Source organism: Doryrhamphus excisus, linkage group LG19, assembly GCF_037039965.1.
Source record: "Doryrhamphus excisus strain RoL-2023G ecotype Guam linkage group LG19, RoL_Dexc_Guam_v1.1, whole genome shotgun sequence".
NCBI lineage: Eukaryota > Metazoa > Chordata > Actinopteri > Syngnathiformes > Syngnathidae > Doryrhamphus > Doryrhamphus excisus.
In genome coordinates, this window is record NC_136375.1 from 14,707,501 (window position 1) to 14,917,500 (window position 210,000).

The window sequence follows — 210,000 nt, forward strand, 5'->3', positions numbered from 1 at the left end:
AAATGCCCGAGCCAACTCATTTGGGCCACTTGTACCCGCCATCTTGTTCTTTGGGTCACCACCCAAAGCTCATGAGCATAGGTCAGGTCCACGATCCACCCGTTCACCCCACATGGATGGATGATGGATGGATGATGGCTGAATAGATGGATGGATGGATGCATGGGTGGATGGATGGATGGATGGAGGCATGGATGGATGGATGGATGATGGCTGAATAGATGGATGGATGCATGGATGGATGGATGGGTGGATGGAAGGATGGATGAATGGTTGGATGGAAGGATGGATGGATGAATAGATGGATGGATGGATGGATGGATCCATGGATGAAGGATGATGGATGGGTAAATGGATGCATGGATGGTTGGATGGATGGATGGATGGATAGAGGCATGGATGGATGGGTGGATGAATTGATGGATGATGGCTGAATAGATGGATGGATGGATGCATGGGTGGATGGATGAAGGCAAGGATGGATGGATGGACGGATGTGTGAATAGATGGATGGATGGATGCATGAGTGGATGGATGGAAGGATGGATGAATAGATGGATGGATGGATGCATGGATGAAGGATGATGGATGGGTAAATGGATGCATGGATGGTTGGATGGTTGGATGGATGGATGGATAGAGGTATGGATGGATGGGTGGATGAATGGATGGAGGCATGGATGGATGGGTGGATGGATGAATGATGGATAGATGGATGGATGGAGGCATGGATGGATGGAGGCTTGGATGGATGGAAGGATGGATGGAAGGATGAATGGAAGGATGCATGGATAGATGGATGGATGGATGGAGCGATGCATGGATGGATGAATTGATGGAGCGATGCATGGATGGATGCATGGAGCACACACACAAAGTTCACCAGGTGGTTGACCAGACAGTAGATTCATTTTGCTTTTCCCTTCAAGAGATTCTTTTCATCTTTAGCTAACATTCTCTTTGTGTGCTTTTAGGCTTTCCACTTCAGGAAAACTTTATGGACAAACCACAGGAAACCGTACAAGCATGGAATCATTCCACAGGTAAGAAATCATAGGACAATTTCTATGTATCTATGTAGCTATGTATCTTCTGTGAAAAGTCAGCTTTCCAACGTCTTTGCAATGATTTATCGTGTTCAGACACCAAGCACTGGCTGCCGCTGCAGAGCCCTGATTGACAAGCTAGAGGAGCAACTAAAAGCCACGCAGGAAGAGATGAGGATCCAAACATTGAGGATGCAGGAGATCGACAACATGCTGAGTCGGATGGACCTCAGGAACGAACAGCAGGTTTCATGTTTGCTTGTCTTATCATCCAATCATTCACCTTTCAGCCAGCAGGCACGGGCACATGTCACATGCCAACAAGAACGTTAAAGTCCTCCAACGTCATGTCTTGTTCACATCCTGTCTTGTAAACACTATTCCATGATAGCGACAAGGCTGACAAAAGAAATGTTTTGTTGGACAGATTTTACCCCACAAAATGCATCTCGCTTCTGTCAAGGAGGCAGCACCGAGGGACGAATTGAGGAGACGTGTGGCCCAGAATCAAGTCCAAAACCATGGCTACAAATTGCTCCGCTCGCCCCGTGCCGAGTCTGACACGGAGCTGGAATCCACCCCTTTGCTGTCTGTGGTGTCGGCACACAGCAGCACTTCACTGGCCACTTACGTCAACATCCTTCCATCCAAAGCCACCCGCAGCCTGACAGCAGTCAAACAGGATGAGTACTTTGAAATGAAGGTGAACAGGCCGCCTGGTAAGTCCACACCAAGCAGAAATAATCTGTGGATCGTCTTCAGGGATTTGAACCAAGAACCGCAGAATTGGACCTCTGACGAGTAACATTACAAACTTCCGGCAATACTGAACGTAAATAATAGAGCCATACGGACTTATGAATAGAGTAGTTACTGAGGAACTCGTGAGTAGAGTAGTTACTGAGGAACTCGTGAGTAGAGTAGTTACTGAGGAACTAATGAGTAGAGTAGTTACTGAGGAACTAATGAGCAGAGTGGTTACTGAGGAACTCGTGAGTAGAGTAGTTACTGAGGAACTAATGAGTAGAGTAGTTACTGAGGAACTCGTGAGTAGAGTAGTTACTGAGGAACTAATGAGTAGAGTAGTTACTGAGGAACTCGTGAGTAGAGTAGTTACTGAGGAACTAATGAGTAGAGTAGTTACTGAGGAACTCGTGAGTAGAGTAGTTACTGAGGAACTAATGAGTAGAGTAGTTACTGAGGAACTAATGAGTAGAGTAGTTACTGAGGAACTAATGAGTAGAGTAGTTACTGAGGAACTCGTGAGTAGAGTAGTTACTGAGGAACTAATGAGTAGAGTAGTTACTGAGGAACTCGTGAGTAGAGTAGTTACTGAGGAACTAATGAGTAGAGTAGTTACTGAGGAACTCGTGAGTAGAGTAGTTACTGAGGAACTAATGAGTAGAGTAGTTACTGAGGAACTAATGAGTAGAGTAGTTACTGAGGAACTAATGAGTAGAGTAGTTACTGAGGAACTCGTGAGTAGAGTAGTTACTGAGGAACTAATGAGTAGAGTAGTTACTGAGGAAGTCGTGAGTAGAGTAGTTACTGAGGAACTAATGAGTAGAGTAGTTACTGAGGAAGTCGTGAGTAGAGTAGTTACTGAGGAACTAATGAGTAGAGTAGTTACTGAGGAACTCGTGAGTAGAGTAGTTACTGAGGAACTCGTGAGTAGAGTAGTTACTGAGGAACTAATGAGTAGAGTAGTTACTGAGGAACTAATGAGCAGAGTGGTTACTGAGGAACTCGTGAGTAGAGTAGTTACTGAGGAACTAATGAGTAGAGTAGTTACTGAGGAACTTGTGAGTAGAGTAGTTACTGAGGAACTAATGAGTAGAGTAGTTACTGAGGAACTCGTGAGTAGAGTAGTTACTGAGGAACTAATGAGTAGAGTAGTTACTGAGGAACTCGTGAGTAGAGTAGTTACTGAGGAACTAATGAGTAGAGTAGTTACTGAGGAACTCGTGAGTAGAGTAGTTACTGAGGAACTAATGAGTAGAGTAGTTACTGAGGAACTTGTGAGTAGAGTAGTTACTGAGGAACTAATGAGTAGAGTAGTTACTGAGGAACTCGTGAGTAGAGTAGTTACTGAGGAACTAATGAGTAGAGTAGTTACTGAGGAACTTGTGAGTAGAGTAGTTACTGAGGAACTAATGAGTAGAGTAGTTACTGAGGAACTCGTGAGTAGAGTAGTTACTGAGGAACTAATGAGTAGAGTAGTTACTGAGGAACTAATGAGTAGAGTAGTTACTGAGGAACTTGTGAGTAGAGTAGTTACTGAGGAACTAATGGGTAGAGTAGTTATTGAGGAACTAATGAGTAGATTAGTTACTGAGGAACTTGTGATTAGAGTAGTTACTGAGGAACTAATGAGTAGAGTAGTTACTGAGGAACTCGTGAGTAGAGTAGTTACTGAGGAACTAATGAGTAGAGTAGTTACTGAGGAATTTGTCAGTAGAGTAGTTACTGAGGAACTATCCATCCATTTTCTACCGCTTGTCCTCAAGAGGGTCGCGGGCATACTGGAGCCTATCCCAGCTGTCTTGGGGCGAGACGCGTTGTACACCCTGGACTGGTGGCCAGCCAATCACAGGGCACATATAGACAAACAACCATTCACACTCACATTCATTCAAGAACTAATGAGTAGTTACTGAGGAACTAATGAGTAGAGTGGTTACTAAGGAACTAAGGCAAATCAACTAAGCAATTAATTATGTTGAATATTTCAGGTTAATGGTACTGTATTTCTCCTCCAAATGACTATTTTGTCTATGAAATATTCCATCAGGTGACTATGAGAACATCTTATGGCTGCCTGGCCACCATGATTTAGGATTCCTGACCGGTTCTGATGGCCCCCGCTGCCAAAGTCCAGGAGTGCAGGCCAATCGCCAGTCGGATCGTGCACGGATCCAAGCGGACTGTACCAGAACACTGGAGTTCATCATTCAGCCTCCACTGGAGCTGGAGCCCACGTTCACGCAGGAGAGAGACACTCTTCATGCGGTGGAGGTGATCACTCCAAACCCCAATTAATTATAATCCAGGAGCTGACTAATTAACACAACTATGTCTACACAATAGTTATCAATCATTGACCAACTGGTCGGATGTATGTGACTTGTCCGGTGGGATTACTCCTTGTCCCCGTCCTGACCCCCACCTCTTTGGCTGTGTTGGTCCCTTCCAGGTGACGCAGCGTTTCTTTGAGACGGTGTCCGTTCAGCTGGAGCGCTGGTACGAAAGGAAGGTCCTGGAGGTGGAGGAGCAGACCGAGCTGCGACTGCAGCAGGACAAACAGGAGCTGCTGCACCACATCGGCACGCTGGAGGAGGAGCTGCGGAGAATGAAAATAGATGAGAAAGCAGAAAAAACATAGAAAATTGGGACTTTGTTGCTGTGGTCTGGGCTTAGGCTTAGGCTTAGGTTTAGGATTAGGCTGACCCGAGTTGGGATAAGTGGAAGAAGATTGATGGCTGGATGGATGGACAAAGACCTCACCTATGTTATGGCGCACCCTCAACTGGTATACTTCCAGTTGGTTTCATTTCTCCCTATAGGTCAGGGGTCTCAAACACGCGGCTCGCGGGCCAAATGTGGCCCGCAGGACACTAGTTTGAGGCCCCCGCCTTGATATGAAAGTTTAATGTTAGTGCGGCCCGCGCAAGTTTGATATGGATGCTGTATGGTATCATGTACCCAGAAAAAATTATTACGTTTGATTAATGTTCATGTTAAAGGTTAAATAACTGTTAATAGTTATCCTCCCTATCCGTGTGGAAGTGGTATGTTTTCGGCTATTTAAGTTTAAAAGAAATAACTTGAAGGCTACCGTTTAGGTCGCTAGCTCTCTAGTTAGCATGTGTCTCAAGACCCTGCAGTTGCGCAATATGTTGTAAATAAAAAGAGTATAAATGTGACTATAGTTGTGTTTTGTCATGTCTACAGGGCTCTAATAATGCTTTGTTCATTTTAATATGAAAAAAATTATTTGTCTACCCACCAACTATATGTGGTTTCTTAAGTTTTTATTATTTGCTGTTTTATTATTGTTATTATATTTATTACTGATTGATAGATTTTCTTTATTCTTTATTTGTTTATTTATTTTTCATCTTATTTTGTGCAGAAAAATTAAAATTAAGATATTTGAGAACAGTGGAATGTTTTATCAGAGCTTTTATTGTAGAAAATTGGAACCAAAGCACTGAAAAAGTTTGTATTTTTTTCTGTTATTAATAAATGCGTTTTTTTTGTTTGTTTTTTTTTTTGGAAAACCTGATGTGGCCCAGTCTCACCCAGACCCTAGCTCCAGTGGCACCCCCAAGTAAATTGAGTTTGAGACCCGTGTATAAGATGATGATTGATTTACAGCCTTGTCGTTACCATGGAATAGTGTTTAGAAGACAGGATGTGAACAAGACATGTAGTCCCTGGTGGGCCAGGTTTTACCCCCAAACGGGAAACCTTTCCACATTAAGCTGGGAGATGAGGGTGTAAACAAAGAACATACATGAAGTGAATCCAATAAGTGGGTGAGTCTATAGTGCAGAGTGAACAGACAGCCAGTGGTTGTGTAACCCAATAATCCTGGTGTGACATCTGGCATTTGGCCTCAGCAAGCACAGCACCAGCATCTGAAGGGAAAATCAAATCGATGCTCCATTGACTCTGTCAGCGTGCGATGGAAACCTAATTAAAGGCCCTCCAGGCACAGCTGGTCATTTTATGCAGCCCAGCACCAGCAAGCACCGCAGCTGTCAAAAGCAAGCCAGTCGCAGCCACGGCGCTCGTCCCTCGTTTATGGCGGGGAGTTGACTACCGGGCTTGACTACTCTAATAGCGTACCCGCAAAGTAGCATTCAATATTATTATCAGGTTCACTATTTGTCATGCTTGTTTACCTTTTTCACCGTTTTTACCACCTTAATTATTTGCCCTACTTGTTTACCTTTTTCACCGTTTTTACCATCTTAACTATTTGCCATGCTTGTTTACTTTTTTCACCGTTTTTACCATCTTAACTATTTGCCATGCCTGTTTACTTTTTTCACCATTTTTACCATCTTAACTATTTGCCATGCTTGTTTACTTTTTTCACCGTTTTTACCATCTTAACTATTTGCCATGCCTGTTTACTTTTTTCACCGTTTTTACCATCTTAACTATTTGCCATGCCTGTTTACTTTTTTCACCGTTTTTACCATCTTAACTATTTGCCATGCTTGTTTACTTTTTTCACCGTTTTTACCATCTTAACTATTTTGCCATGCTTGTTTACCTTTTTCACCATTTTTACCAACATTATTATTTGCCATGCTTGTTTACCTTTTTCACCATTTTTACCAACATTATTATTTGCCATGCTTGTTTACCTTTTTCACCGTTTTTGCCATCTTAACTATTTGCCACACTTGTTTACCTTTTTTACCATCTTAACTATTTGCCACGCTTGTTTACCTTTTTCATGGTTTTTACCAACTTTATTATTTGCCACACTTGTTTACCTTTTCACCGTTTTTACCATCTTAACTATTTGCCATGCTTGTTTACCTTTTTCACCATTTTTACCAACATTATTATTTGCCATGCTTATTTACCTTTTTCACCGTTTTTACCATCTTAACTATTTGCCACACTTGTTTACCTTTTTCATGGTTTTTACCAACTTTATCATTTGCCACACTTGTTTACCTTTTCACCGTTTTTACCATCTTAACTATTTGCCACGCTTGTTTACCTTTTTCACCGTTTTTACCAACTTTATTATTTGCCACGCTTGTTTACCTTTTTCACCCTTTTTACCAACTTTATTATTTGCCATGCTTGTTTACCTTCTTCACCGTTTTTACCATCTTAACTATTTGCCATGCTTGTTTACCTTTTTCATCGTTTTTACCAACTTTAATATTTGCCATGCTTGTTTACCTTTTTCACCGTTTTTACCATCTTTACTATTTGCCATGCTTGTTTACCTTTTTCACCGTTTTTACCATCTTAACTATTTGCCACGTTTGTTTACCTTTTTTACCATCTTAACTATTTGCCATGCTTGTTTACCTTTTTCACCCTTTTTACCAACTACACTCATGCAACAGCAAGCTGAGACTTACTATGCTTCCCAGCAATTGCATGTGCCAGATGGTCACTCCATGATCCATTTTGAAAGCATGTGTGGGCGTGTCCACATTAGGTGGGTGGGTGTGACTATTTAGTGCGAGCGCCATCTTTATCAAGCGCTGCCTTAATCCTCTTGTGCATGGAATTGAGCGGTGTTGACACCACGGTGAAGATGCTGGATGTCGCACACCTTGAAGATGCCTCCCAGGTGCTCCATCACCTTCATGTTCCTCTCTAAGACACTTAAAGTCATTGTGGAGGTGTGGTTGGAGTCCTTGTCATGTTAGAAAACGGTTTCCAACACATGTGGTGTGAACAGGTCCCAACATCAGGTATTACTTGGTGTGATCTGACAAATCTTAAGTAACTTTGATCAAGTATGTTCTCACAGTTTTCCAAGGTTACAGGCATGACAAGGAGATCCCACCTGAGATGTTTTGCATTAAGCCTCCTTAAGATTCAAATATCCAAATTGTGCATTCTTATAATTTTGTAAGTGGTTTTAAAGTTTGATCAGGAGTACATGAATGGGTCCACGTGGATGATAATAGTAACCTTTCCCGATTGGAAAGACAGTCATGGTGTGGCTTCATGTGACCATTAGATGTGGAAGATAAACAGATATCAGAGAGGCTGATATTGATGGCGTGGGAGAAGGGGGAGGGGGGGGCATTGTCCAGTCGAGAGTCAATCAATACACACATCCTGTGAAGCCACCATGTAACACGGGAGAGCAGTCCCGACCCACAGCCTGCCAGCACAAAGAAAAACAGCAACGGGACGCAAAAAGCTTGTGAATTTGGAATTTGGAATTTGGAATTTGGAACATTCCCGCTCCTCCATGGGGTAGCCGCAGCGACACCGTGGATTCCTTGGACCAAAGCCTCACGATGAAATACAACCAGAGGCCTGAGGGGATCCCATATCAATGACTTGTAAGTCTGTTAAAGATGCTTACTTACGTACATACTTACTTGCTTACTTACTTGCTAACTTACTTACTTGCTACTTGTTTTCTTACTTGCTTGCTAACTTACTTACTTTCTTACTTAATCACCTACTTGTTTACTTACTTACGTACTTCCTTACTTTCTTACTTAATCACTTACTTGCTTACTTACTTACTTGCTCACTCACTTGCTTTCTTACTTACTCGCTTACTTGCCTTCTTACTTACTTTCTTACTTACATAGTTACTTACTTTTTTACTTACTCACTTCCTTGCTTGCTTACTTACTTACTTACTTTCTTACTTACATCACACAGGACACATCACAATAAAAAAAAAGCAAAGCTTGTCCAATTGTGTTTCCCATCAACTGCCAATGCATCGCCTCCCTCCCTGTAATCAATAGGAGGAGGCCTGTCACCATAATTGATCAATGGATTCATGGAAGGATAAAATAAAACAGGTCCATCAGTGTGTTTCATCCGTCGTCTTTCTCGGTAGCACACAGGCTGGATGACGAGAGGCTTCGCTCTGCATGCGTCTCAGTGCATTAAAGGGAGAGAACACTCCTGTTCTCTCATTCCTCTTTGTGGAGGCGGGGCTAATTCTGGTACATAGGATGGATAGATGGATGGATGGATGGATGGGTAGATGTGTAGATGATGGATGGATGGATGGGTTGATGAGGAGATGATGATTGATGGCTGGCTGGCTGGATGGATGGATGGGTAGATGGATGGATGGATGGATGGGTAGATGGATGGATGGATGGATGGATGGATGGATGGATGGATGGATGGATGGATGGATGGATGGGTAGATGGATGGATGGATGGGTTGATGGATGGATGGATGGATGGATGAGTTGATGGATGGATGGGTTGATGTGATGGATGGATGGATGGATTGATGGGTAGATGGATGGATTGGTACATGGATGGATGGATGGGTTGATAGATAGATGGATGGATTGGTACTTTGATGGATGGATGGATGAGTTGATGGATGGATGGGTTGATGTGACGGAAGGATGGATGGATGGATGGATGAATGGATTGATGGGTTGATGGGTAGATGGATGGATTGGTACATTGATGGATGGATGGATGGATGGATGGTTGGGTAGATGAATGGGTCGATGGATGGATGGATGGATGGATGGTTGGGTTGATGGATGGATGGATGGATTGGTACATGGATGGATGGATGGTTGGGTTGATGGATGGATGATAGATGGATGGATGGGTTGATGGATAGATGGATGGATTGATGGATGGATGGGTTGATGGATAGATGGATAGATGGACAGATGGATAGATGGATAGATGGATAGATGGATAGATGGATAGATGGATGGATTGGTACATGGATGGATGGATGGATGGATGGATGGATGGTTGGGTAGATGAATGGGTAGATGGATGGATGGATGGATAGATGGATGGATGGAAGGGTGGATGGGTAGATGGATGGATGGATGATAGATGGATGGATGGATGGATGGATGGATGGATGGGTGGGTAGATGGATGGATGGGTAGATGGTTGAATGATAGATGGATGGATGGGTGACGCATCTCTCTGTGTCCAAGATGCTGAAGCTGTACGTTCTCTGTCCCTCCAGCTTGAGGACATGTGGCAGTAAAGCGGTGAGAACCTGACCATGGGTGACTGGAACCTCCTGGGCAGCATCCTGGAAGAGGTCCATATTCATTCCACCATGGTGGGCAAGATCTGGCTCACCATTCTCTTCATTTTCCGCATGCTGATCCTGGGGGCGGCGGCTGAGGACGTGTGGGACGACGAGCAGTCCGAGTTTGTCTGCAACACGGACCAGCCGGGCTGCAAGGCGGTCTGCTACGACCGCGCCTTTCCTATCTCGCTCATTCGTTTCTGGGTGTTGCAAGTCATCTTCGTGTCTGCGCCCTCGCTGGTCTACATGGGCCACGCCCTTTATTGCATTCGAGCTCTGGAAAAGGAGCGTCATCGGAAGCGGATACAGCTAAAGGAGGAGCTGGACGAGGCGGAACTGGCACTGGACGAGCACAAGCGCATGGAGAAGGAGCTGAGGAGGTTGGACGAGCAGAGGAAGGTGAAAAGAGCCCCTCTTAGAGGATCCCTCTTGAGAACATATGTCATCCATATCCTAACACGTTCCGTTCTGGAGGTGTTTTTCATCCTGGGACAATATATTCTCTACGGTGTACAACTGGACCCGCTTTACAAATGTGAGTGGATGCCTTGCCCCAACAGTGTGGACTGCTACATCTCCAGGCCGACAGAGAAAACCATCTTCATGGTCTTCATGATCGCCATCGCTGGTGTCTCTCTTTTCCTCAACATTCTGGAAATATCCCACCTTGGTGTCCGGAAAATCAAACAAAGCCTTTCCGGAGAAAGATACACGGAAGTTGATAGTTTGATTTTTAAGTCCAAGAGGAAGGTCTCGCTATCACACCAGTGTGTCATGAGCCACGTGTCCCCCTACAATGGACCCTTGACTCAGACCTTCCAAGTCATACCAGAAGAAGACATCAAGCCACCTCATTACTCTGGTTTGAAAACCAGCCACGAGATCCAAGGGAACGACGGCGCCGCTTTTGTGGGACACTCACGAACCGCCTACAGCTTCCCCCAACCCAGAACTCCAAACAAATCCGTCCAGAACTGTGTCAACCCCCAAGTCCAGCAAGGTCCAGAGGTCCTCACGACAATAGCGGACCACCATCTTTGCTGGGAATCTGTGGTGCCCAATATGGAGGCAAGTGTGTCGTGCCCCCAGGAGTATACCCACCTGGGACATTATCAAGACACTCTTCTGTCCAACAGCGCCGTACCACCGTGTTCGACTGACCTCCCTGACAAGGGGGATCGCAGGGACTCGATGGGGAGTCAGCTCCTCATCCCCAAACCTAGAAAAACCAGCTTCATGATCAGACCCCCATCTGAAAGCCTGTCATCAATAAGCGGTTCCACGAGTCCCTCTTTGCACTCCTCGGAAGAATCAGATGAACTGGGGTCGCTGCAGGGGGACATGCCCATGATGCCCCCTCCTGGAGGGAGGAGAATGTCAATGGTAAGTCAAACACTCATGACAGTCATGTGATCAAAGACGCTCAATGGTAGTCCTCACGCTCCCCGGACCGCCATCAAGTTGTGGCCACACGTTTTGACAATGACAAAAGTGCGCTTCTGTGTTTTTCTGTGATGCTTCTGTGGCGGGCTTTCTTATATACAAAGCGCCATCATAAACATGGAGGCAGCAGACATGATGGGAATGAATATTTGTACCTAAGTTACTGCTAAGTCACTGCCAGAGTACACAGGGAGACATGGGATGCAGTAATAAGACATTAGACAACACATAATAAATAACATCATGGCTGCCAGGTTCAGCTAGCTGGCAGTTATGTGCCAGGTAAGACTAAGGTTTTGGGACTTCCCAGAGTCTTTGAACGTGACATGAGACTCCAGTGTGTGGCTGCAGAGAGGACAGTTGAGTTTGCTGATGTTGTTTTGGCACGGTGAGGTCCACAGTAGCCCGTTTTTGCTATTAAGAGACCGTTGGTGGACCAACTTCCTGTCACCCGGAGAAGGTCTGACTCACGTTCCAATACCGTCTTTAGCCTTCCTTAATGACGCCACTCATATGCCCTTATCTTGGCTCCTTGTCTCCTCTCATACACCCTTACCTTACCTCCTTGTCTCCTCTCATACGCCGTTACCTTACCTCCTTGTCTCCTCTCATAGGTTCTTACCTTACCTCCTTGTCTCCTCTCATACACCCTTACCTTACCTCCTTGTCTCCTCTCATACCGCCTCGTCTCCTTTCCTACACCTTACTTTACCTCCTTGTCTCCTCTCATACGCCCTTACCTTACCTCCTTGTCTCCTCTCACACCTCTTCATCTCCTTTCCTACACCCTTACCTTACCTCCTTGTCTCCTCTCATACCCCCTGACCTTACCTCCTTGTCTCCTCTCATACGCCCTTACCTTACCTTCTTGTCTCCTCTCATACCTCATCTCCTTTCCTACGCCCTTACCTTACGTCCTTGTTTCCTCTCATATGCCGTTACCTTACCTCATTGTCTCCTCTCATACCTCCTCATCTCATTTCCTACACCCTTACCTTACCTCCTTGTCTGCTCTCATACGCCCTTACCTTACCTCCTTGTCTCCTCTCATACACCCTTACCTTACCTCCTTGTCTCCTCTTATACATCCTTACCTTACCTCCTTGTCTTCTCTCCTACCTCCTCATCTCCTTTCCTACACCCTTACCTTACCTCCTTGTCTCCTCTCATACGCCCTTAACTTACCTCCTTGTCTCCTCTTATACATCCTTACCTTACCTCCTTGTCTCCTCTCCTACCTCCTCATCTCCTTTCCTACACCCTTACCTTACCTCCTTGTCTCCTCTCCTACCTCCTCATCTCCTTTCCTACACCCTTACCTTACCTCCTTGTCTCCTCTCCTACCTCCTCATCTCCTTTCCTACACCCTTAATTTACCTCCTTGTCTCCTCTCATACGCCCTTACCTTACCTCCTTGTCTCCTCTCATACCTCCTCATCTCCTTTCCTACATCCTTACCTTACCTCCTTGTCTCCTCTCATACGCCCTTACCTTACCTCCTTGTCCCCTCTCCTACCTCCTCATCTCCTTTCCTACACCCTTACCCTACCTCCTTGTCTCCTCTCATATGCTCTTACCTTACCTCCTTGTCTCCTCTCATATACGCCCTTACCTTACCTCATTGTCTTCTCTCCTACCTCCTCATCTTCTTTCCTACACCCTTACCTTACCTCTTTGTCTCCACTCATATGCCCTTCCCTTACCTCCTTGTCTCCTCTCATACGCCCTTATCTTACCTCCTTGTCTCCTCTTATACACCCTTACCTTACCTCCTTGTCTCCTCTCCTACCTCCTCATCTCATTTCCTACACCCTTATCTTACCTCCTTGTCTCCTCTCCTACTTCCTCATCTCCTTTCCTACACCCTTACCTTACCTCCTCATCGCATCTCATTAGCCCTTACCTTACCTCCTACCTCTTTACCATGTCCTTGTCTCCTCTCCTACTTCCTTGTCTTGTCTCATACACCATTATCTTACCTCCTACACTCTTACCTTACCTCATCTCTTCTACCTCCTTGTCTCCTCTGCCACACCCTTACCATACCTCCTTGTCTCCTTTTCTACACCCATACCTTACCTGCTTGTCTCCTCTCATACCTCCTCATCTCCTTTCCTACAAACTTACAAATGTAAATCCTAAGCAGGTCAATAGTGGTTGCTAGAGTGGATGTGTGATTCCCATAAGACACGAGTATGAGTATGTGATGAACGAGTATGAGTATGAGATGGATGAGTACGAGTATGTGATAGATGAGTATGAGTATGAGTATGAGTATGTGATGGATGAGTATGAGTATGTGATAGATGAGTATGAGTATGTGATAGATGAGTATGAGTATGTGATGGACGAGTATGAGTATGTGATGGATGAGTATGAGTATGTGATGGATGAGTATGAGTATGTAATGGATGAGTATGAGTATGTGATGGATGAGTATGAGTATGTGATGCTTGAGTATGAGTATGTGATAGATGAGTATGAGTATGAGTATGTGATGGACGAGTATGAGTATGTGATGGACGAGTATGAGTATGTGATGCTTGAGTATGAGTATGTGATAGATGAGTATGAGTATGTGATGGACGAGTATGAGTATGTGATGGACGAGTATGAGTATGTGATGGATGAGTATGAGTATGTGATGGACGAGTATGAGTATGTGATGGATGAGTATGAGTATGTGATGGATGAGTATGAGTATGTGATGGACGAGTATGAGTATGTGATGGACGAGTATGAGTATGTGATGGATGAGTATGAGTATGTGATGGATGAGTATGAGTATGTGATGGACGAGTATGAGTATGTGATGCTTGAGTATGAGTATGTGATAGATGAGTATGAGTATGTGATGTATGAGTATGTGATGGACGAGTATGAGTATGTGATGCTTGAGTATGAGTATGTGATAGATGAGTATGAGTATGTGATAGATGAGTATGAGTATGTGATGGATGAGTATGAGTATGTGATGGATGAGTATGAGTATGAGATGGATGAGTATGAGTATGTGATAGATGAGTATGAGTATGTGATGGACGAGTATGAGTATGTGATGGATGAGTATGAGTATGAGATGGATGAGTATGAGTATGTGATAGATGAGTATGAGTATGTGATGGACGAGTATGAGTATGTGATGGACGAGTATGAGTATGTGATGGACGAGTATGAGTATGTGATGCTTGAGTATGAGTATGTGATGGATGAGTATGAGTATGTGATAGATGAGTATGAGTATGTGATAGATGAGTATGAGTATGTGATGGACGAGTATGAGTATGTGATGCTTGATTATGAGTATGAATATGAGTATGAGTATGTAGCATCAATGCAAGGGCATTTGCAGCATACAGGCTGATTAATAAGCTAAAAAAAAAGCTAAAAGAGAAAGGCCGACTTTCTTACCGTGAAAACGGATGCCGAGCAGATGAAGTGAATGACCTCGGCATGAAAATGGCCGACTGCTGGTACGATTACCCCCCCCCACACACACACACGTGTTCTCTGTGTCCTTGTTCAGAGCGTCTTCCTGGACATCTCATCCATCATGAAGAAGTGAGGCGACGCTGCCGATGAGGATGAAGACGTCCCGTCCCACGGGGATGGAGGAAGGAAACCTCAGGGCTCCGACTGTGGACGAGAAGCACCTTCCACCTTCTGTGGCGTGCTGGAAGCCGGCTGCGTGGCGAGCGTGGCGTGGCGAAAGGGCCGCTTGCTGTACGTGAGTCGAATAAATGACGGGATGAAAAGTCAGCAGGATTCTCATGCCTTTTTTTCTTTTTATTTCTCAACCAAAAGATTCATATCAAAGACATAAATGTGACATGTCGTAGAACATTTAGAAAAAGATGAGTGATCTGCAGCTTGGAAAAAAGCCGAAGCGTAACGCTTGCGTCTGCATTAACAGTCGTGTTGTTGGTTGGCGAAAACACAAGCCCTCCGAATACGTCCGACAATATTAGCACGGTAAAAACATCAGCAAAGTATTTATCGTACACTTCTTAGCCGTTGGGAGAGGTATGTGGAATTCTGCAGGTAGATACGTTTGACGTGACTTCAACCAGGTTGAAAGATTCCCGAAAGTCCCAATCCCAATCCCAGATTCTTTGTAAACAAATCACTTGAATACTTAGTTTCGTCTTTAGAAGGCATTGCAAGTGTTAATTTCCTGTCGGTATTGATCGTTGTGCTGAATTCCGAGGTCTTACTGATATCATATTGACACAGCGCGTAACCGACTGGAGAATCCTCACGCTCATGAGCAAGGCAGTTGCTGTCATCGGCCTTTTTTGATTGAAGATCAGCAAAAGAATACCGAGTTTTTTTTGTGAACAGGGCCGATGATAAAAAAAAAAAAAACGAGAATATACATGATCCATCTGAAATAAATAAACTCATGAGGAACATCTCAACTTCTTCACTAAACAAGCTGATGATAAAGATGACCTGCTTCCTGTTCAAGCATTTGGTTCTTCCATTATTTACACACAGGAAGTTGTGAGAAGATTGTGGAGTCTCCGCTGGTCTCAGATCAGAGCGGGAAAAAATCAAGTCTTTAACCTTCTTGGTTCGCTTGGAACGTCTAAGGCAAGAAAATGTAGCTGCACTCTTTTTTCTTACAAATTCATCAAGATTAAGATAACGTAGTAAAAAAAAAAAAAAAAAAAATCCGGGATATTACTTGTACACAAGAAAAAAAAAAAACACAGTACATTTCTAATGTAAACATGCTGACTCATCATAAGAAGACCAGGAAATAAAATTCGGGAAATTAACAACAAGCAGAACGGGTGGCAACCATCTGGCAACACCTACCTCCAAATAAATAAAGTTCACATTAGCAAGGAAAGTAGAAGATACACAAAAAAAAATAAAAAAATTCCAAGATTTACACGTTGCTGTCATCGACAGGAAACAGTGGCGCCGCCATCGTGCCGCCATCAAACTGAATAATGCACCAGTGTGATTGTTGTAGCTTTCTCCGTCACATTCCTCCATGGGGGGTAGGTTTGGGGGGGGGGGGGGGGGGGATGAGGAAATGTCACTGCCGGGATGCCGGGACAGCTCCAAACAGAACCAAACATCCACTTCCGAGTCTGCCGTGGTGTTTTGGCAGGTCATGTGACCGAGTATTTTGGCATCCTTTCAAAAATCGGAAGGCGTCATTCCAAGACATCTTGGAAACAATCCTAATCCAAAACAAGACATCTTGGAAACAATCCTAATCCAAAACAAAACATCTTGGAAACAATCCTAAACCAAAACAAGACATCTTGGAAACAATCTTAATCCAAAACAAGACATCTTGGAAACAATCCTAATCCAAAGCTAACGCCGGGACAGCTCCAAACAGAACCAAACATCCACTTCCGATTCTGCCATGGTGTTTTGGCAGGTCATGTGACCGATTATTTTGGCATCCTTTCCAAAATCGGAAGGCGTTATTCCAAGACATCTTGGAAACAATCCTAAACCAAAACAAAACATCTTGGAAACAATCCTAATCCAAAGCTAACGCCGGGACAGCTCCAAACATCCACTTCCAAGTCTGCCGTGGTGTTTGGCAGGTCATGTGACCGAGTATTTTGGCATCCTTTCAAAAATCGGAAGGCGTCATTCCAAGACATCTTGGAAACAATCCTAATCCAAAACAAGACATCTTGAAAACAATCCTAATCCAAAACAAAACATCTTGGAAACAATCCTAATCCAAAACCAACACCGGGACAGCTCCAAACATGGTGTTTGGCAGGTCATGTGACTGAGTATTTTGGCATCCTTTAAAAAATCGGAAGGCGTCATTCCAAGACATCTTGGAAAGAATCCTAATCCAAAACAAAACATCTTAGAAACAGTCCTAATCCAAAACAAGACATCTTGGAAACAATCCTAATCCAAAACCAACACCGGGACAGCTCCAAACATGGTGTTTGGCAGGTCATGTGACTGACTATTTTGGCATCCTTTAAAAAATCGGAAGGCGTCATTCCAAGACATCTTGGAAACAATCCTAATCCAAAACAAGACATCTTGGAAACAATCCTAATCCAAAGCTAACGCCGGGACAGCTCCAAACATCCACTTCCAAGTCTGCCGTGGTGTTTGGCAGGTCATGTGACCGAGTATTTTGGCATCCTTTCAAAATCGGAAGGCGTCATTCCAAGACATCTTGGAAACAATCCTAATCCAAAACAAGACATCTTGGAAACAATCCTAATCCAAAGCTAATGCCGGGACAGCTCCAAACAGAACCAAACATCCACTTCCGAGTCTGCCATGGTGTTTGGCAGGTCATGTGACCGAGTATTTTGGCATCCTTTCAAAAATCGGAAGGCGTCATTCCAAGACATCTTGGAAACAATCCTAATCCAAAACAAGACATCTTGAAAACAATCCTAATCCAAAACAAAACATCTTGGAAACAATCCTAATCCAAAACTAACACCGGGACAGCTCCAAACATGGTGTTTGGCAGGTCATGTGACTGAGTATTTTGGCATCCTTTAAAAAATCGGAAGGCGTCATTCCAAGACATCTTGGAAACAATCCTAATCCAAAACAAAACATCTTGGAAACAATCCTAATCCAAAGCTAACGCCGGGACAGCTCCAAACATCCACTTCCAAGTCTGCCGTGGTGTTTGGCAGGTCATGTGATCGAGTATTTTGGCATCCTTTCAAAAATCGGAAGGCGTCATTCCAAGATATCTTGGAAACAATCCTAATCCAAAACAAGACATCTTGGAAACAATCCTAATCCAAAACAAGACATCTTGAAAACAATCCTAATCCAAAACTAACACCTTAACCCATACAAAGGTAACATCTCATGGAGGAAACATAACAAACAGCAGCGACTAGCGCCAGTGGATTGCTTGGTGAGGTCGAATCATGACCTTCAGACACCTCCAAGGACACGCTTCTCATCTTTCTTCCAAAATCAGAACACTTTGTGGGGTCCAAAATACAAAACGCACACCATGGGACACACCTCCAAAAAGGTCTCCTACTCCCGCTGGAGAAGGAATGCATCACCTAGCTGCCTAGAGGCTAGCATGTAACTATGGCAACAACAACAACAACAATGTAGCTGTGGATTGCTTCATTTGCAGGTCACATTGTGGAAAAATGGGAGCCTTTGTTGCCGCTTTTTGGAAGTTCGGAAAGCTTTATCGTCGCATCCCATTTACCTCCATTCCCGTTGCCTCTTTTTTTCTGTTTGTCGATCTTCTCAACGCACAGAAGCAAACACGGAAGCCTCCCTTCCGGTCTCACAGAACCTGGGCCACATTTGCTCTGATCCTCAGAATATTAATCATCAGTACCGGCTGTCACCTCTTGGAGGCACTGTTGCGTCAAAACATACGTGTCAAAACACATAACAAAACATATTAAAATATGGATAAAACATGTCAAAACACATAGAAACATATGGATAAAACATATAAATACATGATGAAAGATGAAGAAACATATAAACCATGGATAAAACATGTTAAAAGATATGGAAACATGTAAAAAAAAGTATGTAAATAAAGGTAGAAACATCAGAGTAGAGTAAAAAAAGACGTTTGCATAACCAGAGTAGATTCCGTCCAAATGACATTTTCATGTTTGGTGAATAGTTGGTGAGGCTTTTGGGAAATAAACTTCCTTTCTTTCCTGGGAAAGAAGCAACGGAAGCGAGGAGGGAAGCTTCTCTATGGATGGATGCTCGTCTTTTAGCCGGCCATGATGCTAACAAACGGTACAAGGATGCTTGCTGTACATGTTGTACTATCATAGCAGTACAAGGATGCTGTACAGCAGGGGTCTCAAACTCGCGGCCCGCGGGCCAAATGCGGGACTCTAGTTTGAGGCCCCCGCCTTGATATGAAAGTTTAATTTGTTTAATTTGTTTTTTGGTTTGCTTATTTATTTTTCCATCTTATTTAGTGTTGAAAAATTAACATTAAACATTTATTTAATAATTTCATAAGAAGTAAAAATTAATTTGTTCATTTGTTTCATTTGTTTTTTGATTTGCTTATTTATTTTTCCATCTTATTTTGTGTAGAAAAATAAAAATTAACATTAAACATTTATTTAATAATTTAATAATAAATAAAATTTAATTTGTTTCATTTGTTTTTTGATTTGCTTGTTTGTTTTTCCATCTTATTTTGTGTCGAAAAATAAAAATTAACATTAAACATTTATTTAATAATTTAATAATAAATAAAAATTAATTTGTTTCATTTGTTTTTTGATTTGCTTATTTATTTTTCCATCTTATTTTGTGTCGAAAAATAAAAATTAACATGAAACATTTAATAATAAATAAAAATTAATTTGTTTCATTTGTTTTTTGATTTGCTTGTTTGTTTTTCCATCTTATTTTGTGTTGAAAAATAAAAATTAACATTAAACATTTATTTAATAATTGAATAATAAATAAAAATTAATGTGTTCATTTGTTTCATTTGTTTTTTGATTTGCTTATTTATTTTTCCATCTTATTTTGTGTCGAAAAATAAAAATTAACATTAAACATTTATTTAATAATTTAATAATAAATAAAAATTAATTTGTTTCATTTGTTTTTTGATTTGCTTATTTATTTTTCCATCTTATTTTGTGTCGAAAAATAAAAATTAACATGAAACATTTAATAATTTAATAATAAATAAAAATTAATTTGTTTCATTTGTTTTTTGATTTGCTTGTTTGTTTTTCCATCTTATTTTGTGTTGAAAAATAAAAATTAACATTAAACATTTATTTAATAATTGAATAATAAATAAAAATTAATGTGTTCATTTGTTTCATTTGTTTTTTGATTTGCTTATTTATTTTTCCATCTTATTTTGTGTCGAAAAATAAAAATTAACATTAAACATTTATTTAATAGTTGAATAATAAATAAATAAAAATTTTGTTTCATTTGTTTTTTGATTTGCTTATTTATTTTTCCATCTTATTTTGTGTCGAAAAATAAAAATTAACATTAAACATTTATTTAATAATTTAATAATAAATAAAAATTAATTTGTTTCATTTGTTTTTTGATTTGCTTGTTTGTTTTTCCATCCTATTTTGTGTTGAAAAATAAAAATTAACATTAAGCATTTATTTAATAATTGAATAATAAATAAAAATTAATGTGTTCATTTGTTTCATTTGTTTTTTGATTTGCTTATTTGTTTTTCCATCTTATTTTGTGTCGAAAAATAAAAATTAACATTAAACATTTATTTAATAATTGAATAATAAATAAAAGATAATTTATAATAATTTATTATAATTTAATGTTTTATCAGAGCTTTTGCAAAGCACTGAAAAAGTGGAGGGTATAGCAGAAGCATTGAAGACTATTATTATATATATATATTTATTCATTAATTTTTATTTAATATATATTATTATTATTATATTATTAATTAATTAATAATATAAATTAATTAATTAATTAATTAATTAATTAATTTTTAATATTTTTATAATTTTTTAATTTTTTTTATTTTTTATATATATAGATTTCTTTGGCCCCCAGGTAAATTGCGTTTGAGACCCCTGCTGTACACGTTGTACTATCATAGTAGGATGCTTCAAATATTATGTATCATCATGAAGTAATAAGCGTATTGAAGCGTACTAATACTCAATAGCTGCTAAAACTCCAAGTGGATCAGATGGACTTGAATTTTCTCTAACAATGACTTTCTTTAGTCACTGTGTCGGGTCCGGTGAGTATCGTACCCTTCCCGTTTTTCGCCCCAATCCAGTTTCTTGGATGGTCAATCATGGGGGGGACACAAAGAAGCCACAAGAAGCCGCGTTCCCAAAGAAATCCTTGGAAAATCTCTAGATGAAGGAGTTGGACTGATGTAGCGTTTCGGCTGCGGAAGAACGCAGACAGGTTTACACGTCTCCCGGCGGCATTCCCTCATCCCATCCTTCCCGTACACACATTTCCCATCAAGAAAGAAAAGGAAGTTATTTCCCAAAGCGTTGGGCAGGTGAAAACCGGAAGATGTCGGAAAGGACTCGGGTGAACATTCTGCTAAATTCCTGAGTTTGCACGTAGGAGGGAGGGAAGCTACCAGGAAGATAACGTCAGGATGACACAAAGCTGCCAGTCCGGAAAATACCTGTGGAAGAGTATTGCTGAGAGGACAAAAAACATCTTGGAACATTCCCGTTCACAATTTTCCAGCAGGCCGCTCGCTAAGTACCGTCGTGTCTCTTCTGTTCCGCCGTGGTGCATTTCTCAATCATTTCCTGACAGAAATCCACCGTGACGGAAGAGCCCGAGACGTCAAGTGTCGACTCAAACAGCAGGGGTCCGTTGGCCCCGGCCGACAGCTCCACGTCCCCCGATAAACACGCGCCTTTGTTTCCCGGAGGAGACTCGGCCTGGAACGACGGCGAGGGCGGCCGGGACGTGAGGTGGGCGGCGGCGGCGGAAGGCGGCTGGCCGCCCTGCACGTCTCTGCACACTTGCTGGGACAGGAAGGAGAGGTCGTGCCACAGCTCCGACATGCACGCCTTCAGCTGGTTGCGCTCGCTCAGCAGCTTCTCTTTCTCACACACCTGATGGACGGGAACAACACATTGGCTTCACTTTTAACCGGAAGTCACAAATATGTAGCACCGCTTCGTCTGCCACCATCCCCATCAACAAACGGGACTCGGAAATAAAAGTCGTATATTTCCAAGAACCAAAGTACTACATTTCGCAGAGTCGTCTAGGAAAAAAATTCATGAGAAAAAACTTTACGAGAAGAAAATTTACAAGAAAAAAAAAATTCACAAGAACAGTCAATAATTTACCAGAAAAAAGTTGCAACATGAAACATGGAAAAAAAAACAATTGTATATTTTCAGAAAGAAAGTCCTAAATTGGCAAGAAAAAGTAGGAATTAGTGAAAAAAGTCATCCATGTACAATCAAATGTTGTAGTATTACAAGAATAAGTATTAGTGGAATATTACAATAAAGGTGGAATATTACAATAACGGTGGAGTATCGGAATAACAGTGAAGTATTGGAATAACGGTGCAGTATTAGAATAACGGTGGAGTATTACAATAATGGTGGAGTATTAGAATAACGGTGAAGTATTAGAATAACGGTGCAGTATTAGAACAACGGTGGAGTATTACAATAACGATGGAGTATTAGAACAACAGTGGAGTATTACAATAATGGTGGAGTATTAGAACAATGGTGGAGTATTAAAATAACGGTGAAGTATTAGAACAACGGTGGAGTATTACAATAACGATGGAGTATAAGAACAACAGTGGAGTATTACAATAATGGTGGAGTATTAGAATAGCGGTGGAGTATTACAATATTTGTGGAGTATTAGAATAACAGTGGATTATTAGAATAACTGTGGAGTATTAGAATAACGGTGCAGTATTAGAACAATGGTGGAGTATTAAAATAACGGTGGAGTATTAGAATAACTGTGGAGTATTACAATATTGGTGGAGAATAACAATAACAGTGGAGGATTAGAATAACGGTGGAGTATTAGAATAATGGTGGAGTATTACAATAAAGGTGGGGTATTACAATAACGGTGGAGTATTAGAATAACAGTGGAGGATTAGAATAACGGTGGAGTATTAGAATAATGGTGGAGTATTACAATAGAGGTGGAGTATTACAATAAAGGTGGAGTATTACAATAATGGTGAAGTATTAGAATAACGGTGGAGTATTAGAATAACGGTGGAGTATTTCAATAAAGGTGGAGTATTTCAATAACGGTGGAGTATTAGAATAACGGTGGAGTATTACAATAAAGGTGCAGTATTACAATAACGGTGGAGTATTAGAATATCGGTGGAGTATTAGAATAACGGTGGAGTATTACAATAAAGGTGCAGTATTACAATAACGGTGGAGTATTAGAATATCGAGGGAGTATTACAATAACGGTGGAGTATTACAATAAAGGTGCAGTATTACAATAACGGTGGAGTATTAGAATATCGAGGGAGTATTACAATAACGGTGGAGTATTACAATAAAGGTGCAGTATTACAATAACGGTGGAGTATTAGAATATCGAGGGAGTATTACAATAACGGTGGAGTATTACAATAACGGTGGAGTATTACAATAACGGTGCAGTATTACAATAACGGTGGAGTATTAGAATATAGGTGGAGTATTACAATAACGGTGGAGTATTAGAATATCGGGGGAGTATTACAATAACGGTGGAGTATTAGAATATCGGGGGAGTATTAGAATAACGGTGGAGTATTACAATAAAGGTGCAGTATTACAATAACGGTGGAGTATTAGAATATAGGTGGAGTATTACAATAACGGGGGAGTATTACAATAACGGTGGAGTATTTTCTTGTAAATGTTTGACAGTATGAAAATAATGTTGATTAGATTAGAGATCAGAGTAGTGAATTTCGGAGAATAAATGTCCAAAAATGAAGTGCAAGGTTTGGAGCTATGGTGGAGGTGGTGGCGGTCCCGGTATTTGCTCATATAATATTCTAATATGTCATAAATATATATATAATATATGTATATACTTTAGGAAGAGAATAAAATGAGGCAGCGGAAAGAGGGTGCTCTCCAAAAACAAGGGTTAGGGGACTACTTAGTGGACCGTACCAGTTTACGGATCTCGCTCTCCAGGTTCTGGATGCAGTCCAGCTTCCTCTTGCGGCAGCGCTGGGCGGCGATGCGGTTCTTACTGCGGCGGCGGATGTCGTGAATGAACTCCAGCTGCTCTGAGGTCAACTTGTGCATTTTGATGAGGATCTGGAAGTCGTTGCGCGGCAGGTTGGTGATCTGGTCCACGGGGAAAGGGAGCTTGACCTGAAGGCAAACAAGTTCACGTTGTTTGGTTCCTCACTGCTTGTGAAGTATCTCATCATGAATGCAGCAAACTGATTGACATAACATGAGTGGCACACCCAATAGTAACCATTGCAATGACTTCATTGATCCAATTTGCAGTCAACGGCAATGTGGCCGACATCCACTAGATGGTGCTATTGCGCTATGAATGACATCTGAGCTGTTGTCCAACTAAGGTCGTTATTGCCTGTCCTTTGCAGCAAGTCAGGCAAGTACTATTGTTGTTGGAAATGTCCTTACGTCATTACTGCTCTTGTATTATTATTCCATCTTAACATTTAGTATTGGTTCTTCATATTTCAAAGCAAATTCCAGCATTTGCTCATCGTCCCATGAAAACCAGGATGAAGACGCCCCCATGAAGGGCGGCGGGGCATTGACATTAATGATGCTGTCCAGAGATTAAAAAAAAAATTGATTCATTTCAGATTCAGATTCAGATTAGATCTCTGATTAAGTGATGTAATCGTCCCTTTATTCATCTCATTTAAATATTGTTTCAATAGATGGTTATACAGGAGTGGCCCTGTGTGAAAAAGTGACCCCCCCCCCCCACGTCGCCTTACCCATTAAAATACAACTTAGCTGAGATTAATTGAGATTTATCAGATCTCAGATCTGGAAAAGGTTGTAAAGCCATTTTGGGACTCCAGCCAAACACAGTGAGAGCCATTTTTCCCAAATGGTCGAAACATGGAACAGTGGTGAATCCCAGGAAAAGGCCCAGTCTACCAGAGGTTTTGGGGAACACAGACTGATGGACTTCCTTCGCTACTTCAACTAAGTTTAGGTTTTGGAATTGACTGGTCTGACTTCATTTCATAGCAGAGGATGAAATATGACACAAACCTCGGGTCCAGAGACTCTGGTGAGACCACTTTCGCTGTCCCCCTCCGAGAAAGACCCTGACTCGTCGCTGGAGTTTTCACCACTGGCGCCAAATCCTTGCTCACTTTTGATGTTGGCGTAACCCTGAGAAAAGACGAGGTCTGGACCGTGGTGGTCCCTTTGCTCCAGCGTGCCGGCGAGGCATTGAGCCAATCCGGAGATGGATCCAGACTGCGGTGACAAGGACAAGTCGAAGTGCTGCAGGCTGGACGATGGGCTGCCACTTCCTCCATCTTCCGGGTAGGAAAAGGAAGAATGGGAGCTGGAAGTCTGTGTTCGGGGTTCAGACGGCGCAGGGGAATGCGTCGAGGTCTTGACGGGACCGCGACACGTGTTCCCAGGAGACGGTGCAGCTACCTGCAGCAAGCCGGAGATCTTTCCATTCCCATATTGAGCCAACATTTGCTGCTCCCTGGCGGATGAAGAGAAAATAACGCTCCGTCTGTCTATCTCCGTTTCGGGTTTTGCCGACGAGGCGCAAGGTAACGGTCTTTCCGGGCTTCTGTCCATGTTGGTCAGGGATGCTGGCGCCACGCTTTCCCTTTTGTCTTTCAGCCTCTCCTTCCCTGCTTCCCTGCTGTAGTGGTTGAGGGACAGTCTGTTAGTTAGAAGCTGCTCGATGGTGCTGCTCGGCATTCCGCTCAAATCCAGCCCTCCTCTTTGGAGGTAGGAACGCAGGCAGGAGGACGGCGAGCCCCTGCTCGGAGAATTCTCCACTGCTACCGGAACCGCTTCCACTTCTAATTCCATCTCGAGTACTTCTTCTGTGCACAGTTCTGTGTTGTATCTATTCCCGTCATCTCCATCGTCCTCAAAAACGGGTTCCTCTTTGATCCTGGAGGGGCTAAGAGTTGTGGCGGCTGAGGTATGGTCATCATCATCAAGATGATGAATGTCGCCATTGTGCTGGTACTGATAGTTGCTATATTTAGGAAGATCTACAGGAAGTGGCTTGTTGGTTGCTACATGACTTTTCTGCTGCCTGCTCTCTGTAGAATCGTCGGAATACGACGCTTCCTCGTCGGCTCGGACGTCATCACGGTATTCCGTCTTGCCGTTGCTGCTCAGCTGGCTGTCATTCTGCAGCTGGGCTTGAAGGAAACGAAAACAAGAGTCCTCCAAGTTGTGAACGCCCAGGACGTCGGCACAAAGGATGACCTCATGGATGTTGTCCCGGCTTAAAACTAGCTTAGCCGTGTAGGCAAACTGGAGCAGAGGGGCAAAGCCCTTCGCAGTCACCTGAAGGGAAGCGGATCAAGTAGATTCATGACATGGAGGTAGAACATCATGAGCAATTCATCCAAATTAATCAGGTCAGGTTGTATTAATATTCACCATTAACTAATGATCACAGGGCACATATAGACAAACAACCATTCACACTCACATTCATACCTATGGACAATTTGGAGTGGCTAATTAACTTAGCATGTTTTTGGAATGTGGGAGGAAACCGGAGAACATGGACTCTCCACACAGAGATGGCCAAGGGTGGGATTGAACTCGGGTCTCCTAGCTGTGAGGTCTGCACAATAACCACTCGTCCGCCGTGCAGCAATGTATTTCTATGTTATATGTTCCCCCAAAACGCAAGTTCAATCCCACCCTCGGCCATCTCTGTGTGGAGTTTGCATGTTCTCCCCGTGGTGGTTTCCTCCCACATTCCAAAAACATGCTAGGTTAATTAGCCACTCCAAATTGTCCATAGGTATGAATGTGAGTGTGAATGGTTGTTTGTCTATATGTGCCCTGGGATTGGCTGGCTAAACCAGTCCAGGGTGTATCCGGCCTCTCGCCCGAAGACAGCTGGGATAGGCTCCAGCACCCCCTGCCACCCTTGTAAGGATAAGCGGTACAAAATGAATGAATGAGTTCTCCTATTTTGTGTGGAAGTGGTAACTTTTTGGCTTCTTATTTTGTCTTTCCCCACCCTCGGCCATCTCTGTGTGGAATTTGCATGTTCTCCCCGTGCATGTGTGGGTTTTTTCCGGGTACTCCGGTTTCCGCCCACATTCCAAAAACATGCTAGGTTAATTAGCCACTCCAAATTGTCCATAGGTATGAATGTGAGTGTGAATGGTTGTTTGTCTATATGTGCCCTGTCATTGGCTGGCCAAACCAGTCCAGGGTCTACCCCGCCTCTCGCCCGAAGACAGCTGGGATAGGCTCCAGCACCCCCTGCCACCCTTGTAAGGATAAGCGGTACAAAATGAATGAATGAGTTCTCCTATTTTGTGTGGAAGTGGTAACTTTTTGGCTTCTTATTTTGTCTTTCCCCACCCTCGGCCATCTCTGTGTGGAGTTTGCATGTTCTCCCCGTGCATGCGTGGGTTTTCTCCGGGTACTCCGGTTTCCTCCCACATTCCAAAAACATGCTAGGTTAATTAGCCACTCCAAATTGTCCATAGGTATGAATGTGAGTGTGAATGGTTGTTTGTCTATATGTGCCCTGTGATTGGCTGGCTAAACCAGTCCAGGGTGTATCCGGCCTCTCGCCCGAAGACAGCTGGGATAGGCTCCAGCACCCCCGCAACCCTCATGAGGAAAAAGCGGTATAAAATGAATGAATGAATGAATGTGAGTGTGAATGGTTGTTTGTCTATATGTGCCCTGTGATTGGCTGGCCACCAGTACAGTGTGTACCCCGCCTCTCGCCCGAAGACAGCTGGGATAGGCTCCAGCACCACCTGCGACTCTTGTAAGGATAAGCGGTACAAAATGAATGAATGAATGATTTCTCCTCCTATTTTGTGTGGAAGTGGTAACTTTTGTATGTAAGTATGGAGCTCTCTTCTCTGAAAATTGATGTCCTTCCCGTCTTAGAATTACACGAGTTCCAAACAACTCATACATTCAGTCTACATTTCCACTTTCAGACTTTTTCAAAGCATCTCAGTTTTGCTTCAGCATCCACACGCAATCATCTCGCCGATGAAGGATTTTGATGGGATACTTTACCTTGTCTGGGAGATTAATGATTGGCTCTGCTTCACCCGGTGGCCCGTTGTGCCCCCACAAGGCTTGCAGGAAGTAGCGGCTGCTGGCAGCAAGGACGGCCCTGTGGGCTCGCACCTCCCTACCCTCCACCAGCACGGTGACATCGCACAGGATGCCCCGTCTCCGCTGCTCCTCCAGGCTCAAGAGCACGTTGGCGCAGTGGACTTTGGACTCGTACACATATACCGGCACTGCTGCCCCAGCGTCCTGTTCATCGCCAGCCGACATCCCTTTCTGCGGCCCTCTGGAAAGAAGGAAAGAAGGAAAGGTAACAAAGTTGAAAGCCATCAGCAATCACGAAGAACAACGGCGTCCTGAATGTAAAACTGTTCCTTTGTGACATCACAAAGGAGCGGGCTTCCTTATATGGGCGTGGCTGTAGGCCAGATACGCCCATGAGCTGCCAGTAGCTCCTAAACACTTTTCAGTTAGCTAATCACTAATCACTAATCACACACCTAATCAGGTAATCACTGGAGGCTCTAACCACTTGGGGGGGGTCTTCTGTCTGTGCTAGTCTTGAATGTATGGATTTAATCTAATCTAATAATCTAATCTAATAATCTAATCTATCTAATCTAATATTCTATTCTAATATTCTAATCTAATCTAATGCAATAGTCTAATCTAATCCAATATTCTAATCTAATATTCTAATCTAATATTCTAATCTAATAATCCAATCCAATATTCTATTCTAATCCAATCTAATCTAAAATTCTAATCTAATATTGTAATCTAATTTAATATTCTAATCTAATCTAATATTCTATTCTAATATTGTAATCTAATATTGTAAACTAAATATTCTAATCTAATCCAATATTCTAATCTAATCTAACATTCTAATCTAATCTAATATTCTAATCTAATCTACTAATCTCATCCAAAATTTAATCTATATAAATCAAATACAATATTCTAATCTAATATAATATTCTAATCTAATAATCTAATCTAATATTCTAATCAAATATTCTAATCTAATATTCTAATCTAATATTCTAATCTAATCTAATAATCTAATCTAATCTAATATTCTAATCTAATATTCTAAACTAATCTAATATTCTAATCTAATATTCTAAACTAATCTAATATTCTAATCTAATATTCTAAACTAATCTAATATTCTAATCTAATATTCTAATCTAATCCAATATTCTAATCTAATAAAATCTAATAATCTAATCTAATATTCTAATATAATCTAATATTCCAATATAATCTAACATTCTAATCTAATATAATATTCTAATCTAATCTACTAATCTCATCCAATATTCTAATCTAATCAAATCCAATATTCTAATCTAATATAATATTCTAATCTAATCAAATCCAATATTCTAATCTAATATAATATTCTAATCTAATATTCAAATCTAATAATCTAATTCAAAATTCTAATCTAATCTAATTTTCAAATTTAATTTAATATTGTAATCTGATCCAATATTCTAATCTAATCAAATCCAATATTCTAATCTAATATAATATTCTAATCTAATATTCTAATCTAATCTAACATTCTAATCTAATCTAATCTAATCTAATTTAATCTAATCTAATCTAATCTAATCTAATCTAATATTCTAATCTAATCGAATAATCGAATCTAATCGAATCCAATATTGTAATCTAATCTTTTAATATTCCAAAGCGTTGCTACTCAACATAAAGAGTCCATGCAGAAAGCTGAGCCAGCAGTCTGCCAGTCTCATCTAGCCTTAGAAGGGGGGACAGGGGGGGGGATTCTGCTGATTCATGGCTTTTCAATAGAGAACTGTACTGTACTGTGCAGCCTTTACATCATGTGGTCAACCAACAAAGAGCGATGCCCACCCCCCTCCTTAAGACCCCATAAGGGCAAACAAATATCGGACAACCTTTTATTATCCATACATTCATATTGTAAAAACATCAAATGTCAGGTGCATTGCACTAACTCCAACCCTTTCATTATAACCCTCTAACCATGGGGTGGGTAAACTACGGCCTGGGGGCCACATGCGGCCCACCAAGTACAAGCACATCAGGGACATGCAGTATCCACCAATGTAAACTGGGATAAGATACAGAACAGGCCGCTTATCCTCACTAGGGTCGCCTGGGTATGCTGGAGCCTATCCCAGCCAAACCACCATTCACACTCACATTCATACCTATGGACAATTTGGAGCGGCCAATGAAGCTAGCATGTTTTTGGAATGTGGGAGGAAACCGGAGTACCCGGAGAAAACCCACGCATGCGCGGGGAGAACATGCAAACTCCACACAGAGATTCCAACACAGGTCTTCCAGTCTGTGTGGCCTACATGCTAACCACTAGTCCACTGTGCAGCCTGAATTTCATTCCATATTTAGAATGATTTGATGTAGTTGTCACAGTCAGGAGATCGGGAAGACTTGGGTTCGATTCTCTGCTTGAAATCCGAGGTCTCGGTGTGTGTGGCGTTTGAGTCCAAACTCCAAAAATTCCCTTGGGTGGGATTGGTCCTGTCTGTGGCCCCTCCTAGTCCCATCCTAGCCTACATTGTGGCCACTAGAACCCCCAGATGTCAACCAACGAGCTAAGATAAATACATTATTCATCACAGGAAGCTAGGACATAGTACGTATAGCATGCATATGAATGAGTGAACACTTTCACCCTTGGTGGGGGGGGGGTCGGGGGTGGGGGGGAGGGTGTCCTACTTTCCTCCATCTCATCTGGCCTGATTATGTCTTATTCTCATGATAGATTTGGCGGGTGCTATTCAGTGCTCGTGTGTACAGTGCAGACCCGGCCATGAATGCATGCATGTTCGAGTGCCTGTGTACACGTTCAAGGAGACCCGTCACACTCATGATGGGGTCTCTGTGGGAGTTGTGGACTCCTACATAGCAGCTAAACCATAACCCACACACAAAGCTTTCTAGATCTTCCAGACTGATGTTGGCTAATAAGAATGTACAGGTGACTATAGGGGTGTTATTTCATGTCTAGAAGGCTCTAATTATGTTAAAAAGTGTTTAGAAGGTGGTAAACTGGTTTTCTATGTCTTATTTTCTCTTATGATGTCTACTATGTTGGCTAATAGGAATGTGCTGGTGACTATAGGGGTGTTATTCCATGTCTAGAGGGCTCTAATCATGTTAAAAAGTGTATTTAGAAGGTGGTAAACAGGTTTTCTATGTCTTATTTTCTCTTATGATGTCTACTATGTTGGCTAATAGGAATGTGCTGGTGACTATAGGGGTGTTATTCCATGTCTAGAGGGCTCTAATCATGTTAAAAAGTGTATTTAGAAGGTGGTAAACAGGTTTTCTATGTCTTATTTTCTCTTATGATGTCTACTATGTTGGCTAATAGGAATGTGCAGGTGACTATAGGGGTGTTATTTCATGTCTAGAGGGCTCTAATTATGTTAAAAAGTGTTTAGAAGGTGGTAAACTGGTTTTCTATGTCTTATTTTCTCTTATGATGTCTACTATGTTGGCTAATAGGAATGTGCTGGTGACTATAGGGGTGTTATTCCATGTCTAGAGGGCTCTAATCATGTTAAAAAGTGTATTTAGAAGGTGGTAAACAGGTTTTCTATGTCTTATTTTCTCTTATGATGTCTACTATGTTGGCTAATAGGAATGTGCTGGTGACTATAGGGGTGTTATTCCATGTCTAGAGGGCTCTAATCATGTTAAAAAGTGTATTTAGAAGGTGGTAAACAGGTTTTCTATGTCTTATTTTCTCTTATGATGTCTACTATGTTGGCTAATAGGAATGTGCAGGTGACTATAGGGGTGTTATTTCATGTCTAGAGGGCTCTAATCATGTTAAAAAGTGTTTAGAAGGTGCTAAACAGGTTTTCTATGTCTTATTTTCTCTTATGATGTCTACTATATTGGCTAATAGGAATGTGCAGGTGACTATAGGGGTGTTATTTCATGTCTAGAGGGCTCTAATCATGTTAAAAAGTGTTTAGAAGGTGCTAAACAGGTTTTCTATGTCTTATTTTCTCTTATGATGTCTACTATATTGGCTAATAGGAATGTGCAGGTGACTATAGGGGTGTTATGTCATGTCTAGAGGGCTCTAATCATGTTAAAAAGTCTATTTAGAAGGTGGTGAGTGGCTTTCCTATGCTCTAATTCCCCAAATAGTCCATTTATATTAAAGAATCTGTCTAATTGACTCATCACGGTCGGGTCTGGAAGCAGTGCACCGTGATGAACGAGGGATGAGTGTATTTCCACAGCATCTGTAGCCCACTGGAATACTCCCCGAGCTGAACAACAGCTTTAACTTGAGCTTAGCCAACACTGCCTGGACAATGGGGTTTCAAGTAGAGTCCATAACGACTGACGATCATCTCACCATCTGCCCCACGTCTGCACCAATCACGGCCAACCATGCCAGATGGTTTGCCAGCTCAGTGGCAGGATTGTACTTGGAACACAAAAACAAATGACCAACACCGCTAGGCCATTTTGGTAACATTAGTGTTTTTTTTATTGAGTAACATCCTCATAAGCTTCAGTGCTTCAGAGTGGAACATCAGCAAGACTTTGACACGAGGAAAAACACCATGAGATAATTAGTTCTGACGTCTGAGGAGATCCATGAAATGATGAGCGTGTCGTGCAATTCTCTGCCAAACTGCTAGGGGGCAGTGTTTTCCTCTGAGTGGACTTTGTGAGAAACCAGGAAACGATTGGCTTATCAGCTTTCTTTGTCACAAATGAACAACGGCAAACAAAGAGAGCAATACCAGAGCTGGAACTAACACTTTTATGGCAAATGTTGATGTGAAATCAATCGGTGGGTCTGTGAAATGTCACATGCCAGAGTAAATCGTGCACCGACAGCCAAGCAAAGCTGGCCATCCCGGCCCACGAGGACACAGTGCAAGGTCATGCAAGGTTACAATTCTTTGGAGGCGTACGTCAACATGTGACCATCGTGAGTCACATGTTTAAACGGCAGACAGCCACAGGCGTGCCTCGTCCCTCCACGCTGCCCCAAAAGTTCCCCACAACTGTGTCTGTGCTAAAATAGCTTCATCCAGGGTTGCCATGGCAACAAGAGTCCGAGCATTCTCCCTTTGACATTTTACTTCTTCACTTTACTGCACTGCATGCAGTATTTTGTAGAAGTAGTGGTTCAGACTACCTTATCACGGTGTGTACTGTATGTATACGTGTACAGTATGTAAGGGCCTGGAAGCTCTCGTATGATGAAAGAAGCCTGTTTCCATGGCAACCCCATCCTTCAAACTGTGGCAGTGGAGTCCAGCTTGTTGGTCTATTGATCTCGTTTCCGTTAGCTTCTTGTCTGTTTTCTTCACGAGTCGTGTTATGATGTCCTTGACATGTTCCTCCACATGTTCCTCGTCCTCAATCCTACTTGTCCAATGCTCTCACCTAATAGTTGCCTTCTTTCACACTCTGGCACACATTTAATGACATCTGGCTGCTGATGAAGGTCCATGTTGTTCCTAGCTATTCAACTCGCTCACAATACCGCCACCTTTTTTACAAATACTTCACTTGGATATGGAGGAGATACAACACTCCGCCACACGCCGCATCTATTTTCGTCTTTTTCATGCCAGCTTTCTCTTCCACATAGATAAGAATATTATAGAACACTTACAGAGCACAGAACTCCACCAAACACCGTAGCTTCCCCCATATTGTGATTTACACCCTAAATATTAGTCCTGCATTTATTAGAGCCCTCTAGACATGATGTAACACCCCTATAGTCACATTTACACTCCTGTTAGCCAATATAGTAGACATCATAAGAGAAAATAAAACATGGAAAACCTGTTTACCACTTTTTACCATGATTAGAGCCCTCTACACATTACATAACACCCCTATAGTCACATTTACACTCCTATTCATCAATATAGTAGACATCATAAGAGAATATAAGACATAGAAAACCTGCTTACCACCTTCTAAATATACTTTTAACATGATTAGAGTCCTCAAGACATGAAATAACACCCCTATAGTCACATTTACTCTCTTATCAGTCAATATAGTAGACATCGTAAGAGAATATAAGACATAGAAAACCTGTTTACCACTTTTTACCATGGTTAGAGCCCTCTACACATTACATAACACCCCTATAGTCACCTTTACACTCCTATTAGCCAATATAGTAGACATCATATGAGAAAATAAGACAGAAAACCTGTTTACCACCTTCTAAATACACATTTTTACATGATTAGAGCCCTCTAGACATGAAATAACACCCCTATAGTCACACTTACACTCTTTCTCAAAAAAATCACAAAACAATGTAAGGCTACGGTATCACGGCTACGGGAACGGGGGGTGCTGGAGCCTATCCCAGCTGTCATGGGGCGAGAGGCGGGGTACACTCTGAACTGGTGGCCAGCCAATCACAGGGCACATATAGACAAACAACCATTCACACTCACATTCATACCTATGGACAATTTGGAGTTATAATTAACCTAGCATGTTTTTGGAATGTGGGAGGAAACCGGAGTACCCACGCATGCACGGGGAGAACATGCAAACTCCACACAGAGATGGGATTGAGACTGGGATTGAACTCGGGTCTCCTAGCTGTGAGGTCTGCACGCTAACCACTCGACCACCGTGCAGCCTGTCAGAAAAAAATGTGCAATAAAGATGTCTTTGGAATCATGTAATTGACGACCAATTTAGGCATTCATCACCTTAACAGAGATCTGCCGTCTGCCAAACAGGAAGTAAACAACCACAGCGGTCTTATTATTATTATTATTATTATTGTATTTCTTTATCCCCCTTCTGTTGTACATCCAGTGTATACGAATATGAAGTGTGTACTGTAGGGGTGCTGTACTACCATGAATGTGAATAGCAGTAGTGTATGGATGCAAGAACCTGCAGGACAAAGAGGAGGGATTTCTTCAGCTGTGTTTCCTTTATGAGCATCAACTGTTGTGATGTTTATATACCATTGCTGACTGTGTTATTGTTGGAAGTGCTAAAGGTGCCTTGCCTCCAATGTGACACCAACAGGACGAGGAGGTGGGAGGGCAAGGGGAAGAGAGAGGGAGGGGGGGGGACCAGGACAAAGGCTCGGTGTGTTACACAACAATGCAGCGTCATGGCAGCCTTTATGACGTTTAAACGCTGCCCGTACACCCCAACGGAGCACATTCCCGCTCCATGACGGGCGAATCATCGAATTCTTGTGACCGTCGTAAGGGACCGAGAGTTCCGCGGCAGAGGGCGGGAATAAGGGGGGCAGGGCGGGAATATAATGCGGAGGGAGGGGGGGGGGGGTGCCCGGCTCCTTTGTCCCCGGCCAGCGTCTTTCTCCCCATCAAAATGACAGCATCTCGATCTCCGAACAAGGTGTCTTTTTGACATTTGACCGCAAGTTCGACTCCTTTCATTCATCAAAGCGGAAAGATCCGACAAACGCCCACTTGTTCCCAAGCGTGACACAACACAAACAAGACGCTGGCGACCGGGAAAGGAGGCTCGGACCTCCTCGGAGGAGAAGTGCTAGCATGTTTATCAAGTCAACATGAAGCAAAGGAAGGCCACAAAGCGTGGAACCCGCAACCAAAACAACCCCCTTTAAGATGGCAACGTAAGCAGACAAAACTCACCCCTTTTTTCTCTGTGTTTGCTTCGCTCGCCCCCGCCGTAGCTTCTCACAAGTCCAACTCCATCTGCATCCCGGCTAATCCCGCCCTGCTCCCGAGATCGGGAATGACTTGGAAGCTCGGCATCAGTCGGCGTGTGGCGGACGGACACGGCTCCGTGCGTGGAGAATGTGACGCCTTTTTTTTTTTTTCTCCTGCATTGTTGACATTGCTTTGCTGACGTCATGCTAACGCTCATTCACAACAAGCCCACCCCGTAAGCCCCCCCACCCCACCACCCCACCCCACGTCGCTCGTAGCATCACGCAGGTCTGCACAACCCTTGGCTTGAAACAGATCCATGAAGCTGCAGGATAGAAGACCAGGAAGGAGGACGAGAGCATCGGCCATGACAGTCTTTACATCATTTACATCATATTTACATCATATTTACATCATAACCACACAAAACAAAGCTAGCATTGGGAAATAGTTGGAGAATCAAAGAAACAGTCCAAATATTATGATCATAACATCACATGACCCAAAACAAAATGTTCCATATTCAAGACTAAAATGTTATTGTTTTCATAAGTTCATTCAGTTATCCTCACGAGGGTCACGCGTGGGGTGCTGGAGCCTATCCCAGCTGTCTTCGGCCGAGAGGCGGGGTACACCCTGGACTGGTCGACAACATCAAGTTGTCACTTTTGAATAATTAGGTTGGTAAACAGGATCCCAAAAGCAGAGCTATTAACATAAAGATTAACTAATTAACTAAAGGTGCAACAAACGGTACAAGAAAAGACAAAGTACAACACAGTAATACAACACAGTAATACAACAAAAGACAAAGTACAACAGAAACACACCAGGCTAGGCAGTAGCCAAAGGAGGAACATACACAAGTACAAAAAGGGGAAAGGGAAACGGAAGGAAAGGGAAAGTGAAAAGTAAGGGGAAAGGTAGGGGGAAGTTAAGGGGAAGGTGAAAAGTAAGGGGAAGGAGAAAGGTAAAGGGAAGGGGAAAGTTAAGGGAAGGGAAAAGTATAAGGGGAAGGGTAATAGGGAAAGGGAAGGGGACAGGTAAAGGGAAGGAGAAAGTTAAGGGAAAGTGAAAAGTAAGGGGAAAGGTAAGGGGAAGGGGAACGTTAAGGGAAATTGAAAAGTAAGGGGAAAGGTAAGGAGAAGGGAAAAGTAAGGGGAAGGTGAAAAGTAAGGGGAAAGGTAAGGGGAAGGGAAAAGTAAGGGGAAGGTGAAAAGTAAGGGGAAAGGTAAGGGGAAGGGAAAATTAAGGGGAAGGTGAAAAGTAAGGGGAAAGGTAATACGGAAGGGGAAGGGGACATTTAAGGGGAAGGGGAAAGTTAAGGGAAAGTGAAAAGTAAGGGGAAGGTGAAAAGTAAGGGGAAAGGTAAGGGGAAGGGGAAAGTTAAGGGAAGGGAAAAGTAAGGGGAAGGGTAATAGGGAAAGGGAAGGGGACAGGTAAGGGGAAGGGGAAAGTTAAGGGAAAGTGAAAAGGAAGGGGAAAGTTAAGGGAAATTGAAAAGTAAGGGGAAGGGAAAAGTAAGGGGAAGGTGAAAAGTAAGGGGAAGGGTAATAGGGAAGGGGACAGGTAAGGGGAAGGGGAAAGTTAAGGGAAAGTGAAAAGTAAGGGGAAGGTGAAAAGTAAGGGGAAGGGTAATAGGGAAGGGGACAGGTAAGGGGAAGGGGAAAGTTAAGGGAAAGTGAAAAGTAAGGGGAAGGTGAAAAGTAAGGGGAAGGGTAATAGGGAAGGGGACAGGTAAGGGGAAGGGGAAAGTTAAGGGAAAGTGAAAAGTAAGGGGAAGGTGAAAAGTAAGGGGAAAGGTAAGGGGAAGGGGAAAGTTAAGGGAAAGTGAAAAGTAAGAGGAAGGTGAACAGTAAGGGGAAAGGTAAGAGGAAGCATAAGGGGAAGGAGAAAGTTAAGGGGAAGGGTAATAGGGAAAGGGAAGTGTACAGGTAAGGAGAAGGGGAAAGTTAAGGGAAAGTGAAAAGTAAGGGGAAGGGGAAAGTTAAGGGAAAGTGAAAAGTAAGGGGAAAGGTAAGGGAAGAGGAACGGTAAGAGGAAGAAGAAAGGTCAGGAGAAGGAGACATAGGAAACAAGCAAAGGAAACTTGACAATCTGAGCCCTGAACACGAGGTAGCCTCAGTAGCCCGAGGTAAGCTGCAGGTGTGCTGGGTGAACTCCTCCCACAGACTCAGGGTGCACTGCCTTAAGAGGCAGACAGGTGGCAGCAGAGCAACACAAACGGAACCATGACAGAAATAAAGTCATATTAGCAAAGGAAAGAGCATTGGAAAAGTCAAGACAGTTCTTATTGTACATATCTATTTAAATCTCTATTTTATATCTACTTATCATATCTACTTATATCTATTTAAAATCTCTACAAGACGTCACATGACGCCCCCGGCAAACACATGACTGGAGACAAAAACACAACCACAGACAGCACCTTTCTCCTCTCATTTTGTACTACGCTTTTTCCTAAATGTATGAATACGTCATTCTGTTTCCTGGTGGAATACAACCTATTATTAGTCCAAACGTCATGTTGGGCGAGACACACAAGCAGCAGCCTTTTGGGCAGCTTTGATTGAGCTCACAACACAGGCTTACTGTTTTCTGTATCTTATATGTTTTATTTTCTCTGGTGATGTCTACTAAATTGACGAATAGGAGTGTAAAGGTGGCTATAGGGGTGTTATTTCATGTCTAGAGAGCTCTAATCATGTTAAAAAGTGTATTTAGAAGGCGGTAAACATGTTTTCTGTGTTATATTTTCTTTTATGGTGTCTACTATATTGGCTTATAAGAGTGTAAAGGTGACTATAGGGGTGTTACTTCATGTCCAGGGGGCTCTAATCTTGTTACAAAGTGTTTTTGTTTTTTTTGCTCTTGTGTGCGAAAAGAAAAAGGGAATGTTTAGCCAACGAGTCTGAAGTTGATAAGAGCCTTTTCCCATCACAATCAGTGGTTAAATTTTTTTTAAAACCTTGGTAGTCCTGCAAAAACCCTATCATGAGCACATTAGACGTTACTGATGCTAAACGCTAAACATTTCTTGAGAAACTTGGGACTGTCCAGTTTCTACTTCGGATGGGATTGGGGATCCAACACGTATGTCTGGATGTTTGCAAAGATACATCGCCCTTTATTATCAACTGCTATAAAGTTGGCTTCGGCAGCTATCCGGAAGTCCTCCTGAGCACTTTGGAGTGTGACCAACCACAGCGGAGTGGGCGTGGTGAAGATGGAATAAATTAAAACAGACCGATTTGCGGGAAGCAGGAAATCAAGGAAATCCATCTGGAATAGGTGCAGATTATGGAAGGTCTAGAAAGCTTGGTGTGCGGGTTATGGTGTGTAGCTGCTCTATAGGAGTCCACAAGTCAATACAAAGGGTCCACCAGCCCCATCCCCAACAAAAAAAACATTTGACTTTATTTGTTTACTTCAATGTTCCTCTCATAATTCTGATTATTTTGAATATACTCTTGGAAGAAAAATTGCAGAAAAATAAAAGGAATAATATGAAATAAAATAGGAATAAAAGCAGAGGTTGAGGTGCTTTATTTGCATGTGCTGTCACATCAGGTGGAAAAAGGTCGAAACAACCAAGCGCTGCAGCACAACAACACAATACAAATACGCATGTGCACGTTGTCATGGCAACACTGTGCTTGTTGGCATCCTCGTGTGAGAAAGCACCTTTAAGTCCCAGGAGAAAGTGGCCTCCGCGTGCATGTGTGCGTACGTATGCGCGTGTCCTCTCTGGCGGTGGCGACAACACGCACACGCGGGTGATCACGTAACGGGCCGCCTGGGGGGGGCCGTGAGGCAAAAATTAAAAAAAAAAAAACATGAAATTGGCGTGTGGGCGGCACACAGGAAGTGGGGGCTTATGTGGAGTCTTTCTTTTCTCTCTGAGCGCTGCGACGAATCTTCATCTCCGTCAGCTGGATGTAGCGAACCACGTTGGTGTCTGCAAGCGCATCATCATCATCATCACTTCCTGCTCCCGTAGCACTATTAGCATCGTCATCATTATTATTACATAGTACAGGTATTTATGCTTGGTAGAAATAGTCATCAAAGTTATGATTCATATGATTACTAATATTGCTATTACCACCACTAATTACAACCAAATTGTACACTAAGCCTAAAGGAGGGGCTGTCACATGGTCTTCATTTATGACCTTTGACCTATGACCTATAACAGTGTGACCTTTGTGGTCATAAATCACATTTTGATTAGGGTTTGATTTTTAATCATGGTTTTCAAATTAATTAATCACGATTAATCAAAGATCCGAGTTGCACGGTGGACAGGTGGTTAGCGAGATCCATAAATGGTGTTTGAATTACACTGTACACCAGGGGTGACAAACACGCGGCCCGCGGGCCAAATGTGGCCCGCATGACACTAGTTTGAGGCCCCTACCTTGATATGAAAGTTTAATGTTAGTGCGGCCCGCGCAAGTTTGATACGGATGCTGTATGGTATCATGTACCCAGAAAAAATTATTACCTTTGATTAATGTTCATGTTAAAGGTTAAATAACTGTTAATAGTTATCCTCCCTATCCGTGTGGAAGTGGTAAGTTTTTGGCTATTTAAGTTGAAAGGAAATAACTTGAAGGCTACCGTTTAGGTGGCTAGCTCTCTAGTTTGCGAGTTAGCATGTGTCTCAAGACCCTGCAGTTGCGCAATATGTTGTAAATAAAAAGAGTATAAATGTGACTATAGTTGTGTTTTGTCATGTCTACAGGGCTCTAATAATGCTTTGTTCATTTTAATCTGAAAAAATAATTTGTCTACCCACCAACTATATGTGGTTTCTTGAGTTTTTATTATTTGCCGTTTTATTATTATTATTATTATTATATGTATTTATTACTGATTGATTGATTTTCTTTATTCTTGTGTAATAATACTACTACTAGTGAGTAATACTATCAGGGAACGTAAGACCATCCTTACCTGAAGGTTCCTGTTTGTGTGACTCCTTCAGGTAGAAGAGAGCCTTCTGGTAGTCTCCCAGGTGGTAGTAGGCCACGCCCGAGCGGTACAAGGCCTTGAAGTTCTTGCCCTCCTTGTGCAGAACCTTCAGGCAGTACTCCTTCACGCGCTCATAGTTGACCAACTCCATTTGGAGGAGGCAGGCTGTGGATGGTGGGTTGGGGGTACAGGTAGTGAAAGGTCTTGTGGGAGGAGCTTCTATCGTAGAGTATACCCCACGGTGTAATATCATGGATGTATGCAGTGTGGCGTGATGTAGTAGCTGATGTAGTACTGTGTATGTGAGGTACCTGCTAAGCTGTTGTAACATTCCAGCTCGGCGTTCTCCATGGCTCCTTTCTGCTCCTCCGTCAGCGGGCTGGACTTGCTGATGGCGGCCAGGAGAGGAGAAGGCGACTTGGATCCTCCTCCGTCCGGGTCTCCGAGCACCCTGCACAGCCCCTTGATCTCCAGCAGAGCGCGGTGGTACTTGCCGATGGCCTCCCGGTACTTCTTGTCCTTGTAGCACTGGGTGCCCTGGCACTTGAAGTCCAGCGCCCGCCTCACGACGTCGGCAGGCTCGTTGTGGGCCGGCTGCCTGAGCATGGTGCCGCCGTGGTGCCGCTGCTGCTGGATCTGCTGGATCTGCTGGTACCGGGCATCTCTGGCTCGGCCACCGCTGCCGCGGGTCTGCGCGCCCTGCTGGAGCCTCGGGGGCGCGCCTCCGATGCCTGTCTCCCCCCGGGGTTCGTCGTCGTGCGCGGCCGGGATGATGCTCATCTTCGACGTGGATCACCGAAAACCCGTCCGCACTCCTCCTTCCTTTTCACTGCATCGTCTGGGCCTCGGTGGAGATGTTCCTCCTCCTTCCTCACGCACATGCACCGTAGATGCCGTGTCGTCTTTTGGCGCAAAGATGATGCGGCTGTTCGCCGAGCCCATTGGCGGATAAATAAGCCGTCCCCGGGGTGGGGGCACGGGGGGTTCCATGATATGATCGGAACATGAACACTAAAATAAAATGTTTCCTGACCTATTATCATCCTCTATCCGGAATATTTACTATAAGCACACATTTTCATTCCATCCATGTTGTTTGCTTTTCATGCATTTATTTATTTGATTCTTTGGCGACAATTTTATGTGCAGTTTTCCTGGTTTACCACTTCCTAAATACACTTTTAACATGATTAGAGCCATCTAGACATGAAATAACACCCCTATAGTCACCTTTACACTCCTATTAGCCAATATAGTAGACATCATAAGAGAAAATAAGACATAGAAAACCTGTTTACCACCATTTAAATACATTTTGAACATGATTAGAGCCCTCTAGACATGAAATAACACCCCTATAGTCACCTTTACACTCCTATAAGCCAATAGAGTGGACATCATAAGAGAAAATAAGAGAGAAAACCTGTTTACCACCTCCTAAATACACTTAACATGATTAGAGCCCTCTAGACATGGAATAACACCCCTATAGTCGCCTTTACACTCCTATTAGCCAATATAGTAGACATCATAAGAGAAAATAAGACATAGAAAACCTGTTTACCACCTTCTAAATACATTTTGAACATGATTAGAGCCCTATAGACATGAAATAACACCCCTATAGTCACCTTTACACTCCTATTAGCCAATATAGTAGACATCATAAAAGAAAATAAGACTTGTTTACCACCTTCTAAATGTGAATGTTTACAAAAGGAAAATGAGATTGAAAGGCCCAAATTTTGTATTTTTTATTTCTTTTTAATTTCAGGTCAATTAACCTAGCATGTTTTTGGAATGTGGGAGGAAACCGGAGTACCCGGAGAAAACCCACGCATGCACGGGGAGAACATGCAAACTCCACACAGAGATGGCCGAGGGTGGAATCGAACCCTTGACTGTGAGGTCTGCGCGCTAACCACTAGACCGCCGTGCTGCCCCCAATTCAATATGTGATTTTTTTTTCCACACATATAATCACGAAATCTTACATAAGACAAACAACAACAAAAGAAGAGTAGGAACATCGGACACCCCAGCAAAACCCCAGGACATTGCTGAAGCACACCACCAACCCCGCCAGTCAACCCACCTGGCCCCAACCCCCCTAGCCCCTGAGTGCACCCACCGAGTGCCCAGCACCCCAGCAGTCCCCGCCAGACGTCATTTTGGCTGGACCCACAATTATGTGTGATCCCTGGACGGGCCTAAGTTTGGATGGATTGTTTGTTCTGTTATCCAACAGACCTTTAATTAACATTAAAGGGGAAGTGCACTTTTTTTTGGAATGTTGCCCATCATTCCCAATCCTTGTGTGAAACATGGACGCATATTTATTTCCCTTTTTTGTGTAGTAACAGAATCTGGATCTGGATCTGATTATTGTGGGGGGTCATGACCCCCATGTCCCCCTGTCTAGTAGTATTACAGGTGGACATGCATGAAATGAAAGGATAAAGGTGTTGATGTCATATAAATGGCGAAATGTGTATATATAGATATTTATGTGTGTGTGTGAGAGAGAGAGAGCGAGAGAGAGAGAGAGAGAGAAAGAGAGAGAGAGAGAGAGAGAGAGAGAGAGATCATATAGCCGGAGCAGGAAGCTTCCTCTCGGCCAGACCGCCATGAGCACCGAGCAAACACACCGCGATGTCCACACCCTCCGACACCGCCATGAAGACGTCGCCTGTCGGCCAGCAGAGCAACAGGGCAGCCGGTGATTAGACGCAAGCTGGTAGTCGTCACGCCATGAAGGAGCTCAAGGGCTGCGGTATGCGCTCCTCCGTGGGCTTTCTGTCCCGCCGAGAGATGACCGGACAGCCGCTCATGAAGGAGGAGTTCCAGAGGCGCAGGCTGGCCGGCTGCTCCAGCCTCTACAAGAAGGACATGCTGGGACACTTCGGCTGCGTCAACGCCATCGAGTTCTCCAACAACGGCGGCGAGTGGCTGGTCTCTGGTCGGTGGACGAATCCTCCATTGCTAACTCCGCTAGCATGCTAAGCTAACTGGCACCATAGATAGCTAGTCAGCTGGGTGCTCAGGAGCTAAGTTAGCTTAGCTTCCGAATATACACTCAACCCCGGACTCTGGCTAAATGTCAGCCGGCTGGAAGAGCTCGTTATCCCCTGGTGTTAGGAGTTGCCCCCCGTGACACCTTGAGTGGCCGACATTGTGCTGAAATGCAGTCGTGTGGCCTAGAATAAACACGGCAGCCTGCCATGTTTGTTTTTTTATTGACTAGCTAACATTAGCTGTCCTATTATTAAACAACAACAGTGCACTCACTGCAATATTTACTAACATCGGAAGAATAACCATTGACAAAGCTGGTAGAACAGAAATGATCAGAATTCCCTTTAAACACATTTTTATGCGGATTGCTATAAACAACAGAAATGTTCTTGTTTCGAGGATCTTTACTCCTTTTTTCCCCCAATTGTGTTGTTTTTTTGTTTCCAAATATTAATGTTTTTGTTCGTGATATTAAGACTTTATCACATATTATAACTAATTTAATTCGAATTTTTGCTGTTTTTGTTAGTTTTCTTTTTAGATGATATTTTTAGAATTTACTTTTACATTAGCCACCATAACAAATTCCAATGGTGTTGTTTTTTTTAGTTTCCAAATAGTTTGTTTTTGCTCGTAATATTAAGACTTTATCCCATAATATTATAAATAATATAATTAGAATTTTTTTGTTTTTGTTAGTTTTCTTGTTAGATGATATTTTTAGAATTTACTTTTACATTAGCCACCATAACAAATCCCAATTGTGTTTTTTTTTAGTTTCCAAATATTTTGTTTTTGTTCATAATATTAAGACTTTATCCCATAATATAACTAATTTAATTTGAATTTTTGCTGTTTTTGTTAGTTTTCTTGTTAGATTATATTTTTAGAATTTACTTTTACATTAGCCACCATTAAAAAAAAAAAAAAAAAAAAAATTCCAATTGAGTTATTTTCTATTAATAATAGTGTAATGGTGACTATAGGGGTGTTATGTTATTTAATGTTTAGAGAGCTCTAGAAATGTTAAAACGCGTATTTAGAAGGTGGTGAACAATAGATTTACTTTTTCTCTTATTACATGTACTATATTGGGTAATAGGCGTGTAAAGGATTTAGCATGGTGGGGGGTGGAACCAAGTAACATGTGTAAATTATTTACCGATATGTTGTATTTTGTGTGCACAGGTGGAGATGACCGTCGGGTGTTGTTGTGGCACATGGAGCAAGCCGTCCACGCTCGCTCCAAGCCGCTGAAGCTGAAGGGCGAGCATCTGTCCAACATCTTCTGCTTGGCCTTTGACAGCACCAACAAGAAGGTCTTCTCCGGAGGTGCTGACAATCAAGTAGCAGCTCCTTGTCGCCGCTTGTTGACATGCTTTCCGTTTTTGTTTCTTGACAGGAAACGACGAGCAGGTGATCCTTCACGACGTGGAGCGGTGGGTGTTGTTGTTGTTGTTGTCAAGCCATCCTTGTTGTCGTCATCATCAGGGCAAGCAAGCCAGCTTTGTTGTTCTTCTTCTTCTTGCAGGAGAGAGACTCTCAACGTATTCCTGCACATCGACGCCGTGTACAGTTTGTCCGTCAGTCCCGTCAACGACAACGTCTTCGCCAGCTCATCCGATGACGGACGCGTACTCATCTGGGACACTCGTGAGCCGCCACACGGAGGTAAAAAAGCAGTTGGCTTGAGCCTGATGATTGCGCCCTCTGCTGGGTGATTTCCAGTTTGTTTATTTAAATTTCATGATTGGACTTTTGCAAAAAGCAGATAAAGAAATAGAAAGCCACCCTTTTTGTTTTCAATGAAAAAGCAGAATGTGGAATGATGTTTGAGCCTATGTTCAGGTCTCCTGGACATGAGCACCCCCTGCTGGCTGTTTGCAGCTAGTACAGAAATGAAATATTACAACATATAGTAATACAACAAGCTGTGTGGCGGTTTTAAGCGTGCACAAAATAACTTTTCAAAACTTGTTGTTGTGTAGAGCCCTTCTGTCTGGCCAGCTACCCGTCAGCATTCCACAGCGTGATGTTCAACCCCGTGGAGCCCAGGCTGCTGGCCACCGCCAACTCCAAGGAAGGTGTGGGACTGTGGGACATCCGCAAGCCACGCAGGTTAGACCGCCATAACAATCCAAGACTTTCTTTTTTGGCCATGGGGGAGGGTGTACCTAATGTTGTGTCTTTGCCGTGCCACTCTCATTGGCTCCACTGTTGAGGTATTTATTTCTGTTAGCTTGTGCTGCACAGCCTTGCAACATGTCTGCAGTGTTTTTATTCTAAAAATAACATTCATTAAAAAACTACAATTTTTTTTACGATAATAGTTGTAATCTTACAAGAAAAAGTCATAATTTTATGAGAATGACGAGGTTGAAGCGCCGAAGAACTGGAGTCTCAGGCGGAGTGTCGGATTTGGGAGAAAACTTTATTTTTCTTGCAAACATTAACTTTAACTAAACATTAGCACTCTTTGCTACGTAAGACATGAAAGCCCCGTCTCTTAACCACAACAGGAAGCGGGAAAACCCCCGTCCCTTGCGCCCACCCCTCCGGGTGGCAACCCCTCCCCTATCGATCGTTCCGTGGTGAATTATGTCCCGGTAACCTACCACTACAAGGTAATATTATGAGGGAAAAATACATTATTTTAGTAGCATCACATTGAAATATTAAAGAAAACGGATATTATGTATGTAAATTCCTAATATTCATTCATTTTTCTACCGCTTTTTCCTCACGAGGGTCGCGGGGGTGCTGGAGCCTATCCCAGCTGTCTTCGGGCAAGGGATTGGTTGCCAGCCAATCACAAAAACAAATAAATTAGTATTTTTTTGGAAAATTAAGTTGCTGGAAAAGTTGTAATGTTATAAGAATAAAGTGATAATACTACGGGAATAAAATCATAATTATGAGAAGAGAACTGACAATAGGAAAGTTGAACTTGATGCAAAATTTAAAACAGCTGGAGTTTTATGATCGCAAAGTCCAAATATTATCAAGTTATGATTTTAGGGGAACAAGGCTGTAATACTGTGATCATTTTAGTAGCTTGGATGTAAACATTAAGAAAAAAAATGGAGTGTAATGGAATGGAGTAAATCATATGAGTTAGGAAGTGATCCCTTAAAAGACGTTAGGGATGGCTCTGAACTCTTTTTCTAAGTCAGGCTCCCTGTGATGTCACAATGAGCCAGACTTCCTTATATGGGCGTGCCCAGGTTTAAGTTGTAGACCTGCTGTGAAGATTTTGGGTTAAGGTGGAGTGTGACCAATAACAACAGCAGAGTGGGCATACCCAGATGCGGGCCATGCGTGGAATCATTTTGGAAATCCAGCTGGAATAGGTGCAGATACTGGAAGCGCTATAAAGCTTTCTGTGTGGGTTATTGGACAGCCGCCCTAAGTCCTTCCTTTTGTGCCGTTTCAGCTCACTGCTGCGCTACGGCGGCAGCATGTCTCTGCAGAGCGCCATGAGCGTTCGCTTCAACAGCACGGGCACGCAGCTGCTGGCTCTGCGCCGCCGCCTGCCGCCCGTCCTCTACGAGCTGCACTCGCGCCTGCCCAGCTTCCAGTTTGACAACCAGGGCTACTTCAACTCCTGCACCATGAAGAGCTGCTGCTTCGCCGGCGACAAAGATCAGGTTGGCGACATCCTCGAAGTTTCCATATTTACTCCGCCGATAAAAAGCGTCGACTGTCGGGAGGAAGTCTGTCACTGTGATAAACATGTTTTGTGTCTCCTCAGTACATCCTGTCCGGGTCGGATGACTTTAACCTCTACATGTGGAAAATCCCCCGGGACCCTGAAGCGGGTGAGTAGTTGTTGACGTACCTGTGGCGTCACAGTCGTGGCGACAATGGCGCGCGTCGTTGGCGTCTGACTCTCAGCTGTGCTCTCAGGAGGCCCGGGTCGTGTGGTGAACGGGGCCTTCATGGTCCTGAAGGGTCACCGATCCATCGTGAACCAGGTTCGCTTCAACCCCCACACCTACATGATCTGCTCCTCCGGGGTGGAGAAAGTCATCAAGGTGTGTCTTTTAACTAAGTACTATGCTTTTATGTATTTTTTGTACTACTAAAACGTAGTACTGATAATGTAGGCTGCATGAAAAGGTTGTATCGGGACCTAGCATTAGCTAACGCAGTTGATTTTTGTGCTGCACGGCAGGTGTGGAGTCCGTATCAGCAGCCCGACAGCCTCGGCGACCTGGATGGCCACGTGGAGGACAAGTCCCGCAGCTTGTACACACACGAGGAGTACATCAGTCTGGTTCTGAACAGCGGCAGCGGTCTGTCCCACGACTACGTGAGCCAGTCCATCCAGGAGGACCCCCGCATGATGGCGTTCTTCGACTCACTGGTGCGGCGGGAGATCGAAGGCTGGAGCTCTGACTCGGACAGCGACCTGAGCGAGGAGGCCATCATGCAGCTCCACGCTCGTGGCCGCCGCTCCGCGCGTGCAACAGCAGCAACGCCGCCCGCGCCCTCGGCTGCCGGTCACCGCAGTGACTCCGACAATTCCAGCTCCTCCTCCCTGGCCGGACCTGAACCTTCTGGAGGCGAGGAGAGGTCCAGAAGGAGGAGCAGACCTCAACGGCAGCGGTCGGGCTTCCTGGTGAATGACGACTCGGACTCCAGCGAATTCTGGCTGGACCCCATGCCGCGTCCCCGCTCCCCGAGCCCGCGGGACTACGCCACCCTCTCCATACCGTCCTCCACGTCCCCGTCGCTCCCAGCCGGGGCGTCCAGCTCCTCGGCTACCACGTCCAGCTCCAGCAGCGAGGACGAGGAGCGGCGCAGTGCGGTGAGGCGCCGCAATGTGATGAGGCGGCACCGCCGCATGCACGTGGCCTCAAGGGCCGGGGAGCGACCGGACTCTGTGCAAGCCTTGTTCTCCGCCATCGACTCCTGCAGCTACCCGTCCATCTCAGTGGATGACCTGACGTCTTCGTCAGGTGAGGAACAGAAGGAGGAGAAACATCTCAGTCTGGCAGACTTTGTGTGCGCCAGCCCCGTCATGTCCCCCGCCAGTCAGGACGGGAACCAGAGGACCGAAGGGACGGAGTCCGACTCTCACGGGGCGGCGTGCAGCGGCGTGACTCCGAGTGGCCCAGGAGTCAACGGGCAGCACCGAGCCGCCGCGCCCGGCGACAGTGCCTCCGTTGAGTCGGAGGAAGAGGACAGCACGATGGCGGCCGAGAGGCTAAAAGCAGGCACACAGAAACGGACCCACGTGGGACCAGAGGAGGGGGACAGTGGGTCGTCGCCCTCGGAGAAGAAGCTGAAAACTTAGCGAGTGCGCTCCTTTGCCACTTTCGTCCTCATGACCTTTTTTTTTTCCTGTTGACAGAAACACTCATGTCACACAAGCTCCGCCCACTGCACCGCAACTAGACTGATGGAGGACAAAAACATTTTCTTTTTTTCACATGTCGAGCGTCCGTGAAGGATGATTTTACTTTGAAACAATGCGGTCAGTGTCTCTGCTCTGTTGACCTCGCCGCCGAGGCAGCCATCTTCTTTTTCCTTCCATTAAAAAGGCTTATTTCTTCTCCCACACTTCCTTCCTTCAGCATTTCAACCCTCCCCTGATGAGGTCTCCTTGGGAACTGGCGTCATTCTTGTTTGCCGTACCATTTTCATCCTCAAGAGGTGATAGTGAGACTTAGTATTTGGACTGTATTCTCATAAAATTACTGGTTTTTCCATTTCTGTTGCTAACGCTGCTAAAATTGACGATATCTGCCACTAAAATAACGTTATAATATTACGTTGGTCTCGTAAAATTGCGACTTTTCCCCCATTGAACATCCACTGCTCCCGTGTGACCTTCGCCAACGAGTCGATTACTTTGGATGATTCTTTTAAGAGCGCCAAAAGAACCGATTCCCAGTTGCATAAAAGAACCGTACTCATCGTGCACCTTAAAAGGGCGTCAGTGCACATAAGAACGCACCACATTTACTGTCACTGCAACCACGTTTGAAAATCCTGCACGTTTATGAGCTATCCAACTGAGATTCGTGCAGCCCACGAACATTTAGCATTATCTACACCACTTAGCCACAATTATTTCCGGGTAGCATCCCGAAGTGGAGAACGACGCATGTGCAGAACACCAGCTGAGCGAGACCCACACAACTACTTTCCAATCGCAAAATATAGACACTGCAGCGTTCTTAAAAAAACGACGCTCTTTAAATGTATATTATGTGTATTATATGTGTAAAATGTGTATTATCGTCAACCTTAACCTCAATAGAGGTGTTCATTTGCAACGTATCACACTGGAATTGAATGTGACTGTCTTAGCAGCAATAAGCAGTACGCCATGATGGTAAGCACGAGAGATGGGCTGAGAGAAATCAATGCGATGTTGCTGTCGGAACCATTGCCAAGGATGAATTGCGCAGTTCCGGACAGGAATAGTCGGTGCACACATGGAGTCTACATTAGCTTTTAGTCATGACACGAACGCCTTTTAAATTAGTGTGGCTTTTTTGAGTTGTACGTGTTTACCATAGTTTTTTATATATTATATATATTGTATTATATATATTTATACATTATATTTATTTCGTGTGACGAATGTCCCACACGGGCTACCGTTTCTTCCCCAAAGAAACGAAGATACAGGATTAAGCTAACCCAAGGGCAACCGAGCCTCTGTCGAGAACATAAACGTCTTCTTTGGACTGGACACCCGCCAGCACGATTATGGTACATGGAAACACATTTGATGTAATTTATTCCGCCATTGCATGATTTTGTTCGTGTACAATGTCATTGTATTGATTGCGACCCAACCCGGTGTGCTCCCCCCAAATGTGTATATTTGGCACAAACGATTTCCGGTTGGTTTACATAAGGTGTGTAAACTAACTTAATGGTAATTTTAGTGATATAGAATTGAAATATTCAAGAAAAAAACTATTTTTTAAAGTATGAGGTAAAATAAAGTCATTTAGTAGCACAGATAGTTAAATTAAAAGACTGTATGACTTCTATTCATCAACTTATTTGTGTTTTGTTCCCAGCAGAGTGAATGACGCTCCACAATGTCCCTGTCCCGCTGTGTGCCTCCAACAAGGCTGCTGAGATGCATCCAGCAGCAGCAGGTCCTCCTGGTCCGCCCCATCAGTCCTTTCTCTGTGACCAGCAGGACCATGATCACAAGCCAGTATAGACGGCCCGGCGAGCCCAGAGAAGACAATCCTTCATGGAAGAACATCAACTTCAGCTTCTCCAAAGGTTTAGAAGGCATCAAGAAGAACTTCACCCTGTTGAAGAAGGAGTTCTTTGAGAGGTGGGTGGGTCCGCAGGGGAAACCTATGTTGGAGCACATGCTGGAGCAGAACCAAGTGGTTTGGGAGTTCCGGGGCGCCGAGAGCCTGGAGCAGTGGATCGTGTCTTCGGATCGCGAGATCGGAGGCCAGAGTGAGGCCTACTTAAAGGTGGGAAAAAACAACAGCACCTGTTTGCTCTACGGGACCCTGAGGTCCACGCCCCCCAGGGACGGAGAAACACGCTACAGCGGCTACTGCAGCATGCGCTCCAAGCAGCCCCTGGTTAGTATCTTCTACTTGCTTCTCCGTCATCCAACATATTCATTCGTACTCCGCTTTCCTCCCCCATTCCAAAAACATGCTAGCTTCATGCTAGGTTGTTTGTCTATATGTGCCCTGTGATTGGCTGGCCGCCAGTCCAGGGTGTACCCCACCTCTCGCCCTAAGACAGCTGGGATAGGCTCCAACATACCCCCACCCTAGTGAAGATATGTGGTATAGAAGGTGTATGGAGTGTAAAGGTGCCTATAGGGGTGTTATTTCATGTCTACAGGGCTCTAATGTTAAAAAGTGTGTTTAAGTGGGTCAAAAATGACCCGGTGTGGTTGTTTTTTTTAAATATCTTCATAACGAATTTTTTTTATAATTTCATATTCCAGGTATTCCTCAAAAAACATGTTTTTGATATCATGCCATTCGCTTTTTTAACTTACCTTTTATATATTTTAAGAATTTTTTGTTTTTGTGTTACTACCCCAACCTTCCATAAGTGGGTCAAAAATGACCCGGTCAGGTTGTTTTTCTTGAAATATCTTTGTAATGAAAAATTGTTATGATTTCATGTTCCAGGTATTCCTCAAAAAACATATTTTTGATATCATGCCATTCATTTTTAACCTACCATTATGCAACACACAATGGATCCTCACATTTTCTATTGTTGTACGGGGTCATTTTCTTATTCAAAGATGGAAAAAAAGTGAAAAATGAAGATGTTTCTAACATGAAATCATTTTTGTGTGGTCCTAAATATAATACTAAATATCATACAAGTGATTATTCGTAACCAAAATGGCAAAATTGGCATAAAAACGCATTGAGTCTAGTATGTCAGTCACTCGTGCATCTAAGGGTTAAAAGTGTATTTTTAGCGTATTATTTCTATGCTATCTCACTATTAAAATATTCAATTTATAAATAAGGATTTAAGCAATTTCTAAATATTTTGGGGAACTTCGCTTATCGCAGTCGGGTGTGAAAGCAAAGAACCGCCATAAACGAGGCATGACTGTAGGTCCGTAAAAATGGAGTCCAATTGTTTTCTGGTGAAACTTCTCCACCCTGGTCTCCTCCAGGCGTCTTTTGACAGAAAGAAACATTACGACTGGTCCAGTTTCAACACGCTGCACCTCAGAGTGCGAGGAGACGGCCGACCGTGGATGATCAACCTCGCCGCAGAAACCTACTTCTCCCACCAGAAGGATGACATTTACAACTACTTCCTGTACACCAGGGGAGGCCCCTACTGGCAGGACGTCAGGGTGAGTGAACGTTGACACGGTAACAGCCTGTCAATGGCTGACAGTCCTGTTTGAATCCTTCCTCCAGATTCCCTTTTCAAAGTTCTTCCTCACACATCGTGGAAGAATCCATGATAACCAGTATTGCCTGTGGTTGGACAAGGTAAGCACTGTAAAGCTCCACTCCGACACAAACATGCATAGAAAGGATGAATGAAAGCGATACATGAGCATCTAAGCTTATGTTTACCTTCATGGAAGACCTGATTGTCGCCAGAGACACCATGTGGCAGCGAGATCATCACAGACACCACTTTCTGATTTTAATCAGCCCAAATGGTTGATAGAAAAGGGGAGGAGAAGACATAGAAAACCTACTTATGGCATTCAAAATACATTTTTAAACATGATTAGAGCCCCCTGGGCATGTAATAACACCCCTATAGTGACATTCAAACTCCTATTATTCAATATAGTGGACATAAGAGAAAATATGACATAGAAAACCTGTTTACCACCTTCTAAATACACTTTTTTAACATGATTAGAGCCCTCTAGACATGAACTAGCACCCCTATAGTCACATTTTAACTCCTATTACTCAATATAGTAGACATCATAAGAGAACATAAGACATAGAAAACCTGTTTACCACCTTCTAAATACGCTTAACATGATTAGAGCCTTCTATACATGACATAACACCCCTATAGTCACCTTTACACTCCTATTACCCAATATAATATACATCATAAGAGAAAATAAGACATGGGAAACCTGTTTACCACCTTCTAAATACACTTTTTTAACATGATTAGAGCCCTTTAGACATGAAATAACATCCCTATAGTCACCTCTACACTCCTACTAGCAATATTGTAGAGAAAATCAGACATAGAAATCTTGTTTACCACATTCTAAATACACTTAACATGATTAGAGCCCTCTAGACATGAAATAACACCCCTATAGTCACCTCTACACTCCTATTAGCCAATATAGTAAAGAAAATCAGACATACAAAACCCATTTACCACCTTCTAAATACACTTAACATGATTAGAGCCCTCTAGACATGAAATAACACCCCTATAGTCACCTTTACCCTCCTATTCGCCAACATAGTAGACATAATAAGAGAAAATAAGACATGGAAAACCTGTTTACCACCTTCTAAGTACACCTTTTAACATGATTAGAGCCCTCTAGACATGAATTAACACCCCTATAGTCACATTTACACTAGTAAATAATAGTAGACATAAGATAATGTAAGGCATGAATTCCGAGTATTTGTATTTGACTTTATTGAGCCATTTTGTGCTTGAAAATGCTTCGCATCCACAGATCAACACCATAGGCTTCACGCTGGGAGATAAAGCCGACGGCCCCTTCCAGCTGGAGATCGATTATATTGGCGTCTACAAAGATCACGCTCACACGTCCGACTTTGACTACGAGCTGCACAAGAGGAACCCTGAAGTTCCCTGACCCAGCAGGACTCCCGTGTCTTTGCAGATGATGCTGATTTTACCAGCACAGGGAAGGTTGTGCTTTTTTGGGTTAGTGAATAAAATGCAAAAACCTTGTAATGGATGCAATACATCATTGGCCAATTTAGCCCAGTACTTTCTTCACACGTTGATACGAAATCACCAACAATTTGTAACGATTCCAACCCAATAAATATTTTTTTTATTTTGCTCACACAAATAAGTATGCGGATCAAAAAAAAAATTGCTGTGGCGACTCCGTAATCAGAGAGGAAAAAGAACACGCAACACAAACGGCATTTTGTCAAATCCAGTCTTTTTTATTTCAAAAGAAGCAGAAGTCAGATAAGAGTAACTTTTACATTTCCCAAATGTTCAAAGTACATACAAAATACATACAAAGTATTTCATCTAAAGCTCTAAAAGACGCACGCCCAGACTCCAAGCCCGGCACCACAAAGAACATATTTACAACACAACACCAGAATCACATCATCACCAGGCCTCTTCTGGCACAGAGCATGTTGGATTTCTTCTGCTTGCGATCTTCTGCGTGTTTGGCTTGTCTCTCCTCCCTAGAAAACCAGACAGGCGGCCATTATTAACCACATCAGGACCACCTCATTGAACCATTCACGAAAGACTTAAAGCTGGCATTATTTGTGGATGATACCACTGATTTTTGTTCTGGAGGAAGTACAGACTTAATCAATAGAAAGGTTTGATGATAATAGATTGTCCTTGAACCTAAATAAAACTAAAATCATGCTATTTAGTAACAGCAGAAAGGACACGCACCAGCAAATACAAATGGACTATGTAAACATTGAAAGCGTGAAGGAAAATACATTTCTGGGGATCACAATAGATGAAAATAGGAGCTGGAAACCTCATATTACAAATATACAACATAAGGTGGCCAGAAATATTTCAGTATTGAACAAAGCAAAATTTGTTCTCAATCAGAAATCACTCCACACTCTTTATTGCTCTCTGGTTCTACCATATCTTACTTATCGTGTGGAAATATGGGCTAATAACTATAAAAGCAATCTTCACTCGCTAAATGTACTGCAAAAAAGGGGCAGTAAGGATAATTCATAATGCCGCCTACAGAGAACATACTATGGTATGTGACAAAATATATTTATAAAAAATACAATAAAATAAAAAAACAAAATAAAACCTTAAACTATATTAGGAAAGCAGGAAGTGAACAAATGTAACAGTGATTGTAAAAGTACCAGATGGAGGGGTAGGATTTAATAAGCTTTGCTTCTTCCTACTCCTTTTGGACATGTGGATGTGACAAAAATAAAATTAGAAAAATTATTATAAAAAAAAAAAACTTAAACTATATTAGGAAAGCAGGAAGTGAACAAATGTAACAGTTAATCATTGTAAAAGTAGCAGATGGAGGGGTAGGATTTAATAAGCTTTGCTTCTTCCTACTCCTTTTGGACATGTAGATGTGACAAAAATAAAATTAGAAAAATTATTATAAAAAAAAAAACTTAAACTATATTAGGAAAGCAGGAAGTGAACAAATGTAACAGTTAATCATTGTAAAAGTAGCAGATGGAGGGGTAGGATTTAATAAGCTTTGCTTCTTCCTACTCCTTTTGGACATGTGGAACTGTGAACTGATTATGTGATGCATTCAATTGCAATCTGATGCATGTTCAAATGAAATTTAACCATTACCATTCCTCCTGGACTTACCTAGTCTGGACTTTGCGTTGCTTGTACTGTTTCTGATGCGACGTGTTGGCGGCTTTGTCGTCCTTCCCGTCTCCAAACGGCTTCAGCTTGCCTAGCGGCGGGAAATAATGTTTATATTTTGTATAATAATAATAATAATAATAATAGTGGATGAGGCCCGTGTATGATGCTACCTGCGTGGGGCTTGTAGGACAGCGGGCGAGACAGGCTGGCCTTCAGGTCAAAAGTGGGCCTTTTCTGGGTTCCTGGTGTGACGCCGCTCGTGTTGCCCGTGAAAACAAACGCCGCTTTGAGGGGGAGACATAAATAAATCGGACATTTGGTCAAGATTTTTAAGGTTGCCTTAAAATGCTAATAAATCATTGTAATAATAATAATAATAATTATAATACAGCCATACTATGAAAGGAGAATAAACTGTCAAGTTGCTATGGATAATATTTTCCATCAGGGGTCACCTGGGGTCTTGGTGGAGGTCCGGACGCCGGCGGACTTCCTGCCAACTGTCGATTGTCGTGGCGTACTGGAGGTCACGTTGAAGGACATACGGGCCGGCGTTTTCACCAGCGACATCTTGTACTCGTTGTCAGACGAGGCTTCGGAGAACCTGCGTGTGGACACGGCACATTAGATGTGTCGTGGCGGCCAGAGCCGACTCCTCCGCGCGGGCGCCAACTCACCTCACGTTAATCCTGCGTGTGGAGAGCACGGACGGCTTGAAGACGCCATCTTTCTTCCCTGTTGCTTTCTTCGGAGGCTCCTTGGCGGAACGCCGGAGAGTCGCTCTGTGTTTCTCGCCGGTTGTCGCGTCTTTGGTGTTGTTGTTGGGGGCGGGGCTGAACATGGACGAGATACTCTGCTGACCGTGTGGAGCGTCCTGAAAGTGTGGCAAAACGTACACGACATATTTGACCAAGATGGCTCGGATAAGCCAGCAATGGCTTCCATTCATGATCCATTCGGAATTCCCTGGTGGCTAACAATCGCGCTACATGTGACGCTCACGTCCTGTTAGAAAATGTAGTTAAGCTCCACCCATGATGGCATCATCATGTGTACCTTCACAGTCTCCATCTTCCTCCTCTTCCTCTCCATGTAAGCGTCGATGGACTCCATCTTGTTGAAATTGGCCTGGTGGAGTTTTTGGAAGTCTGCAAGGTTTAGGACATGGGAGTCAAACTCATGTCTGCAGTGTGACGGAACAGGAGCACACGAGGGAGTAATGGGGGACCTACTGGGAGTGACTGGTTTCAAGGGCCTCCTCTTCATCGGATCCCCTTTCAAACGAGGGATCTTACCAGCCCTGGAAGGCGGCGGCAGGGGCGCTAAAAGGACAATTCGGCAACAACACATAGGATTTGAACCATCGGTCGCCAAGGTTACATCACGGGTGAGTACGGTTGCTGACCTCCTTCGTCCTTGGCGTCACGCTGCAGTTGGCCGTCCGTGTCCGTCGGCACGGCAACACGCTCGCTCTCTGCCGCATCAGTCTTGGGGGGCGAAGACACTCGTGTCCTCTTGTGGACATGCTGGGGGGGACTGGGTGAGACCACTTCACTGAGACCCTTAGATGGAGAGGTATAGGAATATGTTGGGTCAGGGGCGCCCACACACGGTAGAATTCGAGGATGCTAGCAGCTGCCATGTTTGTTATTGTTTTGGCAGTAATATTACAGAAACAGTGTGCTTATCAAACCTTTTATTTATTTACATTATGACTTCATTCTCATATATGTACTTTATTGATGTAAAATTATTGTGTTTTTTCCAATTTTTTGTTTCTTTTCTTGTTTAATTGAGGACCGATTTTTTTTAAATCAGCTACACTTTGGTTACGTGTTGCATTTAGGGACCTCACCTGGTGTGTTTTGCACGGCGATGTGATTGCTTCAAAGTTATCATCAGAGGTTCTTTTGGTTTTTGCTCTCCCCCGCCGTGTGTTCACAAACACTGGGGGTGCGTTGCAAACCTCAGCCTGAAGGTCTTCTCTCTGGACAACGTGATAAAAACAAACAATATTGCTGTCAGTTTTGACGAATCTGTCGTGTTGAAATCGCTTTTTTTTTACCTCTTCTTCTTCGGTGTTCTTTTGTCGGTCAAAATGCTGCTTGACCGCTTTTAGTAATTTATCGGCCTGTTAGCACACACAATGTTGAATTGAACGTAATTTACGTGAGCATAAATGTTAGCTAGTAAACCAAGTCGTTTCATTACCTTCATATTAGCCTTCAGACCAAGCTGCTTCGCCAGACCGCGAAGTTCGGCGTATTTCATGGAATCCAAATCCATACTCGTGGGTTTGTTCCGATGACAGAAAAACGTAGAAACAAGTAGAAAAGCGCTCACTAGTTCCGTTCTTCCACATACACACACTCGCTCTGGCTAACCGTTAACAAAACAAATTCAAAACATTAGCGGGGTGCTTTTCATTGGCTCATGAAAACAAGCGGAACTAGCTTTTTCAACCAATCATAGTTTGAAGTATAGGAACTACCAGCCAATCAGAGCACAGTTGTATAGTATGTGTTGACTTCCGCTTGTTTACAAAAAAATACAAAAATGTATTAAAACTTGCAGTGCTATGGCTGACCGTGTTACAGTTATGTATATTATATTGATTTTCCGTCTTTTACATGAAACGAATGTTGGTTAGCTTAATAATTAATCGCCACATACCTGTATTATTATGGTTTGTGCCACAAACACATACTTCCGGTTTTCTTCCTGGATGTCCTGCGCAGGCGGGCTTTTTGTTTTACCCACATCGGCGACATGGAGTTTAACGAGTCTGTTCTAGCAGAACGAACCGACCAAGCTAAGGTTGTCGATGAGAAGGAGCACCAACGATGGACGAGCTTCCATTGCAAACATTGTAACACGGTGCTGGGGGACTCCCTGGCTGTGTGCGGGGAATTGCCGTCCTTGGACGCCATCTTGTGTCTCCGTAAGTCCACCACATCAAGACGCGTTTCACCCAGGAGGACATCGCAAAGTCCACGTCCACGTCTTTAAGGCGTGTTTTTTATGTTATATGTTGGCTTGTTTTCTTCAGGAGTCACCAGTGATGTGCTGCTTAGTAGTGACATGGAGTGTGGACATAAAGGGGACATGGCTAACTGGTGAGTATCCTTATTATGCTAGGCTACAACCACGTATCCCATGGGGCACAGTCTGGCTTGTCTCATGGATTCTCATACAGCAGTGGTGCAAAGCATAATGAGAGTGTATTTATCTCAGCATTTTATAAACATGTGGGTTTTTTGTCCTTATTGTTGTTTTCTCAGGCTCCTCATTTGCCTCAACCTTCTCATTCACAATCTCATATAGTCTCAGTATCTTCATTTAAGTGTCCCTCTTTTCCCTCCTTAATTATTGCTTTATGTCCTCATCTTCTTTCCTTCTCTGCGTCCGCATCTCAGCGCCATTGTTTGCCTTCGTCCTCATACTCAGCATTTATCTCATTTGTATCTTCATGTCCATGTCCTCATCTCATTCAATCTCAGTATCAAGTGTGTTGATGGCTTTTCATCAACATTTCTCATGTTTGTGTGATCTCAGGTTTTTCCCCTCCTTGTCATCAACTCATTTGTTCTCAGCGACCTCATCTCCGTGCTGTTATCACCTCATTTGTTGTCTTCTCAGGCTCCTAATCTCTTCTATTTGCCTAGTTTGCCCTCAACCTTCTCATTCACAATCTCATATAGTCCCAGTATCCTCATTTAAGTGTCCGTCTTTTCCCTCATCTCTGTTGCCGTGTGTCCTCCTCTTCTTTCCTTCTCTGCGTCCTCATCTCAGCACCATTGTTTGAGTTCTCTTTTATTCTCAGCACCCTCATACTCAGCATTTATCACATTTGTATTATCATGTCCATGTCCTCATCTCATTCAATCTCAGTATCAAGTGTGTTGATGGCTTTTCATCAACATTTCTCATGTGTGTGTCATCTCAGGTTTTTCCCCTCATTGTCATCAACTCATTTGTTCTCAGCGACCTCATCTCCCTGCTGTCATCACCTCATTTGTTGTCTTCTCAGGCTCCTCATCTCTTCTATTTGCCTAGTTTGCCCTCAATCTTCTCATTCACAATCTCATATAGTCTCAGTATCTTCATTTAAGTGTCCCTCTTTTCCCTCGTCTCTGTTGCTGTGTGTCCTCATCTTCTTTCCTTCTCTGCGTCCTCATCTCAGCACCATTGTTTGAGTTCTCTTTTATTCTCAGCATCCTCATACTCAGCATTTATCACATTTGTAATTTCATGTCTATGTTCTCATCTCATTCAATCTCAGTATCAAGTGTGTTGATGGCTTTTCATCAACATTTCTCATGTGTGAGGTTTTTCCCCTCCTTGTCATCAACTCATTTGTTCTCAGCGACCTCATCACCGTGCTGTCATCACCTCATTGGTTCTCGTTGTCAGTGTCCTCATCCCGTTTTTCTCAGCGCCACTGTCCGAGTTCAGTATCTCAGCAATCTCATTTATTGTCAGCACCTAGTTTGGTGCTTTTCGTGGTTGCGTCCTCATCTCATTTGTTGTCCGCGCAAATTCATATCATTTTTTTCCTCCTCAGTGCCACTGTTGAGTTCATGTGTTCTTCCTCAGCGTCGCGTTGCGCTCATTTATACTCAGAATCTCGCATTTCCTCAACATTTCATCTCATTTGTTGTCGACGTCCTCCCATTTTCTCAGGGACCTCATCAACTTTTTCCTAACTTTGTTCTCAGCGTCCTCATGCGATGAGTCGTGGGCGCGGTCGGTGTTAGTCGTCTCCATCGTGTTGTCATGAGGTTCCGTGTCATTAGTGTGGGTTGAGTGTCCTCAGCGTCTCATGCCGTGTGTCCTCAGCATCTTCAGCAGCGTGAGGTGTGGCGAGTGTGGCGTCACGGTGGGCAGGGTGATCCACGCGGCTCCTCCACGCTTGGCGATGGTGCGCTCCTTGTTCCTGCTCCACAAAGCAAGCATCAGATGGTGAGTCGGAGTCGTCGCCGCCGCCGCCGCCGTCGTCGCTGCTGCAGTGCTCGGGTAACGGCTTGTGACTTCCTGTGCAGTTACACGCTGGGCAGCGGGTCCATGATGAAGGCCTCGTCCGTCTCTTTCGACCTGAAGCCTCTCGGCGATGAGCTCGGCGAGGTAGAAGACGGCGTCGGCAGTCATGACGAAGCCACATGTATCGCTTTTATTTTTCTCGTCTCTTCTCGTCTGCAGCTGAGGAAGCAGTTTGAAGCCGGCTTCGATCATGTGACTCGAGTCAAAAGCTGCCTGGAGGACCACGCCGACGTCAGCCGCCGGTAGAGCGCCACCGTGAGCGCTTGTTTATCTTTTGTTCCTGTTTGTATCTTTGCTGGAAACACCGACGTAGCTTGCTAATGTAGTCGTGTTGGAGCGCTAACACCACGCTACGCTGTTTAGCAGCAGCAGCGTCATGCTAGGTTAGTGCTGTCGCTTAAGAAAAAGTCACCCATCAAAAAAAAAACACGCAGTTACGCCTGGTGCATTGCTCCATAGAACAACGGCATGAACAGAGTGAGCCCTTTTATTTTACACAGGGAGGAGGGGGGTGATGCTAATGTGTTTGTGTTCAAGTGCTCTGTTTGCTGCCACGTTAGAAATAAAAGCTACTTTATTCTTGGAAGGATATAGGAATACTCTCATAAGTGGACTACTTTATTCTCAACAGTAGCCACGTTTACATGAGGAGTTTTTCCTCTTTCCGAATGGAATCTTTCCCAAAGTAATGGGATACATGGAAAGGAATATTCCAATCGCGTGTCTACATGCGCCCAGAACATTCATTCATTTTCTACTGCTTTTTGCCCAGCTGTCTTCGGGCGAGAGGCAGGGTACACCCTGGACTGGTGGCCAGCCAATCACAGGGCACATATAGACAAACAACCATTCACACTCACATTCATACCTATGGACAATTTGGAGTCGCTAATTAACCTAGCATGTTTTTGGAATGTGGGAGAAAACCCACGATTGCACGGAGAGAACATGCAAACTCCACACAGAGATGGCCGAGGGTGGAATTGAACCCTGTGAGGTCTGCGCGCTAACCACTCGTCCACCGTGCCGCCCCATCCAGAAAAGATAAAGTTCAATCTTGCTAATATTTTATAATTAAGCTCGGCACATATTTTTTCTTTTTTAATAAAACTGGATTTAACTAGGCTGCACGGCGGTCTAGTGGTTAGCTCCCACACCTCACAGCTAGGAGACCAGGGTTCAATTCCACCCTCGGCCATCTCTGTGTGGAGTTTGCATGTTCTCCCCGCGTGCATGCGTGGGTTTTCTCCGGGTACTCCGGTTTCCTCCCACATTCCAAAAACATGCTAGGTTAATTGTTGACTCCAAATTGTCCATAGGTATGAATGTGAGTGTGAATGGTTGTTTGTCTATACATATGTGCCCTGTGATTGGCTGGCCACCAGTCCAGGGTGTACCCCACCTCTCGCCCGAAGACAGCTGGGATAGGCTCCAGCATCCCCCGGCGACCCTCGTGAGGAAAAGCGGTAGAAAATGAATGAATGGAGGGTTTAGATTCTGTTCCACAGATGGCGCTAATGCACACGGAAGCATTTCCGTTTGAGCGGGTACAAGATACCTCAATCGGATTGGGGAAAGGAATATTCCACCCCTGGGAATCCGATTATATATTAATTCGGATTGGCACTTTTCTTTGGGAATGAGGTGAATACAAAGCTTACATTCTTTCCGTTTGAGCAAATAACCCAAATAGAATTGGAATATTTGGGTCCATGTATGCATGGCTATTGTACTACTATTATTCTCATGTACCCTGGTGTCCGGTGGTAAAGAAACTAGGAAGCAGTAAGGAACCCCACAAGGCTGGTTCTGTGGCACCATGCTGCCATAGAATATTTATTGATATTCTTCTTATTGCTGAGATTGGTGTATTGTTGTGTCATACAGAACCTTTTGAAGAACATACAGTAGCATGCCCGTTTTGGAGTGCATAGTTTTTTACAAGGTCAGTCAACAAAATCTTAACATCTCATGTTCTTGCTTTTAGCAGCGTATAAGCACACTTTTTTTTGTTTGTTTTAGGAGGGGGGGGGGGCTACAGTTCGCTTGCTACCGTGACACACAAGCATCCCGTTCACATGACATAGTTGGAAATTATTATTGCATGCATTACAATCATGTCTGCTAAATCATGCATATATAATATATATTTATATATATATATGTGTGTGTGTGTGTGTGTTTCCAGACGCTACTAAATGCCTACTTGCTTGACGTGTTTTGCGTTACACGTATATTTTTCAAGTGCAAGTCCACACAAAGTGCATCTTTTCCAAAACAATCAGAGTGTTTGTACAGTCAAACAAACAGTCTGGAAAACCAAAGAGGAGGAAGCCAAGCAAGGTGGGAATTCTAAGAACGCACAAAGTGCATCTTTTCCAAAACAATCAGAGTGTTTGTACAGTCAAACAAACAGTCTGGAAAACCAAAGAGGAGGAAGCCAAGCAAGGTGGGAATTCTAAGAACGCTACACTCATGCACAATTATTGCATCATTAGCATTCCTACTACAGTAGCTAATCCTGTACAATTGTATGGATTCATCTGCTAACAACACCATGGCACCGTAGTATTATAAACATAAACATGCAGCGATTCATGGCTGGAGGAAGGGGGTATTCATACCACGTGACACGGTTCTCTTCTCCAATTGGTCAACGTGAGAACCTAAACAGGAAGAATGTCGGAGTCGCAGGAGAAGCGGTAAAAAAAATGTGTCGTTTGTCGTCCAATTAGAAGATCCGAAAAACGAACTCCCTCACGTAAGACGCTACACTCGCTAACGGCAATAAAGCTAGCATTCACACGATTAGCATGTCTAAATTCGTCCTTCCGGTGACGTGCTAGGTTACGTACTGCTAGGACGTCCGGATCGTTGTTGAAATTGTCAATAAAGGACAACGTTTCTCCGGTACGAATCTTTCTCTCACTGCTCTCAACGTATTCCGATGGAAAAGAGAATGCCGTCGAATTGGGACGCATTGAGGTACGCTGGGATTTTTTTTTTATTACATTTTTTTTATATCGTAACCGTGTTGGCAGGAACCGAAACACTAACCAATTGTTGTCAGATAAAAAGGCGAGTTTATTTAGTTTTAAAAAGTCACATTGCAAAAAAAAAGCGATACAAACTGTGCACTCTGCACATGCGCAGTTTGTATGACATTTTGACTTAATGACTTTAGCTTGAAATAAAGATGTTGTAGACTTTATCTCATAGTTTTAATCCCTTAACTTTAATTTATCTTGTCAAAAATATAAACAAATATGCCTTTTTATCTGATAAGTCATTTTTATGACAAATTAGAAGTTTTATTTTCATAATTTCACCTTCTATGCCATCATAATGACTCCTGGTTTTGGGATCTATTGGATTTTTCTTACAGTGTTGGCAAGGGGCTTGCATCCACGTGACCAATGTTTCCCAACACATTTAGAGCCTAAAGCAAAGAAGATGGCGGAACGTGTTGATCGGTCTTAATGGGGAGGTCCTGGGGGGGGGGGGGTACTACATTACTACAAAGGACGGCAAGTAGGAAGTAAGGTGACGTCAATATGAGACTATACAAATCTTGAATGGAAGACGTTTGTGATTTTGTTGCTCGTCAAACAACTTGTCACTGGTTTACACAATATACAGGATTCTATTATTAGTATTGCACCCCCCCCCCCCCCTGCATCATTTCCGACACGGGAAAAGCACATTTCAAAAGAGGAAAAAGTAGGGAAGTCAAATGCAAGAAGGGAATGGAGAAAAGACGTGAAGGATTCTTTCCCGCATGAACGCAAGCTGACGCAGGGCGCACACGTTGCGCTTCAAGTCAGATAACGGACGTGCTTGTGACCCGGCGTCACGTGAGGTAGCACTGACGATGACGATGATGAAGCATCACAGGGAGACGGCTGCTACAGTATTTTGTGTCTTCACGGGAAAAAAAACAAACCCCCCCAAAAAAAGTCAAAGAAGAATAACTATCATCAACTCCTCATCCTCACTCAAACCTGGATGCAGGTCTTTTGGGGGGAGGGGGGTGGGGGCTGATGGACACCCCAATACCCCCCCCCCCGCCGCCCCCCATGATCACACTCGAGGAGACACCCGCAGGGGGAGGAAGGCGGCGATCCAAGCCGAGTCTGTCTGGTCTGGACCTGCCGGCCTCGCCAACGCGCTGCAATGCATCCTGGGATGTCAACATGTCAACAATCAGCCATGTTGTTCCCCAAACAACTTCATTTCAAATACTACAATTATTATATACTAGGTATTGCATTTCAAAATAAACTGTTATTTCATTATTATTTTGATATAGTCTTGTTTTATTTCATACTTATATATGTATATATATTTTTATATTTTTTAAATATAATTTAAAAATATATTTTTTTATAATTTTCTTTAATTGAAATAAATCAAACAATATTAAAGAATATGAACTCTGATTATTTTCGAATATAATTTATATTTTTTATATTAACATAAATTTTTGCATCAAATGCAGTAGTTTTAAATTTCTAATACTTAGATTACGGTATTTACATTATTCATCTGTGTTTGCGGATCATTTGAGGCTTGACGCATCCCAACGGCCACAAAAGTATTTGATCCCTGACCAATCAGTGGTCCACAAACGCATCACTAAGAAGACGGTGTGTACCGAAGACAGCGACTGACCTTGGAGCCTTCCCGGTGATTCCGATGCTGATGCGGATGATGATGCTGCGGAGATGTTCGCCACACTAGCAGCAGCAGCTTTCACGCAATGCTGAACAATGGCCGGAGGATTTCTTCTTCTACGGTCTCACCAGTCGCTTAACTCGCTTTCTAGTTCATGGAGTGACTAAAACGTCACGTTTTACTTACAGAACCATTTTCCGCAGAGGGTAGGCAAGGACAGGGAACAAAAAGCACCCCCCTTTTCGCTCCTCTGCTACGCCATCTTCCACTCGTCTTAATGCAGCTAAGCTAGCTAGCGGAAAAGCGCGATGATTGGACTGCAGAGCTGTCGATCATGTACCGGAAGTATCAAAATTAGTATTTGTTTGCCGCTAGAGGCCGCCAAAGCTAACGCAGCAATATTGTTACTTCACGAACGGTTCTTTTTAACTCATAACCGCTTATATTGTACGGATTACAGTTTGTGACACGACATCTTTACTTTGTGGACAAGCAGTGAGCACAAATGATGTATGGCTAATCAATGTATTTTCTTTAGAGTACCATAATTCAAAAGATATGTCTCTCGAAACACTAGCTAAGACCGGATGTTTAATATTTTATTTTGAAAAGCCGAACGGAACAACCATCACGGACCTTTGAAAACTAGTTAGTTTCGCTTCCGGAATTGTGCGGCAATGTTGCAGATGGGGAATTAAATGATGCTTTTTCGCTATGTGACGGTACGCTTTTACCGGAAATGTGTGGTGTAGCTTCACAACAAGAGGCGTCCCATCTTCAAGATCCATTGGCGGGAAAAAGCTTGTTGTTTACAATACACTCGTCGTTCGTTTTTTACCCATCCAAATTATTCCAGTGTCTCTGACGTAGTAAAAAAAAAACATTACAAAGATGGCACCTGATTTTTATTTAAATAAATCTGTGAAATAATTGTTTGACAGACATTAAAGAATATGAACTTAAAAAGGTTGTACTTCCTGTTTCCATTCGTGACACATATACACTATTTCCTTATTATATTCATCTTTAACCTTTCCCTTCCTGTTTATACACATAGATAACGCTTTCTAAGAGGAGATGAAGCACAGCGTGTTATTTTAGCCATCCATCAGGAGCACATACTAGTATTTATGTATAATATATACACATACTACACTAGATATTCATATGTAAAGTCACAGCAGTCGGCTGGCGTTCCTTCATACCGCTTTGTTTTGTCTACATTGTTATTCCAGTCCAGTCCATGAAAATCAAGTGGTGGTACTGAAGTTGCTCTGAAAACTTAAAAAGGAGACTAAACATCAGACAAGGAGAAGCCATCAGCGTGTTCAAGTGGAATCCTATGTGATATTAGCATAACAAAGCAGCACGGTGCACGTAGCGTGCGCTTCTGTCTTTTTTTTTTTTTTTTTTTTACAGCGGTTGCTGATAAATAGGAGAAGAAAAACAAAACAAGGCACGTGCACGAGGCGTTTGGCTTTGGGGTCTACTGGAGGTGAGGACCACAGTCACCTGCTGACCACTCAGCAAAGGACAAGGGGTGGAGGGGGTGGGTGTGGGGTGGGTGCAGGATTGCCTAAATGATGATAGTCACTCAGTGCAGGAAGCGGATGCTCATTTTCTGCTCCACGTCCACTTTCTCCAGAACCTGTCGAATAATGTACGCGGTTAGACACTTCATTAGGTACGCCTTCCTCACAAAGTGGCGTACATCATATCCGTGTAAAAAACACTACTATTCATGGTAGAAAAGACAACAACTGGGTCCTGATTGTCCATCCTTGAGGTTAGGATGAGGGTTCTAGTGTGTACTAGTGGCACTGTGTCGCCCCCTACTGGTCACAGTGTGAAGTGTTGGTATGGACATGTCCGGATGAAGCCAAACTTGCCTTGATGAACTCGGTGAAGGAAATGGAGTTATCTCCGTTGGTGTCGGCTTCCTGGATGGTTCTGTCGGCGATGCTGCCCAGCTGCTCGTCCGAGATGTTCACGCCCACCATCATCCTCAACACCTGATGCCCGCAAACAAACGTTACGTGGACAGCATCTAGCATCTTATTAGTGACTGAGGTTTGCCGTTTGGTTAGCATTTAAACGCAAACACCATCATCTGGACCACCGTACTTCCTCCATGTCCTCATGGCAGCATAGAACCAACACACACAGTTCCTGCACCTTCAACACAGGAACATCCGAGCGTCATGACATCATGACCATGCAGTGGACGCCGTGTATGAAGCTAAGCCACGAGGGACGCCGTGTTAGCATCACGTCAGGTTCTCGTGTGTTGAGATCATGTGACATTCCCATAAATACAATGAAAGGTCATCAGCGAGTGAAAGCGATCCAACCTGCAGCAGCTCGTCTCGGGAGATCTTGTCGTCTCGGTCCAGGTCGTACAAACGGAAAGCAACTGGAAGACAAAAAAAAAAGGGTGTGTGGGTGTAGGTGTCGCCGCCCTGGTGGGCCCGCCCCCCTCACTCACAGAGCAGCTTGTTGGTTCTGCTGTTGAGCGGCTCGCTGGCGGCAGGGTTCTTGTTCTTCTCGCTGTCCTCGATGGGCCGGAAGTGGGCCAAGGTCCGCATGAAGCCTCGGAAGTTCACCTGATCCTCGCTAACGAGACGAGACAAGCGTGAGGACCACAAGGACACACAAACACACACGTGCACACACTCACCCTTCAGGGAAGAAGGCGTTGATGATCCGATCTCCCAAGGGATTGATGGCCAACTCTGGAATCCTCTGGAAATCTTCTCGACTGCATGCACACACACACACACACCCTGTTTGAAGCGTGTTGTGACTCCAAACAAGCATCATGTTTTGTCTTAGCAGTAGGACACTCTGACTGGTTTAGTGTCCCGCTGGTCCAGTTTGACGACCGGGACCAAATCCACACTGATCCTCCTGAATCTGGTGGATCCTCCTCTCCAGAAGGCCTGGATAGAGCTTACAGTAGCAGGAAGGCTGAGGACCCCCTTATTAAAAAAGGGGGAACCATCATCCCAGACTGCCTTTCCAGGTCTAGTGTTGCTACCAATGTGACCAGTGTGCCCCCCCCCCCCCCCCCCCCCCCCCCCCGAGGGGGAACTCCTCCGTACTCCCTCAAGAACCTCAAAAAGGGGCGGGAGAAGGGAAACCATCCTAGATTAATTTCCCAGATTAAAGTCTAACAGGCTAGACCAGACTAAAGTCTACAATAAAGTAGCAGCACTTTCGTCTGCCCCCCGACCCCTGTGGGTCCTCGACCCACATCCGTCCACTGAGAAACTATTAGTCCTGGGAGGTCCCACTAGTGGCAAACACCCCGACAACTCAGCTGCTATCACAGGGAAGCACAAAGGTGCTAGCTCAGCGAGGACTAGACCATTACTGCAACAAAAATAGTCTGTTCCGGGGTCAAAGTGTGGCCCTCCTAATGCCTTACTAATATGTACGTGGAAAAAATACGTAAAAAAATACGTAGAAAAAAAATCAGGTACACGGAAAAGATTCTAACAGAAATCTCTGATGTCTAACAAAAGCAGCTGCGGCTGTAGACAACCTCCTGATGTCTTTACAGGAAGCATCCAGCATGCATGAAGGACCTTTATCGTAACGTGTTGTGGCAACCAATAATACCGCAAAAATATAGAAATGACAAAGTCACCTTGACTCTCTACGTGACTGCACAAGACTTGTTGTTGTGTGTACACACACACACACACACACACACACACACACACACACACACGAGTCTGTAGCAAATGTAATCATTGGCCTCGTCTTTACTTATTACACTCTCCCTGCAATCATCAAACTCCTCACTTTCCGACAAACAACTCCCTCAAATGTCTTCAACTAGGACTCAGCAAGTGGAAAGATCAGCAGCCATTTTAGTGGAATAACGGCCAAAGGGGTCATCTCATGGGTGGAATGTTACGGGAGTAAGGTCTGGATTGAGAGAGGACATTTAAAACAAAACCAGAATTGCAAAAACGGTCTTGATATATTGAAAGAAATGAGAATAAACTTGCTATTGTGAGAAAAGGAATATGCGCTCGTTAGACCACCTAAATCCACTTTGCACACATCATTAAAGCCCTCCAGACATGAAATAACACCCCTATAGTCACCTGTACACTCCAGTTAGCCAATATAGTAAAGACAATCAGACATGGAACACCCGTTTACCACCTTGTAAAAACACTTAACATGATTAGAGCCCTCTAGACATGAAATAGCACCCCTATAGTCACCTGTACACTCCAGTTAGCCAATATAGTAAAGACAATCAGACATGGAACACCCGTTTACCACCTTCTAAATACACTAAACATGATTAGAGCCCTCTAGACATGAAATAACACCCCTATAGTCACCTCTACACTCCAGTTAGCCAATATAGTAGAGAAAATCAGACATAGAAAACCCATTTACAACCTTCTAAATACACTTAACATGATTAGAGCCTTCTAGACATGAAATAACACCCCTATACTCCTATTAGCCAATATACTAAAGACAATCAGACATAGAAAACCCATTTACCACCTTCTAAATACACTAAACATGATTAGAGCCCTCTACACATGAACTAACATCCCTATAGTCACCTCTACACTCCTACTAGCAATATTGTAGAGAAAATCAGACATAGAAATCTCGTTTACCACATTCTAAATACACTTAACATGATTAGAGCCCTCAAGACATGAAATAACACCCCTATAGTCACCTGTATACTCCTATTAGCCAATATAGTAAAGAAAATCAGACATACAAAACCTGTTTACCACCTTCTAAATACACTTTTTAACATGATTAGAGCCCTCTAGACATGAAATAACACCCCTATAGTCACCTTTACACTCCTATTAGCCAATATAGTAGACATAAAACCCCTTGGATGAAGAGAAAAACTTAAAAAAAAGTTCCTAAAAGAATGAGGATAATGGTAAACGATAAACGATGTCTGTCCTTGTGGAGTAAAAGGTACAATATATCCAGCATTGGAGGGTGTTGCCATTCCCATCCAATTCCTTGTGGAAGACTGGAATTAGGACTCTTGAATAGTCCAGAAACAAAACAATATAGCCTGTCACTCACACACATCAAAGGTGTTATGTTTTGTGTATTTCGCAGCAAACACCAACCCCTGACATGACTGATCAGCTTTGCTTAAACAGATGTTATACAGTATATTGTTTGGAATTATGCTCTCCATTCTTCCATTTTTGAAAGAAAAAAATGATATTTACAGTTGATGACGCCACCCATTTTTTTTTTGTGCCCCATTTCCGGAAGCGGAATACTATCACTCAGATAAACAAACATGGCGGATGTTTACAGTAACAATACTGAAGATTACAGCCATGTGTCAATAGTTTCGGAGGAGGGAGAAACACAAACAAAATGTAGAACATAATTCCAAACCATCAACCATGTCGGGAACCATTTAAAAAATCGTCGTTTCAGTCAAAAGTAAAATGTCTTAATGGTAAAAGTATCACCTGAGGGTGCCGTTCTCCCCTTTATCCAAGCTGGTGAAGCGGCTGTACAGACGAGTGATCTGACTGTGGGAGACTGCAGAGAGGGAGCGAATGCAGTGACATTTAGACTCCCGAGTTTACGTACATCAACTACGCAACCTAGACAGCAATAATGGAAGCCATAAAATTTCCCAATTTGAAAGCTATTTCCTTGAAGGATGCAACTCCAGGAAATAGCAACGTTCCTGGAACTAGCACGGCGGCTAGCCAGCTGACTTTTGTCAACTTCAGTTGGTAGAATTGCAAAAAAAAGGACAAAACTCACAGCCGGTCTCCTTCTTAATTTCTTCGATCTCCTCTTCCCGGAGCAAGGTGGAAGCTCTGGATCCCATGGTGAAAGCTCCAGGAGCGGGTTGGGACGCAGCAAACTTGCGCAATAGAAGAAGCTGTGAAATTTCAAGCTGAAAGTTAGCAAAAGAAAAGGCTAACCGCAACAGCTAGCAAGCTGACTGCCGGGAATGACGAAGGCTCCGTCGTCGCGAGTTATTATATACACTATTTTTCGGTTTGCCGAGGAAGTTACTTTAACTAGTCTGTCATTTGTTGTTGAAGTTCAAAGAGTCTGACTTTAGTCATAGAAAGAAAAGACGGCAGCTAACCCTTTTTATCTTCCGGATAACTCAAATGGGCGGGCCTACGAGGGTTACAAATGGGCGGTGTCTGACATGTAAGTGCCTGATTAAAAATCGTGAAAAAGTGGTGTGCTCGGCGCCTGATCAAAAACACATTCTTGCTGTTGTTGTTTTTAAATGGCGTCATAGCCAGTGCGAAGCGAGTTTAGTGGCCTTAGCGAGCTGTGTTGAGTGCAAAGCCGGACTTGCGTGTTCAGCTAAGGTAGCGTTCTTTTAAAAGCAGCTGTATCGTCATAGCAACTTATCAGGCATGAAAGTGCCACCGCTTTACTGTTTAACTCATTCGGAGATGACGTCATCCATTTATTGAGAATTGACGAGGGGACTTGGAAAGAAAAAAAAAGAAATTCTTTCTATAAAGGAGATATATTTTTAGACGAGGGAATACGCTAGATATGCTAACAGGAGCACCATGAATAACAATAATAAAGTAGGCCAACATTAGCGGATTGTACGCCACATGAGTCGTTGCGGGAGTACTCACGTCAAACACTGCCATCTGCTGGTCACAACAAGATACAACAACAACAAGACATATTTCAATGAGATTTAAAAATACGTTGTTGCTCCAATGTATTTGTTTAAATGGTTAAGTGTTATTGTTGAACCCTCTTAAATGAAAAGACTAGTAAGGTATAGTAAGGTATAGTTAGTATAATCAATCCGTGTTAACTTGCCCGTCACATGCTCAGCATTTTTCTATTAGCGGTCCTTCGTCGCTCAGTTGGCGGAAACAGTGATGCATTTAGAGGTCATGGGAATTTAAGGGCTCTTTAATGCAAATATATTATCCAATTCGACTAATGGCAATGTCAAATATATAAAACAAATATTAGCCCAAAGTCAAAATTTGATATGCATTTTAGCCGGATTGTTTTGTTTTGACCGAAGTGTCAACAACGATCACTTGGTTGCAGGTCAATCGCTCGCCGCTAGATGGCAGTGTTTCATGGTTATTTTGTCTGTTCAAGTGGAGTAGAATTCTGGAAAGAATCCGGTGATGGAGTAACATGGAGGTCATTCATCCTAACTTCATTGAGTCTGCGTTTATTCTTCCATTGATTATTAATCCTTTCTGTGTCTGCTAGAATTGTCCAAGTGAATCTACAATAATCCATACCCGGATCATTTTTATGTTTTCTGCACTGAAAGATCACAACCGTCTAAAGGTGACTTGAGTATGTGTTAGAAGTGCACAAGGAAAATATTTCAACAGCTTTGGTGTGTCAGATTTTATTGAAAGAGCCTTTATGAGCTTCAGCTTCAGTGTGTTTGCTTGACCTTTAATGCAAACATTAAATGCGAGGGCTGCCATCACACACATCAAGGTGATAGATAATCACATTCATAAAAGAAAAAACATATGTTGCCCTTAAAAGCACACAATCATTAAAAAGGCATTCACTAAACCTCCACACTGACAAGTGCAACTCATCTTAAAAGTCTTAAAAACAAAACAAAAAATCTCTGCAGAATGAAAAGTCATCAGAAGACAAAAAGTCCAAGCGTGAATAGATAGCAAATGACCAGCATCACAGCGGCTTTCTTACTTTTTTTTCTCTTCTTACTTGCTGAAGTAACACACGGAGTCCATGGCCGTCTGGATGCTGCAGACACAACAACATCCACATAGTCATCTTAGCATCGTGGGGAATGGAAATAGAAAAAACAGCTCTTTTATGAGAACAAAGTCAAACTACAATTAATAATAACAAAGACCATTTGAAGAGAATATGATGTGGATTTGGTAGCATAGAATTGAAATATTCCAGTAAAAGACCTTGTACAAGTTGGAATATTATAGGAACAAACCAAGGAATACAGTTGGCATTCTTGGAATAGAAGGTATAGTCCTGATCTGATCTTCAGTCATGTCATGGTATTTCATGATAGTAGTAGTCATGTCATGGTATTCCATGGTAGTAGTAGTCATGTACCAGTAATCATGTCATGGTATTTCATGATAGGAGTAGTCATGTACTAGTAGTCATGTCATGGTATTTCATGGTAGTAGTAGTCATGTACCAGTAGTCATGTCATGGTATTTCATGATAGGAGTAGTCATGTACTAGTAGTCATGTCGTGGTATTTCATGATAGGAGTAGTCATGTACTAGTAGTCATGTCATGGTATTTCATGGTAGTAGTAGTCATGTACTAGTAGTCATGTCATGGTATTTCATGGTAGTAGTAGTCATGTACCAGTAGTCATGTTGTGGTATTTCATGGTAGTAGTAGTCATGTACTAGTAGTCATGTCGTGGTATTTCATGGTAGTAGTAGTCATGTACTAGTAGTCATGTCATGGTATTTCATGGTAGTAGTAGTCATGTACTAGTAGTCATGTCGTGGTATTTCATGGTAGTAGTAGTCATGTACTAGTAGTCATGTCGTGGTATTTCACGATAGTAGCAGTCATGTACTAGTAGTCATGTCATGGTATTTCATGGTAGTAGTAGTCATGTACTAGTAGTCATGTCATGGTATTTCATGATAGTAGTGGTCATGTACTCGTAGTCATGTCACGGTATTCCATGATAGCAGTATAGTAGTAGTCATGTCATGGTATTTCATGATAGTAGTAGTCATGTACTAATAGTCATGTCATGGCATTCCATGATAGTAGTATAGTAGTAGTCATGTCATGGTATTCCATGATAGTAGTATAGCAGTAGTCATGTCATGGAATTCCATGATAGTAGTATAGTAGTAGTCATGTCATGGTATTCCATGATAGTAGTATAGTAGTAGTCATGTCATGGTATTCCATGATAGTAGTATAGTAGTCGTCATGTCATGGTATTCCATGATAGTAGTATAGCAGTAGTCATGTCATGGTATTCCATGATAGTAGTATAGTAGTAGTCATGTCATGGTATTCCATGATAGTAGTATAGTAGTAGTCATGTCATGGTATTCCATGATGCTTCCACTAATGAATCCCATCCCAACTAGTTCCAGCCCCTCTAACCTCCAGGCGTGTAACCCCCCCCCCCCCCCACTGCCATCTAAATGGTATTGGTATCATATTGGTCCTGGGTAGTCCAACCTTATGATACATATATGGTACATGTCCAATAGTATTCATGCTAATAATAATACTACCTGTGGGTGCTGTATCCTCTCTGGCACAAGTTGAGGAGGACGTAGAGATGTCTTAAAGCGTATTCGTACTGCAACACAACACGAATACAAATGAGTACTTGGTGGAGAGCAACCACCTGAGAGGAAGTCTGATCTGACGTGGAGGTCGAAAGGAGAACCAAGGTGCATTCAGTAAAGATGTGCCACTTCCTGTTTGTTGTGCCACATGCGGAACCATTGAGTGTCATTGTTGTTGTTGTTGCTACCTCAGCTTTGTTCCAGTTGAAGCAGGCGTGCTTGTAGTGGTCCACGGCGGCCCGGTAGCACTCGTGCTCTGACAGATCCCGTCTCTCCTGCACCACCTCATCGGCCTCCGCCCTGTCGCCCGTCACCCTGACGGCGATGTGACGCATAGTGGCGGCCAGCATCTCCCTGATCTGATGGTGGTCAGCATGTTCATGGTTAGCATGTTCACGACAATACATAATAGCATTGGTGTGTGTTTATTCTCAGTATATTGTACGGGAAGTGTTGTATCAATAAAGTTGGATGGATTTTGATGGTCTTCACCTTCAAGTGAGCGTCTATTTCCGCCAGCAGCTCCCTTGCTTCTTTGATGTCGTTGGACGCCATCAGCTTCCTCTTCAGGATAGCCAGAGGGACGTCGGGGCTCGGTGTCAGGTCCGGGTCGGCGACGGGCGGCAGAGGGACACCGGGTGGGCTGACGGTTTTGGGGTTTCCCTGAAAGGTGGCCACCTTCATGTGGGCCATAGTCTGACAGGATGAAGAGGAGTGAGATGTTGAAGTCTGGTGTTGTGGATTTTTTTTTTTTTTTTTTTGTGCGTGTGGCGTTGCCTGACTTTGTTTCCGAACTGCTGCACGTGGCTGGTGTTGGTGTGACTCCTGACGATCTTGAACTGTTTGAGGAGAGTTTCCTTGGACAGGTCCTCCTGGGCACGCAAACATCACAAAACTAAGTCAAAACCAGCCACACCCAAGACCTGGATGAAAGAAGTCTCCTTCCCGAAGAACCGTGCCTAGCTTGCCACCCAGCGGCTACTCATTCAACAAGCATCATTCTGGGCGGGGTGGGGGGGGGCGCTTTCTCATATTTGACCCCTCCCATGTAGCTCACCAACAGCTGTCGGCATGATGCAGTGCCAACTTCAAGCTCAATCATAAAGCTGCACCAAACATGATCTCCTCTATTGTGAGGTTGCATCATCACCTCTCTTTGTCAGGGCATGGCTCTAAAAACAGTATATTTTTTTATAACATATATATATATATTTTCAAAGATGATGGTTAGAGACAATTTTTTTATTTTTTATTTGTGTTTTTTAATGCAATTTGTGATGTGACCAGTAGAGGTTTCCGAGTTCACTGTTGAGGAACGTGCGGCCTGCATTATCGAGTGTAGCGATCACAGACGGATGCAAGCTTCCCAGCTCGATATCAGACGAGGAATCGTGTGAGCGCTGCACGCCGTTTGAACCGGTGGAGGACGACGTAGATTCCGAGGATTGACAAGCGCAAGGTGGAACATCTACACCTGGCTCCATCTGCTCGAGTGACCGTGTTAACGCAACACGTCCGACAGCTCTGTACAGAGGTATGACTAGCGATACAACCGTATTAACGGCCTTCATCCTTTAAACTTAACAAGCCAAAAACTTACCACTTCCACACGGATAGGGAGGATAACTATTAACAGTTATTTAACTTTTACCATGAACATTAATCAAACGTAATAATTTTTTCTGGGTACATGATACCATACAGCATCCATATCAAACTTATATTAAACTTTCATATCAAGGCGGGGGCCTCAAACTAGTGTCCTGCGGGCCACATTTGGCCCGCGGGCCGCGTTTTTGAGACCCCTGGTGTACAGTGTAATTCAAACACCATTTATGGATCTCGGGAAACCACCTGTCCACCGTGCAACTCGGATCTTTGATTAATCGTGATTAATTAATTTGAAAACCATGATTAAAAATTGCAATCATTTGACAGCACCTAATCCAAATGTGATTTATGACCACAAAGGTCACACTGTTATAGGTCATAGGTCAAAGGTCATAAATGAAGCCCATGTGACAGCCCCTCCTTTAGGCGTAGTGTACAATTTGGTTGTAATTAGTGGTGGTAATAGCAATAATAATAATTAATAATCATATAGCTGTCCATGAATCATGACGCGTGTTTGAGACCCCTGCTCTAACCGATATTTGTCATCAAGGGGGTTTTACCCTAACCAAATGGGTGAGTAACAGCAGAATTTTGAATTTTTCAGACAGAGATCAGGGAACACCGTGCTAAAGTGTAGGAAACCCCAAAAAGTTGGACAAAATGGCTGGTGGATTTTGAAGAAACTTTCGAAATTTGTAATCAATAGATGCATCAAGCTCAGCAGTCTACTTCAGTGTAAACAATATGGGGGTGACATTCACGTGTTTGTGGGGTTGCGTGGAAAAGAAAAACCCACTCACCTGGTCCGAGTCTTCCATCCAGTTGACGCTGTACCAGTCTCCCAGGTAGGTGTCCCGCTCGGAGTCGTAGTAGCAGGCGTACGACGACTCGTGGGCGTTGGCGGCCGTGGTGGCGTAAACTATAAGCAAACACATGCTGCGTTTGAAAGCTTATGTAGCTTGTACCTGGGCATGCCCATATAAGAAGGTCCTCAAGTGTTCAGAGCCGTCCCAAACCTCTTTCAGGGCTCACTTCCAAATATGCAGATGTTTCCGTTTTTGCAAATTTTCTTGTGAAGTGATATTTGTAGAAAGTGGTTGCTACTTTTTGTGTCACATGACACAAAGATGCACTAAGTAACCCAGGATGCTTCCTGTCGCTATCGGGCTTCAAGGTCAACTCACCGTCAATGTCATCAGGCAGGTGGTTCATCATTGATCCGGACTCGCACGCTTCGATGTACAGCACCATCTGACACATAGTGCTATTAGTATTAGCATGAGAAGTACTAGTATTCATGCTGATGAGGTACTGACCTTCTTGTACTTCTTATTGTCGTGCATGTACTTGATTGTGTCCTGGAGGTCTTTGACGTGCAGCTGCAAAGACGACATGGCGGTGACCATCTGATACCATGTACAGGCTTTTTTTTTTTTTTCAAACCCACAACTTTCTGTTTTTCTATTTACTTTTTTTTCATATTTTGAATTAATTCCCATAAAATTAAAGCTCCTTTTTTCCATTCCTTGGTTGTTTTTTTTAATCTACCAACTTCATTACTATAAAAATTACAGCTTTTTTCCCACAATTCTGGTGTTTTTTTTTTTATTTTCCAACTTTATTCCTATAAAAATTACAGCTTTTTTATTATTATTATATATTTTTTTACAGCTAACATTTGCATGTTAGCATTGCTAGCATGCTCACAATAGAATATGAGCATTTTAAAAATATTTTCATGACTAAAACATTTTGTACTATTATGCTAGGTGTTAGCATGCTAACATTCTCATGTTAGCATTACCAGCATGTAAACATTAGAACAGCAGCATTTTTTTTAGCCATTTACATGGATAGACACTATTATGCTAGGCGTTAGCATGCTAACATTCTCATGTTAGCATTACCAGCATGTAAACATTAGAACAGCAGCATTTTTTTTAGCCATTTACATGGATAGACACTATTATGCTAGGTGTTAGCATGCTAACATTCTCATGTTAGCATTTCCAGCATGTGAACATTAGAACAGTAGCATTTTTTTTAGCCATTTACATGGATAGACACTATTATGCTAGGTGTTATAACGCTAATGTGAGCATTGCTAGCATCCTAAGATGATCAGACTAGCATTAAAAAAAAACATTTTTATAAGATGAACTTAAGTGGACACAGTATCATGCAAGGTGTTATCATTTTAGCATGCTAACGATTATACTTTCAGGGTAGGCACTTATACAAACAAATTGCGCTATTATGAGAGGCGTTAGCATGCTAGTTAGCATGCGAGTATTCTTGAAGTCATTCAAACCCTTCCATGGTATTCCATGGTACCCTTCCATCTTGCATTTACCGAAGAAAAAAAAGGATGCCCACCTCTCCAATGGGGAAAGCCAGAATTCCGGGTGCGCCGTGGTCAGTGAAGTAAACAAAGATGTGGTCGTTCGGGCCGCTGCGGCGATAAAAAGTAGCAAGATTAAAACTTTATGATACGCTGAATTAAAACATTTGGTTTTCCATCAATCACTCACCTCTTCAACACTTTGCCTGAACCACCTTTGACCTTGGAGGCGTCACCCCGCAGCACTGCCAGGAAGTTCTCTGGAGTCACTGCCTGCACACACACACACACACACACACATTGAGTGTGGTGCAAAAGTACATGCTAGACAGTGATGTGGATGACGACTGACTTCAGCAGTGTAGTCCTTGACCACGCCCTTGTAGACGTCGGTACCGTTGGGCCTGTTGATCAGGATGCCGGGGGTTGGGTTCCTGCAGGAAGGACAAGGTGTCGTCAGCTGATCACACTAACTGGGACAGAGAGACATCGGTTGAAGACGCCAGGCTATAAATATAAGATCTTCTCCAGATGGTGATTTCTGTCAGGCATTGACACGGCCAGCCCTCCTGATGCTATAGCTAAGAAGCTTTGATGGATGTATTGTTTCCAAATGAAAGTTATGCTTGAAACGTATCTTTTCACAAGTCAACTGATACTTTGCTGAAGAACACAATGTTTCCGGAGGAAAGATGAGTCCTTCTTTTGGTAGGTTCCATGTTTATAGCCTAAGGACACAATAATCTGTGTGCCTTGAAACATCGTCTGTCCCTAGAAGAATGGCTGGGATTCAATTACTTCATTTAAGACAACAAGAAATCAGAGGCGCCACTTTTTAGTGAGCCGAGCCAAAAGAGTCGTTCGTTCATTTGTTCATTTTCTACCGCTTTTCCTAACGAGGGTCGCGACGGTGCTGGAGCCTATCCCAGCTGTCTTTGGGCGAGAGGTGGGGTACACCCTGGACTGGTGGCCAGCCAATCACAGGGCACATATAGACAAACAACCATTCACACTCACATTCATACCTATGGATAATTTGGCTAATTAACCTAGCATGTTTTTGGAATGTGGGAGGAAACCGGAGTACCCGGAGAACATGCGAACTCCACACAGAAATGGCTGAGGGTGGAATTGAACCCTGGTCTCCTAGCTGTGAGGTCTCCTCAGCGTGTGAGGAGACGCCATGGGCACGAGCCAAGAATCTGCAGAAAAAGTCATTTCAAGTTAAACGTTAACTACAAAGCCCATGAAAACTGATAAAGCTCAGACCTAGCCATCCCAAAAACCCTGCCCTACTTTCTTACAGACACGAGCAGACCTGTCTGTCTGTGTCTCTAATGGATTCAGAGGTTTTCTTATCACCCGTGTAAGACAAAAGGGCACCCGGGGGTCAATAATGTCATGTGGCATCGCTAAAAACGTCACGTATGTCGAACAATGATAAAAAAACAAAAAGATCCATTTCAAAAAGCTGCAGTTTTGTGTCATGGCTAGAAGCCTGCACCACAGATAGGTTGCAATCCTGTGGGAAACAGTCTACAGTCATCCATACATATATATATGTATATATACACACACACACATAATATATATATTTTAGGGCTGTCAAAGTTAACATGTTCATGGAAGTTTCCTTTAACGGCGGCCATTTTTTGAGGTGCGATAAACTTGGAAGGCGGTAAACAGGTTTTCTATGTCTTATTTTCTCTTATGATGTCTACTATATTGGCTAATAGGAGTGTAAAGGTGACTATAGGGGTGTTATTTCATGTCTTGAGGGCTCAAATCGTGTTAAAAGTGTTTTTAGAAGGTGGTAAACTGGTTTTCTATGTCTTATTTTCTCTTATAATGTCTACTATATTGGTTAATATGAGTGTAAAGGTGACTATAGGGGTGTTATTTCATGTCTAGAGGGCTCTAATCATGTTAAAAAGTGTATTTAGAAGGTGGTAAACATGTTTCTATGTCTTATTTTCTCTTATGATGTCTACTATATTGGTCAATATGAGTGTAAAGGTGACTATAGGGGTGTTATTTCATGTCTAGAGGGCTCTAATCATGTTAAAAAGTGTATTTAGAAGGTGGTAAACAGGTTTTTTATGTCTTATTTTCTCTTATTATGTCTAGTATATTGGTTAATATGAGTGTAAATGTGACTATAGGGGTGTTATTTCATGTCTAAAGGGCTCTAATCATGTTAAAAAGTGTATATAGAAGGTGGTAAACAGGTTTTTATGTCTTATTTTCTCTTATGATGTCTACTATATTGGCTAATAGGAGTGTAAAGGTTCCACCCTCGGCCATCTCTGTGTGGAGTTTGCATGTTCTCCCCGTGCATGCGTGGGTTTTCTCCGGGTACTCCGGCGTCCTCCCACATTCCAAAAACATGCTATGTTAATTGATGACTCCAAATTGTCCATAGGTATGAATGTGAGTGTGAATGGTTGTTTGTCTATATGTGCCCTGTGATTGGCTGGCGACCAGTCTAGGGTGTATCTCGCCTCTCGCCCGAAGACAGCTGGGATAGGCTCCAGCATCCTCCGCGACCCTCGTGAGGATAAGCAGTAGAAAATGAATGAATGAATTGAGTGTAAATGTTACTGTGGGGGTGTTATTTAATGTCTAGAGGGCTCTAATCATGTTGAAAAGTGTATTGAGAAGGCATGGTACTTCTACCAGTGGGGTTAGGAACCAACACAGTGCCATCAGGGAGGGATGAGTGACTGGATGAAAGCGTCATGGTGTGACTCCTTATCTTGTTTGTGCAGCAGCTGTGCACATTTTGATGTGTCAGCAGAAAAAAAAGCTGGTTCATGTCAACATTCATGCCTCATTTTTCATGCAAACACGAGCCAAAGATTCCCTCAGTGAGAAAGGAGGAAGTGGATGCAGATTCATCACATGATATGTATAAATGTTTCTACTTCCACGCTGGCTTTCTGCCTTCACTTGATGGATTTCAATCACAAATCTCAAACCTCCCAACAACACCAAGACATTATTTCCATCCTCCCACCTGGCATCATACATCCTACATAAGGCTCATCCCACAAATATCATTCCACCAAAATATAACATAAAATGTTGCATGAATAATGTCATAATATGAGGAGTTACTTTTATAGCATCAAATATAAAAGGAAAAGAATGATTTCTTTTCTTCACAGTCATACTATGATGAAAAACAAACAAAGCTTTTGGAAAAGGGGTGTTGGAAAAATAGCGTAAGAAAAAGAGGAATAGTCAGAACAAGCAGAGGAAATGAAGAACAACAACCCAGAAAACTTCCTAGTTTCAGGACAATGAGGTCGTATTTTCAGCTGAAACCATTCATAGCATCATTTTCTTCTCTGATATTAATATCACGACTTGCCTATCAGCATATTCACATCTATCTTATATATTACAACCTTTTTTTAACAAACGACAACAATTATTTTAGACATACGTCAACATTCTCCTACTCCTTTTTCTCATCTTTAAGACTTTACTCCGACAATATCCTGACTTGATGCCCATCCTTTCCTTTCTTCTTCTGCTTTCTTCTTGTAAATGTGTCATAATGATGACTAATATGTGAGATTTTTAATACAACTGAATTTGTCGATCATTTTTAAAATGACATATTTTTCCTTTAATACATCAACCTCACCAAAGTAAAATGCATTAAATGCATGTTATATACATAAGAAACAATATGTACATTTCTAATACAGAAATAAATAAAACAAGATAGCGGCATGTCAACTAAAGCAAACTTTGACCTTAAGCGCTGTGGCTGTAGGCAACCTCCCGATGAGGTGGATGTACTTACTCGTCAGCGTCTGCCAGGTCATCCATCATCATGACCACGATCTGCTCATCCGGGATGCCGTTCTTGTGGACGATCTGGTAGGCGTGGCATGCGTCAGCCTGTCATGCACACACACACACACACACACGTTTTAATCTAGCAACATGTATAAATACTGTATACGCAAGGTAGTATTTCAAATATTCAACTCTTCACATGAAAACTGGTTTCCAGCAGGGGCCGTATGCTGCAGAAAGAGGCGGGGGGGCCACTTTTGTGTTTGTTTATACAAGCGTGTAATGGCACATTTATTCTTTTTTTATGTACTTTTTCTCATGACAGTACTCCTTTTGAAAACATGCTTTCTTTAATATTGCAACGTCATGCTTCCACAATATTTCCCCCTCATAATATGACTTTATTCTGGTCAAATCACTACTCTTTTCTTGTAGAAACGACCATTTTATGTCTTCTTATTAAAGCTTTATTAAACCTAATTGCACATATTTTAGTTGGGTTTTTTTGTGTTTTTTTATTTTTACTTTTGACCAAATAAAAATTATTTTCTTTAATATTTCAACTTGATGCTTCTGAAATCAAATTGTATTATTGTAAATGTATGACTTTTTTCTTGTAAGCTCACCACTTGTATATGTCTTATGATTATGAGAACCTCTCATATTTGGACATTATTCTCATAATATTAGAACATTTTTCCCAACCTAATTGCACATATTTTAGTTGTTTTTTTTTTTTACTTTTGACCAAATAAAAATAATTTTCTTTAATATTTCAACTTGATGCTTCTGAAATCAAATTTTTCTCTTGTAAGCTCACCACTTGTATATGTCTTATGATTATGAGAACCTCTCATATTTGGACATTATTCTCATAATATTAGAACATTTTTCCCAACCTAATTGCACATATTTTAGTTGTTTTTTTTTTTTACTTTTGACCAAATAAAAATAATTTTCTTTAATATTTCATCTTGATGCTTCTGAAATCATTTTTTTCTCTTGTAAGCTCACCACTTGTATATGTCTTATGATTATGAGAACCTTTCATATTTGGACATTATTTTTGCTGTTTAATTGTATTTTGACAATGTGCTGAGGTTTGCACTTTGGCCAGCCCTGAGCTCCCTTATGATAAGATGCTTTGCTTATTTTTACACTTGCACAAGCGCTACGGTATCAGATAAATATGGTGACATAATAATTCCTATGCTGTCAACAAACAGGAAGGACTGAAATGACGTCATGTCGCACCTGATGTCTGTAGTTGTACCAAGAAGCAGAGCCGGCCACAATCACCACCCAGTTTTTCCCCTCTTCCGGTTCCTGGGTGGGGAAGGAGTTGCCCAAAGCCAGGAAGAGTCCCAGCAGGACAGGAAGGACGAGATTACCCATTTCCGTCTGTTGTTGAACACATATAAACAAGAGCTAGTATCGCTTAAAGGTTATTGTTATGGTTTATTTTAAATAAGGTCAGTGGAGCACAAAACGCCACAAAAGTCGACATGGATGTCACATGACATCCATTCTCCCGGTGCTATGCTAGCAAGTTAGCCACACAGGAAGCAGCTTTTTAAGGCTCAAAGGGCTGCTCAAATAAAGTCAAACATGAGATGCAGGAAAACACACTTTGTTGTTACCTGTCTCTGGCGGTGGAGATGTGATGCCGCACGAAGGGGAACAGTTCTTTAACCTCGTCCGGCTCACATCGGCGTTATTTATATGTGACGTCTGGGAAAAACACCAGGCTGGAATGCCAGAGCGGCAGCCAATCAGAGGACGGAGGGGGCGGGGTTTACCTGGAACGAGTCATGTGCTCTCAGACAAGCATGAATTTGACTGAAACCGATTAAAAAAAATAAATAAAAAAAACTTTGGTTTGATCTGTTGAGGTCAAATATTCCTTATCTTTAAACTTTAAACATTTTAATCAAAAAGCCCTCGTTTTACAAGAATAAATTTGTGATATAACATCATTTTAGGAACGAAATATTTGAAATATTCAATAATTTTCAAACAAAAAGTCATGATATTATGAGAAACAGAAAATAACGTCGTGTTTAATAATGTTTAATTAGATTGGGGAAAAGTTATAATGGGTATAAAGTCATAAGAACATTTACAAGACAAAAGTAGAAATAAAAAAAAAGGAAAAAATAATTTTACAAAAATAAAGTCAGAATTTTAAAAGGAAAAAATATGTCATGTAACAACAAAAACTTGCCATTTTACAAGAGCAACAGTATAATGAGAAAAAAGTATAAAGTTGGAATATTCAAGAAAAAGTCATGATATTATAAAAAACATAGTCGTGAATATTAGACATTTAATTTGGGAGAAAAGTTATATTATTATGGAAATAAAGTCAATATAAAAATGTTACAATTTAAGGAGAAAAAGAATAACATTTGTGGGAAAAATAACATATTTTTAGTAACATTAAGTTGAAATATCCCAGCCATCGTTTTTCTATGCCGCTTATCCTCACTAGGGTAGGAATATGCTGGAGCCTATCCCAGCTGTCTTGGGGCGAGAGGCGGGGTACACCCTGGACTGGTGGCCAGCCAATCACAGGGCACATATAGACAAACAACCATTCACACTCACATTCATACCTATGGACAATTTGGAGTGGCCAATGAAGCTGACATGTTTTGGGAATGTGGGAGGAACCCGGAAGTGTTGGTGAAGACTAACTAACTTGAAGAAGGAGCAGGAAGCCAAAATGTCTGCAATAAATTGCACTTTAATTTCTGTGAATATAGAAAAGGAATTCAGTTCAGTAATTCAACAATCCACCCCCCCAATCCCCAGTCCCCCCCCAGTCTGTCTCAAAAAGCAAAGGGAGAAAAAAGATGGTAACAATCTGTAAATATCATGTTGACAGTAATAAATATCCAAAACCAAATACTTTATACACTGACATGATATATATATTTCTGTAAATATATATACTGTGTATATATATATATATATATATGGATATTAGTCTTACAGTAAAAAGTTCTTTTCAAGTTCAGCAAGGAAAGAAGAAGAAAAGAAGAAAACATTTTTGGAAATGTTCCTTTCCAAGGCATCAGTAACCATGGCCATTCATGTCCATGTCCCTGTCCGTGTTTGTCTCCATGTTTGTCTCCATGTCGTGGTTGTGTCAATGTCATGTCCGTGTCCATGTTATGGTTGTGTCCATGTCATGGTTGTGTCCATGTCCATGTCATGTCCATGTCATGGTTGTGTCCATGTCCATGTCATGTCCATGTCATGGTTGTGTCCATGTCCATGTCCATGTCATGGTTGTGTCCATGTCCATGTCATGTCCATGTCATGGTTGTGTCCATGTCCATGTCATGGTTGTGTCCATGTCATGGTTGTGTCCATGTCCATGTCATGTCCATGTCATGGTTGTGTCCATGTCCATGTCCGTGTCATGGTTGTGTCCATGTCCATGTCCGTGTCATGGTTGTGTCCATGTCCATGTCCGTGTCATGGTTGTGTCCATGTCCATGTCCGTGTCATGGTTGTGTCCATGTCCATGTCCGTGTCATGGTTGTGTCCATGTCCATGTCATGGTTGTGTCCATGTCATGGTTGTGTCCATGTCATGGTTGTGTCCATGTCATGGTTGTGTCCATGTCATGTCCATGTCATGGTTGTGTCCATGTCCATGTCATGTCCGTGTCCATGTCATGTCCGTGTCCATGTAGGTGTCATGTCCGTGTCCATGTCATGGTTGTGTCCATGTCCATGTCATGTCCGTGTCATGGTTGTGTCCATGTCCATGTCATCTCCGTGTCCATGTAGGTGTCATGTCCGTGTCCATGTCATGGTTGTGTCCATGTAGGTGTCATGTCCATGTCCATGTCATGTCCGTGTCCATGACCATGTCATGTCCGTGTCCATGTAGGTGTCATGTCCATGACCATGTCTGTGTCCATGCCATGTCCGTGTCATGGTTGTGTCCATGTCATGTCCATGACCATGTCCATGTAGTGTCCGTGTCCATGTCATGTCCATGACCATGTCCATGTAGTGTCCGTGTCCATGTCGTGTCCGTGTCATATCCATGTCCATGTCCATGTCTGTGGCCATGTTTGTGTCCACGTCTGTGGCCATGTTTGTGTCCACGTCTGTGGCCATGTTTGTGTCCACGTCTTGTCTGTGTCCATAAATAAGATTGATTGTAGTGCATGACTGAAAAACAACAAGGAGAAAATAAAATAGTGCAACTTTTGTCTGTTTTCCGCATAACAAAATGAAAGGTCCAACTGGAAAGGTCGTCTTGGCAGCCAACAAATAAATAAATAAAACGTTGATACGTGTGCGGGGAAGCCTTGCGGCCGCCATGTTTCCCTGCCACCACAGACGTGTCGAATGAGGTGCATAGAAAAGAAGCAACGTTGAAGCGTCATGCAGCATTTTGGCAAAGCAAGGCAGGCGGTGCGGGAGGAGGAAGATGAGGAGGAAGATGGTCGGGGCCATGACGCTTGCCTTTTGTTTGGTTTTTTTCCCGTCAAACCTCGGCTCCCAGTTCGATGACGCCGGTCTCCATGATGGGCACCAGCTTATCTTCCACCTGAACCAGCAGGATGGTCTTGTCCGTGTGGGAGCGCTTGGCCGGGTCTCGGCAGCGGGGCACCCAGCGGTGAACGACCTGTGGAGGGGATGGATCCTTGATTGACAGTTATGTTATCTTTGATACCTTCTCGTGGGTCAGGGTAGATCTTCTCATGATTCTTCAGATTCTTCGCTCTTCTCCAAGATTTGGACTTTATTCTTATTCCCCCCAATTCATTCATGTTTTTTATTTCCTAATTATGTCAACATTGTCTCCCTAGTCATGTTGGACCTTAGTCCCATGATGGTGGGAGGGTGTGACTGCGCGGGAAGTAAAGTAGGTCAGCAGGGACTTTTATCTTTACAGCAGGTCACCAGAGACCAACATCAGCAGCAGCGTCTGGAGAACAGCTGACTGAAGATCATCGCTTACGTCAACAAGCCCGCTACACTCGCTATCCAACTACACACTAAATCACAATCGAAAAACATCAGCCCTGGTGTACACCTTCATATAAATCCTCTTTTTAAAGTCATGTGTGATATTAACACAAACACTAAATAAAGTTGGGGAAATATAGAAGACAGATCTGATCCACTTAGAACCTACTTAGAACCTACTTAGAACCTCATAAGGTCCTAATGTGCTAGATTATTATACTAGCTAGTCTTACACTGGTCTTAAGATTTGAATCAGGTCCATTATTATGAAAATAACAGTGGAATATTATGAGAATAAAGTCCCAATATTATAGGAATAAAGTCCCAATATTTCAGAAATAAAGTCCCAATATTATAGGAATAAAGTCCCAATATTTCAGAAATAAAGTCCTAATATTATAGGAATAAAGTCCCAATATTTCAGAAATAAAGTCCTAATATTATAGGAATAAAGTCCCAATATTTCAGAAATAAAGTCCTAATATTATAGGAATAAAGTCCCAATATTTCAGAAATAAAGTCCCAATATTATAGGAATAAAGTCCCAATATTATAGGAATAAAGTCCCAATATTTGAGAAATAAAGTCCCAATATTATAGGAATAAAGTCCCAATATTTCAGAAATAAAGTCCTAATATTATAGGAATAAAGTCCCAATATTTCAGAAATAAAGTCCTAATATTATAGGAATAAAGTCCCAATATTTCAGAAATAAAGTCCTAATATTATAGGAATAAAGTCCCAATATTTCAGAAATAAAGTCCCAATATTATTGGAATAAAGTCCCAATATTTCAGAAATAAAGTCCCAATATTATAGGAATAAAGTCCCAATATTTCAGAAATAAAGTCCCAATATTATAGGAATAAAGTCCCAATATTTCAGAAATAAAGTCCCAATATTATAGGAATAAAGTCCCAATATTTCAGAAATAAAGTCCCAATATTATAGGAATAAAGTCCCAATATTTCAGAAATAAAGTCCTAATATTATAGCAATAAAGTCCCAATATTTCAGAAATAAAGTCCCAATATTATAGGAATAAAGTCCCAATATTTCAGAAATAAAGTCCTAATATTATAGGAATAAAGTCCCAATATTTCAGAAATAAAGTCCTAATATTATAGGAATAAAGTCCTAATATTCTGGGAATAAAGTCCAAAAAGAAAGAAAGAAAGAAATGCCAAATAAATATTGTTAGTGTTATGAATAATAGTTTCCAGTACATGAAGAGCATACCGTATTTATAGGTTATCACATGGTTTGTCTGGTATCAGGCCAGCATTCATGCCACCCAAGTGTCCTTCGGTCTTGGGCTGATACTGGGGGGGAGGAAGACATGGGTGTGCGGTCTGTACTTACGTGTCCTTCCATGCCCTCTTGGGGGCTCCAGTCCCTCCAGCAGGTGCGCCCCGCCCTCAGTCTCAGCGTCTCGTCAGGCCATTGGAGTTCTTTGCGTTTGGACACGTTGATGTTCTCCAGCACCTGACCGGGGTCCGTAATCTGCACACCAACGCAACAGCGGTTCAAGATGGCCGCCCAGGAGGAGGAGATGATGCAAGCTACGCACCTGTACTCTGTAGGAGATGTCGTCCCTCCTGACGGAGGACACCGCGGGGTTGTGCTGCTGCGGGTGATGATGATGATGGTGGTGAAGATGCTGCTGGCCGAGGGGATCCGTCACGAGGCCCGCCAGTGTGTGGCGCTTGCACGGGGGGACACTGTGGCCGGAGAGGGAGGAGGCGGGGCCGGCCGGGTCTGAGGTGGAGCCCAGACGCAGCTGCAGGGAAGAGGGGAGCGAAGACGGCTGGCTTCCAGACGAGCGCCGGCACGGTTCCGGTCCTGTGGCCGACGTACGCGGCGACGAGCGCCGGCCGCCGCGGTACGACGAAGACCGGCTGGTCGTGGAGGCTCGGGCGGGCGAGTGGCGGACGGGGCCCGACTGGACCGACTGGGAACTCTGGCTGGAGCCTAGGAGACACAAAGTCCAACCTCAGAGTCTGATGGCGAGGTGATGATGACACCTGCGGCTCGATGATCGCCATATGTCTCGATATACGTCTCTACGTAGCCCAAAGAACGGGAAAATAGGTCTACTTGCAGCAGACCTGTTCCACATGGAAAATCAGCAACCCTGACGTTCCTCACCAAGGCCACGAGGATGGGAGGAGTGCGGGGGTGCCTGAGACACGGAGCTCTGCTGCGAGTCGGCGCAGGAGAGACCCCCGGCGTCGGAATCCTCGATATTCCCTCCGCTGTTGCAGCCGGCACCGCAGCCTTTCCGTAATCTGGGAAGAACAGAAGACGATCCCACGCTGAGTACTACGTCTACACGGCGCCCAATACTAGGAATTGTATTTCATTAGAAAGGAATAAAAGCTTGAGTACCTGTGCCAGGTGCTGACAACAAAGTTTCGGATGTTTGCGATGCTGATGGGCCCGCCCAGGACGTGTCCCAGCTGGGGATGGGAGTCGCAGTAGGAGGTGGTGAGGGGCGACACGTAGATGGGGTAGCCGATGGGCTGGTCGCACGAGGAGTTGATCATGTTGCGTAGCGCCTGCTTGGCGTTCTGGATGCTGCCGCGTTCCGGGTTGCGGTTCCTGAGGAAGACCAGTTCCTGCTGCTGGCCCGCCCACAAACCTCGCACGCATTCCTTGTTCACCTGACACGACACGACACAACCCTGGTTCACCAACATCGCTGTCCTACGTCCCCTAGCGTCATGGACACTAAATCATCTCTTCATCATATTTTCACTTTATTCCCACATAAAATCATGACTTTATTCTCCTAATATTATCATGTTATTCCCATCATATTTTCACTTTATTCCCCCATAAAATCATGACTTTATTCTCCTAATATTATCATGTTATTCCCATCATATTTTCACTTTATTACCCATAAAATCACGACTTTATTCTCCTAATATAATCATGTTGTTCCACATCATATTTTCGCTTTATTCCCCATAGAATCATGACTTTATTCTCTTAATATTATCGTGTTATTCCCATCATATTTTCACTTTATTCCCCTATAAAATCATGACTTTATTCTCCAAATATCATGTTATTCCCATCATATTTTCACTTTATTCCCCATAGAATCATGACTTTATTCTCTTAATATTATCGTGTTATTCCCATCATATTTTCACTTTATTCCCCTATAAAATCATGACTTTATTCTCCAAATATCATGTTATTCCCATCATATTTTCACTTTATTCCCCATAGAATCATGACTTTATTCTCCTAATCTTATCGTGTTATTCCCATCATATTTTCACTTTATTCCCCATGAAATCATGACTTTATTCTCCTAATCTTATTGTGTTATTCCCATCATATGTTGACTTTATTCCCCATAAAATCATGACTTTATTCTCCTATTATTATCATGTTATTCCCATCATATTTTCACTTTATTCCCCCATAAAATCACAACTTTATTCTCCAAATATTATCATGTTATTCCCATCATATGTTCACTTATTCCCCATGAAATCATGACTTTATTCTCCTAATGTTATTGTGTTATTCCCATCATATGTTGACTTTAATCCCCATAAAATCATGACTTTATTCTCCTAATATTATCATTTTATTCCCATCATATTTTCACTTTATTCCCCCATAAAATCACAACTTTATTCTCCAAATATTATCATGTTATTCCCATTATATTTTCACTTTATTACCCATAAAATCATGACTTTATTCTCCTAATCTTACTGTGTTATACCCATCATATTTTTATTTTATTCCCAATAAAACCATGACATTTTTCTCCTAATATTATCATGTTATTCCCCTTCATATTTTCAATGTATTCCCCATAAAATTATGACTTTATTCTCCTAATATTATCATGTTATTCCCATCATATTTTGATTTTATTACCCATAAAATCACGACTTTATTTTCCTAATTTAATCACTTTATTCCCCATATCATGACTTTATTCTCCTAATATAATCATGTTATTCCCATCATATTTTCACTTTATTCCCCATAAAATCACAACTTTATTCTCCTAATCTTATCGTGTTATTCCCATCATATTTTGATTTTACTACCCATAAAATCACAACTTTATTCTCCTAATATTATCATGTTATTCCCATCATATTTTCACTTTATTCCCCATAAATGACCCTAATTTTGCTTTGTTTATGATAATACATGTTTCTCATAATGTTTCTCATGAAAGTCAGACTTTAGTCTTGTCCAAGGAGGGCGTCTTATTATCTACCTTGATGACTCTGAAGCTGAGGTAGCGTCGGTTGAGCATGATGATCTTGTACTCGTTGGTGCCCTCGTCCAGGACGTGGCGCAGGGCGAGAAGCGAGTGGGCGTTGGAGAGCACGGCACTCCTCCACGCCGGGTCGCCCTCGTGAGCGATGACCAGGTTCTGCTGGTGCGAGGAGATGGCCTCAAACAGGACCGCCGGCTCCTCATACTCATCGGGGGAAGTGAAGTGGTCCTGGTGAGGAAGAGGAGGAGGAAGTGGTTAAGGCATGACGAGGCAAGGGCGTAGTTGTGTACTTGTACTCGGGGTGGCAAGTACACACCTGTAAATGCAGTACATACAGTAGTACCCACAGTATGGGTGGTCCTCAGGGTACCAACCAGGTGCATCCCTACAATGTCTCAATAATCTAATTTTAGCAGCGTAGACTTGAAATACTAAAGGAAAATGATCTTATTGTCATGTTCCAATACACAGGGATTATTATATCCTGTTCTGCACTCTTATTTTGGTGTACTTCCTGCCAGGTGTGAGTTGCAGTTCTTTGACACCAGTGTGGCAGTGGTCTTTTTGTGAATGAATGAATGAATGATGTCTACTCTATTGGCTAATAGGAGTGTAAAGGTGACTATAGGGGTGTTATTTCATGTCTAGAGGGCTCTAATCATGTTACAAATGTATTTAGAAGGTGGTAAACAGGTTTTCTATGTTTTATTTCCTCTTTATGATGTCTATTATATTGGCTAATAGGAGTATAAAAGTGACTATAGGGGTGTTATTTTACGTATAGAGGGCTCTAAACATGTTAAAACTGTTTAGATGGTCGTCAGAAGGTTTTCCATGTCTTATGATGTCTACTATATTAGCAAATAAAAGTGTAAAGGTGACTGTAGGGGTGTTATGTCATGCCCACAGGGCTCTAATCATGTTAAAACTTTATTTAGAATGTCGTCAGAAGGTTTTCCATGTCTTATGACGTCTACTATATTGGCTAACAGAAGTGTAAAGGTGACTGTAGGGGTGTTATGTCATGCCTAGAGGGCTCTAATCAAGTTAAAACTTTATTTAGAATGTCGTCAGAAGGTTTTCCATGTCTTATGATGTCTACTATATTAGCAAATAAAAGTGTAAAGGTGACTGTAGGGGTGTTATGTCATACCCACAGGGCTCTAATCATGTTACAACTTTATTTAGAATGTCGTCAGAAGGTTTTCCATGTCTTATGATGTCTACTATATTGGCTAACAAAAGTGTAAAGGTGACTGTAGGGGTGTTATGTCATGCCTAGAGGGCTCTAATCATGTTAAAACTTTATTTAGAATGTCGTCAGAAGGTTTTCCATGTCTTATGATGTCTACTATATTAGCAAATAAAAGTGTAAAGGTGACTGTAGGGGTGTTATGTCATGCCTAGAGGGCTCTAATCATGTTAAAACTTTATTTAGAAGGTCGTCAGAAAGTTTGATGTCTACTATATTGGCATCTTTTCATGTTTCACTACGACTAAAAAAGGTTTGGATTGTCCTGCGGCAAGGTCAAGGTCACCTATCATGGCTTTGGGCCAAAGTTGCCGCAAATTCAGGAAGGACGTAGAGCATGTATACAGTGTACTTGCCGAAGTATACCAGTGGAAATATTGTGTTTGAGATGCTCGGCATCCAAGCTTCTCACCTGGTGGAGTTTGAGGGACATTCGGATGCCAGGCACCACAACCTTCCTCAGCAGCTCCATGTCAGCAAAGATCCACTCATCTCGTGCCGAAGAGATGCGGAAATCTCCTTTGAACAAAGCGTGAAGCCCGTAGAGGAAGGACTCCAGGTTGCTGGTGCAGACAAGGATGGGTCAGCACCACACGTACACACATGTACACGTTGTGTGTGGAGAAGAACGGTTTGAGGAACCTGGACATGTGATGAGCTGCCGTTCCCAGAGCTCTCCTGCCCAGCACACACAACCCGAAGCAGAGCAGCACCACAGGCGAGTCCCTCTCGCTGTCCAGCGGCTACAAAGACACAAGACACTCCGTCACGCTCATCCTGGTGCTCCACCCGACTCACACTGTGACAGAACCTCAGCCCTGCGAGAGTTGCAGTACTGGATCCAGCCCAGGTAGACTCCGCAGAAGCTGTCCCTGGAGATGCCGGCCAGCCGATGGTCGTAGTCCTCGTCGATGTTGGGGTTAAAAGTTGCATCCAGGTCCACGTAGTTCCTCTCGCCGCACGCTTGCAGGCCCTCCTTCATGGTGTCGTTGGACAGCCACTCCTCCAGCTTGGGTGAGACCATCACGTAGTAGATGATGCCCTGACCACCAGGAGAACACACATTTCACACATTTTCAATATTCCAATTCCTATGTTGCCATGATCATATTTGTCCTCATAAAATAACTCTAATAAATTCTGGGAAGTCATTCTCGGAAAATGACGGCTATTTTCCAAATTTCATGTCTAGAGTGCTCTAATCATGTTAAAAATGTATTTAGAAGGTGGTAAACAGGTTTTCTATGTCTTATATTCTCTTATGATGCCTACTATATGGACTGATAGGAGAGTAAAGGTGACTATAGGGGTGTTATTTCATGTCGAGAGGGCTCTAACCATGTTAAAAATGTATTTAGAAGGCGGTAAGCAGGTTTTCTATGTTTTATTTCCTCTTTATGATTTCTATTATGTTGGCTAATATGAGTATAAAGGTGACTATAGGGGTGTTATTTCATGTCTAGAGGGCTCTAATCAAGTTAAAAAGCGTATATAGAAGGTGGTAAACAGGTTTTCTATGTCTTATATTCTCTTATGATGCCTACTATATGGACTGATAGGAGAGTAAAGGTGACTATAGGGGTGTTATTTCATGTCTAGAGGGCTCTAAACATGTTAAAACTGTTTAGATGGTCGTCAGAAAGTTTTCCATGTCATATTCCAACTCTATGTTGCCATGATCATATTTGTCCTCATAAAATTACTCTCAAAAAATAATCTCTCAATATTTTGATGTCATTCTCGGAAAATGACAGCTGTTTTTGTTGTTTGAAAAATAGTATTAATTGATTTAATTTATTTTCATGCTTTGATTATTTCACAGATTTCCTTTGTTATCGTTTATAGTATATACCAGGGGTCTCAAACTCGCGGCTAGTTTGAGGCCCCCACCTTGATACCAAAGTTTAATGTTGAAATGACAGCTTAAAGCTGTGTGCACACCGGAAACACAATTAACATGATTTTGCCCCCGCGCATACCGTTACCCTACCCTGTTACCCTGCCCCTGTTTTGCTTTGGATTAGCAATGAAGCTAAAGGCTTATGACGCTGGGTACAAATAAATGAAATGAGGAAATGATTTGGAATAAAAACGGAAAATACACGTCAAGATAAAAGCATCTCATCAAACATGTTGTTAAAGTTACGATGCTGCTCCCAGACGGAAGTGAGTACGATGCTAACTTGCTAATTGGGTCAAATTATTAAGTTTTATTAATGTTCATGTTAAAGGTTAAATAACTGTTAATACTGTACATTTGAATCTGGAAAAAATAATTTCTCGACCAACTGTATGTGGTTTCTTACGTTTTTCTTATTTGCTGTTTTATTATAATTTTACTTATTTATTACTGATTGATTGATTTATTGTCTTTATTCTTAATTTGTTTATTTTTTTAAATCTTATTTTGTGTATAGAAAAATAAAAATTAATATATTTGGGAACAGTGGAATATTTTATCAAATATTTTGTAGGGTATAGCAGAAGCAAAAGCATTGAAGATTTTTTTTCCAGTTTTTAATAAATGTGTTTTAGGTTTTTTTTAAATTGAATTTGAGACCCCTGGTATATACAATTATACATTTTTTTTTATTGTTAGTCAAATGAATTATGAATTATCTCAAATTCATATGTTCTTACAAATGTCTTGTATTAATTATGCTGTGATATTTCACATTCAGCAGACAAATGAAGTGAATTTGCACTAAATATTATCAGTGTGGGATCATATCACCGATACCAGACTATGTGGCCCACTGACCTTGACGTAGTAGGTGGTGAGAATGCGACGCAGGTCGAACACCTGGAGCATGGAGGCGGCGCTGTTGTCGGTGATGCTGTAGCCCTCCAGCACGTACTTGGTGACCAGCACCTCCCATGCCAGCCAGCGTTGGCCAAAGGCGGCGTTGAAGGACAGGAGGTGCGGAAGGTGACCCGGCTCGCAGCAGCAACAGCCCTCGTCCTCCTCCACGCCCTCCGTGATGGCCTCCACCTCCCGCTGCTGGCAGTAGGTGCCTGTTTGGTTGTTTGGGGGTCGGACAACGTCATGTAATCATGTAAAAAAGTGCATTAAGGTGGTGGTAATCACATTTTTCATGTCTTATTTTCTCTAATGATGTCTACTATATTTACTAATAGGAATGTAAAGGTGACTATAGGGGTGTTATTTCATGTCTAGAGGGCTCTAATCATGTTTTAAAATGTATTTAGAAGGTGGTAAACACGTTTCCTATGTCTTGTTTTCTCTTATGATGTCTACTATATTGACTAATCGGAGTGTAAAGGTGACTATAGGGGTGTTATTTCATGTCTAGAGGGCTCTAAGCATGTTTAAAAAATATATTTTGAAGGTGGTAAACACGTTTTCCATGTCTTGTTTTCTCTAATGATGTCCACTATATTGACTAATAGGAATGTAAAGGTGACTATAGGGGTGTTATTTCGTGTCTAGAGGGCTCTAATCATGTAAAAAAGTGCATTAAGGTGGTGGTAATCACAATTTCCATGTCTTATTTTCTCTAATGATGTCCACTATATTGACTAATAGGAACGTAAAAGTGACTATAGGGGTGTTATTTCATGTCTAGAGGACTCTAATCATGTTAAAAAGAGCATTATAAGGTGGTAAACATTTTTGAGACAGGGTGCCTGTGAGAGCGGAAACACTGAGCTCCAGCCAAAAGGGAGGGCCGATGTGACTTTCGACCTCACCTCTGAACTCCAAGCCTCGCAGCTGGAAGGTCACCAGGCCGTTGCCGATCTCCACCAGGTGCACCAAGGCGTTGAGGTAGTCGGAGGCCAGGATGAAGCAGTCGCCCGTGCTGAAGTTGCCCCAGCGGCCCAGGAGCAGGTCTCCGCACAAGCTGTGCTGCAGCGAGCGCGTCAGATGCTCATAGAAGATGGAGTTGAGGTTGTTGTCATCAGAGCCTGGGGGAGAAGATGAAGCAGGTGAGACAAGGAAAAGGAAAGCTGTCGGTGCTTTCAGCAGAAGGGAAGCTTGATCACCTGGATTCCTGTCCAGCTGTGAGGCCAGACGGGTGTTGGAGTGATCCACCCTTTTGGTTCTGTTGGGGGGGGGGGGGGGGGGGGTGGAATGTGGACATGTGAGCATGGTGATGGGAGCATCTCAACATTTGGCAGGATTGCTTCCTACTTGTAGTCTCGCTCCCAGAACTTCACAGGTCGCACGTAGGATGTGATGAATATGGCGCTGCCCAGGAAGGGGTTAAGTGGGGTGGACAAGATGGCTGACACCAGAGCTTGGACAAAGAGCATGGCCGAGTCTGCCGGCGGTGAGGTCAAGGGTCAAAGGGGAAAACTCACAACAACAAACACACCACATGGTGGCGCTGCTATTAAAAGGAAACGTTGGCTATCATTATAATCTTTATGTGAGACAATCCTCTTTTCTGTGGATTCTAAAGGTATACAAACCGATAAAAAGAGGCAACTAATTCATGCATTACAGATGCTTTTTTCCATGCAAGAATTTCAACTTTCTTCTCATCAATGTTCTTTTTTATCTTTTTCGATCTTGTCACTGATCATTTGTCTAACGACATCAAACTTTCACACCAAAACATGACAGCAGCATTTTACCACATGACCAACCACCGCCTCCATCCCATAAAAGCCAACAAGTGAGCAAAGGAAACATTTACAGCAGAGTGCTGCACATCATGTGCACTTTTATGAGGAGCAAGCGGCGCCATAAAGAGACGGCACGGAAAAGGTTACGAGGCACGGCGAAAGGCTGAGCGAAGGCGTGGAAGGCGGAGCCCCATGTGATCTGCCAGGGTGCGATGTAGGTGTAGACAAAGTGCAGCTTGTAGAACAGCTCCCACAGCTGTCAACAACACAGCACAACAAGAAACATAAAACAACCCATCATGATGCACTTATAGGTCACTTCATGGGTACAAAAAAATATGCATACTTCAGCAAACTACTTATTCTACAATAACTACTTTACAAAATAAAAATTAACAAAATCAGGTCAAATACAAATAGGCGGAAGAAGCACGGTAATTGTCAATGGTGTCAGTTTTCAGCGACACCGGCACTAAACACACTCACTAAGGTTCCCGAGGGAACACATTGACTGTGACACTGCTCTAGCAGGACATTTACTTACATCTGATATGGCTTATTTACTCGTATTCTGTCTACCATACTGGTACTACTTACTATGTCTACTATATTTGCTGATAGGGTCATTTCCTGTCTAGAGGGCTCTAAACATGTTAAAAAGTGTATTTAGAAGGTGGTAAACAGGTTTTCTATGTCTTATTTTCTATGATGATGTCTATTATATTGGCTAAGAGTGTAAAGGTGACTATAGGGGTGTTATTTCATGTCTAGAGGGCTCTAATCATGTTAAAGAGTGTATTCAGAAGGTGATAAACAGGTTTCCTATGTCTTATATTCTATAATGATGTCTATTATATTGGCGAATAAGAGTGTAAAGGTGACTATAGGGGTGTTATTTCATGTCTAGAGGGCTCTAATCATGTTAAAAAGTGTATTTAGAAGGTGGTAAACAGGTTTTCTACATCTAATTTTTAATGATGATGTCTATTATATTGGCAAATAAGAGTGTAAAGGTGACTATAGGGGTGTTATTTCATGTCTAGAGGGCTCTAATCATGTTAAAAAGTGTATTTAGAAGGTGGTAAACAGGTTTTCTACATCTAATTTTTTATGATGATGTCTATAATATTGGCGAATAAGAGTGTAAAGGTGACTATAGGGGTGTTATTTCATGTCTAGAGGGCTCTAAACATGTTAAAAAGTGTATTTAGAAGGTGGTAAACAGGTTTTCTATGTCTTATTTTCTATGATGATGTCTATTATATTGGCTAAGAGTGTAAAGGTGACTATAGGGGTGTTATTTCATGTCTAGAGGGCTCTAATCATGTTAAAGAGTGTATTCAGAAGGTGATAAACAGGTTTCCTATGTCTTATATTCTATAATGATGTCTATTATATTGGCGAATAAGAGTGTAAAGGTGACTATAGGGGTGTTATTTCATGTCTAGAGGGCTCTAATCATGTTAAAAAGTGTATTTAGAAGGTGGTAAACAGGTTTTCTACATCTAATTTTTAATGATGATGTCTATTATATTGGCAAATAAGAGTGTAAAGGTGACTATAGGGGTGTTATTTCATGTCTAGAGGGCTCTAATCATGTTAAAAAGTGTATTTAGAAGGTGGTAAACAGGTTTTCTACATCTAATTTTTTATGATGATGTCTATAATATTGGCGAATAAGAGTGTAAAGGTGACTATAGGGGTGTTATTTCATGTCTAGAGGGCTCTAATCATGTTAAAAAGTGTATTTAGAAGGTGGTAAACAGGTTTTCTACATCTAATTTTTTATGATGATGTCTATTATATTGGCAAATAAGAGTGTAAAGGTGACTATAGGGGTGTTATTTCATGTCTAGAGGGCTCTAATCATGTTAAAAAGTGTATTCAGAAGGTGGTAAACAGGTTTTCTATGTCTTATTTTCTTTTATGATGTTTACTATATTGGCTAATAGGAGTGTAAAGGTGACTATAGGGGTGCTATTTCATGTCTAGAGGGCTCTAATCATGTTAAAAAAGTGTATTTAGAAGGTGATAAACAGGTTTCCTATGTCTTATTTTCTATAATGATGTCTATTATATTGGCGAATAAGAGTGTAAAGGTGACTATAGGGGTGTTATTTCATGTCGAGAGGGCTCTATCATGTTAAAAAGTGGATTTAGAAGGTGGTAAACATGTTTCCCATGTCTTATTTTCGATTATGATGTCTATTATATTGGCTAATAAGAGTGTAAAGGTGACTATAGGGGTGTTATTTCATGTCTAGAGGGCTCTGATCATGTTAAAAAGTGTATTTAGAAGGTTTTCTATTTCCTATTTTCAGAAATAAAGTTGCATTGTTTAATTTTTCAGAATGTGTTTTGGGCATCACTGCAATAAGGGACGGTGACGCCCCTACGCTTGTTGTTGTTGTGTAGGACGTGTCTACTGGCCTTGCTGAAGACGATGGACATGAGGAAGAGGTCAAGCAGCAGCGTCTCTGACAGATGCCGGTAGTCGAAGGTGAAGAAGAGCACGGTGAAAAGGATGGTCATGTACTGATAGGTGGGGCTGCTGTAGCACGAGCGCAGCAACTTCAGGCCCGCCACCGTGATCATCAGAGCTCCCACCCTGAGTGAAAGAACGAGACGGACGGGGGAGACAAAAACAAAAGGTGAGACAAAGGCACGTTATGGCGGGAAAGAAAGCACGCTCTCACTCCGTGTCCAGTCTCTTGGGGTCGGCCAGCTCTCTGGCGCTGCCGCTCAGTTCGTTGAGGATGACGAGCGGGTAGAGGACGTTCCTCTCCATGAAGAGCAGCCACACGTGAAGCTTCTCGAACCACATCACGTGTGCCGCCCCTGCAAGGAAACCACATGTCCTCATAACACTTGTCTGCTTTGGCTGCATCTTCTTTCATTTGAAACCTTATTGTGGCCAGTCATGACTCATGGTGGATATATTCTTACCAATTTGAATATTTGATCAATTTTTATCTCTTTGTCTTCGTGTAAGGAACGATTAGTGGTTTGTTTGTTTCTTTTTGAATCCAATGTGTTTGTTATTCATACGGTTACATGTCATATTTCACACATCACCCATCCCATACTCCTGGAGCACCCCCCACAGGACACGGTCCACAAAGCACGTGTAGACCAGTTGGCCAAACCCCCATGTACCCTCCAGTAGCCTCATTAGAGTGTAGAGCTGGTCCAGTGTTCCACCACCACGACCAAAACCGCATTATGAAGCCCACACCAGCTGGTGGCCTCAATATTACATATATATTTTTCCCCTTAGTATTTCATCTCTATGCGACGATAATGATATTATTTGTCCTCATAACATTACAACATTATTCTTGTACATTTTCCTATTAATATTTGGACTTTATATTCATAAAATGACAGCTGCATTTCTCCATTTTCGCTGTTGTTTTTGTCAGGATTTTTCAACTATTTGTAGTAAATGTTCTTCTCATAATTATGACTTTATTCCCATAATATATTGACTTTATTGTCGTAATAGGTTTTCTATGTCTTATTTTCTCTTATGTTGTCTGCTATATTGGCTAATAGGAATGTAAAGGTGACTATAGGGGTGTTATTTCATGTCTAGAGGGCTCTAATCATGTTACAAAGCATATTTAGAAGGTGGCAAACAGGTTTTCTATGTCTTATTTTCGCTTATGATGTCTGCTATGTTGGCTAATAGGAGTGTAAATGTGGCTATAGGGGTGTTATTTCATGTCTAGAGGGCTCTAATCATGTTACAAAGTATATTTAGAAGGTGGTAAACAGGTTTTCTATGTCTTATTTTCGGTTATGATGTCTGCTATATTGGCTAATAGGAATGTAAAGGTGACTATAGGGGTGTTATTTCATGTCTAGAGGGCTCTAATCATGTTACAAAGCATATTTAGAAGGTGGTAAACAAGTTTTCCATGTCTTATTTTCTCATAATTATGACTTTATTTCCGTAATATTTTGACTTTATTGTCTAGATATTAGAAGTTGCAAGTTAACTTCCCAAAATGACAACTTTTGAGGGTTTTGTCTCTGTCTTGTAATATTACAATCCTTTTTCTACCTTTAATATTTCACCTCGATGCTACTAAAATGAAATAAATAATCTTCTGATTTCTACATGATTCTGCTGTTTAGTGAAATGATGTTTAGAATAGAAAAGCGTGGCGGCTGTGGATGGCGTGTAGTAGCTCATGTGTAGTATCTTGCGTACTCACCCCTGACCTCAAACTGATAGTACTCCTTGGTTTTGAGTAGCGGGTGTGAGAAGCAGTGCCAGGGCAGCTGCTTGCGGACCTGAGGCAGCAGGTAGTGGGCGAGAAGCCCCACGGCGGCCAGCAAGGCGTACAGCACGTAGCTCAGGAAGGGCTGTGTGGGGGGGGGACGCAGAAATTAGTCTGTCTGTGTTTGGTGCGTTTGGCGTGCTAGCTCGCGCCCGGCGTGTGTGCACCTGCAGAGCGATGAAGACGGTGCTGACGTGGATGGCGAAGTAGAGCACGGCGATGAGCACGCAGACGATCAGGTCCGACTGCAGACGCTCGTTCTGAGATGGACACAGATGTTGCACTGAGCGCTTTCATCCGAGCCGCGAGCGTGCACGTGCGTCTTCACTCACCACTGAGGCCCTCAGCTTCTCGGGAAGGGGGTCCTGCACCTCTGCTAGAGGGTCTTCGGGGTTGCTGTCTCTCAAGTTGGGCAAAATCTTTGACTGGATCAGCGATCTACGAGGAAAAACAAACAGAAGCACTGAAGGGGGCGTGTCCCAGTCCTTCGCCTTTGTTGGCTTACGTGAGCGCTCACATGAGGACAGAGGGGTCGCTGCTCTGCCGGCTAAGGTGGTAGGACACGGCCACCAGGAGGCCGCAGAAGACGGAGAAGAGCACTGGGATGTGATGAGGCTCCCAGGTCTCCTGACACGTGACAAACGTAGTGCTGGTCATGATCAGCATCCGCCATGCCGCCGCGTGTGTGTGTGTGTGTGTGTGTGTGTGTGAGCTCACCTTCAGGGCGCCGTAGCAGAAGGCGTAGAGCAGCGCCACGGTGACCACGCTGCGAAGGAAGCCGTACAGCGCCGACAGGAGGCTGGTGGAGGCTGCCAGACAGGATGCACACATCGACACGGCAATGTCACTATATATGATGCCCGCACCGTACACCTTTCACTGTAAAAGTGACTATAGGGGTGTTATAATATGTCTAGAGGGCTCTAATCATGTTAGAAAGTGTATTTAGAAGGCTGCAAACAGGTTTTCTATGTCTTATGCTGTCTGCTATATTGGCGTAAAGGTGGAGTGATAGGAGTGTAAAGGTGACTATAGGGGTGTTATTTCATGTCTAGAGGGCTCTAATCATTTAATAAAGCAAATTTAGAAGGTGGTAAACAGGTTTTCTATGTCTTATTTTCGCTTATGATGTCTGCTATATTGGCTAATAGGAGTGTTAAGGTGACTATAGGGGTGTTATTTCATGTCTAGAGGGCTCTAATCATGTTACAAAGCATATTTAGAAGGCTGCAAACAGGTTTTCTACGTCTTGTGTCTTATTTTCTCAAATAAAGTCCACTACATTGGGTAATAGGAGTGTTAAGGTGATTATAGGGGTGTTATTTTAATGTCAACAGGGCTCTAATCGTGGTAAAAGTATATTTAGAAGGCTGCAAAAAGGTTTTCTGTGTCTTATTTTCTCTTATTATGTCTACCATATTGGATAATAAAAGTGATAAGGTGATTATAGGGCTGTTTCATGTCTAGAGGGCTCTAATCATGTTAAAAAGCATATTTAGAAGGCTGTAAACAGGTTTTCTATGTCTTATTTTCTCTTGTATGTCTACTATATTGGGTAATAAAAGTGCTAAGGTGATTGTAGGGCTGTTGTTTCATGTCAAGAGAGCTCTAATCATGTTAAAAAGTGTATTTAGAAGGCTGTAAACACTCTTATGTCTACTATATTGGGTAATAGGAGTGTAAAGGTGATTATAGGAGTGTTATTTCATACCAACAGGACTCTAATCATGTTACAAAGCAGACTTAGAAGGCTGTAAACAGGTTTTCTATGCCATAACGTGAATTAATTAATTAATCATACTTAATTAGTCAAAGTTATTGTGGCGGGGTGTGGAAGCAATGAAGCGCCATAAAGGAGGAATTAATGTATAGCCGTCAGTGCCTGGCCAGAACATGAAGTAAGTGGAGAAGCAGCCTGAAATGCGTATGTGACTCACCGTTGCCCCCAAAGACGTGGATGTCCAGCTGCTCAAAGAGATACATGACGAAAGTGTTGACCTGTGGCAGCAGGCCCACGAAGAAGACGATGGGGAAACACAGCGTGAAGACTGCACATACACACAAGCAAACACCATCTTGACTGACACAATAAAAAGCAGAAAAAAACAACATCATTCTAAATGCCAGAGCAGGTGGTCCAGATGCCAGAAGCTTGGTGGTTCCATATCCATTTCCTCCATCTATGCCCTTGGGCAAGACATTTTTAGTGGGACCCATTTTGCCTGCAATACCAGCCACACTGCTGGGCCACCTGGCAGCCACCTTTCACTCAGTGTATGGCAATAAATCAGCATTCTGACTTTATTCCCGTAATAATTTAACTTTATTGAGTTATAATATCACAGGAATGAGATGAGAATCACCTATGACGAGGTCCCTGGCGGATGAGAGGACGAGTGAGCCGGTCAGCGCCACGCCGTAGAGCGTGAAGCGGGACGAGGCGGTCCTCAGGCTGCTGTAGTGGAAGAGCCAGATGAGAGCGCAGCACAGGCAGAAGTAGACGGGGCGGCTGTAGGCGATGATGCGGTTGTGGCCCTGCACAGATAGATACACAGAAGAGACGTTGAAAAGACAGAATTCTGATGCAACGTTATGCCTATCTGTACACACACACACACTATTCCACAGGCATACTGGACCAATGAATGAAAGATATGCTTCTAAATAAGGTCCAAGCCTGCAGAATAACCCAACATGGAGCCATAGTAGGATGCAAAAGGCAGTATTGTGAGGTAGAAAGCGACAAAGATGTGTGTGCACTAAAAGTAGACTTACATGTCGAGGGGAGGAGGAGTCTGGTTGGACGCTCTGCCAATCCAAAAAGAAGAACAAGTCAATGAAACGTTCTTCTTGGGAATAAATTGTGGGTAGAGTCCACCTTCAGTAAAGAATACTGGCAACTTGCGATGACCAGGCAGAACTGGAAGACCCAGATGTCTGCAAAGAAGTGGTGGACTAGCAGCACCGAGCCCAAAAAAGCCACTAGCACCGCCAGCACCACAGCCAGCACGTTCTCCACAACCTCACGGTTCCTGGAAACACAACGGACAAACATCAGCAATAGAACCAAGAATGCCATTATTAAGGCGGGAAGCTTATTTACAAAAAGACAACAGGGCATAGACAAAACTGACACGGTATTTCCTAATCCCTAATCCCCCCTATATACTCCTTCACTCCATCCTCACCCCACCCTGATAAAGTACCATTTCGTATTTACACTAGTGAGACTATGTTTACCACCTTCTTAATCAGGGGTCGGTAAACTTGTAGCTTGTAGGAAAAAGCTATCCAAACAACATGTTGAAAAACACCTTTTAACATGATTAGAGCCCTCTAGACATGAAATAGCATCCCTATAGTCACCTTTACATTCCAATTAACCAATATAGTAGACATCATAAGAGAAAATAAGACATAGAAAACCTGTTTACCACCTTCTAAATAAAATCCACTTTTTAACATGATTAGAGCCCTCTCGACATGACATAACCCCCCTATAGTTACCTTTACACTCCTATTAGCCAAAATAGTAGACATAATAAGAAAAACTAAGACATAGAAAAACTGTTTACAAACACAGGCTTTTTTAACATGATTAGAGCCCTCTAAACATGAAATAACACCCCTATAGTCACCTTTACACTCCTATTAGCCAATACAGTAGACATCATAAGAGAAAATAAAGACGTACAAAACCTGCTTATCACCTTCTAAATACACTTTTTAACATGATTAGAGACCTATAAACATGAAATAACACCCCTATAGTCACCTTTACATTCCTATTAGCCAATATAGTAGACATCATAGGAGAAAATAAGACATAGAAAACCTGTTTACCACCTTCTAAATACACTTAACATGATTAGAGCCCTCTAGACATGAAATAACACCCCTATAGTCACCTTTACACTCCTATTAGCCAATATAGTAGACATCATAGGAGAAAATAAGACATAGAAAACCTGTTTACCACTTTCTAAATACACTTTTTAACATGATTAGAGCCCTCTAGACATGAAATAACACCCCTATAGTCACCTTTACACTCCTATTAGCCAATATAGTAGACATTATAAGAGAAAATAAGACATAGAAAACCTGTTTACCACCTTCTAAATATGCTTTTCTGAGTTAACTGTGGACAAAAGTGCGATTAATCACGATCAAATATTTTAATCGATTGACAGTCATAATATTATGAAAATTATTTCCAACTGTTGAATGCCAGACAAAATGAGTATTGACTTTGTTGTGTCTATGAAAAGCTGAGGTGCGGTATTTAGGTGTACATCTGGTGTAAGTTGCAGGTGTTCACATCTGGTATGTACACAGAAACATATAGAAGTGTATAGTGGTGTGACTACGTGACATGTCGTGGAAAAGGTGTGTACGCCTCACCGGTCAAAGAGGGCCAGCAGCGTGAGTCGGTCAAAGTGTAGGCCGACCCACAGGTAAGGCATGAGCCACAGGCGGTAGTACTGTTTGGCCTTGCCGGCAGCAGCGGGGGCCGCCGGGTCGTCGTGGCCCGGTGTGGCGTCCTGCCGATCCGGACTCAGATCGGTGTCCTGCTGCTCCAGGAGCTCCGGGTCCATTGTCAGGAGGCGGTTCAGGCGGATCTGAGGGAGGGAGAGCTGCCACGCGGTCAGAGTCAATACAAAGACATCACTGCCACACTCATCATCATCATCATCATCATCATACAGCTCCACCTCCTCCAGTGCCATCCACACACTCCCAAAACCTGCTAAAATAATACTCACCAGGTCATGAGGGTAAAAGCGAACTGAGGTAGAACTGGAGAGGTGGGAGTCCGTTTCCCTGCAGGAACACAAGCAGCAATTTTACCACACTTCATTACAGCCACACCTGCTATATTGGAAATGTCACTATTGTTTCTGAGCGAGGGCCAACAGGTAGCGCCAAATGCTAATTATGGCTGTTCAAATCAATCGTGGCGGGCTACCGTCACTAGATGACTATGAGTGGAAGGCAACCGGTACAGTGTGGCAAAACAAAGCATCCGTGCAGCTCTGCTATTGGATGAGGCCGTACCCAATGATCCGTGGGACACTCACCAAATGTTGTTGGAGGCTCGTCTGGTTACCGTGTCAAAGTTGACCAGGGACACATCACAGCCGACAGCCTCGTACAAGGAGGGCGTCAGTTTTCCTTCAAAACAAACGTCATAGCAGACATAAACATAACGTGTACATCATAGCAGACATAAACATAACGTGTACATCATAGCAGACATAAACATAACGTGTACATCATAGCAGACATAAGCATAACGTGTACATCATAGCAGACATAAACATAACGTGTACATCATAGCAGACATAAACATAACGTGTACATCATAGCAGACATAAACATAACGTGTACATCACAGCAGACATAAACATAACGTGTACATCACAGCAGACATAAACATAACATGTACATCACAGCAGACATAAACATAACATGTACACCATAGCAGACATAAACATAACATGTACACCATAGCAGACATAAACATAACATGTACATCATAGCAGACATAAACATCCACACCATAGCAGACATAAACATAACATGTACATCATAGCAGACATAAACATAACATGTACATCATAGCAGACATAAACATAACATGTACATCATAGCAGACATAAACATAACATGTACATCATAACAGACATAAACATAACATGTACACCATAGCAGACATAAACATAACATGTACATCATAGCAGACATAAACATAACATGTACATCATAACAGACATAAACATAACATGTATATCATAGCAGACATAAACATAACATGTACATCACAGCAGATGGACATCCACATCACAGCAGACATAACATAACATGTACATCATAACAGACATAAACATTCACATCAAAGCAGACATAAACATTCACATCATAGCAGACATAAGCATCCATACCATAGCAGACATAAACATAACATGTACATCATAGTAGACATAAACATACACAACATAGCAGACATAAACATAACATGTACATCATAGCAGCCATAAACATCCACACCATAGCAGACATAAACATAACATGTACATCATAGCAGACATAAACATCCACTCGTAGCAGACATAAACATAACATGTACATCATAGCAGACATAAACATAACATGTACACCATAGCAGACATAAACATAACATGTACATCATAGCAGACATAAACATCCACTCGTAGCAGACATAAACATAACATGTACATCATAGCAGACATAAACATCCACACCATAGCAGACATAAACATAACATGTACATCATAGCAGACATAAACATCCACTCGTAGCAGACATAAACAAGACATGTACATCATAGCAGACATAAACATAACATGTACATCATAGCAGACGAACATCCACATCACAGCAGACATAAACATAACATGTACATCATAGCAGACATAAACATCCACCAAGGTATACTGCAAATGTGGCTCAATGGCATATCTTTCTACTCATACTATTAATAATGTCAAAGTGTATTTAGAAGGTGGCAAACAGGTTATCTGTGTTATGTCTACCTACTATATTGGGTAAAAGAAGTGTAAAGGTGACTATAGGGGTGTTATGTCATCTCTAGTGGGCTCTAATCATGTTAAAAAGTGTATTTAAGAAGATTCTTTTATGCTCTAACTACAAAAATATTGCATGTATTAATATTGAACCCTACTTCATGTAAATGGACTTCTCATAGTTGGGTCTGGAAGAAATTAAGCACCATAAAGGAGGGATGAGCGTAGGCATAAAATGCAACAGTAAAAATGGGAATAAAAGAGTGAAGCTGAGATGAATCATATATTTTTTCACCTATACGACAAAGCTAGAAAGAAGAAAAGAAGCAGAGTGTTTGAGTCTGGAAGGTGCCTGAAGGGGAAAATCGTGGTGATGACAAACACCCACACTGACCACCACAAGAGCTAGCATGCTAATCCAGTTTCAGAGCACGCATACGCCGCTAAATGGAGCACAGCTACGCAGGCATTCCCATCGATGCAAGCAAGCCGCCTCATATTCGCAAAAAACATGGCGCCACTTCACCCTGCACCACCGCCGCATCAACCAATCACCCCCCCATCAACCACCACCACACGACCTCTCCCGGCTCCCACGATCCCTACCAAGGTCATCCTGCAAGCTGGTGGCGCCGACAGTAGAGGCCTTGTCCTGAGAGACATCCAGGTGCGCGCTTCCGTTCCTGGCCAGCAGGGAGGCGCTCGTGCTCAGCACTGTCACCTGGGACGCCGTTCGAGAAGGCTGCTTTTTCACCTGGGAAGCGCATGGCTGGGAGGCCTGGCTCAGCGCCTCCTGAAGACTGTGGGGAGAGGGGGGTGGGGGGAGGGGGGTTTGGACATGAGAAGCAATGGAGGCTAGGAAGTCAGGGAAGGTCAAGTGAGGGGTCAGGGTGGCTACTCTGGCTGCCATGTCGGGGGTGAAGTAGAGATATCGCATGTCTTTCCTTCCTGCGGCTGTCAGACTCCTGTGCAATAACTGTGCAATAAACCTGTGGCTTCATCACCATGTCCACAGCTGTAGATGGTATATAGAACTACCTTGACTTTGCACTTTGTGCTTTTTGTGCTCTACCTTTGCTGCTGTAAGCCATGTGTGTGCGTAGCAAGAAGAGAGTTCACGCTGTTTATTGCCTTTTGCGAACAGAGTGAGACCTCTTGTCAGTCTGGGTGGGCAATGCAAGGTAAAGTAGAATAAACCAATGAAAAAAAGTCACAATTTTAAGGGGAATACTAGACTAGAATGTTGCAATTTTTTACAAGAATACATTGGTAATATTATAAGGAAAATATTGTCTCCCCCCTACGGGAGTGCTTAGACCTGTTCTGTGGGAGTCATTCATTGGACACTGAGTCCGAGTGGACCATGTTTCATGACTCCATTGTCCAGAATTCTGCACGCATTGGTGGACACCAGTGGTGAGGGATGCCGTCAGGCAGATCATATCTTTTTGGCCCACGGGACTCCATGAGTACTCCACAAGTATGGGGTATCGGACCGCCACGGACTAAATCAGCCCCTCCAAGTCCGAGTCCATGGTTCTCGCCTGGAAGATGGTGGAGTGCCATCTCCACGTCAGGGATGACATTCTGCCCCAATTGGAGGAGTTGAATGATGAGGGAAGGATGGAACAGTCAAATTGGTCTGCAGGGTTGCGGACTCTCACTTCAGCAGTGGATCTACGTTCCTACCTATGGTCATGAGCTCTAGGTGGTGACAAGATGGCGGGTACAAGCCTAAATGGGTTTTCTTTGTAGGATGGCTGGGCTATCTCTTAGAGGTAAGGTGAGAAGTCATTTGGGAGAAACTCTGAGTAGAATCGATGTTCCTCCGCATTGAGAGGAGCCAGATGATGTGGACTAGGAATCTGGTCAGGATGCCTCCCGGACACCTCCTTGTGGAGGTGTTCAGGGCATGTCCGACCCAGGACTACTTCTCTCTACTGGCCCGGGAACACCTAGGGTTCCATTGGGAGGAGCTGGACTAAGTAGCCGGGGAGAAGAAAGTCTGCGCTTCCCTGCTTAGGCTGATCTGGGATAAGCGGTACAAGATGGATGGATGTTGGAAAGATGAATGTAGGTAGACTTTGAGCCTCGGAAGTGAAATGTTCCTCAGTTGGTAAACAGGAGCCAAAGAGAAGTAGACATCCATCGTGTGAGGACCATACATGACAGTGGTCTTCAAGACCTCCAAATAATTCTGTGAAGCATGCTGCACTTTATAAACAAACACTGCAAGGTTTCTAAATTCTATATCATCTTCATGAAAAGAAGAGGCCAAGCAAGCAAATGAAAAGGATTGAATTAATTATTACGGCAATCATGCACACTTCTGATGAGCAGGCTCGATTAGTCAGGCCTGGCAACTTTGAAAAGACTACATTATTCGCTTTGCAAAGCAAAACGTGTTCATGAAAGGATGACATGGCAGCAGAACAACATGAAGAAGGGGCTTTGTGGAGAAAAAAGGAAGCAAGCCAGGATGAAGGTGAACTCATGCAAAGCAGGAAAAACACGGACACTGATGATGATGATGATGCTGTGATGCCGCATGCATGGCAGAAGATGTGATCACAAGTTCCCCTCCAGGACAAAAAATATGGAAGAAGCGGGAGAGCTGGCAACATGCATCATGCCAGGCCACAAGAAAGCTCCTCGTACCTGAGAGGAGATCCAATGAGGGAGGAGGGCGGCGTGGGGTTACTCCCTGCATTGTGCCGCCGCCGCACCGCCTGCCGGCGAAACGTGCTACGCTCGCGCCGGAATACCACCGTCTCCTCGCCGCCAGGGGCTGTGATGGTGAGAGACATGATTTTGGCCTGTCAGGCTGGACTTTGTTGTTCTAGTAAGTCCTGACTCGGGCGCTTTTCACCAGCTTTGGAGAGCCGAGCATGACCATCGAAAAACGACAAAACAAACACCATCCTCGCTGCCGTTCCCGTCTTTCCAAATCATTCCTCACCCACAGATGAAGATGATTTCAACACCGTCGCCACGGTGAGGAAAACACCGCAATTTCATTATACCCAAGTGAACCAGTTCTTAAATTCAAATAGGTTGCTTGAAAACACCCTTTGACTCATACAAGACCAGAAGGAAAGAAGAACTAGCTGGCTAGTTCCAAATGCTCGCCCTGCATCCTGGCCGTCCCCCAATGGCAGACAAGTGGAGATGCTCAAACATGTTGCCTAGCAACCATGAGCTTTAATAACACCTGCTGGCATTAGCTAGCTCCTATTACCCAATACAATCCATGTTATAAGACAAAATAAGACACAATATACACTTACACATTAGCACTGGCATTAGCTAGCGCCTATTACCCAATACACTCCACATTATAAGACAAAATAAGACATAATATACACTCACACATCAGCACTGGCATTAGTTAGTGCCTATTACCCAATACACTCCACATTATAAGACAAAATAAGACATAATATACATTCACACATCAGCAATGGCATTAGCTAGCTCCTATTACTCAATACACTTCAACATTATAAGACAAAATAAGACATAATATACACTCACACATCAGCACTGGCATTAGCTAGCGCCTATTAACCAATACACTCCACATTATAAGACAAAATAAGACATAATATACACTCACACATCAGCACTGGCATTAGCTAGTTCCTATTACCCAATACACTCAATGTTGTAAGACAAAATAAGACATAATATACACTGACACATCAGCACTGGTATCAGCTAGCTCCTATTACCCAATACACTCAATGTTGTAAGACAAAATAAGACATAATATACACTGACACATCAGCACTGGCATCAGCTAGCTCCTATTACCCAATATACTCAGTGTTGTAAGACAAAATAAGACATAATTTACACTCACACATCAGCACTGGCATTAGCTTGCTTCCATCACCCAATACACTCCACATTATAAGACAAAATAAGACATAATTTACTGCTTTTGCAGTTAACTGTTGGAATATAAAAAAATTTGACCTTGACCTTGAAAAGGCCGGGTCCACTTGAACGTCTAGTGGGTTCCTCCCTTGACTGGAGTCAGAGAGCAGCTGTTTGCACACGCTGTGGTATCACTGTGGTATCGCTGTGGTATCGCTGTGGTATCACTGTGGTATCGCTGTGGTATCGCTCACAGCCCGGTTTCAGTGTGTGAGTGTGTGGCGTGTTCACTACATACCCCGCAGGCAAGCAGCAGCGACGTCCAGAGGCTCGGAGAACACCGCCTGGCTGGGTAGACTGTTCCTGGAGCGGGTCACCGACTCCAGCTGGGAGGCGCGACCCAGCAGGGACACGGCATCCAGCACCTCCCCTTCTTTGGCTTCCAAGTCCGACTTGGAGGTGGTAAGCGGTCGGGGCCCGACAGGAGCTCCGAGGCGAGCGGGGTCGTTAAGGCGGGCGGCGGTACCGCTGTCCAAACTCAACACTCGTGCGTGCGTCCTGCCGCTGCCTGTGCTGAGGGCGCGGCGGGAGGCACGCCGCCTACCTCCAGGTCGTGTTCTCGACTCAGACGCCGCTGAGGAGCTGGTTACAATGTGCTTGGCTTTGAGGGCACGGTATCGCCCCTCGGGTGAGTGGCAGGCCCGCGAGGTGGCGCTGGAGGAGCTGTCGGTGCTCAGATGGTGGGTGGAACGCAGACTGGACGCACAGCTCAGTTCGCTCTGGTCGCTGGAGTCCTCCTCTCCGGCCCCCGTAAACACAGCGCTACAAGGCTTGGCCAGCCCGTGAATGGTCTTATTGTCCCGGTGGCGGCTGGCGTCAAAGCTGCTCGCCCTTTTCTTCCCCGTACGCCGCCGCCCGCTGCGGCCTGTCGACAGAGAGCAAGTCCTTTGTACTAGGTTTGACGACGTGCCACCTTTTCCGTCCCCCTGCTCTGCTCCAGCTGAGCCACCGGTCCTGATGCCAGGGTCTTCCTGGGCACAGACGGCAGCCGCAGAGGACGCAGGCTCCGCCGGCGGGTCAAGAGTCAGCTCGTTGGCGTGAGGGTTCTTGTTGGCCTGGTTACTCACACCAGTGTTTGATATCCTGGCGTCTGTATGAGCGCATCCCGCATCTCCACCGTCTCGCGGCTCCTCCCCTGAGAGCGAGAGCAGGCTCTCCACGTGCGTGGAGCTGGTCTGCTCGCTGTGGAAGCTGCTGACGGTGCTGTTGGTGTCTCGGTCCGTGCCGCTGCAGTAGCTCTCCGTGGAGCCGCTGCTGCGAGTGCTGAGGCTGCGCAGGCTCTCTGCGCTGCGCTCACCTCGACGGGATTTGCCTCCCGCAGAAGAGCATCTCCCGCTTCCGCTCAACATGTCCCCTTGGTACAGACCCGAGCCGCCCTCTCCAGCATCCCCGGATGCAGAGCGACACACCCTGTGCGTGTCTTTGTGTCCACAACATTCCATTCCCGAGGTGGTAGCCGGCGCTCCGTCCGGCCGGTAGACACGCTCAGCCGCCTCTCCGCCGCATAGCCTGGTCCGGTGTGGCCTCGCGGCCTCCAGCTCGCACACGGTGTCGAGGCCGACCCGTCTGGCCTGCGAGTACACAGCAAAGTCCGGCAGACCGGGGTCAGGGAACGCAGAACCTGCTGAGCTGGACGTCCGAGGCAGACCCCGCGAACGAGGCTCTTTCCTAAAGGACTGCGTGGACGCGTGAGGGGCTCCGTCCGTGTCGCACGAGGACAGGCTGTAGTGACAAGCAGCGGGGGTGCAGAGCTCTGCGGCTTCCCTGGAAAGCTCGGAAGGACACAAGGAGGTGGACGGCTGCAGGGAGGCGAAGGAGTCATTGGCAACCAGGCAGTACATCTTTGTGTCCGAAAGCAAATCTAAAACAACAAAACATCCACAGTAAAAAAAAAATGACATACGGTACGCCATATTTCACCACTGCTGTGCACGTGTGTGTGCACGTGTGTGTGTGTTGGCGCACCGTGGTCGTGACTGCAGCGCTCCACGAGAGTCAAGCTGATGTCATCGCAGGTCTTCCCCACATCTGCACACAAAAGGGAACCAGTCAAACTCAACTAAACAACCTTTCAGTTAACCCAAGGGTGGCCAAAGTACGGCCCGGGGTCCATCTGCCACTTACACATGTGTTTTTTTATTGGCACGCCGCATAGTCTAGAAATATAACAAGAAAACTGAAAAAGGAAAAGGCAAGAACCATTTCAAAATACTCAAAATATTTAAACAATGTTGTAATCTAAGAACAAGAGTCAGAATTTTATGACTACATTTCATAACGTCATAAAATGAGGGAAAATAACATCTAGGATAAAGTTGAAATATTTACTTCAATTCAATACCCAAGACATATTTATTTGGAGAAAAAGTCATATTCCAAAGAGGGAAAAAAGGCTTTTATCAGAATCAAAACATTAAGAATACATTTGTAATATTACAGAAATAAATGGCATCAGCATAGAGCTGATTTTTTTTTTGGGTTAGTGGAGCGGATAGAGCCCATGTGATCACAACAACAGTATGGGCGTAAAGGTGACTATAGGGGTGTTATGTTATGTCTAGAGGGCTCTAATCATGTCAAAAGTGTATTTAGAAGGTGGTAAACGGGTTGTCTTATTATGTCTACTATATTTGCTAATAGGAGTGTAAAGGTGAATATAGGGGTACTATTTAATGTCTGAGGGCTCTAATCATGTTAAAAAGTGTATTTAGAAGGTGGTAAACAGGTTTTCTATGTCTTATTTTCTCCTATGATGTCTACTATATTGGCTAATAGGAGTGTAAAGGTGAATATAGGGGTGTTATTTAATGTCTGAGGGCTCTAATCACGTTAGAAACTGTATTTAGAAGGTGGTAAACATGTTTTCTATGTCTTATGTTCTCTATGGTGTCTACTATATTTCTAATAGGAGTGTAAAAGTCACTATAGGGGTGTTATTTCATGTCTAGAGGGCTCTAATCATGTTACAAAGTGTATTTAGAAGGTGGTAAAAAGGTTTTCTATGTCTTATTTTCTCTTATAATGTCTACTATATTGTGTAATAAAGTGTGACTATGGTCACTATAGGGATGTTATTTCATGTCTAGAGGGCTCTGATCATGTTAAAAAGTATATTTAGAAGGTGGTAAAGGGCTTCTATGTCTAATATATTGACTAATAGGAGTGTAACGGTGACTTACTGACCCCTAGTGACCAATGTGGGATATTACATTCACATGCTGAATGTGCCAGTGTTACCTTTGGCTCCAGTTGCTCTACCCAAGGTGGAGGACAGCATCTGAAATGTGAATGCAAAGATGAGAGTCTTGATGGAAAAATATCAACATATGGCAAGGAAAACAGTCCAAATAAGAGCAGAATAAAACATGGTGAGAATAATGGAGGAATAAAATAAAAAATATATAAAATAAATAAATAAAATAAAGACAAGCTGTAAAAATACAGGATGTATCTTTGCATCAGCGTATGTCACCTTGACTAGAGGAAAAAATTCGGGCACCCCTGACTGCGCCTCCTCCCCAGGTTATGTCCGTCCTCACCTGTTGCTTGGACTCCATCCCGATGGAAGAATTCCTTGAACTGCAGTCCACCGGGGGCGTCGCTTGCCTGATCAAGTCTGCCATCTCCATCCCCCCTCCGGGGTCCCTGTGGGGGGGGGGGCAATCACACATACTCATGTTACACACAACCTCCTCCCACTGGACTGGTGGCCAGCCAATCACAGGGCACATATAGACAAACAACCATTCACACTCACATTCATACCTATGGACAATTTGGAGTGGCCAATTAACCTAGCATGTTTTTGGAATGTGGGAGGAAACCGGAGTACCGGGAGAAAACCCACCCATAGGTGGGACAGGCTGGGATAGGCTCCAGCACGGCGGCGACCCTTGTGAGGATAAGCGGTAAAAAATTGATGGATGGATGAATTATGAGTTTGCATTCACCCACAAGGCTTGGGGGAGGCGCATACACAATGACCTTTAACCCCACCTCTGGCAGCCAAAAAAAAAAGCAACATGACATTACCCGCAAGGCTCCACCCCTTCCACCTACCCGGGACCGTTGCCGTCTCGGCGACGGGTCCCGCCGCCACCACGCCCGTCGTTCGCCCCCTCGGCGCCGCTTCGGCCACCCTGCGTCTTCTTGGCCTGGAGCTCCACCACCTCGCCCTCGTCCAGGGCGTGGTGGAGTCGGTAGTTGAGCGTCTTCAGCAGCAGGAACATGGCGGCGATGACACCGCAGTAGATCCCCACAATGACCATGGTGGACGGCAAGGCCTGGGATTACAAGGATTACAGTTTGACAGTTCAGAGTGAAAAAATATGAGAAGGACGTTTTTTTTTTTTTTTAGCTGTAAATACATATTCTTCACACACGGAACAAACTTTGTGACCGTTCTTCAAAATAAGCGCTGTTTGCCCTGTGTCTTTGTAAAGAAAACAAGAATGGGATTGCCATTGGAATGGCATGGGTGACTACATCTTCCTTCATAACAAGGGCAACCATTAGAGTTGGTTGGAGATGTAGTACAATGTGTAGAGGCTGACACCCCATTAGCACAGTTAGCCAGATTGTTACCAAGATTGTTGCGTCTTTTTATACAAGACTCTGCTGAATTTACATTTGATATCCTTTTATATGGTCATATTGTGATAAATCGGTACTTTTTTTCTGATTGGGCCACACACAGGAAGGAGAAGTGAACCAAGCACCAGGTGGAGTGTACTAAGTAAACAAAGCCAGGGGGTCCAAAAAGTGGCAGATGACTGTTAAACATCCCTGTCAGCTGTGCACTCAAACGTCACAGCCAGGAAAAGTGTCAACATCCCAAAGCATTCCCTGGAGAAGCAGGAGGGAGGGATGGATGGATGGATGGATGAATGGGTGGGTGGGCTGTGGACAAATTCAGTGCACAGACTCGCTAGGCTCCATCCTTACCCTTGCACAAAACGGTACTGCGGTCCAGTGCAATATGAACCGGGTACGATTCAAAGGGACATCGTTTGGGTCGGTGTCGTCTTGCTTTACGTCCGTCACTAAAACTGATCAAAGTCGTGGTTTTCCTGGACATGACATTGTCTCTGCTCCATCGAGCAGGCTAGTGTTTTGCTAAAGGTGTCCCAGTTTGTCCACTAAAAACACACACACGCAAACATGTCGGGATTAAAGGAGATACTTACCATGTACAGCGTGAAGGGGAAACACAGCAGGAAGAGCCAGATGTAGAGATGGAGCGCGTTGACGAACGTATTCTGGTCGGGGTCGTAGTACCATCCGCCGGTGATTGAAGCCCAAACCCCCTGCCTGAGGATCTGGAGGGTTTGAGAGCCCATGGCCGGTTCTAGACAGACGGACCCGCGGCGGAGTCACTTTAGTATTCGAACATGACGAACCGCGTCCCGCTTCCAGACACTGGCCTGAAAATCCCTTCAGCCGCCGCAGCCATCTTCCTCTCCGCTGCTAGCAGGCAGCCAGCCCGGGCGCCGCTTGGAGTCCTCCAGTGAACGAGACAAGTATCCCACTACGCCCTGCGAGCACTTCTTCTTCGTGGCTTTACAGCGTGCAGCCTTCAAACACCCGGAAATATCCCCACTCGCATACTGACTTTAGTATTTCACACCAATGTGACATTTTCCGTGTCACTTTTAAGTCGGTAACAATTTAGGCTACAAAGTACCCAAAATGCGATTTATTCGTGTTTGGGGTCGTGCTTTCTCGTGGGGTCTACGCTATATAAATCCGGATTATCTATCCACTCGGATGCTCCTCGGCCGAAAAATTATTTCTAATTTTACATCTTGCGAGCAAATGTACCGTTTTTCGTGCTAGTTTTTACGCAACAATGTCATTTAAGTAACAACTGTGGATACAAATACTGTTTTTTTCCGTGTTTTGTCTTCTTCGTTTGTTTATTTGGGGGGTCCTGGACTGCAATAACCAATGGCGACACCTAGTGGTACTCCACATGAACACACCTGTATGTTTGTATGTATGTTACGGGACCATTTTAATCCAATTAAGCAGTTTTCACCAATGACTGACTGCATTGTTTTAAATAAGGACCCAAAGTTCCTAAATTTATATCCTTTACATCAAATTTGATGTCATTATTGTTGTAGTTGCACATCGAATCGTTTACCCCTACTTATTATCGATAAAAACGTTTTATCTGCAATTAAATATGAGTAATTCTGGGTTAAATATGGACAAAATGTGATTAATCACAATCAAATATTTTAACCTATGTCAGCAATAACACATTAACGACGGTAACTAATTAATTTCAGGTTTTTTGTGTGTAATTAAGGCATGAGCATCATGGCAAGCCACCACTCTGTTATGACGATAGACGGCGACACAGTGTAGCTCCCCACAGTCCCACGGACTCTGTGGCCTCTTTCTAACTTTATTGAGATGAACACATCAACAGCAGTGTAATTCAAACACCATTTATGGATCTCAACTCTAAAACAAACACGTCTCTAGTCCGTTCGTCATCTCAACACTTCCTCACTAGACAGATTGGGAGATGCCTTCACGGACACGCCGAACAATCACAACAATGGCTATACGACGTCATCAACCAGCGACGCCATCTTTGCGGGAACGGTTTACTGCTGTCATGGCGTCGGTGGATTTCAGAGGTAGCGAAATCAAAGTTGTTGTTTCATTTGTTAGTGTAGTGAGGCAAAGGACGATAGTAGTATTACATCTTGAATTTTAACGTTGTTTTGCGTTCACACCAGGGTAAAAATATGACAGCCTTTGTTCGTGCTGGACTTTTTTTTTTAGCGGCTAGCATTATTAGCATTCGCTTGTAATTTACAGTATAAACAGTGGAGGACATGATGCTAGCTTCAGACTCGTTCTTGTAAAGGCTACTAGTGTGTTTTGTGTGATCGATTTCGCAGACAACCTGCTGGGGATATCGTGGGTGGACAGCGGTGTGGTCCCTATTCTGAATCCTGGAAATGTGCTGGACTATTTCTCCGAGAGAAGTAACCCCTTTTACGACAGAACCTGTAATAATGAGGTGGTGAAGATGCAGCGGCTTTCCCTGGATCACCTCAAGTAAGACCTTCTCACATCGCCTCTTTGCAAAACATGCAAATGTTTATTTTATTATAATCATATAATACAACAACAAAATAATTACACAACAACAATAATGGAAAACAATTCAAAAATATAATTTTTTGCCATCATTTTACAAGATTCTAAATATTATTAGGGGGGAAATGACAAAAATCAAAATTTTATGACAATAACCTCATGATATTGTAAGAAAAAATTAAATTACAATTTAAAAGTCATAACAGTTGACAAACGAACAACTATATAATGTTGATATGGTTGGGAAGTAGGTTATATTACCAGAAGAAAGCATACTATTATGCTCATTTTTGGGCCCTTTGTACTGAGTTGTGGACTCCTAGGCTTTCTAGATCTTCCACAATCTGCACCTATTCAGCTGTATTTCTTGCAACTTTATGAAAATAGCTTGGTAGTATTAATAATTGTCAATAATTGTCTTACAAATTATCGTCAACATTATTGACATCGGGCGGCATAGCGGTCGAGTGGTTAGCGCACAGACCTCACAGCTAGGAAACCGAGGTTCAATTCCACCATCCACCGCCATCTTTGTGTGGAGTTTGCTTGTTCTCCCCGTGCATCCGTGGGTTTTCTCCGGGTACTCCGGTTTCCTCCCACATTCCAAAAACATGCTAGGTTAATTATGCCACTCCAAATTGTCCATAGGTATGAATGTGAGTGTGAATGGTTGTTTGTCTATATGCGCCCTGTGATTGGCTGTACTCTGCCTCTCGCCCGAAGACAGCTGGGATAGGCTCCAGCACCCACCGCGACCCTCGTGAGGAAAAAGCGGTAGGAAATGAATGAATTATTGACATCATTTTTTCATGAATTCTATGGCAAAAAAATGGATGCCTTACTGAATGGTTGCATTTCTTTCGCCATACGGTGAGCGACACCGTCCGTGAGCGTGCGCCATTTTGTTTGTATTTTACATTGCCGACCAAACGCCTCAGTAAGCGTTGGCTGTTGGGACCAAGGCTCTGTTTTTGGGACCAAGCGTCCCTAAAAGTTGCCTGCATCATGACACATTTCCAGTGATTCCTCTCTTCTTCACTGCAGTCAGATGGTGGGAGTGGAGTACATCCTTCTCCACGCCCAAGAGCCCATTCTCTACATCATCCGTAAACAACAGAGGCAGTCACCCACACAAGGTGAGCATCCAGAGGCTGCATCGCATTCCTTTCCGTCTTCTTCCATGCTCTTGTCTTATTCAGACTTTCAACCGTCTTCTCAAAGCGTGTGTGTTTGCACCCACCAGTGATTCCCTTGGCGGACTACTACATCATCATAGGGGTGGTCTACCAGGCGCCAGACCTCGGCACCGTCATCAGCTCCAGAGCGGTGAGTGAGAATTTCACCGACACTCTTCTCTCCGTAATGGAACTTCACGTTTGGTTCCACACCCACTGTGATAAGTGGGCATGTCGCAATAAATCGTTTTGCTTTACGTAATTGCGGAAGTGCGGAGGTTATGATTTAGCCGGCATTTGGGGATATACTGCGAAAGTGGCTCAACCAAGACAGAAGTACCAATCATGAAGTACCATGACGTGACTACTAGTACATGACTACTACGATCATGAAATACCATGATGTGACTACTAGTACATGACTACTACGATCATGAAATACCATGATGTGACTACTACTATCATGAAATACCATGACATGACTACTACTATCATGAAATACCGTGATGTGACTACTAGTACATGACTACTACTACCATGAAATACCATGACATGACTACTAGTACATGACTACTACTACCATGAAATACCATGACATGACTACTAGTACATGACTACTACTACCATGAAATACCATGACATGACTACAAGTACATGACTACTACTATCATGAAATACCATGACATGACTACTAGTACATGAAATACCATGACATGACTACTAGTACATGACTACTACTATCATGAAATACCATGACATGACTACTAGTACATGACTACTACTAGTACATGAAATACCATGACATGACTACTAGTACATGAAATACCATGATGTGACTACTAGTACATGACTACTACTATCATGAAATACCATGACATGACTACTAGTACATGAAATACCATGACATGACTACTAGTACATGAAATACCATGACATGACTACTAGTACATGAAATACCATGACATGACTACTACTATCATGAAATATCATGACATGACTACTACTACCATGAAATACCATGACATGACTACTAGTACATGACTACTACTACCATGAAATACCATGACATGACTACTAGTACATGACTACTACTACCATGAAATACCATGAAATGACTACTACTACCATGAAATACCATGACATGACTACTAGTACATGACTACTACTACCATGAAATACCATGACATGACTACTAGTACATGACTACTACTACCATGAAATACCATGAAATGACTACTAGTGCATGACTACTACTATCATGAAATACCATGACATGACTACTAGTACATGACTACTACTACCATGAAATACCATGACATGACTACTAGTACATGACTACTACTATCATGAAATACCATGACATGACTACTAGTACATGACTACTACTATCATGAAATACCATGACATGACTACTAGTACATGACTACTACTATCATGAAATACCATGACATGACTACTAGTACATGACTACTACTATCATGAAATACCATGACATGATAGTCACCATAGTAGTACATGACTACTAGTGAGGATAAGCAGTACAGAAAATGGATGGAGAATTGGAATGATACAATAGATCCTAGGTTTGTAATGGGGGTACGTAAATAAACACAATGAGCGCCTAACACTCACAACTACGAGTGCACCTGAACGCCTCATTGCACAAGGAGATGGGAGTGGGGGGAGCCAGAGCGTCTCTGTGCATCATATCAACAAATAAGTCTGTTGGAAAGATTATTTTTTTCTGCTTTATTCATGGCCGCACGGCACGGTGGTGAAAACCTGGCACTGTGAGTGGAGATCCAGGTGTTAGAACCCCCCCCCCCCCTCGTTTGCGTTGTGTTGGACCAAATTGGACGGTGTGTCTTTCAGCTGTCTGCTGTTCACGGAATCCAGTCTGCGTTTGACGAAGCCATGTCCTACTGTCGCTACCACCCCTCCAAGGGCTACTGGTGGCACTTCAAGGACCAGGATGAGAGAGGTGAGGTCGTCCGTGGAAGTGCCTGCGTCATGCGTCACCGTGTGAAGAGTCGCCATGTCTTTGGCTTCCGCAGAAAAGGCCAAGCCTAAGTCAAAAAAGAAAGAGGAACCGGGTTCGCTCTTCCAAAGGCATTGTGTGGACACCCTCCTCTTGGACCTCAGGGCCAAATTCCCACCGACCTTCTACCAGGTATGTTCACTCCACACGGAGATCACCACGCAGGCACGCTGCAGGGCTACTGGACTTCCTGACTTCTTCATGCTCATGTTGGATGCTTGTCTGCTTTTTCAGCCCAAGCCAGGCGAGAAGCCCATTCCAGGTATGACACGGTTACTGTGACTACTACTACTACTACTACATGAAATACCATGACATGTGACATGACTACTACTATCACGAAATACCGTGACGTGACTACTACTACATGAAATACCATGACTTGACTACTACCATCATGAAATACCATGACGTGACTACTACTATCATGAAATACCATGACATGTGACATGACTACTACTATCACGAAATACCGTGACATGACTACTACTACATGAAATACCATGACATGTGACATGACTACTACTATCACGAAATACCGTGACATGACTACTACTACATGAAATACCATGACATGTGACATGACTACTACTATCACGAAATACCGTGACATGACTACTACTACATGAAATACCATGACATGTGACATGACTACTACTATCACGAAATACTGTGACGTGACTACTAGTACATGAAATACCATGACATGACTACTACCATCATGAAATACCATGACGTGACTACTACTATCATGAAATACCATGACATGACTACTAGTATCATGAAATACCATGACATGACTACTACCATCATGAAATACCATGACGTGACTACTACTATCATGAAATACCATGACATGACTACTACTACATGACTACTACTATCATGATATACCGTGACATGACTACTACTATCATGAAATACCATGACATGACTACTACTATTACGAAATAGCATGACATGACTACTACTATCAGGAAATACCATGACATGACTACTACTATCAGGAAATACCATGACATGACTACTACTCTCATGAAATACCATGACATGTGACATGACTACTACTATCATGAAATACCATGACATGACTACTACTCTCATGAAATACCATGACATGTGACATGACTACTACTATCATGAAATACCATGAAATGACTACTACTACATGACTACTACTATCATGAAATACCATGACATGACTACTAGTACATGACTACTACTATCATGAAATACCATGACATGACTACTAGTACATGACTACTACTATCATGAAATACCATGACATGACTACTAGTACATGACTACTACTATCATGAAATACCATGACATGACTACTAGTACATGACTACTACTATGATGAAATACCATGACATGAGTACTAGTACATGACTACTACTATCATGAAATACCATGACATGACTACTAGTACATGACTACTACTATGATGAAATACCATGACATGAGTACTAGTACATGACTACTACTATGATGAAATACCATGACATGAGTACTAGTACATGACTACTACTATGATGAAATACCACGACATGAGTACTAGTACATGACTACTACTATGGTGAAATACCATGACATGAGTACTAGTACATGACTACTACTATGATGAAATACCATGACATGAGTACTAGTACATGACTACTACTATGGTGAAATACCATGACATGAGTACTAGTACATGACTACTACTATGATGAAATACCATGACATGAGTACTAGTACATGACTACTACTATGATGAAATACCATGACATGAGTACTAGTACATGACTACTACTATGATGAAATACCATGACATGAGTACTAGTACATGACTACTACTAAACCAAGTGAGCTCAGGGGAAGTTCAACAGGAAGGAGAAAGAAATAAAATAAAAGTGAATGACAGCAAGGTGGACCCCATTTATTCCATCTAAGAGCCTTTGTCATGCTACTGTTGTTGAGCTGTGGTTGGATGCTGGTGTGTCGCAGTGGAGGTGAAGAAGGAGCCCGAGCCGCCCACGGAAACGGTCAAACAAGAGGAAAGGGAGCCGGGCACCAAATCGGCACCCCCTGCGCCCCCCAGCAAGCCCCCTCCTGAGAAACGGGCCAGGGTGCAGTGACGGCCTCAGCGGTTCTTACCACACGTTTACCAGACCATGAAGTGGCGTCACCGGCATGTCGTGCACATCCAACGATGAAATAAGAAAAGACTTTTCTTTGGAGAATGGCCTTCATTCCCGCTCTGCTCTCAGGAACATTTCATCCGGCACGTCGTGGTCCTCGCATCAGAACACGGAGTCGATTTCTTTTCTATTTAAAAGGTCAATAAATGGTAGTAAACACATGACCTTGATCCTGCTGGCATTATTCTTCATACTAAAGGGCTTTTCTACTTCTTCAAAATAAAAGTCAATGATGTCATAGGTTGTTGCCAAATATGAAAATAAGCAGTTTTTTCTCATGAATTAACGATTCTCGTGAATGTACCACTTTTTTTGTAAATTATTTTTGTACATTTACAACTTTTTGTTACTAAATGTACAACTTTTCCTCATAATTGTACAACTTTATTCTCATGAAATGACTGTGATTAATCACATTTTTGGTCCATAGTATTATGATTAATCACATTTTTGGTATTTGTATATTTGGTATTTTTAGTATTACAATATTGTAACTATTCATTAGTTACATTACATGCTGTATGTATGTATATATACACACACAAAAAAATATATACTTTATATTTTTTATATATATTATTTTTATATTTTTTTGTAGATCCTTGTATATATCATTATATATATATAAGGATCTACGAAGAAATACATATATAATACATATTAATTATAATTAATATTTATTTTTTATATTAAAACATTTAATAAAGATTATATATAATTAAAAATGTCTAATATTTTAATAATATATAAAATATATATAAATAAAAAACTATTTGTTGCCATTTGTTGCATTTTTCTTGTACCCTCCTTTACCCCGGTGAGGGTGTAGAACTGGTCCAAAACCGGAACCAAGATCACACTGCACCTCCTGTAACCGAGGTCATCACCCTGGCTGAGGTATCTGGGGGTCATCAAAACGCCCCCCCAGGGGGAGTCGAGTTTCCTCTCTTCAACATTGTGTGGAAGTTGGGATTTGCAGACCGGGGTGGTGGGCCCCCTTCTTGAAAAGGGGGAGTGTTCCAACGTATACGACTGTTAGTCCGACCTCGGTGGCAAACTAAAGATTGACAGGTGCTTTTATTTGGAATCTAAATAAAACGGCAAATGAAATGGGAGACATTTGCTGTCAAACATGGCCGCTTGGGAGGCACAAATCTTCCTTTTGAAATCATTTATTGAGCATCTTAGTAGCAGTTTTGGCAATGGGACAAACGAATCACCTCACTACTATTTTCCATGGCAAAAGAAAAGACAGAACAAAGGTATTCCACATCAGTGACAATGTCATTGACTAAACACGGAAGTGTGTTGACCGCTCAGTTCCCATAGCAACGTGAAGACTCAAAGCCCAATGGAGTTTTGAAGGATGAATACCAGATAGCGGAGCAGCGGGGCCTTAAACCGGAGCCCACTCTGGGGGAGGGGCTGGGAGTCCAGCGCCTGGCGGTGGGGGCCCGGCCCTAAGTGGATAGCGCTGAGATGCTACAACTAGTTCTACGTTTGGACTGTGTGTGGAGTGTTTGGATCTGGGACGTTTTTCCAAATGGACAGAACCCTTGCTGACATCGGTTGCCAGACTCTCAAAGAGAGTGAAAAAGAATACGAGCGCTGGGAATTGAGGGATTAGCACATGGGATTAGCAGGCTATTCCGCACACGGATGTTAAGCCAACTAGCGCAGCCGCCCCCGCTAAAGATGGCCAACAAAGCAAAGCAAACCGTCAACGTTTGTCTTTGAGGCTAACAAGTAACTCGTGTTGTGTGCTGACTTGTCGTGTACCACTTGGCTAAATGTTTCTTATTCTTAGCAAAAAGCTCACATTAGCAAGACAAGAAGCTCATCTAATTATTATTATTATTATTATTATTATTATTATTATTATTGAGTCTATTGCACACAAGTGGAAAACACAAACAAATCCACTTTTCTTGGAGAGAAAATACTCTGCAAGTCTTCTTCCTTTTTTGCAAAAATATATTCTTGAGTCACGTGTGCTTGAAATCAGAACGCCGCCCGCCCTCGATGGGCAGCTTCCAGTGGAGGTTATGGAAATCTTAGAAAAGCAAACAAGCAGAGCAAAGGTGTTAATATTCCGCTCAATTCAAAAACAAAAACATGACAATGTCGACTTGTGCTGCTCGCGTTGCTTTTTCACTTTACAACGAGCCTTTTGTGTGCCCGAAGATCCCGATGGGGAAGTGTTTAACGTGCGAGGACCACTGCGCCGCCAGCTGGAAAAACTTGACGTCGTTCCACTCCGCCCCGTCAATCAACACTGGGAGCAACAAAACAAACAAACACCACAACATCACGCTTTGTTTGTTTGTATACACATGCACCATGATTAGAGCCCTCGATAAATACACCTATTAACATGATTAGAGCATTCTAAACAGGAAGTAACACCCCTATAGTCACCTTTACTTTCCTATGACCCAAAATAGTAGACAGCATAAAAGAAAATAAGACATAAAAAAACCTGTTTACCACCTTCTAAATACACTTTTTAACATGATTAGAGCATTCTAAACAGGAAGTAACACCCCTATAGTCAGTCACCTTTACACTCCTTTTAGCCAAGATAGTAGACATCATAAGAGAAAATAAGACATAGAGAACCTGTTTACCACCTTCTAAATACACCGTTTAACATGATTAGAGCCCTCTAGACATGAAATAACACCCCTATAGTCACCTTTACACTCATATTAGCCAATATAGTAGACATCATAAGACAAAATAAGACATAGAAAACCTGTTTACCACCTTCTAAATATACTTTCTAACATGATTAGAGCATTCTAAACAAGAAGTAACACCCCTATAGTCACCTTTACATTCATATGACCCAATATAGTAAACATCATAAGAGGAAATAAGACATAAAAAACCTGTTTACCACCTTCTAAATACACTTTTTAACATGATTAGAGCAGTCTAAACAGGAAGTAACACCCCTATAGTCACATTTACACTCCTATTAGCCAATATAGTAGACATCATAAGAGAAAATAAGACATAAAAAACAGTTTATCACTTTCTAAATACACTTTTTAACATGATTAGAGCCCTCTAGACATGACATAACACCCCTATAGTCACCTTTACATTCCTATGACCCAATATAGTACACATCATAAGAGAAAATAAGACATAGAAAACCTGTTTACCACCTTCTAAATACATTTTGAACATAATTAGAGCCCTCTAGACATGAAATAACACCCCTATAGTCACCTTTACATTCCTATGACCCAATATAGTACACATCATAAGAGAAAATAAGACATAGAAAACCTGTTTACCACCTTCTAAATACACTTTTTAACATGATTAGAGCAGTCTAAACAGGAAGTAACACCCCTATAGTCACATTTACACTCCTATTAGCCAATATAGTAGACATCATAAGAGAAAATAAGACATAAAAAAAACCTGTCTACCACCTTCTAAATACACCGTTTAACATGATTAGAGCCCTCTAGACATGACATAACACCCCTATAGTCACCTGTAGACTCCCATTACCCAATATAGTGGATATCATATGAGCAAATAAGACATCAATAAAACTTGTGCTCATGTATGTTATTGTAAATGTGTTCCAGCGTTGAACAGGAAGTGACATGGGAAAACATATGGTGTGTTCAAAGACGGGCCAACAGAGTATGAAATCTCAGCGCTTCCTTTTGGTGAATGAGATCTGCTTCCTGTGATAAAAAAAGCCAAGTTACCTGTCAACATGGTTTGCTGGTGCTTGGCGGTGCAGATGAGGCGACTGATGCCGTCGATCACCTGACTCTTAGACTCCGCCTCCTTGTCTTTGCTCTTCTTTGGCAGGAACATGACTGGAAAAACAGAACAACGCTGACTCCCGTGTCTTCTCTTCCACGCCACTGGTTGGCCTCGCTGGCCTCACCCTTTTTGTTCTTCTCCTTGGTCACCACCGTCATGGACATGGTGGGCTGGCCGCTGAACTCGGCGCCCCCCGCTGGCAGCCGGCTGACCTGCAGCGAGCGGAAATTGCACTTGAGCGTGTTTTTGCTGGAGGCGTCGCGCTTCTCCACGTCCTTCTTCTTCTCGCCGGGCGCCGCCCAGTAGTCCACTTGGAGGCCCATCAGCTCCGTCTGACCTCCTCCACAGCTGAGAAACACACAGGAAGTATCACCCGTAACACCTGAGCTCTTTTTAACCACCTTCTGCAAAAGCCCAAGGTCAAAGATCCTCTATTGGATGTGAGCACTTTGCTGTTTTTCATAGCCTACAAAAAAACACTGCTCAAAGATCCTCTATGTGACAGGAGCGTGTTACCTGTATGCACTAAAGCCGGTGTTGACAGACGGCGAGGAGGGTGGGGTGGGCGGCGCCTGAGGCGGTGTGGCGAGGGGGGAGGATCCCACCTGCGCCACGTCGTCCGAGTCTCCTGAGGGAGGAAAGGGAAGGTCTCAGCGTCAGGAGACCAGTTGCTGTCGGTGCCAGTAGGGGGCGTCCATGAATAGCAAACACAGGAAACGCAAGCTAGCTAGCAAAGATAGAAAAAAGGCTTCTTGCCTGATGTTGCTGACAAAGACTCCACAATTCCCACTTTCACCACCTGCACAACAAAACAATCCATCACCTTTTACAGTACAAAATCATCAATGAGGACATGAGAATAAATGACGACCTGAGAAGGAACAATGATATGGATGAGGACATGACGATAAAACAATGCTATTAATGATGACATGACAATAAATCAATGATGAATGAGGACATGAGAATAAATGAGGAAATACAAATAAAACAATGAAAGTGAGGACATGAGAATAAAACAATAAGTGAGGACATGAGAATAAATGAGAACATGAGAATAAAACAATGATGAGTGAGGAAATAATAAATGAGGACATACAAATAAAACAGTGATAAGTGGGGACATGAGAATAAATGAGGACATGAGACTAAAACAGTGATAAGTGAGACATGAAAATAAAATAGGACAGGAGAAGAAAACAATGATGAACAAGGACATGATGATGAATGAAGACTGAGGACATGAGAATAAATATGGACATGAGAATAAAAGAATGATATGGATGAGGACATGACAATAAAACAATGCTATTAATCAGGGCAACAGAATAAAACATTGATGAACAAGGACATGAGAATAAATGAGGACATACAAATAAAACAATGAAAAGTGAGGACATGAGAATAAAAGAATGATGAATGAGGACATGAGAATAAAAGGATGAATGAGGACATGAGAATAAATGAGGACATGAGAATACAAGAATGTTATTAATCAGGACATGAGAATAAAAGAATGAGGAATGAGGACATGAGAATAAATGAGGAATGAGGACATGAGAATAAATGAGGACATGAGAATGAAAGAATGATGAATGAGGACATGAGAATAAAAGAATGATATGGATGAGGACATGACAATAAAACAATGCTATTAATCAGGACATTAGAATAAACGAATGATGAATGAGCACCTGAGAATAAATGTGGACATGAGAATAAAAGAATGATGAATGAGGACATGAGAATGAAAGAATGATGAATGAGGACATGAGAATGAAAGAGTGATGAATGAGGACATGAGAATAAATGAGGACATGAGAATGAAAGAATGATGAATGAGGACATGAGTATGAAAGAATGATGAATGAGGACATGAGAATGAAAGAGTGATGAATGAGGACATGAGAATAAATGAGGACATGAGAATGAAAGAATGATGAATGAGGACATGAGTATGAAAGAATGATGAATGAGGACATGAGAATGAAAGAGTGATGAATGAGGACATGAGAATAAATGAGGACATGAGAATGAAAGAATGATGAATGAGGGCATGAGAATGAAAGAGTGATGAATGAGGACATGAGAATAAAAGAGTGATGAATGAGGACATGAGAACGAAAGAGTGATGAATGAGGACATGAGAATAAAAGAATGATGAATGAGGACATGAGAACAAAAGAATGATGAATGAGGACATGAGAATGAAAGAGTGATGAATGAGGACATGAGAATAAATGAGGACATGAGAATGAAAGAATGATGAATGAGGGCATGAGAATGAGTGATGAATGAGGACATGAGAATAAAAGAATGATGAATGAGGACATGAGAACGAAAGAGTGATGAATGAGGACATGAGAACAAAAGAATGATGAATGAGGACATGAGAACGAAAGAATGATGAATGAGGACATGAGAAGGAGCAGTCACTCACCCCAATGAACGGGATGAACTTCTGGCATGAGTCCTCATGGAGGCTGAGGAGAGGTGAGACATATACAAATCCCGATGGAGGAACAAGAACTTGGCCAAAGTGATTCCATGCAGAAAGATATACTAGCAATAACAATAATCCTAATATTATAATAATAATAATGGAGCTTTGATCAATAGCTTTGAGCAATAGATGGTACATGCCATACGCTGTACTGAGAGTGGTAGCGAAGACCGCTTGGAAGTGGCTTTGCAACGTACCTCTTGTGTTTGTACGTCAGCATGGCCTCGGCGATGGGAAGCTGGTGGGCTCCGTTGGCCCCCAACAGGTACTGCCTCACCCTGGACACCACGTCTGGACTCTCCTGGGCTGCAACACATACATGTGCATATGTACACGTTTCATCATATCACTTTTTTCATACTTTTTTACGAGAATGTGTTCTAATAATGCCAATAATTGATTGGTGATTATCCATAAATATGCTTCCGCAGCAGGTCAGCCTCCTACTGGGAGGAGCCTCCTCACCGACAGGAGGAGCTTGGGCTTTGTGAAAGAGGTCCTTCCACGCGGTATCCTGGAACAAAGAGTAGTATTTGTGGTCCACGGAGGCCAGGTACTTGGAGACAGGAAGTACACCTGCAAAGACAGGAAGTCACTCTGCGGTCCTCCTCCTTTGACCGGTATGAGGATTGAGGATGACACACACACACCAAGCGGGATGATGAGGAACCTCATGTATCCCAGCCAGTCGGGGGTCTTGTGGGTCAGGTGGTCCACAAAGAGGCGGAGCACGGCGCTCAGGTAACGCTGCGCTCCCGCCACTGCGATCTTGATGGGGACGGGCGTCTGGGAGTTGCAGTTACAGCTGAGGGAAACACAACAACGTGTTTTATATCAAGTCAACGAGAAGGTGGTGAAATATAAGAAACGCCAGCTTACAAGCGTTGGATGCGGGACACGATGGTGTTGAAAGCCGCTTGGACGTCAGCCGTGCTGCAGGTGCAGACCACGGGTAGGTGCTGGTTCTGGAGCGCGTCTGAAAGGTACTGTGATGGACAGAGGACAAGCTGATGTTTGCCTGAAAGCAGAAGACGGCGGACCACCAAAGTAGCTGGCGTTGCTGACCTGGCCCTGCCAGTCGGACGTGTTGATGAGGATGATGCTGTCAGGAAGCTGCTTGTCAGATACCAGGATGTGGTTCAGCTGGTCATACACCGTCTTTCTGGGGATCTACACGGACGCAAGTCCACTTAGAAACGGGGGCTTGGAGCTAAAGTACACGTCCACGTACCTGCGGGTGGCTGCGTGTGTCCAGAGCACGCTCATTGTCCAAACTGTTGGCACGCTCGTTCGGAGGTCTGCTGGGCTGGCGCTCTTTCAGGGACGTGCTGCGACCTCGCCTTCCTGCCATCTTAGGTTCCTGACTGCAAGAAAACACATCGGCCGCTCTTCAATGTCCCATACGGTACAGCATATACCGTACCTAATACACAGTATAACAGATGGTACATACCGTACCCAATACACAGTATAACAGATGGTACATACCGTACCTAATAGATGGTATATACCGTACCTAGTAGATAGATGGTACATACCGTACCTAATAGATGGTATAATGGATGGTACATACCATACCTAATAGATGGTACATATTGTACCTAATACACAGTATAATAGATGGTACATATTGTACCTAATAGATACTATAATACATGGTACATACCATACCTAATACACAGTATAATGGATGGTACATACAGTACCTAATAGAAGGTATAATAGATGGTACATACCATACCTAATAGATGGTACATATTGTACCTAATACACAGTATAATAGATGGTACATATTGTACCTAATAGATACTATAATACATGGTACATACCATACCTAATACACAGTATAATAGATGGTACATACAGTACCTAATAGTACTATAATAGATGGTACATACCGTACCTAATAGATGGTATAATGGATGGTACATACGGTACCTAATAGAAGGTATAATAGATGGTACATATTGTAACTAATACACAGTATAATAGATGGTACATATTGTACCTAATTGATACTATAATAGATGGTACATACCATACCTAATACACAGTATAATAGATGGTACATACAGTACATAATAGTACTATAATAGATGGTACATACCGTACCTAATAGATGGTATAATAGATGATACATACTGTACCTAATAGATGGTATAAGAGATGGTACATACCGTACCCAATAGATGGTACATACCGTACATAATACACAGTATAATAGATGGTACATATTGTACGTAATAGATACTATAATAGATGGTACATACCATACCAATACACAGTATAATAGATGGTACATACCGTACCTAATAGATACTATAATAGATGGTACATACAGTACCTAATAGATGGTATAATTGATGGTACATACCGTACCTAATAGATGGTAAAATTGATGGTACATACCGTACCTAATAGATGGTGCATACCGTACCTAATAGATGGTAAAATTGATGGTACATACCGTACCTAATAGATGGTATAATAGATGGTACATACAGTACCTAATATGTGGTATAGTAGATGGTACATACGGTACCTAATAGATGGTATAATAGATATGTAATAATACCACAGGCTGGTACGTACAGCACCTAATAGATGGTATAATAGATGGTACATACAGTACTTAATAGATGGCATACAGATGGTACATACCGTACCTATTATATGGTATAATAGATGGTACACACTGTACCCAATAGATAGTATAATAGATGGTATATACGGTACCTATTAGATGGTATAATAGATATGTAATAACACCCACTATGGGACATGTTCACCTGCTGGATGAAAGGATGAGAGACTCCGCCTTGGCCATCTTGCCACAGGGGGGCAGCGTGTCCACAAAGGTGTCCATGTTGTCCATCTCTAGCTCGGCGGTGGGCGTCACAGCCTCGGGATGCTCCTGCAAGACGAGAAAAAGGCAAAAGACGGGAGTGGGACATCTGCCAGCGTTGTTGGACGTGGCGCCTCGGTGACTCACGTAGGAGACGCTATCGGACACATCCTCGCCGACCCCGCGTCTGCTTTTATCGGGCTCCGCCTGCAACCGCAAGCAAAACATTTCACTTCTTCAATGGTTCCATGAGACACTTCCGTGAGAGTCCCATCGGACGGCTGACCGGACTGGCTGGTCCACGATGGCCGCTGTGGATGCTCCCGATTTCTGTTTGGGAACTGGACATAGACAAACCCTCGAAGTACGGCCTGCAATGTACAAATAAACAAGTATTTTTTACTACAGAAGCGTGTAGTATGCTTCGATTGGGGTGTTATTTCATGTCAACAAGGCTTTCTATGTCTTATTTTCTCTCATGATGTCTACTATAAAGGGGACTATAGGGGTGTTATGTCATGTCTAGAGGGCTCTAATCATGTTAAAAGGCGTATTTAGAAGGTGGTAAACAGGTTTTCTATGTCTTATTTTCTCTTATGATGTCTACTATATTGGCTAATCGGAGTGTAAAGGTGGCTATAGGGGTGTTATGTCATGTCTAGAGGGCTCTAATCATGTTAAAAAGTGTATTTAGAAGGTGGTAAACAGGTTTTCTATGTCTTATTTTCTCTTATGATGTCTACTATATTGGATACTAGGAGGGTAAAGGTGACTATAGGGGTGTTATGTCATGTCTAGAGGGCTCTAATCATGTTAAAAAGCGTGTTTAGAAGGTGATAAACAGGTTTTCTACGTCTTATTTTCTCCTTTGATGTCTACTATTGGATATGAGGAGGGTAAAGGTGACTATAGGGGTGTTATGTCATGTCTAGAGGGCTCTAATCATGTTAAAAAGCTTATTCCATTTCTAAATAAGGTGCATCCTTCATGGTGAACACGTTGTGTTACTTTTGTACGATGCTGATTATAAAGAGGATGTGATGATGCTACATTACAATACAAATGCTACATTTGGAAAGATGATGAAATGAAGCGTTTGAGTCCGTTGAGGGTTATTTTTTGCTTTGAGGGACTAACTTGAGTTTGGGTTTGGGTGTGCTAAGTACGCTGTCCTCATCGTCGTCCACCTCCGGTCCACTGTTGCTGGCGTTGTCGAAGTCCACGCTGTCCAGGTCCAGATCCTCTTCCTCCACCTCAGGAGGAACCTCACCCGGATCCTGCTCAGAATCTAGAACCTTGTGTACAGTGTTTACATTGAGATTGGCTGTGTAGATTGGTTACAAAGTCACGTGTTTGTCACCTCATCAGACACTCGGAACCTCTTGAGAAGGGCGACCACTTTCTGCTTGAAGTTCTGCTGCTAAAAAAACAAACCATCACCATCACGGTTAGCTTGACCCTCAAGCAATCACTCACATAGCTTTAGCTACAAGATCACATTCATTTTTAGCATTAGCTTTAGCTTCACTTTTAGCTATAACACGATTAGCTTAACCCTCAAGCAAACACTCACATAGCTTTAGCTACAAGCTCACATTCATCTTTAGCATTAGCCTTAGCTTCACTTTTAGATATAATACGGTTAGCTTAAACCTCAAGCAAACACTCACATAGCTTTAGCTACAAGCTCACATTCATCTTTAGCATTAGCCTTAGCTTCACTTTTAGATATAATACGGTTAGCTTAAATCTCAAGCAAACACTCACATAGCTTTAGCTACAAGCTCACATTCATCTTTAGCATTAGCCTTAGCTTCGCTTTTAGCTATAACACGGTTAGCTTAACCCTCAAGCAAACACTCACATAGCTTTAGCTACAAGTTAAAAATCATCTTTAGCATTAGCCTTTGCTTCCCTTTTAGCTATAATATGGTTAGCTTAATCCTCAAATAAACACTCACATAGCTTTAGCTACAAGCTCACATTCATCTTTAGCATTAGCCTTAGCTTCACTTTTAGCGATAGTACAGGTAGCTTTGGCTTCAAGTTCACAATCATCTTTAGTATTAGCTTTAGCTTCACTTTTAGCTATACTACAGCTAGCTTTAGCTTCAAGTTCACAATCATCTTTGGTATTAGCTTTAGCTTAAATTTTAGCTATAGTATGGTTAGCTTTAGCTACAAGTTCACACTCATCTTTAGCATTAGCCTTAGCTTCACTTTTAGCTATAGCTTTAATTTTAGCCTACATATTTGCCCCTCATCTTGAGCTTAATCTTTTGTTTAGCTTTAGCTAAACAAAATTTAGCCTATAGTACATATTTAATATATTTGGCTGTCATCTTGAGTTAACTTTGAGTTAGCTTAAGCGCACCCCCTCCCACCCCCCACCAATCGTTAGCTTTAGCATTAGATTCAGTGTTGACATTCTTCTAAATATTATGTGCAGTTTCAGCTTCAAGTTCACCTCTAGCTTGCTAACTTTTAGCCTTAGCATTAGCATTAGCCTTAGCCTTAGCATTAGCATTCTCCCTTGCCTGATCTTTACTTTCAGCTCCATCTTAACTGTGCATCAACATCTTAACACAACTTGTGTGTCTCACTCTGGTGATGGACGGCGTCCTGATGATGGACCTCCTCTGCTTCTTCGACTTGCGGACGTCATACTCGTCGTCCTCCAGATCCTGGAGTGGATGAGTGGATGAGGATGAGTGACGAAGAAGACAAAAGGAGGAGTGAAGTTTAGGATGAAGAAGACTGACCTGTGCTTGTACAGCATCATCGCTGGCTTCCTGGTCCGAGGAGAAGCTCTCGTACTCTTCCTCTGAGTAGTTATCTGGAGGACAAGACACGTGTAGGACATGCAACATCTACAGGAGCATTGCTGGACCAACTCACCGGGACCTTTGGTCGTCTGTCCTTGCAGGGCTGCGTCCTCGTGATCGATGGGCTGACTGGACAGCGAGAAGATCCAGATCTCTGCCACCTTGCCCAGCAGGTCCTTGTGGTCGCTGTAGAGAGGAAGAACCTGTCCTCCTTCAGTGGGGTGCTGCATCACCTGAGGACAATGAAGCGTGTGGACAAACGGCGTACGTTGACGCAAAATACGGCGGCCTACCTCGGCCATGTCGATGGAGCCCGCCGCTAGCGTCTTGTAGCCCAGGATGGTTCGGTGCTTGTAGCGCTTTCGTCTCTGCAGGAGGATCTCCAGCTTGTTGCCTTCTCGTTTCAGGAAGTGTGGATACTACAAAGGAAGGACACGTCTGGGCACGGGTGTACTGTATTGGGGCACACGCTCCGAGCAGCTCCTATATAATATCAAAGTGTCCCTCCTAAATGTCCGTTGCCTCGGTAACAAGGCTCTCATCCTGAATGAATACATCGCAGAACATAAACTGGACTTCCTCTGTCTGACTCAAACCACACCAGAGGTCACATCCTGGATCTGGTCTGCTCCATCCGTATCAAAACTCACAACCTCACCAGCCATAACCTCCATGTATTCTTTTCTCTTATGATGTCTACTATATTGGCTAATAGGTTTGTAAAAGTGACTATAGGGGTGTTATTTCATGTCTAGAGGGCTCTAATCATGTTAAAAGTGTATTTAGAAGGTGGTAAACAGGTTTTCTATGTTTTATTTTCTCTCAAGATGTCTACTATAGTGGCTAATAGGAGTGTAAAAGTGATTATAGGGGTGTTATTTCATGTCTAGAGGGCTCTAATCATGTTAAAAAAGTGGATTTAGAAGGTGGTAAACATCCATTTAATATGTTGTTTGTCGTATTTTCTCTTATAATGTCTACTATATTGGCTAATAGGAATGTAAAAGTGACTATAGGGGTGTTATGTCACGTCTAGAGGGCTCTAATCATGTTAAAAAGTGGATTTAGAAGGTGGTAAACAGATTTTCTACGTCTGATGATGTCTACTATATTGGCTAATAGGAGTGTAAAAGTGACTATAGGGGTGTTATTTCATGTCTAGAGGGCTCTAATCATGTTAAAAGTGGATTTAGAAGGTGGTAAACATCCATTTAATGTGTTGTTTGTCGTATTTTCTCTTATAATGTCTACTATATTGGCTAATAGGAATGTAAAAGTGACTATAGGGGTGTTATTTCATGTCTAGAGGGCTCTAATCATGTTAAAATGTTTATTTAGAAGGTGGTAATCAGGTTCTCTATGTCTTTTCTCTTATGATGTCTACTATATTGGCTAATAGGAGTGTAAACGTGACTATAGGGGTGTTATGTCACGTCTAGAGGGCTCTAATCATGTTAAAAAGTGTATTTAGAAGGTGGTAAACAGATTTTCTACGTCTAATGATGTCTACTATATTGGCTAATAGGAGTGTAAAGGTGACTATAGGGGTGTTATTTTATATCTAGAGTGCTCTAATCATGTTAAAAAAAGTGTATTTAGAAGGTGGTAAACATCTATTTAATGTGTTGTTTGTCTTATTTTCTCTTATGTGTCGACTATATTGGGTAAAGGTAACTATAGGGGTGTTATTTCATGCCTAGAGGGCTCTAATCATATTAAGAAGCGTATTTCAAAAGGTGGTAAACAGGTTGTCTAAGTACCAAAACATTCCCTTAATAAATAAGGAATCCTACTTGATGGAAATTCCCTTATGATGGTGGGGTCTGGGTCCGGGCATAAAAGAGGGTTTATTGTACGGTATATACAGTACATACAGCTTATCTGGAGAGAGTGTTTTACCTGAAGTGAAAAGTTGAGGGCCAGATCTGTCTCCACGAACCCACTGGGTGGCAACACAATCTCATGGGATCTCAGAACGCGCTTGGAACCCTGTGAGAGCACACACACACACACACACACACACACCAGTGAACTAGTTTACTGATGCATTTTGACTGTAAAAGTGAAAACTGTAAATGTAAATAATTGAATAATCCTAATGATAGTAATAATGGTCAAATGAATGGATCATAGTGATAGTATGTCAAGGTGCACTGCTACCTGTATTTTGACGGCGATGACCACAGAGATGAGTTCTTTGTCGAGTTCTCTCGTCACCACCAACTTCTTCAAAGTCAAACTACACAACCTGCAGCCACACACAAAGACACAATGTTGGAAAAACACACAACGGGACACGCCCCCAAGTTCACATGACCATGAACATCAAAGTCATAACACTGTCAGAAGAAGGTACACACCATCCATTTCAAAGTATGAAATCAGAGGAAAGCATGTGCAGACGTGCAAGCACTTGCAGTACATAAATGTACCACTGGAGGGCACTCAAACATTCATTTTTAATATTCTTTGAGGAGAAGCTACAGAATAATGGAAGAAATACCGGGAACAGGTCTACAAGTCAACAGCTCCATTAATGATGAAATATGATTTATGTATTGGATATTACAAAAGGTACTACATACATTCACATGACAAAAACAGACATATTCATCCAATATGGAGGGGAAAAACTGGCACAAAACTTGACCTCATATGTGATCAAACTGCGGTCTTTGCTTTTTCTTTGGCTTTTTGTGGCTCTTTGGCCACACTCACGACCAAATTAAATTCAAATCTTTTTTGTTACAAATATGACGGGGGGGCTTTGTCATTGGGTTTAAGGATAACACCACTCAAAGATCCTCTATATGACGGGAGGGCTGTGTCATTGTGTTGAAGGATAACACCACTCGAAGATCCTCTATATGACGGGAGGGCTTTGTCATTGGGTTTAAGGATAACATCACTCAAATATCCTCTATTTGATGGGAGGGCTTCGGCATTGGGTTTAAGGATAACACCACTCAAAGATCCTCTATATGACAGGAGGGCTTTGTCATCGGATTGAATGATAACACCACTCAAAGATCCTCTATATGACGGGATGGTTTTGTCATTGGTTTTTAGGGAAAACACCACTCAAAGATCCTCTATATGACAAGAGGGCTTTGTCATTGGGTTTAAGGATAACACCACTCAAAGATCCTCTATATGACGGGAGGGCTGTGTCATTGGGTTTAAGGATAACACCACTCAAAGATCCTCTATATGATGGGAGGGCTTTGTCATTGGTTTTTAGGGAAAACACCACTCAAAGATCCTCTAAATGACGGGAGGGCTTTGTCATTGGGTTTAAGGATACCACTCAAAGATCCTCTATATGACGGGACGGCTTTGTCATTGGGTTTAAGGATACCACTCAAAGATCCTCTATATGACGGGACGGCTTTGTCATTGGGTTTAAGGATACCACTCAAGGATCCCTTATATGACAGGAGGGCTTTGTCATTGGGTTTAAGGATAACGCTCAAAGATCCTCTATATGACAGGAGGGCTTCGTCATTGGGTTTAAGGATAACACCGGCCAAAGATCCTTTATAAGACACGTCTTTAAGTAAACAGCAGTCAAAGATCCTCTATATACAGCGGAAGGGCTTTGTTGTTGTTTTTAAGGAAAACAGTAGTCAAAGATCCTCTATATAGCAGCGGAAGGGCTTTGTTGTTGTTGTTTTTAAGGAAAACAGCAGTCAAAGATCCTCTATATACAGCGGAAGGGCTTTGTTGTTGTTTTTAAAGAAAACAGCAAAGATCCTCTATACACAGCAGAAGGGCTTTGTTGTTATTTTTAAGGAAAACGGCATTCAAAGATCCTCTATATACAGCGGAAGGGCTTTGTTGTTGTTTTTAAGGACACACCAGTCAAAGATCCTCTACCTAACGGGATGTGAAGCTGTGAGAGAGAGTAAGGTGTAAAGGTGAAGAGCTCAGAGACAAACAAAGATCATTGTGGGGTGAAGAGGACAGAAGGTGACAATGCGAGGAGGCCCCATGAAGGCGCCATTGTGTTGGTGCCATGACAAAGGGCGTCTTTGTGGTTGCGGTGCTGCTCGCTGGTGGGACGGGGCTGCAAAGGCGTACGGACTTGAGTATCGTCTCTTTGTTGGGAATCCACTGGGTTAATCTCCTCTAAAAGCTATTTTTAATAAAACGCTGCCACATTTCTAAGAGGATCTGCGCCGGTGACCCATTTCTGCCGGACTGGCGGCACGACTCGGTGTGTCATAGACTCCAGCTACTTTTAGCTTGCTAGCAAACACGGGTAGCGGCAAAAGCATCTTTTTGGGGTCCTGGTCACATGGTACTGGTCGCTAGGCAGAATATGTCGTGGTTAGTTTTGGCTGGGTCAAAATGGTTGCCGTGATTTCTTTTGCGGTCGCTAGGCAGAAACTTTTAGACGCTAAAAGCGGCACAGTGAATTGTTGAAAATGATTGACACTTGTTGCTAGGCAGAACCCCCCAACAAATATCATCTTACATCCTTCTTATTTAGTATTTCAAAGGATTCCTGGAATAATTGAAGTAGCTCAGTCAGCCCTAGCATGCATGCTAGCATGCTAGCGCTAATGCTTTATGTAATAGTCTACGAAAACGGTTTTCTCAGAAATGGATTTGACAATAAAAGAAAAAAATATGTTTTTTGATGTAAAGAGGGCGGGGTCAGGAAGGCGGGAGTGAGGCGATGCTAACCCATGCTAATCTGTCTGTGCTCAACTGCTCCGTTTCCTCTGCAGCAAGAGTTCACCATCCATTCTACCGCTTATCCTCACGAGGGTCGCGGGGGTGCTGGAGCCTATCCCAGCTGTCTACGCTAATTAACCCAGCATGTTTTTGGAATGTGGGAGGAAACCGGAGTACTGCGCGCTAACCACTCGACCAACGTGCAGCTAGAAAGAAGTTCATTCAATTATCCTCACAAGGGTCGTGGGGGTGCTGGAGCCTATCCCAGCTGTCTTCGCTAATTAACCTAGCATGTTTTTGGAATGTGGGAGGAAACCGGAGTACCAGGAGAAAACCCACGCATGCACGGGGAGAACATGCAAACTCCACACAGAGATGGCCAAGGGTGGAATTGAACTCGGGTCTGCTAGCTGCGAGGTCTGCGCGCTAACCACTTGAGCAACATGCAGCTAGAAAGAAGTACATTCATTCATTCATTTTGCTACCGCTTATCCTCACGAGGGTCGCTGGGGGGTGCTGGAGCCTATCCCAGCTGTCTTAGGGTGAGAGGCGGGCACATGTAGACAAACAACCATTCACACTCACATTCATACCTATGGACAATTTGGAGTCGCTAATTAACCTAGCATGTTTTTGGAATGTGGGGAGAACATGCAAACTCCACACAGAAATAGCCGAGGGTGGCATTGAACTCGGGTCTCCTAGCTGCGAGGTCTGCACGCTAACCACTCGAGCAACGTGCAGCTAGAAAGACGTTCATTCATTTTCTACCTCTTATCCTCACAAGAGTGGCAGGGTATGCTGGAGCCTATCCCAGCTGTCTTGGGGCGAGAGGCGGGGTACACCCTGGACTGGTGGCCAGCCAATCACAGGGCACATATAGACAAACAACCATTCACACTCACATTCATACCTATGGACAATTTGGAGTCGCTAATTAACCTAGCAATGTGGGGAGAACATGCAAACTCCACACAGAGATAGCCGAGGGTGGAATTGAACTCGGGTCTCCTAGCTGTGAGGTCTGCGCGCTAACCACTCGTCCACCGTGCACTAAGCTCTGAATGTGAGAAGTGAGTGGAATGATAGAGATGTATATTAGCACTGTAAGTAGAAGCAGCCATGCAATCTGCAACATAACAGACAGGGGGTGCTAAAAACACAGGACAGGACTTATGTATTATTATGACGGAAATTGCATTTATTTCTTCTTATTCTCTTCTAAATTTCCTATTTTCTTTTTAGTGATCACATTCATTAGAGGACTTTAGCAGAGTTTCTCTTGGAGATAAAACTGCCAGCTCAGTAGACCAATCCCGGCTTGACGCTAGCTCCCATTCCGGGGTCATACAAGGCCAACTGTGACGTAATATGATGACATATTCAAGATGAAGTGCTATTATTTTATTATGTTTTGCCGCTACTGTGGAGCATAATTGCATTTTATCACAATGGGGATTTTTTAATTGTGTGGCATTGAACCCAATTCAATACCCAAATTGTGTGTGTGTGTGTTTCTGTCCTCCAGGACTTTGCTGCATCAGCAAGTTGGTCTTACATAATCATTTGGATCCACACATCCACAACACGTCTGTTTTAGCATAGTAGCTAATGTGTGCAGCTAATGCTAGTATATGTAGCTAACATTCAGGAGATTTCCCACAGTGAGGATTCCGGGGATTTGGGACCTCAAGGAGAAGAGCCTCAGAACAAAGAGAAGCTCACGCCGCCGCCTTCTCCTCCGTCCTACTCTACATTCTCACGGCGTGAGCATCCCGGCCGTCCGATGGTGGTGAATGGGGGGACGGTGGGACGGCACAAAGGACAAGTGTCTTACACGTCCACACTCAGGCCCAGCAGGCCCAAATATGTACGATGGCCGCTAGCTCTGTTTGCATGCAAAGCAGGGGCGGCGGTAGCCGTGCCCCAGGAGACGGCGGTATTATATGTAATACAGAGCATCCATTTCATTACCAACGAGCTTGTGGGCGTGGCTACATAGGCTAGCTTACATTTGGTTCTATAGATTTGGAAAAGTTTGACTTTATGTTGGGAAAATACAACAATATTTATATATACGATTAGAAAGGAATATTCAGTAGAAAAGTATTTTCTACAATATTTATGTATACATGATACTTATGTATCATTAGGGGTGTCAAAAGTAGCCCATTAATCAATTTATTTCATTAATCGGGTTAACATTTTCAGCGAAATTAACGCATGTCAAGCCGCTACTCTGTCATGCCGGCAGATGGCGGCAGAGTGCTTCTGAGCCGAACACACCAACAACAGCTGTGTTTAATGCCAACCATGTCACAGGAAGCATCGCCATTCGCCAACGTCTCCAGACGCATTCGCGGACACTCGTAAATGTCTTAAAGACATTGTCATCACTCCCTAACCTAACTCTTACTGTCGAAGAACAACGCGATGCATTTAAGTATGCTCGGAAATCCCAGAAAATACATGCCCATTTAAATGTCGCGGTGTCTTTGAACGCAACACTTCCTGGCTTGTGATAGCACCGTTACAGTTAGACAAATACATTTTACATTTGCTGTTAATACATACAGTACACATATAGTACACATATAGTACCTTTAGAATAAGTCATAGTGTCCTCATAACATACAGGAGAAACAGGCACACATAGTTGCAAATGGTGATTAATTGTGATTAATTCCGTAATTCACTTGTCACTTGACGGCCTTATTGCTATGTAATATTGACTAGTTTTTTAAATTTAATATTAATTATACGGCATATATAATCTTTTGCAAAGATGACTTTAAAGTTAAAAAGTTTTTACATGTATTTTTTTTTACAATATTTTTGGAAGTATTTTACAAATATTGACACATTTACAGTACAGAAAGATTTGCAAATGGATTTGTTTAAAGTACAAAGAGTGTTGCTGTTTTGCCAAAACACTACTATATAGAAATATTTTTTAATGTTGATATACATTTGTATATATTTTACCTTATGATTAAAATATCGTATTCTAGAAAGGTAGTTTACAGTACAAAAAATGTACCAATTTTATGAAAATGTATATGTACGATACTATATCTATTTTCATAATATATCATAATGTTGATATCCAAAAATAAATTCAGCAAATATTTACTTTTAAGTGAAAGAATCCTTTTTCGATTTGTATTTACTATTATATACAAATATTGAACAAAGATGAAAATATGTATATATGCTATTATTGTAATGTTTTGGAGTTTATTAGAGTAGAAAATGTGTATCTAATATATATAAAGATGGATTTGGATACAAAGATTTGTATTTGCGTTTGTTTTTCAGGGTGAAGTTATTAGTGGAGTTTGTTTATATATATATATAGTATATGTGTGTGTATATATATATATATATATATATATATATATATATATATACACACATATACTGTACATTTAGAGTAAAGGTTAATAATGAAAGTAGATGGCAGGTGTGCTACATTGTGGTGGTCTATGATGGTACTGACACTACATGGTACTGCATATATGATTTCAGTCATGTCATCTTATATTATTGATCCAAATCTAAGGTGGTGGTGACGGCATAGGTTGTGTAGGACACACACGCGCACACGCACACGCTTGGACGTCGTCGTAAAGCAGCAGGCTACGGGATGGCTGCCACGGTGCTTGAATGTAAAAGGCTGCATAGAAGTGTCTTACCTCGGGATGCAGTTCGGGGAGGATCCGTCTATCTCCCAGGTTGCGAACAAGTTCATCGGCACCGGTCTGTTGACACTCCCGCTGCCGGGAAAGCTCAACCGGCCACTTCTCTCCGCCATGGTCCCGGTGGGGGGGCGAGCGCGAGGGCGAGCGAAGCGGGCGTGTTCGTCAGGAGACCGGCAGCTAATCCCCGGGTCACGCTAGTGCGGCCGCCGAGGGTGAGCGGCGCCTCCCCGCCGTCGGAGGCGCAGTGGCAGCCGGAGAGGAGCGACTGGCCGCCGGGCTTCTTGTGCCCACCACGCCGCTACACAGTCCCGCCTTTGAGGGGCGGAGCTGGAAAACACTTAAAATATAAGTATATGAAATGTTTCTTTCATGACATGTATATGCATATTTAGATTGCAATTCTACAAACAAAAGCAATGAATAAAAGATAATCAAACGTAAACGTTGCTTCCTCACCTGCTTTGTTGTCAATGACGTCATAATCTTTGTCCCAATGCCTTATGAACGTTGACCTTTGAACCACTCAGGTGCTGAAGCGAGCGGCTCAGGTTACAGACGTTTGTTTTTATATCCTAGTTAGACATTTCACATCTCTACATGGCTAATCTACATAAACATATTCCTACTCTTAAACCATACGCAGTACCAGTGGGACATTACCGCCCCCAAGAGGAGGACAGTGGAAATATCACATTCCTTTCGACAATAACGTTCATTGATCGTTGAACGCTGAAAGCAGCGACTTTCAAGGAGTGACATAATCGTATCTAATAGAATAGTTGAGCTTTTAGATGCTTACCACGTTAAGCCTTTTTTCAGCCTTGAAATGATGAATTTACTACCAACCCATCTCATCAACATTTATTTCAAAAGATAGTCACGTTTCGATACACGTCGAGAAACAGGTTTTGCAGTGAGCGTTTAATGACAATCAGCTGCTGAAATGGACAAAATCATGACAAATCTTGTTCTAACATGGAGGGGGGGGGGGGGGGGGTTGGGTGAGGGCAGTGAATGCAGCACGAGGTGCACAGAGGGAGCCTGTCCTAATCGATTGGGCGGCGCCAACACCAAACAGCCAGGAAGTAACCGGACCGGGGTCACGGGTACGGACCCGGCCGATCAGCTTTTGATGCCATAATGATGGACTTGTGAATTTGGAAGCTTTGAGGACACAAAAAACATCTGAACTTTAATTCAGCAAAACATTTAAACTAAGGATTAGAAAAATAAAAAGATTAAAAGAACGGGCGTGACAGGAAGCTCCAGCAGAGTGTCAGATGACCACGTGGCGGAGCAAGAGAGAGAGAGAGAGACAGAGGTAGAGAGAGAGAGAGAGAGAGAGAGAGAGAGAGGCATTCCATCTCAGTGTTTGCTCTCGGCGGAGGCTGAGCGGGAACGGGAGCGAGAGCGGGACTGGTTGTTCTGCACGGGGGCTGGCGAACGGGAGTGAGATCGGGAGCGGGAGCGGGATTTGGACCTGGAGCGGGATTTGGACCTGGACTTGGAGCGCGACGGAGACCTGTCGCCTGCCTTGCCCCCGCCCGACGACGCCTTCTTCTCCGGGGTACGACTGGGCGTCCGGGAACGGCTGCGGCTCCGGGAGCGGTTCCGGCTCCGGGAGCGGCTGCGGGAGTAGCTGCGGGAACGGGAGCGGGAGCGAGACCTGCTCCTGCTGCGGCTGTCGGGAGAAGATTAACGGGGTCCAATCAGTTGACTTGCGATTGCTCCGTTAGCTTGGCAGACGGAAAGGTACGTTCAGAAAAGTGGGAAATGTGAGACCTCAGACGGGGGGAAAGTGGCTTGTGAGAAGTTAAGAAGCATCTACGTCCATTTCAAGACTAGAACATCATCAAGGATGACCGAGACTCACCCTCTGCTGTCCTCAAAGATCTTGATCTTGCGTCCGTTTAGCTCGGTTCCATCCAGCTTGGAGATGGCGTTCTTCATATCGCTTCGGGAAGCAAATTCGACAACCCTGCCGCCAAAAGGCAGAGGAGGTCAGACAGACGCCCCCCAGAAACAATAAAAACCCAAAACTGGAAGATGGGAGTGCTCACCCTTCGTTTTTGGTGGGTCTGTGAGCATCAACAAAGGTCACCTCACCTGCTTTTCTCATCAGGTCTTTCAGGTCCTGCATGAAAGCATTAGTTAGAACAATAGCACAGCCACACGCCGCTCAGGTGCCGCTTTTTTTTTTTTTTTTAACTTCACACACCTGGAAGGAGAGAACTGAGCAGACAGCAAGCACGCTAGTGTAGTGATGACTAAGTAAGCGTTAAAGTGCTCATGACACCAAAACATGGCAATCTTATTTTCTCTGTGGAAAAATGGCACAGAAAGGCGTATTTCCTATGTTAGAGGTGCGCTTGAAAACCGACTTTCTGGATCTGGAGCAGTGTGCCCAAGTCACGTCACGCCCAGGACGCCCCCTTCGCTGTTGTAAATGCATCCATGTTGTGCTGGAGCTTTGTCGAATTTCTGTGTCTTATACATACATTTTTAGATATTACGCTTCAGCGTTGAGTGACAGGCTTTTGCTCAAACACGGGAGCAGAAGTGTGTTCACCTTTCCAAAAGACCCAATCCGACGCAAAAATGGGACAGGTGAATAATACAGTATTTCGTAGTTTATCTTTGACTGCGGTACAAAAAAAAAATGTTTGAAGTGAATTTTTGTTAGTGTTTATGGAGTCTTGAGCACTTTAAAGTGGTAGCAAACTAACAGACTTGATGTTTTATGAACAAGCTACATTCCCTGTGCCCCTTTCCACTGCATGGTACCCTCTCAGCCACACACATCATTTGATTGACGGTTCCATTGATAAGATCAATTAAAAGGGTCAGACATGATTTATCAACTTTGCTTAAATATATATTGTACATATTCTCTTCTACGTTGTCAGATTTTTCAAAGCCGAGGGTAAATTAGCAAAAATTATAATTGATGGCACCACCCGAAGACCAACTAGCTCTCTCAATGCCAAAATGTAGCGTTGCTGCTGGATGTTTACGGTATCCCAGTCTCACTGTAAGTTTCTTCCAAAAGACGTATTCCGCCAGTACACGAGAGAGACTAAAAGAATAACGACCACCATGTCAAGATGGCCCAAGAGTTTATCTTTTAAACACTACTCCACGACAACAAGGCTCCAAAAGCATTATACATGTACTATTAACGTCTTTTGACAACTATATGTCTACTGTGGGTGGCAGCCAACATGGCCGCCATTCATTCTCATAAACCAGAAGCTGGTTTAAAAGAATTGAAGGACAGGCAACACCGTAGTCATTTACACTTACCATTCTGCTTTTCAAAGGCGACCAATCATCTCCATGTCCTAAGGCTCAAGTCCGTGCTCTGCAAGTTCTCCATTTATTCCTCAAATATTTCTTCCTCCTTCAAAACTATTGACACTTGGCTGAAATCTTGGCTATGGTGACTGTAAACATCTGGACGGGAAGAGCTAGCTTGTCATGGCTGGTGCCATGAACTATAAATGTATTTTTTAATTACAAACGATAAGCAAAGATGGTGAATCTTGTCAGGGACTTAAAACTCGAGTCGAGCCAAGATGGTACCTTGCAGTGCAAAAAATGCTCTAATGCGCATGTAAATGTAGAAAAGTGTCATTTCCTCTGAGGCTCTGAAGAAGAGTGACAGGCCTAGGCTGTGATGTGCATCTGCGTGTGTCATCCCTACGTGTCCTGTGCACCCCCTTAAGCAGCCCACCCGCTCCAAAACACATGAGTTGTAATTGCTACTTACCGTGTCCATTACCAGGAAGACATTAGCATAGCGCCACGTGTCCAAATAGCAAATGGGAACCAACGCAGTGTTAAGAAGCCCTCGAGAAACGACCTCGGCCTTGACCCGGCATCCGGCCTCCACAAGTAAGGGACCACCAGAGAGCAAGTAGGAGGAGGGGTGTGCGCCCAACTCAACACCCCGCCCCAGCTCCGTCAGCAACAGAAAAAGACCCAAAGGGGATGTGGGGGGGAGAGTGCGAGGGCCCGCCAGATTTGAGAGGGCGTTACAGCAGTCGGGGATGCCAGCCCACAGAACCTCCAGACCGGCTACGGACCTCCTAAGGCTACCGTATCCTGCGCTAGACCACTTTCGCCCGCTACCAGGGCCCAGCCAAGACTTTAGACCGGCGGCAACTGCGTGTAAGGAGAGGCACCAAATGGACACTATTCAGAAAACAACCAGGAGAGGGCGCTGCACACTTGTGACCCCTCCATGGAGGGTGTGCATTCGCTTCTTGACACAAGGAAAGCATACAGTGCTTGAGTTAAGATGATCCACCCACAGCAGTTACACATGTGGGTAGGTGGCCATTTAGCTAATGAGACCCATATTGACATGGGTCCATCAATAAATACTGATTATTTCAATTTACACACTTTACCATGTCTAACAATGGAGTGCTTTATTTAACAGGCTAGAAAGGCTGAGGTGTCCTACCTGCCAGCTGATGCGGGAAGACAGGTTCTCAACAATCAGCCTGTGGTCCGTGCGCACAGGGGGCCCGTACCTACTCAAAAAAAAAAAAAAAAAAAAACACAAAACAAAACAAAAAGTAATCTACCAGATGTATCAGGACATAAAGAGTGATGTCTCACGACCCATCTAGTGGAGCCGCATTTTCCTACCTGGAACCACTGCTGCGAGATTGACGATAGCCGCTAAAGCGGCCCATCCCAGAGCTGCCGCCGCCCCCGCCGCCTCCTCCTCCTCCGCCTCCCCGTCCTCTCCTGGAGCGAGCGTGTTCGATGGTAACTCTGCACCCAAGAGTCCATGTGAGCGCCAGATAAAATTAAACAGCAATAACAGAGAAATATTTTGTGCAGAAAAATGAAAGGGTGCAAGGATGTTGAGGGACTGCCTCGGCTGACACGTCTCTTGTGTGGAAGTTGGTAACAGTGCCTCTGGATTGGCAGACCACCCTGGTCTGCCAATCCAGTGGTTCTCTTAAGTCGGACCTCGGCTACAGGAAGTGTAATGTGGTTTTGGTTCTGTTGGCGGAACACTGGACCAGCTCTAAAGGGTACACAAGAGTTTGTCCTAGCTGTCTACATGTGCTTTGCGGACATAGAAAAGGCATTGGACCGTGTCCCTCGCGATGTCCTGTGGGGGTGTTCCGGGAGTACGGGATGGGTGTGCCATTGGGTCCTTGTAGAACCGGAGCAGGAGCTTATTGTCAGTAAGTGATGCATTTCTCATGACTTCAACAAACATCTTTTCTTTCATGTCAGCTAAATGCTACTAAAATGACTTTCCCCCTCAAGTTCAAGGCTTGTAAAATTTAAACTTTTTCGTGTGAAATCAAATTTTTAACTTTTGAATTTAGACTTTATCCTTATCCAGCTGTTTTTCTCCCAATCTGTCCTTATTTATTTACCCAGTGCCCTGGGTTGCACCTACAAATTCTATCCATAACAGAAATGAACAGAAAGGGTCCAACTCTCACTGGAAACCAATCTGACTTATTGCTGGCAATGACACCGGTCACACAGGGAACAAACAGCCTGAATTAAGTGATAACCCATACTCCCAGAGTACTCCCCACAGGATTCCCAAAGGAACATGGTGGAATGCCTTCTCCAAGTCCACAAAACACATGCGGACGGGTTGGGTTAACTCCCATTCACCCTCAAGGACTGAGACTGTAGAGCTGATCCACAGTTCCACAACCAGGACAAAAAAACCTAGCTGCTCCTCCTGTATCCGAGATTAATCTGGTGGATCCTCCTCTCCAGAACCCCCGAATAGACCTTACCAGGAGGACTGGGGAGTGTGATCATCATAGTTGAAACACACCACCACCCTGGCCGCTGATTTTTCCATTTTTGCTGCACCCCCGGTCTTGTGTGTGTATATCTCACCTCTCGCTGCACAACTCTTTGCCATTCAACTCATACACGGCGTCATCTGCATCCCTGTGGTCATCAAACTCCTGAAAGATTAAAAAAAACAATAATATTTGAGGTGAGATGCTAAAAATCCTCAGACAGGCACAAATAGTCTAACCACACTGACCACAAAACCAAATCCGTTCTTCAAGTTGATTTCACGGATCCGTCCAAAGCCCTTGAAAAACTTCTCCACATCCCTCTCTCTGGCGTGGGGGCTCAGGCGGCCGATGAAAACCCGACTGCCGCTCATTGTCTGCTGGGACCAGATGTGACAGAATTAGGGGACACATACACACACGATGACCACTGAGCTACAATGAAAAACCTGCCAGCAAACAAGAGTTAAATAGTCATTAGATTTAAGTTAATGATAAACTGGAGAAAGTATACAATTTCAAGCGGAAGTATTGTTTCACTAGGTGTACTTAACTACTTTTCCAGTATTGCATTCAGAGTGGAAATGAGTCAATTTGAAGACACATCTGGATAGACCGGTTTGACTGTTATTAACACTACAATGTTCGACTTTTCATTCATCTTGATTTTTGCTGCCCAATGCAGCACATGTTTAATGGCAACTTAAACACTTCACCAGGCTTGCTTCCCAATATCAAAGTGAGCTGTGATTTCATTTGACTGGACGATTACAATAGAAAGCATTCAAAGGGGCCTACTACTAAAACTAGCATTAGCTCATCCTTAACCCCGACGACATGACGGCGATTTCAGAATGTTCAAGTAAAAAACAAGCACATGCCGGACACGATGTGTATTAACAATTCCGGAACAATAATCATGTGGAGATACTAGCAAATCAAACAACTTGACTTTCTCATTTAGGACTGCATGTCGCGCCTAGCTTACCACGATGCCGACTTTCATTAGCCGCAGTAAGCTAGCAGTGCTACACGTAAAACTACGCTATTTCAGTAAAATTCCGATTCAAGTTCACCAATATAGGGTTATTCGGGGTACTAAGACACATATCAGTAGGTTACTTACCTTGGTCTACCCTAGTTGAGTTCGGGGCAAGAGTCGATTCGATTGTTGCGTCTTGCTGCTAACCTCAGCGTCGACCGACTGATTCAAAATGGCGACCATGAGCTAAAAGTATCCGGTAGGGGACGCGCTTTGGCAGCAGGTTGCCAGATAGGATGTCCTCCTTGACGACTTTGTCTTCGAAAACTATCGGATGTTCGTCACCGTTGCTCCCCTCTCGATTTCAGGAATTGTAACAATTGAACATTTTTTGAAAAGTTCAATATAAAAGTGGTTTACTGTATGTAAACGATTAGAGCCTAAAGGAACGTTTCAAAGCGGATACGCATGTACGGGCGGATACGTGCCAGAGTCTGGCAACGTCTGTTTGAACACAAGCCTACTTACTACTTGTTGTAAAGTTGTAACTGAACACTGTATTAGTACTTGTCTCTTTATTCCAGTACTAGGTCATCATTTGGGTAGGAAAGGGAAATACAAGACGACAAAGGACGCTAGAAAAAATACTTGTCTCAGTGTACTTTGTAGAAAGTGACATAATGGCCATTATGAAACATACTGGACAAAGTGTCTGCTGAAAAGACGATAAATCAACTTTTAAGTTCCTTCCCGAGAAAGAGTCCTTGCAGGGATGGACCTAACATAAATAAAAAAAACACCATTAAACAAATAATCATTGATAAAAGATTGTCTAAGCCAAACAAAACGTGAAATGAAGCAAGCAGTGTGTAAACATTGGCCGTTCACGCCTGCAACCAAGTGGATTTGGTTTGAAAGGGAGAGGAAATGCAAGCATTGGTCAGTCTATCTGTCAATCATGAAAGCAGCACCACTGATTGGTTGTGACGTCACTCAGTGTGAATCTACAGCAGGGGTGTCCAAAGTGCGGCCAAATATCATTTATCAAGGAAACTTGTAATTTAATAGAGTAATAATTCAAGAATAAAGTCAAAATATTACGAAACAAACATTGTCATCTCACAAGTTTCCATTTTTCAAGAATCACATGGTAATATTATGAGGAAAAAATAACATAATTTTAGTAGCATTCAGTATATGTTATTGTTTGTATTCTTTGGTTGGCTGCACGGCGGACGAGTGGTTAGCGCGCAGGCCACACAGCTAGGAGATCCTAGTTCTACTCTTGGCCATTTCAGTGTGGAGTTGGCATGTTCTCCCCGTGCATGCGTGGGTTTTCTCCGGGTACTCCGGTTTCCTCCCACATTCCAAAAACATGCTAGCTTCATTGGCGACTCCAAATTGTCCATAGGTATGAATGTGAGTGTGAATGGTTGTTTGTCTATACGTGCCCTGTGATTGGCTGACCCCGCCTCTCGCCCGAAGACAGCTGGGATAGGCTCCAGCACCCAGTACCCAGCAAGTGGAAAATTTAAGAGGAAGATTTTGCCCCAAAAAGCGGAAGTAGTTGAATAAACATTTTTTTTTTAACTGGCAGAAATTAAAAAACCAAACAAAAAAACAAACAAGCTGTGATTTTCAAAATATAAAGTCAAAATATGAATGGAAAAAAGTCATATTCTAACAACAAAAAAAAGGAGGAAAAATAATCTCAGTCTAGTGGCATATAAATTAAATATTTAATACAAATATTAATTTTATAATAATATCATAATATCATGAGAAACAAAACTGTCACTTTTGGGAAATGGTTGCAAAAAAGTTACAGGATACGACAAAGACAAAAGACAATTTACCAAAACAAAATGGAAGTCGTTGAAAAATACAGAAGAAAACCTTGGCAGAAATGAAAAAGACACCTGTCATTTTATGAGAATAAAGTCAAAATATTAATAGAAAAAGGTAGTATGTCAACGAGACAAAACATTTGGATTTGCCAAGAATAAAACTGTAATATTATGAGGAAAAAATTATGTAATTTTTGTAGCACAAAGTTAAAATATTCAATCAAAAAGTATGTATTTTTTCAAGTCACAATATTAAGAGAGGCTGCACGGCGGTCGAGTGGTTAGACCTCACAGCTAGTAGACCTGAGTTCAATCCCATCCTCGGCCATCTCTGAGTGGAGTTTGCATGTTCTCCCCGTGCATGCGTGTGGTTTTCCTCCCCTATTCCAAAAACATGCTAGGTTAATTGCCCACTCCAAATTGTCCATTGGTATGAATGTGAGTGTGAATGGTTGTTTGCCCGAAGACAGCTGGGATAGGCTCCAGCACCCCCGCGACCCTTGTGAGGATAAGCGGTAGAAAATGAATGAATATTAAGAGAAAGAAAAAAAAAATGTTTCTTGACATATAGATATCCCATTTTAGACAAATTTTGGACACCCCTGGTGTGTCGTTGGTATCTTCCAGTATATTCCAGGATGTGGTGGAGCAACACTGCTTGGACACAAATACATTCACAACAATAACAACAACAACAAGATTTGGAATAAAACATGGGATAATGCACTTAGTTTGTATGTCTTGTAAATCGATAAGTTAAATTGTTGCAAAAAACGCAAAAAAACGAGAACAAGATAGTTCTTAAGTTTGTCAATCAACATGAAAAACCCACCAGAGTGTTTTTTGTTGTAAAAAAAAGTAATCAAATGTGATATTGAATTCAAGATGTGATAACTAAATAACGATCCCCGGAATGCAACCTAAACCTGGATCACATGTAGGGGGACGGTCCGGCCCTGGTAGGAGCTGCTAAAAATGTGCATCCATCTTGAGGGAACAAGGTAGCGAGCACGTGCGCACGCCGGTCCTGTGGTCCAGCCGTCAACCCGCCCGGCTGGGTCCTCGCTCGCTCACACCCGGGTGTGGCGACAGCCGCGGGAGGAGCCCGAGGCGGTGCCGGACGGCGAGGAAGGACGGCTGTCTTCGTCGCTGGAATGGCGGTGGCGGTCCTTGTGGAGGCCCAGGCTGATGTGGCTCTGCAGGGCGGCCGGGGTGAGCCACTCCTTGGGCAGGCAGCTCTGCAGGAAGGGGACGCAGGAGCTGAAGTAGGCCAGCCTGTTGACCCAGCGAGGGATCTCACGTCCGCACAGCAGCTGTACAGACAAGACATAATAATAATAATAATAATAAATACGTATGAAATAAACAATGTCATCATACTATCAGAAACAAACAAAACAAAATGGCCTTTTTTTGGAAAATTAGCTTGCAGAAAAAAAATAACGACATTACGGGAATAAAGTTAAAATATGTCATAATTACCAGAAGAAAATAATCTGAAATAGTTGACAAATCATACAAGAAAAAGTTGCCACGTCATGTCCTAATATTATCAGGAACATTTTTTATTTATTTTATTTCTATTTTAGTAGCATAAAGTCTGAATATTAAAGGAAAAATATGCATTTTTACAAGAATATACTTGTAATATTTGGAGAAAAAATACTGTAATTTTAATAGCATGAAGTTCAAAGTCATTATTATGTATATTATATTATTATATATATATTATATATATTATTATTGTCATTTTTTAAAATTTAAGTTGGGGGAAAAAGTCCTAATATTAGGAAAAATATAGAATATAGTAGAATATATAAAATAATATTAAGACTGTACTTAATACTTAACCTTAATACTGTAATTTTAATAGCATGAAGTTCAAAGTCATTATTATATATATTATAATATTATATATATATATATATATATATATATAATATATATTATTATTGTCCTTTTTGAAAAAATTGGGGGAAAAGTGCTAATATTATGAAAAATATATAATATAAAAAATATAAAATAATATTAAGAAAATTGTTGCAGATTATTTTGTAAGAAATATGGGGCAAATATGAAAAAAAAAACAATGAAGCATGAACGAGCATGGAGTCAAAATATTAAGATTAAAAAAAAAAAGCACCCCCCCATGTCATTTTAGTAGCACGGAGGTGAACTAGAGATATGAGACACAAAACTAAATCATTTTTTGGAAAGTTAGATTGAGGTATAAGTTGTAATATTATGGGAATATGACCATAATATTATGTATGATGTTGCTATGAATAATGAATGAATGTTTTTTCGCCTATACAAGACACCCCCAAGACGGCGTGCCTGGTCGCCTGTGGTGTGACGGTGATGAGGTGCATGCTGGCCTTTTGTGCCACTGACCTCAGACAGCGCGGAGGAGAAGTGGTTGCAGTTTTTGTGCATGAGGTGGTAGGCGTCGCCCTTGAAGTCCTTGCCGAGCTCCTGCATGATCTTATCCACGTCCTCCTCTGTGAAGTCAGTGGTGCCCAAAACAATGGCCTCCCTGTTTACGATCAATCAATCAATCAATGAACACGACTCAGCGCTAACGCTAACACAGCGCCTACTTGAATTTGAAGGTCTCTCCCAGCTCGGCGGCGTTCCCCGGGCTGATGTGAAAGATGCCGCTGAAGGGGTAAGGATGGCCGCCGTATGCAAATTCTACAACAAACCATGATGATTATTCATAAAGATAGCATTTACAGCCCGGAATCATCACACAATAACCAGCACAGAAAGCTTTCTAGATCTTCCAGTCTGTTTTAATACAGTTTTAATGCAGTCAAGACTGTTTAGTCTGTAACTGTTTCTGCTGTTAGTAAACAGCATGATTTTAGTTTTACTTAAGTTCAAGGACCATTGTTTATATTGGTTCTATATCATGTTAATGTTCAACTAATACATATTTAATGTTTGTGTTTATTTTCTCTTTGCGTATTGTAAAAATCCGAAAAAATTATGAATGAGATACATTATACATACATGGTGTAGTAAATATGAGATGTCAAATACTAAACACAGTTAAAAATGGCGCTCTCACCTCGGCCGTAAATCTGGATGCCTGAGTGGAAGACGCCAATTCCCAGATTGGACGTGTAGTCGTTGATCCAGTACTGCGTGAGAAGGGGACATCGTCAAGGGTTTAGAGCAGGGGTGGGCAAACTACGGCCCGGGGGCCACATCCGGCCCGCCAAGTGTTTGAATACGGCCCGCCCAATCTTTCCAAAGTATTTCATTTAAACTCAACATACAACCTGGCATCATGGCCTGAGCCAACCTTTTGATGGTTTTATCAATTTCGTTTTTTGACATGGTCTGTTGTTTACAAAGTGCTCCTGAAAAAAGGGACACAAGCACATAATAATAATAATAATAACTATTATTATTATTAGATTATTATAATAATTATTAGAACTATTAGGATTATTATAATTATCATATTAATGCTAATTATATTAATTATATATAATATTATTGTTATATTTGCATATTTTACATAATAATAATATAATAATTATTATTTTAATTTTATAGTAATTATTATAATATTTTATTATTTTTAAAATATTTAAATATAAATATAAAATAATAAATAATAATAGCAGATTGCATGACAATTTTACAGATACAATAATACCAGGTGGACTGTTAGTACTACTAACAATTCCATTGATAAGATATCTGGGAATAATGGGAGCATTCATAGTTGTTAGCATGTTAGCATGCAGGCCACACAGTCAGGAGATGGGAAGACATGGGTTGGAATCTCCACTCGGGCATCTCTGTGTGGAGTTTGCATGTTCTCTCCGTGCTCTGCTACCCCCCATTATAAAAACATGCTAGGCTAATTGGCGACTCCAAATTGTCCATAGGTATGAATGTGAGTGTGAATGGTTGTTTGTCTATATGTGCCCTGTGATTGGCTGGCCACCAGTCCAGAGTGTACCCCAAAATTGAGCTGGGATAAGCTCCAGCATACCCCCACCCTAGTCAGGATAAGAGGTATAGAAAACAGATAACGGATGGATGGATGGATGGGTAAGCATTCATGATAATAATTCATAATAATAATGATAGTAGTATCATTATTATTATGTATTAGGACAGAGAATAGTAGCATGCATGTCAAGCATCTTAGTTTTCCATTAGCATGTGTTTCCGTGTTTCCTGCAGTGTCATTGATTTCACCTTGAACAACATCCTTCATCCTCCTGCAGGCTCATCTTTCAATTTACTGCAAGATAATCACTTTCTACCACAAAAGTCCACAGTAGTCTGCCTCACACTGCAACCTCGCTGTCTTTACAGAGAGTCCAAGGAACACAAACAGCAAATGTTGTGTAGGAAACTACTCCACTCAGTCCACGAGTCAGTCCAAGGAAAGCGAACGGGAAGTGTCATGTAGGAAAGTACTACAGTCAGTCCAAGGAAAACTGGGAATGTTGTGTAGGAAACTACTCCACTCAGTCCACGAGTCAGTCCAAGGAAAGCAAACGGGAAGTGTCATGTAGGAAAGTACTACAGTCAGTCCAAGGAAAACTGGGAATGTTGTGTAGGAAACTACTACAGTCAGTCTAAGGAAAGCACACAGGAACTGTACTGTAGGAGTGAGACCAGTACTAGATGAGTGTAGGAAAGTACTAGAGTGTGTCCAGGAAAGTACTAGATGAGTGTCGGAAAGTACTAGATGAGTGTAGGGAAGTACTAGATTAGTGTAGGAAAGTACTAGATGAGTGTAGGGAAGTACTAGATTAGTGTAGGAAAGTACTAGATTAGTGTAGGACAGTACTAGAGTGAGTCCAGGAAAGTACGTAATGAGTCAAGGAAAGTACTAGATTAGTGTAGGACAGTACTAGAGTGAGTCCAGGAAAGTACGTAATGAGTGAAGGAAAGTACTATAGTGAGTCCAGGAAAGTACTGGATAAGTGTTGGGAAATACTAGAGTGAGTCTTGGAAAGTATTAGATGAGTCCAGGAAAATACTAAATGAGTGTAGGGAAGTACTAGAGTGAGTCCAGGAAAGTACGAGAGTAAGTCCAGGAAAGTACTACATGAGTGTAGGAAAATGAGTGTAGGGAAGTACTAGAGTGAGTCCAGGAAAGTACTACATGAGTGTAGGAAAATGAGTGTAGGGAAGTACTAGAGTGAGTCCAGGAAAGTACTAGAGTGAGTCCAGGAAAGTACGAGAGTGAGTCCAGGAAAGTACGAGAGTGAGTCCAGGAAAGTACTAGAGTGAGTCCAGGAAAGTACTAAATGAGTGTCGGAAAGTACCAGATAAGTGTCGGAAAGTACTAGATGAGTGTCGGAAAGTACTACTAGTCCAGGAAACTACTAGAGTGAGTCCAGGAAAGTATTAGATGAGTCCAGGAAAATACTAGATGAGTGTCGGGAAGTACTAGAGTGAGTCCAGGAAAGTACTAGCTGAGTGTCGGAAAACACTACATGATTGTAGAAAAGTACTAGATGAGTGTAAGGAAGTACTAGTACTAGTCCAGGAAACTACTAGAGTGAGTCCAGGAAAGTACTAGATGAGTGTAGGGAAGTACTAGAGTGAGTCCAGGAAAGTACTAGAGTGAGTCCAGGAAAGTACTAGAGTGAGTCCAGGAAAGTACTAGATGAGTGTCGGAAAGTACTATATGAGTGTCGGAAAGTACTAGATGAGTGTCGGAAAGTACTACATGATTGTAGAAAAGTACTAGATGAGTGTAAGGAAGTACTAGTACTTGTCCAGGAAAGTACTAGAGTGAGTCCAGGAAAGTACTACAGTGAGTGTAGAAAAGTACTAGAGTAAGTCCAGGAAAGTACTACATGAGTGTAGGAAAGTACTAGAGCGAGTCCAGGAAAGTACTAAACGAGTGTCCAAGGTAAAGTGTAAGTTCTCACCATGTCATACACGTTGAGGACCACAGGTTCGTTGGCCATGGTTCCACAGCTGCTGGGTTGGATGTCAGTTCCCCCCACGCCCTCCTCGGAGCGGACTATGCACGCGCACGCGCACACCGACTGCTGGTCCACGACATGGCATCCACGCAGGATAAAGAAGACATCCTTAAGATCAATGCATGTAGAGAATGTCAAATATCCACGCGGCGTGGAAGAAGCCCCCCAAAAAAGAGCGAAGATCTAAAGTAGTCGAAGGCCTACAGGTGTGTCAAAGCAAAGCAGAAGTCCTCCTGATGACGTCACGGACGCCACGGTGAAGCCGTGTACACCAAATGGATGATTTGTGACGATGGCGGTGAGGTTCTCGCCTCACTGGAAGCATCTTGGGCCGGCGTGGCAGCATCTCCGGCTCATGGTCATCACCCAGCATCCTTCCGCCATGTCCACCACCCCAGCGCCTCCTACGTGTGTTTGAAGGAGGTCCCAAAGCTTGCTGGTTCGTTGTGGTTGGGGGACTGCAGCTCCGCCGCCTCTTCTTCTGGATGCCCGATGACGTCATACCGACCGCCTCCAGCGGATGACAGGGAGGACGTTAGCCTATTTCTGGATCGATTATACTTGCATCGCATTTTATCACTTTTTAAACAAACTATCAACGCCGAACATATTCAATTTCGAGCAATGCCTTGTCAAGATTGTACGACTCTTGTTGTGAAGCTACACGACACACTTCCGGTTATAGCTCTCCTCCACAGAGAGAAAATCGCTTGGAAATGTATCATTTCATTTCCATCCTAATCATTGGAGAGATATAAAGTCATGTTGTAACTACAGGAAAACGTTTTTAAAGATCCACGATGGTTATTCGGCTCGTCTTTTGAGAACAAAATGCTAACATCCGGTCCAAGCTAGCGTTGCTTTGGAAGGCACCTCTTGGAGTACTGGTACTACCAAGGAAATACATCGGCTAGCCATACATCGGACTTTCACTTGGGCGCAGCTTGTCTTCATAGTAAACCTTACATCATGTTATAAACCCAACCAATGTACTTGTCTTCATAGTAAACGTTACATCATGTCACAAACCCATCCAATGTGGTGCTCTTAATTTGAAGCTGAAACGCAAACATCCGCAAACAGCAGAACAACACTTTGGGCTTTGTGCCTCCTAAATGCTAATATGCAATGCAAAGAGTCCGTCAAATGATGTCGTTAATCATCGTTAATGATTCAGAGCATGACTTCCGGTTTAGAATATTATTTTAATAAGGTTATTATAAAAACAACATTTACAAAGATTATTTAAGATGAAAGTTTAAATGTTTTGAATTTTCTTTATACAAGCAGCAAAAAACAGGGAAAGAAAGCTGTAATTTTACAAAGTCAAAATATTAGAAGAAAGAAGTTGTAAAATACAAGACAAGTGGCAATGTTATGAGAATAAACTTGTGATATTACAATTTTTACTAACATAGAGTTTAAATATATATATATTTAAGTCCTAATACTATGAAAAAGAAAGAAAGCAACATAAAATGGTTTTTGAATGTTTGGGAATGGTTACTGAGCAGAAATGGAAATGGAAAGAAAAGAGTATTTAGATAAGTAAAGTAAGGTAAAGTTAGCTTTAAAGCCCTGGCCAAAGTTATTTGGATCTACTGTCGCTATCAGTTGTCCTGTCAGAGAGAGTATGATGAACTAAGTGTCAATATTTGATTTATGACCCCATGTGACCTGTGATGCCCATGATATGATTTATGACCCCATGGGACCTGTGACCCCCTCATGACATAAATCAAATTTTGACACTTATAATACTGGTATACCAGTATACCAGTGGTATTCCAACTGGCGTACCAGTGTCCCAATGTAATTAGTTTTCTAACTCGTCAGACTGTCTACTCCCTCACACACCGTTTTGGCTTGTTTGTGTCATTTTTTGCCATTGGACCTTGAACTCTTGGACAGGCTGCCCTCTGTTCCGTAGAGTGACTGGACAACTTCGACAATATAATCAACCAAAGATACGACTCGGTATCTGTGGACAATCTTTATTGATAGAAATAATTTCCAGACCAGGGACACGGCAGATATGGGAGCTAACTGGTAAGTAAGAACTGAGTGCTGGTGAAAAATATTGATGGCAGGACATGGCTCAGTGCACTGTAAATATTTTTATTATTATTTTTATTATTATTTTATTATTATTGTTGTTGTTATTGTTATTGTTAGTATTTTTTAAATTTTTTTATTTAACTACATTCATGATTTTTATATCTAATAATAATAATAATAATACATTTTATTTCAAAGCGCCTTTCAGGACACCCAAGGTGGCTGTACAGAAGATATAAAAACACACATATATATATATATATATAATATAAAATACAAGATAAAAGAGAACAAACAATGAATAAGAACATACAATAAATAAGAGGGGGGGGGCATGTGACGCAGTTAGAGGGAGTAAGCTAGTTTGCACAGATGAGTTTTGAGTTTGAGTTTGAGGGGGTTCTGGTGATGATCCGGGCAGCAGAGTTCTGAACCAGTTGTAGTTTATGGAGGGATTTTTGAGGGAGGCCGAAGAGGAGAGTGTAATCCCCCTATAGTTGGAACACACCCTCCGGTCTCCCTTCTTGAAGACCACCACCCTGGTTTGCCGATCCAGAGGAACTGTTCCCAACTTCAATGCAATGTTGTTTATGCTGAAAATACGTATTTTCAGGATAAAAGTTGCTACCAATAAAAAGTGAAATATTATTAAAAGGACTTATGATGCTCATTTTCAGCAATTTGTATTGAGTTGTGGAGTCCTATAGAGCAGCTACACAAGATAACCCGCACAAAGCTTTCTAGATCTTCCAAACTCTGCACCTATCCCTGCAATATTTCAATCGACTTCCTGCTTCCGATCCAAACCATCGCTTTAATTTACTCCAACCCTCCATCTCCATTCTCCCAGGAGAACTTGCAACATGCCGAGGAAGGTAGACATACCGGGCAAGAAGCCTCCAATGGCGTTTCTCCTCCCGGTGGGCACCATCTTCTCCACCGTCATCTTTGGACTCATCTTCATCGCCGTGGTACCGGGGCCGACTAACATCCCCCAGGTAAAAACACTAGAATACTTTACTGAACATACATGTACAGGACGTAAAACAATATTACCACAAGTATTACCACAACATGCCCTCCTGCAGATACTCGCGGACCAGCCAGCCGCAGACATTGTAAACACCAACCAGGTAAAAACACACTAAGATACTTTATTTGTATACACGGATATACAGTAGTACTACCCGCTGCACGTTCTCACGCAGGCTACGGAGGCACGCCTGCTGGACAACGTAGCATCACAACTGAAGGTAAAAACACACCCGGGTACTTGGGGGTGCATACACAGACAGGAAGTACTGCAGTATTACCCTCGACATTGCAGAGTCTGGAAGCGCGTGTACAGGCTCAGGAAGTACTCATGTTGGACAAGCTGCACAAGCTGGAGCGGGATATTGAAGAAGCAAAACTGAAGGTAAAAAAAACAACAAAAAAAACATGGATACTTCATTTGCATACACAGAGCTGCTGGAGTAGGCTCCAGCTTGTCCTTGACCCTGACCAGAATACCAGTCATTCTTGTAACTCCAACTCTAGTAGTATTTGTGTAGTGTAGTAGCAGTGATGTAGGAGACAGAATGACCCGAGTAAGCACAGTACTAGTGGTGTACTACAGTATTACCAATAACATGTACTCCTGCAGGCACTGGAAGCACATATACTGGACAAGCTGGACAAGGACGCCATAGAAGCAAAACATCAGGTAAAAACACACCTGGATACTTCATTTGAATACATGTACAAAATACTACAGTATTGACAAATACATGTACTCAATAGGCGCTGAAAGGACGTGTGGATCAGCTGTATGAAGTAGCCGGTAAGGTCATTGAGGTGTAGTTGACCTGTGACCTACGACCTGACACGCCATGTTCATTCTGCAGGAAAACGTAAGGTAGCGTTCTCAGCATCACGCGGTGACATCAAAAAAGATGACAAGTTGGTCTTCGGCAACGTGTACGCCAACACGGGTGGCGCTTATGACAGCAGCACAGGTAGGATGTCACCTCAGGAGTCAGCACCACTGGGGGGGGGGCGCTAACAAAGGTGCGACTGTCCCTCTTACAGGTGTCTTCACAGCCCCCTGCAAGGGGGTCTACTTCTTCACCTTGACCTACCACAAAAAAGATGGGAACATAGATCTTGGCATGTATAGGAAGATGGGGGCCCTGGAGAGCAAGTGGATTATGGGGGTGATAAACTACGTCTACAACAACCACCACAGTGGCACCAGCAGCAGGATCGTAGAACTGCAGCAGGGAGAAAGCGTGTTTGTCAAGCCTTACGGCGACCATGACTTGGAGACAACTCCTAATCTGTTCGGATATACCGTTTTCAGCGGCTTCCTCATTGATCCCATGTAGAGTCGAAAGTGGGGGCATCCATCCGCCATATTATTGATACCCGGCAGGGCTGTCACAGTTGCTTTTAATAACGATATTTGATTCATTGGTTCATTGACAACAATACCATTGGAAATGATTCAGTAACTTTGTAGCCAAAAATCAGCTTTAAATGATTTTTCGGTTGAATAAATAAACAATAATGAATGGCACATCTTCATTCATTCATTCATTTTCTACCACTTTTTCCTCACAAGGGCGAAAGGCGGGGTACACCCTGGACATATAGACAAACAACCATTCACACTCACATTCATACCTATGGACAATTTGGAGTCATCAATTAACCTAGCATGTCCGGAGTACCCGAGTGAAATCAACTCCACACAGAGATGGCCGAGGGTGGAATTGAACCCTGGTCCTCCTAGCTGTGAGGTCTGCGCGCTAACCACTCAACCACCCATGGCGCAGCTTTGCCACCAGTGTTTCAGAATTGTTTGATACCAAATGATCTGTCCATGCCCAAATCCTAGATCAGGGGTCTCAAACTCAATTTACCTGGGGGCCACTGGAGCTAGGGTCTGGCCGAGACTGGGCCGCATCAGGTTTTCCAAAAAAAACCAAACACATTTATTAAAAACAGAAAAATATACAAACTTTTTCAGTGCTTTGGTTCCGATTTTCTACAATAAAAGCTCTGATAAAACATTCCACTGTTCTCAAATATCTTAATTTTTATTTTTCTGCACAAAATAAGATGAAAAATAAATAAACAAATCAAGAATAAAGAAAATCAATCAGTAATAAATATAATAATAATAATAATAATAAAACGGCAAATAATAAAAACTTAAGAAACCACATATAGTTGGTGGGTAGACAAATTATTTTTTTCAGATTAAAATGAACAAAGCATTATTAGAGCCCTGTAGACATGACAAAACACGACTATAGTCACATTTATACTCTTTTTATTTACAACATATTGCGCAACTGCAGGGTCATGCTAACTCGCAAACTAGAGAGCTAGCGACCTAAACGGTAGCCTTCAAGTTATTTCCTTTAAACTTAAATAGCCAAAAACTTACCACTTCCACACGGATAGGGAGGATAACTATTAACAGTTATTTAACCTTTAACATGAACATTAATCAAAGGTAATAATTTTTTCTGGGTACATGATACCATACAGCATCCATATCAAACTTGCGCGGGCCGCACTAACATTAAACTTTCACATCTACATCTACTATTTTGAGTGTAAAGGTGTCTATTGGGGTGTTTTATGTCTAGAGTTTATGTTAGAAAGTGTATTTAGAAGGTGGTAAACTGGTTTGATAATTTTCTTTTATGTCTACTATACCGGATAATACGAGTGCATTTATGTTAATAAATGATATATGAATAATATGATATATGAATGAATATATAAACATCACAGCACGTGGCGTCTCAGGAGCACAGTGGTAAAATTTCCGAGTGACGGAAGTGACGCACATACTGCGCATGTGCAGAACCGATGGTGTTTCCGGTATGGCTCCTGCAGTGACAGTAGCTAAGGCCCAAGTCCGAGGAAGTCCTATCTCCGTGGGATAGAAGCCACGCAAAGTCTGCCGTCACAGTGAATGAGAGACAAGCACTTGAAATAAAATATCGTCGACCAACGAAACAGGTAAGATGAGGTGAGCCTTGATTGGTTGCATTTAAATCACCCAGCAAGAGTTGCGAGCTAACAGAACCCAGCTAGCTGTTAGCTAGCCGTTACGGTGATTGTGCGTGGTGGCTGTGTCTCAGTGTGCAAAATGTCTTGCTCTCTTGAACGTTTTCAGTTATTTTTTTTAATGAATTCGTTTTTTAAATTTTGTTATTTTGGGTCTCTTGAAACGGTTTTTGTACGTTTTCTGCCGCCTGTCCAGGCAGTCAAGTCAGTCAGTGTGTCATCTTCTCAAGTGGTTGATTTTGGACGATATCATCACGTTTTTGCAACATCATATATAACGTGCGTTAACCGCGTTAACGTCAACATCCACAAGAGCTATAACTTGTCATGTTGCCAAGGTGAATCAGCGCGTTCCCTGAACACACGTCGAGCGTGTTTATTTATGGTAGATGCGTTGTTGTTTACAATAATAATCGATGATTAATCAGCATCCTGTATTACAAAAATGACTTGCACGGATTAGGTGGAGGCCCCATCAATTATGTACTCCAAAATTTTTTATAACCAAAATGTAAGATAAAATAAACAGTATATATGAAATGATGAATACTTTTTTTGATACATCTCCACGATGCTGAAGGGTTGTTTATCTTTGACAACCATGTCAACAAGATATACTAAGAATGTTGACACTGTGCGACAATACGGACATCTGCTCATTTGGCATCGATTAATGTAACAATTCAATTCGATTCGACTAATTTGACCTATATAGCATTTAATGCTAATTTATCTCCATGAATAAAACCAATATATTTCATTAACAAGTGTAAAACTGAATTGTATTGAACAATACAACAATAAAATGCACATTGGAGTCTTATAATAACATTTATTCATTTTCTACCGCTTTTCCTCATGAGGGTCGCAGTGGGTGCTGGAGCCTATCCCAACTGTCTTTGGGCGAGAGGCGGTGTACACCCGGGACTGGTCGCCAGCCAATCACAGGGCACATATAGACAAACAACCATTCACACTCACATTCATACCTATGGACAATTTGGCCAATTAACCTAACATGTTTTTTGCAAAGAGATGGCCGAGGGTGGAATTGAACCCTGGTCTCCTAGCTGTGAGGTTTGCGCGCTAACCACTCGAACGCCGTGCCGCCCTTTCTTATAATAACAAACATAATAAATTAAACTTTTGTTCAATAAATAAAACTAACTATATATAACAAAATCTGAATCCAAATGCTTATCCTGAAGGAAGATGTAGTCACCCATGCCATTCCAACTGTATATGGAAGACACTTGTTATGACACTCTTATTTTGTTGACACAGGCATGCGGCAAATGGGGTATTTTGTCACTTAGAGGCTGCACGTTGGAAATGTATTTGTCATGGCTGTCTGGGAACAATTAACCTGGATTGATTGCTGTATAGAACATCTTCCATCCTTTCATTTTTTGCTATGTGGCCTTCATTGGAAAACCTTGGGACAACCCAGGACAAGACAGGCTGTAAGCTTCTTCCCAAAATGGAGGTCAATGACAGAATCAGTGACTGTTATTGACAGTACTAAAGAGTACGCTGATATGGGTGGCTTTCTTGGATGTGGACAGTATGTCCTAAGTGTTTCCTTTGGAACATTACACTCCTATTTTAATTGTCTGATTTTGCTTTTGCAGAGCTGAACACCCTTATCCAAGCTTGAAGATGTGGAGAGGTAAGATCTGTCCTTATCACATTAGACCGCTTCCCCTTTGTCTCTTCTAGATGTTGCACCCTTCCATTTGCCATATCCAGTAGTGGTGTGTCGGTCATGAACGAACCATTTTTGAGTCCGAGAGGAACAGGCAGCTTTTTATTTGACAGGAGCCAATCATGAGCTAAGAAAACACTCACGCTAAGCTTGTCAATCCATTGGAAATTGCAGGCGCTCATTACTCAATTTACTCAGTTAACAGTCTGACGCACGGTGTCACTTTACACAGAATGCTAAACTCATCACACAGCAACTTGACACTCAAAAAGAAAGCTAGGAAACACCTTGCCTCTGAACAAAGCATTCCAATGGAGGATATGCGGCAAATAGATGGAAGGTGCTGCAGTGCTCCCTCTTTCCACCAGAAGAGCCCAGAGGGAGGCTGACGTCATTGCAGCTCGCCGGGAGGCACCATTGGATGCTTTGCTTATACACAATGCACTATATATACAGTACACTTAAAAAAAAAATATATATATATATATATATATTTATTTTATGTCAGATGTTTGCATGTATATATATATTCTAGCTACCTTTTAAGTGTTAAGTTGCTGTGTGATGGTTTCAAAATAGGGTTGGGAGCTATGGTCCATAGCATGTCTCAGGATATTTTGGGGTTGTATCACAATATAACGATGTCATTAAATTGGCTATAAGGCAGGGGCCTCAAACTAGTGTCCTGTGGGCCACATTTGGCCCGCGGGCCGCGTGTTTGAGACCCCTGTGTTACATTGTTGTGAACATTTCTACCTGTATATCTAAATTATCGCCCAATCCTATTTGAAAATAATGTTGACAATAATCACAGGTTCTGAAAGTGTGACGTTTTCATAGGGCGGCATAGTTTGAACCCGGTAGCGGGCCCATGCCTAAATTATATTCCTCATGGTCTTCAGTTTGACTTGCTGAAGGCTGCAGTTCTCCAGTTCTAAACAGTTCTTTTGCAGGGAAGCCTGAGGCGTTCTATTGACAGATTTCATCATGAAGTTTCTCCACAGCTGCACAATTACTACTGGTAAGTCCATTTTGCTGGATGATACCATGTTATCTGCTGGCGTCTGTCACATCCTAGTGTGTGGAGTCACATCCTGTGTCCTCATCCCCTTCATAGGGACCTGGTGAAGGACACCATGGTTTGAAGGGAAAGAAAGTGGACGACGGGAGGAGCTCCGCCCACTCATCTCCACCTCTTTCAAGCATGGCAGGACTGCAGCTGGTCACCCCGGCCACGTCTCCCATGGGGCCCTTTTTTGGACTTCCTTGGCAACAGGAGGCCATCCACGATGACATTTATACACCTAGAAAATATCAGGCAAGTACTTGCAGTACGATAGTGATATGGATCTGATATCAGCGGGAATAATACATACTTTTAGGGGTTATTTTGTCGTGGGAAATGTAAGGAAAGACTGGAAGTGATATTACTCACACAGAGATCAATAGTCAGCCTCAGTGGGTATGAGAAAACCTCACCCATCTGCTGTGGTGCATGTCGGCCTGTCACGATAAGGTATGTATCGATGAATCAAATGATTAAAAAAAAATTGATAATTATGAGCCCTGGATAAATATGTACATGTAGCCGTGCGCTCCCGTCTGCTCGCCTGTCGGTGCGGTGGTTTGTGTAGGCGGGGTTACGCGTGTAAAACCCGTGTAATTTAAAGTTTGTTACATTTGATAGGATGTACTGGCATTATTGTGCCGTATTAATAATGAAATGTGTCAAGCCAATGTGACTGAAGTGCACACGTTATACGATACTTGAGGACCATCTAGTGGTTTGAATGTGCATTACACGTCATAATAATAGATGGATAGACTTCCTTTATCATTTATGGAGCAGTAAAATGTGTTCTGGTGACGCGAGGCTACATTTTTTATTTTTATTTTTATTTTTATTTTTATTTTTATTTTTATTTTTATTTTTATTTTTATTTTTATTTTTATTTTTATTTTTATTTTTATTTTTTCCTGTGATGGCTAATTGCTATGCTGAACTTTCCTGTGCAGGTCGAACTTCTGGAAGCAGCTCTTGAGCATAATACTATCGTCTGCTTGAACACGGGCTCAGGGAAGACCTTCATTGCAGTTCTCCTAACAAAGGAGCTCTCCCACCAAATCCGTGGACAGTACCAAGGAAATGCGAAGAGAACTGTATTTCTTGTCAACTCAGGTACTTCTCAGAGTTCTAGTCCTGTTTGGGACATGTGCAGCGGGGCTCTAATCGCGTTTGATGCTCATAAAAGGACCCTGTACATTTAAGTGTGTCCTTATTTTTCCCCCATGCAGCCTTGTGTGTCGTTCAGCAAGCGGCTGCTGTCCGGACTCACTCTGACCTCCAGGTGGGAGAGTACACAGATCTACAGGAGACCTCAGCATGGGCGTGTCAACGGTGGACGGAAGAGATCACCAACAACCAGGTGTGTGTGTGTGTACATGCACTGATCCCATCACAACAAAAACAAACTATTATTTTACAAGAATATGTTTTTAAAACGGGCTGCACAGTGGCAAAAGTGGTTAACGCGCAGACCTCACAGCTAGGAGACCCGAGTTCAATCCCACCCTCGGCCATCTCTGTGTGGAGTTTGCATGTTCTCCCCGTGCATGCGTGGGTTTTCTCCGGGTACTCCGGTTTCCTCACACATTCCAAAAACATCCTAGGTGTGAGTGTGAATGGTTGTTTGGATTGGCTGGCCACCAGTCCAGGGTGTACCCCGCCTCTCACCCGAAGACAGTTGGGATAGGCTCCAGCACCCCCCGCGACCCTCGTGAGGATAAGCGGTAGAAAATGAATGAATGAATATTTCTAAAACTGCTCTGATGAAGAAAATATGGGAATAAAGTTAAAATATGATCAGATGAAAGATGAAAGTGGAACTTGGAACAAATGATTGCCGATACAGCACCCCCTCCCCCTCAAAAAAAAAAAAAAATACCCTGCACAAGCACGTCACAGGCATCTCGTAACTGTTTGTAATTTATTTATGTGACAACCCATCCAACAGCTGTGACAGTAACAGACCCGTGATCTATCGCCACAGGTGCTGGTGATGACCTGCCATATATTCTTACATGTGCTAAGGAGACGAATACTGCCATTGTCTAAAATCAACCTGGTGGTTTTTGATGACTGCCATCTTGCCATCACCGATCACCCCTACTGTGAGATCATGAAGGTCAGTGTCTTGTTCTTCACGTTGACTAATGAAGGCAATTTCACTGACAATTGTGTTTAAAAATGATATATAACAAAAAAGAGAAAATCCTTTTACAAGATTAAAGTCAAAATACACACAGTACATTTGCAAGAATAATGGCGTATAGTTGGAAATTAAAAAAAAGAAACTGCAGAAATGGGGAAAACCCCTTTCATTATGCGCATATACATATAGCAGGGGCCTCAAACACGCGGCCCGCGGGCCATATGTGGCCCGCAGGACACTAGTTTGAGGCCCCCGCCTTGATATGAAAGTTTAATGTTTAAAGTTTGATATGGATGCTGTATGGTATCATGTACCCAGAAAAAATTATTACGTTTGATTAATGTTCATGTTAAAGGTTAAATAACTGTTAATAGTTATCCTCCCTATCCATGTGGAAGTGGTAAGTTTTTGGCTATTTAAGTTGAAAGGAAATAACTTGAAGGCTACCGTTTAGGTCGCTAGCTCTCTAGTTTGCGAGTTAGCATGTGTCTCAAGACCCTGCAGTTGCGCAATATGTTGTAAATAAAAAGAGTATAAATGTGACTATAGTCGTGTTTTGTCATGTCTACAGGGCTCTAATAATGCTTTGTTCATTTTAACCTGAAAAAAATAATTTGTCTACCCACCAACTATCCCACCAACTGGGAAAGGACAATAAACTTGTTCATCTTATTTTAGTAGCATCTAGTTGAAATATTCAAGATTTTTTTTTTTTAAAAAAGTAGTCTTTTGAGAAAAATAAAGTAGTCATTTTTGGGGAAAAAGTTGCAGATGATGAGAATAAAGTGTAGAAATTGAGTAAGTCAAGTGGTCACATTACAAGTTAAGTAGTTGGAAGATTTGAAAAAGAAACAGCAGAAATGAAAAAAAAAACAGCAGCAACCTTCAGTCCCTAAAAAAAAACATAAATAAATAAAGGTCCTGACTTAATAACCATTGGGAAATGTGCCCCCCCCCCCATCACTGTGATGAGTGTACGTAAACGTGTTGACCTAACGTTTCCTTCCGCTTCCAGCTTGCAACAACACAATGGGAATCTTGTCAAATTGCACTTGACTTGTTAATGACCTCACTCTCGTTTGGCCTGGGGCAGCTTTTTGACGGCAGCGCGTGCAGTCCTCGCATCCTGGGTCTGACGGCCGCCATTCTGAACGGGAAGTGTGATCCGTCAGATCTTGAGCAGAAGATCCAGAATTTGGAGCAAGTCCTGAGGAGCAACGCTGAAACGGCCACAGATCTTGTAGTTCTTGACAGGTCTGAGTATACGACTCCAGCGTTTGTGGATCAGGGATTGGACTATCAATGCATTTTTTTTCTTCCTCCCTCCAGATATGCCTCCCAGCCAAGAGAAGTTGTCCTCGACTGTGGCTCCTACGTGGACAAGACCGGGCTGGCTTCTCGTCTACAAGCCGAGCTGGACGAAGCGCTCCTCTTCTTGAATGACTGCAACATATCTGTTGGAAGAGAAGACAGGGATCCGACGGCCATCTCTCGACAGGTCAGGAAAACGCCAGCAGGGTTGGTGATAAGTATAAGGAGGGTATGACCATATCATTAAATCTCTGTCTCGGGCTGATACTGACACTTGGGGGCATGATACTGGGCCTGATACCAGACAAACCATGTGATGATCTTATTATCACATACTATTTAATCATGAGCTTATTATCACTTACTATTTAATCAATAGACCATTTTGTTTCCAGAAAATGTTCAGTTTATTACATGTATTACAGTAAAGTCTCGTTATATCAATATCGGTTATAACGAATTACTACTTATTACGATACTATTTTCATTTCCCGGCAAATTTCTAGTCTTTTATGATATAATTAGTTCCGTTAGTACGATACCCGGTTATTATGATAATCCGGTTACTACGATGCCCTTTTCATCTCCCGCCAGCCAATTTGGTCTGCTTATATCGATACAAAAGCAGCTTAAATCAATCTTTGCTTAAGGATTTCAATACCAAAAAAGAACCCACTTTTGCCCACTTTTAATGCAGTTCGGCGCAGGATCGGATATATGGATAGTCCGGTTATATCAGTATTTTTTCCGACTCCCGAGAATATCGATATGTGTTCACGCTCGTGCGCTGTTCTCTGATTGGTTGTTTCACGGGCACGATACCAGAGCAGTGCGCTCTGAGTGGACAGCTACTGGGGCTGATACTGGACATGGTTAAACTCTATTTATTTTTTTTTGTGTCCTATACAGGTGTTAAGCGACTGCAGGGCGGTGCTGCAGGTGCTGGGGCCCTGGTGTGCGGATAAAGCAGCAGGCATCATGGTGCGCGAGCTCCAGAAGTACATCAAGCACGAAGTGGGGGAGCTCAACCGCAAGTTTCTGCTCTTCACCGACACGATTCTTCGGAAAGTGCACGCTCTGTGCGAGGAGCATTTCTCTCCTTCCTCCCTGGACCTCAAGTTTGTCACGCCAAAGGTTCTCCGTCTGCTGGAGATCCTGCACGAATACAAGCCCTTTGAGCGGCAGCAGTTTGAGAGCGTGGAGTGGTACAACAACCGCAACCAGGACAACTACGTGTCTTGGAGTGACTCGGAGGACGACGAGGAGGACGAAGAGGTGGAGACCAAAGAGAGGCCGGAGGCCAACTTCCCGTCGCCGTTCACCAACATCCTGTGTGGAATTATCTTCGTGGAGAGGCGGTACACGGCAGTCGTCCTGAATCGGTAAGGTCATGCATGGTGGGGCTCGGGTTCCATTGCTAGACAGGGTGGAGTTTGATACCCTATACCTAGCAAGTGTCACGTGGTGAAAAATAGAATATATACAGTCCTAGCTCGAGATACCAAATTCATTTATTCCGGAATAGCTTTTGTATCTTGGAATTTTTGAATGAGGCAAGATGTATTCCACCCTCGGCCATCTCTGTTTGGAGTTTGCATGTTCTCCCCGTGACTTTTATCCGGTTACTCCGGTTTCCTCCCACATTCCAAAAACATGCTAGGTTAATTAGCCACTCCAAATTGTCCATAGGTATGAATGTGAGTGTGAATGGTTGTTTGTCTATATGTGCCCTGTGATTGGCTGGCCACCAGTCCAGGGTGTACCCCGCCTCTCGCCCAAAGACAGCTGGGATAGGCTCCAGCATCCCCCGCGACCCTCGTGAGGATAAGCGGTAGAAAATGAATGAATTAACTTCTTTCTAGCTACACGGTGGTCTAGTGGTTAGCGCACAGACCTCACAGCTAGGAGACCCGAGTTCAATTCCACCCTCGGCCATCTCTGTGTGGAGTTTGCACGTTCTCCCTGTGCATGTGTGGGTTTTCTCCGGGTACTCCGGTTTCCTCCCACATTCCAAAAACATGCTAGGTTAATTAGCGTAGACAGCTGGGATAGGCTCCAGCACCCCCGCGACCCTCGTGAGGATAAGCGGTAGAAAATGAATGAATGGATGGTGCAGAGGAAACGTGGCCAAACGGAGCAGTTGAGCACAGACAGATTAGCATGGGTTAGCATCGCCTCACTCCCTCCTTCCTGACCCCGCCCCCTCCACATCAAACCCCTCCCTTATGACTTCTTTCTCCTCCATTCACAAGAAAAACATATATATTTTTTTAATTGTCAAATACATTTCTGAGAAAACCTTAGCGCTATCATGTTAGCATACATGCTAGGGTGCGTGGCGGAGGTCTGACTGAGCTACTTCAATTATTCCGGGAATCCTTTGAAATACAAAATAAAAAGGATGTAAGATGATATTTGTTGGGGGGTTCTGGGATAGGATAGGCTCCATCACCCCCGCGAACCTTGTGAGGAAAAGCGGCAGAAAATGAATGAATGAATAATTCCAAATATTTGAGTATGTTATAATTATTAAAAATAATTGTAATAATCCACAAAAATAAAAAAAGTAGCTGTTTTTTTACATTTCTGCTGTTGATGGATGGGAGCATCCCTGTCCTTAAGTGGTCAGGACAGTCCATTGTTGAGAGTAGTGTATTCCTCCACTCAAGCGGCCAAAATTGATGGCGGCGCGTACGTAGGAACGGCGCCTGTAGTTTAGTGTGTCCGTCCCGGTCACAGCAATCCTGAGCACCGCCGATCTCGTCTTTGGTCGCTTTTGATGGCGAGCACTGTGACTAACAAAAGAGGAAGTGAAATGGGATGCATGTTTTGTGTGACATTCTGTGTTTGGTTGTCAGGCTGATCAAAGAGGCGGGGAAGCAGGATCCGGAACTGGCGTACATCAGCAACAACTTCATCACGGGCCACAGCATTGGCAAGAACCAGCCACGGAACAAGCAGATGGAGGTGGAATTCAGGAAGCAAGAGGAGGTATGTGGACAGGTCTTCCAAACCCACCCCCCAAAAAACGCATTTATTAAAAAAAAAAAAAAAAAATGTTAAACTTCACCTTGGTTCCAATTTTCTGCACTAAAAGCTCTGATAAAACATTCCACTGTTCTCAAATATCTTACTTTTTATTTTTCTACACAAAATAAGATGAAAAATAAATAAACAAATCAAGAATGAATGAATGAATGAATGAATGATTGATTGATTGATTGATTGAAACCTAAACGGTGGATTAAAATGTGCATCAGTGCCTCAGGAGGCGGAGTCAACTGGTGAAACTGGAGGGTTGGCGGTTCCATCCTCGTTCCCTGTAGACGTGTCCCTGGGAAGGAAGCCACTGGGCCCCCCCCCAACCCATGAACGTACATATGTAGATTACCGCCAGCAGCGACTGGATAATGGCTCTGCTTCATTGTGGGGTGCCTTGAAACGCGCTAAAAAAATCGAATCCGTTGTTGTTATTAGAATACTAGAAACGGTGTCCGTGTTCCCCAAATCACTTGCCTTTACAGACTTTTCCACGCTTGTCTTGTAGGTTCTCCGCAAATTCCGGGCCCATGAAACGAACCTGCTGATCGCCACCAGCATTGTGGAGGAAGGCGTGGACATTCCAAAGTGTAACCTGGTGGTCCGCTTTGACTTGCCTACCGAGTACAGGTCCTACGTTCAGTCCAAAGGCCGAGCCCGGGCCCCCGTCTCCAACTACATTATGTTGGCCGACAGCGACAAGACCAAAAGCTTTGAAGAAGATCTCACCACCTACAAGGCCATAGAGAAGGTCAGTGTGATGGTAGGGTAGTTGACGTACTTTATGGACACCATATGCTAAGTTGTTGTAGCGATGTCAGGGAAAAGTGCATCTCAGATGTGTCCTACACTGGAGGTGAAAGGTCACATGATTAATAGCATCTTCACTCCTTGCCCCATTTTCTCTCCTCTTGCCTCAAATATTTCTACTTCCTTCTTTACTAAAGGACATCATTTTTTATTTCTTCTCATAATATTACAATGTTCTCTCACATATTGACAACTTTTACTCCAATTAATATTTGTAACTCTTGTAACACTTCGGATGAGAGGCGGGGTACACCCTGGACTGGTGGCCAGCCAATCACAGGGCACATATAGACAAACAACCATTCACACTCACATTCATACCTATGGACAATTTGGAGTGGCTAATTAACCTAGCATGTTTTTGGAATGTGGGAGGAAACCGGAGTACCCGGAGATAACCCACGCATGCACGGGGGTGGAATCGAACCCTGGTCTCCTTGCTGTGAGGTCTGCGCGCTAACCACTCGACCGCCATGCCGTTTTTTTTTTTTTTTCAAATTTTTCCTCCCCAAATATTTCAACTTTGTTTTTACACAATCTTGATCAATTCTTTTCTCCCAACATTTTGACTATATTCCCATATTATAACATTTTCCCCAAATTATAATTTTAAACTTTACTACTTTACTTTACTTGAAAATTTACTACTAATGACATACTTTCCTCCTGCCATTTTTACTTTTCCACTTTAGTTTTACTTAATTTTGTTCAACGATAGTTTAGGAATGTGCCGCTGCTGATGGCCCCGGCCCCCTTTGTACACCCCCCTACCCCTCTTTTAACCTGTTCTTTTTTATTGTTCTTATTGTCTACTGGTAGAGCCTAAAATTGCAACTTTTTGTCTTTTGGATTGGATTGAATTGACTCTTTTCTTCAATAGGTGTGCTCTTATTCTCATAATTCTATAACAGATTGATGATTTTATTAGAATAAAGTTCAAATATATGAATATGGAGTTGAACAACAACAAGAATCATGTATTGTACTGCCTCAAGTTGAAATATAAAAGCAAAAAGGGACTATTTTTGTCAAAGTTTTAATACCATGAGAATCAGCAGCCAATCAAGTCATTAAAAATAAATGAGGTTGCACATTTAAGGAGAATAAAGTCATAGTTACAAGAAGAAACTTGCCATAAACCTGTCATATTCATGAGGAAAAATATGCAAGTCAATGGTATTTTGTACATTTGTAATATGAGTAAAGGACACAAGAATATAAGGTTGTCATTTTTGTGAAACAAAGTTTTAAAATGGGAATGAAGTCATTCATTAGGATGATAAATTTGACAAGACCGAAGTTGAAATTGAAGGTTGAAAAGGAAGTCATTTTTGGGGGAAAAGTTATCGTTTGTTCATTTTCTACCGCTTCTCCTCACAAGGCTCATGATAATACGCAAAAGAAAAGAAAAATAACATTTCCTCCGATGAAACAAGTTGATATTCCTCACTTTCAGCCACATGACAAAGCTGAGATGCACTTATTTCCTGTGGGCGTTGTCCTTCTTCTGAGCAGATCTTGAGGAACAAGTGCTCTAAATCCGCCGAGGTTGGCGAATTTGAGGGAGAGCACGTCTTTGACGACGACAACATCCTCCCTCCGTACGTGCTTCGATCGGAGGACGGCGGTCCCCGGGTGACCATCAACACAGCCATCGGACACATCAACAGGTATCCATGTCGGTTCCAGCCTTTCTACTCGCTCTACGCTAACGTCTGACCCCTTGTGCTCAGGTACTGTGCTCGGCTTCCCAGTGACCCCTTCACACACTTGGCACCCAAGTGTAAGACCATCGAGACGCCGGACGGACGATTCCAGTCCACGCTTTATTTGCCCATCAACTCGCCACTAAGAGTTCCTGTGAAGGTAAACCCATCCCAAACTACACATGCTCCATGTTGGCTGTCAGGTATGCCCATATCATCCAGCACTTCATTCCCGATCAAGCCACACCCGCAGAAAAAAACGCTCTACTCCACCCTGTGGGATGCCTTTACCTTACTAACCGTTGTAACGCGTAACTACAGGACAAATAAGGCAAAATACAAGATTGATATTTTCTCCACTTCTCCAACTTCCACCCGTTTTCTATGCCGCTTAGCCTCACTAGGGTGGGGGTATGCAGGAGCCTATCCCAGCTGACAAGAGGCGGGGTACACCTGGACGGGTGGCCAGCCAATCACAGGGCACATATAGACAAACAACCATTCCCACCTATGGACTACTTACCAAACATACACGCATTAAGAAATATGAATATAGTTAATTATAATATAATACAATTAATACAATTATAATTAATTATAATAATTATAATTATATTAATTAATATATTATATATAATAAGAATATATAATAATAAATATTACTATACTATATATAATATTTACTATTATTATTATTATATTTAATATAATATTTAATATATTTAATTAATTAATTTAACACCTATGGACTACTTACCAAACATACACACATTAAAAAATATTAATATATTTAATTATAATACAATTAGTTATAATTATAATTAATATTATTATAATTAATTATAATAATTGTAATTATCTTAATTAATATATGTGTAACATTATATATATACTATATATATTTACTATTATATTTAATATAATATTTAATGAATTTAATTCATATTAATATTAAATATATAGTATAGTATATTATATTTATAATATTTATTATGATTATTAATATAATACTACTAATATTTGTCTCCTCACAGGGTCCCAAAATGAATTGTGGCAGGTTGGCGGAGAAAGCTGTAGCGCTATTATGCTGTGAGAAACTCCACAGAATAGGTATGCCGAGCCTCTTCCTGCTTCTTGTCGACACCGGTTGCCGCTTTCACGCCGCACTGTCATCCGCCACCAGGCGAGCTGGACGACCATTTGATGCCGGTGGGCAAGGAGACCGTCAAGTATGAGGAAGAGCTGGACCTTCACGACGAGGAGGAGACCAGCGTGCCCGGCCGGCCTGGCTCCACAAAGAGGCGGCAGTGCTATCCTAAAGCTGTAAGACTGCCGTTTGCTCGCCGCTACAACGGCGGTCCCAGAGAAGGGTTTTGAACTTCTCTCTTCTCCACCGTCTGCAGATTCCGGAGTGTCTACGGGACAGTTATGCCGTACCCGAGCATACCTACTACCTGTACGTGATCGGGATGGTCCTCACCACGCCGTTACCTGATGAGCTCAACTTCCGGCGAAGGAAGCTTTACCCGCCGGAGGACACCACCAGATGCTTCGGTATCCTGACGGCCAAGCCCATACCGCGGGTATGTCGGCATGGGACGCCTCCCGGCCTGAGTTTGCCTGTAGTCTCAGACCCCCTTTTCTGGGTGGCTTTACATTCTCTTACAGAAGCTAAACGTCCCAAAGACGTATTTGTACATTTTTTTCCCCAGCCTGAACAGCCGATCCCAAAGACGTATTTGTACGTTTTTTCCCACCCCAAACAGCCAATCCCAAAGACATATTTGGACGTTTTTTTTCCCAGCCCGAACAGCCAATCCCAAAGACGTATTTGTAAGGTTTTTTTTCCCAGCCCAAACAGCCGATCCCAAAGACATATTTGTACGTTTTTTTTTTCCCAGCCTGAACAGCCAATCCCAAAGACGTATTTGTACGTTTTTTTTTCCCAGCCTGAACAGCCAATCCCAAAGACGTATTTGTAAGATTTTTTTTCCCAGCCCAAACAGCCGATCCCAAAGACATATATTTGTACGTTTTTTTTCCCAGCCTGAACAGCCGACCCCAAAGATGTATTTGTACGTTTTTTTCCCCAGCCCGAACAGCCAATCCCAAAGACATATTTGTAATTTTTTTTTTCCCAGCCCGAACAGTCAATCCCAAAGATGTATTTGTAAGTTTTTTTTTTCCAGCCCGAACAGCCGATCCCAAAGACATATTTGTACGTTTTTTTCCCAGCCCGAACAACCAATCCCAAAGACGTTTTTGTACATTTTTTTGCGCATGAGGCAAGTCTCAATAGCAGAGATCATGTTGTGTGCAGCTTTAAGACATAAAAATGTCCACCAGGTGGCAGAAGTGCATCTTTGCCATGTGATAAAGCCCTCCACAGCAAGCAGGAAGTGGAAAAGCATGGCTTGGAGTGTAGCATGCAGGAGAGGTTGCACATCGAAACACACAAAGCACATCGGAATGAGCTGATAAAGTAGTTGAAGCATACCAAACCAATACAGGTTTGAACGTGATTAGAGCCCTGATGACATGAAATAGCAGCCCTATAGTCACCTTGACACTCCTGTTATTACGTTTTGTGTGCCTTTTTTTGTGCAATATTGCTTTGATTCATTTGACACCGTGTTTAACGAGGTATGTGTATCTCCACCGCAGATCCCCCACTTCCCAGTGTACACACGCTCAGGTGAGGTGACCATCTCCATCGAACTTCAAAAGTCCGGCTTCACCCTGGCCGGCCCCCAGCTTGACCTCATCACGCGCCTGCACCAGTACATCTTCTCCCATATCCTGCGCTTGGAGAAACCCGCGCTGGAGTTCAAGCCCACGTGTGCTGATTCTGCTTACTGCGTTCTACCTCTCAATGTTGGTGAGTACTGGAGGAACAACCTCCAAACAAACACGACTTCTAGAAAAGTAGTATAAAACTTAAAATGACTTCAAAGTTAAAATTAGTCATGAAAATGACTTAAATAAAATTATAGAACAATGAACAAAAATGGCTAAAAATGAGTGACTAAAATAAAATTTAGAATGACTGTTTGTAAAAGACTTAAATAAAAATGCCAAAAGTATTTTGAAATGGCAATTAAAATTAAAATAGTGACTTCAAAGTAGAGATAAGAAATAAATACAAATGTAAGATTTCTTAAAGTGTAAAATACAAAATAGAAATAAAACATAAAAATTACTTCAATAGAAATAAATGACTTAAAAGTTAAAATTAGTCATAAAAATGACTTAAATAAAATTATAGAACAATGAACAAAAATTGCTAAAAATGAGAATGACTAATACAAATGTAAAAAAATGAAATAAAAGGTGTAAAAAGTCATGAAAGGGACTTAAATAAAAATGCCGAAAGTATTTAAAAATGGCAATTAAAATTAAAATAGTGACTTCAAAGTATAGAGATAAGAAATAAATACAAATGTAAGATTTCTTAAAAGTGTAAAATTCAAAATAGAAATAAAACATAAAAATTACTTCAATAGAAATAAATGACTTAAAAGTTAAAAATAGTCATAAAAATGACTTAAATAAAATTTTAGAACAATGAACAAAAAGGACTAAAAATAAGAATGACTAATACAAATGTAAAAAAAAATAAATAAAAGGTGTAAAAAGTCATGAAAGGGACTTAAATAAAAATGCCAAAAGTATTTAAAAATGGCAATTAAAATTAAAATAGTGACTTCAAAGTATAGAGATAAGAAATAAATACAAATGTAAGATTTCTTAAAAGTGTAAAATGCAAAATAGAAATAAAACATAAAAATTACTTCAATAGAAATAAGTTAAAATTAGTCATAAAAAAGTGTGTGGCGGCCTTGTGGGCTGTGGAAAATGTGCGTCTCAGATGGCGGCCTGGTGAGACGCCTGGCTGAAGTATCGAATGTTTGTAACACGGCCGCGATGATCTCTTTAGTTGGGAATTCCGACACGCTGGATATGGACTTCAAGTTCATGGAGGAAATCGAGAGTTCCGAGGCCCGGACCGGCATTCCGACCACTCAGTACACCAAACAGAACCCCTTCGCCTTCAGGCTGGAGGACTACCAGGATGCTGTCATCATCCCCAGGTACGTGTGTGTGTGATGGGGCCGTGCCCAATCCTGCGTCCCACGGGAGGCGCTTGGAATATTCCATCAGCGTCGCCAGCTGTTAAGCCACAAGATATCTTCCCCATGCTCTCCCAGGTACCGGAACTTCGACCAGCCTCATCGCTTTTACGTTGCCGACGTGTACACGGACCTCACGCCTCTCAGCAAGTTCCCTTCACCAGAATATGAGACCTTCGCCGAGTACTACAAAACCAAGTACAACTTGGACCTGTCCAACCTCAATCAGCCTCTCCTGGATGTAGACCACACCTCATCCAGGTCAGTGGTATCGACCTTTGTCGTACAAACCAAAAGGGTGTCCAATACTGTACGCACGTCCCTGACGCCAAAACGCTATTCGGGCTCCCAGGCTGAATCTGCTGACCCCGCGGCACCTCAACCAAAAGGGTAAAGCACTGCCGCTCAGCAGCGCAGAGAAGAGGAAGGCCAAGTGGGAGAGTCTGCAGAACAAACAGGTAAGCTTTGTCTCCTGTGCTATGCTATGCTACGCTACGCTACGCCTTCCTTCTTCCACTTTCCTCATAGCTCAGCTTCTCACCCTGTCCTGACTTCAACGTCCCATAACGTCACAACTTTCCCCAAAGATCACAGCCTGGTTTGGTTCTCATATTATGATGAAAAAAATATTCTGTGGTATTTTCACTTGATGACATCATATTACCCGATTCTTTTTTTCTTTTTTCATATTTTCCAATCTTATTTTCAGCTTCCTTTCTTCTCATATTTAGAACTTTATTCTCCCCATTTCTGATTTTTTTTCTTCTACAGTCAATTTTCCTCTCCTAATTTTGACTAATTATGACCCATAATGTAGAATTTTTTCCTCAAAATGAGAACTTTACTTGTTTACTTGTTTTCTTTCTGATATTATGACTTTAAAAAAAGCATCTTTTTCCTTATAATGACATTATTTTTCCTCATAATATTATGCTCTCATAACTTCGTTTTTCCGATTTGTTCCAATTTTCTGCCACTTTATGGCATTATTTTCTCTCATCATATCCGACATTATTCTCTAGTTTTTTCCATTTCTGCATTTTTATGCATTTTTAATATTTCATCTTTCCTCTTGTAAATGTTCTTTCCATCATTATGACTTTATTCTGGTAAAATTCGAATGCCTTCCTCTTCCTGTTGTTTTTGTTACGACTTTAAAAAAAAGGTAAAAAAAAAAAATCTTTTTTTATTCTTAAATATTTCAACTTTATGCCTCTAAAATAAAATGACATTATTTTTCATCTTTCTTTTTGTAAACTTTCTTTAATTATTTAATTTAATTCTGACTAATTATTGATGATATTTTCCTCTTAAGTATTAATATATTGCAACTGAAGTTATTCAAATATTACAATGATTCTTGTTTTCCCCATTGCTGCTGTTTATTTCAATCTGTCCAACTATTTCATCTTTCTATATTTCTACTTATTTTTGTTCGTAGTTTATTTCTCCAAATGTGTCAACTTTAAACAAAAGTATTTCAATGCTATGCTACGTTTAGCATTTATTCCTGGGAAATTACTCTTTTGTCCTGAAACTACAGCTGTTCTCTCTTTACATTTCTCAACTCCTTCAACTCTTTCTGCTCCGTTCTCCATAATAGTTTTTTTTGTTGGCTATGGAAGACATGTCGGCCCGAGCGGCCCACATTAAGAGTCTTGTCTTGTCAGATCCTGGTTCCAGAGCTCTGCGCCATCCATCCCATCCCCGCATCCCTCTGGCGGAAGGCGGTGTGTTTGCCCAGCATCCTCTACCGCCTGCACAGCCTCTTGACAGCGGAGGAGCTCCGATCTCAGACGGCCAGCGAAGCAGGAGTTGGATCTCGAAGCCTTCCTCCCGACTTCAGGTACCTGACCTCCCAAAGGAGCTTGTGGAGTCCACAGCAGGGCCACAAAAAGGGTGCAACTTGGCCACTTTCTATTTTCCACATACGCTAAGAGGCGCTTAAGTTGACGGTTTGTTTACCATAAACTCAGAAAGTACACAGCAAGTTGCTACTTCCTGCTTGCTTCCCATTTCCACGTCATCGGGGTTGTGCGTCCAGCTACGAGCTGGTCGGAGTCTCATGCGGTCTTTGTATGTGGCAGGTATCCAAACCTGGACTTTGGATGGAAGAAATCCATAGACTGCAAAATTTTCATGTCCTCAGCCGACTCCTCCGGCAAGGACAACGAGGGCGGCGGCGTGCGTCGTAGCAAGGACTTTGTGAACGGCACGACTCCGGCTCCCGACAGCGGCGACAACAGTGACCCAGAAGGAGAGCACCTTGACCGCCATTATGATCGCCAGTCCTCCCAGTGCGGCTCTTGCGGACTGCAAAGCCCCGAAACCATGCAACCCTCTACCTCACTTCCTGTGCAGTCTTCTCCCAGCTCGAAGAATCATCCCGACCCGTGTCCTCCTCCGCGGCATGGCCACCAAGGCGCACAAGCAAGGAACCCGGACCACGCACGCAATGCTACCTCAGTCCCCAGCCGGGCAGAAAAGTGTCCCGACGCTCACCCAGCCCCCACGCGCCATGTTGCTGCTGCGCCGCATCCCAGTCACGGGGCCCGAGAGTCCCCCAAAAGCCTGGGGCCCAACCCGGGCCTCATCCTGCAGGCCTTGACCCTTTCCAATGCCAGTGATGGTTTCAACCTGGAGCGACTGGAAATGCTGGGCGACTCCTTCCTCAAGCACGCCATCACCACGTATCTGTTTTGCACCTACCCCGACGCCCACGAAGGCAGGCTCAGCTACATGCGCAGCAAGAAGGTGAGCCTAAGACGCTAACCGAATCCTCGGCCAAGCGTTTTCTTGCCTTGCCAGAGTCCGAATTGTGACATAGACCTGCCCGCGTACCCCCTTCTTCACTGGAGCCTTCGTCACATGACACCCCATATAGTTGACTATTTATCTGGTAATCATAACTTACTGTAGACCCCATCTCACACTTGGGACATGCCTGTCTCATAAATAACTATGGGGGGGGCACGGTGGCCGAGTGGTCAGCATGTTGGCCACACAGTCAGGAGAGGAGAAAGATCTGGGCTGTATCTCTGTGGAGTTTGCACGTTCTCCCTGTGGCTTTTCTCCAAAAACATGCTAGGTTAATTGGCCACTCCAAATTGTCCATAGGTATGAATGTGAGTGTGAATGGTTGTTTGTCGATATGTGCCCTGTGATTGGCTGGCCACCAGTCCAACTGGGATAGGCTCCAGCATACCCCCACCGTAGTGATCATAAGCGGTATAGAACATCTGACCTGTCCTGAAGGATGGCGGGTGTGCAGCAGCAGCAGCAGCAGCAGCAGAAAGAGGAAGGTCACCTAAAGCACCCTGACTTGTCCCCGTTTAGGTGAGTAACTGTAACCTGTATCGCCTGGGCAAGAAGAAAGGACTCCCCAGCAGGATGGTGGTGTCCATCTTTGACCCCCCTGTCAACTGGCTACCTCCTGGCTACGCCGTCAACCAGGACAAGAGCAGTACTGACAAACTGGACTCGGATGAGGTGAGCGGATCGGGTGCTGCTTCATCAGAATAGTTGATAGCATTTAGCTCGGCCATGAACAAAACGGCCGGCGGACTGAACGGGTATTTTATGGGCGGTTCATTCGTTCGCAAAAAGAACTAGTTCTTTTGACCCGATCGTTCACGAACACCACACCACTACTCAGAATCAAAACATGGCGCTTCATTCAGTAAAAAGAGTCGTTCATTTCGGTCAATTCGTTGTTGGCCTGTGATCTCCCCCTGTGCATAGACCCGGTCAGTCATGTCGAGTCAGTTCGTTCACTCATGCTCACGTTCCGACTCAACAGCTCACCAACTAGTGCTGTGTCGGTCATGAACAAAACAGCCGGCGGACTGAACAGGTATTTTATGGGCGGTTCATTCGTTCGCAAAAAGAACTAGTTCTTTTGACCCGATCGTTCACAAACACCACACCACTACTCAGAATCAAAACATGGCGCTTCATTCAGTAAAAAGAGCCGTTCATTTCGGTCAATTGGTCGTTAGCCTGTGATCTCCCCCTTGCTCATTCGCCGTACTCTATGTTCCTTTTGACGCAGGCCAAAGAGGAACTTCTGTCCAACGGGCCTTCTGCTGACGACTACGACGAGGAGAGCGAGGAGGCGGACGATGAAGGAGAGCTGATGTTGAAGGATGAACCAAAGGATGAGGTCAACATGGAGGACGACCTGGAGTATTACAAGGAGCACATCAAATTCATCGACAACATGCTGCTGGGATCTGGCGCCTTCGGGAAGAAGATCTCTCTGAGCACCTTCCCTCCGCCGCTCGCCGCCGCCTCGGGGCCGCCGCCCTCTGCGGGGACGCCGTACGAATGGAAGGCCCCCAAGAAGAACCCGTACCAGGCGGCCCAGCAGCACCCGGAGCCGCTCCCCGCCGTGTCAGCAGCCGAGGACTTCGACTACAGCTCGTGGGACGCCATGTGCTACTTGGACCCCAGCAAGGCAGGCGAAGAGGATGACTTTGTGGTGGGCTTTTGGAATCCGTCGGAGGAGAACTGCGGCACAGAGCTGGGAAAGCAGTCCATCTCTTACGACCTCCACACGGAGCAGTGCATCGCCGACAAGAGCATCGCCGACTGCGTGGAGGCTCTGCTGGGCTGCTACCTGACCAGCTGTGGAGAGAGAGCTGCACAGATGTTCCTCTGCTCGCTCGGCCTCAAGGTGAGCGTCGCTTTCTTCTCCGTATGCATCCTCATGTCATGCTTTGAACCCCTGCTGAGAAAGCACAGCCATGACCTCATCTCAGCCTTTCCCTTCTTTTTCTGCTGCTCATCTCGTTTCATTGGTGGTTAGTTTCTAGCGTTGGATGCCTCAACATTGGGACACAGATAATAGTGGTGGTCAAACTACGAGTTTTGCAGCTACATCTCCACCAGGCTCCCAGTTTTTGTACTGCATCCTTCTTCTCTGTGAGCTTAAGCACGCAGAAGCTTTTCCTCACAGACAACGCATCCTGAGAGATAGTTGCTCCACGGTTTTGAGGCTCTGGTCCCGGCTTGCCTTTGCTCGGGTCGGATTTCTTTCCTTAGCAGATCTTCATCCCTCAGTTGGTCCAGCTGTTCATAGATGCTCTCTTGGCTCTTGAGGGTTTCTCTGGTCCATCACTAATCCTCTCATCTGCACAGATAAGCCACTCTTTCTTCAGTGCATCAGGAAGCTCGCTTTCAATGACCTTTGTCACCAGAGGATTCTTTAAAGCACCGGTGTCACCAAGGTCACTCAGGTCTTCAAGGGCTTTCTCAACAGCTTGGATGAGCTCAACAATTTTCTCGGGCTGTTGACCTCCAACACCTGGAAGTCTCTGGAGCTCCTCAACTATCTCAATGTCAATAGCAGTTTGGCTTCCAAACCTGTTCTCCAGGACACCAAAGATGTTCATGTTCATGATCAGTTCCTCTTCTCCAAAGTTGGCCCACAATGTCTTCTAGATAAGGTCCTTCAACTCTTTCAGTTTCATCTCGCATTCACTTCCTGTATTCCCAACATCGGCCTTTTGCTGCTCGATCACTCCAGAAACTTCTTCCACAGGTGTTACCGCTGGAGAGAGGGATCTCGCCGGCAGAGAGTCAGCTCAGCCCAGCATGTACGGTGGGTGACCTGTGCTACGGCTGGTTGAAGATCCCACCGCGTTGCATGCTGGAACATCCGGACGCAGAGAGAACGCTCAACCACCTGATCTCCGGCTTCGAGAACTTTGAAGGGAAGATCAACTACACTTTTCAGAACAAGGCTTATCTCCTCCAAGCCTTCACCCATGCTTCCTACCATTACAACACCATCACAGGTGAGATTAGCCTTTAAAAAAACACAATCATCATGGGACCTTAACCCTTTATTCCAGGGCCGTCCAAAGTGAGACTCTCAGCTCTTTTTGTATTGGTGCACATTCTACAATATAATTGATTCTACAAATATAACACCACTCTGAAAGTCACCTTTACACTCCTATTAGGATAACATGATTAGAGCCCTCTAGACAAGAAATAACACCCCTATAGCCACCTTTACACTCCTATTAGCCAATATAGTAGACATCATCAGAGAAAAGAAAACATGTTTACCACCTTCTAAATATACTTTCTAACATGATTAGAGCCCTCTAAACATGAAATAACACCCCTATGGTCACCTTTAGACTCCTTTTAGCCAATATAGTAGACATCAGAGAAAAGAACACAGAAAACATGTTTACCACCACCTAAATACACTTTTCAACATGATTAGAGCCCTCTAAACACGAAATAACACCCCTATAGTCACATTTACACTCCTATTAGCCAATATAGTAGACATCATCAGGGAAAATAAGACATGGAAAACCTGTTTACCACCTTCTAAATAGGCTTTTTAACATGATTAGAGCCCACTAGACATGAAATAACACCCCTATAGTCACATTTACACTCCTATTACCCAATATAGTAGACATCATCAGAGAAAATAAAACACAGAAAACCTGTTTACCACCTTCTACTTACAGTATGTTTTTTCAGCCCTATATTCACTGTTAAGACACAGAAAATGTTTTTACCACCTTCTAAATACGTATGTATACTTTAACATTAGAGTCCACAGGCTATGAAATAGCACCCCTATAATCACCTTTTAAACTCCTATTAATCAAAACAGAAGAAATCATAAGAGAAAATAAGACATATAATCATAGACCACATATTTACCACTTTCTAAAAAGTCTTAACATTAGAGCCCTGTAGATATGAAATACATGCATGTATGTATAGTATGCATGCAGGCAAGTACAGTATGTACTGTACATATTTATGTAGAATGAATAGAGTGTGATCTGTTTGTATGGCTTTAGATTGTTACCAACGGTTGGAGTTCCTGGGAGATGCAATTCTCGACTACCTCATTACCAAGCACCTTTATGAAGACCCACGGCAGCACTCCCCCGGCGTACTGACAGACCTGCGCTCGGCACTCGTCAACAACACCATCTTTGCCTCCCTGGCCGTCAAGTACGACTACCACAAGTACTTCAAAGCCATCTCACCGGAGCTTTTCCACGTCATCGACGACTTTGTGCAGTTTCAACTTGAAAAGAACGAGATGCAAGGCATGGACTCGGAGGTAAGCACACCTTCGTGCTCATGATGGGGAAAAAATATCTCATTTTAGTGGCGTGAAGTTGAAATATTGCAGAAAAAGTCATTTGTTATATGAGTAGAAAGTCCAAATATTACTAGTTTTGGGGTTTTCAGAAGTCTGTTGGATGTTTGGAAAACTTTAGCTGTAAAGCAAGGAAATAACCCAGTGAAAATAAATCATATAATATCATCTTAGTTGCATAAAGTTTTAATACTAAAATACACATTTTAAAGCTGTGTTTTTTTTTAGGTTTGGGGAAAAGTTGTAATGTTACCAAAATAATGTCTGAAGAAAATAGTAGAAATATTTGAAAAAAGGACCAAATATGAAGAGGAAAAAAGTTGTATTCTAACCAGAAAATGTCGTCATTTGATGAGTAATGTTAAATTAGGAGAAAAAGAAAGATGGTTTTAGTCGCCTACATTTGACATGTTCATGAAAAGGCTTGTTTATTATTTGGAATCAAACAGCAAAGAACCAGGTTCAAATGTTTGGAAAATCATCTGGCAGGAAAAGTTGTCATTGTAGGAATAAAGTCCAAACATTTGTGAAAATAGTCGTACTATAAGGAGGAAAAGGGTTAGGGCTAACCCTAACCCTAGGCTGAATAGGCTACAAACAAACGACTAACCCAGGGGTGGGCAAACTACGGCCCGGGGGCCACATCCGGCCCGCCAAGTGTTTGAATACGGCCCGCCCAATCTTTCCAAAGTATTTCATTTAAACTCGACATACAACCTGGCATCATGGCCTGAGCCAACCTTTTGATGGTTTAATCAATTTCGTTTTTGACATGGTCTGTTGTTTACAAAGTGCTCCTGAAAAAAGGGACACAAGCACATAATAATAATAATAATAATAATAATTATTATTATTATCAGATTATTAGATTATTATAATTATTATAATTATTGTATCAATGCTAATTATTATATTAATTATATATAATATTATTGTTATATTTGCATATTTTACATAATAATAATATAATAATTATTATTTTAATTTTATTGTAATTATTATAATATTTTATTATTTTAAAAATATTTAAATATAAATATAAAATAAATAATAATAGCAGATTGCATGACAATTTTACAGATACAATAATACCAGGTGGACTGTTACGTGTAAAATATATAGTCTGCCCCCCCCCCCCCCCCCCCCTCTGTAAATTTTGTCATATCAATGCGGCCCGTGAGTCAAAAAGTTTGCCCACCCCTGGACTAACCGCTAAGCAAGTTCACCAAGCTCCCAATCTCTTTCCCCATCACTAAAACCCAATCTCGAACCATCAGAAAATCACTAAAAGACTGATAATATCCACCAGGGGATACGACTTTCATATTTTGGAGGTCAACTAAGAAGTATAAAACATATTCAGATCATATACTTCACTCTTTTTCCAAAAACGACATCTTTATTTGACTAATAACGTCTAATATTTCCATCCTATGCTACTAAAATATATTTTTTCCTCATCATATTACATATTTCTGTAAACCTTTTGTTTGGTTAGAATATGACATTTTTCTCTTCATATTGTCACTTTATTCTAGTAAAATTAAGGCTATTTTTTCCAACTCTTTCCTTGACTAATTTTTTCCTCATAATTAGGATTTTATTCCCATAATATTTATGATCATCAATCAATCATGAACATACCTGGGAGGCTGAATAGGCTACAAACAAACGACTAACCGCTAAGCAAGTTCACCAAGCTCCCAATCTCATTCCCCATCACAAAAACCCAAATTATGGCGTAGCGATCTGTTTTGGTTCATGTCATGTGCTCGTCTTTGCTCCAAGCTGCGCCGCTCGGAAGAAGACGAGGAGAAGGAGGAGGACATCGAAGTCCCCAAGGCGATGGGGGATATCTTTGAGTCGCTTGCCGGGGCCATTTACATGGACAGCGGGATGTCGCTGGAGATGGTGTGGCAGGTGTACTACCCCATGATGAGGCCGCTCATAGGTGAGCCACTCTTATTGGTGCTTGTGGAGCCGCTCACTGATGGACCGCGACTGGATCTCCCCTACAGAGAAATTCTCTGCAAACGTTCCTCGATCTCCTGTGAGGGAGCTGCTGGAAATGGAACCAGAAACTGCCAAATTCAGGTAAGGGAGCTCTTTAAGAACATACCGGAGCTTCATATTCATACATGATGGCCAAAATCTTAACATGTCCCGTCCGTGTGTGCAGCCCCGCCGAGAGGACGTACGACGGGAAAGTCCGGGTGACGGTGGAGGTCGTCGGGAAGGGCAAGTTCAAAGGCGTCGGCCGCAGCTACCGGATCGCCAAGTCCGCCGCGGCCCGACGAGCTCTGCGTAGCCTCAAAGCCAACCAACCTCAGGTCCAAAACAACTGAGCTCCTCTCAGCATCGAACACCTACACCATTGACTCAGTATTTGCGTCCCAACACGCCACAATGCTCAAGATGAGGAGCACTCTCTCTTTGTGTGTGTGTGTGTGTGTTTGTGTGTGTGTGTGACAATGCAGCGCCACAAAGAAACAACACATTTCTTTTCTTTGTTTTTGCACAAACCCAATCTCTAGCTGGATTCTGCTTGTTGTCGTCACCAGCGCGTTTAAAAGTCAGCAGAAATGATGGACCCCGATTTCATTTCTTAACCTGTCCAGTAGACCACAGACACCCGCCACACGGCGCCGTAACAACCGTTGTCCATCAGGGGTGTCCCCAGGGCTCTAGTCTCGGTCCACACCACCTTCTAAAAAGGGAAACATCTGCAGTAATTTGGCAAGAATAAAGCCCAAATATGAACATTTGTAACAGGAAAATTCCTCATTGCCACTCTTATGTATTACATATTATTATTATTATCTTATATTCAAGAAAATACAATATTTTGACAAACAAAAAAGTTAGGTTCCAGAGAATAACGTCCAAATATTATGGGAATAAAGTCAGAATTCCAATAAGAAAATTGGGAAGAAAAAATGGGGAAAAAACAGCTGCAATTAAAAAAAAAAAAAAAAAAAAATGAAATATTAAGAGAGGAAAAATGTGTAAACATACCAAGAAAAACAAGAATAACCTAACCTAGTATTATCAAGAAGAATAATATCAGTTTGGTAGCATGACAAGAAAAAGTCTTGAAAGTTATGAGAAACAAAACAGCAAATAAAGTTGTCAGAAAAAAAGTTTAGGTTGGGGAATAAATTTCAATCAAGTGGTTATGACAACAAGGAAATACTTGGGGAAAACAGCAAATATGGAAAAACATCTGTCCTTTTACAAAAATCACCTCAAAATGTCGAGAGGTTGATATGAAGTCATCCCAGCCATTTTTCAAAAGTAGCGGCCATTTTGGATCCTTTTTCACAACACACATCATGTGTTGTAGGATGATATGAACATGGAACCTACCAAAAGAGTTTCTGTAGTCATGAGCAGTAGAACATACAGTTGGTACTAGCCATGTATATTGTATACAACATACAGTTAGTACTAGCCATGTATACTGTATGCATCATACAGTTGGTACTAGCCATGTATATTGTATGCAACATACAGTCGGTATTAGCCTTGTATACTGTATACAACATACAGTCGGTATTAGCCATGTATACTGTACACAACATACAATTGGTATTAGCCATGTATACTGTATACAACATACAGTCGGTATTAGCCATGTATACTGTACACAACATACAATTGGTATTAGCCATGTATACTGTATACAGCATACAATTGGTATTAGCCATGTATACTGTATACAGCATACAATTGGTATTAGCCATGTATACTGTATACAGCATACAATTGGTATTAGCCATGTATACTGTATACAGCATACAATTGGTATTAGCCATGTATTCTGTATTTAGCCGCAATATGTAAACAACACAAAAACATGAAAATACCAATTTATTTCCACCCCTAAACTCTCCCACGCTCCACTCCGCCACGCTTTCTAACTTCCTGGTTGCCGCGGAGCATTCTGCGTTCTTCCAAGCGGGAGAGATGCCATGCCGGTCTCCTACCAAGGCACCTCTGCCACCTTCTTAACGCCTCCAACCTGCACCCAACGCCATCTCGTGTGTTGTGTGCTGGCGTCATCAGCGCTTTTTTGCCAAAGACCCATAAATACATACATGGGGTGGGGGCGGCATGTGGAATTTTTTTTATGAACGGTTGAAAGATTTCATCCATTCATTTGGTCCTCCACAGTGGTGCACTTTTATCTCCAAGCACCTCTCAGCACACGGTGTGTAAAATAGGAAGTGAAATATGTGCATCCTTTCCCATGTCACCATGTCAGGAGAGGGAAAGTTAGGACACCCCTGGTGTGCATCATTGAGTAGGAAGTACGCTAAACTCCGCACCTTGAACACCAACGCCGCTCAGTTAGAAGATGTATTACAAAGCAGATGTGGCGCACACACACACACACACACACACACACACACACACACACACTGTGCTGTGTTGCTGTTGGAAATGTGTTATTTCTAATCATTCTTGCACTTGGAGACTATCAGGCTCTGTCATTATGGGAATTGTGTGGTCAGGTTGACAACCAAATTCCTACAGATTGCAAAGTATATAGAAATAGAAATATCAATATGGATGATATGAAACGCCGGGGCGCTCGCCCTTACTTCCTGCAAAACGGACAGGATTTGAAGCAAGCACCTGAAGCTGCATGTTCCTGTGTGTGTGTGTGTGTGTGTGTGCGCGCAAGCCTTGTCAACTTATTCTCCTGTCTACGTACGTCAAAGTGAGGTGTGGATGTGTTGGCGTTGCCTTGGTGATTAGCTTTCAGTACATGTCCCTAGCTAAGATGACATCGCTGCGTCTTACCACAAAGCATTGAGGCCAAAGTCCACTCCAGCACGGATTCTTTGACTAAGGAACCCCCCCACCCACCCCCGGGACCCCTAACCGGCTGTTTCCCCGTGTATCAGACAGGCAATGGCTTGTTCTTTTCATTATAACGTCACCATGGCAACATCGTGGACAAACACAGTTGAGCACGTAGCGTGCCGTCAACACACGACGCTGGGCCGGCCCCTAGCCCCAAATTTCCACACAAATCTGAAGACTGATAATATCCACCAGGGGTGTCCCAACTCTTTTGAAAGGATGCGATGACCTTTTATATTTTGAAGTATAAAACATATTCAGTGTCGGTGTGGACGTGGCGTCACTGTGACACTTTTTTGGTGGTTCCAAACATGGCGCCTTTCCATGCACACAATATCCTCCGCTTCACACAATTCGCTTTCGGTGTGGCCCAAACCTTTGACACGTCTATGCACCTGTTTCACCTCTATTGTATTCAAAGGTTGGATCATTCATCAAATCCTGTTTCCTTACTTCTACATTTATATAAAAAGTATCATATCGGTCTCCAGAAACAGGAAGTCATGAGTGTCGGTTTGTGAAAAAAGATATCATTTCATTGAAATCTCTCATTTAAAAACAGAAACATATTTTCAACTACAGATCAACTTTCTTCTGTCGTTTCTTTTTCATGCCAGGGTGTCCAAAGTGCGGCCCGCGGCACATTCTAAACATAGAATGACAAATGTTCTTGAATATTCTGATGGCGTCACAACAGATGTCCTTGAATATTCTGATGGCGTCATGACGGATGGCCTTGAATATGCTGATGGCGTCACGACAGATATCCTTGAATATTCTGATGGCGTCACGACAGATATCCTTGAATATTCTGATGGCGTCACGACAGATGGCCTTGAATATGCTGATGGCGTCATGACGGATGGCCTTGAATATGCTGATGGCGTCATGACGGATGGCCTTGAATATGCTGATGGCGTCATGACGGATGGCCTTGAATATGCTGATGGCGTCATGACGGATGGCCTTGAATATGCTGATGGCGTCACGACGGATGGCCTTGAATATGCTGATGGCGTCACGACAGATATCCTTGAATATTCTGATGGCGTCACGACAGGTATCCTTGAATATGCTGATGGTGTCACGACAGACGGCCTTGAATATGCTGATGGCAACCTGACGGATGGCCTTGAATATGCTGATGGCATCATGACGGATGGCCTTGAATATGCTGATGGCATCACGACAGATATCCTTGAATATTCTGATGGCGTCACGACAGATATCCTTGAATATGCTGATGGTGTCACGACAGACGGCCTTGAATATGCTGATGGCAACCTGACGGATGGCCTTGAATATTCTGATGGCGTCACGATGGATGTCCGTGAATATTCCGATGGCGTCAGGACTGATGTCCGTGAATATTCCGATGGCGTCACGACGGAGAATATTGTGATGGTGTCAAGACGGATGTTCTTGAATATTTTGATGCCGTCATGACAGATATCCTTGAATATTCCGTTGGCGTCGTGACGGATGTCCTTGAATATTCCGATGGCGCCATGACGGATGTCCTTGAATATTCTGATGGCTTCATAACAGATGTGCTTGAATATTTTGATGGCGTCATGACGGATGTCCTTGAATATTCCGTTGGCGTCGTGACGGATGTCCTTGAATATTCCGGTGGCGCCATGACGGATGTCCTTGAATATTCTGATGGCTTCATAACAGATGTGCTTGAATATTTTGATGGCGTCATGACGGATGTCCTTGAATATTCCGATGCCGTTGTGACGGATGTCCTTGAATATTCCGATGGTGCCATGACGGATGTCTTTGAATATTCTGATGGCGTCATAACAGATGTGCTTGAATATGCTGATGGCGTCGTGACGGATATCCTCAGATATTCTGATGGCGTCATAACAGATGTCCTTGAATATGCTGATGGCATCATAACAGATGTCCTTGAATATGCTGATGGCGTCTTGAGTTAAATTCAGATGGATTGATGACCAATCCGTGACTGTTCTGATGGATGAACGACAGATATCCTTGAATATTCTGATGGAGCCATGACAGATATCCTAGAATGTTGTGACGGCTGAATGACACATGTCCTTGAGTATTGCGAGGGCCTCCACGGGTGAATAACAGTGTGTGTAGATGTTGAAAGAGGTGTAGATTTCCGACCAGCACGTAGAAGCTGACGGCAAGCGAGTAAAGGAAGCAACAAGCGTTTTCCCAGTGATTGTACCGTCGCCGATGAGGACGTTTAGGGGACTATTTTGCGTGCATGGAAAGGTTTTGTCTTCTCATGGTGTCACTTTCACCTCAATACCTCAGCTCACTGCATGCGTTTCTCATCGTTGGTTTGGTTTGGTTTGGTTTGGTGCTATTTGTTTTGTACGCTTGATCTTTTTTTGCACTGTAACGGTAATACCTCTCTTTGTTTCTATTTGGTTATGTTGGTTACACGGAATGCCGACGCCTTTTATCTCAGCCGCCATTAGTGGAGGAGAGCTGCGTTCTTCTCCTTTTTCCATTCCACGCTTGAGCTAAAGCTAAAGCTAAAGCTAGGAAGTTGAGCGGGTAAATGCTTTTCTTGAGAACAAAAACTACAAATTCGATGGCTTTGCAGCCTCGTGGAAAGTCGCCTGTAACGATGGAAATACAGTACATCATATCCGTAAAATGTCTCTTCTTCACACACGCCTCCTGCTCCCATTTTGGATCAACATTTGCAATAAAAGCCAGCACTGTCAAGACCAGTATGAAATGTATAGCTAATCAATCATGGTGAAAGATGATCCATCAACATGGCTGTCTGGAAGATGTCATCTTAGTAGCCCCCCCCCCCACCTCCACCCATGTGGTTACGCTTCAGTCCTCAAGCACTCACATTTCCCACTTTGCTCGAAGGTCCTTGAAGGCACCGCAGCTGCCATGATGACGATTTTATACGGGTGAGCCGTGTGTGACAGAAGACATTTTTACTGTATTTTCTTAAAGGGACAGGACTCATTGAATGGAGGCGGGGCGGGGGGGGGGGGGGGGGGGGGGTCACAATGCTTGCTGGTTGTTAGGGGATCAAACACCGATTTGACAAAATCCAATAGCAATGAGTTTATAACCTTTTATTTAATGTTGAATGTTGTTTTTGTTCCACATTCTGTCCTTCTGTCCCAATAAATAAATAAATAAATCTTGGCTAAAAAAAAAAAAAACCACAGCGTTCATGTTTTTGTCACAGAAGAAATGGTTCTATTCCCACCTCGTTTTCCATTTCTCTTCAGAAGGACGAGTCCTCCCCATTTTCCTTATTTGGCGTGAGCTCCACGGGGTTGCAGGAAGTGGAATTCTATTCCAGTCAAACTTTGACAAACTCTGCATGACGGAAAGAACTCGTCCACCGCTTATTTTGCTTATGGGAATAAAGTTATTATATTAGTAGAAGAGAATTTACTAGAAGAAAGTTGAAGTTAATGTAAAAAAAAAAAAAAAAAAAGATTAAAACCAGGCATTTTACCAAAATAAACTTGGCATGATGATGTTAGACACTAAAATTGTCATTTTTTGAAAATTTGATTAGGGGAAAAAAATCGTATTATGTAATTTTATTCATATGGTATCTGATAATTTTATGAGAATACAGGTGTGAAAAATGTTTGTCACACTTAAATGTTTCAGATCATCCATCAAATGGAAATATTAGTCCATGACAACACGACTCAACACAAAACTTTTGCATGCAACTTTTTATATTTAAGGAAGAAAACAAATCCAAAGCCACATGTCCCTGAGTGAGCTGAATCGGTGTGGAAATGGTTCTAAAGCCATTTTTAAAACTTTGGGGCTCCAGCCAACCACAGTGAGAGCCATTATCCCCAAATGGTGAAAACACAAAACGGTGGTCAACCTTCCCAGGAGTGGCCGGCCAACCAAAGTGACCCTAAGACTGCAGCCACAACTCATCCGAGAGGTCACAAAAGACCCCACAACAACATCCAAAGAAGTGTGGGCTTTACTGGCCTCCGTTAAGGTCAGCGTTCCAAGACCGAAAGCATTGCAGAAGAAAAAAGAACATGAAGGCTGGTAAAACATCTTGATGATTCCTAAGGGGAAAAAACTCATATCTTCATAATATTAGGACAAAAACAGACATTTTATTAACATGAAATTATTAAATATGAAAATGTTTTTTTACAGTAACTCGTAATATGAGAACCAATAAATAAAAGTAATATTTGGGAAATGATGTAGCATAAAAATCAACACAAAGCATAAATCCAAAAGTCATCAGAAATGTTGCCAGAATAAAATCCAAATATTCCGAGAAAAAAAGTAGCAATCCAATGAAAAAAAAAAGTGGTAATGTTACAGGAAAAACTTCATATTTCTTCATAGTAAATAAATAAAGTCCTAATGTCCTAATTGTGTTTAATGTATTAGGAGAAAGAAGTGATGAAGTGATGAGAATAAAATATGGAAAGTAGAAATATTTGAAAACAGTATTTTCCACCTCTGTGACGAAACTGCGACGTCTTGTAGATTCTTGCCGTGTGTAGATTTGGTATGTGTAATGATCATGTCCGGCCACTAGAGGGCAGGCACCACGCACGTTAAAGACTACATCCTGTAGAAGGTGGGAAGATAGCTACGGTGGACATCGGTGTTCCTATCAGGATGGTGCTAGAAAGTCATCACAATCTTTATCTTTATTCTTTATTATATTATTTCAAGTCATAAATTTGCAAGTCTGGCTGCATGGCGGACGAGCGGTGTGTAACTCTGTGTGGGCCACTCCAAATTGTCCATAGGTATGAATGTGAGTGTGAATGGTTGTTTGTCTATATGTGCCCTGTGATTGGCTGGTCACCAGTCCAGGGTGTACCTCGCCTCTCGCCCCAAGACAGCTGGGATAGGCTCCAGCACCCCCGCGACCCTCGTGAGGATAAGCGGTAGAAAATTACAACATGACTAGAGCACTATAGACATAGAATAACACCCCTATAGTCACCTTTACACTGCTCTTACCAATATAGTAGACATAGAAAACCTGTTTACCACCCTCTAAATATACTTTTTAACATGATAAGAGCCCTTTAGACATGAAATAACACCCCTATAGTCACCTTTACACCTCCTATTACCCAATATAGTAGACATCATAAGAGACAAGAAGACATATAAAACCTGTTTACCACCTTCTAAATAAACATTTTAACATGATTAGAGACCTCTAGACTTGAAATAACACCCCTATAGTCACCTTTACACTCCTATTGGCCAATATAATAGACATTATAAGAGAAAATAAGACATAGGAAACCGGTTTACCACCTTCTAAATACACCGTTTAACATGATTAGAGACCTCTAGACATGAAATAACACCCTTATAGTCCCCTTTACACTCCTATTGGCTAATATAGTAGACATTATAAGAGCAAATAAGAAATAGAAAACCTGTTTACCACCTTCTAAATACTTTTTGAACATGACTAGAGCCCTCCAGACATGAAATAACACCCCTATAGTCACCGTTACACTCCTTTTACCCAATATAGTAGACATGTAGTACATAGAAAACCTGTTTACCACCTTCTAAATATACTTTTTTAACATGATTAGAGCCCTATAGACATGGAATAACACCCCTATAGTCACCTTTACACTGCTCTTACCCATATATTAGACATAATAAGACATAGAAAACCTGTTTACCACCTTCTAAATGCACTGTTTAATATGATTAGAGACCTCTAGACATAAAATAACACCCCTATAGTCACCTTTACATTCCTATTAGCCAATATAGTAGACATCATAAGAGAAAATAAGACATAGAAAACGTGTTTACCACCTTCTAAATACACGTTTTAACATGATTAGAGACCTCTAGACATGAAATAACACCCCTATAGTCCCCTTTACACTCCTATTGGCCAATATAGTGACATTATAAGGGAAAATAAGACATAGAAAACCTGTTTACCACCTTCTAAATACACTTTTTAGCATGATTAGAGCCCTCTAGACATGAAATAACACCCCTATAGTCACCGTTACACTCCTTTTACCCAATATAGTAGACACGTAATACATATAAAACCTGTTTACCACCTTCTAAATATACTTTTTGAACATGATTAGAGCTCACTAGACATGAAATAACACCCCTATAGTCACCTTTACCCAATACAATACAGTAGACATAAATCATAGAAAACCTGTTTACCACCTTGGTCAATATGTGGCCTTCACTGGAGGGAAAAGGTCGGGACACTCCTGCTTTGTGTACATTTTGAGTATTTCTTTGCCGATGAAACGGTCAGCAGAGGCAGGTACGTATGTTTCCTAGTCCAAGTAGACGTCCTCCATGGACCTGATGAAAGACATCAGGCCTGAGGTTTGGGCGTTGGTGGCGAGGGAATGATGAGAAGAGGTGCGGCGTGATTAATAAAGCAATCGGTTTGGCTATTTCCTTTCCGCCGTGCCGCTAAATTGCCGCTGGCGTTCCTGCAATGAGGGTCATAAGAGACGCTTAGGTGTGAGCAAATTGAGAAGGTGGGGGTGCGGGTTGATTTTCGCCGTATTTCATCTTTCATCTTCTTTCGGTTGTTTTGTTGATGACATCCCAACGACACAAATCTATTTCTTATGGGCCTGCAAGCCACGTGCAGAAGCCCATATAATTATTCCAGCATTTAGTCTTTGAACCCAGCACCCACTTATCTCACACATGAGCAGTGCGGCATCATACATACCGTATCTTCACGTCTTTGAATGCATCGTCACAAATAATTCTTAGAAATGCTTATTTTGTAAAAAACATAACATTTGTAATTCTATCCATATTTTCAACATATATACAAATAAACTATACAGCCTGATCGGTCACATAAAATGAAAAGATAAAATAATATTTAATTCTTCTTGGCAAACTCGACTCTGAACCCCCAACATCACTTCCTGTCCGCCACCCATTCTGCTCCCCTACAAGGTAAACGGTCTTCTATGCCCTGTTTTCTCTGATCATGTCTACTATATTGGCTAATAGGAGGCTAAAGGTGCTGAGTCTAGAGATCTCAAATATTGTCAAAAAGTGTATTTAGAAGACAGGAAACAGCTTTTCTGTACCATAACTACAAAAATATTTCATAATATTCAATGCTGCTTGACTTTGTTAAGCAGTTAACCACAAAAGTGATGAGGGATGACTGTACTGCTACGTACTTGTCTTGCTAGCAAAGACCTTTTTAGTAACAGTCTTTGTGTGTTGCGAACAAAGACCTTTTGAATAACGGTCTTTATGTGTTTTGAGTAACGGTCTTTGTTGTCTTGCTAGCAAAGACCTTTTTAAATAACGGTCTTTATGTGTTTTGAGTAACGGTCTTTGTTGTCGTGCTAGCAAAGACCTTTTTAGTAACAGTCTTGGTGTCTTGCTAGCAAAGACCTTTTTAGTAACAGTCTTGGTGTCTTGCTAGCAAAGACCTTTTTAGTAACAGTCTTGGTGTCTTGCTAGCAAAGACCTTTTGAGTAATGGTCTTTGTGTGTTGCTGGCAAAGACCTTTTGAGTGACAGTCTTTATGTGTTTTGAGTAACGGTCTTTATGTGTTTTGAGTAACAGTCTTTGTCTTGCTAGTAAAGACCTTTAGAGTAACAGTCTTTATGTGTTTTGAGTAACGGTCTTTATGTGTTTTGAGTAACAGCCTTTGTGTGTTTTGTGTAACGGTCTTTATGTGTTTTGAGTAACGGTCTTTGTGTGTTTTGCGTAACTGTCTTTATGTGCTTTGAGTAACAGTCTTTGTGTTTTGAGTAACGGTCTTTGTGTGTTTTCAGTAACGGTCTGTGTGTGTTTTGAGTAACCGTCTTTGTGTGTTGCTAACAAAGACCTTTTTAGTAACAGTCTTGGCGTCTTGCTAGCAAAGACCTTTTGAGTAACGGTCTTTGTGTGTTGCTGGCAAAGACCTTTTGAGTGACAGTCTTTATGTGTTTTGAGTAACGGTCTTTGTCTTGCTAGCAAAGACCTTTTGAGTAACGGTCTTTATGTGTTTTGAATAATGGTCTTTGTGTGTTGCTAACAAAGACTTTTTGAGTAACAGTCTTGGTGTCTTGCTAGCAAAGACCTTTTGAGTAACCGTCTTTGTGTGTTGCTAACAAAGACCTTTTTAGTAACGGTCTTTGTGTGTTGCTGGCAAAGACCTTTTGAGTAACGGTCTTTATGTGTTTTGAGTAACAGTCTGTGTGTGTTTTGAATAATGGTCTTTGTGTGTTGCTAACAAAGATTTTTTGAGTAACGGTCTTGGTGTGTTTTGAGTAACGGTCTGTGCGTGTTTTGAATAACCATCTTTGTGTGTTGCTAACAAAGATTTTTTGAGTAACGGTCTTTGTGTGTTGCTAGCAAAGACCTTTTGAGTAACAGTCTTTGTCTTGCTAGCAAAGACCTTTTGAGTAACGGTCTTTATGTGTTTTGAATAACGGTCTCTGTGTGTTGCTAGCAAAGACCTTTTGAGTGACAGTCTTTATGTGTTTTGAGTAACGGTCTTTGTCCTGCTAGCAGAGACCTTTAGAGTAACCGTCTTTGTGTGTTGCTAACAAAGATCTTTTTAGTAACAGTCTTGGTGTCTTGCTAGCAAAGACCATTTGAGTAAGGGTCTTTCCGTGTTTTGAGTAACGGTCTTTGTGTGTTTTGAGTAACAGTCTGTGTATATTTGTGAGTAACGTTTTGTGTGTTTTGAGTAACGGTCTTTGTGTGTTTTGAGTAACGGTGTTTGTGTGTTTTGAGTAACGTTTTGTGTGTTTTGAGTAACGGTCTTTGTGTGTTTTGAGTAACGGTCTTTGTGTGTTTTGAGTAACGGTCTTTGTGTGTTTTGAGTAACGGTGTTTGTGTGTTTTGAGTAACGGTGTTTGTGTGTTTTGAGTAACGTTTTGTGTGTTTTGAGTAATGATGTTTGTGTGTTTTGAGTAACGTTTTGTGTGTTTTGAGTAATGATGTTTGTGTGTTTTGAGTAACGTTTTGTGTGTTTTGAGTAACGGTGTTTGTGTGTTTTGAGTAACGGTGTTTGTGTGTTTTGAGTAACGGTGTTTGTGTGTTTTGAGTAACGGTGTTTGTGTGTTTTGAGTAACGGTGTTTGTGTGTTTTGAGTAACGGTGTTTGTGTGTTTTGAGTAATGGTGTTTGTGTGTTTTGAGTAACGGTGTTTGTGTGTTTTGAGTAACGGTGTTTGTGTTTTTTGAGTAACGTTTTGTGTGTTTTGAGTAACAGTGTTTGTGTGTTTTGAGTAACGGTGTTTGTGTTTTTTGAGTAACGTTTTGTGTGTTTTGAGTAACGGTGTTTGTGTGTTTTGAGTAACAGTGTTTGTGTGTTTTGAGTAACGTTTTGTGTGTTTTGAGTAACGGTGTTTGTGTGTTTTGAGTAACGTTTTGTGTGTTTTGAGTAACGGTCTTTGTGTGTTTTGAGTAACGATGTTTGTGTGTTTTGAGTAATGGTGTTTGTGTGTTTTGAGTAACGTTTTGTGTGTTTTGAGTAAGGGTCCGTGCGTTGCTAGCAGCAAAGCTCGGCGTTGCAGCAGGCCAGCCAGCAGCGGCGGGGATGCTAATGAAAGCCAGCTGTGACCATGAAATCAGGACTTAGCTTAATTAGCCACTTTGAAGCGGAGCCTTAATACCAAAATCTTTGCCGAAATAGCAGCGGATCTGCTGCTACTTGATGATCATCCGATAGCCGTGTCTCTCGTCTCTGGCATTTTCCTTGGGAAGAAGCGAGACGTTTCGAGCCCAGATGAGACCTGGATTCCATTTGGACCTGATCCATTCCAAAAAGGTTGCGGCGCGGCGGTGGATTGATGTTTTTGTGATGGAGGCTTGGATGACACCAAACAAGAGTGGACGTAAGCTCTCGGCTTTTTACAAACTCGACTGCTCATTTGCGTCCAGCGTTTGTCTCGCCGGAGGTCCATCATCCCGGCGATAGCGCAATATTGCCGCGCTTCTCCACTACCGGGTCAGGAACCAATGGTGGTTGGAGGATCCATCCGGGTGGGTCGCAGACAGCGGGTCAATGACATGAACAATGAAATAATCATTATAATAATAATAAATGATATTAAGAGAAAAAGGATGCCATTTTTTTTTAGAATAAAGGTATAATAATGTAAAAACTACACTTATTTTATTCTTAACAAAAGTCAACATTGTCGTATAAGAACGAAACAAACAAAATCAAGTTGGCATTTTGGAAAAGGAAAAAGTTCTAAGATGAGAATAAAGTCAAAATATGACCAGAAGAAAATTGACAAAGATTATTGAAAAAGAAAATTAAAAAAAAAAACCACACCAAAATATTTTCATTCATTTGACAAAGCTGAGATGCATTTAAATTCATCGTACATCACGTTAACGTCTTGGCTTTACTAAATGTCAACGTGGGAAAGTCGCACCCTTTCACTTTTCACTCTGTGGGCCTCGCTGGGAAACCTGTGGACACCCCAGGTCTATAGGGGACCTACAGCATAGGGGACCTACAGCATAGGGGACCTACAGTATAGGGGACCCACAGCATAGGGGGCATATAGGGGACCTACAGTATAGGGGAGCTACAGCATAGGGGACCTACAGTATAGGGGACCCACAGTATAGGGGACATATAGGGCACCTACAGTATAGGGGACATATAGGGTACTTACAGTATAGGGGACCTACAGTATAGGGGACCCACAGTATAGGGGACATATAGGGCACCTACAGTATAGGGGACATATAGGGTACTTACAGTATAGGGGACCTACAGTATAAGGGACATATAGGGGACCTACAGTAGAGGGGACCTACAGTATAGGGGACATATAGGGGACCTACAGTATAGGGGACCTACAGTATAGGGGACCTACAGTATAGGGGACATACAGTATAGGAGACCTACAGTATAGGGGACATATAGGGGACCTACAGTATAGGGGACCTACAGTATAGGGGACCTACAGTATAGGGGACATACAGTATAGGAGACCTACAGTATAGGGGACATATAGGGGACCTACAGTATAGGGGACCTACAGTATAGGAGACCTACAGTATAGGGGACATATAGGGGACCTACGGTATAGGGGACCTACAGTATAGGAGACCTACAGTATAGGAGACCTACGGTATAGGGGACCCACAGTATAGGGGACATATAGGGGACCTACAGTATAGGGGACATATAGGGTACTTACAGTATAGGGGACCTACAATATAAGGGACATATAGGGGACCTACAGTAGAGGGGACCTACAGTATAGGGGACATATAGGGGACCTACAGTATAGGGGACCTACAGTATAGGGGACATACAGTATAGGAGACCTACAGTATAGGGGACATAGAGGGGACCTACAGTATAGGGGACCTACAGTAGAGGAGACCTACAGTATAGGGGACCTGCAGTATAGGAGAACTACAGTATAGGGGACATATAGGGGACCTACAGTATAGGGAACCTACAGTATAGGGGACCTTCAGTAGAGGGGACGTATAGGGGACCTACAGTATTTGGAACCTACAGTATAGGGGACATATAGGGGACCTACAGTATAGAGGACATATAGGGGACCTAGAGTAGAGGGGACATATGGGGGACCTACAGTATAGGGGACCTACAGTATAGGGGACATATAGGGGATCTACAGTATAGGGGACATATAGGGGACCTACAGTATAGGGAACCTACAGTATAGGGGACCTTCAGTAGAGGGGACGTATAGGGGACCTTCAGTAGAGGGGACGTATAGGGGACCTACAGTATTTGGAACCTACAGTATAGGGGACATATAGGGGACCTACAGTATAGAGGACATATAGGGGACCTACAGTATAGGGGACCTATGGGGCACCTACAGTATAGTGGACCTATGGGGCACCTACGGGGGACATATAGAGGAGCTACTGTATAGGGGACCTATGGGGGACATATAGGGGGCCTACAGTGTAGGGGACCTATGGGGGACCTATAGGGGACATAGTGTATGATGCTTTTTAAAATTTTAACATCCAGTCATATGTGTTGGATCCCATGCCATGCCATCCCATCCCATCCCATCCCAATCCCATCCCAGTAAAATAGGTTACTTCAAGACGTCTCTCAATGCTAAGTAGCTTTAGCATTTTCTACAGATGGGTAACTATCATGGGTGTTTTACGGGACTACCAGAGTGTAAAAACTGGGGTAGAGCTACTAATTTGTGGGCTAGTCCAGCTGCATAGCGGCCCATGTTGGGAAATGCCCTGGACAGATGAAAATGGTAGGGAATCAGGAACGCCAACCACTCGTGTCTGACGGTGGCGTCATCCTTCCATACTTCCCAGTACGTGTCCCTGAGCGGGGAAAAGGTTGGGAGGTAAAAAAAAAAAAGTCCTAAAGGACAACGAGGCAGATTTGAGCCACTCCAGCAGCAAGGTAACATGAGAGCTGGGGCGGCTGATGAGGCGGCTGATGAGGAGGCGGGAATGGACTCAATCAAGACTCCACTTTTGGACTTTTGGACCTCAGCTGTTTAATGCCTTCCTGGAGCACGCCGCCCGCTTAATGAAGTGCTGTCAGATGGAGAGGCTTTTTAGCAAATCCATGTCCCCTTGCTTTGTCCCGCCGTCTTTCATGAAGCTGTGATGTATTTACGGCCAGCCAAATCCTGCTCAAACCCCCCCACCACCCCCCTACCCCGATAATAATAATGGCGGGGGTAACTGTTTTCTTTAAACGTCCCCCCGGAGCAGCGGCTGGAGACCCGCGGCCCTCGGCTCGGTGGATATTCCACGTAACCTAATTTGCACTTGATGTATGTAATGCACACCCGTGTCAAGCGGGGTGGGGAGGGGGGCCACGCCGGTCACTGTTGTGCAGAAAAGGGGGTCCTGTTTACATTACAGCCCCGGCCACCTTCAGGGATTTGAGGGTGGCTGGCGGGGGGGTGAAGGCAAACGCGGGGCGAGCGAGTAACGAGGTGTCGCTCTGAGTCACATGACATCAGAGCTCAGGAGAGACCTCACAAACACGAAGGAAACGCGGCGGCCTGGCCCCGCAACACAATCGGCCGCTTGTGTGCGCGTGTGACGTACCGTAGGGGGGACTCGCGCCGTCGCCAAAGTTCACGCACAAGCTGCTGCGGAATATCGTATCATGAGTAGGAGACAGGTGGCTACGGATTGTAATATTATATAATATTATATATATGTAATATATGTATATCACCCGATATTACTTGGACAAATACATTACTTTACCAGCCTCAACCGCACTTTTACTACACACACAGTTATGCTCAGGCATACTTTTACCAGGAAAAGGTTGTGAATAGTGTGCGTTTATGAGAAAAATGTCATAAAATTACAAGAAAAAAGTTGTACATTTACGAGAAAAAAGTTGTATATTTAGGCTAATAAAGTCATAAATTTGCTCGAAAAAAGTTGTACATTTATGAGAAAAAAGTTGTACATTAACAAGAAAAAAAGTTGTACATTCATGAGAAAAAAAATGTACATTTACAAGACAAAAGTTGTAAATTTTCAAGAAAAAAATAGTGCATTAAGAGAAAAATATCATGAATTCACAAGAAAAAAGTTGTACATTTAGGCTAATAAAGTCACAAATTTGCTAGAAAAATGTTGTACATTTACAAGAAAAAAGTTGTTCATTTATGAGAAAAAAAAATTACATTTACAAGAAAAAAGTTGTACATTTATGAGAAAAAAAATTACATTTACAAGAAAAAAGTTGTACATTTTCAAGAAATAAATAGTGCATTAAGAGAAAAATATCATGAATTTACAAGAAAAAAGTTGTACATTTAGGCTAATAAAGTCATAAATTTGCTAGAAAAAAGTTGTACATTTCCAAGAAAAAAGTTGTACATTTATGAGAAAAAAAATTGCATTTACAAGAAAAAAGTTGTCAATTTACAAGAAAAAAGTTGTGCATTAAGAGAAAAATGTCATGAATTTACAAGAAAAAAGTTGTACATTTAGGCTAATAAAGTCACAAATTTGCTAGAAAAAAGTTGTACATTTACAAGAAAAAAGTTGTACATTTATGAGAAAAAAAATTTACATTTACAAGAAAAAAGTTGTCAATTTTCAAGAAAATGTCATGAATTTACAAGAAAAAGGTTGTACATTTAGGCTAATAAAGCCATAATTTGCTAGAAAAAAGTTGTACATTTACAAGAAAAAAGTTGTAAATTTACAACAAAAAAAAATTGAAAATTGTCAAGAAAAAAAATTGTGCATTAAGAGAAAAAAATTCATGAATTTACAAGAAAAAAGTAGTACATTTAGGCTAATGAAGTCATAAATTTGCTAGAAAAAAGTTGTACATTTACAAGATTTTTTTTTACATTTAAAAGAAAAAAGTTGTCAATTTTCAAGAAAAAAATTGTGCATTAAGAGAAAAAAATTCATGAATTTACAAAAAAAAGTTGTACATTTAGGCTAATAAAGTCATAAATTTGCTAGAAAAAAGTTGTACATTTACAAGAATTTTTTTTTACATTTAAAAGAAAAAAGTTGTCAATTTAAAAAAAAAAATTGTGCATTAAGAGAAAAAAAAATCATGAATTTACAAGAAAAAAGTTGTACATTTAGGCTAACAAAGTCATAAATTTGCTAGAAAAAAGTTGTACATTTACGAGAATTTTTTTTACATTTAAAAGAAAAAAAATTTCAAGAAAAAAAATGTGCGTTATGAGAAAAAATGTCATGAATTCACAGGAAAAAAGTTGTACATTTATGCTAATAAAGTCATTAATTTGCTCCAAAAAAAGTTGTACATTTACACAAAAAAAAAAATGTGCATTAAAAAAAATGTCATGAATTTACCAGAAATTTATAAGAAAATATTTAGGCTAATAGAGTCATACATTTGCAAGAAAAAAACTGTACATTTACAAAAAAAAGTTGTACATTTAGGCTAATAAAGCTATAAATTTGCTAAAAAAATGCAATTTTAAAGAAAAAAATAGTGCATTAAAAGAAAAAAAATGTCATGAATTTACAAGAAATTTATAAGAAAATATTTAGGCTAATAGAGTCATACATTTGCAAGAAAAAAGTTGTACATTTAGGCTAATAAAGCTATAAATTTGCTAGAAAAAAGTTGTACATTTACGAGAAAAAAATTGTCAATTTTCAAGAAAAAAAAGTGAAAAAATGAGAAAAAATGTCATGAATTTACAAGAAATTTACAAAAAAATATTAAGGCTAATAGAGTCATACATTTGCAAGAAAATGCTATAGCATGTCCCTATTTGATGTGTAGTATAGTATCCTATATGAACATACATACAGTGTGTGTAAGTGTTCATATATACAGTAGTGTATGTAGTATGTGTAGTATAGCAGGGTATGTAGTACCTAGAGTAAAAATGTCTGTATAAGTTGTTCTCTCCATGACACCTTAGTAGCCAATGTACTTGTGTGTGTGTTTGTGTGTGTGTGTGTGTGAGTGTGTGTGTGTGTGAGTGAGGCCCGGCCGCACGGAAAGACGGCTGGCCAACGTCAGCGCTGATGGAGTGTGACAGGAGCATTTAGCGCTCGTAATTCCAATCTGATTCCCAACATCTTAACCCGCAAGTCTGTCAAGCCGCCTTAAAGGCGCGCATGCTCGCCATCACGCACGTTTGTGTGGCAGCGTGCCGCCCATGTGTCCGCAAAAATACACATCAACGCAAATCCCATCGCCCCTTTTTCACCCGACGTGAAAAAAACACTGCCTGGAACCACAGTAGGCGCTTAGGTACTCAGGATACTGTGGTGTACTTTTTAGGGTACTCTTGTGAACTGGATAGCGTTCCAACATCGTCCGAGCTAGCTTAGCTTAGCTTAGCTTAGCCGCCGTGCCAAGGGAAAGCTGGAGCTTGAAAAGCATCTTGCCTCCTTTGGGAACGCTGAAACACCTCAACCCTCATTTATTTTCATATTACATCATCTCTGTCATATTTGTTGTAATCATGTTTTTATCATCTATTCTCATCTTACATCACCTCTATCATATTTACTGTAATCACATTTTTATCATCTATTCTCATCTTACATCACCTCTATCATATTTGGATCATTTATTCTCATCTTTCATCATCTCTCTCATATTTGGATCATCTATTCTCATTTTACATCACCTCTATCATATTTACTGT

The 210,000-nt window shown here is 42.5% G+C and overlaps 18 protein-coding genes and 1 long non-coding RNA gene across 26 annotated transcripts in view; 9 read left to right on the forward strand and 10 right to left on the reverse strand.

The window, feature by feature from the left end:
• Positions 1-4,879, forward strand: part of ankrd6a (ankyrin repeat domain 6a) — an 11,540-nt gene extending 6,661 nt beyond the window's left edge. For both annotated transcript variants that reach the window (XM_058056903.2, XM_058056904.2), the window contains 5 exons: positions 975-1,043; positions 1,143-1,292; positions 1,474-1,765; positions 3,838-4,061; positions 4,240-4,879. In XM_058056903.2, coding sequence (XP_057912886.2) covers positions 975-1,043; positions 1,143-1,292; positions 1,474-1,765; positions 3,838-4,061; positions 4,240-4,428 — 924 coding nt within the window. In that variant the 3' untranslated portion in view covers positions 4,429-4,879. The remainder of the gene's footprint in view (positions 1-974; positions 1,044-1,142; positions 1,293-1,473; positions 1,766-3,837; positions 4,062-4,239) is intronic.
• Positions 4,880-7,968: 3,089 nt separating this feature from the next.
• On the forward strand, positions 7,969-16,271 carry gja10a (gap junction protein alpha 10 a). The gene is made up of 3 exons (XM_058057189.2): positions 7,969-8,104; positions 9,742-11,193; positions 14,780-16,271. Exons 2-3 carry the CDS (start codon positions 9,781-9,783, stop codon positions 14,816-14,818), a joined length of 1,452 nt encoding a protein of 483 aa, XP_057913172.2. The 5' UTR covers positions 7,969-8,104; positions 9,742-9,780; the 3' UTR covers positions 14,819-16,271.
• Positions 16,272-20,757: 4,486 nt separating this feature from the next.
• On the reverse strand, positions 20,758-35,912 carry LOC131107294 (transcription regulator protein BACH2-like). The gene is made up of 5 exons (XM_058057188.2): positions 35,657-35,912; positions 27,984-28,266; positions 24,987-26,264; positions 23,889-24,095; positions 20,758-21,830 (listed from the first exon to the last, which is right to left on the reverse strand). The coding sequence occupies exons 2-5, from the start codon at positions 28,248-28,250 to the stop codon at positions 21,465-21,467; spliced, it is 2,118 nt and encodes a 705-aa protein (XP_057913171.2). The 5' UTR covers positions 28,251-28,266; positions 35,657-35,912; the 3' UTR covers positions 20,758-21,464.
• A 3,158-nt stretch (positions 35,913-39,070) lies between these two features.
• ttc9 (tetratricopeptide repeat domain 9) lies at positions 39,071-41,590 on the reverse strand. The gene is made up of 3 exons (XM_058056318.2): positions 40,966-41,590; positions 40,637-40,819; positions 39,071-39,635 (listed from the first exon to the last, which is right to left on the reverse strand). The coding sequence occupies exons 1-3, from the start codon at positions 41,432-41,434 to the stop codon at positions 39,553-39,555; spliced, it is 735 nt and encodes a 244-aa protein (XP_057912301.2). The 5' UTR covers positions 41,435-41,590; the 3' UTR covers positions 39,071-39,552.
• A 1,636-nt stretch (positions 41,591-43,226) lies between these two features.
• On the forward strand, positions 43,227-49,234 carry dcaf5 (ddb1 and cul4 associated factor 5). Its single transcript, XM_058056311.2, has 9 exons — positions 43,227-43,613; positions 44,858-45,001; positions 45,072-45,108; positions 45,201-45,340; positions 45,658-45,787; positions 47,103-47,316; positions 47,421-47,487; positions 47,576-47,703; positions 47,844-49,234. Exons 1-9 carry the CDS (start codon positions 43,406-43,408, stop codon positions 48,966-48,968), a joined length of 2,193 nt encoding a protein of 730 aa, XP_057912294.2. The 5' UTR covers positions 43,227-43,405; the 3' UTR covers positions 48,969-49,234.
• Positions 49,235-50,082: 848 nt separating this feature from the next.
• ndufaf1 (NADH:ubiquinone oxidoreductase complex assembly factor 1) lies at positions 50,083-54,073 on the forward strand. 2 transcript variants are annotated; one of them, XM_078799024.1, is made up of 5 exons: positions 50,083-50,395; positions 50,713-51,243; positions 52,317-52,502; positions 52,570-52,644; positions 53,829-54,073. In XM_078799024.1, exons 2-5 carry the CDS (start codon positions 50,734-50,736, stop codon positions 53,970-53,972), a joined length of 915 nt encoding a protein of 304 aa, XP_078655150.1. In that variant the 5' UTR covers positions 50,083-50,395; positions 50,713-50,733; the 3' UTR covers positions 53,973-54,073. The 2 variants fall into 2 exon arrangements, with proteins under 2 accessions (XP_078655150.1, XP_057912299.2); XM_058056316.2 differs by having other exon boundaries at positions 50,716-51,243.
• A 210-nt stretch (positions 54,074-54,283) lies between these two features.
• On the reverse strand, positions 54,284-58,340 carry nusap1 (nucleolar and spindle associated protein 1). Its single transcript, XM_078799023.1, has 11 exons — positions 57,911-58,340; positions 57,765-57,830; positions 57,555-57,686; positions 57,105-57,261; positions 56,932-57,021; positions 56,756-56,847; positions 56,377-56,573; positions 56,155-56,303; positions 55,870-55,983; positions 55,697-55,787; positions 54,284-54,549 (listed from the first exon to the last, which is right to left on the reverse strand). The coding sequence occupies exons 1-11, from the start codon at positions 57,983-57,985 to the stop codon at positions 54,462-54,464; spliced, it is 1,251 nt and encodes a 416-aa protein (XP_078655149.1). The 5' UTR covers positions 57,986-58,340; the 3' UTR covers positions 54,284-54,461.
• A 35-nt stretch (positions 58,341-58,375) lies between these two features.
• Positions 58,376-61,342, forward strand: oip5 (opa interacting protein 5). Its single transcript, XM_058056320.2, has 5 exons — positions 58,376-58,640; positions 58,749-58,815; positions 60,539-60,661; positions 60,742-60,823; positions 60,899-61,342. The coding sequence occupies exons 1-5, from the start codon at positions 58,469-58,471 to the stop codon at positions 60,983-60,985; spliced, it is 531 nt and encodes a 176-aa protein (XP_057912303.2). The 5' UTR covers positions 58,376-58,468; the 3' UTR covers positions 60,986-61,342.
• Positions 61,343-64,399: 3,057 nt separating this feature from the next.
• On the reverse strand, positions 64,400-65,809 carry LOC144902125 (uncharacterized). The gene is made up of 2 exons (XR_013630406.1): positions 65,411-65,809; positions 64,400-64,919 (listed from the first exon to the last, which is right to left on the reverse strand). It is a non-coding gene; the product is annotated as an uncharacterized LOC144902125 (long non-coding RNA).
• Positions 65,810-66,301: 492 nt separating this feature from the next.
• chp1 (calcineurin-like EF-hand protein 1) lies at positions 66,302-71,598 on the reverse strand. Its single transcript, XM_058056319.2, has 7 exons — positions 71,210-71,598; positions 70,906-70,978; positions 68,091-68,171; positions 67,899-68,026; positions 67,765-67,826; positions 67,303-67,425; positions 66,302-67,061 (listed from the first exon to the last, which is right to left on the reverse strand). Exons 1-7 carry the CDS (start codon positions 71,274-71,276, stop codon positions 67,008-67,010), a joined length of 588 nt encoding a protein of 195 aa, XP_057912302.1. The 5' UTR covers positions 71,277-71,598; the 3' UTR covers positions 66,302-67,007.
• A 1,195-nt stretch (positions 71,599-72,793) lies between these two features.
• Positions 72,794-84,293, reverse strand: lgmn (legumain). The gene is made up of 14 exons (XM_058056312.2): positions 84,142-84,293; positions 83,756-83,902; positions 82,506-82,603; positions 79,044-79,125; positions 78,882-78,964; positions 78,727-78,802; positions 77,667-77,729; positions 77,535-77,601; positions 77,151-77,269; positions 75,519-75,608; positions 75,229-75,432; positions 74,925-75,095; positions 74,680-74,747; positions 72,794-73,183 (listed from the first exon to the last, which is right to left on the reverse strand). The coding sequence occupies exons 2-14, from the start codon at positions 83,894-83,896 to the stop codon at positions 73,141-73,143; spliced, it is 1,305 nt and encodes a 434-aa protein (XP_057912295.2). The 5' UTR covers positions 83,897-83,902; positions 84,142-84,293; the 3' UTR covers positions 72,794-73,140.
• A 997-nt stretch (positions 84,294-85,290) lies between these two features.
• On the reverse strand, positions 85,291-118,104 carry pcnx1 (pecanex 1). 3 transcript variants are annotated; one of them, XM_058057054.2, is made up of 36 exons: positions 117,559-118,104; positions 116,432-116,655; positions 115,912-116,017; positions 115,610-115,649; positions 114,338-114,400; positions 112,611-114,233; positions 111,092-111,221; positions 109,040-109,233; positions 106,967-107,060; positions 106,652-106,709; positions 106,290-106,507; positions 104,764-104,917; positions 104,661-104,693; positions 104,249-104,420; positions 103,823-103,933; positions 102,603-102,694; positions 102,403-102,512; positions 102,218-102,323; positions 102,053-102,145; positions 101,820-101,970; positions 100,296-100,437; positions 100,030-100,207; positions 97,747-97,855; positions 97,163-97,292; positions 97,015-97,073; positions 96,721-96,936; positions 95,771-96,024; positions 93,821-94,051; positions 93,652-93,752; positions 93,422-93,572; positions 91,755-91,985; positions 89,885-90,159; positions 89,645-89,784; positions 89,067-89,467; positions 88,859-88,999; positions 85,291-87,151 (listed from the first exon to the last, which is right to left on the reverse strand). In XM_058057054.2, the coding sequence occupies exons 1-36, from the start codon at positions 117,709-117,711 to the stop codon at positions 87,011-87,013; spliced, it is 6,825 nt and encodes a 2,274-aa protein (XP_057913037.2). In that variant the 5' UTR covers positions 117,712-118,104; the 3' UTR covers positions 85,291-87,010. The 3 variants fall into 3 exon arrangements, with proteins under 3 accessions (XP_057913037.2, XP_057913036.2, XP_057913038.2); XM_058057053.2 differs by having other exon boundaries at positions 106,290-106,522; XM_058057055.2 differs by lacking the exons at positions 109,040-109,233; positions 111,092-111,221 and having other exon boundaries at positions 106,290-106,522; positions 117,559-118,103.
• Positions 118,105-118,937: 833 nt separating this feature from the next.
• med6 (mediator complex subunit 6) lies at positions 118,938-125,048 on the forward strand. The gene is made up of 8 exons (XM_058057056.2): positions 118,938-119,022; positions 119,290-119,449; positions 120,536-120,627; positions 120,735-120,817; positions 122,539-122,647; positions 122,721-122,836; positions 122,939-122,966; positions 124,694-125,048. Exons 1-8 carry the CDS (start codon positions 118,941-118,943, stop codon positions 124,822-124,824), a joined length of 801 nt encoding a protein of 266 aa, XP_057913039.2. The 5' UTR covers positions 118,938-118,940; the 3' UTR covers positions 124,825-125,048.
• A 1,007-nt stretch (positions 125,049-126,055) lies between these two features.
• pacs2 (phosphofurin acidic cluster sorting protein 2) lies at positions 126,056-145,547 on the reverse strand. Of its 3 annotated transcripts, none has more exons than XM_058057140.2 (25): positions 145,231-145,547; positions 139,016-139,103; positions 138,755-138,844; positions 137,149-137,274; positions 136,929-137,088; positions 136,793-136,866; positions 136,634-136,714; positions 135,391-135,447; positions 135,168-135,325; positions 134,317-134,401; positions 134,178-134,237; positions 133,975-134,099; positions 132,417-132,549; positions 132,251-132,355; positions 132,065-132,171; positions 131,836-131,990; positions 131,651-131,761; positions 131,383-131,491; positions 131,123-131,165; positions 129,439-129,481; positions 129,199-129,310; positions 128,807-129,030; positions 128,622-128,735; positions 127,048-127,162; positions 126,056-126,940 (listed from the first exon to the last, which is right to left on the reverse strand). In XM_058057140.2, the coding sequence occupies exons 1-25, from the start codon at positions 145,347-145,349 to the stop codon at positions 126,931-126,933; spliced, it is 2,604 nt and encodes an 867-aa protein (XP_057913123.1). In that variant the 5' UTR covers positions 145,350-145,547; the 3' UTR covers positions 126,056-126,930. The 3 variants fall into 3 exon arrangements, with proteins under 3 accessions (XP_057913123.1, XP_057913122.1, XP_078654918.1); XM_058057139.2 differs by having other exon boundaries at positions 135,391-135,450; XM_078798792.1 differs by having other exon boundaries at positions 127,043-127,162; positions 135,391-135,450.
• Positions 145,548-146,084: 537 nt separating this feature from the next.
• srsf5a (serine and arginine rich splicing factor 5a) lies at positions 146,085-152,319 on the reverse strand. 2 transcript variants are annotated; one of them, XM_058057143.2, is made up of 8 exons: positions 152,158-152,319; positions 151,280-151,411; positions 151,126-151,196; positions 149,893-150,021; positions 149,705-149,774; positions 147,297-147,370; positions 147,110-147,214; positions 146,085-146,917 (listed from the first exon to the last, which is right to left on the reverse strand). In XM_058057143.2, exons 2-8 carry the CDS (start codon positions 151,403-151,405, stop codon positions 146,602-146,604), a joined length of 891 nt encoding a protein of 296 aa, XP_057913126.1. In that variant the 5' UTR covers positions 151,406-151,411; positions 152,158-152,319; the 3' UTR covers positions 146,085-146,601. The 2 variants fall into 2 exon arrangements, with proteins under 2 accessions (XP_057913126.1, XP_057913124.1); XM_058057141.2 differs by having other exon boundaries at positions 151,280-151,408; positions 152,158-152,317.
• Positions 152,320-153,531: 1,212 nt separating this feature from the next.
• LOC131107154 (deubiquitinase DESI2) lies at positions 153,532-160,498 on the reverse strand. The gene is made up of 5 exons (XM_058056898.2): positions 159,776-160,498; positions 156,934-157,006; positions 156,461-156,554; positions 156,255-156,396; positions 153,532-155,173 (listed from the first exon to the last, which is right to left on the reverse strand). The coding sequence occupies exons 1-5, from the start codon at positions 159,812-159,814 to the stop codon at positions 154,931-154,933; spliced, it is 591 nt and encodes a 196-aa protein (XP_057912881.2). The 5' UTR covers positions 159,815-160,498; the 3' UTR covers positions 153,532-154,930.
• A 1,215-nt stretch (positions 160,499-161,713) lies between these two features.
• On the forward strand, positions 161,714-164,447 carry LOC131106922 (uncharacterized). Its single transcript, XM_058056470.2, has 9 exons — positions 161,714-161,881; positions 162,741-162,888; positions 162,979-163,023; positions 163,099-163,143; positions 163,218-163,307; positions 163,536-163,595; positions 163,673-163,712; positions 163,777-163,887; positions 163,961-164,447. Exons 1-9 carry the CDS (start codon positions 161,868-161,870, stop codon positions 164,254-164,256), a joined length of 849 nt encoding a protein of 282 aa, XP_057912453.2. The 5' UTR covers positions 161,714-161,867; the 3' UTR covers positions 164,257-164,447.
• Positions 164,448-165,665: 1,218 nt separating this feature from the next.
• dicer1 (dicer 1, ribonuclease type III) lies at positions 165,666-191,997 on the forward strand. Its single transcript, XM_058056468.2, has 30 exons — positions 165,666-165,907; positions 167,587-167,624; positions 168,614-168,681; positions 168,778-168,978; positions 169,677-169,839; positions 169,956-170,086; positions 170,711-170,845; positions 171,966-172,126; positions 172,202-172,370; positions 173,093-173,565; positions 175,042-175,174; positions 175,731-175,973; positions 177,548-177,702; positions 177,766-177,898; positions 178,773-178,848; positions 178,922-179,061; positions 179,142-179,321; positions 180,403-180,616; positions 181,676-181,829; positions 181,947-182,129; positions 182,221-182,326; positions 183,539-183,714; positions 183,956-184,622; positions 185,205-185,357; positions 185,920-186,543; positions 187,411-187,666; positions 188,705-188,973; positions 190,801-190,963; positions 191,031-191,106; positions 191,192-191,997. Exons 4-30 carry the CDS (start codon positions 168,865-168,867, stop codon positions 191,355-191,357), a joined length of 5,613 nt encoding a protein of 1,870 aa, XP_057912451.2. The 5' UTR covers positions 165,666-165,907; positions 167,587-167,624; positions 168,614-168,681; positions 168,778-168,864; the 3' UTR covers positions 191,358-191,997.
• A 100-nt stretch (positions 191,998-192,097) lies between these two features.
• Positions 192,098-197,439, forward strand: LOC144902144 (uncharacterized). Its single transcript, XM_078799303.1, has 2 exons — positions 192,098-195,266; positions 195,326-197,439. Exons 1-2 carry the CDS (start codon positions 194,539-194,541, stop codon positions 195,825-195,827), a joined length of 1,230 nt encoding a protein of 409 aa, XP_078655429.1. The 5' UTR covers positions 192,098-194,538; the 3' UTR covers positions 195,828-197,439.
• The last annotated feature ends 12,561 nt before the right edge of the window (positions 197,440-210,000 follow it).

What these genes read in the sequence shown, in the direction of transcription:
- chp1 (XM_058056319.2), bottom strand. Translation starts at nt 71,276, where the DNA reads ATGGGATCCAGAGCTTCCACCTTGCTCCGGGAAGAGGAGATCGAAGAA. An exon ending in AACGCCTTCTTCCCTGAAGG is followed by an intron (nt 68,027 to 68,090) that starts GTGAGTGTGTGC and finishes TCGTCTCGTTAG; the next exon opens with CGAGGATCAGGTGAACTTCC. An exon ending in CCTTCACCGAGTTCATCAAG is followed by an intron (nt 67,062 to 67,302) that starts GCAAGTTTGGCT and finishes ATTATTCGACAG; the next exon opens with GTTCTGGAGAAAGTGGACGT.
- lgmn (XM_058056312.2), bottom strand. Translation starts at nt 83,896, where the DNA reads ATGGGTAATCTCGTCCTTCCTGTCCTGCTGGGACTCTTCCTGGCTTTG. An exon ending in GGTACAACTACAGACATCAG is followed by an intron (nt 82,604 to 83,755) that starts GTGCGACATGAC and finishes TGTGCATGACAG; the next exon opens with GCTGACGCATGCCACGCCTA. An exon ending in AAATAGACGCTCACTTGAAG is followed by an intron (nt 75,096 to 75,228) that starts GTGAAGACCATC and finishes GACCACCATCAG; the next exon opens with ATCAGGGAGATGCTGGCCGC.
- med6 (XM_058057056.2), top strand. Translation starts at nt 118,941, where the DNA reads ATGGCTATACGACGTCATCAACCAGCGACGCCATCTTTGCGGGAACGG. An exon ending in CAAGGACCAGGATGAGAGAG is followed by an intron (nt 122,648 to 122,720) that starts GTGAGGTCGTCC and finishes TGGCTTCCGCAG; the next exon opens with AAAAGGCCAAGCCTAAGTCA. An exon ending in AGGCGAGAAGCCCATTCCAG is followed by an intron (nt 122,967 to 124,693) that starts GTATGACACGGT and finishes GGTGTGTCGCAG; the next exon opens with TGGAGGTGAAGAAGGAGCCC.
- dicer1 (XM_058056468.2), top strand. Translation starts at nt 168,865, where the DNA reads ATGGCAGGACTGCAGCTGGTCACCCCGGCCACGTCTCCCATGGGGCCC. An exon ending in ATACACCTAGAAAATATCAG is followed by an intron (nt 168,979 to 169,676) that starts GCAAGTACTTGC and finishes TTTCCTGTGCAG; the next exon opens with GTCGAACTTCTGGAAGCAGC. An exon ending in GATCTTGTAGTTCTTGACAG is followed by an intron (nt 172,127 to 172,201) that starts GTCTGAGTATAC and finishes TCCTCCCTCCAG; the next exon opens with ATATGCCTCCCAGCCAAGAG.
- srsf5a (XM_058057143.2), bottom strand. Translation starts at nt 151,405, where the DNA reads ATGAGCGGCAGTCGGGTTTTCATCGGCCGCCTGAGCCCCCACGCCAGA. An exon ending in AAAGAGTTGTGCAGCGAGAG is followed by an intron (nt 150,022 to 151,125) that starts GTGAGATATACA and finishes TCTTGGGTGCAG; the next exon opens with AGTTACCATCGAACACGCTC. An exon ending in AGACCCACCAAAAACGAAGG is followed by an intron (nt 147,215 to 147,296) that starts GTGAGCACTCCC and finishes TTTTGGCGGCAG; the next exon opens with GGTTGTCGAATTTGCTTCCC.
- dcaf5 (XM_058056311.2), top strand. Translation starts at nt 43,406, where the DNA reads ATGAAGGAGCTCAAGGGCTGCGGTATGCGCTCCTCCGTGGGCTTTCTG. An exon ending in CGGCGAGTGGCTGGTCTCTG is followed by an intron (nt 43,614 to 44,857) that starts GTCGGTGGACGA and finishes TTGTGTGCACAG; the next exon opens with GTGGAGATGACCGTCGGGTG. An exon ending in CCCCCGGGACCCTGAAGCGG is followed by an intron (nt 47,488 to 47,575) that starts GTGAGTAGTTGT and finishes CTGTGCTCTCAG; the next exon opens with GAGGCCCGGGTCGTGTGGTG.
- oip5 (XM_058056320.2), top strand. Translation starts at nt 58,469, where the DNA reads ATGGAGTTTAACGAGTCTGTTCTAGCAGAACGAACCGACCAAGCTAAG. An exon ending in GGACGCCATCTTGTGTCTCC is followed by an intron (nt 58,641 to 58,748) that starts GTAAGTCCACCA and finishes TGTTTTCTTCAG; the next exon opens with GAGTCACCAGTGATGTGCTG. An exon ending in CACAAAGCAAGCATCAGATG is followed by an intron (nt 60,662 to 60,741) that starts GTGAGTCGGAGT and finishes CTTCCTGTGCAG; the next exon opens with TTACACGCTGGGCAGCGGGT.
- pacs2 (XM_058057139.2), bottom strand. Translation starts at nt 145,349, where the DNA reads ATGGCGGAGAGAAGTGGCCGGTTGAGCTTTCCCGGCAGCGGGAGTGTC. An exon ending in ACAGACGACCAAAGGTCCCG is followed by an intron (nt 136,867 to 136,928) that starts GTGAGTTGGTCC and finishes CTTGTCCTCCAG; the next exon opens with ATAACTACTCAGAGGAAGAG. An exon ending in CAAGGAGAAGAACAAAAAGG is followed by an intron (nt 128,736 to 128,806) that starts GTGAGGCCAGCG and finishes CTGTTTTTCCAG; the next exon opens with TCATGTTCCTGCCAAAGAAG.
- LOC131106922 (XM_058056470.2), top strand. An exon ending in GGCCGACTAACATCCCCCAG is followed by an intron (nt 162,889 to 162,978) that starts GTAAAAACACTA and finishes GCCCTCCTGCAG; the next exon opens with ATACTCGCGGACCAGCCAGC. An exon ending in CCATAGAAGCAAAACATCAG is followed by an intron (nt 163,596 to 163,672) that starts GTAAAAACACAC and finishes TGTACTCAATAG; the next exon opens with GCGCTGAAAGGACGTGTGGA.
- LOC131107294 (XM_058057188.2), bottom strand. Translation starts at nt 28,250, where the DNA reads ATGTCGGCTGGCGATGAACAGGACGCTGGGGCAGCAGTGCCGGTATAT. An exon ending in TCATTAATCTCCCAGACAAG is followed by an intron (nt 26,265 to 27,983) that starts GTAAAGTATCCC and finishes GCTTCCCTTCAG; the next exon opens with GTGACTGCGAAGGGCTTTGC. An exon ending in CCAGAGTCTCTGGACCCGAG is followed by an intron (nt 24,096 to 24,986) that starts GTTTGTGTCATA and finishes GTTTGCCTTCAG; the next exon opens with GTCAAGCTCCCTTTCCCCGT.
- nusap1 (XM_078799023.1), bottom strand. Translation starts at nt 57,985, where the DNA reads ATGGATTTGGATTCCATGAAATACGCCGAACTTCGCGGTCTGGCGAAG. An exon ending in CGCCGTGCAAAACACACCAG is followed by an intron (nt 57,262 to 57,554) that starts GTGAGGTCCCTA and finishes TCTCCATCTAAG; the next exon opens with GGTCTCAGTGAAGTGGTCTC. An exon ending in GTCCTACAAGCCCCACGCAG is followed by an intron (nt 55,788 to 55,869) that starts GTAGCATCATAC and finishes TCCCGCCGCTAG; the next exon opens with GCAAGCTGAAGCCGTTTGGA.
- LOC131107154 (XM_058056898.2), bottom strand. Translation starts at nt 159,814, where the DNA reads ATGGCCAACGAACCTGTGGTCCTCAACGTGTATGACATG. An exon ending in TCCTCAACGTGTATGACATG is followed by an intron (nt 157,007 to 159,775) that starts GTGAGAACTTAC and finishes CTTCTCACGCAG; the next exon opens with TACTGGATCAACGACTACAC. An exon ending in CATCCAGATTTACGGCCGAG is followed by an intron (nt 156,555 to 156,933) that starts GTGAGAGCGCCA and finishes GGTTTGTTGTAG; the next exon opens with AATTTGCATACGGCGGCCAT.
- ttc9 (XM_058056318.2), bottom strand. Translation starts at nt 41,434, where the DNA reads ATGAGCATCATCCCGGCCGCGCACGACGACGAACCCCGGGGGGAGACA. An exon ending in ATGTTACAACAGCTTAGCAG is followed by an intron (nt 40,820 to 40,965) that starts GTACCTCACATA and finishes CACCATCCACAG; the next exon opens with CCTGCCTCCTCCAAATGGAG. An exon ending in ACACAAACAGGAACCTTCAG is followed by an intron (nt 39,636 to 40,636) that starts GTAAGGATGGTC and finishes ATGCGCTTGCAG; the next exon opens with ACACCAACGTGGTTCGCTAC.
- gja10a (XM_058057189.2), top strand. Translation starts at nt 9,781, where the DNA reads ATGGGTGACTGGAACCTCCTGGGCAGCATCCTGGAAGAGGTCCATATT. An exon ending in GAGGGAGGAGAATGTCAATG is followed by an intron (nt 11,194 to 14,779) that starts GTAAGTCAAACA and finishes GTCCTTGTTCAG; the next exon opens with AGCGTCTTCCTGGACATCTC.
- ndufaf1 (XM_078799024.1), top strand. Translation starts at nt 50,734, where the DNA reads ATGTCCCTGTCCCGCTGTGTGCCTCCAACAAGGCTGCTGAGATGCATC. An exon ending in TGCGCTCCAAGCAGCCCCTG is followed by an intron (nt 51,244 to 52,316) that starts GTTAGTATCTTC and finishes GGTCTCCTCCAG; the next exon opens with GCGTCTTTTGACAGAAAGAA. An exon ending in CCTACTGGCAGGACGTCAGG is followed by an intron (nt 52,503 to 52,569) that starts GTGAGTGAACGT and finishes TCCTTCCTCCAG; the next exon opens with ATTCCCTTTTCAAAGTTCTT.
- pcnx1 (XM_058057053.2), bottom strand. Translation starts at nt 117,711, where the DNA reads ATGGGCTCTCAAACCCTCCAGATCCTCAGGCAGGGGGTTTGGGCTTCA. An exon ending in ACTCCTCCTCCCCTCGACAT is followed by an intron (nt 104,421 to 104,660) that starts GTAAGTCTACTT and finishes CTATCTGTGCAG; the next exon opens with GGCCACAACCGCATCATCGC. An exon ending in CGCCAGGGACCTCGTCATAG is followed by an intron (nt 103,934 to 104,248) that starts GTGATTCTCATC and finishes GTGTATGTGCAG; the next exon opens with TCTTCACGCTGTGTTTCCCC.
- LOC144902144 (XM_078799303.1), top strand. Translation starts at nt 194,539, where the DNA reads ATGACAAATGTTCTTGAATATTCTGATGGCGTCACAACAGATGTCCTT. An exon ending in GAATATTCCGATGGCGTCAC is followed by an intron (nt 195,267 to 195,325) that starts GACGGAGAATAT and finishes TGATGCCGTCAT; the next exon opens with GACAGATATCCTTGAATATT.